Source organism: Odontesthes bonariensis, chromosome 17 (assembly GCF_027942865.1).
Source record: "Odontesthes bonariensis isolate fOdoBon6 chromosome 17, fOdoBon6.hap1, whole genome shotgun sequence".
In the NCBI taxonomy this organism is placed as follows: Eukaryota; Metazoa; Chordata; class Actinopteri; order Atheriniformes; family Atherinopsidae; genus Odontesthes; species Odontesthes bonariensis.
In genome coordinates this window covers 4,505,470-4,793,827 of record NC_134522.1, presented here as the reverse complement: position 1 = coordinate 4,793,827, position 288,358 = coordinate 4,505,470, and the positions used below count along the sequence as shown (strand labels likewise).

General features: G+C 41.3%; 9 protein-coding genes and 1 long non-coding RNA gene across 23 annotated transcripts in view; 3 read left to right on the top strand and 7 right to left on the bottom strand.

Annotated features, from left to right (window-relative positions):
* Positions 1-1,896: 1,896 nt before the first annotated feature.
* Positions 1,897-25,534, bottom strand: sertad4 (SERTA domain containing 4). Its single transcript, XM_075447597.1, has 4 exons — positions 25,217-25,534; positions 7,030-7,202; positions 6,369-6,487; positions 1,897-4,810 (listed from the first exon to the last, which is right to left on the bottom strand). The coding sequence occupies exons 2-4, from the start codon at positions 7,181-7,183 to the stop codon at positions 3,974-3,976; spliced, it is 1,110 nt and encodes a 369-aa protein (XP_075303712.1). The 5' UTR covers positions 7,184-7,202; positions 25,217-25,534; the 3' UTR covers positions 1,897-3,973.
* A 30,901-nt stretch (positions 25,535-56,435) lies between these two features.
* On the bottom strand, positions 56,436-112,931 carry syt14a (synaptotagmin XIVa). Of its 6 annotated transcripts, XM_075448345.1 has the most exons (9): positions 103,831-104,593; positions 101,941-101,988; positions 92,755-92,907; positions 87,225-87,455; positions 70,631-70,902; positions 70,107-70,556; positions 68,973-69,162; positions 66,845-66,901; positions 56,436-57,810 (listed from the first exon to the last, which is right to left on the bottom strand). In XM_075448345.1, the coding sequence occupies exons 1-9, from the start codon at positions 103,856-103,858 to the stop codon at positions 57,497-57,499; spliced, it is 1,743 nt and encodes a 580-aa protein (XP_075304460.1). In that variant the 5' UTR covers positions 103,859-104,593; the 3' UTR covers positions 56,436-57,496. The 6 variants fall into 6 exon arrangements, with proteins under 6 accessions (XP_075304460.1, XP_075304463.1, XP_075304457.1 ...); XM_075448348.1 differs by lacking the exons at positions 101,941-101,988; positions 103,831-104,593 and adding an exon at positions 112,904-112,931; XM_075448342.1 differs by lacking the exons at positions 101,941-101,988; positions 103,831-104,593 and adding an exon at positions 112,698-112,854.
* A 5,307-nt stretch (positions 112,932-118,238) lies between these two features.
* Positions 118,239-124,728, bottom strand: sdsl (serine dehydratase-like). Its single transcript, XM_075447736.1, has 9 exons — positions 124,597-124,728; positions 123,825-123,987; positions 123,705-123,741; positions 123,488-123,627; positions 123,293-123,381; positions 122,049-122,276; positions 121,831-121,961; positions 118,712-118,798; positions 118,239-118,577 (listed from the first exon to the last, which is right to left on the bottom strand). Exons 2-9 carry the CDS (start codon positions 123,969-123,971, stop codon positions 118,474-118,476), a joined length of 963 nt encoding a protein of 320 aa, XP_075303851.1. The 5' UTR covers positions 123,972-123,987; positions 124,597-124,728; the 3' UTR covers positions 118,239-118,473.
* Positions 124,729-125,735: 1,007 nt separating this feature from the next.
* LOC142402499 (apoptosis-stimulating of p53 protein 1-like) lies at positions 125,736-177,671 on the bottom strand. 8 transcript variants are annotated; one of them, XR_012773379.1, is made up of 23 exons: positions 165,780-165,972; positions 158,781-158,876; positions 152,942-152,998; positions 151,931-152,051; positions 151,767-151,846; positions 151,521-151,688; positions 150,753-150,893; positions 150,482-150,671; positions 149,107-149,235; positions 139,692-139,759; positions 137,387-137,588; positions 136,545-136,772; positions 136,229-136,438; positions 135,108-135,258; positions 134,175-134,212; positions 133,731-134,098; positions 132,821-132,958; positions 131,353-131,486; positions 130,456-130,622; positions 130,163-130,362; positions 126,909-127,635; positions 126,729-126,878; positions 125,736-126,668 (listed from the first exon to the last, which is right to left on the bottom strand). XR_012773379.1 is itself a non-coding variant. In XM_075488027.1 (22 exons), exons 2-22 carry the CDS (start codon positions 165,879-165,881, stop codon positions 127,594-127,596), a joined length of 3,030 nt encoding a protein of 1,009 aa, XP_075344142.1. In that variant the 5' UTR covers positions 165,882-165,911; positions 177,615-177,671; the 3' UTR covers positions 126,870-127,593. The 8 variants fall into 8 exon arrangements, 5 of the variants coding, with proteins under 5 accessions (XP_075344142.1, XP_075344146.1, XP_075344143.1 ...); XR_012773380.1 differs by having other exon boundaries at positions 126,729-126,833; positions 126,924-127,635; XR_012773377.1 differs by lacking the exon at positions 126,729-126,878 and having other exon boundaries at positions 125,736-126,713.
* Positions 176,878-196,907, bottom strand: LOC142366652 (uncharacterized). The gene is made up of 5 exons (XM_075448611.1): positions 196,630-196,907; positions 187,561-187,708; positions 181,273-181,380; positions 177,615-177,733; positions 176,878-177,015 (listed from the first exon to the last, which is right to left on the bottom strand). The coding sequence occupies exons 1-5, from the start codon at positions 196,744-196,746 to the stop codon at positions 176,878-176,880; spliced, it is 630 nt and encodes a 209-aa protein (XP_075304726.1). The 5' UTR covers positions 196,747-196,907.
* A 17,121-nt stretch (positions 196,908-214,028) lies between these two features.
* Positions 214,029-224,748, bottom strand: LOC142366225 (protein tyrosine phosphatase type IVA 2-like). The gene is made up of 9 exons (XM_075448052.1): positions 224,638-224,748; positions 222,004-222,141; positions 221,806-221,931; positions 220,036-220,262; positions 219,702-219,882; positions 219,514-219,606; positions 217,362-217,492; positions 216,372-216,446; positions 214,029-216,270 (listed from the first exon to the last, which is right to left on the bottom strand). The coding sequence occupies exons 5-9, from the start codon at positions 219,795-219,797 to the stop codon at positions 216,159-216,161; spliced, it is 507 nt and encodes a 168-aa protein (XP_075304167.1). The 5' UTR covers positions 219,798-219,882; positions 220,036-220,262; positions 221,806-221,931; positions 222,004-222,141; positions 224,638-224,748; the 3' UTR covers positions 214,029-216,158.
* Positions 224,749-225,031: 283 nt separating this feature from the next.
* On the top strand, positions 225,032-236,634 carry LOC142366651 (uncharacterized). The gene is made up of 2 exons (XM_075448610.1): positions 225,032-226,742; positions 234,883-236,634. Exons 1-2 carry the CDS (start codon positions 225,051-225,053, stop codon positions 236,632-236,634), a joined length of 3,444 nt encoding a protein of 1,147 aa, XP_075304725.1. The 5' UTR covers positions 225,032-225,050.
* Positions 236,635-259,749: 23,115 nt separating this feature from the next.
* Positions 259,750-261,593, top strand: LOC142366054 (tripartite motif-containing protein 16-like). The gene has a single exon (XM_075447845.1). It carries the CDS (start codon positions 259,750-259,752, stop codon positions 261,481-261,483), a length of 1,734 nt encoding a protein of 577 aa, XP_075303960.1. The 3' UTR covers positions 261,484-261,593.
* Positions 261,594-263,181: 1,588 nt separating this feature from the next.
* On the bottom strand, positions 263,182-269,030 carry LOC142366245 (uncharacterized). 2 transcript variants are annotated; one of them, XR_012766763.1, is made up of 4 exons: positions 268,633-269,030; positions 268,444-268,521; positions 264,617-264,687; positions 263,182-263,565 (listed from the first exon to the last, which is right to left on the bottom strand). It is a non-coding gene; the product is annotated as an uncharacterized LOC142366245 (long non-coding RNA). The 2 variants fall into 2 exon arrangements; XR_012766762.1 differs by lacking the exon at positions 263,182-263,565 and having other exon boundaries at positions 264,221-264,687.
* Positions 269,031-283,896: 14,866 nt separating this feature from the next.
* The window catches only part of LOC142366650 (tripartite motif-containing protein 16-like), a 10,058-nt gene continuing 5,596 nt past the window's right edge, over positions 283,897-288,358 (top strand). Inside the window, exons 1-2 of the mRNA XM_075448609.1 lie at positions 283,897-284,993; positions 285,123-285,641. Of these exons, the coding sequence (XP_075304724.1) occupies positions 283,897-284,993; positions 285,123-285,641 (1,616 nt within the window). The remainder of the gene's footprint in view (positions 284,994-285,122; positions 285,642-288,358) is intronic.

Genomic DNA, 288,358 nt, shown 5'->3' with positions numbered 1-288,358 from the left:
CAGGAAGTCGAGTAAACGTCGTTTTAGTGGAGAATCGTGATTTTATTTATTTATTTTTATTTTTTTGCTGTGCTGTGCTGCTCTTGCAGCGGTGCGTCAGTCCAATAATAGAAAGTGTCATGAAATGAAAGACGGTAACACTGAGCGATCTGAAGTGGAGGCAGAGCAGGATGGGGGGGTTTGCAGGCTGAGCAGCGGGATCCACACACCCCTGCGGCAGAAGTGTCGAGAAGAGATGATCTTCCATCTTCACCTCGCAACAGAGCTGTCAAGACGTTCAGACCCGTGATTTAAACTCCCCACCTCACCGCTACATCCCACCGACGCACACCGGCGTGCACGCCTGTCACTGCACGCCACAATGGCTTAAAACCTGCCCAGAATTAGAAATAATCCAGTAATGTATTTACCACTTTTACCGCATCAAGAGGATATTCAACATAAAGCCCGGCGCGTGACAGTGGACGCTCACTTTCAAGCCCCTCACAACGGCGAGTAATCGTGAGTGTGGGGCGTGCACGTTTTAAACCGCCTCCGCCTTATCTGGTGGTTGTAACGGCAGCAGGTGGACGAGTGTGTTTTATATTACATGCAGCGAATATTGCAGAGAGCGTGGATACACCAGGGAGGAGAGAGGGTGATGTGAAGAGATGAACATGAACTGAACGGCAAAGCGACACCTGAGGGGGGGAAACGACCCAACACATTTGACCGTTTTGTGTTTTTTCAGATCAGCTGAAACACTTTTAAGTGTTTAAACACATTTAAATGACTTAAACACATTTAAGTCCAGGCTGAAGACGCACCTATTTTCAGCTGCGTTTCAATAAGGCTCCAAATCTGAAGCTGGAGTTTCAAAACGTAATCACATTTTAACTCCTGATTTTATGATGTTCTTATTTCTTTCTTTTTTGTTTAAAATTTAAATCGTGCTTTTTATTTCTACTGTTTTAAAGGGATAGTTCGCCTCTTTTGACATGAAGCTGTATGACATCCCATATCAGCAACATCATTTCTGAACATCTTCTTACCCCCTGCTGCGTCCTGTGAGCAGAGTTCCAGCCTCGTTTTGGTGTAGATGAAGGTAGTCCGGCTAGTTGGCTGGGGTTTAAAAAATAAAGCGTTTTGCTTCTCAAAACAATATGCGTTCAACAGAGTAATACATTTGCATCACAAAATGGTTCTCCAGGAAAAAGACCTCACAATCGCTTCGTATCACTGCGTACAGCCACCTAGCGACAGCCGCGCCTGTTACGGTGTTTAATGCTCGGTTTGCACTTCGGTCTGCACAGCAGGCAGTGATACGAAGGGAGAGAAAATAGGGCCAAGCGATTGTGAGGTCTGACTTTTTCCTGGAGAACAATTTTGTGATGCAAATGTATTACTCTTTTGAACGCATATTGTTTTGAGAAGCAAAACGCTTTATTTTTTAAACCCCAGCCAACTAGCCGGACTACCTTCATCAACACCAAAACGAGGCTGGAACTCTGCTCACAGGACGCAGCAGGGGGTAAGAAGATGTTCATAAATGATGTTGCTGATATGGGATGTCATACAGCTTCATGTCAAAAGAGGCGAACTATCCCTTTAACTTCTGATTTTATCTATTGTTCTTATTTTTTTCTTTTTAAAATTATTTTTTGGGGCTTTTTATTCCTTCATTATATCGGACAGTGTGAGAGAGACAGGAAACAGGGGGCAGAGAGAGGGGGAATAACACGCAGCAAAGGGCCGTCCGGTGTGGGATTCGAACCGGGGCCAGCTGCACGAGGACTGTAGCCTCTGTACATGGGGCGCCTGCTGTACCCACTACGCCCCTTATTTCTTTCTTTTTTGTTTAAAATTTAAATCATGCTTTTTAATTCTACTGTTTTAATGTCTCTGTAAAGCACTTTGAATCGCCTCGTAGTTGAATTGTGCTGTACAGATAAACCTTTTAAAGGCGTCGGAAACGGAAAGAAACACAGGAGGAAAACGTCTTTTCAACATTTCTTTTTACTGATACGTTTATCACAGAACATCACACACAGTCATCAGAGCGCACTCGCTCTTTTGTTGTTTTTAATAACAAATGCAGTTACATCTCCTTGAAACAAATATTGCTTTATCATATTCTTTCATGTACCACTAATAGTCATTAAACTGCATTTAATCGTTTCCGTCTTCGAACCCCCCTCGACTCGTTTTGTACATCAGTGAAACCCGAGGGACACGAAATCTAAACTTGGAATCTCGAGCTTTGTCACAAGAAATAAAACACATCGAACAAATATAATGTTTGGATTTTGGTTTGGGTTCGTCAGCACGGCGACCGCCACTGAGCCTCAGAAAGGCTGAAAACTGCCTGATCTTGCTATTGGAGTCACATTATTTGTACCTTATCGAGGCTTGAGAAAATATCGGGTAACGTGTGATGAGTTTAGGTTGATGTTGTCGAGTAGAAATGAGTAGAAATCTGTGTCCAGGTCACTAAGAAAACAAACCGTGGATGTTGCTGACGCCCAATGCGGCGAGTTTGTGCTCTGAAAAGGATCGCCAACATTCACCAGGCGAACTTTTACAAACGGACCATGTAACCCTGCAACTTTCCTGCTTGAGATGAACAAGGCAGCTGGTAAAGATCCGTCCAGCAGAAACAGATGTCAGATGGTGACGTAGATGCACAGCTGGAGCTGTTTGTGACGTCGATTCTGAGGAATTTAGTTCAGTTAAAACTAGGGCCGATACTATTCTAATATATTCTTACTCGTTAAAGTTAACCGATACCAATTTATTGCATGAAGATCAGAGGGTGGCTTGTCATTTTTGTTGTATTTTTTTTAGATTGGTGGCTCGGGGAGACGTCGAGCTAATCAGAAACAGTGTGGTTAGGCTGGTGAGACAGAAACCTGTCTTCCAATTCATTGCATTTTTTTTGTGGTAGAAGTATCGGCATCGGTACTGGCAAGTACTCAGATCCAAGTATCGGTATCGTATCGCTGCATCCCTAGTTAAAAGCAACTCTGACCGACCTCAAACAATCAGTCTGTGATTCAACTCAGTTTTTGTGTGACTGTATCTGCTTTACTCTGATTTTAAAACTGTAGAATTCGGAGTGAGATCCAGTTTCTCGTTTCCTGCCCATTTTTTTTTTTTTAGTAAACTCTCATATATGTACAGAACAGCTCAATCACAACAAGATTTCTCTGGTCTAAAAAATATACACCGGTCGGGGTTTTGGACACGTTTAGATTAACTTCTGTCCCTCGGAATTGGCCGTAAGTGCTGGAAAACGTCCACTTTGAACCAGAAAAACGGGTTTCCGGGTGAGAAAATGTAGTCGGAACATTTTAAAGTGTCCCGTTTTTTAGTCGAACGCAGTCATTGGTGATGCAACAACAAAAAAAAAAAATAGCCACTTAGTAACTTAACAATTACATAAACACATAATATACGTGTAACCATAAAAACACTAAGGCACTTTAAGTTGAGATTTAACAATTCGTGTGATTGTGTTGTCATAATCTGAATTTTACACTTCACGGCGCTGCTGCAGCGCAGTCGCACGCCGGCACCTGAGGCGGCGTCGGAACCAACAGGCACGCGTAATCATCTGTAACCTGTTAATCAATAAAAAAAAAAAAACAACTGCTTAAAATCAAGTTTTAAAATGCTACATTATATCTTGCGAACACACACGTACAGAAGCACACACAACCCGCCCGCTCACGGGCTCGTTTAGGGTCCTGAAACCAGACCATTGCACCAGTTTAAAGCCCCTTTTTTAGACCTTTAGTTTTGTGCTGCGGGGGCTCGGAAACGGTCTTGGAGACAGTGCAACAGCTTCACTTCGCATTTGGGATTTAAGATCCCATCTGATCCGACCTTGTTCTTTTATATTTGTTTGAGAAATGTGTTTTTTTCGACAGATCGTATCCGTACGTTGTTTTGGACCGTTAACGTAAAGCTAGCTTGATGCGCGGTGACTCAGCGGTTATTGTCTGTGAGCCCTGCGGTGCCAGAAGCTGAATCTGTGGAGGTCCGAGTCCCACAGGCAGGGCCTCGCAGCCTGCTCTTCCTCCTCCTCTTCTTCCTCCTCATCCTCTCCTACTTCTTCTACACTATCCGTCACGCCGTCCTCAGTCCTCCCGAGTTTATGACCCAGCGAGGTCTTAGTCCTACTTTTCTGGCTTGATTTGTCCTTAACATCACCGGAAGGACCTGCTTGTCTTCGTTCGTCGTCCTCTTCCTCCTCCTCCTCTTCCTCCTCTTCGTTTTCCTCCTCCTCTGCGTCTTCGTCCTCGTCGTCGTGCTCGTCGACGGCCACCGTCAGGCCCAGCTTGCTGTGGCCGGCCAGCTGCAGGAATGAGGAGGAGTGAGGTGTGGAGGGGCAGGCGGACAGCGCTGCGTCGTACATGGAGAACGGGAGGTGGAGGTAGTGTCCTGCGGCCGCCGCCGCCGCCGCGTAGATGCAGCAGCACGTCTGGGCGCATTCCGGGCGTAGGTCCCCCTGTCCTCCGCGGACCATCCGGAAACGCTTGCGGAGCGGTGGTCCAGCTTGAGGTGCCAAGCAGATGCGGGTGGGCACCGCCGTCTGGAGCTGGCTCGCAGGGCCGGTGCTGGGCGGCAGCAGGCAGGGCGCGGCGGCGAACGCCGGGTTGGGCGGGAAGCACCAGTCGGTGCTCTGCAGAAGGATCTCGGCTCGCAGGCGGCGGAGAAGGTTGTTGACGAGGACGGAGCGTCGGAGAAATGCCTCGGGGTCATCGATGAATCGCATCTTCTCCAGAGAGAGGCGCAGCACGTGAGCACGCTCCTCCAACACGGGCGCCACCTGCGAGGAGACATTACATCGGATCAACCTCAGAACCATTTGTGCAATGCTTTCTGATTTCTTATGGATCAAAGTAATCTTTATTTACAGGTTATTTCTTAACTCTCACTTTGTAAGATAAACAAATGAGGATCATAACTTAAAGGTTAAACTTAAGCTTATATCAGGGCGTCTGAGGTCACCAGCAGGTGTAAAACACAACCCTGGTATTTATTTAGTTCCCCTTTATTTAAAAGTTCCTCATCTAATGAGTCGTTCTGATTTTCATTTCTAAAGTACGTCACTCCTTAAGTTGGCTCCGCCTCCTCTGCTAAGCCCCGCCCACCCACATCCCCTCTGCTGGACGGATGAAGCCAGCTTCTGGTGGAAATGTTCTGCTGTCAGCTGCCCTGAGGAGCATGCATCTTCCATCCAGCAGCAGCCTCAGAGGATATCAGAGCCCAGTGGATAAACTCTATCTGAGGCTAATGTTCCAGCAGAGTTAGCTAAAGACTGTGGATGTGCAGCAGCCACTTTTCATCCCACCGTTTTAACAACTTGGTCCAGTTCAACGCTGGACTGAAGAAGCTGAGCCACAAAGAGGGATCAGTTCCAACTCTCAGAGCCTGAACTTCAGAGCAGGGAAATGGAAGCATCTGAGAAATAACTCCTCATGGTTTATTTATTGAGTTATTTTCTCCTTTAGCAGCAGCTAACGCTAACAGCTTAGCTAATGAAGGTGACGTACACCAGCTTCTAAGCAGTTATTTTCTCCTTTAGCAGCAGCTAACGCTAACAGCTTAGCTAATGAAGGTGACGTACACCAGCTTCTAAGGAGTTATTGCTGTTATTTTCTCCTTTAGCAGCAGCTAACGCTAACAGCTTAGCTAATGAAGGTGACGTACACCAGCTTCTAAGGAGTTATTGCTGTTATTTTCTCCTTTAGCAGCAGCTAACACTAACAGCTTAGCTAATGAAGGTGACGTACACCAGCTTCTAAGGAGTTATTGCTGTTCCTTTCTGAAAGATGAACATTATTGTTCCCACATTACTTTGTCAGCTGAAGCTTTCTAGCTGAACGGTTCCGTTCTGTAACTCATCAACCTGCAGCTGTGTGGATAAGGTGTGTTTCCAACACAACACCGGTCCTCTCCTCACTCTCGCTGTGCTAACGTTACATTATCGACATGTTTCTGATAAAGATGGAGGTCTCCCAGTACAACTGTTTAATGAGGTTAATATATCCAAAATGTTTAAACGCAGTAATTAACGGTACACATGCATTACTACGAGTTACGCTGTGTACATCTCCGGCTTGGTCCATCACTGTTGATGAGAAAGCATTGTTTGCTAGCATATGCTGCTAGCTTACAGCTACACTGCTAAATTATTTCCCACTTGAGTAAATAGCTGCTTAGAGAGGCACTTTTGATCAAAGTGTGTCTCACATCTCAATAATTCCTCTGAAAATTGTGTCACATTGTTGAAAAGGGCACAATGTGTCACCCTCAGTATCTCCTTCACTGTGCAAAATAAGTGGCGAGACCCACAAACCCAAACGTGTGTTACTGATACTCACAGTTTGGCAGTAAGTTCTGAAGCTGAATGGAGGCTCATCGTCGTCATCAACAAACTTCCTCTTGAAGTAAGCGATCTTTGACACAGAAATATGATCGGGAACCCGTCTACAGGGATGTTCTGTGAGGAGAAAGCAAATGGAACAACAAATCAGCCACGTTGTTCAGGTTTACAGCGGTGCTTTAATGTCTGTGGCCTCTTTTCTGTAAGAACCAGATGTAAAAATGAACAGCTTAAACTGAGTTTGGGACCATCTGGCCACAGATGGACCCACATGTTTGTGTTTGGTAGGTAGATGCAGAATAGTATCTAATAGTCATATATAGCTGTTTTATAGCAGGTTGAAAGGTTTGTTAAAATCCTGCCAAACCCTCCAGAGGCAAGACAACAAATCAAAGCATCTATGTTGATCCACCAAAGTGAGATTTCATCAACATCCCAAAGTTCTGCATGTTTGGACAGACTGAAAATCGTTCTAGTTGTGGATAATTTAAAGTTTAGTGGCAGTTTTTGCTACTCAATCAATCACTAAACTTATATTGTGGCTCATGGCAGCCAGTAGCTGAGATGTGCCTTTAAATATCAGCTTATTTCTGCTCTTCACGTGTCTGAACCAGCTGAATGAAGACCAAACAACCATCTGTGTTAGAAGGAGCTCTTACCTTGTGTAAACTGCTGTTCGGTGCTGCAGGGTGGGGCGGCGTTTGATGAGCAGGTCTTCGTGCAGCGCTCCGGATCCCATATGGGGGGGTATGTGGAGAGTGGAGGGTCTCCCTCTGGGTCCAGGAAAGGATTCATGGACAAGACGAGGGTCATCTCTCTCTGTGATTCAGGTCTGGAAGAAATGTGGAAACGGACTGATGAATGGAGGTTGTTTTATTATTATTTTTTTCAAGTGGTTCTGTGCTTGGCCCGATTTTATATTCCCTTTATACGGAATACATGCTTCCATTAGGTAACATTATTAGACAGCAGGGCATAAATATCCGCTTCTATGCTGATGATACTCAGCTGTACTTATCTATGAAACCATCAGTTGGTCAGACTACAAGCATGTCTTAAAGACATAAAGACCTGGATGACTCAGAACTTTCTGCTTCTAAATTCAGACAAAACTGAAGTTGTTATCTTTGGACCACTTATTTGTTTATATATATATTAGGGCTGGGCAACGATTAAAATCTTTAATCTAATTAATCACGATTAATCGCATTTGTACGCAAAATCCAAAAATGAATCCAAAAGTAGTGTATAGCTTTTAGCATTTAGTTTTATTTTAAATGTGCTGCCATATGAATGAAAGTGCCATAACATTTGTTGTGCAAACACACTTTTAACATCAGCATCTTTCTGTAGTTTTTATGTAGAAGCCTCGCTCCACTGTCTGTTTCCTTGAATGACTCGCTGCTATCAGTTGTGTGTTTTGCCTTTAAGTGATATTTTAGACTGGAACTACTACGCTGAGAAGACAATTCAACTTGGCAGTGTTTACAGATGACTTTGGTTCTGTCGACTCCGCCGTCTGGAAGAACTTTAAAATGAAAACGGCCGAGTAAAAGTTCCGTACCCTTCTCCGTGTTTGGTGGATCCGCCGATTACTTTCTTTTCCTGTTCCACAGCAGACAGCAACAGACTTTTACAAAATAAAATAAATAATAAAACGTTAATGTGCGATAAAATATTTATCGCGTTAAATAATTAACGAGCTAACGCGATAATTACGAGTTAACTCGCCCAGCCCTACTTTATATGTATATGTTACTATGGTATTTCCTTGGCTGGTGTTTCCTGGTGTTATGGTGCTTGTTGTCCCCTATTTCCTGCTGGTTGAGGCAGATGGCCGCCCTTCCTGGTTCTGGTTCTGATGGAGGTTTCTTCCTGTTCAAAGGGAGTTTTTCCTTCCCACAGTTGCCTTCGTGCACGCTCAGGACGGGGGAATTGGATCAGATTGAAGTTTTGATGCAATCTGTTGGTTCCCTTAGCTGGGCTACTTATTTTGAATTGGCTCTGTATGAATTGGACCAATTTCAAAGTTAATTTACTTGATTTATTATGATTGTATTGCAATGAATTTGATTGTAATTGGCTTGAATTGGACTGTGTATTCTAGTTCGAGGTGAATTGAGTTCAGTTCGACTCGTATGCTTTTCTAATCGTGCAATAAATATTAAAAAGCTGTTTTTCTAATTCTGGCAACAACGCAAAGGAGCTTCTGTTAAAGTTGCAACACAAATCTGAACGATAACAACAGAGAACCCTTACGAATCTGTCAGATTGCTGGCAGCTTTGTTGTGAAAAGCAAGGCACACAGATGGAGAAATGACACCCACTCCCACCACCAATTCCCTATTGATTAGTTGGTAGGAGAGGAAGCGAAATGTTTGACACCAATTTGTTCGCTGAAATGGATCGGTGGGGAAGCTGGAGTCACGATAATCTCAGAAACAAAGGTGATTATGTGCATGGAGCCAGTGGGCAAAACAACCTGACAAAAAGGTTTCCAACAGACACGATAACGAGTTAAATTTCCACATGAAACGGAAAAATACATAAAGCCGCAGCACCTTCTGTTTTTAAATGAAAGCGATGCAGATGAGAGAAAGCATTAGTCCGACACATTGCTTGGCAGAGAGCAACACTAATCTGCCAACTGAGCCTTTTCAGTGTGAAAACAGAGCCCTACTGTGAAGACACTGAGGGGCCTGAGAGCCTAAATCTGTCTGAAGAATCCCCTGAAACTACGTGTCCTTTTGATCACAGCGACTGGCTGTCATCTGGGCCGCTGCTGATTTCTCCTCGTCATGCTGAAGGCGAAGCCAGCTGAGAGGGAATCGGCGGACGGACATAGTTGTCGCCACCTTTCCTCCTCCAAAGCTTCTCCTTCCCCTCCTCCACCTGCCTGAACAAACAGATATCATCACCCGAGCGGAGGCGACATCTCAGCCTCACCCCTGTTGGGTACCTGATTAAAATGTCCGCTTCAATAAGCTCTCAGTTTTGCTTGGCTGAACAGTTTTATTTCTCTGTGCAGCTTTTCGAGCGTTTGCCTTGAACCGACTAATCAGACGCCGAAACATCGCCGCAGACGGCGCTCCCACCAGTCCCATCCACTCAGCTCCAGGGGAGTAATGGATTACACAGAGCTGCATTACTTTTTTTTGTATTGTTAAACATGGAAGACACGCTTCAAGATGAAAAGTCAACTTTAACAACCACTTACCACACCTGAAATTGTTTAACCGGGCTCACATGTTGGCATGGTTCACCCACCGTGAGCGACTCACCTGTGAGCAGTCGCTTTATGATGCTGGAAGTTAAACAGAGCCGACAGGAAAGGTAAAGTCAAAGCAGAAAGCCTTCAAACTTTACATTTTAACCAGATTTTTAAAGGCTGCAGCTTAAAAATGGTCAGATATGCACCTTGGATTCCACAACTTCTACCAAACAGTTGGATTTTTAACACATTTCCACATGTTTTTCTTTTCTTTTTGATCCTTTTCTGACTTCATAAACACAACTATGAACAAAGCTGTTCCAAGTTAGGATCTTTTTCATGGTTTTTTTGCCGTTTTATCCACATAAAAACAACAGAAAATCAGTAAAAGGAACATCAGTGAGGATCAGATCCTGATTCTGGCTTCAGTGTTTGAGTGGCCAAGAACTGGTGTTCATATCTGTTAGTTTCATCTGTTCTCAGAGTCCAGAAAACATCAGTTAGGAAGAGGGACAACAGCTCAGCGGGCTCAACATCTGTCTCCTCAATAGCCAACAGGCTCATCACTGCCCCATTTAGACCCCACCTGTACCCCATCTACCTCCACCCTTTCCCCGTCATTACCTGCTTGACCCTCATCAAAGATCTGAACCAAAACATCTTCTCTTGTTAAATGTCTTTATTCATTTTTTTCTCTAAATTTCACCTGGACATCTTCGACATAAACACGAGCTAATGGTCGTCACGCCATCATTTTAGGGTCTAATTCAAATAAAACATGTCTGCCACAACACGATTTTTTTTTTTTTAACCGATGTTAAAGTCAGAATCTCATCGTTTGGTGTACGGTGATCATAAAACTCTATCCAGGCTGTTTTAACGCGTTTTTCTCTAATCGTAGTTACGACAAAATCAACACGTTTAATTTCATCGTAAGTGTTTAGTCTCGTTTTATGCCAATTGTGTCGTTCAGTGACTCATTCTGCATTTTCAAGCAACACGTGCGTTGTTGTCACTTCATAATAGGATGTGGCTAAGAGTAACCATGGCGACGAGGCAAAAAAAAAAACCTAAGGCTCAGTTGGACCGAACAAAAGGAGGAGAAACTAACTGCATTATGGAAACAGCACGAACGTCTCTACGATGTTTCATCTGCACTTAAACATGCAGCTGTGGCTAAAAGCTGCTTATCGGTCGACTTCATTGCTGTTAAGTTTCCACCAAGTGCATGATGGGAAATAATCTCGTATTAACCACAAACAGTGGTTGTTTGGTGAGGAGTTACACTGTGCATACTGATACTGTAAACTGGTGGGTCTCCAGAAATCTTGCTCTTAATCTGACAGATTTTACTCAAGAAAATACAATAATCGTAATAATATTGTTATTTTTAGCCACGTCTACATGCTAAATAATCACAGAAACATGGAGGGAATGCCTTTTATTATCTTGATGCATCTTATTTTTATCTTAAAACCACAGTTTTGAACAAGATGCTTCATTCGGATTTGTTGCTACGATCTTTCTAAAAAATAATAGTTGCTAAATCTACTGTTAAAGTCGACGGGTTGGAACTGAATTGTGAAGCTAACAGATGTCAGGTTTGTAAGCTATGAAACTATTGCACATGTTTCGAGTCTAATATTAAACAAAACACCTGGCAAACAACCAAATATTCTAATATTTGTAACTTCAGATTTAGCTTCATCTGTTTATGGTTAGCATCATTGTTTTTGTGATGGAAATACGACCAACATATGACCAATATTCTGTTTACGTACTTGGTTTCCATCCAAATATATCACAAATTTGACTAAAATCTTTAGAAAATCTGAAACATTTTATGTCTGTGCTAAAGTTAAAAGGGAATAATCATGGCAAGCTGGACGTGGCACCAACTCTCTGACCAGAACTGCTAAATAACAAAATAATAGTAAAACAGGTGCCACTCAAACCTGAAATGAAGGAAAACAAACTGAATGAATAAAATGAAATCGATAGAAAACCTGGCAGGAAACTGAGATTATTAGACTGATGATATTCAAACTGCGTCCTGCTTTCACTCATGAGTCACTCTTTCTATACATCATCATTTTTTTAACTGTGGTTGAACCGACCTCCATCCCTCTGAGGGCGTTTTCACACCCGACCGTATACACGGCAGGAACCAAAGGTCATGTTTTTGTTACATTACATCTATCTGACTACGTTGGGTTCGGCTTTACACTTTGTAGAAGCACACCAAACAGCTTTATATGCGAGATAACGACGCCCTGTTTGTGATCTGCTTACCTAAACTTAAAACCGACGGGACTGAACACATCTGTCAAAATAAACTCAACCGGATCATTTTATTGCCTCTGATATTGTTGCTTGTTAGTTTTACCATTGTTGTGAACCAAAATGATCTCACTTTAATGGGAGGTTTGCAGGGTTTGCCTTTGGCCGAGTACCTTCTGGTGGATAAGGAGGTGAAATACTAGTAAAGGTCCGATGAATCCGATACAGCCGATGCTCTGAAGCACTTTAGACTGTTTCTACTCGGGTTTTAAATGGGGTACCAATTTTCAAAGCGTCCCTATGTTTAAACAAATGTTCAAACACGCAACTATAAATTGATATACCAAGTTTTCTACCTCTCCAAAGCATATGTACTTAGTTTTTTCAAAAATGTCTATAAAAACAACAGTTTTTACAGACCATAATCTCTGTTTCGTAAACAAAATGGAAGATAATTCTTTCTATTCAGTAAAAGCGATGCTCTATCGAGCGAGCCTCCGGTTTAGATTGGTCATGGAAAATTATAATTACTAGTTTTCCTTTTTTGTAAAGAAGCAAAAAAGTTGCAGCATGACATCTTTTGCTGGATAGGTCGACGGCTGATGATCAAATCATACTTCTGAGAGTACGATTCCAGCAGCACTGTAGACTCCTCAACCAAAGGACCACCAACTAGAGCCAATTATGTCACTGTTACTGAGCTCTGCTGCCATAGTTAATTAGCAGCTTTTGCCCCTCTCATATCTCCACTCCATGCTGCTTTTTACCCCCGGCTGTTTTCCTCTTCATCACCTCCTGTCACCGCTGCTTTTGCTGCATTCGCAGGGACACAAAGAAACGAGAAACAAGCATGCCATCGCTCCCTCTGCCCTCCATAGGGACCTCCATTTCGCGGCCCCCACCCCCCACCTCCAATCTTTTACCGTCTCTTTCCCAGAGTCTCAATCCCCGTCGCTCTCTGACATCCTTTCAACAGCGGTCACAGTTGACGGCTCTCTGAACCAGATGAGTGAACAAAACAAAAAAAATACAACAATGAGACGACCGACAGAGCTGCTTCCCGACATGATCAGCTACTAGTCTCACAAGCTCAATAAAATGGGTTGAACCTGACATGGTCTGCCATACTTTTTATTTGTGTTTTTTATGTTCACTTTGACCCTAAGAAGATATAATCAGAGGGTCTGCTCTGCCGGAAACATCACAAAAAAAAATTGTGGCCATTTTAGTGTATGTACCCTTCATCTTTTGATAGAAAATGTTGGAAAATTACAATTTTCCACAAATCCTCAGTGCAACCCACTGAGGATAAGCTATCAATAAATGCATTCCAGATGCACAGAACACATGTGGAGACAACATCCAATTAAATTATAACTCTTAAAATACATTTCTACATGATTTTGGCTCAATTTAATGCAAAGAAATCTGGCTTTTTTTTCACTTTTTTCCAATATTTTCATCTTTACTTCATTGGCAATCAATTATTCACCCAAATTATGACATCAGTCAATATGCCATTCTGTTCACCAAACAGTATAAATATATACATATATATATACATAATATATACACTTCTTAAAAGAAAAGGAGGACGAGTGTATGTGTGAACAGACGAGTGAGGAATAAGAAGGAAGAAATGGAAGGTTAAGATATTAAAGAAGGGACTTGGGTGGATAGGGGTGATCATCCCTTTCTCTTTTGCTGTGTATTTGTCTGAATCTTGCCTGATTGTAAGCAAGCAAAAAACTATTGCATATGGTTTGTTTTATTGTTTTTCCTACATTGATTTAAAGGGATAAAACTAAGTACAAATGCATGGCAGCGTGTCCTCTGGCGATCTCGCTCCACTCGTGACAAGACTCCTAAGGCACTTATCCTTCATTCTGTATTCCCATCTATCCATCCCTTCGTCTTCCACCAATTAACTTCTCATCAAATGCTTTAATGTAAAAGAGAAGGAGTAAGAGCTGCCGGGGTAACGCACTACCTCCGGTGCTGAGATGAACAGGAAAACACAAACTCGTGCATGAACAGTTTGTTGTGCCGTGAAAAATTACAGATCGAAAGTCAGCCGAGGCGTCAGCAGAGGTGGAAAAGTAGAAATCCGCCCTCAAACGGTGAAATAACTGGCGTATAACGCTGTAAACGCCTGCTTGTTTTAACCAGATTTCTAAAGGCTGCAGCTTAAAACTGGTCGGAGATGAAAAGGAAACTGTAAACGGGGAAAAATATTAAGTGTGACCAAAACTTTATGAAGGTAGTAAATTAAACGACCTTGTGGTGACATCACTGATGACAACACTGAAAGGTGGCGCCCTGGATTCCACAACTTGTGGTGAACATTGTATTTTGAACACATTTTCACGTGGTTTTCATTTAATTTTTTTCCATTTTTGATCATTTTCTGAAGTCATGGACACGGCTACAAACAAAGCTGTTCCAACTTATGATCCTTTTCATGTGTAGAGTAAAAGGAATGCTTCAGTGTTTGAGTGGCCAAGAACTGGTGTTCATATCTGTTAGTTTAATTTCATCAGTTAGAAACAGGGACAACAGCTCAGTGGGCTCAGCATTTGTCAAATCTCTTGTCTCCTCGATAGCCAACAGGATCATCAAAGTGTCTGATTCCCCCCTGAAACAGTTCATCAGTATTCAGGAAAAAGCCAGTGATCATTACTGCTGACACGCTTGTTTCCAGACACATTCAGACCCCCCCCGTACCCCATCTACGTCCATCTTTTCCCCGTCATTATGATCTTATCGACCCAAGAGGGCTACAAGAAACTAAAAAGACTAAAAGAGAGAGACTAAAAAGAAACAGCTGGAGGAACAACTAATCAGGTTTGGGTACAAAAAGAGCACCTTAGAGAGAAAGAGTCTCTGAGAAGTAAAGACTGGCAGAGGTTCAGCAATCTCTACAAATTATGGACCCATTTCAGAAAAATGTTCCTCAGACTTTGAATTTTCCATCATCTACAGAACATAAAATGATCCAAAGAATCTGGAGACATCTCTGTGACCTTCAGGCCTGGATTTCAGTGACCTTCAGGCAGCTCTGCCTTAAAAACAGACCTGATTCTGTCCTGGAAATCCCTGCCTGGGCTCAGGAACACTTCCAGGAATCATCGTCTGAACGCAGCTCAGCGTAACATCCACAGATGCAGGTTAGAGCTCCATCAGGCAGAGAAGAAGCCACATGTGAACATGACCCAGAAACACTTCTCTGGACCAAAGCTTAGAGCCTCTGGAGCTGGAAACCTGCACATCTGGAAAGGCTCCATCAAAGCTGAAAGGTTTAAACAGGTGTCAGAGCAACATCTGCTCCCTTCTTCAGGGAAGGTCTTGCTTATTTCAGCAGGACAAAGTTAAACCTCATCCTGCATCTGTTCCACAGTGGGGAAACATGGACATGTCCCAATATTTATGAGACGTGTTGCTGAAATCAAATTGAAGATGAGCTGATAGTTTTACGTTGCATCTCAAATTAAATATCGGTTCATGAGACTTTGTTTTTCTAGGGATTTTTCAGCTTATTAGAAATGTACAAACTGACCTTCAGATTTGAACACGTTTCAGTAAGTCTCATCACCCGTTAATATAAAAAGAAGTTGGAGTGGCTAAAGATGCTACAACCTCAAAGCAAAGGCTAACCCCTGTTGGTTTCACATGTAAAGAAATGTTATGATGGTAATCTATGTGACAAGATAAAGGCATGATAAAATAGATCTACTACTCCTACTAACTTTTTGAGTTAGTATGCGAGTTTGAGTAAGCGAGAAGTTCCCGGATGCATACTAGTGCCTAATGTTGTGGCGAAAAGTTGCTTCTGTCGTGTTTTATTTGGCAGCTCGTTCATGCTCGAACTGTTAAATGTTCTGATGAATCAAAATTAGGCAAATACCGGAGACAGCAGTAAACATCAAAAAAGCGGTGAGGGGGGTTCTAAAACATTGCAGACGACTCAGAAAAGAGGCTTAATGTTGAAAATACCGCAGTTCCCCTTTAACACGTGTGCACGTTGTGCGACAGTAATAACTGTCCGTGTGAAACAAGGCGACCACTGAGGAGTTAAAACGAGGCATTGAAGATTTGTCTGTGATCGTTTGAGCCCTAATTAAGTGAAATATCTGTGGGTTTCTAAGGTAAAATGGTTTGGTACCAGTTGTTCCTCTTGCTAATGATAACAATTGTGTAGTGCTTTATGGCCAAAAAAATATTTTTATCAATATTGAGATCACGATTACTTATTGATTTTTAGTGTAAATTAAAAAGATTTTATTACACTTTTAAGCAAATTCTTCACGCTTGAATACGAGTCACTGGACCTCTTCTTCTGAAGAACCAGGAAAAAGTCGTCCAGTTTCCCTTATAAAGGCATGATAAAATAGATCCTCATTAATTAATGTTCCTTTAATCAACTAGTTGATTCATCAGTTATTAACTGCAGCTTTGGAAATTCAGAAAAAAATAAAAATGTGTATTTTTTTTTTTTATCTAAGTTAATGGTTTCAGATAAGTGAGCAATGAGTTTGTGGTGTTGTTTGGTTTGGTTTTTCTGGTGCTGTTCGTTGTGGCGTACTCTTTATTTTTCTACACCCAGCCCCCAGCAGTGCTTTTTCCCCATTTCATTTGAAGTTACTCCACGGTATCCACAGCAGGATGACGGTGGTGAGTTGTGGGTACCCATGGTACACATTGTAGTAACATGCCGAGTAGTTTCCTGGCTTTCTAAGAAAGTTCCACCCCTGATAGTACACACATTAAAACAAACTATTTAAAGAAAAACAGGTTTTTGAGCCAAACATGGGAATATTTCATTTGCTCTCTTAGAGACTGCAGCGTGATTCCAATAAACTTTGTGCTCTCTGAGTATTTCTGAGGCCTCTAAAATGCTAATCGATCCAGCATGTGTTTCAAAGCGTGTATGCTACTGTATCACTCTGTGTGTGTGTGTGTGTGTGTGTGTGTGTGTTAAATGTTTACTCCCTGTTCTTTTGGACAGGTTTTTTACTAAGTATTTCCAAGCCCTTCTGGGAAAAGATAGCAATGAAAAGATGTCTGTGGTTTTCGCATCAAATTAGATCCCGGACGGTCTCGGAGCTTCTTAACGGCACACGGGAGCATGAAATGTGTCCCGACTCAAACAACGGCGGATAAACCGGGAACAGGGAGCTCTGCAGAAGACACGAGTGGGTCAGTAAGATTTTGTTCTGCCATACTCTGTTACCACAGATGACTTCCACACCCTGAGCGACAAATTCAACAAATTCTGACAAGGCGCGTTGATGTTTTACGGGCCTAAAATCCACAAGTGCACGAAAATATGATTTAATATTGTTCACGGGCTGAAGACGATGGTCTCAACTGTGTTTTAGGAGGGAAGTTTTCCAGTTATTTGCAGTTAAATTAGCAGCAGCTTTTAACTCCTTTTGAGTGAATTTTTAAACACAAAAGAAAAAAGACCCACAGCCTGCCCTATATACCGATAATTCATACATAAATAACAGTTAACGGCACCCAATTTTACTGTGATTATTAGTGGTTAACGCTTCAATTCTAATCACAATAACTTTATTCATAGAGCACCTTTAAAAAAAAAAAAAACAGAGTTTACAAAGAAACTGTGATAAGAAACAAACGGAATAAAATAAAGTCTTGTTTCCTGAGGTTTTCCTAGGTGCCCACACTGATGCATTAAATCAAGATGCATATACTGACACAGTATGAGACATCCTGGAGCACACGGTTGGTGTGGGGGAGAATATCTAAGCGAGCCATCTCCACAGTGTGGGTGTAGCCCTGAAAGTTGACAGGAGTTTCGACGAGCTTCCTCAGAGCTCTGTGATCTCATCGCCGGCTGCTGTGAATCTCACAGGATGAAGGAAAACGAGCCTTTGCTGCTCCCCCTGAACCCGCTTTAAACCGACGACGTATGCTCACTAGCACAGATGCTGAATGCTGATGTGATCCGATGGGGCAGAGCCACTGAAATCTGTCACATGTGGAGAACACGCTGCATCCTCACAGTGCTACCGCGTCACCCGCATCACTGCTCGTAGCCGTTCGGACATGAAACAAACAGATAAAACTGTAGACGGAGAGCAGAGTTCATCAGGCGAGACAATTTGAACACAAGTTTTCTCCCCTTATAATTCAAAATCTGTAAGTGTAATCACAAGTTCAAAATCAAAGTTTGGATCACAAGACATTCAAATGTTTTAAAGTACAGATCTTTCGTGTTTTCTGCGTAGTCGCCGTGGTGAATAAACAAATCAGACATGTTTCCTGTTTTGGCGTGCACAAACCAACGATTATTAATCTGTTCTTCATCATTTTTATTGAATCCAAACCACTTCCATACCACCGTGACGTACTGGGACCTGTTTTTGTCAGCTACTTGGACAGTTTGGGAAGATATCTAGAGTTCAGTTTCAGCTTTCGTGGCTCCCTTCAGCTACACTCCAACGTCTCTGCTCAGTCCACCAATAAAACTGGGGACTTTTATTGGTGGTTAGCAACCAGCTTAGAGGTGCTATACTGCCCTGTAGCAACATCAACTAGCAGAAAGTTCAACTCTCCATCATTCATGACCATGAAAAATGTATTTTGCACTCTTCACATTGAATCCAAGAAGATGCAAATGAGATTAAACTACGTAATGGGAGTGAAACTAAAACAAAAAAACAACAAAATACTATTATTATCTAAGTTACGCAATTTCCGTTCGGTATGCTAATGGGATTCAAAGCCTAACACAATGTACAGTATTTTCTCTCATCTTTTCTTTGAAATGCTCCCAAACTTTCCGACATTTTTCCTCTTTTTCTCTGATTTCCCTCTCAGTTCCCTCCATCAAATTGAGCTGCTACAAACATCGGCTGTGTTCGAAACCGCATACTTCTCCTACTACTCATACTAACTTTTTGAGTTAGTATGCGAGTTTGAGTAAGCGAGAAGTTCCCGCGATCACGATTATTTATCACGATTATTAACTGATTTTAGTGGAAAATAAAAAGGTTTTATTACACTTTTAAGCAAATCCTTCAAGCTTGAATACGAGTCACTGGACCTCTTCTTCTGAAGAACCAGGAAAAAGTCGTCCAGTTTCCCTTATTCAAGATCGAAGGATTACCGTACGCCGACACTCTGCTTTTATCCATGTTGTGCTACATTTATACATTTCTACTCAAATCTTGTCTTCTCGTCAAAGTAAAACTGGTGATCCTCATTCAGCTAAATTCAGAGCATCTCTTAGAATAAACCAACAGGGCCCTGCTTTCTTTTCCACATTGTTTCCTACAGGTTTGAATTATTTGAACACAGAGTTGGTGCTGATTGATGTTGGACCGTTCACATGAACAAACATTTGACTGTTTTTCTTGGCCTTGACATCGTCCTCCAGTTTGTTTGCAGATGCTTCAATAACTCTACAGCTCGCTCTGCCTATAATCTGTTCTTGGTTGACCCTCTTACGACCAGATTCCCTCACTTAGCGTATCTTTATCGTAATATTTTGTACCAGAAATGATCGGAAAGCTCTAATTTTCTACTTTCGGAGACCGTTTGAATTTAAATTTTGCACCAATCATTTAGGAGTTATTGTAGTGAGATGACACAGCGGTGAATCTCGTCTGTGATTGGACGGTCGTACTACAGCATCGTAAAGACTAGTATATGGGTAAAGGTCTATTTCTCTGCTTTACGGAAGTGTTTGCATTGTTTTAGATATATTGTAAATGGTCTAGAAGTTACGGTAAAGTACGGAGAAGAACTTATGCTAAATCATGTCGGTGGCTACTAGACCTGTAGCGATATACTAATCATACGATACGATACACAATATTCAGCCAACGATTCGATACACTTACATCATTTTCTGAAAAAAAAGGGACAGTGTGATTTGACATGAATCGTCGCTGATTGGACTGTTGGTCCGACCTTTGACCCGGAAGGACAACACCGCCAGACAAACAGAAACAAACGTGAGAGCTGTGCACTTTATATAATATTTTTATGAACTAATTTATCATTGTTTTGTATAATGTGACCCCCTGGTATTGTATTGTATTACCTTAATGTTTTGTGTTTTCAATAATTGTAACGTCTGACTTTTCAATAAAGTTTGCTTTGGGGAAAAAAAAAATAAATAAATAAAATCGATACTTTATCGGGAAACGATATATCGAAATATATCGCAGTATGGATAAAATTGCTCAGCCCTAGTGGCTACATAGAAGGCTTAACATCAATCGCACAAATTCTTAAGTTTTTTGGATCGAGGGATTAGCTTCTGCATGGCATTTGTTTTTTGTTTCCACGCTCTGCTCTCTGTTCTTATGTCAGAAACAGCTGTGATTGGCTCATGCCGGCACATGGTCAACAGGGAGCGCTTGGTTTACTTTGCATTCGTAGAAAACCGAGATCGAGATTAAAGTTCGATTACTCGTGCGTCTCTACTGTGGAATATAAACTGTAAAACTTATTTTCTCAGACTGTTATCAGCTTTAATCTAGAGTTTTCTTTTGCAGAATTGACGTGCAAACACTTCTAGAGGTGCCCTTTCAAAGAAAAACAAATGTCAAGATGGTTTTAACCAGAGATGGGATCAAGTCACACATGTGCAATTCTCAAGTAAGTCCCAAGTCTTAGCTTTCAAGTCCCAAGTAATTTTTCCTTGGGCAAGTCAAGTCAAAGTCAAGTCACCTTATTATTGCAATTTTACCTGCAGAATCTGATCTTACTAAAGTGAAAAGACAAGATATAAGTAGCTGTCAGCAAACATCATTGGCAAATGTGTCCAACCTGTCCACCCCGTATCATATCAAGCTAACGTTAGCTAACTACCGACTAAGCTAACAGAATAATATTAGCTAATTTGACAAGCACTTACTGGTCAGAATGGATCTTCAAATGATGAACAAAGTTCGAAGTTATGCTAGATGCTTAACACTCAAGTCAAGTTAAGTGCCACGTCTTTAACTTCCAAGTCCGAGTCGAGTCTCAAGTCTTTTATTTTCTGTCAAGTCAAGTCACAAGTCATCAAAACAGCAACTCGAGTCGACTCCCCATCTCTGGTTTTAACTGGGTTCCATTATTGTAAATACTTATTTTAGGTCACAGTCTACCCACAAACTGCAGGTAAATACCAGCAGGCAGAAAGTGGGCTAATGACTAATAAAGTGTAGGAGAGGAAATCATCTTACAGTAACTGAGAACTCAAACCAAACACACGCAGCCCACTTGTTCTCAATATGGAGAGGCTACATCCCATCAGTACGCCTGCTGGAGTGGGGGCGGAGAGTGTGCGAGTGCTGGCATCAGAGGGCGACGCACACACCGAGAGAGAACAGATCGAGAATAGATAATAGGTTTCATGACATCAAGCTCCTCTTCAGAGTACAACAACAAGGCGCCGTACGCCATGAATCAAAACTGAGACACTCTCATGGAAAGCAATTAGCCCCCCGCCAGAAGAGTGGACCACAGTCACGCAGCAGCGCTTAGACACGCTGAATAAATCAAAGCGGGGCGCTGAGGATGCTGCAGAGGCATGTTCAAGAGGAACTCAACGGCCAAAGAATGTTTTTCTCTCAATCATAAGTAAAAAAGAATCCATTTAAAAACATTAAAGGGATAGTTCGCCTCTTTTGACATGAAGCTGTATGACATCCCATATCAGCAACATCATTTCTGAACATCTTCTTACCCCCTGCTGCGTCCTGTGAGCAGAGTTCCAGCCTCGTTTTGGTGTTGATGAAGGTAGTCCGGCTAGTTGGCTGGGGTTTAAAAAATAAAGCGTCTTGCTTCTCAAAACAATATGCGTTCAACAGAGTAATACATTTGCATCACAAAATGGTTCTTCAGGAAAAAGTCAGACCTCACAATCGCTTGGCCCTATTTTCTCTCCCTTCGTATCACTGCCTGCTGTGCAGACCGAGCAGCAAACACCGTAACAGGTGCGGCTGTCGGCAGGCGTCTTTCATTTCCTTTCCTTCTTTCTTTTCTTTCCTTTCCTTTCCTTATGTTTATGTGCTGTGTAGACCGACCAGCAAACACCGTAACAGGCGCGGCTGTCGGCAGCAGGCAGTGATACGAAGGGAGAGAAAATAGGGCCAAGAGATTGTGAGGTCTGACTTTTTCCTGGAGAACCATTTTGTGATGCAAATGGATTACTCTGTTGAACGCATATTGTTCTGAGAAGCAAGACGCTTTATTTTTTAAACCCCAGCCAACTAGCCGGACTACCTTCATCAACACCAAAACGAGGCTGGAACTCTGCTCACAGGACGCAGCAGGGGGTAAGAAGATGTTCAGAAATGATGTTGCTGATATGGGATGTCATACAGCTTCATGCCAAAAGAGGCGAACTGTCCCTTTAAGACCTCGGCTCCAGGTCGGTTGTGTCGTCTGGTTACAGATTTTGTTTAGAAAAAAACCCCCACGTGAATCGTTGTTCTTTCACCTCGTTGTGTTTGCTTTGTGTTTGTTGCGTCTCTGATTGTGTTAGCGCCAGCTCGCAGCCTGTCAGGAGCTATCGGAGCGCCGTCTTGGCCGCGGTGGCGTGACTAAGCCTGGCGCAGGGCCCTCGGGGGGGTTTCGCACGGCGCTCCTCTCGCTGAGTGGTGACACATGTGTTGTGACAGGGCATCTGCATTATGGACTATCTGAGGAGGGCTTGTTGTGGCTGTGGGGGGGGGGTTAACAGGCCAGGGCTCCGTGGGTACGTCACTGCTGATGCTCCCAGAGGTGGACGCAGCACATTAAAGGCAGACAAGGGCATCAGTATGTGCTTTATTAGATTAAAAAGAGGCAGAAATGCACGCGTGTTGTCACATTATACAACAGAGAGAGATTCTAAAGGGTTTCTTTTGGACTAAATACTGATGTAGGTGGTTTGAACACACCCAATCACACATGTTAGCACTTATAAATGATTTTTCTCTCTGGAATGTGAGGCATTTTTGAACCAGTGTTTGTACATGTTGCATTAATTCCCTCTTGTCTAAATAAATGAATGCTCCCAGGCAGATACAAAATGCTTTTTCTTTTCTTTTTTTCCCCTGAGCACCCGCAGGATCTTTAGGCTGAAGATTTCAGGTTGTAAACGCAGCACTTTGGTGGTGGTGGCTATAAATAAAAGTCAGGTCACACCTGCCTCTATTTTTAAACTTGTGCAGAAACAAACGTGTGTTATAACCGTGTGTCATTCTGGAGCACAAAGGCGCATTCATGACGGGGAGGCAGTGCCTGAAGGGGGAAAAAAAAACGAACTCCGGGGCTACACCCTGCGGTCCCGACACACAAAAACACCCACGGAGGCAGCTCAACTTGTGTTTGCTGAGTCCTTTTTAACACAAAACCGAGCAGAGACGGACCGTGACAAAGGGAATATCACCCACGAGTGCCTTCAGCACGTCTTTACCTCACACCGTGGTGCATATCATCCACAACACCTGCTCTTTTCTGCCTTTTTTTTTTGTGTTAAATCACAAATCATTCCAGGTTTTGTTGCTCGCGAGCAGCACACTTTTAACTGCGGTTTAATTTCATGTTTGGCATCGTGTCTGCTGAGAGGCAGCCTTTAAAAACGCTTCTGCTGAGAGCCGTGTTTTGAAGCGCTGCTCCAGATGTGAGTCTCTGCCCCCCCGCCGAGAGAGATGAATGGCTGAGGGGTGTTTGGGGGGTGGGCTGGAGGCTACCTACAGGTTCACAGCCTTAATGAGCAGAAGAGTCTGCTGAGAGCGAGATGTGATTGATAAGCGGCGCGACAAAGCTGGGAGAGGGTTTTTGAAGAGGACGAAGACGAGGAATCTTGGCATCGGACCTGCCAGAGGAGCCGTCCACCGTGCAGCTTCCTTTTGTTTCAGCCCCCCCCCCTCCTCCTCCTCTGATCCGCGAGTTCAGTCCAAGCTGGATGTTCCTCCCTGTTGCGTGCCTCACTACATCCCACATAATACACTTTTCCCTCCAAGAGAAACAAACAGAAAAAAGGTGGAATTCCTGGCCAGTGACTCCGGATGTTGTTGGCAGTGAGTGGAGGTGAAGCGCATCCAACCCTGTCACCCGTCCACTGAACTCAAAAGCCTTTATTTCATCAAAAACAGCACATACTCAAGGGGGGATAGACAGGAGGAAGATGGTCTTTGTTATTTATTGCCACCATTGCTCCATTACACATGCAACACAGTCCTGACTGGGAACTAAAACAGCGTTTGTAGTCCGCCCTGCGAGTGGAGGCTCGTGACACTAAGCCTGAGAAAGCACAGAAATTACATAAAGGAGACAACAGAAGCTCAGAATTCAGCTAAATTGCCTAAATCCCCAATCCTCTCAGAAGGAAGCGGCGATAGAGGCGAACTGCCACTTCAGGATTTTGCAGTCAAGAGCTGCAACAAAATAATGAAGTGAGGCTGGATGGGTGCCAGGAAGGGCGGCTGGTTATGTCAGCCTGCATAATACGTTAGAAAAGGTTCTCTGTCATGTCATAACTGTGAGCTATTAACTGCCCCGACTCTGATTAATCATGCGGCTGCAGATCTAATCAATCCGCTGCACCTTTTTATCTAAAAGATTACTGAACTAGTGAGCAAATAATCGACTGAATTTCTTTTCTGAAATGTCAGCATTGCATAATATTGTGTCTTATCTCAAAAGTTACTGATGAGTTCAAACGGGGGCGATTTTAGGATCTGGTCTTTAGGGGGGCCCAGCCCCCCCAGTGCTCACAGAGGCACATTATTTCTCACTAATTGAGGCGAACTAGTACATTTATAAATTTTGGAGCCGTATTAGTTTTGCTTTGAGTAGTGTTTTCCTCTACAACATTCAATTTTGACCTTTTCATTTCAAAAGACTGTGGCTCGACAGGGATAACAGAGAGCCTGAGACAAATATTGAAGATAACTCAACATTTATTTTGAGAGTAAAGGGTTAAAACAAAAACAAATGCTAGAAAATAAATAAAATGGTCACTAAAATAATGCACCCTTGAGCAAAAAAAAAAAAGTGTTTTTGCATGATATAATATTTAAAAAAATGTGCTGAGCCAGGGGGGGTGCCGAGCTATCTCACGGTGGTGCCTTGGCACCACTAAAAACACCCTAGCCTCGCCCCTGGGTTCAAACTTAATGTGTTGGAATTTGAAATAATAACCTTGATAAGTGTTTAAGTATCAGTGAAACCTGCACATACCAACACTTGAAAACCAGGTCAGAGTGTTGCTGTAAGTATAATAATACACCTCGGAGTGTTTACATTTTTTTAGACAACCTGTTTAATTATTTAAATCAATGACTCAGACATTCACATGGCTTAATATCACGGCATTATTAGCTGAAAGTCAGTGAGCTTACCTGGCTTGAATTGTTCGGACGCGGCCCTCGGCTCCACACTTGCTTTGTAATAGCGGCTGAAATCCAAAGGTGCGTTTATAAGAACAATAAAAAAAAGTCCTGCTGAATAAACACCGCCGTGTTGGTCCTCCGGCGGCTCCGCGGTGTCTTAAATCTGAACCACTAACCAGACACACGAACCGCACACGTTGTTTGAACACTACTTATGTAATTAACTCGTTAATTAGCGACTCGTCAACATCCCTGTAATCAGTTAGGATCAGTTAGGGGTCCCAGCTCGGCTGACGGTTGGTGTGAATGCGCGGCGGAGGAAACAGAGAAAACAACACCAGCGAACTACTGCTGAGGAGTTCAGGCTCCGCTCGGAATTCCCTCCACTCTCACGGTAGTGATGGGATTTTCGTCTCTTTTTCGAGATACGGCTCTAATGGCTCTTCTTACTGTGGAGAGCCGGCTCTTTCGGCTCCCAAACGGCTCCCCATATATATATTTTTACATTATTAATTAATTAATAGCTTAAACCTAATTTTATAACATTTTGTTTCATTATTGACATTGTTAAGCACTTATGATGAGTAAAAATGCTGCATAACAGTGCTTTATAAATAAAAGTTTTATTATAACCAATTACACAAAATTACGGAAGAGTATTAGGGCCAGGCATAAGAAAAAATATTTATATTTTGCCTTTCGAGAATAAATTCGACATGTCGAGAATACTGTCGAAAATAAAGTAATTAGATGATGGACCAGAGGAGTTGACTTTTTTCTCGAAAATTCGACTTTATTCTCGACATGTCAACTTTTTTTTCTATATATACAGCTATATAAATTCAGGCGTTAAGGGGTTAAAATTGTATTTAAACCCGAGGATTTTTTTTTTTAAATCATGATTTGTTAAACATTAATACTCTTCCGTAGAAAATTTGATATTTCTTTGAGGGAGGTTTATTTGTACACTAAAGTGCTTTTTTTTGGATGATTAGTTGAACCAACATTATCTCAAAATCTTCATTATTCCCCTGATAGTTTACAGTATTTAATATATTACAACAGGGTTAATGATAAAGGAAATACTTGTAGCGGAGTTGACTAACATTACCTGGCTAATACAATGCCACAGCTGTGTATATAATGCATATGCATGAATTTTTGTTGATATTTTTTTACTCTGTAGTAGCCAAACTAAACTTTTGATGCACTGTTATCTATTTTTTCCCCTCCGCAGTATTGCAGCATCATACCAGTTTCATCATTAGCCTTAATGACACAAAAACAGATATTTTGATAACCATTTAAATAGTTAAATTTCAGTTCAGTCGTGCTCTTGATAACATTTTACCATATCCGGAGCCTGAGATGAGAACTTCTAGCAAAAATCATTACACTATTGATTATTTTAAGTCCTGAATGAAAGCTGCAGACAACACTCATACGAAATAATCTTTTAGTATGTAAAACATCTGTATGTCTTGTTTTATTTTTACATTTGAGAACCTGAGAGCTGCGTTTCTTTTTGGGAAAATGTCATAAATCCTGAATTAATTCAAATGAAAAAATTTAAATTTCTTGTAATCAAAGCTGATATTTATTGTTTTTCTTTTCGTGGGACAATAAGGCAAGGCAAGGCAATTTTATTTATAGAGCACAATTCGTACACAAGGCAATTCAAAGTGCTTCACAGCTACATAAAATCACAAGAAGGCAATAAAATCATAAAAAATAAATAAAAATAATTAAAAAATTTAAAAACCCATTAAAAATAATCATTAATTAATTTAAAAGTGAAGAGTGCAGATAAAATACTTTCAGGTGTCATATGCACAATAAAGAGATTGATTGGATGTCTGGATTGCTTGTGTGCACCTTTTACTCTACTTATTGTTTGATCATATGGATAAAATAAACTACACATCACCCAGTTCTCTGCACCCACTTAGTAATGTTATTTCCAACAGCACGTGAATGCATTCTGACACTTGTTATTTTTTTTTAGAGAGGTTGTGTGTAGGAGATCTGCTCTGCAGGGATATGACCGACAAAGCGAGGGGAGGGAGCGAGCCCCTATCATCTGTTCTGCATTTCTTCCCCTTTGATTCTGCAGCAGCAGCCACTGCATCTTATTCCCCAACACTTCCCTTTAAAGTGCTTTGTTCTGCGTTCAGCTGAAGAATGTGCAGGAGAACGCCACAAATTGTAGAAACATCAAGTCTCTGCTTCTTGTTTTCACCCCATTTACCTTCTTTTTTTCCCACATTGCACCTTCTACAATCGCACAACGCAGGAACACCATTTGTGTTCTCATGACAAAGTCCCTGTTTTATCACACCAGCATGTTCCATTCAACAAAGATGTTTTACAAGATATTTATACTGATGTAACAAAGGTTTAATGGATCTCACAGATGTTCACCTGATGGTACATTTTGTATCTTCAATTTCCGACTTGGAGCCGTCTTCATTGTTTGTTTATCAGAAGGATTTTTAGACGTACAATAGGTCTAAGTACATGGTTTTAAGTCAAGTTGGCAGCACTCTAAATAAACTGCATTTCCCTGCTGCAGCACTCATTTCAATTTTAAAATGAACCAGGAAAAGCATTTATGTCGTTACTTAAGTTGAAACACTTTAAATGAACTGGAAACTGCAATGGTTGCTCCACCTGTTGGTTATTTGACGGAAGTGCATGAAAGTGAAGTTCAAACGAAAGAAAAAAGAAGGGAATCCCCCTTTTCAGCAGTTTGATTAAGTAACAAAATAGACACAAATCAAAACTTTTCTTTAATTGCTGCACATTTAAATGAATGAAATTATAATCAATGGTATCTGCTTTTAAACCGAGAAGATTAAACAGAAAAGATGGAATCGTCAACCAAAGGAAGAATATTTGGCTTGTATCACAGCTTGAAGTCTTTCAGGTGTGGATGTCACTAATTGAAAACAATACTCTTCATCAAGCAGTTTTCTTGTGTAACAGATGGAAGTTCAGCTTTACAGAATCAGCCTTGTCCAATTTCTTGCATCATTTTAAACTGAGATAAAGACTGTTTGCTAGTCCTATTATTGAGCTACTGTCTTGCTTGAAGAAATTTGATTGAATGAATGAATGAATGTATGTATGCATGTTTCTTTGAATGAATGAATGTATGTATGCATGTTTCTTTGAATGAATGAATGTAAATTTAAATTTAAAGACATAAAGACCTGGATAACTCAGAACTTTCTGCTTCTAAATTCAGACTAAACTGAAGTTGTTATCTTTGGACCATTTATTAGTTATATGTATATACCTATCAGAATGTATATATTTATGTATGTACCAATGAATGAATGTATAGATGCATGTATATATGTTCCTATGAATTCATTAATTTATACATGTATGTATGAACCTATGTATGTATGTATGTATGTATGTATGTATGTATACATGTGCCAATGTATGCATGAACCTATGTATGTATGCATGCATGCATGTGCCTATGAATGAATAAATGTATGTATGTATGTACCCATGTTTCTTTGAATGAATGTATGCATGTTTCTTTGAATGAATGAATGTATGTATGCATGTTTCTTTGAATGAATGAATGAATGTATGCATGTTTCTTTGAATGAATGAATGTATGTATGCATGTTTCTTTGAATGAATGAATGAATGTATGCATGTTTCTTTGAATGAATGAATGTATGCATGCATGTTTCTTTGAATGAATGAATGAATGAATGAATGTATGCATGTTTCTTTGAATGAATGTATGCATGTTTCTTTGAATGAATATATGTATGCATGTTTCTTTGAATGAATGAATGAATGTATGTATGCATGTTTATTTGAATGAATGAATGTATGCATGTTTCTTTGAATGAATGTATGTATGTATGTTTCTTTGAATGAATGTATGTATGTATGTTTCTTTGAATGAATGAATGTATGCATGTTTCTTTGAATGAATGAATGTATGTATGCATGTTTCTTTGAATGAATGTATGTATGTATGTTTCTTTGAATGAATGTATGTATGTATGTTTCTTTGAATGAATGAATGTATGCATGTTTCTTTGAATGAATGTATGTATGCATGTTTCTTTGAATGAATGAATGAATGTATGTATGCATGTTTCTTTGAATGAATGAATGAATGTATGTATGCATGTTTCTTTGAATGAATGAATGTATGTATGCATGTTTCTTTGAATGAATGTATGTATGCATGTTTCTTTGAATGAATGTATGTATGCATGTTTCTTTGAATGAATGAATGAATGTATGCATGTTTCTTTGAATGAATGAATGAATGTATGCATGTTTCTTTGAATGAATGAATGTATGCATGCATGTTTCTTTGAATGAATGAATGAATGTATGCATGTTTCTTTGAATGAATGTATGCATGTTTCTTTGAATGAATGAATGTATGTATGCATGTTTCTTTGAATGAATGAATGTATGCATGCATGTTTCTTTGAATGAATGAATGAATGTATGCATGTTTCTTTGAATGAATGTATGCATGTTTCTTTGAATGAATGTATGTATGCATGTTTCTTTGAATGAATGAATGAATGTATGCATGTTTCTTTGAATGAATGAATGTATGCATGTTTCTTTGAATGAATGAATGAATGTATGCATGTTTCTTTGAATGAATGAATGAATGTATGCATGTTTCTTTGAATGAATGAATGTATGCATGCATGTTTCTTTGAATGAATGAATGAATGTATGCATGTTTCTTTGAATGTATGTATGCATGTTTCTTTGAATGAATGAATGAATGTATGCATGTTTCTTTGAATGAATGAATGTATGCATGCATGTTTCTTTGAATGAATGAATGAATGAATGTATGCATGTTTCTTTGAATGAATGAATGTATGTATGCATGTTTCTTTGAATGAATGTATGTACCCATGTTTCTTTGAATGAATGTATGCATGTTTCTTTGAATGAATGAATGTATGTATGCATGTTTCTTTGAATGAATGAATGAATGTATGCATGTTTCTTTGAATGAATGAATGAATGTATGCATGTTTCTTTGAATGAATGAATGTATGCATGCATGTTTCTTTGAATGAATGAATGAATGAATGTATGCATGTTTCTTTGAATGAATGAATGTATGTATGCATGTTTCTTTGAATGAATGTATGTATACATGTTTATTTGAATGAATGAATGTATGCATGTTTCTTTGAATGAATGAATGTATGTATGCATGTTTCTTTGAATGAATGTATGTATGCATGTTTCTTTGAATGAATGAATGTATGTATGCATGTTTCTTTGAATGAATGTATGTATACATGTTTATTTGAATGAATGAATGTATGCATGTTTCTTTGAATGAATGAATGTATGTATGCATGTTTCTTTGAATGAATGTATGTATGCATGTTTATTTGAATGAATGAATGTATGCATGTTTCTTTGAATGAATGAATGTATGTATGCATGTTTCTTTGAATGAATGTATGTATACATGTTTCTTTGAATGAATGAATGAATGTATGTATGCATGTTTCTTTGAATGAATGAATGTATGTATGCATGTTTCTTTGAATGAATGAATGAATGTATGTACGCATGTTTCTTTGAATGAATGAATGTATGTACGCATGTTTCTTTGAATGAATGAATGTATGTACGCATGTTTCTTTGAATGAATGAATGTATGTATGCATGTTTCTTTGAATTAATGAATGTATGCATGTTTCTTTGAATGAATGAATGTATGTATGCATGTTTCTTTGAATGAATTTATGTACGCATGTTTCTTTGAATGAATGAATGTATGTACCCATGTTTCTTTGAATGAATGTATGTATGCATGTTTCTTTGAATGAATGAATGTATGTATGCATGTTTCTTTGAATGAATGTATGTATGTATGTTTCTTTGAATGAATGAATGAATGAATGTATGTATGCATGTTTCTTTGAATGAATGAATGTATGTACGCATGTTTCTTTGAATGAATGAATGAATGTATGTATGCATGTTTCTTTGAATGAATGTATGTATGCATGTTTCTTTGAATGAGTGAATGTATGAATGTATGTATGCATGTTTCTTTGAATGAATGAATGTATGTACACATGTTTCTTTGAATGAATGTATGTACGCATGTTTCTTTGAATGAATGAATGAATTTATGTACGCATGTTTCTTTGAATGAATGAATGTATGTACCCATGTTTCTTTGAATGAATGAATGTATGTATGCATGTTTCTTTGAATTAATGAATGTATGCATGTTTCTTTGAATGAATGAATGTATGTATGCATGTTTCTTTGAATGAATGTATGTATGTATGTTTCTTTGAATGAATGAATGTATGCATGTTTCTTTGAATGAATGTATGTATGCATGTTTCTTTGAATGAATGAATGAATGAATGTATGTATGCATGTTTCTTTGAATGAATGAATGAATGTATGTATGCATGTTTCTTTGAATGAATGAATGTATGTATGCATGTTTCTTTGAATGAATGTATGTATGCATGTTTCTTTGAATGAATGTATGTATGCATGTTTCTTTGAATGAATGAATGAATGTATGCATGTTTCTTTGAATGAATGAATGAATGTATGCATGTTTCTTTGAATGAATGAATGTATGCATGCATGTTTCTTTGAATGAATGAATGAATGTATGCATGTTTCTTTGAATGAATGTATGCATGTTTCTTTGAATGAATGAATGTATGTATGCATGTTTCTTTGAATGAATGAATGTATGCATGCATGTTTCTTTGAATGAATGAATGAATGTATGCATGTTTCTTTGAATGTATGTATGCATGTTTCTTTGAATGAATGTATGTATGCATGTTTCTTTGAATGAATGAATGAATGTATGCATGTTTCTTTGAATGAATGAATGTATGCATGTTTCTTTGAATGAATGAATGAATGTATGCATGTTTCTTTGAATGAATGAATGAATGTATGCATGTTTCTTTGAATGAATGAATGTATGCATGCATGTTTCTTTGAATGAATGAATGAATGTATGCATGTTTCTTTGAATGTATGTATGCATGTTTCTTTGAATGAATGAATGAATGTATGCATGTTTCTTTGAATGAATGAATGTATGTATGCATGTTTCTTTGAATGAATGAATGAATGTATGTATATATGTTTCTTTGAATGAATGAATGTATGTATGCATGTTTCTTTGAATGAATGTATGTATGCATGTTTCTTTGAATGAATGTATGTATGCATGTTTCTTTGAATGAATGAATGAATGTATGCATGTTTCTTTGAATGAATGAATGAATGTATGCATGTTTCTTTGAATGAATGAATGTATGCATGCATGTTTCTTTGAATGAATGAATGAATGTATGCATGTTTCTTTGAATGAATGTATGCATGTTTCTTTGAATGAATGAATGTATGTATGCATTTTTCTTTGAATGAATGAATGTATGCATGCATGTTTCTTTGAATGAATGAATGAATGTATGCATGTTTCTTTGAATGAATGTATGCATGTTTCTTTGAATGAATGTATGTATGCATGTTTCTTTGAATGAATGAATGAATGTATGCATGTTTCTTTGAATGAATGAATGTATGCATGTTTCTTTGAATGAATGAATGAATGTATGCATGTTTCTTTGAATGAATGAATGAATGTATGCATGTTTCTTTGAATGAATGAATGTATGCATGCATGTTTCTTTGAATGAATGAATGAATGTATGCATGTTTCTTTGAATGTATGTATGCATGTTTCTTTGAATGAATGAATGAATGTATGCATGTTTCTTTGAATGAATGAATGTATGCATGCATGTTTCTTTGAATGAATGAATGAATGAATGTATGCATGTTTCTTTGAATGAATGAATGTATGTATGCATGTTTCTTTGAATGAATGTATGTACCCATGTTTCTTTGAATGAATGTATGCATGTTTCTTTGAATGAATGAATGTATGTATGCATGTTTCTTTGAATGAATGAATGAATGTATGCATGTTTCTTTGAATGAATGAATGAATGTATGCATGTTTCTTTGAATGAATGAATGTATGCATGCATGTTTCTTTGAATGAATGAATGAATGAATGTATGCATGTTTCTTTGAATGAATGTATGTATGCATGTTTATTTGAATGAATGAATGTATGCATGTTTCTTTGAATGAATGAATGTATGTATGCATGTTTCTTTGAATGAATGTATGTATACATGTTTCTTTGAATGAATGAATGAATGTATGTATGCATGTTTCTTTGAATGAATGAATGTATGTATGCATGTTTCTTTGAATGAATGAATGAATGTATGTACGCATGTTTCTTTGAATGAATGAATGTATGTACGCATGTTTCTTTGAATGAATGAATGTATGTACGCATGTTTCTTTGAATGAATGAATGTATGTACCCATGTTTCTTTGAATGAATGAATGTATGTATGCATGTTTCTTTGAATTAATGAATGTATGCATGTTTCTTTGAATGAATGAATGTATGTATGCATGTTTCTTTGAATGAATTTATGTACGCATGTTTCTTTGAATGAATGAATGAATGTATGTATGCATGTTTCTTTGAATGAATTTATGTACGCATGTTTCTTTGAATGAATGAATGTATGTACCCATGTTTCTTTGAATGAATGTATGTATGCATGTTTCTTTGAATGAATGAATGTATGTATGCATGTTTCTTTGAATGAATGTATGTATGTATGTTTCTTTGAATGAATGAATGAATGAATGTATGTATGCATGTTTCTTTGAATGAATGAATGTATGTACGCATGTTTCTTTGAATGAATGAATGAATGTATGTATGCATGTTTCTTTGAATGAATGTATGTATGCATGTTTCTTTGAATGAGTGAATGTATGAATGTATGTATGCATGTTTCTTTGAATGAATGAATGTATGTACACATGTTTCTTTGAATGAATGTATGTACGCATGTTTCTTTGAATGAATGAATGAATTTATGTACGCATGTTTCTTTGAATGAATGAATGTATGTACCCATGTTTCTTTGAATGAATGAATGTATGTATGCATGTTTCTTTGAATTAATGAATGTATGCATGTTTCTTTGAATGAATGAATGTATGTATGCATGTTTCTTTGAATGAATGTATGTATGTATGTTTCTTTGAATGAATGAATGAATGAATGTATGTATGCATGTTTCTTTGAATGAATGAATGTATGTACACATGTTTCTTTGAATGAATGTATGTACGCATGTTTCTTTGAATGAATGAATGAATGTATGTACCCATGTTTCTTTGAATGAATGAATGTATGTATGCATGTTGCTTTGAATGAATGAATGTATGTACCCATGTTTCTTTGAATGAATGAATGTATGTATATATGTATGCATGTTTCTTTGAATGAATGAATGTATGTATGCATGTTTCTATGAATGAATGAATGTATGCATGTTTCTTTGAATGAATGAATGAATGAATGAATGAATGTATGCATGTTTCTTTGAATGAATGAATGTATGTATATATGTATGCATGTTTCTTTGAATGAATGAATGTATGTATGCATGTTTCTATGAATGAATGAATGTATGCATGTTTCTTTGAATGAATGAATGAATGAATGTATGCATGTTTCTTTGATTGCTGCACATTTAAATGAATTAAATTATAATCAATGGTATCTGCTTTTAAACCGAGAAGATTAAACAGAAAAGATGGAATCGTCAACCAAAGGAAGAATATTTGGCTTGTATCACAGCTTGAAGTCTTTCAGGTGTGGATGTCACTAATTGAAAACAATACTCTTCATCAAGCAGTTTTCTTGTGTAACAGATGGAAGTTCAGCTTTACAGAATCAGCCTTGTCCAATTTCTTGCATCATTTTAAACTGAGATAAAGACTGTTTGCTAGTCCTATTATTGAGCTACTGTCTTGCTTGAAGAAATTTGATTGAATGAATGAATGAATGTATGTATGCATGTTTCTTTGAATGAATGAATGTATGTATGCATGTTTCTTTGAATGAATGAATGTATGTATGCATGTTTCTTTGAATGAATGAATGTATGTATGCATGTTTCTTTGAATGAATGAATGTATGTATGCATGTTTCTTTGAATTAATGAATGTATGCATGTTTCTTTGAATGAATGAATGTATGTATGCATGTTTCTTTGAATGAATGTATGTATGTTTCTTTGAATGAAGGAATGAATGAATGAATGAATGTATGCATGTTTCTTTGAATGAATGAATGTATGTACACATGTTTCTTTGAATGAATGTATGTACGCATGTTTCTTTGAATGAATGTATGCATGTTTCTTTGAATGAATGAATGTATGTATGCATGTTTCTTTGAATGAATGAATGTATGTATGCATGTTTCTTTGAATGAATGTATGTATGTATGTTTCTTTGAATGAAGGAATGAATGAATGAATGAATGAATGAATGTATGCATGTTTCTTTGAATGAATGAATGTATGTACACATGTTTCTTTGAATGAATGTATGCATGTTTCTTTGAATGAATGAATGTATGTATGCATGTTTCTTTGAATGAATGTATGTATGCATGTTTCTTTGAATGAATGAATGTATGTACCCATGTTTCTTTGAATGAATGAATGTATGTATGCATGTTTCTTTGAATGAATGAATGTATGTATGCATGTTTCTTTGAATGAATGAATGTATGTATGCATGTTTCTTTGAATGAATGTATGTATGCATGTTTCTTTGAATGAATGAATGTATGTATGCATGTTTCTTTGAATGAATGAATGTATGTATGCATGTTTCTTTGAATGAATGTATGTATGCATGTTTCTTTGAATGAATGAATGTATGTATGCATGTTTCTTTGAATGAATGAATGTATGCATGTTTCTTTGAATGAATGAATGTATGTATGCATGTTTCTTTGAATGAATGTATGTATGCATGTTTCTTTGAATGAATGAATGTATGTATGCATGTTTCTTTGAATGAATGTATGTATGCATGTTTCTTCGAATGAATGTATGTATGCATGTTTCTTCGAATGAATGTATGTATGCATGTTTCTTTGAATGAATGAATGTATGTATGCATGTTTCTTTGAATGAATGAATGTATGTACACATGTTTCTTTGAATGAATGTATGCATGTTTCTTTGAATGAATGTATGTATGCATGTTTCTTTGAATGAATGAATGTATGTATGCATGTTTCTTTGAATGAATGTATGTATGTATGTTTCTTTGAATGAAGGAATGAATGAATGAATGAATGAATGTATGCATGTTTCTTTGAATGAATGAATGTATGTACGCATGTTTCTTTGAATGAATGAATGTATGTATGCATGTTTCTTTGAATGAATGTATGTATGCATGTTTCTTTGAATGAATGAATGTATGTACCCATGTTTCTTTGAATGAATGAATGAATGTATGCATGTTTCTTTGAATGAATGAATGTATGTATGCATGTTTCTTTGAATGAATGTATGCATGTTTCTTTGAATGAATGTATGTATGCATGTTTCTTTGAATGAATGAATGTATGCATGTTTCTTTGAATGAATGAATGTATGCATGTTTCTTTGAATGAATGAATGTATGTATATATGTATGCATGTTTCTTTGAATGAATGAATGTATGTATGCATGTTTCTTTGAATGAATGTATGCATGTTTCTTTGAATGAATGTATGTATGCATGTTTCTTTGAATGAATGAATGAATGAATGTATGCATGTTTCTTTGAATGAATGAATGTATGCATGTTTCTTTGAATGAATGAATGTATGTATATATGTATGCATGTTTCTTTGAATGAATGAATGTATGTATGCATGTTTCTATGAATGAATGAATGTATGCATGTTTCTTTGAATGAATGAATGTATGTATATATGTATGCATGTTTCTTTGAATGAATGAATGTATGTATGCATGTTTCTTTGAATGAATGAATGTATGTATGCATGTTTCTTTGAATGAATGAATGTATGTATGCATGTTTCTTTGAATGAATGTATGTATGCATGTTTCTTTGAATGAATGAATGTATGTATGCATGTTTCTTTGAATGAATGAATGAATGTATGCATGTTTCTTTGAATGAATGAATGAATGTATGCATGCATGTTTCTTTGAATGAATGAATGAATGTATGCATGTTTCTTTGAATGAATGTATGCATGTTTCTTTGAATGAATGAATGTATGTATGCATGTTTCTTTGAATGAATGTATGTATGCATGTTTCTTTGAATGAATGAATGTATGTATGCATGTTTCTTTGAATGAATGTATGTATGCATGTTTCTTTGAATGAATGAATGTATGTATGCATGTTTCTTTGAATGAATGAATGTATGTATGCATGTTTCTTTGAATGAATGTATGTATGCATGTTTCTTTGAATGAATGAATGTATGTATGCATGTTTCTTTGAATGAATGTATGTATGCATGTTTCTTCGAATGAATGTATGTATGCATGTTTCTTTGAATGAATGTATGTATGCATGTTTCTTTGAATGAATGAATGTATGTATGCATGTTTCTTTGAATGAATGAATGTATGTATGCATGTTTCTTTGAATGAATGTATGTATGCATGTTTCTTTGAATGAATGAATGTATGTATGCATGTTTCTTTGAATGAATGTATGTATGCATGTTTCTTTGAATGAATGAAGGAATGAATGTATGTATGCATGTTTCTTTGAATGAATGAATGTATGTATGCATGTTTCTTTGAATGAATGAATGTATGTATGCATGTTTCTTTGAATGAATGAATGTATGTACGCATGTTTCTTTGAATGAATGAATGTATGTACGCATGTTTCTTTGAATGAATGAATGTATGTACCCATGTTTCTTTGAATGAATGAATGTATGTACCCATGTTTCTTTGAATGAATGAATGTATGTATGCATGTTTCTTTGAATGAATGAATGTATGTACCCATGTTTCTTTGAATGAATGAATGCATGTACGCATGTTTTTTTGAATGAATGAATGTATGTACCCATGTTTCTTTGAATGAATGAATGTATGTATGCATGTTTCTTTGAATGAATGAATGTATGTACCCATGTTTCTTTGAATGAATGAATGTATGTACCCATGTTTCTTTGAATGAATGAATGAATGTATGCATGTTTCTTTGAATGAATGAATGTATGTATGCATGTTTCTTTGAATGAATGTATGCATGTTTCTTTGAATGAATGTATGTATGCATGTTTCTTTGAATGAATGAATGTATGCATGTTTCTTTGAATGAATGAATGTATGCATGTTTCTTTGAATGAATGAATGTATGTATATATGTATGCATGTTTCTTTGAATGAATGAATGTATGTATGCATGTTTCTTTGAATGAATGTATGCATGTTTCTTTGAATGAATGTATGTATGCATGTTTCTTTGAATGAATGAATGAATGAATGTATGCATGTTTCTTTGAATGAATGAATGTATGCATGTTTCTTTGAATGAATGAATGTATGTATATATGTATGCATGTTTCTTTGAATGAATGAATGTATGTATGCATGTTTCTATGAATGAATGAATGTATGCATGTTTCTTTGAATGAATGAATGTATGTATATATGTATGCATGTTTCTTTGAATGAATGAATGTATGTATGCATGTTTCTTTGAATGAATGAATGTATGTATGCATGTTTCTTTGAATGAATGAATGTATGTATGCATGTTTCTTTGAATGAATGTATGTATGCATGTTTCTTTGAATGAATGAATGTATGTATGCATGTTTCTTTGAATGAATGAATGAATGTATGCATGTTTCTTTGAATGAATGAATGAATGTATGCATGCATGTTTCTTTGAATGAATGAATGAATGTATGCATGTTTCTTTGAATGAATGTATGCATGTTTCTTTGAATGAATGAATGTATGTATGCATGTTTCTTTGAATGAATGTATGTATGCATGTTTCTTTGAATGAATGAATGTATGTATGCATGTTTCTTTGAATGAATGTATGTATGCATGTTTCTTTGAATGAATGAATGTATGTATGCATGTTTCTTTGAATGAATGAATGTATGTATGCATGTTTCTTTGAATGAATGTATGTATGCATGTTTCTTTGAATGAATGAATGTATGTATGCATGTTTCTTTGAATGAATGTATGTATGCATGTTTCTTCGAATGAATGTATGTATGCATGTTTCTTTGAATGAATGTATGTATGCATGTTTCTTTGAATGAATGAATGTATGTATGCATGTTTCTTTGAATGAATGAATGTATGTATGCATGTTTCTTTGAATGAATGTATGTATGCATGTTTCTTTGAATGAATGAATGTATGTATGCATGTTTCTTTGAATGAATGTATGTATGCATGTTTCTTTGAATGAATGAAGGAATGAATGTATGTATGCATGTTTCTTTGAATGAATGAATGTATGTATGCATGTTTCTTTGAATGAATGAATGTATGTATGCATGTTTCTTTGAATGAATGAATGTATGTACGCATGTTTCTTTGAATGAATGAATGTATGTACGCATGTTTCTTTGAATGAATGAATGTATGTACCCATGTTTCTTTGAATGAATGAATGTATGTACCCATGTTTCTTTGAATGAATGAATGTATGTATGCATGTTTCTTTGAATGAATGAATGTATGTACCCATGTTTCTTTGAATGAATGAATGTATGTACGCATGTTTTTTTGAATGAATGAATGTATGTACCCATGTTTCTTTGAATGAATGAATGTATGTATGCATGTTTCTTTGAATGAATGAATGTATGTACCCATGTTTCTTTGAATGAATGAATGTATGTATGCATGTTTCTTTGAATTAATGAATGTATGCATGTTTCTTTGAATGAATGAAAGTATGTATGCATGTTTCTTTGAATGAATATATGTATGTATGTTTCTTTGAATGAATGAATGAATGAATGAATGTATGTACACATGTTTCTTTGAATGAATGTATGTACGCATGTTTCTTTGACTGAATGAATGAATGAATGTATGTATGCATGTTTCTTTGAATGAATGAATGTATGTACACATGTTTCTTTGAATGAATGAATGAATGTATGCATGTTTCTTTGACTGAATGAATGAATGAATGTATGTATGCATGTTTCTTTGAATGAATGTATGTATGCATGTTTCTTTGAATGAATGAATGTATGTATGCATGTTTCTTTGAATGAATGAAGGAATGAATGTATGTATGCATGTTTCTTTGAATGAATGAATGTATGTATGCATTTTTCTTTGAATGAATGAATGTATGTACGCATGTTTCTTTGAATGAATGAATGTATGTACGCATGTTTCTTTGAATGAATGAATGTATGTACCCATGTTTCTTTGAATGAATGAATGTATGTATGCATGTTTCTTTGAATGAATGAATGTATGTACCCATGTTTCTTTGAATGAATGAATGTATGTACGCATGTTTCTTTGAATGAATGAATGTATGTACCCATGTTTCTTTGAATGAATGAATGAATGTATGTATGCATGTTTCTTTGAATGAATGTATGTATGCATGTTTCTTTGAATTAATGAATGTATGCATGTTTCTTTGAATGAATGAATGTATGTATGCATGTTTCTTTGAATGAATGTATGTATTTATGTTTCTTTGAATGAATGAATGAATGAATGTATGTACACATGTTTCTTTGAATGAATGTATGTACGCATGTTTCTTTGACTGAATGAATGAATGAATGTATTTATGCATGTTTCTTTGAATGAATGAATGTATGTACCCATGTTTCTTTGAATGAATGAATGTATGTATGCATGTTTCTTTGAATGAATGAATGTATGTACCCATGTTTCTTTGAATGAATGAATGAATGAATGAATGAATGTATGTATGCATGTTTCTTTGAATGAATGTATGTATGCATGTTTCTTTGAATAAATGAATATATGTATGCATGTTTCTTTGAATGAATGAATGAATGTATGTATGTATGCTTCTTTCTTTGAATGAATGAATGTATGTATGCATGTTTCTTTGAATGAATGTATGTACGCATGTTTCTTTGAATGAATGAATGTATGTATGCATGTTTCTTTGAATGAATGGATGTATGTACCCATGTTTCTTTGAATGAATGAATGTATGTATGCATGTTTCTTTGAATTAATGAATGTATGCATGTTTCTTTGAATGAATATATGTATGTATGTTTCTTTGACTGAATGAATGAATGAATGTATGTATGCATGTTTCTTTGAATGAATGAATGTATGTACACATGTTTCTTTGAATGAATGAATGTATGTATGCATGTTTCTTTGACTGAATGAGTGAATGAATGTATGTATGCATGTTTCTTTGAATGAATGTATGTATGCATGTTTCTTTGAATGAATGAATGTATGTATGCATGTTTCTTTGAATGAATGAAGGAATGAATGTATGTATGCATGTTTCTTTGAATGAATGAATGTATGTATGCATGTTTCTTTGAATGAATGAAGGAATGAATGTATGTATGCATGTTTCTTTGAATGAATGAATGTATGTACACATGTTTCTTTGAATGAATGAATGAATGTATGTATGCATGTTTCTTTGACTGAATGAGTGAATGAATGTATGTATGCATGTTTCTTTGAATGAATGTATGTATGCATTTTTCTTTGAATGAATGAATGTATGTATGCATGTTTCTTTGAATGAATGAATGTATGTATGCATGTTTCTTTGAATGAATGAATGTATGTACGCATGTTTCTTTGAATGAATGAATGTATGTACGCATGTTTCTTTGAATGAATGAATGTATGTACCCATGTTTCTTTGAATGAATGAATGTATGTACGCATGTTTCTTTGAATGAATGTATGTACCCATGTTTCTTTGAATGAATGAATGTATGTACGCATGTTTCTTTGAATGAATGAATGTATGTACCCATGTTTCTTTGAATGAATGAATGAATGTATGTATGCATGTTTCTTTGAATGAATGTATGTATGCATGTTTCTTTGAATTAATGAATGTATGCATGTTTCTTTGAATGAATGAATGTATGTATGCATGTTTCTTTGAATGAATGTATGTATGTATGTTTCTTTGAATGAATGAATGAATGAATGTATGTACACATGTTTCTTTGAATGAATGTATGTACGCATGTTTCTTTGACTGAATGAATGAATGTATGTATGTATGTTTCTTTGAATGAATGAATGTATGTACCCATGTTTCTTTGAATGAATGAATGTATGTATGCATGTTTCTTTGAATGAATGAATGTATGTACCCATGTTTCTTTGAATGAATGAATGAATGTATGTATGCATGTTTCTTTGAATGAATGTATGCATGTTTCTTTGAATGAATGTATGTATGCATGTTTCTTTGAATAAATGAATATATGTATGCATGTTTCTTTGAATGAATGAATGAATGTATGTATGTATGCTTCTTTCTTTGAATGAATGAATGTATGTATGCATGTTTCTTTGAATGAATGAATGTATGTATGTATGTTTCTTTGAATGAATGAATGTATGTATGTATGTTTCTTTGAATGAATGTATGTACGCATGTTTCTTTGAATGAATGAATGTATGCATGTTTCTTTGAATGAATGAATGAATGTATGTACGCATGTTTCTTTGAATGAATTAATGTATGTATATATGTATGTATGTTTCTTTGAATGAATGTATGTACGCATGTTTCTTTGAGTGAATGAATGTACCCATGTTTCTTTGAATGAATGAATGTATGCATGTTTCTTTGAATTAATGTATGCATGTTTCTTTGAATGAATGTATGTATGCATGTTTCTTTGAATAAATGAATATATGTATGCATGTTTCTTTGAATGAATGAATGTATGCATGTTTCTTTGAATGAATGAATGAATGAATGTATGTATGCATGTTTCTTTGAATGAATGAATGTATGTATGCATGTTTCTTTGAATGAATGAATGTATGTACCCATGTTTCTTTGAATGAATGAATGTATGCATGTTTCTTTGAATGAATGAATGAATGAATGTATGTATGCATGTTTCTTTGAATGAATGAATGTATGTATGCATGTTTCTTTGAATGAATGAATGTATGTATGCATGTTTCTTTGAATGAATGAATGTATGTATGTATGCTTGTTTCTTTGAATGAATGAATGAATGTATGCATGTTTCTTTGAATGAATGTATGCATGTTTCTTTGAATGAATGTATGTATGCATGTTTCTTTGAATAAATGAATGTATGTATGCATGTTTCTTTGAATGAATGAATGTATGTATGTATGCTTCTTTCTTTGAATGAATGAATGTATGTATGCATGTTTCTTTGAATGAATGAATGTATGTATATATGTATGTATGTTTCTTTGAATGAATGTATGTACGCATGTTTCTTTGAATGAACGTATGTATGCATGTTTCTTTGAATGAATGAATGTATGTATGCTTGTTTCTTTGAATGAATGAATGAATGTATGTATGTATGGTTCTTTGAATGAATGTATGTATGCATGTTTCTTTGAATGAATGTATGTATGTATGCATGCATGTGCCTATGAATGTATGTATGTACGCAAGTTTCTTTGAATGAATGAATGTATGTATGCTTGTTTTTTTTAATCAATGAATGTATGTATGCATGGTTCTTTGAATGAATGAATTTATGTATGTATGCTTGTTTCTTTGAATGAATGAATGAATGTCTGTATGTATGTTTGAATAAATGAATGTATGTGTGCATGTTTCTTTGAATGAATGAATGTATGTATGCATGTTTCTTTGAATGAATGAATGTATGCGTGTTTCTTTGAATGAATGAATGAATGAATGTATGTGTGCATGTTTCTTTGAATGAATGAATGTATGTATGCATGTTTCTTTGAATGAATGAATGAATGTATGTATGCATGGCTCTTTGAATGAATGAATGAATGAATGAATGTATGTATGCATGTTTCTTTGAATCAATGAATGTATGTATCTATGGTTCTTTGAATGAATGTATGTATGCATGTTTCTTTGAATGAATGAATGTATGTATTTATGGTTCTTTGAATGAATGTATGTATGTATGCATGTTTCTTTGAATAAATGAATGTATGTATGCATGGTTCTTTGAATGAATGTATGTATGTATGTATGTGCATATGAATGAATGAATTAATTAATTTAAGCATGTGCTTATGAATGATTGTATTTACGCATATTTCTTTGAATGAATGAATGTGTGTATGTTTCTTTGAATGTATGTATGTATGTATGTATGCATGTTTCTTTGAATGTATGTATGTATGTATGCATGTTTCTTTGAATGTATGTATGTATGTATGTAACGTATGCATGTTTCTTTGAAAGAATTAATGTATGTATGTTTCTTTGAATGTATGTATGTATGTATGTTTGAATGAATGTATGTGTGCATGTTTCTTTGAATGAATGAATGTATGTATGCATGTTTCTTTGAATGTATGTATGTATGCTTGTTTCTTTGAATGAATGAATGTATGTGTGCATATTTCTTTGAAAGAATTAATGTATGTATGTTTCTTTGAATGTATGTATGTATGTATGTTTGAATGAATGTATGTGTGCATGTTTCTTTGAATGAATGAATGTATGTATGCATGTTTCTTTGAATGTATGTATGTATGCTTGTTTCTTTGAATGAATGAATGTATGTGTGCATGTTTCTTTGAATGAATGAATGAATGTATGTATGCGTGTTTCTTTGAATCAATGAATGTATGTATCTATGGTTCTTTGAATGAATGAATGTATGTATGTATGTTTCTTTGAATGAATGAATGTATGTATGCATGGTTCTTTGAATAAATGAATGTATGTATCTATGGTTCTTTGAATGAATGAATGTATGTATGCATGTTTCTTTGAATAAATGAATGTATGTATGCATGGTTCTTTGAATGAATGTATGTATGTATGTATGTTTCTTTGAATTAATGAATGAATGTATGCATGTTTCTTTGAATAAATGAATGTATGTATTTATGGTTCTTTGAATGAATGTATGTATGTATGCATGTTTCTTTGAATGAATTAATGTATGTATGCATGCATGTGCATATGAATGAATGAATTGATTCATTTAAGCATGTGCTTATGAATGATTGCATTTACGCATGTTTCTTTGAATGAATGAATGTATGTACGCATGTTTCTTTGAATGAATGAATGTGTGTATGTTTCTTTGAATGTATGTATGTATATATATTTATTTGAATGTATGTATGTATGTATGTATGTTTGAATGAATGTATGTGTGCATGTTTTTGAATGAATGAATGTATGTATGCATGTTTCTTTGAATGAATGAATGTATGTACGTATGTATGCTTGTTTCTTTGAATGAATGAATGTATGTGTGCATGTTTCTTTGAATGAATGAATGTATGCGTGTTTCTTTGAATGAATGAATGTATGTATGTATCTATACATGTTTCTTTGAATGAATGAATGTATGTATGCATGTTTCTTTGAATGAATGAATGTATGTATGCATGTTTCTTTGAATGAATGAATGTATGTATGTTTATTTGAAAGAATGTATGTATGCATGTTTCTTTGAATGAATGAATGTATGTATGCATGTATGTATGTACCTTTGAAGGAATATATGTATATACCTATGAATGAATGCATGTATGTGTGTACCTATGAAGGAACGCATGTATGTATGTATTTACCTTTGAAGGAATGTATGTATGTGTGTACCTATGAAGGCACGCATGTATGTATGTATGTACCTTTGAAGGAATGTATGTATGTACCTATGAATGAATGCATGTATGTGTGTACCTATGAACGAATGCATGTATGTATGTACCTATGAAGGAATGTATGTATGTATGTATGTACCTATGATGGAATGCATGTATGTATGTATGTACCTATGAAGGAATGCATGTATGTATGTACGTACCTATGAAGGAATGCATGTATGTATGTACGTACCTATGAAGGAATGCATGTATGTATGTACGTACCTATGAAGGAATGCATGTATGTATGTACGTACCTATGAAGGAATGCATGTATGTATGTACGTACCTATGAAGGAATGCATGTACGCGTGTACCTATGAAGGAATGCATGTACGCGTGTACCTATGAAGGAATGCATGTACGCGTGTACCTATGAAGGAATGCATGTACGCGTGTACCTATGATGGAATGCATGTATGTGTGTACCTATGAAGGAATGCATGCATGTATGTATGTACGTACCTATGAAGGAATTAATGTATGTATGTATGTGTGTACCTCAGAAGCAATAAATGCATGTATGTATGTATGTGTGTACCTATGAAGGAATGAATGCATATATGTGTGTACCTATGAAGGAATGCATGTATGTGTGTACCTATGAAGGAATGCATGTATGTGTGTACCTATGAAGGAATGCATGTATGTGTGTACCTATGAAGGAATGCATGTATGTATGTGTGTACCTATGAAGGAATGCATGTATGTATGTGTGTACCTATGAAGGAATGCATGTATGTGTGTATGTACCTATGAAGGAATGCATGTATGTTTGTATGTACCTATGAAGGAATGCATGTATGTATGTGTGTACCTATGAAGGAATGAATGCATATATGTGTGTACCTATGAAGGAATGCATGTATGTATGTGTGTACCTATGAAGGAATGCATGTATGTATGTGTGTACCTATGAAGGAATGCATGTATGTATGTGTGTACCTATGAAGGAATGAATGCATATATGTGTGTACCTATTAAGGAATGCATGTATGTGTGTACCTATGAAGGAATGCATGTATGTGTGTACCTATGAAGGAATGCATGTATGTATGTGTGTACCTATGAAGGAATGCATGTATGTGTGTATATACCTATGAAGGAATGCATGTATGTGTGTATGTACCTATGAAGGAATGCATGTATGTGTGTATGTACCTATGAAGGAATGCATGTACGTGTGTATGTACCTATGATGGAATGCATGTACGTGTGTATGTACCTATGAAGGAATGCATGTATGTACCTATGAAGGAATGCATGTATGTACCTATGAAGGAATGCATGTATGTGTGTACCTATGAAGGAATGCATGTATGTGTGTACCTATGAAGGAATGCATGTATGTGTGTACCTATGAAGGAATGCATGTATGTGTGTACCTATGAAGGAATGCATGTATGTGTGTACCTATGAAGGAATGCATGTATGTGTGTACCTATGAAGGAATGCATGTATGTGTGTACCTATGAAGGAATGCATGTATGTGTGTACCTATGAAGGAATGCATGTATGTATGTGTGTACCTATGAAGGAATGCATGTATGTATGTGTGTACCTATGAAGGAATGAATGCATGTATGTGTGTACCTATGAAGGAATGAATGCATGTATGTGTGTACCTATGAAGGAATGCATGTATGTATGTGTGTACCTATGAAGGAATGCATGTATGTATGTGTGTACCTATGAAGGAATGCATGTATGTATGTGTGTACCTATGAAGGAATGAATGCATATATGTGTGTACCTATTAAGGAATGCATGCATGTATGTGTGTACCTATGAAGGAATGAATGCATATATGTGTGTACCTATGAAGGAATGCATGTATGTATGTGTGTACCTATGAAGGAATGAATGCATGTATGTGTGTACCTATTAAGGAATGCATGTATGTGTGTACCTATGAAGGAATGCATGTATGTGTGTACCTATGAAGGAATGCATGTATGTGTGTACCTATGAAGGAATGCATGTATGTATGTGTGTACCTATGAAGGAATGCATGTATGTGTGTATGTACCTATGAAGGAATGCATGTACGTGTGTATGTACCTATGAAGGAATGCATGTACGTGTGTATGTACCTATGATGGAATGCATGTACGTGTGTATGTACCTATGAAGGAATGCATGTATGTACCTATGAAGGAATGCATGTATGTACCTATGAAGGAATGCATGTATGTACCTATGAAGGAATGCATGTATGTACCTATGAAGGAATGCATGTATGTACCTATGAAGGAATGCATGTATGTACCTATGAAGGAATGCATGTATGTGTGTACCTATGAAGGAATGCATGTATGTGTGTACCTATGAAGGAATGCATGTATGTGTGTACCTATGAAGGAATGCATTTATGTGTGTACCTATGAAGGAATGCATGTATGTGTGTACCTATGAAGGAATGCATGTATGTGTGTACCTATGAAGGAATGCATGTATGTGTGTACCTATGAAGGAATGCATGTATGTGTGCACCTATGAAGGAATGCATGTATGTGTGCACCTATGAAGGAATGCATGTATGTGTGCACCTATGAAGGAATGCATGTATGTGTGCACCTATGAAGGAATGCATGTATGTGTGCACCTATGAAGGAATGCATGTATGTGTGCACCTATGAAGGAATGCATGTATGTGTGCACCTATGAAGGAATGCATGTATGTGTGCACCTATGAAGGAATGCATGTATGTGTGCACCTATGAAGGAATGCATGTATATATGTATGTACCTATGAAGGAATGCATGTATGTGTGCACCTATGAAGGAATGCATGTATGTGTGTACCTATGAAGGAATGCATGTATGTGTGTACCTATGAAGGAATGCATGTATGTGTGTACCTATGAAGGAATGCATGTATGTGTGTACCTATGAAGGAATGCATGTATGTACCTATGAAGGAATGCATGTATGTGTGCACCTATGAAGGAATGCATGTATATATGTATGTACCTATGAAGGAATGCATGTATGTGTGCACCTATGAAGGAATGCATGTATGTGTGCACCTATGAAGGAATGCATGTATGTGTGTACCTATGAAGGAATGCATGTATGTGTGTACCTATGAAGGAATGCATGTATGTGTGTACCTATGAAGGAATGCATGTATGTACCTTTGAAGGAATGCATGTATGTGTGCACCTATGAAGGAATGCATGTATGTGTGCACCTATGAAGGAATGCATGTATGTGTGCACCTATGAAGGAATGCATGTATGTGTGCACCTATGAAGGAATGCATGTATGTGTGCACCTATGAAGGAATGCATGTATGTGTGCACCTATGAAGGAATGCATGTATGTGTGCACCTATGAAGGAATGCATGTATGTGTGCACCTATGAAGGAATGCATGTATGTGTGCACCTATGAAGGAATGCATGTATGTGTGCACCTATGAAGGAATGCATGTATGCGTGCACCTATGAAGGAATGCATGTATGCGTGCACCTATGAAGGAATGCATGTATGCGTGCACCTATGAAGGAATGCATGTATGCGTGCACCTATGAAGGAATGCATGTATGCGTGCACCTATGAAGGAATGCATGTATGTATGTACCTATGAAGGAATCTATGTATGCATGTATGTGTGTACCTGTGAAGGAATGCATGTATGTATGTATGTACCTATGAAGGAATGCATGTATGTGTTGACCTATGAAGGAATGCATGTATGTGTGCACCTATGAAGGAATGCATGTATGTGTGCACCTATGAAGGAATGCATGTATGTGTGCACCTATGAAGGAATGCATGTATGTGTGCACCTATGAAGGAATGCATGTATGTGTGCACCTATGAAGGAATGCATGTATGTGTGCACCTATGAAGGAATGCATGTATGTGTGCACCTATGAAGGAATGCATGTTTGTATGTACCTATGAAGGAATGTATGTACGTACGCATGTATGTGTGTACCTGTGAAGGAATGTATATATGTACGTACCTATGAAGGAATGCATGTATGTGTGCACCTATGAAGGAATGCATGTATGTGTGCACCTATGAAGGAATGCATGTATGTGTGCACCTATGAAGGAATGCATGTATGTGTGCACCTATGAAGGAATGCATGTATGTGTGCACCTATGAAGGAATGCATGTATGTGTGCACCTATGAAGGAATGCATGTATGTGTGCACCTATGAAGGAATGCATGTTTGTATGTACCTATGAAGGAATGTATGTACGTACGTACGCATGTATGTGTGTACCTGTGAAGGAATGTATATATGTACGTACCTATGAAGGAATGCATGTAGGTGTGTACCCATGAAGGAATGCATGTATGTGTGTACCCATGAAGGAATGCATGTATGTGTGTACCCATGAAGGAATGCATGTATGTGTGTACGCATGAAGGAATGCATGTATGTGTGTACCCATGAAGGAATGCATGTATGTGTGTACGCATGAAGGAATGCATGTATGTGTGTACCCATGAAGGAATGCATGTATGTGTGTACCCATGAAGGAATGCATGTATGTGTGTACCCATGAAGGAATGCATGTATGTGTGTACCTATGAAGGAATGCATGTACGTACCTATGAAGGAATGCATGTAGGTGTGTACCCATGTGCCTATGAATTTATGCATGTATGAACCTATATATGAAGGAATGTATGTATGTACAGATTCATGTGCCTATGAATGAATGAATGTATGAACATATATATGAATGAATGTATGTATGTATGTATAAATGCATGTAACTATGAATGAATGAATGAATGAATGTATACATTTGCCTATGAATGAATCCATATCCAGCCCTTTATATGTCCTGTACCCATATTTCTTATATGTATTTGTGTAAAGAAATTCTCCAACACAAGTAATTTTTTCCTTTATTCTTTGTATAACATCATTACATAGGAATTCTGTCTATCATAAATAAACCTGAAAGTTGTTTTACAAATCAAAGTCAACCTTAAACACAGAAATACATTTATTAGCACTGTGACACAAGGTAGCCAAATGAAAAACAGTAAGACATGTACCAATGAGGTACATATATACATGCATTCCTTCATAGGTACATACATTCATACATAAATGCATACATTCATAATGTTTGTTTATGTTTATGCATTTGGCAGAAGCTTTTATCCAAAACAACTTACAGGTAGGGTAATGGGGTCTTGCCTAAGGACCACTACTGGAGGAAGTACATTTCATGCGGGGGATTTGAATCCAGGTCACCTACATGACAGGTTGCAATCTTTCCACTACACTATCCAGTCTATTCATAGGCACATGCATACATTCATTTTTTCATTCATAGGTACATGCATGCATTCATAGGCACATTCATGCATACATACATGCATACATACATGCATACATTCATACATTCATAGGCACATGCATACATACATTTATTCATAGGTACATGCATACATACATTCATTCATAGGTACATGCATACATACATACATGCATACATACATGCATACATTCATACATTCATAGGCACATGCATACATACATGCATACATACATTCATTCATAGGTACATGTATACATACATACATGCATACATACATGCATACATACATACATTCATAGGCACATGCATACATACATTTATTCATAGGTACATGCATTCATACATTCATTCATAGGTACATACGTAAATGCATACGTGCATACATACATTCATATGCACATACATACATAGGTGCATGCATGCGTACGTACAGTACATACATTCACTCATAGGTATATACATATATACATACATACATGCTTGCGTACATACATTCAGGCATTCATTCATAGGTACATACATAAATGCATTCACAGGTACATCCATTCATTTATTCATACGTGCATACATACATAGGTACATGGATAAATGCATATCTTCATTAATAGGTAAATGCATAGATTTATGTACATCGATCCTTTCATAGGTATATGCATTCATACATTCATACATTCATTGGTACGTACATGCATAAATGCATACATATCAGTGTTTCCCACAGATGTGAAGGCAATGTGTGGTGGTGGGCCATGGTGGGGGGGGGGGTAAAAAATAAAAATTCTTCAAAATAATTCCTTCTTTAATAATTGGTCACACAGAACTTTATTGTATTAACCCATAAGAGCCCAGACCCATTTCTACTTAAATGAAAATTAAAGGGGTTATAACACAGACTAAATAGACCACATAGAACCCATTTCAGAATTTTTTTCCAGAATACCACCCCCCCACTGTCAGAGATCTGTAATGTGACATATATGAACTGGATAATTTCTCCATCAAGGAAAATTATGGGGGACGTAAGGATGTGTGACACCTGTGTCACGGTGGGTGACACAGGTGCGGCTTATCTGCAGATTTTCACATCTTCAGTGTAAACAAATGAATAACATTAATTACACTGGTGGGACTGTTCAGCTGTTTCAGACTGATACCTCCGGTTCAGGCTGCTCCTCATCCTCAACACGCACGTCTCTCTTTCAATCACGGAAAATATTTTTCAATACTCATCTGGATTGAAGCAGCAAACATTCAGTGTAAGAGTTTAAAAAAACTACTTTATTTGATTCACAGCTGATAGTGTTTAGACCTCGACACCCCAACTACATTTTTTTTTTTTTACGACAAACTTGCGAAAGTTAACTTTATAAAGAAGGCGTAATCGCTTGTTTGCTATGGGACGGGACAGGACAACATTGTATTCAAAATATAAAATATTTTTATAGGACTTTTTAATGTGTGATTTAATAAAGGTGCACGTGATACCAACCTTTCGTGAATTTCGCCAGCCGTCTTCTTTCGGTTGAGCCAGAGCTATAGGGCTAATCTAACGCGACGCTGAAGCTAGCAAGCTTCCAGGGAAGCACGGAGGGGAGGGACTGTGTGTGTGAGTAGGCTATGCGAGAGAGACGCGAGGGACAGAGAGACGGAGGCAGAGCAGCAAGGAAATGCAGCTGAACGAATACGAGTATTTTTTTAAATGGCGTTAAAAAAAAAATAATAATAACGAAACGCAATATGTGGCGGCCGGTGTTTAATCTGTGGGGCACTGCCACGAATTAGTCTATGTGTGGGAAACACTGCATAAATTCATTCATAGGTACATACATAAATGCATATCTTCATTAAAGCTGCAGTCGGCAGGTTTCCAAAATTGCGAGTCTAAAGTCGGAAAATTGGAACTGATACAACTTTCAGGTCCCTCCCCCAACCTCTAACAAGCTCCGAATCGCCCCCCAAACCCCTCCCCCTCTGTGGACGAGGTTGTGCACGTGAGTTCACACCAGTGTGAGCGCACACAAGCTGGGGCAGACTCACGCTCAGCAGCGTGTGCACAAGCTGTGATTGACAGGTAGGATTCCTCCACCCTAACTTGATTGGTTAAAAACAGCCGGGAGCGCTCGGTTTTTGCAAGCATGATTACAGGCTTCAGAGGGAGCTACAGATTTCGTTATTTTTTCTAAACAGCCTATTTAATATTCTACTTACAGAATCCCATGAGAGTTCAAGCTAATATGACTAAAAAACCGACCGCAGCTTAAGGCATTCATTCATAGGTGCATACAAACATGCATACATACATCCATTCAAGTCCATTCAGTTTTATTTATATAGCGCCAAATTACAACAAACGTCATCTTAAGGCACTTAATAGTATAGTCCAATTTAAGCCAATTGGAATTCAATTAATTGTAATCATAATTCATTGGTACATGTATACATTAATAGGTACATATATACGTGCATACATTCATACATACATACATACATAGGTATGAATTGTGCCAATCTTATCGTCAGTCCTTTTTCCTGTGTGTCCTATACCCAAACTTATTTATATGTATGTATTTGTGTAAAGAAATTCTCCAACAAGTATTTTCTTTTCTTTTATTCTTTGTATAACAACATTACATAGAAATTCTGTCTATCATAAATCAACCTGAAAGTTGTTTTACAAATCAAACTCAACCTTAAACACAGAAATACATTTACTAGTACGTTAAGACACTGTGACACAAGGTAGCCGAGTGAAAAACAGTAAGGCACCGATGCCGTCTGTGACATAGGTAGTTTCCAAAGCAAAAGAGAAAAAAAAAATACAGATCTGAAACATTTTTTAAAATCAAGATTTCTCTGAACTCTCAAATAAAAATTCTGCATACACAAGAATACTTGAAAGCATAAACAGAGTGTTTTAAAGACCAAATTAGAGAAACGCAGTGTGTGAAAGATTCAGAAAGCATTCAGTGAGCTTTAACAGATCTTTTTTACATTAAAAGAAAGGCAAACATTGTCTCAAGTAACACCCAGCACGTTTTTTTTCCCCTTTAGGGATTAATAAAGTCATATTTAGTTCCTGTGGAAATTTATTAACCATGAAATTGAAAGCAAACTGAACTGACATAAGTGAAAATTAAATTATTAGTGTCTTTAAAGTGTCTGTATTTGAAAATCAGAGGTCCAGATTACAGCTTCCTCAAAGAACTGACTACAGCTAGTATTCCAAGAGGTTATAACTCATAGTTACTAATATAGCTCCCTCCATAATGTCTGGAATGTGCACTTTAATCACATTTAATTCAGAGTTTTACACTCTTAAATAGGTTGGGGAGTGTCACTTTTAAGCAAAATGAAAATAATGGTTTGAATTGATTTCCAATTGCAAACCATTCGTATTTCTATAAATGAGCCGTCTTTGACGGGGTGTGTTTCACTGTTGTGCTGTAAAGGCTGTGCTTCAGTCTCACACTGTTAGAAAGGCTGAAAAAGACTGAAAAAGACTGGTTAGAGATGAGCTCCATCACACACCCTCTGGTTTTAAGAGACGCAAATATGACCTGAGCCACCACACGTGAACTGAATTAATATCAAGAAGCAGCCTTACCGCTCACACACCGGGTTAATATTCGATTAACTAATAGCTGTCTTGAGACTATTTCTTCCCTCTTTTGTTGATACAAAAATAGATAATAAAACATTTACTAATACAAAGTATGAGCCATACAATCAAGAAGTGTGTTCGTTTTGCTTCTAATTAGCATAAAAAACATGTCACATCCAAAAGGAAAAAGCAACAACTACCCATCGACACCCCCACATCCACACTTGGTAAACACTGCACAAAGCTTTCACCACAACCACAGGCACAGCACAGAATAAATGCATTTCCTCTCGTCTGTAAATGAAAACAAGTGTGAAAGTGGCTGAAGTTAAAAGTGCAACCCACTGGCCTGCAGACGCTCTGCCAGCCTGTGGAAGCTGCTGTGGCATGAAATCATTTCGCTGCACAAAGTGATGCTGCGTGTGCTTTCTGTGGTTATGGATGCAGGTCCGTGTGCTCTGGGGTCTCTTTTTTTTTTTTTTTAAACTCAAACCAACTACAACCATAAGGCAAAAGGCTCCCGAGTGCAGCCGCGGTTCTAAAGTAGCACCGGAGCAGGTGAAAGTCGGCTTTGCTTCTCACCTGTTAGCTGGGATGGAATTACTTATTTTCCTTTGAACATTGGTGTGACATTTTTTTTGACATTGTGTTGCTTTTTGAATAGTAAAACTTCACTTCTCTGCGTCCTCAAGCTGGTGTTTTCCAAAAGAAAAATCTGACGAGGTGAGAGCTTATTTCCTCTAAACTGAGTTTCATCTTCCACCATCACAGATTTCAGGCTAAAATTATTTAGCCGCTGAGCTTCAAACCGGGTTTTTTTTTTTTTATCTCGGCAGTGTCGACTGAGAGGCGAATTTGTGAAAGTAGTAGTTGGAGCTCAACGCCTTTGCTTTTAAAATAAACACGTTGACCTCTCCCCATCTTCATCATCACTCAGTCAGACCCACTGAGACCAGGCGGCTTAGATTTTGGAGCATTAGATCTTCAGGGGGTCTTCGTCTTTGTGTCTTTGCAGCCTAAAAACAACGATCTGGCTGAGATTAAAACATGAAGCTGTTCGCATTAGCAGTGATGACAGCTTTGTGTCGTCACACCTCCGGCTCAGAAAACAGTCGTCAGGAGAAGTTTTAACTCACAAATGGTGCTTTGGGAAACTTTTCAAAACTATCTGAGCTTTTGGACTCGTGTTTCTAGTCCAGAACGTTGATTATTTGGGTGCATTTTACGGTTGTCCATTTCATATTTCGCCCTAAAAAAAATGATACTGTATTTTTTTATACAGTATAATTAACAATTATTTTTTTTTATTTATTTTTTAATTTATTTTTAATTTATTTTTGATAAATAATACCCATGGCTAAAAAATAAAAATAAAATAATCATAATAAATAAAATAATAATAGACCAAATTTATTTTTAATTTATTTTTGAAAAATAATACCCCGGCTGAAAAAATAAAAAAAAAAGTAAAATAAATAATCCTAATAATAAAAAATAATAATAATAATACTAATTTTTAAAAAAAATCGATACTTTATCGAGAAACAAAATATCGATAAATATCGCAGTATCGATAAAATTGCTCAGCCCTAATGACGACCAGACCTTTGGTCCACTATTCACGGCCTTTACATTCATCCTTAATGTCCACAGGACCTCAGAAAATCTGTTAACTCCGTCACAGAATCGCAACAAGCCACCACACTGAATAAAACGGGCTAAAAGTCCCTCATAACACGTCAAATCTTATTTCTTCTCATGTCCACGAGGCAGCAGACATGTTTTATGTGAATTATACTAAGAATATTTACGAGTAAATTGATGAATAAGTGACTGAAATTAAACATTAGCTGATGCAGCTAAGAGGAAGTGTTAATATGGAAGATGTCCGGGTGAAATTTAGAGAAACTGAATCAAAATATTTAAACGGAGAAGACGTTTTGGTTTGGATCTTTGATGAAGATTCAGAGGGTGAGATTTTCCCCTCAGAGAGAGAGAGACGGAGCAGAGAAGGCGGGGATGGTAATGACGGGGAAAAGGTGGAGGAAGATGGGGCCCAGCGGGGGTCCGAGTGAGGCTGGAAACAAGTGTGTCGGTAGTAATGAGGACCGGGTTAGAGATGAAGGATCAAAAAGGAAAAGAAAAACAGTGTGGAAAGTGATGTCACCAGTGATGTCATCAGTGATGTCACCACATGCAAATTATGTGATTTAACTAAATTGTGGATTTTCTTACAACTGTTCGTAAACACACGACATTTAAACTCAGATATTTAATTTCAGGAGATCCAGAATAAACAAGCTTCTTCTTCTTTAAACCGCTAAATTCAACAGAAAATGGCGTCTTCGTCGTTCGCTGTGAGTCGCCGACCGTCTTTAACAACAAACTACTCTTACTTTTTCACTTGGAGCCACTTAGGTTGGTCTGATTTTAAATTTAGAATTAAATTAAGGGTAATCCTGACTTCTGCTGTTTGAGATGGAGGTGTCAACGACAACAAATCAAGACTGGCGTCGTCAACAGACATTTAAAGTCATCACATGTTCAGCCCCCTCCTCTATAAGACGTTACCCTCCATCACCGTTAGGACTCCAGCAAACTGTGCCAGCGGCAGACCTGCTGTCCTTTGGACTCTTTCATCTGAGTCCAGTGGGTGAGCTCGTCCTCTCCCGAGCTGTTGAGGCCCAGAGAAATCCAGCCGATCATCTCTTTGCGCTTCATGCTGCGCTTGTTGTAGACGGAGAGGATGAGCGTGACGTCGGACAGCTGAAAGAGCGCCACCTGGAAGATAAAAGTCTCTTTGTAGGTCGGGTTGGGCTGCCCCCGGCAGATGGACGTCTTACACTTGGACATCTCGTGGCCCATGGAGTTCAGTAAGGTCAGCTTAACGTACGTATCTGGACAAGAAGCAGGTTGATTAGACAGTTACAGGAGAAGTGGTGTTGGAAACATTACAAACATACTTTCTCTGAGCCCCCCCACTCTGAAACTAAACCAAACAGTTCAGACCTGATTAAAATTCACGTTAAAGTCTGGAACTTAAATTTAAAGTCATTTTCATACATCTCAGGCCCACCATGTAGGAATTACAACCCTTTTTATTCTCCATTATGTTCGGGACGGGTGGCATGCAGGTGTGTTTCAGTCTGTTTCTGTTCAACATGAGACAGACTGAGGCTGAAAAACCATCAGAGACGTGGGTCAAACCTTAGGATCACCATCATCAGCTGTCTGGAAGATCCTGAAGAAGAAAGAATGCTCTGGTAGGCCGAGGAAGACAAAAACATCCTCAAAGGCCCGTCCAACAGATCAGAACCAGCCTTCAGGAGGCAGGTGTGTCTCAGAGACGACTGTCCACAGAAGACTTCATGAACACAAACACAGAGGCTACGCTGCTACATGCTAACCGCTAGTTAGCCACAGAAACACAGAGGCTACACTGCTACATGCTAACCGCTACTGTTTCACAGAAACACAGAGGCTACGCTGCTACATGCTAACCGCTAGTGAGTCACAGAAACACAGAGGCTACACTGCTACATGCTAACCGCTAGTTAGCCACAGAAACACAGAAGATACACTGCTACATGCTAACCGCTAGTTAGCCACAGAAACACAGAGGCTACACTGCTACATGCTAACCGCTAGTGAGTCACAGAAACACAGAGGCTACGCTGCTACATGCCAACCGCTAGTGAGTCACAGAAACACAGAGGCTACGCTGCTACATGCTAACCGCTAGTGAGTCACAGAAACACAGAGGCTACGCTGCTACATGCTAACCGCTAGTGAGTCACAGAAACACAGAAGATACACTGCTACATGCTAACCGCTAGTTAGCCACAGAAACACAGAGGCTACACTGCTACATGCTAACCGCTAGTGAGTCACAGAAACACAGAGGCTACGCTGCTACATGCCAACCGCTAGTGAGTCACAGAAACACAGAGGCTACGCTGCTACATGCTAACCGCTAGTGAGTCACAGAAACACAGAGGCTACACTGCTACATGCTAACCGCTAGTGAGTCACAGAAACACAGAGGCTACGCTGCTACATGCTAACTGCTAGTTAGCCACAGAAACACAGAGGCTACACTGCTACATGCTAACCGCTAGTGAGTCACAGAAACACAGAGGCTACGCTGCTACATGCTAACCGCTAGTTAGCCACAGAAACAGAGGCCACACTGCTACATGCTAACCGCTAGTGAGTCACAGAAACACAGAGGCTACGCTGCTACATGCTAACTGCTAGTGAGTCACAGAAACACAGAGGCTACGCTGCTACATGCTAACCGCTATTTAGCCACAGAAACACAGAGGCTACACTGCTACATGCTAACTGCTAGTGAGTCACAGAAACACAGAGGCTACGCTGCTACATGCTAACTGCTAGTGAGTCAAGGAAACACAGAGGCTACACTGCTACATGCTAACTGCTAGTTAGCCACAGAAACAGGATGGACACGTCACAGTTTGCCAGAAGGTCCTAAAAGGAGCTGCAGAGTTCTGTAAAAAGGTGTTCTGGACAGACCGGCCCCAGATGAACCTGCATCAGAGTGATGGCAGGAAGAAAGTGTGGAGGCCAACAGGACGAGCCCGAGATCCAAAGCACAGCAGCTCCTCTGTTAGGCACGGTGGTGGGGGTGTTATGGTGTGGCTGCCACAGCTACCGGCTCACTGATCTTCACTGATGATGGAGCAGTAAATGCCTCCAAAGCTTCATCCTGCAGCAGGATAATGATCCCAAACAGAGTTCCTCAGAGCTGGAACACGGCCGAGCCGGTCGGCTGATTTAAATCCAGCTGAAAACGAGTTAAAGATGAAGAAACTCAAAGGGACGAGTCCCCGGAGATCTGCAACAGAGTACTAAACATGGCTGCTTTAATGTACCCGCCGTCCCAAACATAATGGAGCCTGAAATGAGGGCAACTGTGGATAAAAGGGTTGTAATTTCTACATGATGGAACTGACTGTAAATTACAGTCTGGAATGTGACTTTAATCACGTTTGAATTGTCTGATTTTATGGTGTAACTCTGGGGGGGCTCAGAGTAACATTACGGAGGCTAAAACATTAAGATGTTCTCCAGCAGATTATAAATCAGGTGCTAGACTTGGTCCTCTGTGCAAAATCCTCAGAGATAATCTCTCAGAACTGCGGCGTTACGACCCGCCGCTGCCGTGTTTCCTCTGCAGAAAAAGCGTGACCCATTTTCCCCCCACCAAGCTTTCCGCTCCTGAAATAATGCCGCTGCAGTCGATGTGTAAGATTGTGACCACATAGGATGCGTTTTTTTCTCCTGATCAAACACAAAGCGCAGCTGTGAGCGTTCACAACAACCAGAGAGCAGGAACTCAAAGGATGCGGGGAGCGTTGCTTCACTCCTGTTGCTATGCAACTGCTGCACGTCTAACCTGAAGTAGGAGACGATGAAGAAGAAGATAAAAACAGTGATGCATCAGCTCGCTGTAACTGAAATTAATTGATTCATCAGGAAATACCTCGAGGAGCTGCTATTATTTTCCTTTGACTTTGACTAAATGTCAAAGTGTTTGACTTCTGCAAAGACTTTTAGAGCCTTAGGGCAGAGTCCAGAATCCTGCTCCGTCCAAAACGTGAGCCGAGCGAGAACCTCCGAACACACAAAGCAAGCAAAGGATACATAACGGGTAAGAATCCGTGGCCTTTATCGTTCAGATTATACGGAAAAGATCAAATCTCAAACAGAAAGGAGCCTTTACCTCACAGTTCCAAACTGATATAAATGTACTTTATTTCTACAGCCCTTTACAGACGATCCTTACGGTGTGCCAAAGTGCTTTACAGCAGGTAATAAATACAGAGAAGAAGAAGTAAAAACAAATAAAAACAATAAAAGAACAGTGAAAGCAATAAAATACAACAAATCAAATAAGATAAAATAAGATGAAAGAGTCATCATACTACTGGGCAGAGATGGGACCAAGTCACACATGTTCAAGTCTCAAGTAAGTGTCAAGTCTTAGCTTTCAAGTCTCAAGTAAGTCTCAAGTCTTAGCTTTCAAGTCTCAAGTAAGTCTCAAGTCTTAGCTTTCAAGTCTCAAGTAAGTCTCAAGTCTCAGCTTTCAAGTCTCAAGTAAGTCTCAAGTCTTAGCTTTCAAGTCTCAAGTAGGTCTCAAGTCTTAGCTTTCAAGTCTCAAGTAAGTCTCAAGTCTTAGCTTTCAAGTCTCAAGTAGGTCTCAAGTCTTAGCTTTCAAGTCTCAAGTAAGTCTCAAGTCTTAGCTTTCAAGTCTCAAGTAAGTCTCAAGTCTTAGCTTTCAAGTCTCAAGTAAGTCTCAAGTCTTAGCTTTCAAGTCTCAAGTAAGTCTCAAGTCTTAGCTTTCAAGTCTCAAGTAAGTCTCAAGTCTTAGCTTTCAAGTCTCAAGTAAGTCTCAATTATTTTTTTCTTGGTCAAGTCAAGTCCCCTTATTATTGCACTTTACCTGCAGAATCTGATCTTAATAAAGTGAAAACACAAAGATATAAGTAACTGTCAGTAAACATCATTGGCCAATGTGTCCAACCTGTCCACCCCGTATCATATCAAGCTAACGTTAGCTAACTACCGGCTAGGCTAACAGGATAATATTAGCTAATTTGACGAGCACTTACTGGTCAGAATGGATCTTCAAATGACGAACAAAGTTCGAAGTTATGCTAGATGCTTAACACTCAAGTCATTCAAGTCATCGTGTCTCAAGTCAAGTCAAGTGCCGAGTCTTTAACTTCCAAGTCCGAGTCGAGTCTCAAGTCTTTTATTTTTTGTCAAGTCAAGTCACAAGTCATCAAAACAGCAACTCGAGTCGACTTGAGCCCAAGTCACAGTGACTTGAGTCCCCATCTCTGCTACTGGGTATTAAAGCCATCCTAAATAAGTAGGTTTTTAGCCTGGATCTGAAGAGGCCCAGGTCAGAAATAAGACGCAGATGGACGGGGGGCTTATTCCAAAGCCTGGGGGCAGCTTTGGGAAAAGGCTTGGTCACCCCAGGGTTTGTGTTCTGACCTGGGCACTTCCAGCAGAAACTGATCTGTTGACCTCAGAGCTCTACCAGGACTGTTAAAAGCTCAGATAAATACGACGGGGCGAGGCCGTTAAGAGCTTTAAAAACCAACATTGGGGCGGTCTGTGGCGTAGTGGATACAGCAGACGCCCCATGTACAAGAGGCTATAGTCTAAACAAGCTGAGGCTGCGTTTCAGCTAACATCTGGAACAGCCTTCCAGAAGATGTGAGACAGGCCTCAGCTCTGACCATGTTTAAATCCAGGCTGAAAACAGTTCTGTTTAGCAGTGCATATCACACCTGAAAGTATTTTATCTGCACTCTTAAATTAATTAATTAATTAATGATTTTTATTTTTATTTTTTTTATGATTTTATTGTCTTCTTGTGATTTTATGTAGCCGTAAAGCACTTTGCCTTGCCTATAGTCCTCGCTGCAGCTGGCCCCGGTTCGAATCCTACATCGGACGGCCCTGTGCTGCGTGTTATTCCCCCTTTCTCTGCCCCCTGCTTCCTGTCTCTCTTCACTGTCCTATACAATAAAGGCATAAAAAGCCCCCCAAAAATATTTAAAAAAAAATAAAAACAAACATTAAACATTTTTTTTATTTTTTTATTTTTATTTGTATTATTTTATAAAATAATAAAATGTATTATTATTTATTATTTATTATTTTAAACAAACATTAAAAGTTTATAACAGTTCTATAAAGGACAGGAAGCCCGAGCAGGAGTGATGTGCACACGTCTGTTGGTGTTGGTTAAAAGACGGGCAGCAGCGTTCTGCACAAACTGATTCCCCATTTATTTTTATTTTTTTTATTGGAAACGAGTGCATGTTCCCACAAAACATAATTCAGGAGGCAAAAGCTAAAGGAAACCTGCAGCCATTATGGAGTGATTTCAGCATTCACCCGTTTCCCTGCTGAAATAGTGACACACCGAAGCTGAAAGCAGGAGAGAGAAGACTGGCAATCACAATGGCTCTCCGAGTGTTTTCGCCCCTCGTCTGCCACCACACTCTGTAATAATGCCGCGCATTATGTTCCTGTCTAAGAGGGAGTAGAAGGAATGAATTGCCGGGGCTTTCATGCTGTCGAGTGCCAGCTGCTTCCAACGCCGAGCTCACCGCCTCGAATCGCACATTCAGTTGCTCTCTTTGACATAAAAGCAGAGTGGAAAAAATAGCCTTGATTTCTTTTCTGACGGCGGCTGAATGGGCTGCGTGGAGCTGTGGATGTCTTAAGTGGTCAGCGGCGGTGACGCGGGGCTCTTTGGTATTGTTGCTGCGGCTGATGATTGACTCCACTCGTCGGCTCGCTACTGTTTTTGAAATGAAGGAAAAAGGGAGCTTTTGAAAGCGCTCCACGTCTTGCTGTTTTCTTGCACTTTTGTGAGACGTGCGAAGTCAATCAAGGCCTCGGGGGAGGATTTTGCACAAAGGTTTTTTTCCCAGAGTTACCAGATGTGACTATTTTCTGAGCACAATTTAAGAGACTCTGAGGCTCTGAAACGTGCACGAACAACGAGATCTGGCAGCTTGGATTTCTGTGAATACAAAAAGGACAGCGAGTGAAAAATATTAAAACTAGGGCTGGGCAACGATTAAAATATTTAATCTAATTAATCACATGATTTCCCTGATTAATCACGATTAATCGCATTTGTACGCAGAATCCAAAAATGAATCCAAAAGTAGCGTATAGCCTTTAGCATTTAGCTTTATTTTAAATGTGCTGCCATATGAATGAAAGTGCCATAACATTTGTTGTGCAAACACACTTTTAACATCAGCATCTTTCTGTAGTTTTTATGTAGAAGCCTCGCTCCACTGTCTGTTTCCTTGAATGACTTGCTGCTATCAGTTGTGTGTTTTGCCTTTAAGTGATATTTTAGACTGGAACTACTACGCTGAGAAGACAATTCAACTTGGCAGTGTTTACAGATGACTTTGGTTCTGTCGACTCCGCCGTCTGGAAGAACTTTAAAATGAAAATGGCCGAGTAAAAGTTCCGTACCCTTCTCCATGTTTGGTGGATCCGCCGATTACTTTCTTTTCCTGTTCCACAGCAGACAGCAGCAGACTTTTACAGAATAAAAGCCTGTGACTTTTACGATAATAAAATAAATAATAAAACAGGGGTGGTCCGTGGCGTAGTGGGTTGAGCAGACGCCCCATGTACAAGAGGCTATAGTCCCACATCGGACGGCCCTGTGCTGCGTGTTGTTCCCCCTCTCTCTGCCCCCTGCTTCCTGTTTCTCTGAACTTTCCTATCCATTAAAAGGCACAAAAGCGCCCCTCCCCCAAAAAGTTTTTTTTTTTTTTTTATCGGCGTTAAATAATGAAAGCGTTAACGCGATAATAACGAGTTAACTCGCCCAGCCCTAATTAAAATACACCCAAAAACATGCCGAAGTGTTCTGTCTGAGGAAAGCCAACAGTCCCTGTCAGCTGGCCATCAGCCACCAAGCAAAATGAATCCATTAAATGGGAAAATGTTGCTTGTGGGTATCAACACACACACATAAAAGGAGGCGAAGTAACAGGGTCGCATGCATGACGAAACACACATGTTCAAAAATGCAGAAATAAGGTTTACAGGCAGGCGTCTTCATGGACGAGTGTTCTGAAAGTGTGATCGTTTCACCCACTTTTCAGCTGAAGAATTAACATTTTACGCCAGATTTTAGTTCAAGTTTTAATGAAATGAACCAACATGGGAAGAAGCCAAACCCACCAGCACCCATAAAGCTGTGAGCTTATGTGTTGGACTGTTTCCTAACTGGGAACGGTGACTTTTTCCATGTGCTTATCTTTATTAGTTTTCCCCTAACATTTTTAGCAACTGGCACTTATTGATGCTGATACAGCTCAACCTTTTTATTAACTATTTACTCTCAACTCTGCAAAATACAGTCAGTATTAACATTAAGACAACTATTTATTGCACAATCCTAGATTCACAAATTAAAAGACAACCTTTAAAGTGTCCTGATCAGCAGTTCTGCAGCTTCCTGAGGCTCTTTCAGAGTTTTTCTTTGGACTTTTTCTGCTTCTTCCCTCATCTTCAGTCCAGTCCTTGTACCTGAGCATCTTCAGAGGAATGTGTTTTTTCTTTGTTCAGCCACTTAACTCTGAACTGTGAACCATTCAGGCAGGAAAAAGGCTCCTAACTCAAGGGATGAACCAGTGTTGTGTCCAACTGAGCAAAGAAGCCGTTTTAAACTGGATCTTTAGGCACTTTGTTCCCAGCAGCCTGTCACAGAGACACATAATTTGTTCCCATTTCTTTAGCTGCATCTGTGAAAAACAGCTTCACAGTTTCAACTTTTTTGTACATTTACGTTAAAACTGCTTTCAGTTACCAAAAGAGTCAAATTAATATAAGATATTCAGTTTAAAAAAAATCCTAATCCCAAAATAATGAATGTTATCACGTCTAAAAGTAGAAAAGTAGGAAAAAAACAGACAATAATCAAGAAAAGGTAAATAAGATTCAATTTAAAGCTTAAAAAAGGAATATAAGATATAATCTAATGACTAATTATGGAACAATTAATATAAATGAAATGATTAAACTGTTTTATGCCACCAGAAATGAATAATCTAGAAGCTCTTTGTGGGTTTTAGACTGGAATTAAGATTTGTTCCCATTTCTTTAGCTGCATGTGTGAAAAACAGCAAAGATAACACAGTGTGACAGACAGAAAACAGGATTTCTGCAGCAACAAGGTGATTCATAAAGAGCTGTTAGCTGAAAACTTGGCATATCTCAGCATGGTGTGCAGCGTGTCCTTAAAACATTTGAGGAAACTGGGCAAGTGGAGGACAGAAGAAGAAGTGTCAGGCCTAAAGAACTATCTCCAGCAGATGAACAGGATCTGAAAGTGATGTCCTTAAGAAAGAGGAAAACATCCAGCAAAGACCTGACACAGGAGCTGAGAGATGCATCTGGACCTTCAGCTGATCCATCTGCTGTTGGCCCAAGCCTCATCAGAAATGGGCTCCATGGAAGGGTGGCTGTCAGGAAGCCGTTCTTAAGGAAGGGAAACAGGGAGAAAAGGCTGAGCTGTGCCAAAGGACACAAGAAGTGGGCTGAAAATCAGTGGCAGCAGGTCTGATGGAGGGATGAATCCTCCCCAGAGCCCGGAGCTCAACATTACTGAAGCAGTGTGGGATCATGTTGGCAGAGAACGCAACAAAAGGCAGCCCACATCCAAAGAAGAGCTTTGGGATGTCCTTCAAGAAGCCTGGAGAACTATTCCTGCAGACTCCTTAAAGAAAGGACAGAAAGCTCGTCTGAGAGGGTTCAGGCTGTGCTGGAGGAGAAAGCAGCTCAGAGCAGATATTCACTTTAAAGCTGCTCAGAGCTGAACTAACTCTGGTTCTGATTTAGATTCTGGGTTTATGTTCATGTTGGAACATGTTTCAGTGAATTATTGAAACTGTTTTTAATTTTCGTGCAACATACAAAGAAATGAGGGAGTATTTTTTATAATTCTGGCACCAAATTATTATTATTTGTATGTTTTACATATTTTCTGACTTTATAATCACCGTCGACCAAAAGATTTAGAACAAATATCCAGAATCTATCATCTAATTTCACATTTTTTGTACAAAGTGGATGAACGTATTTCACAAAAAGTTGAATTATTCGTTATTAAGTGATAATATTATTATATCAGATATCACAGTTCAATCTGAACGTGTCTCACAGACTTTTAGCAGGGGTGATGGTGGTTTACGACTTCATTTCTTTTCCCATTTTACCAATAAAATATTCGTTTTGGAAGCCGATTCAGTAAAAACTAAAAGATCTAAATCCAACTGCGTCCATGAAGATGTGTAAAAAGGTGCAGAATTCCACAGAGTACCTGAGTTTGGTGCAGGAACAGAGACTCACCTCTGATAATATAAACCTGTCCACCTATCAAGTGTTTTAGACAACAGAACAGCCCATCTGACAACAAGGGTTGGACAGCAGTAAGAGAAACAACGGACCAGGATGTCAAAAAGAGAAATTCAGGTGCAGACACAACAGAAGATGCAAGGAAAGAGAAACAGGGTCAGAAGGCCACAGCAATGCTGTGTTTTATAGCTGGAAGGTAAATGAGCAGAACCAGGGATCTCAAAGAGAACTGAGCACAAACTTTCTGCTTTTTTAGAGTTTTTTTTTTACTAAACTTAAGGCGAGACACTACAGGTCAATAGGGTAATATTTTAAAATAATAGATATCACCATGAAACTTCCTCAGTTGATTACTTATACAAGTATGAAAAAAAAATGTATTACAAGTTTTAGAAATTTGTATGTTTAATTATGCAAATTTGGCATAATCTCATTAAATATGTTCAAATTTGCAGATATTTCCGGAAGATGGATCTGAACATATGATAAAGCCAGGTGCAAAATTCCTTTTTCATTTTGTTTACACACAAAATGAAAAGAAAATTGCAGAGGGATTTCAGGATATCTGCTTTCATTTCCTAGGAAATCAAAATATACTGTCCATAACCTAAAAAACATCAATTTTCGCCATATTTTTTTATTATAATGTCACATAAATCAGGCCATGAATGATTTATCAACAAATCCTTCTGAAAATATCTTCAGAATACTGCTAAGTGTATAACTGGAAAGTTTGGTGTTAGTAGGTGCTCCATAGGCTGAGATATTGATACTGGCAAAATACTAAAAACTGATTTTGAGAAAACGGCATTTAAAGATTTAAATAGGGGAATTCAATACATTTGTATTGGAAACAATTGCTCAAAAACAGAATAAATGCTCAGGCCCTTAGTAATACTAATATTGAATAAAATAATCATATTAATAAAGAATACAAGCTCAATACAATACATTAACTCCCCTCGGTTTCCTAACGACAGTTTACGGTCAGACGTGCTGCTTCCTGATGCTTCATCAGCTGATCTAATAGATTTTATTTTATTGCATCTTCCAAAGCGCAATTGTTGCTTTCTTTTCTTTGAAAGTTGCATTGTTATGGGGCATTTTCGGAGATTCCGCGAAAGCCAAACACGGGAGCGTCAGAGTCCACCACGTGATGCGCATGAGCGAATCACGTTAGCAGAAACGACAGCAGCCAATGAGATTCTGTCATTAGCTTTAAATCCGCCTTTAGACATTCACGATTGGTTACTGATAGAAAGGAAGCGCCATTATTTGGGTGATATGTCTGTGGCTGTGTTCGAAACCGCATACTACATATTCATCGATCAGACAGTATGCAGAGCGTTTACCCACAATGCATTTCTCTCCTGCCCGAGCCGAAATCAGCCGGCCTGAAGCTGATTTCCCTTAAACTCTAAACTCTGTAAACTTTAGCAACATTTGAAACATTTTCAGGTGAGAAAGTAGTCGTTTAGATCCCCAACGTGTTGAAAACCTGCCAAAATACCGGCTATTTACAATTTTGTTCCGACGAATTCGGCGCTACTAAAGCTAGCCGCAGTGAGCAACGCACTTCCTGTTATTTTCACAAAATAAAATACCCGTTGCCTTTTATCATAGGGAAAGCCATTACCATACAATTGGTGCTTTTGTTTTGAAAACAGGAAGTGAACCTACCCTCATTGTAGCTAGCTTGAAACTGCCGTTTTGACTGGACGATCGGCGACGTCACGTTACGTTGCATCTTGGGTAGTTTGAGTATGAGTAGTAACCTCATGATGCATACCCAACATTTCGGAGAATCTAGTATGCATTCGGTTTCGAACACAGCCATCGTGCAGGAGACTCAGAGCTTTACAACGATACCGGTCATGACAGACTTCAGTAAATAGACGAAGCTCGGCATGGCGCGTTGGAATGCTAACTTTTTGGTAAATTCGGGCGAAACGTACTGCAGCGAGTAAACGAAATGTAATAAAATAAAGATTTTAATAGCAGGTTGAAAGAACACATATTGAGGGAGTAGACTGCGTTTGCCTGCCGTGTCTCGCCTTAACGTGAAGAAATTAGTTGGATTACATCTGGCTCAACTTTCCAGGAAACCTTTGAGGGTACTTACTGGGTGGCTTGTTGGCCGCCAGGTTTTTGAAATGGATGCCTTTGATGACTTCCACAGAGAGACGGCCGGTGGTGGCGTTGTACACCAGGCCCACAAGGATCTCCGGTGTGCAGGTCTGACTGACGGACTGGAATGATGAGGCGCTCTCGCTGCACGTCATATCGGAGAGGCTGACCTGCGATTCGCCGCCCTGAAAATGCCAGCAGACATTCAGAAACCTGCAGCGTGGAATCAATAATTAATCGTGTGACATCAAATATTCATCATCATCGCTTCTTATCACTCCCTGAGTTCCTAATGCTCTTAACAGCTTCTGCAGAACCAAGAATAAAAATGAATTAAGGTTAAGGTTCGTCTGTCCGTCACATTACTTTGGTCTCATGCAGCATTTATAACATAAGAAAATGTCATAATTACATAATAATGACAGATAATGTGATCACCTGCAGCTCAGCAGCTAAAAAAAGCTCAAATCTGCGTTGATTTAAAGGTGAAATGTTAAGGAAAAAATCCCTTTTTGCAGGAGCAAATATTTGGGTGTCTGAAGTCAACTCAATTGGAAGAGAAGTGAAATGTTACAGAATGAATGAATCGTCTAATCTCAACCAAATCGCTTCAATTCAGTTTTATTTATAAAGCGCCAAATCACAAGAAAGGTCATCTCAATTTCCCAATTGAGTCCAATTCAAGCCAATTACAGTCCAATTCTAAGCTGTGTTGTTTCTTTCTTTGTGGGATGTTTTATATGTAGAAATGCATATTTGCAAAAGGGTACTTTAGTCTGTTGTCATAAAAGTGGCTCTTCCCTTGATTTTACGGGCTCTTGCGAAAAAAGAGTGGCTCTTGTGAAAAAAATAGTGAGTATCACTGCTATAGATTAACTAATGCACCTGCGGAGGAGCTGTTGACTTTACAGCTGCACAGCTGGAGTTTTTTCAGGTGGAAACTTGCTTAAATGCTGGGTTTTATCACCTCATCCTAACACAGATTAGCTTTTGACTTCTGGTCAAACGACTGAAATATGAATGGAGATACATTTCCATATTCTCTGAAGCTCAGCAGAACATACTGAAAATGTTTTCCAGTCAGATGACAGATCAATCAGGAAAGAGGAGTAGTCATTGAGGTGCTTACCGGGAGCGAGCAGCATGGGTCCAATATGACCGGCACAGACATTTTGCCCTGGAGGTTGAGCTTGGTGAGGTAGAACACCTTTTCTCCGAACATCTTCTCCTTCTTCATCCGTCGCATGCTGTAGAGGCGGAACCGGATGGCGTAGTTGCTGATCATCTCCGACTCCACGTGGCTGAAGCGAAAGGTCTCCGTGAAGACGGGGCACGGGCCTCGCTGGATGCCCGTCTTCGCCCTCTGCTTCTTGGTGGGCAGGAGCACCAGGTGGACCTGCCAGGAGATGTTCCCGGTGCGTTTGACCGAGGGAAGGTCCGTCACCGCCATGATGGTCACGCACAGCTGCTGCTCCTCCGAGTCGTAGTCAAACACAATGTCCAGGGTACCGTATTTCGCAACGGGATCTGGTTCGTAGCCTTTAAGGAGCCGCGCGGCTGATCCGCGGGCCGACATGCCCTAAAGAAACCAACGAGAGGCTCAATGCGCGATAAAAACCTCTTTTTATCATAGATCACATTGGTGGTATGTACCTCTGGGCTGAGGACAGCGGTGCTGTCGCTGGGAACATCTTCCTCGTAGCCCTTGTTGAGGTAACTCTCGGTTTCGTGGCCGTCGCTGCACTCGCTGGGACACTTTCCAAAGGAGAGGTGGGGACTGCCGCTGGTGTAGGACATGTCGCACTTGGCGTCGCCCAGATCGGACAGGGTGCAAGACATCCTCGGAGAGCCATTCTCATCCTGGTACGGAGGTGGCTGGAGCTCATCCAGTGGCGGCGTTCTTCTCATCCTCTGGATGCAGTTGACTGGAAGAAAATCACCACAATAATAAACACCCAGATTAGTATAAACTGCCCCCACAGACCTCTTCACTCAGTGGGGTCACATGGCTCTGAAAAGATCAGATTATTGGCTAAATTACAATAAGAATGAGCTGAGCCAGGGTAATTCTCCTTGGATATATGGCGGTGAATGAATGGGATCAGAGGCACAAAGCGTGTCATACCCCGGTATGATAGGTGGCGCTGTACCCATTCCAGCTGTTGCTAATAGAGCCACTTCCTGTTGACCTCTTCACCACCAACAACAACAACAAACTCAGGCGTTGGAGAAAGATGGAGAACGCAGAGCCAGATGAAGCTACGTCCCTCTACATTTGGTCTGTGATGAGCTGCTTGTTGCACAAACTCGATGCTCAACGGAGCATTCTCCATCGCGTTGTTTGTTTCTTTCTGACGGCGACAACAACAGGAATATCGTCTCCTTTGACTTCCGGGTCACGACCCCGGGAAAACATCTGGAGCATGCGCAGAACGCAAAGTCTGATTCACCACGTGCTTCAGCGTCTACAAGCAGGTTTAGAGTGACTTTCAACCCAGTTATCTCGGGGTCTGAATCCGATCCGATCCAGTTCTTAGTCAGATTAAGGTGTCTACATGCACTTAATAACTCAGTCTGATTGTAATTTAGTAAATTATCTGATCCTTTCAGTGCCATGTAACCCCACTAATTGTGTATCTGTAGCAGCAGGTAGAGTTAAAGGATCAGGCAGGTGGTGTTCGATATTCTTGTCAAGATTAACAAATACAGTAACAAAAAAGAAAGACTTTCCAATTTACCCAACTTGCCAGAGCCTAAATTGACTCCGCCTCCCCTGCTAAGCCCCGCCCACTCACATCCCCCTGCTGGCCGGATGAAGCCAGCTTCTGGTGGAAATGTTCTGCTGTCAGCTGCTCTGAGGAGCATGCATCTTCCATCCAGCAGCAGCCTCAGAGGATATCAGAGCCCAGTGGATAAACTCTATCTGAGGCTAATGTTCCAGCAGAGTTAGCTAAAGGGTGTGGATGTGCAGCAGCCACTTTTCATCCCACTGTTTTAACAACTTGGTCCAGTTCAACGCTGGACTGAAGAAGCTGAGCCACAAAGAGGGATCAGTTCCAACTCTCAGAGCCTGAACTTCAGAGCAGGGAAATGGAAGCATCTGAGAAATAACTCCTCATGCTTTATTTATTGAGTTATTTTCTCCTTTAGCTGTAGCTAACGCTAGCACTAAAATGAAGAACGTAGCAAACCGGTGACATGCTTTTCAGACTCATCTGGATTCCCAGATTAGGCTCTACAGATAATTAATATCGTGATAGACGAGCTCAGCTGCTGAGGTAAACACTAATGAGAAATTCTCGGCCATCCGGGCTAACAAGTAGAGACACATCTGAGACGTTTTGAGACTCAAAAGACACAAACTGAATGTCATCAACAGTGATCGGACACACCTTTATATCTGCTACCTCTGGGACATCCTATAAAAACTGTCAGAGAGAAAAACAAAGGAACTAGAACAGAGTCCTGAGGTACCCCATACGCTAGAGAGGGTACAGACGACACATATTTCCCAACAGTAACAGAAAAAGTCAGATAAATAAGAAGAGAACCAGGCTGAGGCTGTCCCAGAAATGTGAATCTATTTGGCTTAAAGTAGCTTGTTGACATTTCTAGCCCTTTACTTTGTCCTTAATAATCCATTTATTCTGCACAATTTAACCGATTGCACGTTTTTTTATGATGAATTTACAGACTTTAACCAACATTCTAGGAAACACTTATCCTAGATTTTACTAACTGAGGCTTTGGGTGAGTGTAAGCTTTTAATCTGTATCTAAATATCATCTCAGAGTCTTGTTTTCAGTTAAAACACGTAGATAATTCCATTCATCACAGGCTTTCTTCTCATCCTGTCGGATGGATCTCATGCTGCTGTCCTCCTGATGATAAAAAGCTCTGTGAGCGCACAACCTAAATAAAACATCGGATATACATTGTTAAAGAAGTACTGCCGCAGTTTCAGGCCTCTCACCTTTCTAAATGCTGGAAGGCAAAGAATAACACTTCAACACCTCGAATAATGTCGTCGGCTGTTTTCTCAAATCTTTCTCTCTTGTAAAATTTCGGTTCATAAAAACCGAGCAGCCGATGCAACAACTCCCACAGGGACGCTGGCGAGGAGCGCTTTAAACCCAGCTTCTTGCAAAAAACCACAAAGAAAATAAAGGATGAGGAAGAGAATAAGTTCTTATGCCGTCTCCTAACTTTTGGAAAAAGCCAATACTGTGATGACATAATCCCCCAACACATTGTTCCAGCTTTTTCCCCCCCCAAGTTCTTGAAACTTTCACTTCTAATAATGTAAGTGAGACACCGGCTCAAAGTGGCACAGATCAGCGGCAGGATGGAGGCAAAGGAGTCTTAACTAAGTGTCACGGAGGGCTTGATAAAAGGAGCAAATCCATTTTGAGCTGCTCTTCCCCCGCTGAGCCGGGGGCGCTTGATTTGATGGAAGCTGCTGTGTAAAAGCACAACTCTTTTCTCCAGCCCTCTAATTGGGATGGTTACCATACCTCCTCTCGTCAAACCCGCCCTCGCTTCACACGGTTTCATCCCCTCTCTGCTAGCTTGTTTTGCTTTCTTGTATTTCTTTAAGTGGGGAAATAGTTTTTGTAAAACTTGACTGTCAAACTCCGGTATAAATATCTGAGGTGAGAAATTAGAGCAGCTGCACTTTTCTGGTCCTTTCTGAAACTATAAGGAAGGGAGAAGCGCACCTTGTACAACCCCAAATCTCAAAAAAGGTTGGGTTGCTGTGCCATCCATTCATTTTCTGACACTTATCCGGAACCGGGTCGTTGCAGCAACAGTCTAAGCAGAAATCCCAGACCTCTAGAGATGGTCAGATAAACACTTTATTGATGCAGAAAGACACTGAGGTCCCAAAGCCCCGTAGTTATTGCTGCTACTTTTTAAAAGATTTTCATTATTGTTATTGGTCAGACTGTTGCAATGCTCTTTATGTGGGCGTCTCCCAGTCTTCTCTCAGCCGCCTTCAGCAGGTGCAGAACGCTGCTGCCCGTCTTTAACCAACACCAACAGACGTGTGCACATCACTCCTGTTCTTAACTCCCTCCATTGGCTTCCTGTCCTTTATAGAACTGATTTTAAACTTTTAATGTTGGTTTTTAAAGCTCTTAACGGCCTCGCCCCATCGTATTTATCTGAGCTTTGAACAGTCCTGGTAGAGCTCTGAGGTCAACAGATCAGTTTCTGCTGGAAGTGCCCAGGTCAGAATACAAACCCTGGGGTGAGCGAGCCTTTTCCCAAAGCTGCCCCCAGGCTCTGGAATAAGCCCCCCGTCCAGCTGCCTCTTATTTCTGACCTGGGCCTCTTCAGATCTAGGCTAAAAACCTACTTATTTAGGATTGCTTTTAATACCCAGTAGTATGATGACACATCTTATTTGATTTTGTTGTATTTTGTTGCTTTCACTGTTCTTTTATTGTTTTTATTTGTTTTTACTTATTCTTCTATTTATTTATTACCTGCTGTAAAGCACTTTGGTACACCGTAAGGATTGTCTGTAAATAAAATACATTTACATTTACCACTGTTGATGAGAAAGCTTTGTTTGCTAGCATCTGCTGCTAGCTTACAGCTAACCTGCTAAACTATTTCCCTCTGGGATCAGAGTAACTATCTGTATCTATATGTAGAGCTGGAGTGTTTCTGGTGTGACTGGAGGAACAGCTTCATTTTGTCTGTGTTACTGCATTAAATCACACAGCAGCTGAACATCTGTTGATGACGGCTAACGTCTGTAACACAGCAGCACGGCAGCGTGTCCTCAGCTAACGTACGAACATACATAAACTAAGGCTGTGTTCAAAAACCGCATACTACATACTACATACTGCATACTCATCGATCAGACAGTATGCAGAGCGTTTACCCACAATGCATTTCGCTCCTGCCCGAGCCGAAATCAGCCGGCCTGAAGCTGATTTCGCTTAAAGGTGGGGTATGAGATGTTTTCTGGAGCATTTTTTATCATATTGTCTGAAAATCTCCTCACGACCCCATTGCACCCACTAAAATAGAATGTTTGGAAAAAAAAAATATATATTTTAGTCCATTGTAGAGGGTGTAGCAAGAGGAAATGTCTGACCAATAGAAGTAATGATGACAGTTTCTTCTATTGGATTCTGACATGCCAATCAACCGTCAGCCCCCCGCCCCCCACGCATTCACAGACTCGTGACTCGTTCATGTGTTTTGAAGGCGTGGTTTCGAGGGGTGGGCTGAAGGGAGAGGCAAGGTTGTGTATTTTCAAAAATATAGCTTGCAGGAACCGTTTTTCCAAGATCTCATACCCCACCTTTAAGCTCTAAACTCTGTAAACTTTAGCAACATTTGAAACATTTTCAGGTGAGAAAGTAGTCGTTTAGATCCCCAACGTGTTGAAAACCTGACAAAATACCGGCTGTTTACAATTTTGTTCCCACGAATTCGGCGCTACTAAAGCTAGCCGCAGTGAGCAACGCACTTCCGGTTATTTTCACAAAATAAAATACCCGTTGCCTTTTATCATAGGGAAAGCCATTACGATACAATTGGTGCTTTTGTTTTGAAAACAGGAAGTGAACCTACCCTCGTTGTAGCTAGCTTGAAACTGCCGTTTTGACAGGAAATGACGATCGGCGACGTCACGTTACGTTGCATCTTGGGTAGTTTGAGTATGAGTAGTAACCTCATGATGCATACCCAACATTTAGGAGAATCTAGTATGCATCCAGGAACTTAAAAAAAGCGCTTGCTTATGCTTCATAAAACAGTGCATGTTTGGGAATTTTGGTGAATATTGCCCCCAATTAGACCCTGGATATGAGACAACCTTAAAGTGCTGGGGGGGGGGGGGGCATTTTTAGAGACATCTGGACAAGAAATACAGACTCAGCTGGTTGCTCCAGTTCTTTAAATAAATGACAGATTTTCAGCCTTAAATGACAGTAAAGGTTCACAAAGGTTATATTGATACAAAAAAAAATAATAAAAAAAAATAAATCAGATTTATAACCTGAATCAAACAGAAAAATCAATCCCTTCGATCAGAGCTCAGTGCAGAATGAATTATTAACTCGTGGAGCTTTGTGGATCCCCAGGTTTAGGTTTGTCTGCTTCTTTGTGTGTTTTTTCCAGTGTAGTTCAGAAATAAAAGTGATATTATGCTGAATTATTAGCCAAAATTACACACCGCTCAATTCACATCAAGCGACTGGCTTGGAGGCTCTAAACCATAAATGAGGAACAGATTGGGCAGAAAGGATCTGGCATGAAATCATACAGAAGAGTTGTTCCTCCTCGGTGTGCTCCAGACATCGTCTTCACTGGTCTGAGGATAGATTATTCAAATCTGAAACAGATCGAGATCCCACATGTGATCAACGTCGACAGGCTCCAGCCACACTGCTGCAGATGCTTTGGACGTGCCCAAAGCTGTATTGTTTTTGGCAATCCATCTTTGCCTTTGATTTCACTCTTCAGGGTGGTCCCAGTGTACCCTCCTCAGAGGGAGCAATATCGGCATGATTCTCTCCACCACCTGGCAACCACTTGTGTCCTCTGATGAAAATATGGTCACCATATGGAGCTAAGAACCTGACCTGGATGGAGGAACAAACTCCCATCAGAGGAGCTCAGGGGAGTCCTGTGGTTCTGATCGGGCTGGAGCAGATCTCTGGCCATGCGAGGCTCTCAATGGAAGTACAAGACCTTTCAACTGGATTCTGAACCTGACGTGGAGCCAATGTAAAGAAACCAGAACTGGTGTAATATGAGAGCTTCTGAAAGGTTCTGGCAGCAGCTTTCTGGACCATAATCAGGACGGGATGAGATAAAAGCAGGAACAATCATTTCCATCTCTGCTGGGACACAACAGCCCAGATTTAGGTTTATTACTGAGGTGATGAAACATGAAGGAAATACGCTGTTTACATGCTGATTGAGGCTCAGATCCCGGATCATAGAAGCACCAAGACTATGCACAGTAGGCTTGAGACTGAAGATCCAGGCTCGTTCTGGGCCAAAACCAGCTGGAACAGATATAAGCAGCTCTGTTTTATCCGTGTTTATCTGAAGAAAGGTGTCTGCCATCTGGTCTTTTATGGACCTTATGCAGCTCAGAAGTATCTTAGCAGATATCTTTGAAATGTCACAAGGCTTAAAAGGAAACATACAGCTGAATAGCATCTGTGTAACAATGGTCGGATACACCTTTAAATGTGCTCATAACATAAGCCGAAGGAAGCAATTATAGGGTCAAAAGTAGTGGGCCCAGAACAGAGCCATGGGGAATGCCTGAAGACAAAGGTTCAGACGATGATGTCACAGCTCTTCTTTGTTTCCTGCCATTTTGTTGTTTTTTTTCGTCTCTGTGGGATCCGGGGTGGGGAAGGCTGAGCCCTCTGGACTACGGAAGCCACAAAGGGAGCGTCGGCAGTATTTATTAAAGGGAAAAAAGTAGGGCTGGGCAACGATTAAAATGTTTAATCTAATTAATCACATGATTTCCCTGATTAATCACGATTAATCACATTTGTACGCAGAATCCAAAAATGAATCCAAAAGTAGTGTATAGCTTTTAGCATTTAGCTTTATTTTAAATGTGCTGCCATATGAATGAAAGTGCCATAACATTTGTTGTGCAAACACACTTTTAACATCAGCATCTTTCTGTAGTTTTAATGTAGAAGCCTCGCTCCACTGTCTGTTTCCTTGAATGACTTGCTGCTATCAGTTGTGTGTTTTTTTAAAATTTATTTTGAAATAAACCAGGGTTTGAATCCCATTCCTGCTTTTCTTACCTCTTTTATTTCTTCCCCTACCCGAACCAGGGTTTGCATCCCCACCCCGCTGTGACTGGTGTGCAGTTGGTGAGAGGCTGAGGTACCTAACTTACTGCACTTACTCTAGCACTAGTTCTGCTCTTAGCTGTTTGGTTTTGGAAGGAAATGCACTTATGATTTCTTGTGACCTGAAGTTCTTTTGCCTACCGATGTGGAACGCACTAATTGTAAGTCGCTTTGGTTAAAAGCGTCTGCAAAATGACCGTAATGTAATGTAATGTAAAATGTAATGAAATACGTGCTTTTATGTTGAAACAAGTAAAACAGGAAGTGGTGCCGGTTAGCTCCGTTAGCTTCACACCTGTAGCGGTGATGTTACCTGCTAGTTTATCTTTATTTTATTACTCCATGCTTCGTGGTGTTTGCTGTAACTGTGTGAATGTGATTTATTCAACAGACTTTTACAATAATAAAACCTGCGTTAATGCGCGATAAAATATTTATCGGCGTTAAATAATTAACAAGTTATCGCGATAATAACGGGTTAACGCGCCCAGCCCTAGAAAAAACTAATCGTCATAAACAGCAAATTAAATCAATTTATCGACCAACCCTTGGACCTGCTGGAAAGAGCTTACGGATGCAGTAGCTGAAGATGCATATATGTTGTCTATTTTTACCGTGGAAAAGCTGAGGTCCAGCTATGTGCCACCAAGTCAAAGTCGTCTCACCTCACCCGTCAAACTGTTTATACGTTAAAAAGATTGTTAGACAGCCGGAAAGGGGCGTCGTTTTACTCCACTCCAGCAAACCATCTGCACCTCCAACACTAAGTAACGACGTAAGATTCCCGTTTTCTTTTAAAAAATACACGTTATTCTATTAATCACAGGCTTCCTTCTCATTCTGCCAGATGGATGTTATGCTGCCTGCCCACAAACAAACAACTAAACCCAATGATTGGGGCACTTCTGGCCGCATTAATGGGGAAAACAGTAAAAAGGCACCGAGCTGTGCTGCTGCACGACACCATCCTCATCTAGTGGTCACACCGGGGTGCTGACAGCCGAGCAGAGATCCACACAAACCTCAGATCCTTCCCTTCCTTCGGCTTTGCTTTGTGTTTTGTATGCAGAGCGGAGCCACGGTGGCACATGCACTCCTCGATTCTGCAGCTCTGGCACGTTTCTCCTCATGTTTAATACATATTTCCAGGGGAGAAAACTCCTCGCACTCACAGGACCAACACGGGCAGCAGCGGCGCCTTCAAGCTCGATTTAAATGAATGAAATTAACGTCCTTCAGTTGTCAAGGAGAATGGTGGAAACAATCCACCTACGTCTGCATTTCTAATATTTCTCTGTTTCGGAGGGAAAGCGAGACCTGATGTCAGCGCTGGCTCGAGGCCGCCGCATTGTTGACGTTGATCCACGACAGCTTGCTGGGAGAGAAAGCCACAGCCATCAAAGCCGTACCACAGGGAGGAGAAATAATGAACCTCCAGCACTTTCAACCAGCGGGCCGTTATGGATGGACAGAAGCTTTTACTTCACTTCCCCTCCTTGGCTGCAGACCAGATCACTGTGTTCTGAATTATAAGCAATCATCATCCGACGATCCAAAACTGTAGAGAAGCTGGAAACCTTACAACTTATACTTGGATGTTTTTCCTTGGCAGCCTTCTTTTTCTAAAGAAAAACATCACGTGTCAGTTTTAATCCCCGACACATTTAAAAGGTGACTCACACAGGAAAATACAGCAATACAATATCACACATATATATATATATATATATATATATATATACACACATATATGTATAAACCCTAACAGGGCTTACTATACAACCTTAATGCTAACAAACAACACGTCTGTCATGCTTTTGTCCACATCAAGCCACTTTCTAAAGAACCTCAGATCCAAAGAAATGACTCATTTAAAGAGTTAAAGGAGCAGAAAACATTTAAAACTGCTCTTATTTTACATGTTGCAAAGCAACATGGGAGACTTTCTGAATGTCTTTTAGTGTAAAGTGGTCACAGAGCTCCATCCGGGCCGTTTTAAGGCGGTATTTCTCACATCTTAGTTACAGCAAAAAATCAAACACGTTTAATATCTTTAGTCCCGTTTTATGTTCAGTGACTCGTTCTGCGTTTTTCCCAATCAACACGTGCGCCGTTGTCACTTCCAAACTGGAAGCAGGGGGAAAGCCGTGGCTGACAGTAACCATGGCGACGAGGCGAAAATGGAAACGGCACAAACGTCTCTACGGTGTTTCATCTGCACTTAAACATGCAGCCGAGGCTGAAAGCTGTTTTTCGATCGACTTCATTGTTGTTAAGAGTTTCCACCAGGTGCATGATGGGAAATAACCTTAGAAAGATCTACTGGTGGTCTTACCAATGGCGACCTTGTAAGATCTTCAGCCTGTGACTTAAAACTTAAAGTGACGTTGCCTTTAGATGTGAGAGGGAGTCAGGAGTTTGTCTGTTAAAGAGATTTTTCAAGCTTTTTTTTTTAATCTGGGAGGCTTTGCAGCAGGAATCTCAAACTCCGGTCCTATTCTATAGATTCTAGATGTTTCCCTGCTTCAACAAACCTGATTCAGACCGAAGTTTGTGCAGAATTCAACAACCTAATCTGAATCAGGTTTGTTGAAGCAGGGAAACATCGAGAATCTGCAGGATGGCGGTCCTCGACGACCGGACTTAAAGGGACAGTTCGCCTCTTTTGACATGAAGCTGTATGACATCCCATATCAGCAACATCATTTCTGAACATCTTCTTACCCCCTGCTGCGTCCTGTGAGCAGAGTTCCAGCCTCGTTTTGGTGTTGATGAAGGTAGTCCAGCTAGTTGGCTGGGGTTTAAAAAATAAAGCGTTTTGCATCTCAGAACAATATGCGTTCAAAAGAGTAATACATTTGCATCACAAAATCGTTCTCCAGGAAAAAGTCAGACCTCACAATCGCTTGGCCCTATTTTCTCTCCCTTCATATCACTGCCTGCTGTGCAGACCGAAGTGCAGACCGAGCAGTCCCCTGCTTCGGAGCAGCAAACACCTTTCCTTCTCTTTCCTTTTGTTTCCTTTCCTTTCCTTTCCTTTCCTTTCCTTTCCTTTCCTTTCCTTTCCTTTCCTTTCATTTTGTTTCATTTCCTTTTGTTTTCTTTCCTTTTCTCTCTTTCCTTTTGTTTCTTTTCATTTCCTTTCCTTTCCTCTTGTTTCCTTTCCTTCTCTTTCCTTTCCCTTCCTGTCGGCAGCAGGCAGTGATACGAAGGGAGAGAAAATAGGGCCAAGCGATTGTGAGGTCTGACTTTCTCCTGGAGAACCATTTTGTGATGCAAATGTATTACTCTGTTGAACGCATATTGTTCTGAGAAGCAAAACGCTTTATTTTTTAAACCCCAGCCAACTAGCCGGACTACCTTCATCAACACCAAAACGAGGCTGGAACTCTGCTCACAGGACGCAGCAGGGGGTAAGAAGATGTTCAGAAATGATGTTGCTGATATGGGATGTTACACAGCTTCATGTCAAAAGAGGCGAACTATCCCTTTAAGATCCATAGCACTGGAGAATTTTACATTTTTTTAAAGATGTTTTTGTGCTCTTTGGCCCCCCGTACAGCTGTGGGACGCAACACCGCTGTGATAAAAACAAATCTGTGCGCGAGCCCTGCACATGTACAGCCAAACACGGTACGCACAGGCCACAAAGACACCATAAAAAGCCCACAAAAATGTCAAGAGACCGTAAAGCAAAAACAGTGTGGAGCAGCGCTGGAAACCAAAGTCGTTAGCTGCTGCGTCTCGGCCCCAGAGGGGCTCCACGGCCGTTTCAGGCCCTGGATCGTGATCGCTTCTCCCTCTGCTCTGTGCAGGCTGTAAATCAGGAGAGGCTGACGCTGTGGTTGATTCCTGTAATAAACTCCAGACATTTACTCTGTATCGTGGCTAAAAGGAAACACAAAGAAATACAACAGTAGTCCTGGTTTCTGACACAAGATTAACGCAGGCACATTCTGTGAATGCGACTCTTTGTAGTTTCGGGTTTTAAAGCCTTAAATCATCTGATCTACTCCCTAACAGAGAGAAAAGTGTTGGGAAGGATCATTTATTGTGTCCAAACTGCCACATGTAACACTTTAAAGTGAAAATGTGAGGTAGAAACCTTTAAATCTACAGGACAGATCCACCATGACGCTTGTGTCTGTGAAACTGAGGAAAAGATTTCGAGTTATTTTCAACATCAGGAGCAATAATTGGATTTGGCTCTAAAAAAAAAAAAAAAAGGAAGATTTTTGTTTATGCTTTCCAGAATTACCTGAAAAATCAGCTCTTACGTAACAGCAATCTTTGCAAATGAAGTTAGAAACACGCCGTGCACCATTCATCTCTCAGCTTCGCATTCAACCATCACTAGAAATAGATCGTGTCAGACACTCTGCCTCTGAACCGACTGCTTTACGTAACACGAAACTGGTTCAGACGGGATTCACTCTGCCAAAGATGAGATTGTTTTAGTCAGACTGAGGATGATGATGATGATCGCAGCTGCCTTTATACGGATTTTACATTCCTTTAAGCTTCTTCTAATAACTCATCATCTACTTTTTAAATCATTTAATGTCAGCTATGGATAAAATAACATTTTTTGGGGGGTAATTCTCCCTCCTCTAAATGTTTTTCTGACAGTCTAATGTGTCTATTAAAGATAAAACTACAGATGTTTAACCAATTTACACTGAATTTAACAGATTACTTTAACAGCACAGCTACTTCTGATGGATTTTAGTGAGACAGACGGATAAATGGAGCTTTTACATGATAATAAAGCATCAATAGTATATCAATGTTTTATTTGTTCTCTTTTGCAAACAACGATTTAAAAAAAGCAACTTTTCACATTTAATTCCTGTAAAAAACACCAACTCGGAGCAAAATCCCTGCATTAAATTTGGGATGTTAGTAAGATTTTGCTGGTATTTCTTCAGCTTAAATTGCAAAATGTCAAACTAAATGCTGTTAAAGGTCATTAATCCATCATAAAGTCTGAGCAAATTAACTGTAAAAATACTGAAGAAAAAAGGCTTTTGTTTTAGCATTGGCTTGTTTTTTATTTCCCGTTTCATCTTGAATATTTTTCATGTAAACTTGCTTCAGTTTTATATATTTACTGTCCAGTTTTGTCTGTTTTCTGTTTGTTGCCTGTTCCTGCTGTTATCTGGAACTTATCTGGACTTTAACCCTTCGTCTGGTCTTAAACCGGTCGGTGTCTTTGTTCTGCTCACCGTCAAACATCACAGCTTTCCTACTAAAAACCCAGAAATAATAGCAGAAAAACAGTGTGTCTGACAGAAAAATACAAGTTAACTGACTACATATGAAGGATTTTTACCTGTAATTTATTTTTTTTATTAAACTTTTTTACAGCAGCAAGTTATCTGAGGAGCACAGAGACAGCAAACAGCCTTCTTGGTCTCGACAGCTCATTAATTAACACTTTACGTCTTATTTATTCAATCTTTAAGAGGAGAAAAGACGAGTTGCGGCGATAAAAAGATGGCAGAAAGTTCCTCTTGCCTGCCAAAAAAAGTCTCACAACCCGCCCACACGCTCATTAAAACTATAACATCATCTCCCGAGTTAATTACCGAGCTTTTTAATGTCTGATTTTGTTAACTTTGAGCAGCTTCTCATCTTATTTTCACTTGAAATAAACGTGTTCACCTTCAATCGAGTTGAACGATTCTCGAGTCAAAGCTGTGAAAGACGACCCAGGGAGGTCAGCACCTGCAGCCTGCCGGGAACAAACAGATAACAACGTCATGCGAGCTGCACGGCGATGGCGGCGGATGGGAAATAGACGTGTGAGGAAGGTGTGAGGCGGCGGCGGCGGCGGGGCAGATTATGCAGACAGTTGACTGTTTCGCAACCCTCCCACAGAGAGTGGGCTGAGCGGGAGCTTCGCTTTGATCATCTCTCTGGATTAACCGACAGCGAGCATCAGTGCGTGCGGCTCGTTTGTGTTTGTAGGTGCAGAGCAGTGATACTCACTATTTTTTTAACAAGAGCCACATTGGCAGAGCAAAATCAAGGGAAGAGCCACTTTTACGACAACATACTAAAGTCCCCTTTTGCAAATATGCATTTATAAAACATCCCACAAAAAAAGATGTTTTTTTTTGGTCTACATTTTCAATTAAGACCATGGCTGTGTTCGAAACGGCATACTACATACTCATCGATCAGACAGTATGCAGAGCATTTACCCACAATGCATTTCGCTCCTGCCCAATCCGAAATCAGCCGGCCTGAAGCTGATTTCCCTTAACTCATTGGCTGCCAGCCATTTTCAGTTCAGAGACACCCATACTGCCAAGTGTTTTTCAGTATCTTGACTGATTTTCCAAGACCCACAGAAAAGTGGCAATAAATAAATCAATGGCACTGCTGCCACCTAGCGGGTAATTTTGTCAGTATATTCTCTGTTTAGTGTTTACAAGCCTAAGATTTAGTGACGAACTCCACTAGATTGTCCCCCAGCCCGCTCCGTTAAAAAACGCAATTGACGTCTATAGACGTCTTTGGCACCGAAAGAGTTAAGCTCTAAACTCTGTAAACTTTAGCAACATTTGAAACATTTTCAGGTGAGAAAGTAGTCGTTTAGATCCCCAACGTGTTGAAAACCTGACAAAATACCGGCTGTTTACAATTTTGTTCCCACGAATTCGGCGCTACTAAAGCTAGCCGCAGTGAGCAACGCACTTCCGGTTATTTTCACAAAATAAAATACCCGTTGCCTTTTATCATAAGGAAAGCCATTACCATACAATCTGTGCTTTTGTTTTGAAAACAGGAAGTGAACCTGCCCTCGTTGTAGCTAGCTTGAAACTGCCGTTTTGACAGGAAATGACGATCGGCGACGTTACGTTACGTTGCATCTTGGGTAGTTTGAGTATGAGTAGTAACCTCATGATGCATACCCAACATTTCAGAGAATCTAGTATGCATCCGGGAACTTCTCGCTTACTAACTCAGAAAGTTAGTATGAGTAGTAGGAGAAGTATGCGGATTCGAACACAGACCACATTTACCGTAATACTGGGATGAGCGGAAGCTGGCGTACATGTCCTCGACTTTATTCATGTTGTATTTGTAGTTTGTTGTTGTAATCATAGTGAGACATTCAGGATGAGCATGGTTTCTGTGCTGGTTTTTGCCCTTTTTTAATTAAAAACCGATCCATTGCGCCTGCATCTCGCGCTGGCTAAAGGAGCTAGCATGTTCTGCGGTCAGGTGTGACGGTGGTTTAAGCGGGCTGCGTTGCCAGGTTGAACAGTTCCCCCTTTAAGAAACACCATTAAGCCTTAATTAATACTTAATAAAAATACTTAATAAAAATACTTAATACTACAAAAACGCAAAATTAACTAGAAAGAGCTGTTCCTGTAAAACAGCAGTGAGAATGCTTATGGGCTGAATGGGGATAGCTGACCATGCTAAAAAAGCTGAAAATAGTTCAATTTTAGCAGTAAAAACTGTTGCTGAGGTATTGGTTGAAGGAATTTTGTGATTTTTGTGTACTACCATACTTAACATTGGAGTTAGTCAGAGAATTTGAGAGGTTGATCTCGGTTCAAGGCTCATAACTGAAATTCTGTAAATGTGAGCTCTTTAGTAGTTACATTGGCTGAAAGAGGACAATGTTTCCTACATTTTAAGGTATAATTTGTTTCTCTAAGTTAAACTGTATGAAAGTTAGAGGAATTTGTTTGAAAAAACTGAAAAATTTTAAACTTATCAGCACGCACTCAAATGTGTGCTCATTCATAAAAATCAAGAAGGAGCAAAATGTTCATGTTTTAGAAACTGTCATATTTCAAAATTGGCTGAAGATTTGAAAAAGCTGAAACAATTGGTAATAGCTGAATGTCTTGTGACCCATTTAAAGTTTGAATGGTGACTAGCTGAAAGCAGTTTCCATTCATTTGAATGACGGGAAAATTTGAATAAAAGTTAAATTTCTTAAAAAGTGTTAAAAGTTAAAAGTTAAAAACACATGATGTCAGAAGTTGCATCATATGAACGCATGTTGGCTAGAGTTAACAATGAAGAGGAACACGTTAGGAGGGCCTGGGAACGTATTTTTTTGTAGGTATGGAAAATGGAAATTTGTAGATATGGTGCTGATCAATGCAAAATGTAAAATGTAAAAAAAAACAAAAGAAGAGTCTATGTGCAGGAGGTCTTTGTGTACAGGGCTATAAGCTGGATATACTGTCTGTTGATGTTGGTGTCAGTGTCTGTTTTCTAGTTTGAATGTTTTGTTTAGGTGTGTATGAATAATTAAATAAAAACTTTAATGTCAAAAAAAAAAAAAGTTAAAAACACAAAAAATGATAGCAGGAATCTGCTGAAAGAGCTGAACGTTTTAATGCCAAAACTGTAGAAATAGCTGAAAGTATGCAGGAGTGGTTGGAAAGAGGAAGATGATTTGGAAGAGCTGAAAGCCGTTCCCATTCATTTGAATGACGGGAAAAGTTGAATAAAAGTTAAATTTCTTAAAAAGTGTAAAAGTTAAAAACACCAAAAATCATAGCAGGAATCTGCTGAAAGAGCTGAACGTTTTAATGCCAAAATTGTAGAAATAGCTGAACTCACAATAAAAATACTTAATACTGTGCAGTATTCGCTGTATGTTAGTGGTTAGACTAGAAAAATAAAGTGTTATCCTCATGGGAAGGGTCGGTAAACTAATCCACGGTGGTGGTCAGACTGATAAATCATAAAGGACACAGGGCAAGAGTTTGGTATTTTTAATGAAACTGTGGGGGTGGTTCGCCATTTGAAGAGATTTTTGCTGTGACAGAAAACAGATCTTAAGTGGTTTGTGCATATTGGGGTTGGAATAGAAAAAGGGGGGGAAGTAAGATAGGGTGTTTCAGAAATTGGTGAAGTAAAACTAGTGGTGGACTGGGAAATGACCCCGAGCGAATCAAGCGCACAGGAGTTTTAGGCTTGTGTAGAAGCTTCTTGATACGGGTCCTACCACTCGGGCACTGAGCCCTTCACCCATTCTGACTAACACGTGTTATAATATCTACATATGTCATTTAAATTATTTTATTTGTTTCTCTTTTTATTATTTTATGTATTTTTAATGCTTCTTGCGCTCCCTGCTGCAATGCTTTTATTTTATGTGAAGCACTTAGAACTGTTTGTACATGAAATGTGCTATACAAATAAATTTGATTTGATTTGATTTGATGTTATTTGAAAAAATGTATTGTTATTGTTACCATATTGTTATAAGCTACTATGCGAGTGCGAGCTGCCAATTAAAGCTTGAGGAGCCGCGCAATGAGTATCTCTGGTGCAGAAGAACCTGTGACATAACCCCAACTTCTCATTGTACAGTCGAACGCTCACAGAGGAATCACAGTCGAACAACCCACCATCATCCGCCGAGGCCTCGCTGCTGTATCCGTCGTAGTCGGCAGTCAGAGGGCTGTACTTCTGCCGGCTCTCCCAGCTGAAACCTCCCATGTGTTTGGCGTTAGAGGCTGCCTTCGCCCCCCCCCGGAGGCCTTGGGAGCGGCTGACCGCCTCCTGATACTGACCCATCAATTCGTCCTCGCTGTCTGACGACGAGTCCTGCAGGTCGGCGTCGGCGTAAGCCTTGTCTGCTGGAGGATAAACGCAAGAAGTGAGTCGCCGGGTGGACTCAGGTGGACCGGCAGCATCTGCTGTAATTCACATGAAACAGTTTCACTTCTCAGTCTGCTTAAGGAGCACAACAGCCGAGCTAAATGTGACAATGCTGCTCGAAATAGTAGACGTGACACAGAAAAATGTATTTAGAGCAAATATCCATAAAGGAGAGTTTGGTGGCTCATTCAGTAAAATCCAAACAGCATGTGTGCACAGTCTGTAGTGAATTATTTACATGAATCATCCAGTTTTCATGCAGGATTCATGTGGTCACAGCGATGCTTTAACCTCTGAGGGAGTCTCACACCCTGAAAACTGGAGCTGGGTCAAGAAAATCTGGATGACTCAGAACTTTCTGCTTCTAAATTCAGACAAAACTAGAGGCTGTTGCCTTTGGACCATTTTCTACTTACATAGTTACTCTAGATGGTATTTTTCTGGCTTCTAGTCCTACAGTGAGGAACCTTTGGAGTTTATACGGATTTTCCATTCCTTTAAGCTTCTTCTAATAACTCATCATCTACTTTTTGAATCATTTAATGTCAGCTACGGATAAAATAACATTTTTTGGGGTAATTCTCCCTCCTCTAAATGAATTTCTGACAGTCTAATGTGTCTATTAAAGATAAAACTACAGATGTTTAACCAATTTACACTGAATTTAACAGATTACTTTAACAGCACAGCTACTTCTGATGGATTTTAGTGAGACAGACGGATAAATGGAGCTTTTACTTGATAATAAAGCATCGATAGTATTTCAATGTTTTATTTGTTCTGTTTTGCAAACAACGATTTAAAAAAACTTTTCATATTTAATTCCTATAAAAAACACCAACTTGGAGCAAAATCACTGCATTAAATTTGGGATGTTAGTAAGATTTCTTCAGCTTAAATTGCAGATCTGCGTCTACATGTCAATCTAAATGCTGTTAAAGGTCATTAATCTATCATGAAGGGAAAAGAAGTCTCTAAAAGAAGAAATTAACTGGAAAAATACTGAGAAAAAGACACTTCTCAGTCTCCTTAAGGAGCACAACAGCCCAGCTAAATGTGACAATGCTGCTCGAAAAATTTAACCTCTGAGGGAGTCTTACACCCTGAAAACTGGAGCTGGGTCAAGAAAATCTGGATGACTCAGAACTTTCTGCTTCTAAATTCAGACAAAACTAGAGGCTGTTGCCTTTGGACCATTTTCTACTTACATAGTTACTCTAGATGGTATTTTTCTGGCTTCTAGTCCTACAGTGAGGAACCTTTGGAGCTATTTCTGACCAGGATCTGTCATCTGACTCACATATAAAACAGGTTTCTAGGACTGTTTTCTTACTAGATCATATTTTGGCTCAGTTTTAGCTTCTCTTCATTGGTTCCCTGTTAAATTCAGAATAGAATTTAAGATTCTTCTCCTCACATTTAAAGCTCTTAATGACCGAGCTCCATCATATCTTAAAGATCTCACAGTTGGATGTTTTCTTTGCTCTCAGACTGCAGGTTTACTTGAGGTTCCCAGTACAAAACTGAACAGAATTGAACTGAATAAGACTTTAGTTCTCAGCTAGTTGGTAAAATTGATGCGCTTCAGTTGGGTTTTCTATAAAAACCTGATCTCAGAATGGCATTTATGACATTGTTGTATGAGATTATCAACTCATTGTTTGTGTTTTAAAGCCATGAAAACACCATGTATGACTTAATTAATAAACAGGTAAACACAGGATTCTACTGTGGATGAGTGAAGAAAGCAGGTGTAACTGGTTATAACCCGAGAATAATCACCGTCACATGTGGACAACGAGCACTAAAGAGGGAGACAAGAAAAGAAAAGTGAGATAAAGAGTCCATTAAAGGTTAAGCATTTAAATAATGTTGCCATGGAGTTCTGTCCACAATCAGACACATTATGAAACGCGGTGCCTCGTTACGCAACAAAAACTATAAAAAAAGAAATCTCCATGTGGAGAAGTGCTTTTCAGGGAGCGAATTTCATAGAAATAATCTGCAAAACCATTAAGAACTAATAAATATGGATAAAATCTGTGTAAAACTAAATTATTTACTGTATTCTGGGTCATTTTTGAGGCCGTATTTATCTGTAATAGTATTAAAGTGAAACACAAGGGGCTCTGTCATGCACCAAAGATCCCAATAAAGCTGAGAAAGATATATCATGGATGAACACTATTCAACTATAATGCACGAGACATTTTCTCTTTGTGTTCATTGGTTTGCTTCAGCTCGTTGTGTCAGTAAACACTCAGAGCTTCCTTATATTTACAGACATCTTCAGCTGCATGTTTCCTCCAGCAGGGGGCAGCAGAGCTTTAAAATGACTCCAGTCATGTCTCTAAAAACACCTGATTTACAAGGTGTTAAATTACAGAATAAATCATGAGGAATCAAAGTTTTAGCATCTATTAAAAATCTATTAAAAATAAACATTTGATCAAACAAAACTTTGTTTTGATGATTTATAGCAGGTGGCACAGACAACGCCCTCCGAGGGCTCCCTGGCGCCCCCGACCTTTTAAACCTTCTGATGCCCTGTGGACGGGCAACACGCGAACAGCGCTACATCTGTCAGCAACTGCAGTCCCCTCATGGGGTAAGAAAGGCCACCGCTGATGGAAAATGCCACCGCACAGAGGTCAGGCCTCATGTCCTGTGGCTGAACAACATAAGTGGGTGCAGATACTGAAAAGTGAGTAGAGATGCACCGATTGCAAAATTCTTGGCCGATACCGATTTCCGGTTTTTAAGGAGGTCTGACCTGCCAAAACCGGTTTTTCCAATACCGATTTTCTATCTAAGAAATAATCATAATCATATAATAGACACTATATTTGTTTGGCTTGAGTACCCTTTCCCAAATTTAATACAAGTACAACATTTTGCTTATATAACTGCAATTAAAACCACAACTATTGGTAGGCTATATGCTATCATCACCCCCCCTTTTCAAGAATAAAACATCACAAATAAGAAATAGAGTGAGAGTTTCAACACTGACCATAACATTCAGTCCAGTTTACAGGTCAATAACTAACTTACATTCAAACAAAAACATTCAAAAACGTCCCAGCTTACGTGAAATTAAGCTTACGTTGGAAGTCCAAATGTCCGTTGTGAAACTGACCGGGTATTTAGTGGCGTCCAGCAGTTTGTGTCTATGGCTTGGAACGCTCTCAAACAACTCTGGCAGCGCTGTGTCAGAAAAGTACCGCCTACTTGGTCATTTGTACCGCGGACTCAGGTGTTTCATCAGATGTACGAAGCCTTTATCCTGTACTACGCTCCAGTGCCATGAACTCCATTATTTTCCTGGTGGTGGCGGTGGACTTTTCAGTGTTGATGTGGAACACAGCAGCCACGGTGGAGGGTTGTTGTGGTTATTCTGCTGCATCCCTCCTCTTAGCGGCAGTGTCTAGGGATGGGAATCGAGAACCGGTTCCCAGTGTTTCAATTCCTTGAAATCGTTTGGCGATTTAGCAAACGATTCCCTTATCGATTCCAGTGGGCGCGAATGACGTCACCACGCAACGTTGCGTGGCGAGTCCAGTGCAGTCAACAGTAAACATGGCGCCCAAGCGGTACAAACGCTCGAAAGTTTGGTTACACATCCCTAAAAAAGACGACAACAGGGGAACTTGCAAAGTGAATATTTCACCAAAGGGAGGAAATACTACCAACATGCAATAACTATGAATGAATGTCGCGTTTTCGATCTGCTCCGGACTAACGTCGGTGAATCTGAACCCAGCAACGTTAGCAACGTTAGCATGTCCTCGGCTAACACTGCCGGTAACTAACTAACAAACACTGCCTATCATGTTAGCTCCATTTGCCTCATTGTAAAAGCTGCTGTTAGTAACGGTTAAGGTTAAATGAATGCCTTCTCAGGCATTACATTTAGATGAAATCATGAGAGACAGAGCCTGACTGGCTCAGAGCCAGAGGCTGGTGGTACTACCCCCAGTTCACCTCTACCTCCAGCTTCTCCTTTCACCAGAGCAGGAAGAGTTAAATTACCCAGGCCAGGATAGACGTTTGTAAGGGTTTGTAAGGTCATGACTCGTGTTACTTCTAAACTTAACAAAGTTGATGCTGATCGACCGGTTTGTTGTCCTTTTTCTCCAAATGAGAATCGATAAGGGAACCGATAAAGAACCGAATCGTTAATCAGAATCGAAAATGGAATTGGAATCGTAAAAATCTTATCAATTCCCATCCCTAGCAGTGTCCTCCTTATATTTGCTAAACAAACCTAGGTGCTTCTTTTCCAAGTGGCGTTGTTACAAACGTTTTAGGCGTTGATCCTCCGCGGCTAACTTTTGACTTGCAAGCATTTCTATTCGTTCTATTCGTCCTGGCACGAAGTGAAATAAGTCCAAATCAGTGACGTGTTTTCTTCCTGAGTCTTGCTAGTTTTTAGCTGTTTTGCTCTGGGCGCGTTGAGCTGCTACTAGGGTTGCAAAATTCCCGGAATTTTCAAAGAAGGAAACTTTCCATGGGAATTTATGGGAATAAACTGGGAATTTTCAAAATTAAAGATTGGCTCTTCTCGGGAACTTAAATATAGTTGAGGAAAGTATATTCGAACTGGTCACTGTTTGGCAACACCCACACAAAGGTTGGCAACAGGCTCACAAATGTGAGAGTGGAAAAGCTGGTTGGCATTGGCGCAAACCTAAGGCTCTTTGAGCCTGACACAGAGCCATCCTCAACAAGGCCGGAAAGTGACACTGAAGAGGAAGACTCAGAGTTGGATGTTGAGGAAGGGGACATGTTGTTGGATGTTGATGAGGCCCAGGAAGAGTCTGTTGAATGAGCAAAAATGCAGAGGATTGCTTGAATGAAGATTTGCATGTTTAATGGGACGTTAATCCCAGTTAGTTCTCCTAAATTCCCATTAGTTCCCATTATTACCATGGAAAGTATCCAATATGGAATATATCCAAAATTCCCAAGCTTAACTTCCCATGGAAATTTACCGGGAATTTTCCGCCCCTTTGCAACCCTAGCTGCTACGCACCGAAAACCGGAAAGGGATTGGGGTCGATTGGATATAAAATCGTCTTTTTTAAATTTATTTATTTATTTGCTTATTTATTTAAAATCGGCGGCCGATTGATCAGTGCATCTTTAAAAGTGAGCAATGAAGTTTCTGGAATTTGGGTCATTTTCTCAGCACAATAATCAAAACTGGTCACGGATCTTAGTTCTGAGCTCCACAAAACCACTTTTTGATCAAGAAAAGTCTAAACGCAGGCTCACCTTGCAGCTCGGTGTTTTTCCTGAAGTCATCAAGGCACTGAAGGCTCCCTGGGTTCTCAAGCGCCAACTTGTTGTTGAGGTACCAGAAGAGGAAGGTCATGAGGATGATGAAGAGCCCGATGGCGGTCAGAAAGCCCAACACCTCTGGAGAAACTGGGACACAGAAATATGTACAAGCTGTTTAAAAAAAAAACCCACTTTACTCTTTAAATTTCTATGATTGCATAAATAAAGTGGGAACAATGCTATGTGGGCAGGATAGGGTGCAAAGGTCAAAAACAGCAAGCGGGATGTTCGAGCATTAACCAAAAGAACCCACTTAGAAAGGAAAGAATAGATGCAAAGCTCCGTTTTCACGGCCAGTTAAATCCAGCTCAGCGGACATTTCAATTGGACAGAAAGATGACTCTGCAGATGACATTAAGTCATGTTTTGATGTTTTTTTTAGGCTTTTGCGCACCAAGTCTGTTAAAAAAAATTGTTAGCAATGCTAACTCCCTGCAAAACTTATGATATAACCACAACGTGCAAGTTTAACTCTTTGTTTACTGTATACAATTAAGAAAAAGGATAATAAGTGTCCAACTGTGAGCTTTAAAGCACCCTGTGGGCACCTTTTGACGGATTACTTTCAGACAGCACCAGTGCTAGCTAGCTCTTTTCTAGCTAAGCTAAGTTAGCACACAGACATACAGTCAACAGTATCAAACTTCTCATCCAACTGTCAGAAAGAGGGTGAATGAACACCGTCCTTTACCTTTTCAAACTATTCTTTTAATATTTTGTATTAAAGTTAGTAAAACAAGCTAAAATGTGTATTTATCGACTAAAATCTCACTTCCTGCCACTCACTTACGTCATTTAAAAGCGCGTTATGAAACTAAAGAATATATATTTAATTTTTCCAAGTCAGAATGTTGCTCTTTGTATTATTTTTCCATCCGTTAAACTGAGAATTTCTTCCACCTCTTTCAAACAACAGCTCAAGGACAGACGATAGGGACACGGGCAAGTTAATCTAAAGGACCCGCAGACAAACAGTGCGTCTCAGTGGAGGCGCAACCTGTTGGTTGCTATGGCAACGGGTTCAGGTGCAGCATCACTTCAGATTCCAGACACACAGGCGAGTCGGATCTCATTAAACGCAACACTGCCTGCCACATATCAGCAGGCATGGTCTGGGCTGCATGTTGAACATCAGTGATCTGATATGGGCAGGATTTCTACAACCAGAATGAACCCTGTTCACGCGTGAAAGCACATGTATGACCTTCCAGTGTCTGCGTGAAGATGCCGAGCTATCATCAGGAGTAACCAGAGGGGAGGCTGTTTCTTTGCTGTCTTTTGCATCAATAAGAATGAATCTAAAACCACCTAAACTGAACATTTTCACTCCACAGACCTTTGAAAGGTTATCAGGAATCGTCCCTAAACGCCATTAAGCCTGGCTGTTTCCGACTGTTTCCAGCTGCTGAAATTACTTTGACATTTCAGTCAGGAACAGTGATTTGCTGCTATGAGGCTGATGATATCACACAATTCACAATAAATCTGCAAATTAACTGACAAATGGATAAAAATGTGACGGATAACTGTCCATGGCACATACAACTAACAACCCGGGATCATCTCGTACTACATGGACACAGCGAAGGGCTCCGAGGCAAAAAGCAGTCGGACAGAAACTTGGATAAAAAGTATTTTAAGTAGGGCTGGGCGAGTTAACTTGTTAATTTTTTATTTTAAACTTAAAAAAAATTGGTGGGGGACTTTTGTGCCTTTAATAGATATAAAAGTTCAGAGAGACAGTAAGCAGGGGGCAGAGAGAGGGGGAACAACATGCAGTACAGGGCCGTCCGAAGCGGGACTCGAACCGCGGCCAGCTGCAGCGAGGACTATAGCCTCTGTACATGGGGCGCCTGCTCAGCCCACTACGTCACAAACCACCCCTGTTTTATTATTTATTTTATTATTGTAAAAGTCTGTCGCTCACAGGCTTTTATTTTGTAAAAGTCTGTCGCTCACAGGCTTTTATTTTGTAAAAGTCTGTCGCTCACAGGCTTTTATTTTGTAAAAGCCTGTTGCTGTCTGCTGCGGAACAGGAAAAGAAAGTAATCGGCGGATCCACCAAACATGGAGAAGGGTACGGAACTTTTACTCGGCCATTTTCATTTTAAAGTTCTTCCAGACGGCGGAGTCGACAGAACCAAAGTCATCTGTAAACACTGCCAAGTTGAATTGTCTTCTCAGCGTAGTAGTTCCAGTCTAAAATATCACTTAAAGGCAAAACACACAACTGATAGCAGCAAGTCATTCAAGGAAACAGACAGTGGAGCGAGGCTTCTACATAAAAACTACAGAAAGATGCTGATGTTAAAAGTGTGTTTGCACTACAAATGTTATGGCACTTTCATTCATATGGCAGCACATTTAAAATAAAGCTAAATGCTAAAAGCTATACACTACTTTTGGATTCATTTTTGGATTCTGCGTACAAATGCGATTAATCGCGATTAATCAGGGAAATCATGTGATTAATTAGATTAAACATTTTAATCGTTGCCCAGCCCTAGTTTTTAGTTTATTCTGTTTTAGTTTCCAAGACTCACCAGTATCTGTCTGGTTTTATTCTGGTTTTTGGTTCAGTTCAAGGCTTTGTTTAGTTTCCTGTTTTATTTTGAAAGTCAGTTTCCTGTTACTCTTTAGTTCTTCCTGGTTGCACATGTTTCCAGTTAATTGATTAGATAAAAATGATTAAGTATTAAGTGAGTATGACATGCTCAAAACGTACGATTGTTAATCACAGAGAATCTGGCTAAATCTCTTCTTCCTTCTCCTTAACTGGGGTTCATTAAGATTGCAGATGCCACCTCGGGGGGGTTTAAAAGAACAAAATTAACCACGTTTCCCCAGTGTTGAAAAAGTTCACAGTCACATGATGGATGGAAAGTGCACAGTCAAAATTTGTGACTAAGAAAAGCAAACTTGGGTCCCTCTCTGCATGCTCAGTGGCATCTTATTGATCATAAAGAAAAAATGAAAAAAAAGTTAAAAGAAATATTAATATATGATGTTTTTAGGTCGTTTTAAAAGGGGACAAAAATGTCCCTTTTCAGAAATTAAGGAGTTTTTTTTTTTTTTTTTTTTAAATCAGACAGAGCAAAAAAATTAAAAATCCCTAAAAATCAATGTTGTTGCTGATCATTGACATATCCCAGACCATAATTATCCCTGCACAACAATTCCACTTTGCATTCTATATATTGAAAATATAGCAGTTTTTGTGTTATGTTGGTTTTTTTTGGGTTTTTTTTACAGAAATTGGCGTTTACATCATATAAACCAGTAATTAAAGGGTTAAATTTTTGAAAATAATTGAAAACTTGGTGTTTATGATCAGAACTGAAGTGGAATAAAATATCTATGAAAAAAAAAAGTGGAAAAAAATATTGATATATGATGTTTTTAAGTTGTTTTAAAAGGGGACAAAAACGTCCCTTTTCAGAAATTAAGTTGTGTTTTAAATCAGGAATGATGGTTAAAGGGGTGCAGAGTCACTCTAAGAATGACTTCCATAACATTTAAGGGAAGTTTAACTGGTGCATAATCCCTGAGAAATCTGACGTTAACAAAAACAAACAGATAAAATCTTAAAAAGTGTACAAAAGTTGTGCTTTTTGACCCAGAAGGAGCACATTAAAAGCCAAACTTCTACGTTCACACTGAAACATCACCTGCTGCTCGTTTTTACCCTGAAAATACAGCAAGCGTCATAAGAACTGTCGGATTTTAGAGTAACGTTCCTGTTCTCTCGGGCTGTAATGAGCATTGATTACAACCTAGGTGTCCTTAATGTTTGGTCACATGGCGAAGTGGGAGCAGCAGGTTTTATATCTCAGGGAAATTCCTGTCAGTTCGCACCAGCTTCTCACTGCAGACTGAATTATTCACAGCACAGATGGAGCAGGAGGGATTCTGCTCCGTTTCATCTCACAAACTGCACAAGCAGAGAAAATCAAATCAAATCTAAGAAATCAGTCAGTTTGGCTACTTTTTTTTGGACTTTTATTTAAAACTATAATATTAGATATGAATCTCAACAAAAACTCTGGATTCAGGCTTCATTTTTTATCATTTAGTCCCTTAAAAAGTTCATTTTTCCACATAAAAGCCACAGGAAGCGATGCAGAAGCAGAGCAGAAACACAGTGTGGGTGCTGTGTGGCGTCTAACATTATGTTATCCCTCATTTTCCTGGTAGACTTATTTCACCAAATCAGCCGTATGCCATTAAAATACTGAGAATAACCTTTAGATAATGTGTGTGGGACGGAATGACTCACCGGAAGATCAAACAATGACAGACTTTGTTACACAAGAAGGACAAAAATGAGGAAAAGCAGCAGTGAACTAGTTTCTTTTAAGCTACTGTTTGCAGCAGAGGTTCTGAAACAGAAATATCTGAGATTTACTCAACTTTAACTTTCATTTCGGGTCAAAAAGATCAAAGGAAACTGGGGAGAGGCTTTTGTAACGTCTTATAATTAAAGCTAAAAACTTTAATATGTGAATATATAACAAAGTTAGAGCTGAAATTTCCATAAACTGATGCATAAATGGTTTATTCAGTCTACCTATCAACTGAAATGATAACAAAGTCAGTCGGTGTGAATGCGTTTCCATCCAGATATCAGCTTAGTGGCTGTTTTTAGTGAACTAACAGAGAGTCTGAGGTGCCTTTAAGCCTCTTAGAGCCTCTGTCATCCAGTTCTCAAACCTTCATGTTCGATTCTGATCACAAATTTGACAAACCGATAAATCTACTAACTTTTTTTCCAACTGAGGAACGTTGCTAAACTGAAATCCATCTTTTCCAGTAATGACTTAGAGACAGTTGTTACAGGTTAATCACCTAAAGGCTGGGTTACTGTGACTGATTGCTTGTTCCTGGTCTCCCAGAGTCCCAACTCTGACCTGAAAGAGATTAATTATCATCCCTGTTTGTCCCGATTAAATACAGAATTTATTTTAAGATTCTTTTGTGTGTTTTTGAAGCTTTTTACATGGAGTTTGAGCTCTAACTCAGACCTCTTAAATCTCCTGTGAAGCTGCTTTTAGCTACATGAAGCTAACTTCCCAAGACTGAGTAATCTGGCCAAGAAATAACTCTCCATTCCTGCCACAAGTGCCCCTTCGGAGAGGGTTTTCAGTACGGGGGGGTTACATTGTAACATGCCAAAGAGCGTGCCTCAAGCCAGAGGCAGCAGACAGGCTGGTCTTCCTCGCGAAAAACCTGTAGACGACTTCCAAGAAAGTTATTATCATTTATTATATTTCATTTTACAAGTTTTTTCAGGGATGGCCTACAACAGATTTTTTTTTTCAGTTTGAAATTTTTGCACATTAATGACAGCCAAGTGGTGTGTTTTTTTTCAATTTTTTGTTTTGTTATTCTTGAACTGATTTGTAGGCCTAGACTACTTGGTAATTCTCAATTGTGTCAATAAAGAAAATATGTATTTAAATTTTGCCTTGGTCTGGTTTGTTTAGAGAAAAACAGAAAAAAATTAAGGTTTAAATCGAAAAAAAGTCCATTAGTTAGAAAAATAAATAAATAAATGAATAATAATAATAATAATAATAATAATAATAATAATAATAATAATAATAATAATAAATAAATAAAAATAATAATAATAAAAAATAATAATAATAATAATAAATAATAATAATAATAATAATAATAAAAAAAAAAAAATCGAGATTTTATTTTGAGGCCAAATCGAACCAGCCCTACAGTTCTACTGTTAAATTAAATGTTCCCCTCTTTATTGGCCTTTAACGACATTTAGCATCCACACAGCTGCCGCCTCAGCTAAGACCGTCAAACAGCCTTTAAACTGGGCTTCAATGAAGCTTGAACCGAGTGTATCAGCTTGATTTCAGTTTCCTTCTCAGCTCTCGTCATTCAGTGCCAAACACATTTGAAGAACTACATCTCCCACAATGCCAAGGGGGGCACTTAGAGATCCCCCCCACACGAGATTTAAGGGGACACCGTGTGAGAGAAGGACATCTGATCCTGTTTCAGCGGTGACAAACGTTTAAGTTTGTCTGTCCATTTCAAGGCGACCCCGAGTCCATTTTTAGCTCCGCCTGCATAGAAACGGTTGCTATGTTCAATGTCAAACAGCACAAAAGCACCTCAAAAATCACAAAAACACCCACACACTCCACAGGCAGCCCATGAGCACTCTCAGCACTCCCATGCACACTCCCACTCGCGCTCAGACGATGCTCGGAAGCACAATACTTCATGTGTGTCCACAGATCTGCTCACACATGCAAACACACACCTCACAACTCTGAGATAAATCTCCGAAAATGACCAAAAACCCCCCCAAATATGTAACTCAAACTAAAAAGCAGACTCACACCGACACAACCACTCAGCTGTGATAAGAACCCTCTGGATCCACTTGTGCATTTTTTATTCTAATCAGCTTGATATGTTAAAAGCTTGTTTTTTTACAAACATCTGGAGCTGGAGTAGCATCACGTCGATAGACCGAGCCACACAACAGGTCTTTATATCCGAGTGTTTGAGCACATTTAGCACAAAATTAAGACATGAATGGACAGTTTTTACTGAAACTGCTCAGAATAATTCAATAATTCCAGCTAATATTAGGGAATCGATGTACATCTACTGTTCAAACCGGCCACGACAGCATGGATATTATTGTTCTCACCTTGAGAATAAATGTGTGTGTTCCTATTTATTATGCATGATGGAGTGTCCTGGTGTCACTATGGAGACAAAAACTCCCCCACGGGTAGAGACTGCCGTCTCAGGAATAGATCTGGTTGCAAAGTAAAGGTTAAAATGAGATTTTAATGGATGTTAGGACAGGGAGGTATTTATATGTCCGTTTTTTGTTTTTGTTTTTAAATCGAGGCCGAATGTGAAGAAGATGGGTTTGGTTCAAGGACTCCGATACGAACTTATGTTACAATCACAACTCCAAAAGTATTGGGACATTTTGTAAACTGTAAATAAAAATAGAAAGTAATGATTTGCAAATCTAATCTCCCTTTTTTTTTATATTCTCGATAGAACTTAAAAAACACAAATGTTGTGAGATAAGGGAGACATTTTACCGTTGAATGAAAAATATCAGCTCATCTTAAATCTGACGGCAGCAACACGTCTCAGAAAAGTTGGAACGGGAGCAACAAAAGGCTGGAAAAGTAGGCGTTACTAATAATAAACAGCTGGAGGATCATGATGCAGCTAACTGGGTTCATTAACAACATGTTTGGGAATAAAAAGAGCACCTTAGAGAGGAAGAGTCTCTGATGAATGAAGATGGGCAGAGGTTAGTGTAGCTGACCACCCAAAGCATTTTTACACTTTATGCCACATTCACCCATTCACTCACACATGTTAGTGTCCAGGCTACACTGTGCTTTCTTTCTACACATTCATACGTCGATGGATGGCTGGGGTTCAATGTCTTGCCAAAGGATGAGTCAACATGTGGCGCAGGGACGCTGGGAGTTGAACCACCAACCTTCCGACTGACTAGAATCCTCCATCAGACAGGAATGGGACAACACTTGGGCTGTGTTCGAAACCGCATACTACATTCTGCATACTCCTCGATCAGACAGTATGCAGAGTGTTTACCCACAATGCATTTCTCTCCTGCCCGAGCCGAAATCAGCCGGCCTGAAGCTGATTTGAAACATTTTCAGGTGAGAAAGTAGTCGTTTAGATCCCCAACGTGTTGAAAATCTGACAAAATACCAGCTGTTTACAATTTTGTTCCCACGAATTCGGCGCTACTAAAGCTAGCCGCAGTGAGTAACGCACTTCCGGTTATTTTCACAAAATAAAATACCCGTTGCCTTTTATCATAGGGAAAGCCATTACCATACAATTGGTGCTTTTGTTTTGAAAACAGGAAGTGAACCTACCCTCGTTGTAGCTAGCTTGAAACTGCCGTTTTGACAGGAAATGACGATCGGCGACGTCACGTTACGTTGCATCTTGGGTAGTTTGAGTATGAGTAGTAACCTCATGATGCATACCCAACATTTCGGAGAATCTAGTTGCATACTAACTCAAAAAGTTAGTATGAGTAGTAGGAGTAGTATGCGGTTTCGAACACAGCCTTGGTGTCCTCAGTTCCAGATGTTTCCAGATGTTTTTAAAAGAAGAAGGGATGCTACACAGTGGGGAAACATGGATATGTCCCAATATTTATGAGACGTGTTGCTGCCATCAGATTCATCAAAGACGAGCTGATATTTTCTTATTGAAACAGTAAAATGTTTTCTATGTTCGGGTGTAAATAAAATATCAACGTATGAGGTTCGGAAATCACTGCATCCTTTTGTTCGTTTACATTTGACACAACACGCCAACTTTTTGGGATTTAAGGTTGTATTTGCTGTCACGTGATAAAGAAATATAGACATAGATGCAACATACTGAATAAATGTTAATATACCAATTCAGCACTCAAATAAACTCTGAAATCCCTCCTAATAACTCTGGTGTTGCCTCCCATTAGTTTAGTAATTCCTCATAATAACCTCTGTGCTAACTGCCATGTTTTCTAAGTCACGTTAACAACTTTAAACCAATTTTGTTAGAGTTTCCAGTTTCGGTTGCATTTTGTGGCTGCAATTGTCCTTCCCCAAAGTGGGCGTGGCTATCGGAGCACGTTGTCTTAGGGTATGTTTCTACATAATGTTTTATTATTATGTGTTTTTGTAGCTATTCATATCTTAAATCCATTTATCCAAGTAGTTTCTTCTGTGATTCAGGAGGATTTGGGTGGTTGCAATCTGCAACTTCACCACTAGATGTCACTAAAGTCTCCACACTGCTTTTTTCAGTGAGCCTTAATAATTATTTAGTCATTTATATTATACTTATAGACACATTTTCCCACGGTTTCACTTTTTTTTTCTTTTTTTTTTTACAGTTTTTGTGACTTTATCTTCAGAAAAACAATAAAAACAAGAAGTGAGCACATAAATGGAGTGAAAAACAGCGGAACAAAGACGAGTTTGAACAGGACAGGTTAATGGTGATGAATTCTGGTGAGGAAAGGTGGGGCGGGAGGTGCAGTGCAGGGGTCAGAGGTCAACCTCCCAGACCTCTGATCTGCCCTACCTTTTCTGACGCAGATTAGCTCATGAACTCCACAGTTACGCTCGCCACCTGGAAAGACAATGCAGTTGCAATGAGCCACACCGCGATGGAGGGAACAAAAGACAAAACAACACCGTAACATCGGACAAATACTCATAACGGGACAAGAATAACGAAGATAAAGGACACCGACAGAGACTGAATGATGTTAGCTGCACAAGCTGGTTAAAGTTAAACTAAATTACTTTAATTAAGACACACTTATTAGACTGTGAGCAGTTACGTTCAAAGCTCAAATTGTGTCTAACTGACCAAAAAAACAGTGTTATTGGGTTTAAATGCAGTTTATTGTCTCCAGGCACATTAAGACACTAATGGACAATAAATAGCTTTATGTCGGGTTTTATTCTAATTCAACAAAAAGGTGTCAAAGGTTTGTGAATCCTCTTTATTTTTAAGGCCATTGCCTTACATTGTGGGGAAAAGGTCTACCTTACCGACTTCTATCACTCAGCACTAAGTTATTATAAAGGTAATAAAGGTTAAAAGTTTGGGCAACACCGTTTTATCCAATTCACTTTTTTATTTACAACAGATGACAAAAAAAACTTGCTTATAAACATTAAAAGAGCAAAGTTTCCATTATTTAAGATGCATCACTACCAAGATAATATTACAAAATGTGAGGCAAAAGTCATAAACCACAACATAATAAAATAACTTTGAAGATTGTGCGTCTTTCCGTCACTTTTTGTTGGTCCTGAAGCTGAAAAAAAAGGGTCCGTCATGTTTGATGCGAACTGGATGTCAAAGTGTGATGCAGGGTTACAAGGTCATCTATGGGCTTCTGATTAACAATGCTAACACGTTATCATAGAGTTACTATGATAGCGTGTTAGCATAGTAGGATGCAAATATCTAATATATATTATAAAGCTGAGGCAGATGGAAACGATAGTTTCGGTGAAGTCAAGTAAAATTAGTGAACCAATGCGCTGCACAGGCAGAAACAATGTTAATATAAAGTTAACAGACTAACAGCAGAGTTAAAGTAAAACAGGTAAGCAACAAAGTGCTCACTAAAGTCAATAAAAGGGTTAGGCCTGTATGAAAAAAGCCACTCAACGGGGTCTAAAAGATCAAAGTTTTAAAAACATTGATGATCTGAGCCACTCTGATGGGCTTTTCTAAAGATTAAGAGAAACAACCAAACAGGCTCTTTCCTTTATAACCGGAACACCGGCTGATTTGTAGGCTTCAGAGCTCTGGATGGAGTTTGAGAAAGGAGGTGTAATGCCTTTGAGACTCTTAAAAAACGAGTAATAAACTGTTAAGCTTTTAAATCAGCGGTGCGATGTGATCGCGCCATTGGCTATGCAGCCTTCTGCCGTCCAATCTACAGCGAAGAAGTGACGACTGATCAACACCAACATACAAAGAATAACCTAAACAAGGTAATAACAGGATTAATTACTCTCTCAAAGGCGTGGAAAGGGACGTAGGCCTTCATCTTAATGAGGACTCTTAATTTAAAAGAGCTTTTTGTCAAATTTAAAAAGGCACAATCAAAGATCATGGCTTCTTTGAAACCAGGTGACCGATGGCACTTTCTATGTGGAGGAGCAGCGGCTCTAATGCGAGCTCCCTCCGGACGGTGGAGCTCCTCCCCCTGGACAGTGTAGCCCCTCCCCCCGTACAGTGTAGCCCCTCCCCCTGGATGGTTAAATGAATCTTTTTGAGGACCAAGAACATCTGTAAAAGAAACTAAAGAAACAAAACTAAATACAGATATAACATTTGATAATTGGAGAGACATTTTTTTTTAACTTTACACAAAGAATTGAAGGTTTCCACATACATTCCTCTCAGTTAAACATGTGACACACGACTTTCGAGCCTGCGTGTCCTCACCGAGGTTCTCCGTCACCTTGAATTTCATCAACACCTCATCAGCTCAGTGGGCTCCACCCGGCGGTTGGCAGCTGCAGGGTGTGCTCGCCACCGGAGCATCAGCGTATCATGAGGCGGACACTGTTAGGCACTGAGGGCCTCTATAAAGAGCTCAGCATGGCTTTCTGCACCAGTCAGGCCTCCAGACAGCAACTGTAACTCAGAGCTATTAGTCACACATATGAAGGCCTCCCAGTCTCTGAGCTCTGCCGCCGCCACTGGGATCTGCCTACAGGTGGAGCCTTCAAATAGCTCCGGCTGCTCTCAGATGAGACACTTGTAAGATTTGTACGCTTCCAAACTGAGGCTATAAAAAGGCTGCGAGCATTTAAAGAAAATGATGTCACAGCGGTTAAATTACCAAGTTAAATGACTGAACTTTGGCAAACCCACAACTGAAGTGATGAGGAAAAGTTAAATGAATGAATGCACCATCAAAATAATGATGGAAACAGTAAGATTTGTGTGTTAAAATGACAGAAAACTCCATTTTTATGGTCTACAATCTGACTTTCTGCATGTGATTAAGAGTAAAATACTGCCAACCTCCAGCCCATTGCGACCCCAAACAGGATTAAGATGGTTTAGCTAATGGAAGGATGGATGGATTAATAGCATCTATAAGGTTTAATCTTCATCCTGATGGGAGCTGATATTTGTGTCATCTGTCCTGAAAAGGTCATATCCAGAGGTGGGTAGTAACGAGTCACATTTACTGGAGTAAGTTTCTGAAAACATTATACTTCTAGGAGTAGTTTTAAATCTCTATGCTTTTTACTTTTCCTTGAGTAGATGTGTGCAGCAGAAACTGTCCTCTTACTCCGCTACATTAGGCTACAATGAGCTGGTTACTTTTCTTCTTACCTCTTTGGTATTCTACGCCTCATTATTTTTATCCCCCCGCGTACGCCTCATTTTAATGTTTTATTCTGACAGAGATCCTTATCGTTAAGTTTGCTGACGATACTGCGGTGGTCGGTCTCATCTCCAGGGGTGATGAGGCTGCTTACAGGGAGGAGGTCCTGAAGCTGGCAGAGTGGTGCTCAGAGAACAACCTTTCTCTGAACACCAAGAAAACCAGAGAGGTCATCATCGACTTCAGGAGGCACAGCACTGACACAGCCCCCCTTCACATCAACGGCGAGCGCGTGGAACAGGTCCACACGTTCAAGTACCTCGGCGTCCTCATCTCTGACAACATTTCCTGGTCAGAGAACATCACAGCCATCATCAAGAAGGCTCGGCAGCGGCTACACTTCCTGAGAGTTCTCAGGAAGCACAACCTCAACTCCAACCTGCTGCTGACCTTCTACCGCTCATCCATCCAGAGCCTGCTGACATACTGCATCACAGTATGGTTCGGCAGCTCCACCGCCGCTGACAGCGAGAGGCTGCAGAGAGTCGTCAAGGCAGCACAGAAGATCATCGGCTGCCCTCTCCCCTCCCTGATGGACATTTACACCTCCCGCTGCCTCAGCAGAGCCAAGGCCATCTCCAAAGACAGCTCCCACCCTGGCTCTGCCCTGTTTGACCTGTTGCCCTCAGGGCGGCGCTACAGGTGCATCAGGACAAGGACAAGCAGACTTAAAAACAGCTTTTTCCCCAAAGCCATAACCAGCCTAAACTCTGACACTCACTGATCATCCCTTTGGACAATTCCAATTCTTGTGCAATATTCAAATTATGACCAGACTCTGTTGTGTGCAATATATCCACATACTTGAACCTACTAACACCTTATTTTATTTTATTTTATGTTACCACTAACACCATATTTGATTCTATTTATTTTATTACCGTAAAAAAACTGTGCACCTTACATCCTCCCTTTTTTTTACATTACTTATATATTTTTATATTTTTTATATTTGCACTCTTTGCACTGTTTTTGGTGGCTTTAAATTTCGTTATACCACGTATAATGACAATAAAGGCATTCTGATTCTGACTCTGAGAGAGACTTCCGCCAAAGGCTCTACCACCTGACTGTGTTCCACCAATCAGACGCAGCCGTGCAGTCTGGTCACGTGACCGTACTCGATCTCAGCGGCGGGACGGGTTAGCTTTAGCATTAGCAGTCGTAGCAAACAAACAAAGAAACAGATGAAAAATGTCAGAACCAACGGTGGGAAATGAAGACGCAGACGAGGCCTCATACTGAAAGCATGTTTACCTTACAAAGAGTGAGAAACAGCAGCTACATTATGTGTCTTCTGTGTCAACCAAAACAAACGCACATTTCAGCAGAAACTCAACATCTAACTTGAGGAAACATGTAGCGCTAAGTTTCCTAAACTCGTTTTCCCCCCATGGATAGGTGAATGTTTGTTTTTTAGGTTACATATGGGTTACATATGTTTTAAACATTTCCTAAGGCTCTTTTATTTTTTATTGAAGTTCTTGAATTTACCTGGATTATTTTAATTTAAGCAATTTTGTAATTAATTCATTAATTTTAATTTATTTTATCAATTGGATGAACTCTAATTTGCCTAAAGATGATTATTTAGTATTTTTGTCTGTCTGATTGAATGCTTGTGTTAACAAATAAATCAGACGTTACTCAACAGTTACTCAGTACTTGAGTAGTTTTTTCACCAAGAACGTTTTTACTCTTACTCAAGTAATTATTTGGATGACTACTTTTTACTTTTACTTGAGTCATATTATTCTAAAGTAACAGTACTTTTAGTACTTTGAGTAAAATTTTTGGCTACTCTACTCACCTCTGGTCATGTCCAACATAAAAAAGCAGCTCAGATCAAACCAGATCAGTCGTTAATCAGAAAATAACACTGATCTGAGACTTTAATATCAAGCTTTGATAATGAAATTTTAATCAAAAAGGTTTGAAACGTGCCATCTGCATAAATTTGTCTTGCTGTCAGTCCAATGTAACGTCTGTAGGGCAGCTGGTGATAACAGGCAGCCAATTCAAACCTCTCCAGCGATCAGAGAGCCTGATAAAGCAGGTGATTTCACCATAACTCATACATACTGATGAGCTGCCACCCATCAGCTATCAGCTCCCTTTGTGCTTTTCACCGAACAGATAAGTCACCCCGGTTAAACCCCGTGTGATGAAAAGCGTACGCTGGAATCCTTCCTGCCAAACGAGGAGCTGAAAGATCTGTTCTCGCCGTTGTCCAGCAGATCGAATCAGCAGCTGCGTGTGGGAGGAAGCACAACGTGCACGACTAAAGTCAAATCTTGTTGCATAATGAGCTGGTCGGCTAACGCCCATCGATCCAAACTCAAAACTGACGATGAAACTAAATCAAGGTGAAGTCTGGGGCCTCATGCAGCCGTCTGGGGCATTTTTTTAGGTCTCGTCCCAGTTTCTTTAAGGAATCTCCTCCAGCCGTCCCCTCTAATCAGGCCGGTTTCAGGAGAGATGGATGGGCCGAGGAAGCCGGGCTAAAGAAAACGACCTTTACAAAAGGTCAGCCGAGACGGAACTTCTGGAGTTGTCCTCGTTTTGTATGAAACACAAACACGTTTCTAACAGTCTGAGGTGTTTCTGGGTTCTTTCTGTGAGCAGAATGGAAGACTGACGCCATGTTAATATGCTGCGAGTTCACCAGTTATAACACCAGCCTGAAAAAAGAGATCTGAAAGGACAAATAAGGGTTTTATATCTTTTACATGTACTGTTGTATAGTCCTGTTGTTTGGAGATAAAGACACTTTTTGGCCATATCACCCAACCCTGATTTTTCTCTAAAACACTCAGTGGGGTCACATGGCACTGAAAGGATCAGATTATTGGCTAAATTACAATAAGACTGAGCTGAGTAAGGGTAATTCTCCTTGGATATCTGGCGGTGAATGAATGGGATCAGAGGCACAAAGCGTGTCATACCCCGGTATGATAGGTGGCGCTGTACCCATTACAGCTGTTGCTAATAGAGCCACTTCCTGTTGACCTCTTCACCACCAACAACAACAACAAACTCAGGCATTGGAGAAAGATGGAGAACGCAGAGCCAGATGAAGCTACGTCCCTCTACATTTGGTCTGTGATGAGCTGCTTGTTGCACAAACTCGATGCCCAACGGAGCATTCTCCATCGCGTTGTTTGTTTCTTTCTGACGGCGACAACAACAGGAATATCGTCTCCTTTGACTTCCGGGTCACGACCCCGGGAAAACATCTGGAGCATGCGCAGAACGCAAAGTCTGATTCACCACGTGCTTCAGCGTCTACAAGCAGGTTTAGTTTGACTTTCAACCCAGTTATCTCGGGGTCTGAATCCGATCCGATCCAATTCTTAGTCAGATTAAGGTGTCTACATGCACTTAATAACTCAGTCTGATTGGAATTTACCCAATAATCTGATCCTTTCAGTGCCATGTGACCCCGCTGACTGACTCCTTGTCCCACCCTGCCACTGGGGGGCTTTAATCTGAACATGGTGCAGCAGTCCAGGTACCCAACTCCCTCCTCAGGTGGAAAAATGGGGGGTTTGAAGTTGGAAAATGTCATTTTTCCAGTAGAAATATTAAAAATTATCACAATTAAATGGTGAGGAGAGCTTCACTCTGGCACACCAACATTTATATCATTTAACATTTATTTATATTTAGTGTGACTTTCAACCCAGTTATCTCGGGGCCTCAATCCGATCCAGTTCTTAGTCCGATTAAGGTGTCTACATGAACTTAATAACTCAGTCTGATTGTAATTTAGCCAATAATCCGATCCTTTCAGTGCCATGTGACCCCACTGAGTTATTATTTCAGAAATATTTTTTATGTGATTACTTGATAAATCAAAGGAATAATCTATAAAATTACCTAAATAATTATTTGCTGGGGCCCTGGACTTAAAGCCAGCCAGATGAAGCTAAAAGGATAATTCTCTGTAACTTTGTGAAAGAAAACTTCTCTAAAAGGCATGTGGCAGCCATGCTGCTGTTTCTTCAGACAGGCTGGCAGAAAGCTGAGCTCTACGTCAGTCTGTCCATGAAACATGTTCATATTGTCTGTGTGAAAGGCATGAGGGAGTGACTTTGAAATAAGCTCCAGCTAAGCCAATTTGCTCCTGGAGGATGCAGCGCGAGGCGAGTCTCGTCAGCTTATCCGGCGGTGAAAGCAGCAACAGTTTCCTTCAGACTCTGCAGGATCCGTTGGCTTTCTTACTAAACATACATTCATCCCTGTATTACAGAGCTTTCCAGTGCCCTGAGCAATGGAAAAACACTTTCAAAATTAGCACAGCAGACATCTTATTTTTAGAACCATCCCGATTTAGGGTCAGCTGTTTTTTTTTTTTTTTACAAAGTTGGATAATAGATTGAGCCTGAATCCAGTGAAGCAAAGAATGGCAGGAAAGACAAATCAATGGAAAAATCTGCTTTTCATGAAGCCTCTGAGTAATATCTTAACCTTTCTCTTGCCTTTTTGCTGGGACACATTGATTAATACCACAATAAGAATCGGATTTACACTCCCTCCAAGAAAAACGAAATGATCCCAGCTAAGGCAATCCATCTGTTTTCTGGTGATTCGACTCCCAAACCGCCTGCTCGGCCATGTGTCAACCGGAGAGTCGATCGATGACTAAACTGAACACGATCCGCCGGGTAACAAATCCCTCTTCTGGTCTCAAGCCCTGAAAAGGCAGAAAAATCCAATAAAACAGACAGAGTACACACACACACACACACACACACACACACACACACACCATCTAATCGTGTGTGTTTGCTGCATGTTTATAGCTCAGTGTAACACACACCAAAGAACCATTTGCTCATTAAAACCTCCACAGATCAAACCTCTGAGGTCCAACTTTAAAACCATTAGCATTAGCAAGCACGCAGTGAGAGACATGAGCCTAAAAATGCACCAAAAAACAAGGTCTGAGAAGCAAAACGCTTTATTTTTTAAACCCCAGCCAACTAGCCGGACTACCTTCATCAACACCAAAACGAGGCTGGAACTCTGCTCACAGGACGCAGCAGGGGGAAAGTGAAATTTAATAAATGATGTCATACAGCTTCATGTCAAAAGAGGCGAACTGTCCCTTTAACAAGTAAATCCAAAAATGAACAGGCAATTTATTGATATCAGTCAGTTGTGGTCTTGAAATAAAATCCCAAGTCCGAGACAAAATCGATCTCGAGTCCTACAACATCAGTGACAGGATTTAATCAATTAACTGGAAACATGCGCAACCAGGAAGAACTAAAGAGTAACAGGAAACTGACTTTCAAAATAAAACAGGAAACTAAACAAAGCCTTGAACTGAACCAAAAACCAGAATAAAACCAGACAGATACTGGTGAGTCTTGGAAACTAAAACAGAATAAACTAAAAACTAGGGCTGGGCAACGATTAAAATGTTTAATCTAATTAATCACATGATTTCCCTGATTAATCGCGATTAATCGCATTTGTACGCAGAATCCAAAAATGAATCCAAAAGTAGTGTATAGCTTTTAGCATTTAGCTTTATTTTAAATGTGCTGCCATATGAATGAAAGTGCCATAACATTTGTTGTGCAAACACACTTTTAACATCAGCATCTTTCTGTAGTTTTTATGTAGAAGCCTCGCTCCACTGTCTGTTTCCTTGAATGACTTGCTGCTATCAGTTGTGTGTTTTGCCTTTAAGTGATATTTTAGACTGGAACTACTACGCTGAGAAGACAATTCAACTTGGCAGTGTTTACAGATGACTTTGGTTCTGTCGACTCCGCCGTCTGGAAGAACTTTAAAATGAAAATGGCCGAGTGAAAGTTCCGTACCCTTCTCCATGTTTGGTGGATCCACCGATTACTTTCTTTTCCTGTTCCGCAGCAGACAGCAGCAGACTTTTACAAAATAAAAGCCTGTGAGCAGCAGACTTTTACAAAATAAAAGCCTGTAAGCAACAGACTTTTACAAAATAAAAGCCTGTAAGCAACAGACTTTTACAAAATAAAAGCCTGTGAGCAACAGACTTTTACAAAATAAAAGCCTGTGAGCAACAGACTTTTACAATAATAAAATAAATAATAAAACCTGAGTAAATGCGCGATCAAATATTTATCGTCGTAAATGTAACATAAAGGAATTTAAAGATCTCCATTTTCACTTTTTTACCATTTCTAAATGTTTAATTCTCTAAATACTGAACTGAAAGGATAAAATACATCTTAATCCATAATTTATTTATTTTTTGGTGTTTTAATTCGACCCCAAAAGAACCATTTAAAGAAGATGGAATCTAACTAACGGCTGAAACTTTCAGTGACGCCTCCCGCTGGGTCCTCTGGATGCTGCAGGTGTCGGTCGGCCTGGCAGCTGCTGCTACGGTAACCAACTCTGGTGAAATAAATCACAGCCTCTCAGGAAGCTGCACTCTGCTGACTAATGCAGCGTGAGGTCAGTGAGAAAGATGTGGCTCGGTGTGGCTGCCGGCAGTCAGATTCTGCTGCAGTGAAACGGCCTCCTGCTTTAGTTTTAAACCGGCGGATATTTCTATAAAACATGGATTTGTGTTGTGAAGATTCAGCCCTGAGCTGCAAACACAACAGCAGAACTAGACAAATACTTCAGAAAACACTATTTTAGATGTAATACAACTATTTTTGGGGAAAACTACAACCCAACAGTACATAATGTATCACTTTAAACCTAAAAAACACCATTTTAGATGGTTTGTTGATGGTTTTTTTTGGTTTTGTTATTGTGTTTTCTTCAATTTGTTCCAGTTTTTTATTTATTTAACCAGGAAATAAAAACTTGAGATTTAAAATCTCGTTTCCAGGAGTTTGCTGACCAACATAGGCATGAACTCACACTGAAAATTAAATTAAATACAACAAAACGGAGCTATAAAGGATCATAAATTAAACCAAGAAAAGTTTAAGATGCCACAAACAGGCTAAATGGAGGCAGGATGCTCAGATAAAAGCAGATATTCTGCTTCTGATGTGCTTAGTGAAATAAGATTCAGGTGATTTTGCAGTTTATTCCAAGCAGAAGGAGCAGCATTCGCTACTTAAATGGAGTTATCAGTGTGTCGATAGGTTCAGAGCAGACCAAGAATGGGTTTATAAAGCAGAAACATCAAATCCAGGCATACAGAGTGAGAAGGATTCCAGGTACGTGATAAACCTAGCAGCAACAAGTCGTTTTATGGGCCTCGGAACAAAGAGAAGACTTTAAAACCCAGTTTTAACTTCAGTTTTTTACCTATCTGTTGAACGTGAGGGACGCAGGGGCGACTACTTTCAGATTTATGTCAAAGTAAAGACGGAAAACACGGTAAAAACCACCAAATATCTCAGATAAAACTGTAAAAACAACTTCCAGCTGCCTACACGAAGGCTCAAACATTCACCACTTTTTCTAAATCTCTCTGGATCTGACATGTGTGATGAGCAAAGCCCGCGGAACCGAGAGGTCCGGCGTCACTGGGCCACTTTCCTGAGGTGAACCCTGCTGTCCTGTCTTCCTCCTGAGCTGCTTGTTCCTCCTTTTACCTCCAAAAACCCACAGAAAGTCCCACATATGCACATGTTCAGTGGTTTGCACGCACAAAAACAGAAACAAGGGTCAAACATATTCAGAAAATGATCCAAACGTGCAAAAAAAATAAAATAAATCAATGAAAATCAACATTTGAATGTGATGAAATGATGCCAACTGAGGCTCTGATTGTGACTCTTACAGTAAAACTGCTCAGGTCAGAGTCTTAAATCAGATTACATTCAGATAAACGAGAGGATGAAAGCCTCGAATCCAAAACTGAGCTGCAAACAAAGCTGCTTCCAACCTGCAAAGTTACATAATCAGAGGCAAACACTCATTATCGGAGCTGAACGTGGTGTTTTTCCACCTGTGTTCCTCCACCCGCGGGCAGGTGGAGGCATGCGGAGCTGTCCTTTCAGCACCACCGCTGCACACACGGCCGCTCCGCGGTGGAAAATCACAAAGAAAACAACTTTCTGCGGCTCCAGCCGCACCGAGCGCGAGCTCCTCACGCGCCTCATGCCTTATTTCCAGTCATTACAAGCAGAGCAGAGACGTAATTGGCCTACTTACCATCAATCGCCATGATGTTCTGTTGTGGCTCCAACCAAAGTGGGCGGTAAAGAAGGGGGAGCGGCCCACTGCGAGGGTGAGGGAAGGGGGGGATTCACGGTGTGGTACGGTCCACGAGAAACACATTTATTTCATTTAGAACCATAAAAAACATTTAAAAAAACGCCACGCGCACATAAACGTGTTATTTTCGCATCTCCAAACGCAAACTGAAGGAGTTTATTTCACTTTAGATCATTTCAGGCAGAGTTAACGCCTGATAAATGGTTATAAAGCGGCTTAAAAACAAAGAAAAATGAGCCAAAATACCAAATAACACGAAGAAACTGATCAATATTCAGGAAATATGTTAAAGTGAAGATTCAGGCTGGCTGTTTATAAGAATTAGGATCAAATCAATGCAATTATAATTAATCAGACTGAATTTACTGTAAAAATAACGTGAATTGAATTATGTGGACAAATTATATCATAATTTTACTGTTAAACAACAACTTAATACATAAACAAATGTTAATTTATTATGTTTTACGGCAAACTGAAAGAGTTTATTTCACTTTAGATCATTTCAGGGAAAGTTAACGCCTGATAAATGATTATAAAGCAGCTTAAAAACAAAGAAAAATGAGCCAAAACACGAAGAAACTGATCAATATTCAGGGTTAAAATGCAAAGAATTTATGAAATATGTTAAAGTGAAGCTTCAGTTTTTTATGAATTAGGATCAAATAAGCTAAATATTAATTATAATTAATTAGACTGAATTTACTGTATAAATAACGTGAATTGAATTATGTGGACAAATTATATCATAATTTTACTGTTAAACAACTAAACGGATTAATTTATGCTGTTTTACGGCAAACTGAAAGAGTTTCTTCCAAGTTAAATGTCCACGACTTTATCATCTAATTCACAAAGTTATTCTCATTACTTATAGAGCCACAAGAGATGGAAAAAAACTGCTAATTTCACAACTAAACTCAGGGTCAGAGAAAAGGCTGAAAGGAAAAGTAGCTTGGGAGTAATCATGGCCTCCAGCTTCCTGCTCCGGCCTGATGTGGTTCTTCAGTCTCACCTGCCTGCCCTTCTCATGCAGCTCCGACCCGCTTTCTTCTTGTTATCGGACCTGTTGTTGACTCTGATCTCGGCCCGGTTCCGGATCGGTTCTGTGAGTTTTTGACCCGTCTGCCCTGCCTGGACCTTCCTGGATGTTTGCCTTTAGTTGATCTTTCTCAGGTTTCTGCAGGAGTTTATGAGCCGCTTCCCTCTTCTTCTTCTCTCCATTAATGGTTCTTTAACTGCTGCCTCAGCAGATAATCAGGCCGCTGCTTTAAAAATCACCAGGAAGCATTCTTCTTACACACAACCCACCTTAAAGGGATAGTTCGCCTCTTTTGACATGAAGCTGTATGACATCCCATATCAGCAACATCATTTCTGAACATCTTCTTACCCCCTGCTGCGTCCTGTGAGCAGAGTTCCAGCCTCGTTTTGGTGTTGATGAAGGTAGTCCGACTAGTTGGCTGGGGTTTAAAAAATAAAGCGTTTTGCTTCTCAGAACAATGCGCGGTTAATAGAGTAATACATTTGCATCACAAAATGGTTCTCCAGGAAAAAGTCAGACCTCACAATCGCTTGGCCCTATTTTCTCTCCCTTCGTATCACTGCCTGCTGTGCAGACCGAGCAGCAAACAGGCGCAGCTGTCGGCAGGCGTCTTACCTTTCCTTTCATTTCCTTTTTTCTTTTCTTTCCTTCCCTTTCCTTTTGTTTCCTTTCTTTTAATTTTGTTTCCTTTCCTTTCCTTCTCTTTCCTTTTCTTATGTTTATGTGCTGTGCAGACCGAGCAGCAAACACCGTAACAGGCGCGGCTGTCAGCAGCAGGCAGTGATATGAAGGGAGAGAAAATAGGGTCCAAGCGATTGTGAGCTCTGACTTTTTTCCTGGAGAACCATTTTGTGATGCAAATGTATTACTCTTTTGAACGCATATTGTTTTGAGAAGCAAAACGCTTTATTTTTGTAACCCCAGCCAACTAGCCGGACTACCTTCATCAACACCAAAACGAGGCTGGAACTCTGCTCACAGGACGCAGCAGGGGGTAAGAAGATGTTCAGAAATGATGTTGCTGATATGGGATGTCATACAGCTTCATGTCAAAAGAGGCGAACTGTCCCTTTAAGTCTGTCTGGCGTAAATACGTCAGGATGCAGCCAGAGAAGCAGATACAATCCTCAAACATCAGGAAACTTTTACAGTTATTCCCTGAAATATGTCTGGATTTCCTTTAAGTCAAATACAGACAATTAGTGCATGAAGCTCACATTTAAGAAGCTTTTTAGTTTTCCTTTTGCACCAATGATCTGATCCAAGTGGCTGCTGCTGCTCATCGAACCTTCACTCGTCCTTATCAAATAAACTAACTGAGCCCGTCCTGCTCGTGTTGTACGAATAATAACGGACTAAAGCAGCCGCCCGTTCAACAGCCAATCAGAGAGCGAGTTTCAACACTCAGATTCTTCATTTGTAGGTGAAAATACTGAGAAAAAAAATAGTTAAATCCGTCTTATATTAAACTAAATAAGCAGAAAGCGATGATCATGGAACAAGCAGCTGGTTGGGTTAAAGTGTTGGAAGCCCCAGAAGATCTAAAACCCGACGGCTTCGCCTCCTCAGAGGATCAGATGGTGCCACCAGGCAGGAAAAACGTGACCATCGTGCTGGTCTTCACACTTTTAAACAGAAAGTTCTGTGAATCTTCTGGCATTTAAGTGTGATTTTATAGGTTGTGGGAGTGTAATTTAATTTAATAACGTGGTAAACTGTGTTGTTACATAAAACTTCCCACCAGGTGAACATCCGTTAAGTGTTTAATAAAGTTTAACTGTAACCAGTGAGGAGATAAACACGATAAAGAACAGAGGAAGAAGAAGAAGAATGGAGCAGAAATGCATCGAATGGAACAAGAAAACATGGAAATAAATGAAAATAAATACGTCTATAAATGAGGTAAAAAATATAAATCATTTAGAGGGAACTAATAGATGAATGTATCAGAAATTAAATAAATAAACACACGTTTAAATGAATTTAGCTTAAAATTAAAGCAGATAAATGTATTTATTTCATATCCTATTCAAGTATTTTTATATTTATTAGTTTCTCATTTCATTTTAGTTGCTTTTATCATTAAATAAACACATTTATTTCTATATTTTTGTCATTGTGGCGCTTTCAGTCAAACTAAACGCGCATGTTTCCATGCAGACGTGCACCCTTTCTCCTCCATCTCCTCCATCCACTCCTGTTTACTTGGACCTATTTATAGCACCGGCTCGTTGCCGGGCTCATCAGAGCGGCTCCCTCCCGTTGCCATGGCAACGGGCCGGGGTGTCCATTAGCTCCTCCGTCTGCCCGCTGACCGGATCCCATCCAGAGGAGGCGGCAGCACAGCTGGAGGCAGATCGGGGCTGGTGGTGTAAACTCCACCTTTAAAGCAGATGAGACGCCGCCGGGTGGAGCGTTTTCCTCCGTGAGGCTGTGACATCACGGCGGCATTAACAGCGTGGTCACGTGTGACCTTCCTGTGTGACCAGCCTGATGCTGATGCTGCCACATTTTCCAGCCACACATCTCACCTTAAAGCTGCACTTTACATTACAGCGGATTGGAAAAGTATTTAAAATGGAACTAAAACGGATGTTTTGGGTTTTTTTAAACATTCGATTTGATGAAATAACTGAAAACCAGGAGCTGAGGGTGACCGACAGCTGTGCTGATGAATAACGTCATTAAATAATTGTGTTTGGAGGTTTTACTGAGATGTTTCAGGCAGACTTTGGTTAAAATAACCTGCTGGTTTAAGCACAGCTGCTCTCTGTCTGAGCTCTGTTTAGACACCTGGCTGTTAAGTGCTCAACTCCCCCCTTTCAGTGAGGTCAGCAGCTATTTACTCAAGCGGGAAAAAGTTTAGCAGTGTAGCTGTAAGCTAGCAGCAGATGCTAGCAAACAATGCTTTCTCATCAACAGTGACGGACCAAGCCGGAGATGTACGCAGCGTAACTCGTAGTAATGCATGTGTACCGTTAATTACTGCGTTTAAACATTTTGGATATATTAACCTCATTAAACAGTTGTACTGGGAGACCTCCATCTTTATCAGAAACATGCCGACAATGTAAAGTTAGCACAGCGAGAGTGAGGAGAGGACCGGTGTTGTGTTGGAAACACACCTTATCCACACAGCTACAGGTTGATGAGTTACAGAACGGAACCGTTCAGCTAGAAAGCTTCAGCTAACAAAGTAATGTGGGAACAATGATGTTCATCTTTCAGAAAGGAACAGCAATAACTCCTTAGAAGCTGGTGTATGTCACCTTCATTAGCTAAGCTGTTAGCATTAGCTGCTGCTAAAGGAGAAAAAAATAACTCCTTAGAAGCTGGTGTACGTCATCTTTATTAGCTAAGCTGTTAGCGTTAGCTGCTGCTAAAGGAGAAAATAACTCAATAACTCCTTAGAAGTTGGTGTATGTCACCTTCATTAGCTAAGCTGTTAGCGTTAGCTGCTGCTAAAGGAGAAAATAACTCAATAAATAAACCATGAGGAGTTATTTCTCAGATGCTTCCATTTCCCTGCTCTGAAGTTCAGGCTCTGAGAGTTGGAACTGATCCCTCTTTGTGGCTCAGCTTCTTCAGTCCAGCGTTGAACTGGACCAAGTTGTTAAAACAGTGGGATGAAAAGTGGCTGCTGCACATCCACAGTCTTTAGCTAACTCTGCTGGAACATTAGCCTCAGATAGAGTTTATCCACTGGGCTCTGATATCCTCTGAGGCTGCTGCTGGATGGAAGATACATGCTCCTCAGTGCATCTGACAGCAGAACATTTCCACCAGAAGCTGGCTTCATCCGTCCAGCAGGGGGGATGGGAGTGGGCGGGGCTTAACAGAGGAGGCGGAGCCAACTTAAGGAGCGACGTACTTTAGAAATGAAAATCAGAACGGCTCGTTAGATGAGGAACTTTAACCAAAGTTTTGCACCTGCTGGTGACCTCAGACGCCCTGATATCTGCTCCCAGGAACAAACTGGTGGTGAAATCTGACCTTCAGGAAGGACAAAGTAATGTTAAATTTCAGCAGTTTGCTCTTTCGTGTTCATTTTGAACATATTTTCTGCCTAAAATGCAGAAATATTTTGGCTTGGAGTCCTCACAGGAACAGAAAGTTTTGTCCCTTTAACCATCCGACTCTGGACTTACGTTTGAACGGTGAACTGTGGCGCCACCGTGTGGAAAAACTGCTGAACAGAAACTTTAAATGACTCAGTTTATACTTGCATACATTTATTTAGACTTTCTCAAACATTTTTATTACATTTAAAGGTTAAACTTAATCATAAATCACACTGATAAATTAGGATAACGGATACTGAAATGTCACAAAATGAGACTCTTTTGCTGAATTTCCCAGTAAAATTGAGCATTTCTTCTACTTTTCCTGATTCAAGGCCCGACTCACGATTCAGGGAGTTAATTTCATGCCTCTACACACCTGCACTCACACAGGGGGGGGTTTATGTCTGCAGTTTGTGTCTGAGGCCGCTCAGCTGCTGCATGTCGATGCTGCTGCCGCCGCACACGACCACCACCAGGGGGCCCCGGAGAGGCGGCAGGCGGCCTGAGAGAAGAGTGGAAGCAAAGATGAAACTTCTGCAGATACATTCAAACTAAGTCGCAGATACTCTGTCGCAGACTTTGATTTGGACTCGAGTGAGTTGAGGAATATTCAAACAGGTGATGAAGATGAGTTACCTTCGTCCTGTAATCTGCGTATAAGTCCGCTGTAGACGGCTGCCAACGCCGCTCCGCACGCCATCTCCACCAACACACGCTCCTCATCTACAAAGCAACCAGCAAACATGTAGATTTACTCAGACACTAATGTGTCAGCTGAAAACACACAGAAACGTCCATCTTTAGGTTTAAAGGCACAATGTGCGATTTTTATGTCATTTTGAAGTGTTTTGCATACAAAAAACACCTATACATACCATAAGAGTGTGCAGAAATAATCCTACTGGCATGTCCTAAACAAAGTTTATACGCAGCATAGCTGAGTTTTACTGCAGAATTAGCAGGCTAAACTGATAGCGCCGGACCGGCAGTTTTTCTGGCCAGGAGGTGGCGATATAGAGTAAAATCAACCTCCGTTCAACTCCAGGCAGGAGAAGAAATCGCTGGTCAAAGCGCATTTCCATGGTCTCCATTAGTTGCCTCCATCTGATGAAAGCATTCCCTATATTAACGCGGGCTTGCCCCCTTTTTTTGTCTGATATTCTTTTAGACAAACTTCTTTCGGATTTTCCGCTAGCATCTGCCATCTCGTTAGCCTCTCTGAAGCCACTAGCACCTGCTCTGAGGAGGAGTGAGTGGGGTGGGCCGGCGGGGGCGGGGCCAGCGCCAGACCAGCGATTTCTTCTACTGCCTGGGGTTGAACGGAGGTGATTTTACTCTATATCGCCACCTCATGACATAAAAATCGCACATTGTGCCTTTAAAAAGGTCATTTTTTCCATTTTTACTGTCTCCACTGATACATTTATTCAGTTATTTGATGCTACGGACAACATCCTGTGATTCATCAACCACGATTACCATCTTTAATTCCTTCTCCCATCTATACTTTACATATTTTGTTGAGTTATTAACTTAACACGACAAATAAAATGATCTTAAAGTAAAACTTTTACTTACTTTAGATACTTTGAAAAGACTTTAAATGCACATATTTTACTCAGAATTCAAAGTTGTGGACACTTAAAGGTTAAACCGTGAAAGGTAGCAGAAACTGATGGTATTATCATTTAAAAACAAACCAAAAACGCAGCTGAACCAACAAAAAAAGCGAGGAACACTACTGATGATGGAGCTTGAAGACAGAGCTGCGACCGACTGACGACCAGCGAAAAAGACCGAGGCAGCCGAGGACGTCAGAGCTAACGAGGGACGGAAAATATCTCCTGAGGACACGATTAAACCAGAGAAAAGACCCAGGCTGTGTTCGAAACCGCACACTACATACTTCCATACTACATACTGCATACTCATCGATCAGACAGTATGCATAGCATTTACCCACAATGCATTTCGCTCCTGCCCGAGCCGAAATCAGCCGGCCTGAAGCTGATTTCCCTTAAGCTCTAAACTCTGTAATCTTTAGCAACATTTGAAACATTTTCAGGTGAGAAAGTAGTCGTTTAGATCCCCAACGTGTTGAAAACCTGACAAAATACCGGCTGTTTACAATTTTGTTCCCACGAATTCGGCGCTACTAAAGCTAGCCGCAGTGAGTAACGCACTTATGGTTATTTTCACAAAATAAAATACCCGTTGCCTTTTATCATAGGGAAAGCCATTACCATACAATTGGTGCTTTTGTTTTGAAAACAGGAAGTGAACCTACCCTCGTTGTAGCTAGCTTGAAACTGCCGTTTTGACAGGAAATGACGATCGGCGACGTCACGTTACGTTGCATCTTGGGTAGTTTGAGTATGAGTAGTAACCTCATGATGCATACCCAACATTTCAGAGAATCTAGTATGCATCCGGGAACTTCTCGCTGACTCAAACTTTTTGAGTTATGTTAAGAATGTGGTTACGAACACAGCCAAAGAGACGAGGAAAAAATAGACAAAACAGAGAGTAAATCAAAGAAAAAAGAAATAATGAAACCACAGAAAAGGTTAGAAACCCAAAGTTTAAGGATTAAAAACTGATGTCAACACGCTGCCTGCTGAGGAAGAACAATTAAGATCTTTAACTTCAGTGAAAGTAGCCGTAAATCTGCCACAGATGTAGCTAATAAAACAGGAACAAAGAGCCGTGTCGCCCACATTAACAAACTAACAGAAGGACAGATCAGCAGAATCTGACCCTGGGGTGTAAAAGAGGTCAAACTGCCACGTGGAGGCGTGTTCCTGGGCTGCTGCACGCCACACCTGACTCAGTACGACACTTTTAGAGAGCAAACAAACATCTAAAATGAATGTTTGCAGAATGGGAGCCGTTTCTGTAATCTGCCATTGCAGAAAAACTAAAAAGCTGTAAAAACTGATGTAGCTCATCAATGACATAACCCAGACCTAATAATCCCCCATAGAATATTTCACTTTGCATTGCATATATTGAAAATACAGCAGTTTTAGTGTGTGTTTTTTAACAGAAATTGGTGTTTACCTCATATACACTGGTATTTAAAGGGATAATTTTTTGAAAATAATTGAAAACTTGGTGGTTATGATCAGAACTGAAGTGGAAGAAAAGATTTCTGGGAAAAAAATATTAACATATGGTATTTGGGGGATCATTTTAGAAGGGAACAAAAATGGCCCTTTTCAGAAATTTTTCTTTTTTTTTTTAAATCAGACATAACAACAAAATTAAAAATCCATAAAAATCAATGTTGTTGCTAATCATTGACATATCCCAGACCATAATTATCCCTACTCAATAATTCCACTTTGCATTCCATATTTTGAAAATACTGGCACCTAAAGGCTTCAAATTTGGACTAAAAAGTTCAAATTGGCATCTAAAGGGTTAATTTTTTTGAAAATAATTGAAAACTTGGTGGTTATGATCAGAACTGAAGTGGAATAAAAGATCTATGAAAAAAAATTAATATATGATGTTTTTAGGTCGTTTTAAAAGGGGACAAACTGTCCCTTTTCAGAAATTAAGGAGTTTTTTTTCTACACAATAAAAAATTGCATTGTATATGATGTGTGTTTGAAATTCGAAAAAATAGTCAAAAATGCACAACTGGACCAAATATGATGAGTATCACTATTTCCAGTGTGAAATTAGAGGAGTTCACACCAAGTGGAGAAAAATGTTTCCTATCAGGGATTAAAGGAAACAAACAAACTGACCGAGGAACGTTTGGACGGCGTGCAGAGCCTGCTGGTCGGTCACCAGCTCGGAGACGACCGTCAGCTCGCTGCTCCGGCTGTACTCGAAGGCTTGCTTGCAAACCGTCTTCGCTCCGAGACATTTGGCCTCGCTGTGGGGGGGGGGTCAGACAGACGAGGCCTTCAGCGGACGCGTCGCAGACGTGGAAAACACTGAAACTTATTCAACAGCGTCTAACCTGGTGATGTCATCCAAAGTGACCACCTTCCCGGCCTTCACGGCGGCGTTGAGGCAGTCTGCCCCCACCGTCTCCATGGCGACCACGGGCACGTCCATCCAGCCCAGGTCCTTCAGGCCCTGGACGACGCCACACAGCAGGCCTCCTCCGCCCACCGACAGCAGCACGGCGCCGGGCTTCACGCCCAGAGAGGCCGCCACCTCCGCCATCACGCTGGCGTGGCCTTCCCTGCACATGTGGTCAAAGAATTTACAGCGCTCTAACAGTTTGTTCGTACCATTAGCCCACGTTTCCCCAACTTACCTCCGAAAAAAGGAATAGATATCATTCAGCAAATTCCCACGCACCATAGAGGTCTCAAATAATGTATAATAGCATCACATCACTTAACAAAGTGACACTTGACAGGATCAGAGCAGATTGGGGAGGAGAACTTGGAATAGATATCTCTGATGCAACCTGGGATGGTGCATTATAGAGAGTAAATGGGTCAACCTCATGTGCTCGCCTTGGCTTAATTCAGTTCAAGGTTCTCCATCATATCCATCCGTACAGTAAAGTCAGACTCTCTAAGATCTATACCAGAGATACTCACTGTGCGGCTCCTCAAGCTCTAATCGGCGGCTCGCACTAGCATAGTAGCTTATAACAATATGCTAACGATAACAATATTTTTTTCAAATAACACACAGCGAATACTGCACAGTATTAAGTATTTTTATTAAGTTTGCGTTTTTGTAGTATTAAGTATTTTTATTAAGTATTAATTAAGGCTTAATGGTGTTTCCTAAAGGGGGAAATGTTAAACCTGGCAACGCAGCCCGCTTAAACCACCGTCAAAACTTGACCGCAGAGCACGCTAGCTCCTTTAGCCAGCGCGAGATGCAGGCACAATAGATCGGTTTTTGATTAAAAAAGGACAAAAACCAGCACAAAAACCATGCTCATCCTTAATGTCTCACTATGATTAAAACAACAAACTACAAATACAACATGAAGAAAGTCGAGGACATGCACGCCAGCTTCAGCTCATCCCAGTATTAAGGTAAATATGGTCTTAATTGAACATGTATTGGCTTTGTTGTTAAGAAATATATGTATGTTGGATAACTTTGACCAATGCTCATTCTCTCAAATAAAAAAAAGTAAAAAAAAAAAAAAAAAAGATGCAGCCAGAATTGATCAAAAAATACCACCAGGTGTCAGAGATAATCCATCAGGAAGAAGCGGTAGGAAGTTCCTACCACAGCAGGGGGTGATCGAATGGAGGAACAAAGGTAAGCCCCTCAGTTTCTGCCAGTCGGAGAGCCTCAGCGTTGGCATCGTCCCAAACCTGAGAAGAAGAGACTTAAAGGTTAAAGACTGAAAACTACTAAATAAATAAATAAATATATATATATATATATATATATAAAAAGATGCCTATAAGTATAACTTACCTTCCCTACAATCCTGACAGCAGCTCCCTGATCCTGCAGCCTCTGCACCACCAGCTGAGGCGTAGAGGAGGGAACTATAATCGTGGCGGGAACCCCCATTTTTCTGGCCACATAAGCCGCAGCCATACCTGCATTCCCACCTGTAAAAGAGTCCGGATTAAAGCAAAAAACAAAACTAAAGCAGAGAGAATAAGCTGCGGGATCATGCGGACATCACCTGAAGAGCACACGACTCCTTTGGACTGTGTGACGAGCTGCAATGACACATCAAACAGTCTGATTTCACGGGTCTGAGGGGGTGTTTATGAGCATCGTGAGAGGGTTCGAGGGTTCCCACCTGCTGGCAGAGGTGTCCGATCCCACGGATCTTGAAGGAACCGGAGGGCTGTGAGTTCTCCATCTTCAAATAGACGGAGGTTCCCACCCGCTTGGACATGCCGATGCTCTCCAGCAGAGGTGTGTTCAGGTGGAAATGCTGCGCCATGGTGGAACGAATCTCACTGGATGTCAGAAAAACGTGAGACCGATGAGCTCTGTCCGCCACGAGAGGTCAGAAAAGTCTGTAAAAGTCTGTAAAAGTCTTCTCAGTGTGTCCTCATTTAAAGGGACACCAGATGCTTATCTTTACTGCCTGTTAACTTAAGTAAATCAGTGTTTTTCAGTGTTTCTTAACAACTGTGTGCCAGGCAAAGATACAAGAACAAATAAAGCTGAATAACATAAATGGAATAATTCATTACAGTTTACTCATCATTAAATTTTAGTAGAAACATAGTAAACCCCACCAGACTGATCAGTAGCAGCGTTTATTCCTTAGTTAAAATTATAATACCAGAAAATGCGTACAAACATTGAAACTGGTTATTTTCAGACATTTTTGTCGACTTAAGTTTGTATTTTCTGAAACGTTGAACAGAGTTTGCTTTTTTTTTTTTTAACTTTCTGTGGACATGAAAGTGTTTTACGGAAAGCAACCTCTTTGCTAATATACTATTTCAGCTTAATTTATACAAAAACCAACCGGAGTTTGTGACTCAGTAAACCAAAGTCTGCGGTCTAATATCGGACTATTAGAGCTTATTTTGTATATGTAATAAACGTTGACTTACGTCCGGGTAAAACGTCGTATTGAATGAGCTCCAACCACACAATCACATTATGTTTAAGTAGTAGATATATCCGCTAAATTGAAAGTGTTTCATAGTAAAGTTGTAGCATGTAGCATAAAAGCTAACTCAAGCTAGCAAAACAAAACCACTTCCGGTTGGTAATTTAAAATAAACGTCTGTTTTCACACGGACATTATAATCACCGTACTCATAACTTTACAAATAACGTTATTAATATTTCTAATATTTCGTTATTAATATTAATAATCAAATTGAAGTTACTTCTTTATTTAGATATATTTTTGCTGTATTATGCTAACTCATATTTAATATATATTAAATGTTCAATTCTTATTGAATAAAACCGGATGTTTTAGCTTTTTTAATTTGTTCACAGACTCTGCAAAGATCAGTATTAGTAAAGGACACAAACTTACCTGTTCGGTCTTCTTCTGTCAGTCCAGAGGCTTGAATGAGACTTTTAATTTCCCTCCAAAGTCCACAGTTTATTACCTCACGTGTTTGCTTCATAAAGAGGCTTCCCCCCTCTTTCTTATGGCCGCTTATTGTAATCATTATGTTTTGTTTTAGTGGCATAAAGAGTCACTCAGAGCTGTTTCTACATTTAGCAGTCAAAACATCCTTTGCTTGCTAAATTGGTTTGTTTTGGACCTGAAACCCTGAATGTTTTGGGGTTTTTTGGATTATATTTGAACCTGCAGAGGTGTGTCCAACTCAGCGCCCCCCCCAAAACTTTCCTTCAGGGCCATCCTTTCGTCATAAGAAACATTTCCAAATATCAGAATATTGATTCACGTGTGAATTTTTAAAGAAACACCTGAAATCACTTGGTATTGTGGTTATTTTTTGTCGTTTTAAATTGATTAAGATCTGTTTCTTTAAATAAATGTCAGTGATTTAAAACAGTTTTGGGTTCTGTTAGTCCCACATTTGCAGTGAATCATCTGCATCAATGAATAAAAGAAAAGACTTGTCATGTACATGTTTTTTTTTACTGTAAATGCAGTAAAATCTTACCACTTAAACATGTAATATTTGTTATTTATCCAGTGTTTTGGTTAAGTTGTTGCAGGATAAACTGACATATTCGTTTTGTCTGAATGAGTCACGGACGCAGCTTTCATTCTCTGCAGGGATTATACTTTATTATTATTATTGTACATTAGCTGTATACTTACAGGTTGCATATACACAAAGTAATGGTATGTACTCCTCTCTCGCATCAAACATCCCTCAGCTTTTTGCATCATATTTTACACAGCGCAGGTCCAAGGAAATCATGTTTATGGAGTGCCAAACCCTCCCTGAACACTAGGTGGCAGCACTGACCGAGAGAAACAAAAGAGGCGTGTGACAGTAGTAAAAGAAAACAATACTTTGTTTTAAATTAAACCAAAAGAAAAAGGGAATAAAACAACTCGTAAAACTACTGAAGGAGAAAACTTTTCTCACTCTTCAGCCCCGTAAAAACGTGGAAATGGGGACGAGTTCACTTCTTAAGACACAGTTTAAAGTGGTCAAAAATAAAGAACGAGAAGCAACAGAAGCTGCAAATTTGATCTATTTACCGGCAGATTCAAGCTTTTGGTTCGAGCTATTAATCCGAGTTCATCTCAGCATCTTTAGTCTAAACTGCATCTAACCCTAACCTTTGAGCCATTTTCCCACCTACTTGCTTCCCTCCTTTGCACCTCCTTTCTTTGCACCTCCCTCCTTTGCACCTCCCTCCTTTGCACCTCCTTTCTTTGCACCTCCCTCCTTTGCACCTCCCTCCTTTGCACCTCCTTTCTTTGCACCTCCCTCCTTTGCACCTCCCTCCTTTGCACCTCCTTTCTTTGCACCTCCCTCCTTTGCACCTCCTCCCTTTGCACCTCCCTCCTTTGCACCTCCCTCCTTTGCACCTCCTTCCTTTGCACCTCCTCCCTTTGCACCTCCTCCCTTTGCACCTCCTTCCTTTGCACCTCCGTCCTTTGCACCTCCCTCCTTTGCACCTCCTCCCTTTGCACCTCCTTCCTTTGCACCTCCTTCCTTTGCACCTCCCTCCTTTGCACCTCCTTCCTTTGCACCTCCCTCCTTTGCACCTCCTCCCTTTGCACCTCTTTCCTTTGCACCTCCCTCCTTTGCACCTCCTTCCTTTGCACCTCCGTCCTTTGCACCTCCTTCCTTTGCACCTCCTCCCTTTGCACCTCCTCCCTTTGCACCTCCTTTCTTTGCACCTCCTTCCTTTGCACCTCCTCCCTTTGCACCTCCTCCCTTTGCACCTCCTCCCTTTGCACCTCCTTTCTTTGCACCTCCTTCCTTTGCACCTCCTTTCTCCCATCAACACGGCAGCTGAGGCTCAAACTGAGTCGACATAAACAGGGAATACTCAGACATCCGTAATGGTTCCCAGATGCTTTTTTTATGTCAGCTGGGAACCAAAATATTCCTCTGATGCGACATCAAGCCGCCGCTGACCTCGGCTGCCGCTGCCGCGGTCTTCTGGTTGCACTTCCAACACTTTGTAAACACTTTTGTTTGTTCTCTCCTCACTTTCCTTTCTCCATCTTTCTCTCTCTGCTCTTCTAACCTGTGAATTTGGGCCTTTTTTCTTTCATTTTCAAATGAAAATCGTACAAAAATAAAGTGACGTTTAGTGGTCGGGAGCCTTTTTTTGGAGGATGTGAATTCGAGCCTACAGAGTCCGAGCTCGTGGTTTTATGTTCTATAAAGCAGGTTTGGACTTGAAGCTACAGCTTTTTTTAGCGCTTTTCTTTTATTCAGCACCTCTCATGCTGCTGAACTCTCGTGAAGATGTCGAGCTATGATCACTTGGAAGGAAATCCAGGCGGGTGAAAAGATATTCTGCATCCAAAGAGGAAAAAAACCAGCTCCATCTTCGCCTTTTCTTCTTCTTCTTTTATGGCCCCGTGCTTCTTCTTCTGGTTGTTTCTGAGTGCATGCGCCCTCCTGAGAGTGAGCCTCCTGGTCTGGGCTTCATGCCAGTGAGCGTTGTCTGGGTTTGATCCTCGGATACAGCTGCAGAGAGCAGGACACAGAGGGTCACTACACCGTGTTAACATGGTTCTGAAGGTGTCTGAACATCACCAAGGCTCCGCCTGGAGCCGCTTTCTCTTTCCTTTAACGGACATTTGCACTAAAACATGTTTACTGTTCAGTACCAACTAAAGAAGACACCAAACAACACGTTATCTTCCAGTTTAACTTCATTTACAGATGTGATGATGATCAAAAGGACTTAATGACGCATAAAAACAGTTAACGGGGGGGTCTCTTGTTGGAAAAGAGAAACTTAGTGGGGTCACATGCCCCCGAAAGGATCGGATTATTGGCTAAATTACAATAAGACTGAGTTATTAAGTGCATGTAGACACCTTAAAGGGACAGTTCACCTCTTTTGACATGAAGCTGTATAACATCCCATATCAGCAGCAACATTTCTGAACATCTTCTTACCCCCTGCTGCGTCCTGTGAGCAGAGTTCCAGCCTCGTTTTGGCGTTGATGAAGGTAGTCCGGCTAGTTGGCTGGGGCTTAAAAAATAAAGCGTTTTGCTTCTCAAAACAATATGCGTTCAACAGAGTAATACATTTGCATCACAAAATGGTTCTCCAGGAAAAAGTCAGACCCCACAATCGCTTGGCCCTATTTTCTCTCCCTTCGTATCACTGCCTGCTGCCGACAGCCGCGCCTGTTACGGTGTTTGCTGCTCGGTCTGCGCTTCGGTCTGCACAGCAGGTAGTGATACGAAGGGAGAGAAAATAGGGCCAAGCGATTGTGAGGTCTGACTTTTTCCTGGAGAACCATTTTGTGATGCAAATGTATTACTCTGTTGAACGGAACTCTGCTCACAGGACGCAGCAGGGGGTAAGAAGATGTTCATAAATGATGTTGCTAATATGGGATGTCATACAGCTTCATGTCAAAAGAGGCGAACTATCCCTTTAATCTGACAAGAAATTGGATCGGATCGGATTAAGACCCTGAGATAACTGGGTTGAAAGTCAAACTAAACCTGCTTGTAGACGCTGAAGCACGTGGCGAATTAGACTTTGCGTTCTGCGCATGCTCCAGATGTTTTGCCGGGGTCGTGACCCGGAAGTCAAAGGAAGTCACTCTGTGTCTGTGACCTTCAGGCCTGGATCTCTGTGACCTTCGGGCCTGGATCTCTGTGACCTTCGGGCCTGGATCTCTGTGACCTTCGGGCCTGGATCTCTGTGACCTTCGGGCCTGGATCTCTGTGACCTTCGGGCCTGGATCTCTGTGACCTTCGGGCCTGGATCTCTGTGACCTTTAGGCCTGGATCTCTGTGACCTTCGGACCTGGATCTCTGTGACCTTTAGGCCTGGATCTCTGTGACCTTCGGGCCTGGATCTCTGTGACCTTCAGGCCTGGATCTCTGTGACCTTCAGGCCTGGATCTCTGTGACCTTCAGGCCTGGATCTCTGTGACCTTCGGGCCTGGATCTCGGTGACCTTCGGGCCTGGATCTCTGTGACCTTCAGGCATGGATCTCTGTGACCTTCAGGCCTGGATCTCTGTGACCTTTAGGCCTGGATCTCTGTGACCTTCGGGCCTGGATCTTTGTGACCTTCAGGCCTGGATCTCTGTGACCTTCGGGCCTGGATCTCTGTGACCTTCGGGCCTGGATCTCAGTGACCTTCGAGCCTGGATCTCGGTGACCTTCGGGCCTGGATCTCGGTGACCTTCAGGCCTGGATCTCTGTGACCTTCGGGGCTGGATCTCTGTGACCTTCAGGCATGGATCTCTGTGACCTTCAGGCCTGGATCTCTGTGACCTTTGGGCCTAGATCTCTGTGACCTTCGGGCCTGGATCTCTGTGACCTTCGGGCATGGATCTCGGTGACCTTCGAGCCTGGATCTCGGTGACCTTCGAGCCTGGATCTCGGTGACCTTCGGGCCTGGATCTCTGTGACCTTCGGGCCTGGATCTCGGTGACCTTCGGGCCTGGATCTCGGTGACCTTCGGGCCTGGATCTTTGTGACCTTCAGGCCTGGATCTCTGTGACCTTCGGGCCTGGATCTCTGTGACCTTCGGGCCTGGATCTCTGTGACCTTCGGGCCTGGATCTTTGTGACCTTCAGGCCTGGATCTCTGTGACCTTCGGGCCTGGATCTCTGTGACCTTCGGGCCTGGATCTCAGTGACCTTCGAGCCTGGATCTCGGTGACCTTCGGGCCTGGATCTCGGTGACCTTCAGGCCTGGATCTCTGTGACCTTCGGGGCTGGATCTCTGTGACCTTCAGGCCTGGATTTCCTCAGGCAGCTAAAACAGATCTGATTCTGTTTGAACATCTGATATGTTTTCCATGTTCTGTTGTGCATCACTTTTATCATTTGGTATTCAACCTGATTAATTAATTAATTATTAATTAATAAGTTTTGGGCTGTATTGTGTTACTTATGTTAAAAAGCAGCGTTTTAACCGGTGAAACCGTCGTTGTGCTGCTGTCGGTGGGCCTGAAGTGTCTTTATTTCCTCCCTGTGAGCGTTTACAGGCGAGCGCTGCCGTTTGGTGCGTTTTCTCACCCCCAGCAGGTTTCTGGGTATGTACCCCTCGCGGTCGTTGTGCCGCGCCCACCACCACTCTGTCTCGGTGTCGTCTCGGCGCCGCAGCACGCTGAGGGCGTCGCCCTCGCCGAAGGAGAGCTCATCCGCCTGCTGGGCGGCGTAGTCCCACAGAGCGTAGACCAAACCTTTGTTCATCACACCCAGCTTCTCCTGCACGCCTGCCAGAGACACGCAGCACCGACGTTAGACAGAAACACGCCATCGGGATGCAGAATGCGTTAAACCGAGTGGAGCGCCTGCATAAAACCTACCGTACAGGAACTGGGAACACTGCGTGTAGCCCTCCTCCATCTCTTCGCATTTGTCTGCCGCAGTTTCAACGTCGCTGATGGTCGTGGCGAAGATGGCCGCCCCGGACTCCACCAGCATCTTACAGAGGTGGACGCTGTTGCACGAGGCTGCGCAGTGTAGAGGAGTCCTGCGAGAGAAAGAAGGAACAAAGCGGCTCAGACCAGAAATCACAGCCCCAGTAAACATGAAATCCGTCAAAAAAAAAAAGGATGTAAAAATAAATAAATAAATAAAAATTTAAAAAACATGAAATCCATCATAGAAAAAAAAGGTAAAAAAAATAAAATGAAAAATAAAAATAATTTAAAAAAACATGAAATCCGTCAACGAGCGAACACAGAGCCTCAAAAAATTAATCAAACATCACAAGAGAGCCCAACTGTCAACATATGGATGGACATCACAATGGACATATATAAAATGGAGAGAATAACAGCATTTGTTAATCTTAAACTGGAGCAATTCGCCTCATATTGGGAAAACTGGGTCAACTATGTCACGCCCCATAGGCCTGATTTTATTTTTACAAATCAGTAACTATGCCTTATAAAAAAGGATCACTCCCCCACTCTGTACATAATGTTGTGTTTTTTGTTGTTGTTTGGTTCCATTTTCATCGTTTAGAAATAAAACAAAAATACCACTTTGACATTTAGGAAGGACAAGAGATACAAGAGGTATGCACATGTACCGGATGTGAATGTTTGTTTCTGAATGTCAATAAAAAAAAAAAGTTAAAAATTAAAAAAACAAACAAACAAAAATAAAAAATAAAAAAATTAAAAAATAAAAATGAATCAAACGTGTCAGTTATCGCTGCTGAGCTCAGTCTGGAATACTGCACGCCTCATACTGACCATCCGTCACTGTCGGCGGCGTTCACGTTGACTCCAAAGTCCAGCAGGAACTTCACGATATGGTGATGCCCGGCGCAGACGGCATTGTGAAGAGGAGTTATGCCTTCATCGTTCGGCATGCTGGGGTTTTCCACCTTTAAAGACGGAGATTTTCTGTCATGAATGTCGGCAGCTCAGTATCGGCTGTAGGAGCTATTTATGAGGTTAGTTTTTAGTTTTTTGGTTCTAGTTGTAAATTTAATTAGCTAATTATGAGTAACTTTATTTGATTCATTTCAATGCTTTATTTAGATTAGATTCCTTGTTAGTTATTTGTTTAGAATATTTTTGGTAATTGGGTCACACTGGGCACCTGGAGTCCCAGCATGCACCTGGGTGGGCTGATGTTTTTTTTTTTTACCAGGGAAAAGTAGAGAGCAGCAGGTTTATTTGTTCTTTTGTTTGTTTTATTGTTTTGAAATAAATCATCAGAAAACACGAGAATTCATTTTGGACATTCATCTTATTTTGCCTGCGTTAAACCACATCCCCCATGGTGCATCAGTGGCCTTTTGATTTTGTTTGATTTCAGTTTAATTAGTTTTTTTTAATGGACAAATGGCCACTACATCGGCTTTCAGAAACTGCTGATGCTTAAACCAGAGAGCAGAACACGTGCAAAACGAGCATTTTTCTAACAGGTCTGAAGCTCTGGACTCGTTTCTACCTCCGGGGTGTGATACCGTCAGACTGGGCTTGTTCCACTTATGAAGCATCTCTTTGAAAATATGGAAAGTCAGAAAGAACTTTGGTCCAGTGGGAAAACTAAAGATTTAAGGCTTTGATGTCTCCGTGCTGCTGGAACATTCTCCCCCGACACAGCCGCACAACAAGGATGAATCTCAGCGAAGGTGCTGAAAAACATCAATATCTTCTCGATAATGGCTGATCTGATGAGACAGTCTGCATGTGGGGGGGTTAAAATGTAATTCTGCTGCATTATTAAACGGGTTCTTTCCCCCATTCAGAGTGTGCACCCAAACTGGCAGCATTAAAATATTATTTATTCATTTATTATTTATTAAAGGTGTGTGGTATTTAATCCACACACTTTTAATTAAGTCGATTCCTTAAAGCTCTCCAGCTGCAGCGTTTGAGTTTTAACTGCATCCCTCTACAAATGGTCCAAATGTGGCCAAACCAGAGCCCTGACTTACGTCCTTTCAAATATAAAGGTGGATGAAAACAGTCACATTCAAGCCAGTTAACTTTGGCGTCCCTCAGGGCTCCGTACTCGGCCCACTTAGACTAAGATTGAACTGAATGTGTAAAACCTGTTATAATACCAACGTTTAGTTATTATCACATTGTTTTAGACACTAAGAACTGTCTAAATATTTGAAATCAATTAAAAAGTCTGTGTTGTTTATAACCCGGAAAGTTAAACTCTGTTACTTCTGACTCAAACAGACAGAAAAACACAGTTTACCTCGTATATGATCCTCTGTACCAGATCAAACTCTCCCTCTAATGAAGCATCCAGCAGCAGAGCCAGAGGGTTGAACTTGACTCTCAGGCCGTGGCCCGTGCGCTCTGATGACGGCTTCTTCAGGTTGGTTCGCTTCGCCTGCAGAGACAAACCGAAAGGGTCAGCGGGTAAATATCTGAGGGTAAATATTAGGGCTGGGCGCGTTAACTCGTTATTATCGCGTTAACTTGTTAATTATTTAACGCAGATAAAATATTTTATCGCGCATTAACGCAGGTTTTATATTGTAAAAGTCTGTTGAATGCATCACATTCACACAGTTACAGCAAACACCACGAAGCATGGAGGAATAAAATAAAGATAAACTAGCAGGTAACATCACCACTACAGGTGAGAAGCTCACGGAGCTAACCGGCGCTACTTCCTGTTTTACTTGTTTCAACATGAAAGCACGTATTTCAAAATAAATTTTAAAAAACAACTCCTGCATTTACAGCCAAGTTGAATTGTCTTCTCAGCGTAGTAGTTCCAGTCTAAAATATCACTTAAAGGCAAAACACACAACTGATAGCAGCAAGTCATTCAAGGAAACAGACAGTGGAGCGAGGCTTCTACATAAAAACTACAGAAAGATGCTGATGTTAAAAGTGTGTTTGCACAACAAATGTTATGGCACTTTCATTCATATGGCAGCACATTTAAAATAAAGCTAAATGCTAAAAGCTATACGCTACTTTTGGATTCATTTTGGGATTTTGCGTACAAATGCGATTAATCGTGATTAATCAGGGAAATCATGTGATTAATTAGATTAAACATTTTAATCGTTGCCCAGCCCTAGTAAATATCTGAGGGTAAATATCCCACCCGAGTGCTGCCTTTAATGTGAGTACTCAGTGTTTTTGTGTACCTTGGGCAGTGAAGGCGGGGCAGGAGGCGATGGAGAAGGGGAGGCGTGGCCTGCTGAGTTCTTGGCAGGACTGGATCCTCTGTGGTTGTTGTTGTTCTGGTCCTCTGGCCTCTCAGGTGCAGGTGACGGGCTCTGCTGGGCTGGCGGAGATCCATTTTTGCTACTTTCTGCCGTTGCCGAGGTCTCTTTGGACGTTTCTGTTGTAACCGAGGGAGGAGACACCCGGCGGGGGTCCGACTTCAGGCTCTGACCTTCAGCCTCCGCCGCTTCCACGCCGACGCGCTTGTCGCCAGGTTCTACGTTCCCATTGGCTGAATGGATGTTGTCCATGTCTCCCAAAAGGCAGTCAGGCTGGTAGAAGGTGTTGCCTGGAACAAAGGGGGCGAACTTAAATGACTGCATCATCATTTTAAGCTAACCGGACTTAAAATATCCTATATTTACCTGAACTGCCCTCCATGCCTCCTGCCAACGTGTTGAACCTGAAAGTAAAAACAAAAATGAGCTTCTGAGAAACGGCTCCATGCACATATCCTCACATATAAAGCTCTGAATGACCGAGCTCCATCACATCTTAAAACAGAGCCTTCAGTTATCAGGCCCCTCTCTGTGGAACCAGCTGCCAGTTTGGGAGGCAGAGCCTTCAGTTATCAGGCCCCTCTCTGTGGAACCAGCTGCCAGTTTGGGAGGCAGAGCCTTCAGTTATCAGGCCCCTCTCTGACGAACCAGCTGCCAGTTTGGGAGGCAGAGCCTTCAGTTATCAGGCCCCTCTCTGTGGAACCAGCTGCCAGTTTGGGAGGCAGAGCCTTCAGTTATCAAGCTCCTCTCTGACGAACCAGCTGCCAGTTTGGGAGGCAGAGCCTTCAGTTATCAGGCCCCTCTCTGTGGAACCAGCTGCCAGTTTGGGAGGCAGAGCCTTCAGTTATCAGGCCCCTCTCTGTGGAACCAGCTGCCAGTTTGGGAGGCAGAGCCTTCAGTTATCAGGCCCCTCTCTGTGGGACCAGCTGCCAGTTTGGGAGGCAGAGCCTTCAGTTATCAGGCCCCTCTCTGTGGGACCAGCTGCCAGTTTGGGAGCCAGAGCCTTCAGTTATCAGGCCCCTCTCTGACGAACCAGCTGCCAGTTTGGCTTCAGGAAGCAGACACCCTCTCTACCTTTAAGACCAGGCTTAAAACTTTCCTTTCTGATAAAGCTTATAGTTAGGGATGGCTCAGCTGACCTTGAAACATCCCATAGTAAAGCTGCTATAGGCCCAGACTTCTGTGCTGATTGGATTATGATTGTATTGGAATTAATTGGCCACGACAGTTTACAAATGAACTTAATTCAGCTTTTTTCTCAGCTCAATGATTTGTTTCTCTGTTTTCAGCGTCACTGACCTCTGGTACAGCAGTTTCTGGATGTTCGGCCCCTGGGGGCCCTCAGGTTCGGTGATGGAGCTCCGCTTCTTCAGCGGTCGGGGCGCGTTGCTGAGGCGCCGGCGCAGAACTTCCAGGTCAGCGTCACTCTGGTATCGCAGCTGAGAATGAGCTGTGGGGATTCAGGATGTTTACAGAGTCTGAGATGCAGGTTTTTCTCTCCGGTCGCCTTCAGACTGTGAACTTCTGTAGATTTACTGCTGACTTCTGTAGATTTAATGTTAACTTCTGTAGATTTACTGTTAACTTCTGTAGATTTACTGTTAACTTCTGTAGATTTACTGCTGACTTCTGTAGATTTACTGTTAACTTCTGTAGATTTACTGTTAACTTCTGTAGATTTACTGTTAACTTCTGTAGATTTACTGTTAACTTCTGTAGATTTACTGTTAACTTCTGTAGATTTACTGTTAACTTCTGTAGATTTACTGTTAACTTCTGTAGATTTACTGCTGACTTCTGTAGATTTACTGTTAACTTCTGTAGATTTACTGTTAACTTCTGTAGATTTACTGTTAACTTCTGTAGATTTACTGTTAACTTCTGTAGATTTAATGTTAACTTCTGTAGATTTAATGTTGACTTCTGTAGATTTACTGTTAACTTCTGTAGATTTACTGTTTAAACAGCCAGAAAGATCCATTCATCTTTACAGCTCTATTACTTTTATTCATCTTTGCGACTGGTTTCTTGTTGTCGATGTGGTTTTATTTTTGTTTTTTATTCTGCATATCTGAGCTGGTTTTCTGAATAATAATAAAAATGAATCTGAAGTATGTGAACCACCCATTTTGTTGTTTTTAATTTGCTTTATTACAAACTTCACTCACTGTTTATGTTCTGTTTGGAGCCAAAACGTAATTTTCTGAAGTGCTTTGCAACACATCAGAGCATTAATAACATCTTTCATGAAGAATTTAAACACTTTTATGGTTTAAAATACATATTAACTCTCTGGTTATCTCCATTTGAATTGTGTTCTCAGTCGTTTAAGCTGCTGCTTTAAGTTAATATCACATATTATAAAGCAAAGCAGGCATCACATTTATTTGTGGAGACCACTTTAATCCTCTGGTACCTACCCACGGGGGTGAGCTTAGTGGGACTTAGAGGACGAGGGATGTTGTCTACGCTCGGCGGAGGAAGGATTTGCCCATCACTGCTTTCTCCTCCTCCTCCTTTTCCTCCATCTTTATCCGTAACATCCTCCCCTGCCGTCTTCATTCCTCCTTGGAGGAAAGGGACGGGGGAAGGAGAAGAAGAGGAGGTGGGGAGGATGGGTTTACCGTAAACTGCGAGAGAAAAAAGGCATTTATAGTTAGTTTGGTCTCTATGACCCGATTAAAACAATGAATAATCAGAAATAAACAGCATGTAGACCAGAACTACATTTCCGACCTGCTTTGACGGCAGTCCTGTTGCTGAGAGATCCGTAGTTCTTGGCCTGAGGCTGTTGGAGGTACATGCTGTAGATGGAGCTGCTGTTCATTGTGGCGGGGCCTTTTCTGGGGGACTGTGGCCTGGACGGGTGGTCCGGGACGTAGGGGCGCACGGCCACCGCCGGAGGGGGGTCTGTGCGCTCCGTTTGTGGGGACAGAGGGGAGGGCTGGGCGGAGGTGGCAGAACCTAACGCCAGAGACAGAAACGATGACACGGTTATTTTTAATACAAATTTATTATATTATTTACAAATCCCAGAACGGTTCAGGCCCAGAATGCATCTGGGATCTGTTCAGAGAATATAAACCCAGCAGAGCTCTTAGATCCAAGGACTCAGGTCAGCTGGTCCAGTCCAGAGTCCAGACTAAACATGGAGAAGCAGCATTTAGCTGTTATGCTGCAAACAAGTGGAACAAACTGCCAGTGGAGATTAAACTTTCACCAAATGGAGACATTTTTAAATCCAGGTTAAAAACATTTCTGTTCTCATGAATCTGAGCGAGTGGCCATGACTTGTGGAGTCCCCCAGGGGTCAATTCTTGGACCTCTTCTGTTTAACTTGTATATGCTCCCTTTGGGTCAGATATTACAGAACTTTAACATCAATTATCACAGTTATGCAGACGATACACAACTTTATGTTGTTGTTTCTCTATTATTATGTTTCTCTTTGAAGCACTTTGAATTGTTTTGTACATGAAATGTGCTATAAAAATACATTTGATTTGATTTTATTTATTTTAAAAAGGTCAGCTTTCATTTCATCTGATCAGAGAGAATAAATCGAGCAAAAACTTCACCTTGGGTTGAATTAGGAGGCATAGAAATACGCTGCTGTATCTGCTGTGAAGTGGAGGATGCTGAGGAGGTGGCGCTGGTGGTGTTGGATCGGGGCCAGCCGAGGGTACCAGGGGCAGAACGGGGCAGCGAGCTTGTGGCGCAGTGATGCCCCGCCGCCTGGTGGTTGGCGCTGGGGTAGGTGCCATAACCAGAGGGAAGCTGCTGGAAAGGAGACATAATCAGATGTTTGCACCAAAACCTCCATGAGGGCACTCAAATGAGATTTTGTGGAATATCTTAAAATGACATAATCCCTTCTTCCTGTTCCTGGGAGCAGATATCAGGGCGTCTGAAGTCACCAGCAGGTGTAAAACTCCTAAATCATTAGTTCCTCATCTAACGAGCAGTTCTGATTTTCATTTCTAAAGTACGTCACTCCTTAAGTTGGCTCCGCCTCCTCTGCTAAGCCCCGCCTACTCCCATCCCCCCTGCTGGACGGATGAAGCCAGCTTCTGGTGGAAATGTTCTGCTGTCAGCTGCCCTGAGGAGCATGCATCTTCCATCCAGCAGCAGCCTCAGAGGATATCAGAGCCCAGTGGATAAACTCTATCTGAGGCTAATGTTCCAGCAGAGTTAGCTAAAGACTGTGGATGTGCAGCAGCCACTTTTCATCCCACTGTTTTAACAACTTGGTCCAGTTCAACGCTGGACTGAAGAAGCTGAGCCACAAAGAGGGATCAGTTCCAACTCTGAGCCTGAACTTCAGAGCAGGGAAATGGAAGCATCTGAGAAATAACTCCTCATGGTTTATTTATTGATTTATTTTCTCCTTTAGCAGCAGCTAACGCTAACAGCTTAGCTAATGAAGGTGACGTACACCAGCTTCTGAGGAGTTATTGCTGTTATTTTCTCCTTTAGCAGCAGCTAACGCTAACAGCTTAGCTAATGAAGGTGACATACACCAGCTTCTAAGGAGTTATTGCTGTTATTTTCTCCTTTAGCAGCAGCTAACGCTAACAGCTTAGCTAATAAAGATGAGGTACACCAGCCTCTAAGGAGTTATTGCTGCTCCTTTCTGAAAGATGAACATTATTGTTCCCACATTACTTTGTTAGCTGAAGCTTTCTAGCTGAACGGTTCCGTTCTGTAACTCATCAACCTGCAGCTGTGTGGATAAGGTGTGTTTCCAACACAACACCGGTCCTCTCCTCACTCTCGGTGTGCTAACGCTACATTATCTGCATGTTTCTGATAACGATGTTATCTCTGAGTACAACTGTTTAATGAGGTTAATATATCCAAAGTGTTTAAACGCAGTAATTAACGGTACACATGCATTACTACGAGTTACGCTGTGTACATCTCCGGCTTGGTCCATCACTGTTGATGAGAAAGCTTTGTTTGCTAGCATCTTCTGCTAGCTTACAGCTACACTGCTAAACTATTAGCTGCTGATGTCACCAAAAGGGTGAAAATATCATGTTTTCAGGAAAATTGTCAAAACAAGTTAAAGGTAGGGTAGGAGATCTTGGATTTTGAGTCCAGCGAAGCTGCATTTTGAAAATACACCGGTAAAAAGTCCCAACCCTTTTCTTCACTTTCCCCCCGAAGGCACGCCTCTAGAGTACATGAACGCGCACGAGCACGAAGGTGCATGAGCGCTGTTCTGACAGCAAGCATCGATCGTTGCCATATTTAGTATTTAGTATTTAGTTTATGCTAACTATACGTTTAATAATGCTAGGTGCTAGCCAAGCTGGCTCTAGTTTAGCTTCCTGCCAAGCTTCTGGACGCGTAATTCGTTCACGGAGCAGGGTACGTGCACAGGGGGAAGGAGGGGGAGGGAGGAGCAGATTGCAGTTTGATAGACGGCATCAGAATCCAATCATTGTGAACGGTCCGTTCACAATGATTGGATACTGTTTTTCCTAGATTGTACGTTCTAGAGGCCACTAAAACTTTTCATATTTGTGTCAAAACTTTTAATTAATTGGTTGCAATGGGGGTGTGAAGAGTATTTCAAGCAATATGTAAAAAAATGTTCCAGAAAAAGAACCCCTACCCCGCCTTTAAGACAGAGAGCCACTGTGTTTAAACCAACAGATAATTGGACCAAAGCCCATCTCATACAACTCAATAAGAACTCATAAAATTGTGTCAAATTCTGAAAGATAACATAATACGTAATGAAGATATCCAAGGCACTCTTCTTCTTTATAAAAAGCAAGATAACATAATACGTCACCTTTAATGTTGCCATAACATCACGTCCGTACATGAATACATTCAGAGTTTAGAGAAGTAGCATTAATATAGACAAAGTACCTGTTCTGGGCTGCTGGTTCTCCAGTCGGGTACGTTCTTCCCGATGCTCGACCATGACGCTTCATTAGCTGAGCAGAGACGGAGAGGAGAAAGAGGGAAGGGTGACGAGAAGGGAGGTTAACACGGGAAGCCAATTAGGGAGAGTCAGACCAACACAAATTAAAGGAGGAATGACAAAGCACCATGAATTTTTAAGCAGGTGAGAACAGGAACAAGTTGAAACATAGTTAGTAGTTAAAGGGAATGAAGACAGAACTACATCATGACATGTGGACACTCATACTATACATTAGCTGCTATTTGTAGCGCTCTGTCATAGGATACACACAGCTCAGCAAAACAAATATAAGAGCATATCATTACCCACACATCGTAAAAACAGTGCAGGCCGAGCTGTGAATGACAGGGTTGGTTCATCACCTCTTACTCCACTTATTTTTAATTCGAACTGACACATCTGGCCCTCAGATGTGAAGCCTCAACGCAGCGAATACTGTGATGTAATAAGACGAGCGCTGAAATGCTTAACAACGGCTTTACATGGCTGCCGACAGCAGCACAGAAGTCCTGAGCTCAGTGCTACAAGTTATGAGACGTTGGGCTGCAGATAATGAAATAGGGAACTTTCATAGTAGATCATAACTTCACTTGGTAAGTAAAACATTATTTGTACATATTTAATTTTCTAGATAAATACCACAGAGTGCTTCGCAACAAAATGAAAACTAAAGTTAACCAAGTTTAGAGAGTCCACAGATCTTGGGCCCTGATCACATGACCTCGGGCTCTGATAACATGACCTCGGGCCCTGATAACATGACCTCGGGCCCTGATCACATGACCTCGGGCTCTGATAACATGACCTCGGGCCCTGATAACATGACCTCGGGCCCTGATCACATGATCTCGGGCCCTGATCACATGACCTCGGGCTCTGATAACATGACCTCGGGCCCTGATCACATGACCTCGGGCCCTGATCACATGACCTCGGGCCCTGATCACATGACCTCGGGCTCTGATAACATGACCTCGGGCCCTGATAACATGACCTCGGGCCCTGATCACATGACCTCGGGCTCTGATAACATGACCTCGGGCCCTGATAACATGACCTCGGCTCTGATCACATGACCTCGGGCCCTGATAACATGACCTCGGGCCCTGATAACATGACCTCGGCTCTGATCACATGACCTCGGGCCCTGATAACATGACCTCGGGCCCTGATAACATGACCTCGGGCCCTGATCACATGACCTCGGGCTCTGATCACATGACCTCGGGCTCTGATAACATGACCTCGGGCTCTGATAACATGACCTCGGGCCCTGATCACATGACCTCGGGCTCTGATAACATGACCTCGGGCCCTGATAACGTGACCTCGGGCTCTGATCACGTGACCTCGGGCGCTGATAACGTGACCTCGGGCCCTGATAACGTGACCTCGGGCTCTGATCACGTGACCTCGGGCGCTGATAACGTGACCTCGGGCCCTGATAACGTGACCTCGGGCCCTGATAACGTGACCTCGGGCCCTGATAACATGACCTCGGGCTCTGATCACGTGACCTCGGCCCTGATCACGTGACCTCGGGCCCTGATAACGTGACCTCGGGCTCTGATCACATGACCTCGGGCTCTGATCACATGACCTCGGGCCCTGATAACATGACCTCGGGCCCTGATCACATGACCTCGGGCCCTGATAACATGACCTCGGGCGCTGATCACATGACCTCGGGCCCTGATAACATGACCTCGGGCCCTGATAACATGACCTCGGCCCTGATCACGTGACCTCGGGCCCTGATAACATGACCTCGGGCTCTGATCACATGACCTCGGGCCCTGATAACGTGACCTCGGGCCCTGATAACATGACCTCGGGCCCTGATCACATGACCTCGGGCCCTGATAACGTGACCTCGGGCCCTGATAACATGACCTCGGGCTCTGATCACGTGACCTCGGCCCTGATCACGTGACCTCGGGCCCTGATAACGTGACCTCGGGCTCTGATCACATGACCTCGGGCTCTGATCACATGACCTCGGGCCCTGATAACATGACCTCGGGCCCTGATCACATGACCTCGGGCCCTGATAACATGACCTCGGGCGCTGATCACATGACCTCGGGCCCTGATAACATGACCTCGGGCCCTGACAACATGACCTCGGCCCTGATCACGTGACCTCGGGCCCTGATAACATGACCTCGGGCTCTGATAACATGACCTCGGGCACTGATCACATGACCTCGGGCCCTGATAACATGACCTCGGGCGCTGATCACATGACCTCGGGCTCTGATCACATGACCTCGGGCTCTGATCACATGACCTCGGGCTCTGATCACATGACCTCGGGCTCTGATCACATGACCTCGGGCCCTGATCACATGACCTCGGGCTCTGATCACATGACCTCGGGCCCTGATAACATGACCTCGGGCTCTGATCACATGACCTCGGGTCCTGATCACATGACCTCGGGCCCTGATAACATGACCTCGGGCCCTGATAACATGACCTCGGGCCCTGATAACATGACCTCGGGCTCTGATCACATGACCTCGGGCCCTGATAACATGACCTCGGGCTCTGATCACATGACCTCGGGCTCTGATCACATGACCTCGGGCCCTGATAACATGACCTCGGGCCCTGATAACATGACCTCGGGCCCTGATAACATGACCTCGGGCTCTGATCACATGACCTCGGGTCCTGATCACATGACCTCGGGCCCTGATAACATGACCTCGGGCTCTGATCACATGACCTCGGGCCCTGATAACATGACCTCGGGCTCTGATCACATGACCTCGGGTCCTGATCACATGACCTCGGGCCCTGATAACATGACCTCGGGCTCTGATCACATGACCTCGGGCTCTGATCACATGACCTCGGGCCCTGATCACATGACCTCGGGCTCTGATCACATGACCTCGGGCCCTGATCACATGACCTCGGGCTCTGATCACATGACCTCGGGCCCTGATCACATGACCTTGGGCTCTGATCACATGACCTCGGGCCCTGATAACATGACCTCGGGCCCTGATAACGTGACCTCGGGCCCTGATCACGTGACCTCGGGCTCTGATAACGTGACCTCGGGCCCTGATAACGTGACCTCGGGCCCTGATCACATGACCTTGGGCTCTGATCACATGACCTCGGGCCCTGATAACATGACCTCGGGCCCTGATCACATGACCTCGGGCTCTGATCACATGACCTCGGGCTCTGATCACATGACCTCGGGCTCTGATCACATGACCTCGGGCGCTGATAACATGACCTCGGGCTCTGATCACATGACCTCGGGCACTGATCACATGACCTCGGGCTCTGATCACATGACCTCGGGCCCTGATAACATGACCTCGGGCCCTGATCACATGACCTCGGGCCCTGATCACATGACCTCGGGCCCTGATCACATGACCTCGGGCCCTGATCACGTGACCTCGGGCTCTGATAACGTGACCTCGGGCCCTGATAACGTGACCTCGGGCCCTGATCACGTGACCTCGGGCCCTGATAACGTGACCTCGGGCCCTGATAACGTGACCTCGGGCCCTGATCACGTGACCTCGGGCGCTGATCACGTGACCTCGGGCGCTGATAACGTGACCTCGGGCCCTGATAACGTGACCTCGGGCCCTGATCACATGACCTCGGGCTCTGATCACATGACCTCGGGCTCTGATCACATGACCTCGGCCCTGATCACGTGACCTCGGGCTCTGATCACGTGACCTCGGGCGCTGATAACGTGACCTCGGGCCCTGATAACGTGACCTCGGGCCCTGATCACATGACCTCGGGCTCTGATCACATGACCTCGGGCTCTGATCACATGACCTCGGGCACTGATCACATGACCTCGGGCTCTGATCACATGACCTCGGGCTCTGATCACATGACCTCGGGCACTGATCACATGACCTCGGGCTCTGATCACATGACCTCGGGCCCTGATCACATGACCTCGGGCCCTGATCACATGACCTCGGGCACTGATCACATGACCTCGGGCTCTGATCACATGACCTCGGGCTCTGATAACATGACCTCGGGCGCTGATCACATGACCTCGGGCTCTGATCAAATGACCTCGGGCGCTGATCACATGACCTCGGGCTCTGATAACATGACCTCGGGCTCTGATCACATGACCTCGGGCCCTGATCACATGACCTCGGGCGCTGATCACATGACCTCGGGCGCTGATAACATGACCTCGGGCACTGATCACATGACCTCGGGCCCTGATAACATGACCACAATGGGACTGAACCAAAAACAAGAGCCAAGGAGGAAGCTTTATTACCAGATAAAGTTGTAGGTGAAGACAGAAAAAAGTCAAACTTCACAGAGTTACATAGACACCTGGCACAGTAGGCTCACAGGACGGATCAGTCACTCAGTCGCGTCCGTCGACATGTGAAGGTGAAGGTTTAGCTGAGAGTTTAACCACCTTAACTCACCTCCCAATTAAAAGGAAACAGCCTTGTGAGAAAGTCTGGTGATCACCTAAGTCTTCTACAGTCTCACTGCAAAAAGGGCAACAAAATAAAGCTTCGGCAGTGTTATTCACGCTCGTGTTGCCACAGTAGGCCGATTCCATCAACAAAAAGTCAGTTTAGACCAGAGATACTCATTGTGCGGCTCATCAAGCTCTAATTGGTGGCTCGCACTCTCATAGTAGTATTAGTAGTGGTATAGTAGTATTAATTAAGGCTTAAAGGTGTTTCCTAAAGGGGGAACTGTTAAACCTGGCAACGCAGCCCGCTTAAACCACCTCACACCTGACCGCAGAGCACGCTAGCTCCTTTAGCCGGCGCGATGCAGGCACAATGGATCAGTTTTTAATTAAAAGAGGGCAAAAACCAGCACAAAAACCAAACGAAAATCAGCATGAAGACGCCAGAGAGGGGACGAGCATGCAAACGTCAGGTGTACCGCGAGATGCAGGCACAATGGATCGGTTTTTAATTAAAAAAGGGCATAAAAAGCTTTTGGGGTACGATCTCACAGGAACTGAGTGGCATCTTTCAAGCAAAGGTGAGGAGGGACCCTGGCCTCTTCATCCTCGGCGACTCTAACCCGTTTGAAGTTCAAACTATGCGACAAATTACTTCTATTGGCCAGAAAATGTATTTTAATTAACTGGATCAATGTTAAAACGCCTACTGTCACCTTATGGTATGGGGAAATATTCCGGGTCCTCCCCCATGAAAGACTTAGTGCAGTTTGAAGGGTAATGAGAGGTACTTTAATGAAATGTGGGCTCCTCTGCTCAACTATCTACCTGACGAGTTGACTCAGTTCGTGATGAGGGGCCAGTCTTCCTCACAGTGGCCACACCCACCTGATATAAACCCGTAAGGGTCTTTTCTTGCAGTTACATACGACCACATGATGTATCTGTTTACTCTGTGGGAGGCTGATGTGACTGGGACTACATTAGTGGGAGATGTGTATGTTCACAGAGCAATACGAGGAGGGTGCCTGTTTGCACTGTGGGGGGCAGTTAACTGGAAGATTTGTCTGCTTAGGATAGATGGATGGCAATATTTGACTGTATTTTATCCTTCTTTGTTACTGACATGATGGCAAAATGTATATTTTGTGTTTCTGCTGAAAACCAATAAAAATCTGTTTAAAAAAAAAAGAAAAAGGGCAAAAACCAGCACAAAAACCAGCACAAAAACCATGCTCATCCTGAATGTCTCACTATGATTACAACAACAAACTACAAATACAACATGAAGAAAGTCGAGCACATGCACGCCAGCTTCCGCTCATACCAGCATTAAGGTAAATGTGGTCTTATAGAAAATGTATTGGCTGTGTTGTTCCTTTCTTTGTGGGATGTTTTATATGTAGAAATGCATATTTGCAAACTCAGTATGTTGTGGTAAAAGTGGCTCTTCCCTTGATTTTGCTGCCAATGTGGCTCCTGTGGGAAAAACAGTGAGTATCTCTGCTTTAGGCTGTTATCTAACCTTCAGGCGCAGATGCCAGAGGCACAACCGCGTCACAGGTCTGGCAAATACCAGACTAATGCTGATTAACTGCTGAACCTGGGAGCCAGAACACGACCCGCCGACCTCAGGAAGAAAACAGTCACAACAGGAAACAAACAGTCAGCTTTGAGCGAGGTGGAAACTGGGCCTTCTGCCACGGAGCTCAGATTAGAAGCAGCCACAAAGGCCGGCTGCAGAGGACAAAAGGGAAACCCGGGTTAAGGGTATTAAACCCGCCGCCACCCAGGCTTCTCCTTCAGCTGACGTCTCCGTTCTTTAAGTAAAAGAAGGTAAATCAGCAGGTAGAAGCAGCCCCACAACATCCTGAACGTGGCCCTTAAATCCTTTGAGCTGCTGAGCAGCCAGGTTTCATTACATTTCTTCTTCTTCTGAATGTTCCTCTGCAGTTTCAGGAAGCTGCCCACGTTCTACAGATACTGGAATACAGAAAAGACACATTTCCCTGGTGAGCGGGCAGGCAGCTCGTGGGAGATTTAAAGGGACAGTTCGCCTCTTTTGACATGAAGCTGTGTAACATCCCATATCAGCAACATCATTTCTGAACATCTTCTTACCCCCTGCTGCGTCCTGTGAGCAGAGTTCCAGCCTCATTTTGGTGTTGATGAAGGTAGTCCGGCTAGTTGGCTGGGGTTTAAAAAATAAAGCGTTTTGCTTCTCAGAACAATATGCGTTCAACAGAGTAATACATTTGCATCACAAAATCGTTCTCCAGGAAAAAGTCAGACCTCACAAACTCTTGGCCCTATTTTCTCTCCCTTCGTATCACTGCCTGCTGTGCAGACCGAGCAGCAAACAGGCGCAGCTGTCGGCAGGCGTCTTTCCTTTCCTTTCTTTCGTTTCCTTTCCTCGTCTTTCATTTCTTTTGTTTCCTTTATTTTCCTTTCCTTGTCTTTCCTTTCTTTTGTTTCCTTTCTTTTCCTTTCCTTGTCTTGTCTTTCCTTTCCTTGTCTTTCCTTTCTTTTGTTTACTTTCCTTTCCTTTCTTTCCCTTCTCTTTCCTTTTCTTTTGTTTATGTGCTGTGCAGACCAAGCAGCAAACACCATAACAGGTGCGGCTGTCGGCAGGCGGCAGCAGGCAGTGATACGAAGTGAGAGAAAATAGGGCCAAGAGATTGTGAGGTCTGACTTTTTCCTGGAGAACCATTTTGTGATGCAAATGTATTACTCTTTTGAACGCATATTGTTCTGAGAAGCAAAACGCTTTATTTTTTAAACCCCAGCCAACTAGCCGGACTACCTTCATCAACACCAAAACGAGGCTGGAACTCTGCTCACAGGACGCAGCAGGGGGTAAGAAGATGTTCAGAAATGATGTTGCTGATATGGGATGTTACACAGCTTCATGCCAAAAGAGGCGAACTATCCCTTTAACACCAACATTGGTCGTGGAGCTTAACCAGATGGATGACAGTAGCCACAGCTGCTATGACCCTTACATAAAACCTACACTCACACATATTGTAAACAGCCACAGGCTTCCACAGCTCAGACTTCCTCTCAGTCATCTCAGCTGCCCGTTACCCTGATCTACAGCCGGGTATTTTCCACATGATGTAACCCCGGTAATAATAGAACTGTGGCATTCAGGAACACAATGACATCTGTGACGGTGTTGGTCCCACAGACTTTCTGCGTAACCAGGAGTTAAACTAAACAAACGTTTGGCTGTTTCCAACACGAGGATGAGCAGGAGTCAAAATAAGATCCTGCAGAATGAGAGGAGACAGACCCGGAGCCCTGATTCAACCCATTTCCAACTATTCTTCATCCTTTGAAGCCGATTATCTGTTTACTCTTCTAATATGAGCCGGAAGACATGAAGGAATGATCCAATACGAGTCTGAGTCCAGTCTGTGGTTCGTCCTCGGTTTGTTTTCCTTTCCCTGGGAAGCTGCTGACTATCAGATGTCTCGTCCGCGCCCTTAAACGCACGACCCTAACATTTTAAGGTCGTTTTGTGCAGCTGATTTAATTATGTTCTCTCTGCTCGCCATCTGCTCTGCATGGCTGTGCCGACATGAGCAGGAGACACTAAGAGGACGTCTGCTTTGGGCCATTTCTGCACCGTGGCGAACGGATTAAAGAGCAGAAAACACATCTTCACACAGTTCCAGTTCCAAAACATTTAGCATGAGTGAGCACAGAATGCAGAAAACCTGTTAAAGGTGGAATCTGATGGCAGCGACACGTCTCAGAAAAGTTGGGACAGGTTTCTTCTTCTTACAACATCTGGAAACATCTGGAACTGAGGGAGCCCAGTCTCCATATTTCACAAATAAAGAAAAAGTATTTGTTCAGAGTGAGTCTGTGAATGCAGGAGCCGTACTCAAAAGGGTTCACAAACTTTCTGGTGTTGCTTTAAATCATCAGTACAGACTTATCTGTGTCTCCTTTTTCAGACCAGTGCTACGAACCCGATTTAAAAAAAATAAAAATAAAAAATATATAAAAATAACAATAAATAAATAAATAAAAATAAGATTAATTAATGAATTTTTGAAAAATTAAAAAAAATGTAAAACACGAATAAAAACGGATTTAACTTATTTGAAAATCTTCGAAATCAAATTTTTTTTTCTCAATAAAAACAGAAAATGTGTCAAATGTTGAAAAACATCAGCTCGTCTTTGATGAATCTGATGGCAGCAACAAGTCTCATAAATGTTGGGACAGGTTTCTTCTTTTAACAACATCTGGAAACATCTGCAACCGAGGAGCCCAGCTGCTGGACCTTTGGCAGAGGAACGTTGTCCCATTCCCGTCTGAAAGAGGATTCCTGGCTCTTCTTCGTTGTATTTAGATGTTTTCAGTCCTAAAGGTCACAGAGATGTAGACAGATTGCTGAACCTCTGACAGTCTTTACTCCTCAGAGACTCTTTCTCTCTAAGGTGCTCTTTTTATACCCAATCACCTTACTGAGCTGTTGTTAATCATCCTAATGAGCTGCAACATCTTCCTCCAGTTGTTTCTTTTCATTACGACTAACTTTTCCAGCTTTTTGTTGCTCCTGTCCCAACTTTTCTGAGACGTGTTTCTGCCATTAGCTTTAAGATGAGCTCATATTATTGATGAAATAATAATAAAACGTGTTCTTTAGATTAAAAAAAATGGCTGTAAAAGCTTCTCTCGTGATGTTGGACACGTTCCACAATTAATCATCTACAAGTGCGACAACGTTCATGAAGATCTGTGAACGTTTTGACCCGTTTGGAGGAGTTAGAAGCATCTTAGAAGCAGTGGACATTCATTTGGGTTAATTAAAGAGTTAAGGCCCAAGAAGCTGCTAATCTACCACCAACGGAGCCAAGGGGTGAGTACGTTTCTCTAGCGCCCCCTCCAGGACTCACTGTTGTTACCGTCCCCCCCCCGAGAGGACCGAGGCCCCTCAAACGTCTCAGTGGGCTCGGACAGGACGACGTCTAAATCTGACACCTTCCACCGGCCGGGAGCCGTCCTGACGCCGCTCCTGTCCTCTTCTGCACGGCGTGGAAAGACAACAACGAGGCCGAGCACGAGACAGAAGCGACCACGAGGTGAACGGCACCGCCGTGACATCATAAACCACCACCAAAAACAAGCCCCAGCAGGTCAGCCACATGAAGTCATTTAGGATAACAACAACAACAACAACAACAACAACAACAACAACAACAACAACAGGTAAGGGGAGGAAGAGAGGAGCCGACAAACAGGAAAAAGAAATAAAAGGACAGAAAGTTAGAGCTCAGAAAGAGATTCACGTCTGAAACAACGAGCTGAAACCCAGCCAGCGTGTCCATGTGGGGCCCATAAGGGTTCAATTTGGGCTGCAGATGAGGGTCCCAGGTGGGTTTGTCCGCAGTTTCCACGGTGGCCCCACCTGTGTTTGCCCATATGGGTTTCAAAGTGCAACTTGAGGGTTACCAGCGGCGTCAATTCAGCCAAAGCTAAGGTATGGCAAGGTCACTATAGTCACATGACTACAGTATCAATCAATAAATATACATGAACAGCAAATAATCACCACAAAAGTCTGCTATGTAGCTTATCTGTGTGCAAATACATTCTCACTCACAGAGCAGCTAACATAACAATGGACTCGTCTCCGTCTAGCATTAGCATTAGCATTAGCGGCGGAGGTGCTGAGGTGGACAGCCTCGTTAACAGCCTGAATCCCGCCTTCACTACCTGCTCCTCCTTCCTCCGCTGCTGGGGCAACATTGGACCCCTTTTTTTGTGATAAATAAATCTAAAGTTTTCTGCTTCCTTTTCATATTTTACATTAATTAGCAAACAACAAATCCCGCTAATAACATCAGCTTTGACCTCCAGGCTCAGTCATCTCGTGGGAGGGGGGGGGGGGCTGGGAGATACCACATGATACTTAGATCAATTGTTTGTGTTGTTCAGAATTTCATTTGTTTAGTTCATTTACATGTATTAAATAATAGAATAATCAATAAAAATTGACACAGAGTAATTCCATAAGTTAATTTTTTTTAAAAAAGAAAGAAAAACGAACATTTACATTTTCCCCCGGAGCCAAGGTGTGGCGGCTGCCACCCAATTGACGCCCATGAAGGTTACCCTAAGCCTTAAATTATTCCAAAGGCAATACAGTTAAACACATCACACAAAGTAAAAAAACTTGGGACCCTTCTCTGCAGCCCAGATTTAACCCTTATGGGCCCCACATGGACGTGCTGGCTGGGGTAAATGAGTGGAAAGTCTCATCCTGCCAACCTGAGAGGGAGCGGATGTGACTGAGCGGGGTGGGCTTGGGCGGCGGGTCGCTGGGGTACCCGGCCTCCTGCCTCCCCTCGGCTGGAACCTGGATGTAGGGACAGACGGCCGCCACCCGGCCTGAGACTCCTCCCCCGGCGTGGGCTGAGGTCTGCGGGGGGGACGGGCCTCCACCGTTCATCCGACTCAGCTGGAGACAGAAAGGATGAGACCCTCTGTGACTGCCGATCAAAGCCCGAGCACACGGCCGCTGCACGGTGGCATTTCGTACCTCGGCTCTCTTCTTATGCAGCCGCTCTCTCAGGTCGCCGATGCGCTGATCCATCACCGTCACCTGCGTGTTCCTCTTGTTCAGCAGATCCTTGTTCTGGGCCAGCTTGCTGCTCTGCTCCAGGTTGTGACGATTACGGGCCTGAAACACACAGCGCCACAGTGTATGGATGTTTGAAAGTTTGAATACGAATTTCTATGTTGAATTTTTACAGCATCCAAAATCAGACTTTGAATTTGAAAAACCAACAGTGTAAAAAAAAAATCAATTTCTAAAAACAAAAATCAGTGTAATAAAAAAATTCAACATCTAAAAATTCAACATTTAAAAATTCAGTGGAAAAAAAATTCAAATTCTAAAAATTCAACTTCAAAAAATTCAGTGGAAAAAAATTAAATGGAAAAAAAATTCAACATCTAAAAATTCAGTGGAAAAAAATAAAAATTCAAAAAATTCAACATCTAAATATAAAAATTCAAAAAATTCAACATCTAAAAATTAAACTTAAAAAAATTCAGTGGAAAAAAATTCAACATCTAAAAATTCAACATTTAGAAATTCAACATCTAAAAATTCAGTGGAAAAGAACCAGACTCAACATCCGGGTAAACAGGGAGAAGCAATCGATCCCCATCTCAATTCATCCAACGGCAGCCAATCAGACAGATCAGCTCAATAGATCCGGCACAGAAAAACTTCCCCAGCACAGCCCCCCCACTCTGAAAACCTCTGGGCTGAACACTGGAAAGTGCCGGCGGCGGCTCGTACCTGCAGCTCCTGGTAGAGCTTCCTCAGCTCCACGGCAGCGGGCCCAGACAGCGGCGAGCCTTTGTGGCCGGCGGTGCCGCTCTGCGGCCCGGTGGGCGTCCCCTGGGCCGGCGCTCCGGAGTGCAACTGCAGGCGACCTCTTCTCAAGTCCTCCAGTTGTTGGGTCAGCTGTCAAACACACAGGAACCACTGAAACAGCTTCTGATTGGTGCAGAAAAGAGTCAGAATGTCAGCCGGGAAGGTTACCTGGTCGACTCTGACCACGGCAGACTGCAGCTCCGCCTGCTTCTCCTGGAACAGGCTGCTCACATGGTCGATCTCTGCAGCTGGACACAGAAACAGCAGTTTGGGCATTCAGCTGAAACATTCTGCAGATATTTCATCGTTTTTAGGGTTGATGGGCAGCTCACAGAGGTTCCCGTTGATCAGTTTGCTGTAGTCCACCTGCCCTCTCATGGCTCGGATCTTCTTCAGCTTTGCCTCCTGAGTCTCAACTCGCTCCTTCAGCCGCTGCAGCTTCTCAGCCTCAGACTAGAAAATGACAAACAAACCGTTTATATTAAGCAGCCGTCTGTCTTTTTAACATATTCTGAAGAAGGCAGAACCAGAGTTAGCTCAGTTCTGAGCAGCTTTAAGGTGAATATCTGCTCTGAGCTCCTTTCTCCTCCAACACAGTTGGATTTAGATCTTTTAGTTTTTACTGAATCAGCTTCCAAAATGAATATATTATTGGCAAAATGGGAAAAGAAATGAAGACGTAAACCACCATCACCCCTGCTAAAAGTCTGTGAGACACGTTCAGATTGAACTGTGATATCTGATATAATAATATTATCACTTAATAACGAATAATTCAACTTTTTGTTCATCCACTTTATACAAAAAATGTGAAATTAGATGATAGATTCTGGATATTTGTTCTAAATCTTTTGATCGACGGTGATTATAAAGTCAGAAAATATATAAAATATACAAATAAAAATAATTTGGTGCCAGAATTATAAAAAATACTCCCTCATTTCTTTGTATGTTGCACGAAAATTAAAAACAGTTTCAAAGATTCACTGAAACATGTTCAAACATGAACATAAACCCAGAATCTGAGGTTAAAAGCAGAGTTAGTTCAGTTCTGAGCAGCTTTAAGGTGAATATCTGCTCTGAGCTCCTTTCTCCTCCAACACAGTTGGATTTAGAGCTTTAGTTTTTACTTCCAAAACGAATATATTTTTGGCAAAATGGGAAAAGAAATGAAGTCGTAAACCACCATCACCCCTTCTAAAAGTCTGTGAGACACGTTCAGATTGAACTGTGGAACTGCTGATCAGGACACTTTAAAGGTTACAGGAAGTCCGGCTGCTTGGAGGGAAACAGGGAGAAATGAGAGCTTTTTTACAGTTGTGTAGACTAATAAATGTTCCCACCTGTGTCTGTCCTTGGTTCGATCTGCCTCCCTGCTGAAGATACCTCAGTCTCTGCTCCTACAGGGGAAAAAAGACGAGAAAGCTCTCAGACTCTCGGTCATTTTAGCCTCACAGATAAAAAATATTTCACTTTGAGAGGTTTTACAATTAAACTTTAGACCAAAAAGGGTAAAACTCTATTTCACAAACTGTCATTTAAACGGCCTGAAAGCCAATTTTCAGCCCATTTATTCAAGCGATGGAGACCTTAAGTTAAGGTTTGGGCCGGTTTGCCAGGTCATGACACATTTCATTGTTTTTCATAGTTGAATTTTTTTCCACAAAATTTTTTGAAATTAATTTTTTTCCATTTAATTTTTTAAAGTTGAATTTTTTTTTTAGATGTTGAAAAATTAAATTTCAAAAAATTTCTAATATTTAATTTTTACAGCATCAAAATCAGATTTTAAATTTGAAAAACCAACAGTGTAAAAAAAAAATTCAACATCTAAAAATTTGAATTTTTTTCCATAGAATTTTCTTTTTTAGATGTTGAATTTTTTTTTTACACTGTTGGTTTTTCAAATTCAAAGTCTGATTTTGATAATGTAAAAATTAAATATTAGAAATTCGTATTCGATGGCACAGAAAAACTTCCATCTTCCATCAGTTTACAACTAAACTTTAGACCAAAAGGGTAAAACTCATTAAACCGCCTGAAAGCCAATTTTCAGCCCATTTATTCAAGCGATGGAGACCTTAAGTTAAGGTTTGGGCCGGTTTGCCAGGAGGTCATGACACATTTCATTGTTTTTCCTCGTGTTATAACCACTGTAAATCAGATTAAAACACCATATCTGCATTAAACCGTAATTTAACGCTTTCAGGCGCTTAATGGCGCGTTGTGAAAGTCATAAAGGGTGCACGTGTTTTCATCCAACACACCGTGTGTCCGTGGGGGAGTGTTTCTGGTCATTAATCACAGCTTTCAGATTGACCGGCTTCCTGCCAACTTCCTTACACACACATTTTGCTGTATTGTACTTCAGCAGCTTCGCATTTATCAAACTGTCGCCTAGGAATTTAGTGGAGGACATTCTGCTTTCTAATCAGCAGTGAAAATGATCCACGTGCAGTTAAACACGGACACTTTTACTGTTTCCAGGCCATCACACACACATACAGTTCAGAGATTGGCTGTTCCGACTGGTTTGGCATTGATTGTTGTATTAATTTATTGCCCCGCGGGGCAGGAAAAGAACATTTTTTACAGCAGAAGCTGTGGCAGCACAAATCTACACAGAACTAAACTTTTGTTTAGCAGATATGTTTCGCCTGGATTTTTGCCTTTAAAAACACATTTGCACCATTCCTATTCTTCTCATTTCATAGAATCTGGCTGTGTTCGAAACCGCATACTTCTCCTACTACTCATACTAACTTTTTGAGTTAGTATGCGAGTTTGAGTAAGTAGAAGTTCCCGGATGCATAATAGATTCTCCGAAATGTTGGGTATGCATCATGAGGTTACTACTCATACTCAAACTACCCAAGATGCAACGTAACGTGACGTCGCCGATCGTCATTTCCTGTCAAAACGGCAGTTTTAAGCTAGCTACAACGAGGGTAGGTTCACTTCCTGTTTTCAAAACAAAAGCACCAATTGTATCGTAATGGCTTTCCCTATGATAAAAGGTAACGGGTATTTTATTTTGTGAAAATAACAGGAAGTGCGTTGCTCACTGCGGCTAGCTTTAGTAGCGCCCAATTCGTGGGAACAGAATTGTAAACAGCCGGTATTTTGTCAGGTTTTCAACACGTTGGGGATCTAAACGACTACTTTCTCACCTGAAAATGTTTCAAATGTTGCTAAAGTTTACAGAGTTTAGAGCTTAAGGGAAATCAGCTTCAGGCCGGCTGATTTCGGCTCGGGCAGGAGCGAAATGCATTGTGGGTAAACGCTCTGCATACTGTCTGATCGATGAGTATGTAGTATGTAGTATGCAGTATGGAAGTATGCAGTATGTAGTTTGCGGTTTGGAACACATCCTCTGATTTAAATCCTGCTCCTGCCCCCCGTTTGACTTGAGGGGATGACATCCTGCCGTAGCATTTATGCCGACTAAGCACCTGCGAGTTTCCTCTGAAAATGAAAGGTTTGCACATTTTATTCTCTGTTAAAAACAGAGGAACGACTCCCCGTTCGAACCAAAACAAACAAACCCGTCCGGCTAACGTTAACAAGCTTCTGTGATGTTTAAGTGTTTAAGAGCTCCTCAGAGATCCTAAAACCTGCTTTCATGTGTTTGTTGTTAGAGATGGAAAGGAAAACAAGGCGGCCATGTGTGTGTGTGATGCTGACTGAGGCAGTTTACACCTCTTTCTGCTTCATGCTGGCACATCGCACAGCTGACCTGTGTCTCTTTCACACAGAGGAGGAGGAGGAGGAGGAGGAGGAGGAATGCTGGCAGGTAGCCACCCATCATTCACTGAAAGCTCTCACACTTCCAACAACACGTTGCGTAACAGCAGGCTGTTTGATCACACAGAAAGTAGCGTTTCAGGTTTCTCTTCCCTCGGAGGGATCAATCCAAACCATGAAGAGATCGATAACACAACGCTGGGAGGTTTTTTCCATCCAGTAGGACGAGGAAGCTCTTAACATTCAGGAAGGAAACATTTCGTCTCTTTGTCTCTTTACAGGAAAAAAAGGAAACGGCTGCTTTAAAGAAAAAAAAACTACTTCCGTTACGAGCTTTAAAAACCCAAACCGACCAAAGTTTAGCAGCATTTATTATCACATGAACTTATTCATGTAGCCGTTTATGTATTTTAGTACTTATTTTGGATTGTGGCAGCTTTAGTCCGCCGTACCTGTCTAAATAAAAGGAGTAAAACCAGCTCGGTGCAGCGTCCCCAACACTAAAATGGTGCCGTTGGTTACCTGGAGGACGGCAGCTGAAATATCTCACAGATGTTATATTAAAAGCTAAAAGTTGGGCTGAAGCCACTGTAAGTTTGGAGTGCAGGATCCGTTCTTATTGGCTCTTTCCTGGGCTGTGTTCGAAACCGCATACTTCTCCTACTAATACTAACTTTCTGAGTATGCGGGTTTGATTAGCCAGATTAGCTGCGTCTGTGGCAGGTTTACGGCTACTTTTACTGAAGTTAAAGATCTTAATTGTTCTTCCTCAGCAGGCAACATGTTGACATCATGATCCATGTTTTTAATCCTTTAACTTTGGGTTTCTAGCCTTTTCTGTGGTTTCATTATTTCTTTTTTCTTTGATTTACTCTCTGTTTTGTCTGTTTTTTCCTCGTCTCTTTGGCTGTGTTCGAAACCGCATACTTAACATAACTCAAAAAGTTAGTATGAGTAGTTTCAGTAAGCGAGAAGTTCCCGGATGCATACTAGATTCTCTGAAATGTTGGGTATGCATCATGAGGTTACTACTCATACTCAAACTACCCAAGATGCAACGTAACGTGACGTCGCCGATCGTCATTTCCTGTCAAAACGGCAGTTTCAAGCTAGCTACAACGAGGGTAGCTTCACTTCCTGTTTTCAAAACAAAAGCACCAATTGTATCGTAATGGCTTTCCCTATGATAAAAGGCAACGGGTATTTTATTTTGTGAAAATAACCGGAAGTGCGTTGCTCACTACGGCTAGCTTTAGTAGCGCCGAATTCGTGGGAACAAAATTGTAAATAGCCGGTATTTTGTCAGGTTTTCAACACGTTGGGGATCTAAACGACTACTTTCTCGCCTGAAAATGTTTCAAATGTTGCTAAAGTTTACAGAGTTTAGAGCTTAAGAGAAATGCATTGTGGGTAAACGCTCTGCATACTGTCTGATCGATGAGTATGCAGTATGGAAGTATGAAGTATGCAGTATGCAGTATGTGGTATGTGGTATGTTGTATGTTGTATGTAGTATGAAGTATGTGGTATGCAGTATGTAGTATGCAGTATGTAGTATACAGTATGCAGTATATAGTATGCAGTATGTAGTCTGTAGTGTGTACTATGCAGTATGTAGTATATAGTATGCAGTATGTAGTATGTAGTATGCAGTATGTAGTAATGCAGTATGTAGTATGCAGTATGCAGTATGTAGTATGCAGTATGCAGTATGTAGTATGCAATATGCAGTATGTAGTATATAGTATGCAGTATGCAGTATGTACTATGCAGTATGCAGTATGTAGTATGTAGTATGCAGTATGTAGTATGCAGTATGTAGTATGCAGTATGTAGTATGTAGTATGCAGTATGTAGTATGTAGTATGCAGTATGTAGTATGTAGTATGCAGTATGTAGTATGCAGTATGTAGTATGCAGTATGTAGTATGCAGTATGTAGTATGTAGTATGCAGTATGTAGTATGCAGTATGGAGTATGGAGTATATAGTATGCAGTATGTAGTATGCAGTATGTAGTATGTAGTATGCAGTATGTAGTATATAGTATGCAGTATGTAGTATGCAGTATGCAGTATGTAGTATGCAGTATGTAGTATATAGTATGCAGTATGCAGTATGTAGTATGCAGTATGTAGTATGCAGTATGCAGTATGTAGTATGCAGTATGTAGTATATACTATGCAGTATGCAGTATGCAGTATGTAGTATGCAGTATGTAGTATATAGTATGCAGTATGTAGTATGCAGTATGTAGTATGTAGTATGCAGTATGCAGTATGTAGTATATAGTATGCAGTATGCAGTATGTACTATGCAGTATGTAGTATATAGTATGCAGTATGCAGTATGCAGTATGTACTATGCAGTATGTAGTTTATAGTATGCAGTATGTAGTATGCAGTATGCAGTATGCAGTATGTAGTATGCAGTATGCAGTATGAAGTATGTAGTATGTAGTATATAGTATGCAGTATGTACTATGCAGTATGTAGTATATAGTATGCAGTATGCAGTATGTACTATGCAGTATGTAGTTTATAGTATGCAGTATGCAGTATGTAGTATGCAGTATGCAGTATGTAGTATGCAGTATGCAGTATGCAGTATGTAGTATATAGTATGCAGTATGCAGTATGCAGTATGTAGTATATAGTATGCAGTATGTAGTATGCAGTATGTAGTATGTAGTATGCAGTATGCAGTATGTAGTATGTAGTATGCAGTATGCAGTATGTACTATGCAGTATGTAGTATATAGTATGCAGTATGCAGTATGCAGTATGTACTATGCAGTATGTAGTTTATAGTATGCAGTATGCAGTATGTAGTATGCAGTATGTAGTATGCAGTATGCAGTATGTAGTATGCAGTATGAAGTATGCAGTATGAAGTATGCAGTATGTAGTATGTAGTATATAGTATGCAGTATGTACTATGCAGTATGTAGTATATAGTATGCAGTATGTACTATGCAGTATGTAGTTTATAGTATGCAGTATGCAGTATGTAGTATGCAGTATGTAGTATATAGTATGCAGTATGTACTATGCAGTATGTAGTTTATAGTATGCAGTATGCAGTATGTAGTATGCAGTATGTAGTATGCAGTAAGCAGTATGTAGTGTGTAGTATGTAGTATGCAGTATGTAGTATGCAGTATGTAGTATATAGTATGCAGTATGTAGAATGCGGTTTTGAACACAGCCCTGGAGTACAACTCTGCTGCAGGTCCTCGGTGACCTCACTTCCTGTCCACTTTGAGGTCACTTCCTACTGCCTCACAGAAACGAGCCGAAGCCGGGTGGCGTCAACACGCATTCCTCTGGGACAGCAATGCAGATAACCTGACACCGACCCATCCACCACGTTCTGTGCGTGCGTGCGTGCGTGCGTGCGTGCGTGCGTGCGTGCGTGCGTGCGTGCGTGCGTGCGTTACCTTGGCGACCAACATCTGCTGCTGAGCCTCTATCTGTTGCTGTTGTCTTGTGGCCATTTCCTGGAGCTCAGAGAGGGTCAGCTCCACACGGGGAACCTACACACACATAAAAAATAAAAAAAATACTGCATGTTTATACAGCGCCACCACTGAAAAGAAGGCGTTTCCAGGCGTTACACAACAGGGTAGCAGAGACGGGGGGCGACACACAGCTGCATCAGCCCACTTTTTAGCTGTTATTACAGCAGCAGCCGGTGGCCTTGGAGCAGTGACAGACTTACAGCCTCCATCACCTCACTGAGTCACAGCATCACACCCGTCAGGTGTCGTCTGCTTTACCGTCAGATGAGTTTCATTCACAGAGAGCGTTTGTAGGAAGTGTTTGAGTGGGTAAGGAGGTGGAGGAGGTGGGCACGCCTCCATCAGCGGAAGGTTTCAGCCCAGCTACGTCCTGTTATTGTGCATGTTAACACAGAAACTGCACCTGCTGGCTTACAGTCACACACTTTGTTACGGTTACTCAGCCTGTGCTCTGGTTTAGTTACTTCTCAGAGGCTGTGTTCGAAACCGCATACTTCTCCTACTACTCATACTAACTTATTGAGTTAGTATGCCAGTTTTAATATGCGAGAAGTTCCCGGATGCATAGATTCGTCGAAATGTTGGGTATGCATCATGAGGTTACTACTCATACTACCCAAGATGCAACGTAACGTGATGTTTCCTGTCAAAACTGCAGTTTCAAGCTAGCTACAACGAGGGTAGGTTCACTTCCTGTTTTCAAAACAAAAGCACCAATTGTATGGTAATGGCTTTCCCTATGATAAAAGGCAACGGGTATTTTATTTTGTGAAAATAACCAGAAGTGCGTTAGCTCACTGCGGCTAGCTTTAGTAGCGCCGAATTCGTGGGAACAAAATTGTAAACAGCCGGTATTTTGTCAGGTTTTCAACACGTTGGGGATCTAAACGACTACTTTCTCTCCTGAAAATGTTTCAAATGTTGCTAAAGTTTACAGAGTTTAGAGCTTAAGGGAAATCAGCTTCAGGCCGGCTGATTTCAGCTCGGGCAGGAGCGAAATGCATTGTGGGTAAACGCTCTGCATACTGTCTGATCGATGAGTATGCAGAATGCAGTATGGAAGTATGTAGTATATAGTATGCGATTTTGAACACAGCCAGGGTCTCAGTTTAGTCTTTTTTCGGTGTTTTGAGCTTTTTTACTTGTTTTCCGTTTCCCTGGAAACCTCCCAGCTCATTGCTTATGGTGTCAGGCAGTAATTCCGTCCGTTCGGGCTGCACAACAATCAGATTCTAATCTTGATTAAACAGACATAAACGTCTGAAATCTGAAATAAGGGATACACCGATGTGAGCCGACCACAGCTGTTTCCAGAAGTTTCCCGGATGAAGTTTGGACGAGTAGCGACACGAGGACGGAGCTACGAGAGCAGAGCGTGGAAACCGGGAGAAGAAGAGCTCGAGCCTCGATCTGTTAACCAGGAACAGAGAGCTGCAGAGGCCCAGAAACGGCCCAAAGGTTGTTAACGGTCCAACATCAACTCTGTTCTCTACGGGTTTGAGTTATTTAAACTAGGGCTGGGCGAGTTAACTCGTTAGTTATTTACGCCGATAAATATTTTATTGCGCATTAACGCAGGTTTTATTTATTTAAAAAATAAATAAATGTTTTTAAAAAAAAAACATTTTTAGTAAAAAAATGATAAATAAATAAATGGTTCTTTAAAAAACTTTTTTAGGGGGCTTTTGTGCCTTTAATGGATAGGAAAATTCAGAGAGACAGGAAGCAGGGGGCAGAGAGAGGGGGAACGACATGCAGCACAGGGCCAGCTGCAGCGAGGACTATAGCCTCTGTACATGGGGCGCCTGCTCAGCCCACTACGCCACAGACCACCCCTGTTTTATTATTTATTTTATTTTGTAAAAGTCTGTTGCTCACAGGCTTTTATTTTGTAAAAGTCTGTTGCTGTCTGCTGTGGAACTGGAAAAGAAAGTAATCGGCGGATCCACCAAACATGGAGAAGGGTACGGAACTTTTACTCGGCCATTTTCATTTGAAAGTTCTTCCAGACGGCGGAGTCGACAGAACCAAAGTCATCTGTAAACACTGCCAAGTTGAATTGTCTTCTCAGCGTAGTAGTTCCAGTCTAAAATATCACTTAAAGGCAAAACACACAACTGATAGCAGCAAGTCATTCAAGGAAACAGACAGTGGAGCGAGGCTTCTACATAAAAACTACAGAAAGATGCTGATGTTAAAAGTGTGTTTGCACAACAAATGTTATGGCACTTTCATTCATATGGCAGCACATTTAAAATAAAGCTAAATGCTAAAAGCTATACACTACTTTTGGATTCATTTTGGGATTTTGCGTACAAATGCGATTAATCGAGATTAATCAGGGAAATCATGTGATTAATTAGATTAAACATTTTAATCGTTGCCCAACTCTAATTATTAATGATCTAATTATCATGACCAAAATTATTACAGAGTGAGAAACCCATCATTGCCCCAAAATATGCAGAATTTGTCCCCCCAAAAAAAGCAGAAATATCATGAATTGATTGGTCCACACGTCCAATAAACCGGCTTTAAGAACAAAATATCACAGCATTACAGTCAGTGTGTGGAGCCACTGCAGCGAGGACATGATGTGGTTACCTTTGAGTTTCTATCTGATCAGTATCTTAATTTTAGTTGAATTGTTTGGAAACTTCGACCTTCCTCCCTTTCAGACGATTTAACTATTTGTTCAAAATAAACAAATGAAAATTTTCTTTTAGAAAAAGACGGTTTAAGCTGTGAAATCTGGAGGAATCTCACAAAACTTTGGGTCACGACAAACAAGTCTTTTCAACCAACACGTGCGCTGGTGTCGCTTCCAAACAGGAAGCAGGGGAAGCTGTGGCTGACGGTAACCATGGCGATGAGGCTAAAAAACGTACAGGTCAGTTGGACCGAACAAAAGGTGGAGAAGCTAACTGCACCAACGTCTCTACGATGTTTCATCTGCACTTAAACATGCAGCCGCGGCTGAAAACTGCTCATCGGTTTCCACCAGGTGCATGATGGGAAATAATCTCAGAATAATCTAGTTCCAAATAGCGACCCTGCAAGATCTTTGTAGAATCTTCAGTCTGTGACTTAAAACTCAGAGACTTCGTCTTTGGATGTGAGAGGCGGTCAGAAGTTGGTCTGTTACAGATGTTTTTAAAGCTTTTTACAGCTGACTCGTGTATGTGAGGCTTTGCTTAAACATCTGTTCGGTTCCCGTTGCACTCAAAGCTCAAAGCGTTAAACAGCTCTCAGTTAAACTTTGGATATGCAGAGGAGAGGTGTTTTAGGAGCGTTTTAGCCCATAACCAAGTAGCCAGCCGGGTTGGTTCGAGGCTCCGACGGAGATGAGTGGAACTTGGTTTGTGCAGACTTAAGAACCCGAGATGTTAGCCTGGACCAGAGATATTCACTGTGTGCGGCTCCTCCAGCTTTAATTGGTGGCTCGCACTCGCATAGTAGCTTATAACAATATGCTAACAATAACAATAAATTTTTTTCAAATAACACACAGCGAATACTGCACAGTATTAATTATTTTTATTAAGTTTGCGTTTTTGTAGTATTAAGTATTTTTATTAAGTATTAATTAAGGCTTAAAGGTGTTTCCTAAAGGGGGAACTGTTAAACCTGGCAACGCAGCCCGCTTAAACCACCTCACACCTGACCGCAGAGCACGCTAGCTCCTTTAGCCAGCGCGAGATGCAGGCACAATGGATCGGTTTTTAATAAAAAAGGGCAAAAACCAGCACAGAAACCATGCTCACCCTGAATGTCTCACTATGATTACAACAACAAACTACAGATACAACATGAAGAAAGTCGAGCACATGCACGCCAGCTTCCGCTCATCCCAGTATTAAGGTACATGTGGTAATTGAACATGTATTGGCTGTGTCGTTTCTTTTTTTTGTGGGATGTTTTATATGTAGAAATGCATATTTGCAAAAGGGGACTTTAGTATGTTGTCGTAAAAGTGGCTCTTCCCTTGATTTTGCTGCCAATGTGGCTCTTGTGAAATAAATAGTGAGTATCACTGCTCTGGACAAACTGCACACAAGTCAGAAAAAAAGTTTCAAATCCAAATGAAACCAGCTGAATCATCTATGAAGCAGTTAAAAACCAGCTCCACATGTCTTTAGACCTCAGAGTCCCCGCTCAGAGAGGAGCTTCTGAATCAGTCCGTTTTGTTGAACCTCGGGTTTCTGCACCTCTTCGACATAAAATCAGAGAAACAACGAAAGCTTTCGGCCGCTGAATGACTCAGAGAGAGGACGCTGCAGGTCTGCCAGCATCGGTGACATGTTTGGTGTCAGTATCGGTGATTAACGGCACCAACCGCTGCCTTCGGGCCGGCTTGCATAACTCTTGGAAACATAATGCTGACATAACATTCTCCAACATAATGCAGAACAATGAAATCATGCACGTTAGAGTCGGAGGCAGCGCATGTGGTCAGCTAACTGCTGAGCTGTGGGAACCTGCACATCCTCCTGGTGCTGTGCATTTAGAAGAGGTAAGTGCACTCTGGTCCACTTTAAAGGGACAGTTCGCCTCTTTTGACATGAAGCTGTGTAACATCCCATATCAGCAACATCATTTCTGAACATTTTCTTACCCCCTGCTGCGTCCTGTGAGCAGAGTTCCAGCCTCGTTTTGGTGTTGATGAAGGTAGTCCGGCTAGTTGGCTGGGGTTTAAAAAATAAAGCGTTTTGCTTCTCAAAACAATATGCGTTCAAAAGAGTAATACATTTGCATCACAAAATGGTTCTCCAGGAAAAAGTCAGACCTCACAATCTCTTGGCCCTATTTTCTCTCCCTTTGTATCATTGCCTGCTGCCGACAGCCGACAGCCAACTAATAAAGCAAAACGCTGTATTTAAACCCCAGCCAACTAGCCGGACTACCTTCATCCACACCAAAACGAGGCTGGAACTCTGCTCACAGGACGCAGCAGGGGGTAAGAAGATGTTCATAAATGATGTTGCTGATATGGGATGTCATACAGCTTCATGTCAAAAGAGGCGAACTGTCCCTTTAAAGGAGACAAAGCTGTGCCGGTGTTACTGAAAGCGAACCAACCTGTGATGTAATCGTGAACAGATGTTCCAGACGCCACCACAACGAGGCTACGACACCATGGCTGTGTTCGAAACCGCATACTGCATACTGATCGATCAGACAGTATGCAGAGCGTTTACCCACAATGCATTTTGCTCCTGCCCGAGCCGAAATCAGCCGGCCTGAAGCTGATTTCTCTTAAGCTCTAAACTCTGTAAACTTTAGCAACATTTGAAACATTTTCAGGTGAGAAAGTAGTCGTTTAGATCCCCAACGTGTTGAAAACCTGACAAAATACCGGCTGTTTACAATTTTGTTCCCATGAATTCGGCGCTACTAAAGCTAGCCGCAGTGAGCAACGCACTTCCGGTTATTTTCACAAAAATAAAATACCCGTTGCCTTTTATCATAGGGAAAGCCATTACCATACAATTGGTGCTTTTGTTTTGAAAACAGGAAGTGAACCTACCCTCGTTGTAGCTAGCTTGAAACTGCCGTTTTGACAGGAAATGACGATCGGCGACGTCACGTTACGTTGCATCTTGGGTAGTTTGAGTATGAGTAGTAACCTCATGATGCATACCCAACATTTCGGAGAATCTAGTGTGCATCCGGGAACTTCTCGCTTACTCAAACTCGCATACTAACTCAAAAAGTTAGTATGAGTAGTAGGAGAAGTATGCGGTTTCGAACACAGCCCTTCACTGCTCTGTTTGCTGTGTGTTGGGCTCAGATGGAAGAACCAAGAACTACAAACTCTCAGATGTTTAACATTCAAACTCCTGCCACCTCAATGAGTTACTTCCATTAGATACCAGGAATGCACACAAACATGGAGAAGCAAAGGCTTCTAGATGGGAAATCTTTGGTTCCACAGCTTCAGTCTTAAACACGAGGGATGTAAAGGACGTCAGTTCAACGACTACAGCAGCAGCTACACAACCAAGCAGGGGTCCAACAGCTCAAAGACAAACATCTTTACCGGATGAAGCCCACCAAACACTAGCAGGAAATGAAAGCATGCAGCAGACTGATGATGTTTTTGATTAATCTCAGATGGGAACAACAAGTGGCTGCAGCGTCCTGAATCAAACATCCGCCCGCTGACAGGAGAACAGAGCGGGGGAAAATATCAAGAAGTGAGTCATAACCCCGTCCACTGCAGATAAAACTGGTGCCGCCGAGCTTAAATCCATGCACCAATGCACACACCTGTTTACTCTACATGTCAGCAGGATTTAGGAGGAAAATTTCACCAATGCTGACGTGTACTTATCTAAGGAACGAGAGGTGGACCTTTGCAGACTTGGAACATCTCTGCAGAGAAGATTACCAACGAAGCTTTGGAGCCAAGAATCTCTCCAACCAAATCAAATTCCAGCACAGAAGATGCAACTTTCTGTGCCTTTCAGTCCATTTCCAGCTGTAAGAAAAGGCTGAACCTCTGCAGAGGTGAGTGTTACCCTGGACTGTTTCTGAATCAGAGGGGTTTGCAGCTGCTGGCGATGCTGGAAACGAACTTGTGAAAGCTCCACACCCCGAGCCGATGGTGTTCATGTGTTCAGTAATTAACTCAAAGTAAATCCTGGCTACACCAACAACATAAAAGCAGGAAAATGTCCACTTGATGCATAATTATCAGACCTAATTGGTCCTTAATCCAATCTGTGGTGCGTTCTTTTATCAGAAATAACCCACGCAGCTTCGCCAACTCAGTTTGAAATCATACAAATGTGAGATTTTCATGGTTGTTTTGGGTTTTTTTTCTGCTGGTGAAAAGTTCCCGACCCACCGGAGCTCCCAACACGAGTCCCGCCGCTCAGGCCGCTAACAGGCTGCCCAACACGGGGCGGTTTTTACCTGCAGGCTGTCCCATGTGATCCTGCAGGAGCGCACTTTAATTTTGCTGCATTGTCCTTCCACAGTGAACTCCTGCACCAGGTCCACCTCGTTCCACTCCATCCCGGCGGCGTCTCGGAGGCACGGCGGGCGCTTAAAGAGGGGGAGAGCAGAGCGATGCTGATCACAACTTTCCCTCCGGTCCGCTCGGCGATGTGCTGAGACTAACGTCTCTGCCTCCCTCTCAGCCCACGCTCCCTCCCTCCCTCCCTCTTTCTCACACAAAGTCTGTCGTTTATTGGTGAGCGCTCATATGACGTGTGAACAGAGAGTAAAAACCACTAATGAGACCCTGTATCCTTCACATTCCTGCAGAAAGTGACTGCCCCCCCTCTTCACTTATTGCTCCCCTTGCATCTCCATCTTCCTCCTCTTCCCCATCTTCCTCCACCCATCTGCACTCCTTCACCTCCTTCCCTCGGTCCCTGTCGTCCCTCTGCAGCTGGCTTTTTGCTGCAGCGACATGCCCCTTCTCCTCCTCTTCCCCCTCTCACACCTCCCTCTTTTCTTTCTACCACTTTCTCTCAGGAGGGAAATCACTGCACCAAAGCCTGACGGTGCTCCCGCTACTTCCAATCAGCCCCCGCCTGCTCCTCCAGATGTGTGTTATCAGACAGATGATGCCGGGCGAGTTAACAGCTGACTGCTGCTGCGTCACATTTTCAGCCTCTCTGCAACACTCCAACATGTGACCTGAATGCTGCGTCACACGTTTCTTTCACACAGACAAACACACACATCCAGTGATGAAAGCCGGCTGGAATTTCTGCCGGACTTGCTGTTCTGCGTTCGGGCCTTTGTTGGCGGGACGCTGCCGTGTGAGCGTTGGACCGCGCAGAGCGTCCACCACTCAGAAAACTGGGTTCAATTTCACACATCTTTGCATAAAATAAACAGAGACTGATTAACAGTCTCTGACTCAAAACTTTTAAAGTAACCTACAGTTTCTCTCAGTTTTTTTTTTACCAAAATGGAGCTAAAACATCAAAAATACATTAACCCTGTAGCACCCACAGTTGCAGATATGCAACAAGCTTTTTATTTATTTATTTACATTATACTTTTATTTATATTTTTATTTACATTACATTATTTGTTTTTTTAAATTTACATAAATTATTTACATTCATGTGTAATATTTTTTTACATTAGATTGTAAAAATGGGTGGGAATAAACCAATATTTTTGGTTTATTGGCAATTGCATTTCTACAACTGTGGGTGCTACAAGGTTAAAGGTGACATGTTTTGCCCTTTTTAACAATTTGATTCAAACTTCTGAGGTCTTATTCAGATGTTTGAGACAGACTTTGGTCAAAATACCTGTTGGTTTAACCTCAGTGGGGTCACATGGCCCTGAAAGGATCGGATTATTGGCTAAATTACAATCAGACTGAGTTATTAAGTGCATGTAGACACCTTAATCTCACTAAGAATTGCATCGGATCAGATTGAGACCCCGAGATAACTGGGTTGAAAGTCACACTAAATATAAATAAATGTTGGTGTGCCAGAGTGATGCTGGCAAACAGCTTTCTCATCAACAGTAATGAACCAAGCCGTAGATGTACACAGCGTAACACGTAGTAACGCATGTGTACCGTTAATTACTGCGTTTAAACACTTTGGATATTTTGTACTCGGAGACCTACATCTTCAAAGTTATGCATCGTTTTCCTTGTTTTGTGCTAAAAACCTATGATGTTTCTCCCTGAGCTCCCACTGTTAATCCAGTGTAAACAGCTAAAGGCAGATTTCTGAACAGCACCAAACCTGGAGAGTTGAATTGTGACTTTCTTTTGAACGGTTTTCTTATTTAAGGGAGGTTTTGAGAACGTTTTTGTATCATCTGCATTATTTAACCCATTTGGACCCGATACGGCCTGTAGGTATGGAACCATTTATGATGCGATATGATATGATAAGAAACAATACGGTACAATACAATATGATGCAATTAGGGATGGGCATTTTAAGCGATTTTTGAGAATAAAACCAATTAAAGTCGATTAGTTGTGATGTCATCATTAAAGGGACAGTTCGCCTCTTTTGACATGAAGCTGTATAACATCCTATATTAGCAACATCATTTATGAACATTTTCTTACAACCTGCTGCGTTCTGTGAGCCGATAGTTGGCTGAGGTTTAAAAAATAAAGCGTTTTGCTTCTCAAAACAATATGCGTTCAACAGAGTAAACGCCTGCTGTGCAGACCGAGCAGCAAACACCGTAACAGGCGCGGCTGTCGCTAGGTGGCAGCACGCATTGATATGAAGGGAGAGAAAATAGGGCCAAGAGATTGTGAGACTTTTTCCTGGAGAACGATTTTGTGATGCAAATGTATTACTCTGTTGAACGCATATTGTTCTGAGAAGCAAGACGCTTTATTTTTTAAACCCCAGCCAACTAGCCGGACTACCTTCATCAACACCAAAAGGCTGGAACTCTGCTCACAGGACGCAGCAGGGGGTAAGAAGATGTTCATAAATGATGTTGCTGATATGGGATGTCATACAGCTTCATGTCAAAAGAGGCGAACTGTCCCTTTAAGGTAACATTAGTCACCAAAGCAGTTATTTGTTCCTGTCGTTTGTCGTCACACGAGCGTTCAGCCACAAGGAGACCGTCATCTTTCCGTCTTTTTGCTCCTGAGGCACAACATTTTATAGGTGAGTAAGTGGATTTTCTCCCATTGGTGTGGACAGAAGTCTTTGCAACATTTCAAACATGTAACACGCACCAAAAGCCCATTAAAAGGACTCCATGACCACTGAAGAGGGGCACGAATCCGTGCAGGCTCCCTCATGTTGCGTTAATCTGAAGCACATGGGGATATTTGACCTTCCCAGTGTGTGTGTCTGTGTTACACTTCCAACAGTTCTCACAGTTACGAACACATGCACACACATTATTCTGATCACAGCCGGGTAAAACCCATCCCCGACGCATCTGCTGGAGCAATAACAGGCCTCGCACATTCCTGGACCAGCAGCCACGTTATCAGAGTGACCTCAGAAAGATGGCCGACTGGTTGTCAGCATCACAGATCGAATGTTTCAGCCTCGCCGCAGACGGCTTGTCCATCAAACGCGTCCTTGGGCAAAGTGTGAACAGAATAAAACATCAGGCAGCATCTGAGCAGACAGTGTTCACAGGCTGACATTTATAACCCTTATCGCAGCATAACCACGACCAGCACACGCCTTCTGTCGGGCTTTAAGTCCGCTGGCGTCCCTGAACTCAGACGTAAACACGTTTACGGCCGAGCGATGAAGTCGTTCATCTTGATCTGCCACCCCCCCGACATGCGTGACTTCTCACACACAGACGCACCTGATTTCTGGATGAATCCCCCAGCATGCAGCTGGATGGGGTTGAGTTACACGCAGTTGGATAAACAAACCGGATTCGGTCCCAGTGGCTGCTCTGAGGTCAAGGGCGAGGCTTATAGGAGGGTGTGCCGGGGACGGGAAGAACTCTGCAAAGCATCACAATCTGGGGGGAATGTTGCTCCTCGTTTCTCAACATTATTGTTGTTTTCCCACTTTTAGCAGAACTCCTGCAGTCTGAGCTGTTTCACCTGGTTCTGAGGACAGTGGCAGCGTGATATTCAGGGTCCAAAAACTAGGGCTGGGCAGCGATTAAAATGTTTCATCTAATTAATCGCATGATTTCCCTGATTAATCACGATTAATCGCATTTTTATGCAAAAAAAATAATCCAAAAATGAATCCAAAAGTAGCGTATAGCTTTAAGCATTTAGTTTTATTTTAAGTGTGCTGCCATATGAATGAAAGTGCCATAAATAAATAAAACCTGCGTTAATGTGCGATAAAATATTTAGCGGCGTTAAATAATTAACGAGTTAACGCGATAATAACGAGTGCGGATTAAACAAATGGGATCCGATGAGCGTTAATTAGCGAGCTTTACATGAGCAGCTGGGTTAGGCTTTGTTGTCTGTGCTCAGAGTTTCTCAGTAATGTGTAAATAATACAGCTGGGCAACGATTAAAATGTTTAATCTAATTAATCACATGATTTCCCTGATTAATCGCCATTAATCTCATTTGTACGCAGAATCCAAAAATGAATCCAAAAGTAGTGTATAGCTTTTAGCATTTAGCTTTATTTTAAATGTGCTGCCATATGAATGAAAGTGCCATAACATTTGTTGTGCAAACACACTTTTAACATCAGCATCTTTCTGTAGTTTTTATGTAGAAGCCTCGCTCCACTGTCTGTTTCCTTGAATGACTTGCTGCTATCAGTTGTGTGTTTTGCCTTTAAGTGATATTTTAGACTGGAACTACTACGCTGAGAAGACAATTCAACTTGGCTGTAAATGCAGGAGTTTTTTTTTTAATTTATTTTGAAACACGTGCTTTTATGTTGAAACAAGTAAAACAGGAAGCAGCGCCGTTAGCTCCGTTAGCTTCACACCTGTAGCGGTGATGTTACCTGCTAGTTTATCTTTATTTTATTACCCCATGCTTTGTGGTGTTTGCTGTAACTGTGTGAATGTGATGCAGAGGAGAAGTGGAAGTTAAAGAATCCTAGTTCTAACCCTGCAGATTGCCCCTGGGGAATGACTCTGCCGTTGGTTGAGAAGCAGCTAAAGTGGCCAGTATTACTTTGATTATTTATTGGTACCAGCGACCATTTTAAGAATGCTATTTCTTTAATGATTACAACAACTAATGTCGTCTTTTACTTTGTTTACTCGAACATTTAGTTCTACGGTGTTGATGTGGCGTTAATAAACATCTGTGAGAAGAACCGGAGTCTCGCATCCAATCAATGGGCGGCATATTGGCAGAGTTTACAGATGACTTTGGTTCTGTCGACTCCACCGTCTGGAAGAACTTTAACATGAAAATGGCGAGTAAAAGTTCCGTACCCTTCTCCATGTTTGGTGGATCCGCCGATTACTTTCTTTTCCTGTTCCACAGCAGACAGCAGCAGACTTTTACAAAATAAAAGCCTGCGAGCAACAGACTTTTACAAAATAAAAGCCTGTGAGCGACAGACTTTTACAAAATAAAAGCCTGTGAGCGACAGACTTTTACAAAATAAAAGCCTGTGAGCAACAGACTTTTACATTAACCTGCGTTAATGCGCGATAAAATATTTATCGACGTTAAATAATGAACACGTTAACACGATAATAACAAGTTAACTCGCCCAGCCCTATTAAAAATGTAACAGTAGCAGATTATGACCTAAGAAGCACCCCTCGGTGTTCATTAGTATTGATCAGGGCTGTAAAACGAAGCCTTAAAGCCTTTTTTTAAAGAAAAGTTCACATTTTAAGCAGATTTCTAAAGATAAAAAGGAAACTGTAAATGGGAAAAATATTTATATTTTTATATATTTATAAAGTTTACGAAGGTAGTAAATTAAATCATCTTGTTTGCATGTGATGACATCACTGATGACGTCACTGCGTAGCAGCGCCTCAGATTCCACAACTTGTTGCAAACATTGGGTTTCGAACACATTTCCACACGGTTTTCTTTGATTTTTTTTTCCTTTTTTGATGCTTTTCTGACTTCATGGACACAACTATGAACAAAGCTGTTCCAACTTATGATCTTTTTCATGTTTTTGTTGGTCATTTTATCCACATAAAAACAGCAGAAAATCAGTAAAAAGGAACGTCAGGAACTGGTGTTCATATCTGATAGTTTAATTTTCTTTACTTTTCTTATTTTATTATCATTTGGCTTATATATTCATGGAAACTTTGCATAATTCATGCTTTTGTCAAATATCTGTGTGAGTTTTAACTGTCCTGTTGCTATAATAATAATGATAATGATAATAATTCAGCTCTCAAACTTTAAAACCCAAATCCGTCTGTACGTTCAAACCACAAACGATGAGGCACAACCTCAGATCACATCTGACTGAACATCTATCAGGGGAAAAAAGCCAAATTCCTACCACAGGATCAGCTGCCAAAGATTCATAAGCTGTTGGGTCGGAGCGGTTCTGGCAGCATGAAGACACAAGATATTAGGTGGGTGGTTGTGTTGCAGTGGTTGATCAGCGTATGTGCCAAATGTGTTCTGATTTTTCATTTTCCATCCAAACCAACTGCTGCAAGATCAATTAGACAGCCATGCTACCTTAAAAACAGACGTTTCCTCCTTAAAAGCATACTTAAATCCATTCAACACCTTGTTAACGACTGGCTGCACCACCACTGAGAGCACAAACATTTCTATGAATCATATTTAAACATTTGTTGCTGTTTTTGTCACTTGTCTGTAGATAAATGGACATTTTGAGCTGATGATAGTAGGCTATAAGTGAAAGAATCTTGAGGATTCAAAAAATCTTGAGGATTCTCCCTTTTGTGACTGTGAATATCTGTATCATGAGTAAGGAGGAAATGATTCCTCGAGTAACTCAACTACAAAAAAACTTCAATGCTAACGATCAGCTTCGTTTAACTCCTACCAGCATGTTCTGCTCAGTGGTCCCCCTGTTTCACACGGACAGTTATTACATTTATAACGTTCGTAGCAGCTTGATTTGATGGATGAAGCCGGAGAAAACGAGGAGCAAAATCATGGAAAAAGAGGAAAAACGTCTAAAGTTTGGGAGCATTTCAAAAAAAAGAAAAAGAGAAAATACTGAACAGTGTGGCCATTGGAAAAGCCAGTTAGCTTAACACGATAGCAAAATGTCAATGCAGAGAACAGAAGGAAGGTAGCAGAGAAGAGAAGGAAGCTAGCAGAGAACAGAAGGAAGCTAGCGGAGAAGAGAAGGAAGCTAGCGGAGAACAGAAGGAAGCTAGCGGAGAAGAGAAAGAAGCTAGCGGAGAACAGAAGGAAGCTAGCGGAGAACAGAAGGAAGCTAGCAGAGAACAGAAGGAAGCTAGCGGAGAACAGAAGGAAGCTAGCGGAGAAGAGAAAGAAGCTAGCGGAGAACAGAAGGAAGCTAGCGGAGAACAGAAGGAAGCTAGCGGAGAACAGAAGGAAGCTAGCGGAGAACAGAAGGAAGCTAGCGGAGAAGAGAAGGAAGCTAGCGGAGAACAGAAGGAACCTAGCAGAGAACAGAAGGAAGCTAGCGGAGAACAGAAGGAAGCTAGCGGAGAAGAGAAGGACGCTAGCGGAGAACAGAAGGACGCTAGCGGAGAACAGAAGGACGCTAGCGGAGAACAGAAGGAAGCTAGCAGAGAACAGAAGGAAGCTAGCAGACAACAGAAGGAAGCTAGCAGAGAACAGAAGGAAGCTAGCGGAGAACAGAAGGAAGCTAGCTGAGAACAAAAGGAAGTTAGCAGAGAACAGAAGGAAGCTAGCTGAGAACAGAAGGAAGCTAGCTGAGAACAGAAGGAAGTTAGCAGAGAACAGAAGGACGCTAGCAGAGAACAGAAGGGAGCTGTGGCAACTTGAAATTAAACACTATTGGACAAATAGTGTCTAATTTCTGCTGAATTGTCCCCAGAACTACCCCGCTAGCATAAGCACATCATCATATTGTCCTTAATGTGCCTTTGCCCATCAGAGCAGCTTCAGCTTGAGTCCCATCAAAGTCCAACCAGAATAAAAACGGCTCATTTTATCAGACTGTGTTGTATCTGTAGCATCAGAGAACTGCTGGTTAAGGTGTCGTGTTAACTGCTGTTATTCTGAGTCACTGTGTTGTCTGATAAGAGACAATAAAACAGGAAAATAAAAGGCTTTATTAGGATTTCAGCTGCATTAAAATACAGTTTATAAAAGCAGAGACAGCAGGAGAGAAGCTAACAGATGTTAACACAGCTGGATGTTAGCCGGAAAGCTAACGGCTGCTGTTCTATAGTCCTGTTATCAGTATCTGGAGGAGGTAATGTTTGGAGATAAACCAGCTCAAACTTTTTCTTTTTAATAGTTATCATAACAAAAGTATCCGTATACTCGCTTAATCGATGGAATAATCGCTGAACTAAATGACTGTTTGCTGCTGATCATGTTCAGAGAAGTCCGACTTATCCTGATTTATTGGAGTAACTGTAGTAAGAGATGAATTTCCTGTAATTAGAGAAGAACAAATCCAAAACTCCAGCAGTGCAGAGTAATCTCCTGCTCGGTCACACACGCAGCTGTCATCACAGTCAGCCTGACATCACTCTGTGGCATCTGCTGCGTGTTTATGTGTGTGAGGACGTAAGTGAGAGCTTCTGGATTTGATTACATGGTGCCAAGAGTCACACCCCGACGTGGAGTCACACACAGAGACAGAATAACACTCAAACCCAAAGACACGTGGCCCAAAAACCTGCCACACCCTGCTGGCACATAGCGGCCCAAACAGACTAATTGTGTGTAGTTTGGATCAAAAACAACGAGAACAAACTTATTTAAAGACTTTAACGATGAAACAAAGTAGCACACCTCTAAATTAGTTTTTCTGTTCATCCGTTATTAATTATAAGCTGGAAAAAGATTTTAAAGCAAACATTGAGTTGAGATTGACACACAAAAACCCAGCAAATAACTCAACAAAACTCACAAAAACTCCAAAAACTCACCCCCGGACTCCCGTCTGGACTCTTTGGAAATTCTTGCTTTTTAAACCGAACGAGGAAGGTGGAGGACGAGGAAAGACGGAGACCTCAAAAACGAGTGTGAAGGAGTGAGTGAGGTGAGAGGAAGAGGAGAAGAAGGAGGAGGAGGAGGAGGAGGAGGAGCTGTTTGGCTGGCTAACAATCCTCTTAGCCTGGTTATGTCATGGGACCGAGCTAATCCTACCTTCACTGAGTGACCGGCACACACCGGCTGACCGACAGGACAACGCACCACGGCCCGGCCGACACATGCACGGCTAATGTCTGGGCTGGGGTCAAACACAATGGCCAACGTGCTTATAAATAGCCGCTGCTGACACATAAAAACAAGCAAGAAGTCAAGCTTCTTCTTTAGAATGTGACTCATTATTTGTGTGGAGGAAGATAACCGGCTGAATCCATCCCAAACAGATCGTGGGTGTGAGGATACGTGTGTGTGTTCACAGACTTCTCCCTGGTAATCACTACTGTCACTAATCCAGGGATTAATCTGCTGCACAATTCACACAAGTGCGCCCGTACAGCCAGTAAAACTATTTTCGGGCTTTAATCGGTGTTCACTTAAATAAATACGGCCACTGGTTGCAGACTGGGACGGTTCCTCCGCACTGACTGGATTTTTAAAGCGGCTCCTCCCCTTTGAACATGTTATTTACAAGGCCTGGGCGAGTTAACTCGTTATTATCGCGTTAACGCGTCAATTATTTAACGCCGACAAATATTTTATCGTGCATTAACGCAGGTTTTATTATTTATTTCATTATTGTAAAAGTCTATTGCTCACAGGCTTTTATTTTGTAAAAATCTGTTGCTCACAGGCTTTTATTTTTGTAAAAGTCTGTTGCTCACAGGCTTTTATTTTGTAAAAGTCTGTTGCTGTCTGCTGTGGAACAGGAAAAGAAAGTAATCGGCGGATCCACCAAACATGGAGAAGGGTACGGAACTTTTACTCGGCCATTTTCATTTTAAAGTTCTTCCAGACGGCGGAGTCGACAGAACCAAAGTCATCTGTAAACTCTGCCAAGTTGAATTGTCTTCTCAGCGTAGTAGTTCCAGTCTAAAATATCACTTAAAGGCAAAACACACAACTGATAGCAGCAAGTCATTCAAGGAAACAGACAGTGGAGCGAGGCTTCTACATAAAAACTACAGAAAGATGCTGATGTTAAAAGTGTGTTTGCACAACAAATGTTATGGCACTTTCATTCATATGGCAGCACATTTAAAATAAAGCTAAATGCTAAAAGCTATACACTACTTTTGGATTCATTTTTGGAGTCTGCGTACAAATGTGATTAATCGTGATTAATCAGGGAAATCATGTGATTAATTAGATTAAACATTTTAATCGTTGCCCAGCCCTAATATTTACACATGACTGAGAAACTAACCCAGCTGCTCATGTAAAGCTCGCTAATCAACGCTCATCGGATGCCATTTGTTTCGTCTGCGCTGTAGAAACAAACTGGTTCAGCTGGTTTGTTACAGAAACAGAGACACAACAACTCTGGATAAGCTACAGCTGCAGTTCTGTGAAGTCGGGCTTTTTCTTTTCTTTTTGTTCGACACTTTGCTCTGTGAGATGTCGTTGTTTCCCTGGTTTTTTTTTGCTGCATTCTCTCTTTTGTTTTTGCATTTTCTGCTTCGCTGGGGTGTTTTATTGAAGGTTTTTCTGTTTCGTCGTTGTGTTTTGTGAAATCTTTCAGTCCGTTTTGTTTCTTTGTTGTGTTTTCTGTCGTGTTGTTGTGTTTTGTGCCTCTGGGCCACCGTACCTTTATGTTTTAAGTTTTAAGCTACAAAGAGCCTGCCGTCTTCTTCATGAAGCTCCCAGAAATACGGCACAAAAATGTACTTAAAGGCTTAAAAGTACTGATGTTTTGGAACAAATGATCGCGCAAATGTCTGCTCTACGAAGCTGTGGGATAACAGCAGCAGATAAAAGTAACTTAATGATTAAAGAATAAATATGTGGAAATAAAAGACTATATTTACATGAATGGTTTCTTTTAAAGTTTCCCTCATTGCTTTAACATGATAACTCCCATATTTCTGTGCCATCTGAATTATTACATGGATTTAATGCAAAAAGACGCACGTCTGATGCAGCTAAAAAGTGATGAAAAAGATTTGTGAAGCTGTCAAGGTCCTTAAAGGGAAAACAAATACTTTATTAAACACTTTCCAACACCTCCTCCCTGAATTAAAACTCTATGACGCATTTTTTTTTAATATAAAAGCGCAATAAACGCATTTAAAATAAGAAATCGAGCTTCTCAAAAACTGGAGCAGAAAAGTGATGAAGAATCGAATAATTCCTGCACGTAAACACCCAAACGGACCTGGTTTCTCTGCACAGATCCATCTGTTTCCATCTTTTAACACAGCTGAATTCTCAATAAAGCTGCTCTCATTCACATATTTTTCTTCTGTCAGAAACTGGAGGAAACCAGCGTTTCCAGGCTGTCGCTCTGCTCTAATAAGATCCCTGAAGTTGCTTTCTGTTTTAGTTATTGATGCCGTCTGAGTTTTTGTTTTTGTTGCTGTGCGTTTGGTGCCTCAGGGCCACCGTAGCTGCCTGGCTGCAGCTTGCGTGATATCTCGGTGAAGCTCCCAGAAAGACGGCAAACAGCACGGCCACAATCTGAGGTGATGAAATAACCCCGGATTCTGAGGCTGTGCCTGTAGAGAGATGCACCTAACCCGGTCCGAGGACTGCAGCGATACACTAATCTCACGATACGATACACGATATTCAGCCAACGATACAATTCGATATAATTACATACGATTCGATACGATACAATTCGATACGATTTGATACGATACGATACGATACAATACACGATATTCAGCCAACGATACGATACCCTTATATAATTTTCTGGGGGGAAAAAAGGGACAGCGTGATTTGACATGAATCGTCGCTGATTGGGCCGGTGGTCCGACCTTTGAACCGGAAGGAAAACACCGTCAGACCAACGTGAGAGCTGTGCACTTTATACAACATTTTTATGAAATAATTTATCACTGTTTTGTATAATGTGACCCCCTGGCATTGTATTGTATTACCTTAATGTTCTGTGTTTTCACTAATTGGAACGTCTGACTTTTCAATAAAGTTTGCTTTAAAAAAAAAAATAATAATAAATCGATCCTTTATCGGGAAACGAAATATCGGTATATATCGCAGCCCTACCCGGTCAAGAGGCGCAATGCATGTGCACGTGTACGTGCACCTACCTTGTCATCGGCGGTCTCTGCTGCCTCAGTGGTCCAGCTCGGCTCCGGCTCCGGCTCCGGCGGCGGCTGCTGCTGCTGCGGCTGCTCCTGCTGCTGCTGCTGCGGCTGCTGCTGACTTCCTGAAACAATGAAACGAAATGTGAGCGGAGCTTTGAAACGCCATTTTAAAATGGATCTGGGCCTATATATCTAACCCTAACCCTAGATGAGCCTTGTGACCCGGCGGACATGTGACTGACAGACGCACAGAAGCAGAAGAGCTTGGCTTTAATCAACCATTCAACCTTGGATGTGAAACCTGCTCCTCTTTTCCACTACAAACCACATAAATCATGCACGACTCACCTCGCTAAGTCCAATGATCATTAATAAGACCCATAATAGGCTACTGACCTCTCCTTTGAGAATTTGTCCACGTTTGTCATTGCTTGAAGTGTTCAGTTTGTGCTGTTTTGCTAATTTTATTTTTTTCATTATTTTTCTTTAAATTTATTTCTTTATTTTTTATATAGGCATTCTTATTTTTTGTGACTATTATTTATTTATTTTTTCTATTATCCTTATTTCTCTTGTATGTCCTACACGACTTGAAAAATACCTAATAAAAATACTGTGCAAAAAATAAATAAATAAATAAAAATAAATAAATTTTAAAAAAAATCAAGCACGACTTAAACAGCTTAAACATCCACTGCAAAAACCTCCAAACTTTTCCTTTAACTGTGAGAATATTTGAACATCTTCTTCTGTCAGAATTCAACAAAACAACCACGAGGGGAAAGTTAAACGCTATCCTTTACATCCAGTTCCTGATTAAAGTAACACTGATGCGTGGTTATTTTTGTACTCCAGAACACACATTAACACAATGTAAATGTTGTTGGATAATACACTTATCCCCCTTCTCTCGGTGTGTAAGCTATAAATAGCATCATTGGTTTTAAACCTACCCCGACCAGACGGGTTCAGTCTCAGCTAAGCCCCTGCAGCTGCGAGTTTCACCTTCAGAAATAAAACTTTTTACACAAACACGGGGCCATGCGTGATCGTCTGAGGTGGGTGAGCACCAGTTAATCAGCCCTGATCCATCCCAGTGAGCACAGTTAGCAGACACGTGGCTTTAAATTAGCCTGGGAGGGGGTAACGCACGAGGGCGACACGATGCTGTGGTCCACGGAGAGCAGCCGACTGCTCCGAGAAGCCGTTTTGTGACGGAAGGCGAGGAGCCAAACACGAAATGGCAGCATAAGTGCAGGGACGGTTTGGCAGAATGAAGCGGCCTGTCCCTGAAAAGCACAGATGATGCTGCATGTTCAGGCGGATCAGAAGGACCGAGGGGAGAGGCAGCCTGCAGGCGACCACATGAGCTGCTGCTCTTTTCATCCGATTCCAGATGTCACCCTGCTGCTCATTAACTCGTCGTCACACAGCCCCCTCCATGATGTGTGGGACAGAGTCACGTTTATCTTTGAGTGTAAAACTCGTTTTCAGCTGGATGTAAATCAGCCGACCGGCTCGGCCGTGTTTCAGCTCTGAGGAACTCTGTTTGGGATCATTATCCTGCTGCAGGATGAAGCTTTGGAGGCATTTACTGCTCCATCAGCAGTGAAGATCAGTAAGCCGGTACCTGTGGCAGCCACACCATAACACCCCCACCACCGTGCCTAACAGAGGAGCTGCTGTGCTTTGGATCTCGGGCTCTTCCTGTTGGCCTCCACACTTTCTTCCTGCCATCACTCTGATGCAGGTTCATCTGGGGCCGGTCTGTCCAGAACACCTTTTTACAGAACTCTGCAGCTCCTTTTAGGACCTTCTGGCAAACTGTGACGTGTCCATCCTGTTTCTGTGGCTAACTAGCGGTTAGCATGTAGCAGCGTAGCCTCGGGCTGTGTTCGAAACCGCATACTACATACTTGCAAACTGCATACTTCCATTCTACATACTGCATACTCATCGATCAGACAGTATGCAGAGCGTTTACCCACAATGCATTTCACTCCTGCCCGAGATTTCGCTTAAGCTCTAAACTCTGTATACTTTAGCAACATTTGAAACATTTTCAGGTGAGAAAGTAGTCGTTTAGATCCCCAACGTGTTGAAAACCTGACAAAATACCGGCTGTTTACAATTTTGTTCCCACGAATTCGGCGCTACTAAAGCTAGCCGCAGTGAGCAACGCACTTCCGGTTATTTTCACAAAATAAAATACCCGTTGCCTTTTATCATAGGGAAAGCCATTACGATACAATTGGTGCTTTTGTTTTGAAAACAGGAAGTGAACCTACCCTCGTTCTAGCTAGCTTGAAACTGCCGTTTTGACAGAAAATGACGATCGGCGACGTCACGTTACGTTGCATCTTGGGTAGTTTGAGTATGAGTAGTAACCTCATGATGCATACCCAACATTTCGGAGAATCTAGTATGCATCCGGGAACTTCTCGCTTACTCAAACTCGCATACTAACTCAGAAAGTTATGAGTAGGAGTAGTAGGAGTAGTATGCGGTTTCGAACACAGCCTCTGTGTTTCTGTGGCTAACTAGCGGTTAGCATGTAGCAGCGTAGCCTCTGTGTTTCTGTGGCTAACTAGCGGTTAGCATGTAGCAGCATAGCCTCTGTGTTTCTGTGGCTAACTAGAGGTTAGCATGTAGCAACGTAGCCTCTGTGTTTGTGCTCATGAAGTCTTCTGTGGACAGTCGTCTCTGACAGAGACACACCTGCCTCCTGAAGGCTGGTTCTGATCTGTTGGACGGGCCTTTGAGGATTCTTCTTCTGCCTTTCTCGGCCTTCCAGAGCATTCTTTCTTCTTCATGATCTTCCAGACAGCTGATGCTGGTGATCCTGAGGTTTGACCCACGTCTCTGATGGTTTTATTCTGGTTTTTCAGCCTCTAACAGCTTCTCTCCTCATGTTGAACAGAAACAGACATAATCCCAAACATTACGGAGCCTGAAATGAGGGGTGCTGTGGATAAAAAAAGGGTTGTAATTCCTACATGGTGGGCCTGAGATGTATGAAAATTACTCTAAATTAAAGTCTGGAACGTGAACTTTAATCAGGTCTGAACTGTTTGGTTTAGTTTAACTCTGAGGAGCAGATGTTTCATAGGTGTCTCATAACTATCGTCCTGATGAAGGGTTAAAAACAGACACGAAAAACAATCAGACAACACATGAGAAAACTTAAACGATGTGCGACTCAGCCAAGTTCTGATTAATTCATTACTCAGAGACCGCTCCGCAGCTCACAAGCATACGGCGATAATGAGATAGTAATGAATGATAATTATGTTTTTAATGACTGAAGCGTAAAACGGGAACGCATCAGCAGGTGGTGGGGTCTTCCCCCGCCTTCGCGGAGCACAAACAGGCGCTTTCACTGCACAATCAGCCACTTTTTCTGCTCACGGCCGCCGTCACAGAGCTACTTCAGCTGCTTCTGCACAACATAATGTGACATTTTTTGTCCTAGTGTCCTCACCGCCGCCGCCCCCTTATGCAACTCTAATCATCTTATCCGTCTAATTACTGCCCGAGTCACCGACCTAACCTCTAAACCTCTAAACCTCTTCACCACTCTTGGTGTTCAGATGTCCAGGCGTTTTACTCTTACTTCTTCCCTTCGAGGAAAGCTTTAAGGTGTGTGTGTTTGCTGCTGTACCTTGAGTCCAGGGGGGGCAGTGCCTGAGGTAGAAGCTGACCTCCGGCCTCCGGGCTCCCCACTGCTGAAGGAGATCCAGCAACAAGATGTCCTGAGGGAGCGCTCGCTCTGGAAAAAGACGGTGAGAACATGTTTGAAACAGATCCCGCTAATTAAAAAAAAAATTATTTTGTGTTTTTGCACAAAACTGCTTCTCATATACAGCTGTAAAAGAATGGAATGAACCCCCCCAACACATAAAGTCCTGCATAAACATCAAAGATTTCACCAAACAAATTAAAATGCACCTACTATTAAAAAATATATATATATTTTTTTTAATTTATTTATTTATTTTTTAATCAGGCTTCTTCAATACTTTTTTAAAAAGAAAATTAAATAAAATAAAATATTAATCAAAATGTATCACTCGGAAATGAACAAATTAAAATGATTAAAATAGACCCACTGATAATTAGGTTGTTTTTTTTTTTTTTTTTTAAATAAAGAAAGGAAAAAAATTGCACTCCTTACCCCATCCCCCTTTAAGGACTACGGATGGAAAATAGCACTCCTGCTAAATCCGATGTAACCATCTTGTTGCATGCTGTCCTTTAAATAAATTCATTCATTCATTAACTTCACGTTATTATGGTGCGTGTGATCGGACTGCAGGGGAGGAATATTCAGAATTCAGTTAATTATGTGGATTGCACAGCAACACCTCTGCTGGATACAACTGCAGAGCCTAAATCAGGGTTTTAGAATCATCTGGCTTCCTTTCATGGGATAAATCTGGTTATTCCAGCACCTCTTCATGCTTTTAGTATTTCAGTGACCTCTTTCCTGCTTTAATTGCGTTGTTTAATCCCACCGTGACACATTTATAGAGAATAAAAGGTGTTTAAACTGAAAAGAATAAGAAACAGACTAATTAAAACGGAGAGCTGGTTCACAAATAAATATCAGAACGAGAAAGCTGCAAGCAGCTGAATGCGGGACCGAGATGTGCGCAAGTTGGGGCATGCGCTGGACGTGGTAGTTGCGCAGCTCTGCCCACACGCACGATACCCTTTACTTACGTACGAGGTCGTCAGGGTGGACGTGTGTGCCAAGTTTCATGACTTTGCGACGATGATAAGGCTTTCAAATCACAAACGCCATCACACGATTTTCACCGCCTGGCCACGCCCACACCGTTCAGAGTTTGGAAAAGTTTCTCCATGATTTTTTAAGAGTAACCTGGCCAAGTTTGAAGTCTGTAGCATTAAATCTGTAGGACGAGTTCGATCATATGCAAGGCGTGGAATCGGGCAAAAATGGCACGAAAACTCCCTTTCCATCCAAAATGGCCGCCTTCCTGTGGACGTGGGACCATGGCGGCATGAGACTTTTTTGTGCGTCTGGGCATGATGAATGAGTGTACCGAATTTTGTCGTCCCACGCGAAACTAACCCCAATGCGGGGACCATTTTTAAGCATCATAGGGGCGCTACAGAGTCAATGAGCGACTCCCAAAAATATAAAGTTTAGATTCTTTCGTGTCGTCGACTGGCAGGTGGCGCTCGCAAAAGTTTTTGAGCACCTTTTGCAAAGAATAAGAAGAAGAAAGAAAGAAGAAGAAGAAGAAGAAGAAACCTTACAGATACATTAGGGTACACTAATTAGAAGCTTTACCATCGATATATATGACTTATACTGAGATTAAACATCAGAAAATATGACAAACTATAAAGAAGACTAATGCAGAACTTAGATTAGAATAGTTTGAAAATTGCACTTTATAGGCAGAAAAACCTTTTAAAAGCTCAGGGAAAGATACGGTTTGGGAATCTGGAGATGTGGGTTTAATTGATCTGTGTGTGGAAATAAAAAGAACGGTTAAAAGAGCTTTTCTTTGTCATCTTTTGCATATAATTGACTGAATTCACATGTACTGGTTGACTTTTTCCCTCGTCCTTCGTGTTGTTTTGAACCGATGCAAAAACAACTGGAACATTTTCATTTGACAGGAAGGTTCAGTCTGAATTATCACGCCGGTTCTGCCCCCGTTTGTGGTTTTCACGGACAGGTTCTGTTGGCTTCTTCACGCCGTGACCTTCAGTTCACAGCCGAGTGTGAAGCAGCCGGGATGAAATCCGAGGCCACGGTTCTCAAATAATGCATATGTGGCACATGTGATGCGGCTAAAAAGTGCTGAAAAAGATTTATGAAGCTGCCCAGACCCTTAAAGGGGAAATAAAAGAACTTTATTCAACACTTTGAAGTTAATTTTTCATTTTAATTTCCATTCTTTAAGGCTTCAAGGTTATAGAAATGTTACCTCATCTGGAAAAAAAATAAATACGGTAATCAAGCTTATCAAAACCCAACCAGATTATGTCGCTGAGGTGCATGTAAATACATGTGCATGTGCATGTGCATGTGCATGTGCAGGCTAAAGAAAACCCAGATGGGTCGTGGTGTCTTTTGTCTGATTGTAATACTAAAAGGAACATTTATGTAAAATAACAGGGTGGTTAGAATGTTTATTTAGGAAATGATCAGGATACTTTCAGGTGTCGACGTGACCACGAAACAGTCAAATTTTTATTAAAGCTTCAGAAAATGCGGGACATTTAAAATGCATCTAAACGTGTTAGTTTGACTGAAAACGTCTGCAGATGATGTAAACATCCTGCATGTAAACATTAAACTGGACTCAGATGGTCCCAGCTGCTCTGTTCAGGCTCCAGAGTTTAATCTTTTTACATCTTTTAGTAAAAAACAGTAAAGTTTACATTAATCCAGCTGAATTCCCATAAAGCTGCTCTCATTCACATATTTTTCTGTTTCTTTTGTCTGATACTGGGACTGAAAATCAGCATATTAAGACTACGAGTCAGCTCACTTAAAGCTTTTCCAGACTGTCGCTCTGCTCTAATAAAATAATATAACAAATAATAAATGTATTATATTATAATACAAAATAAAAATAATAAAACCTAATAAAATAAATACTAAAAAAACCTAATAATAAAATAATAATTATATAATATTATAATATAATAATTATATTCACCTCTAATAAAACCTCTTCAGATCTAGGCTAAAAACCTACTTTTTTAGGATTGCTTTTAATACCCAGTAGTATGATGACACTTTTATCTTATTTTATCTTATTTGTTTTTGTTGTATTTTATTGCTTTCACTGTTCTTTTATTGTTTTTATTTGTTTTTACTTATTTTTCTCTTTATTTATTACTTGCTGTAAAGCACTCTGGTACATCGTAAGGATTGTCTGTAAAGGGCTGTAGAAATAAAGTACATTTACAAGTTAAAGGACCAAGCTGGAACTGTAGCTCACTCTCTGTGCAAAGCAGGCGTCAAGTTTCCACAGCGCACATGTGGAATAAGGCTTTTAATCCAGGAAACCAAACTAGTCTGGAGGCTTGACTCGTAAAAACAGCCGGCGTTTTAAATGAAATCTGTAAAGCTCGGCTTGTGGGAGCTGCAGTATTTTTACAGTAAAAAACATCAATCAAACACGGCTTAGTGCATCCTGACACACACTAACCATGAAACCACTTGTGCCCTTGAGGAACGGCCTCTGGTCACACCCCAGCACTCTGACACAATAAATACCACCATTTATTGTGTCCTACTTTACCCTTATCACGGCCATTTATAGCCCGTCTGACCACAGATCCACACAAACACGCCGTGTTGTTCGTGGATCGCTGCTTGGACGGCTGCGATTGAGCGAATATGGGCCACGCTTTAATGGGGGGTGGTCGCTGTGGTCTATTCAAGCTTACAGTGTCACACGATATACAGGACGCACTCAGCGCTATATTGATTTCACAAGCTGTAGGTCTGGCTCTGTTTATAATTAGCTTTAGAGCAAGTGATGTAGGGCAGTTCACACTGCCATTATCCTGTCATATAATACCAGATTATGACCATGTTCACGGTCTGATCCTCAAAGGACCGTCTGCCTATAGTTATTATGTGAAGACTGGACTCTGGTGAAGGATGGATGGATGTGGAGATATGTTTCAAGCTACTGTAGCAACAGCAGAGCAACAGTGCTAACCATTAGCATCTTTACTGATGTCCAAAAGATCTGCTGGTGGGTGCATGTGTGGACCGTGTATCTTCTTTCCACTGCAGGCGACTGAACGAGCTGCTGCTCCACTTATTTTATTCCAGCCCTCACACCCTGCTGCTCATAAACTTATTATAGCTCTCCGGGCATATGAGGTGTGACAGTCCGGAAAACGAACTGGGAGAAAATCTGTTTAGCGCCTGCAGAACAGGTGCAGCTACGATAGGATTCTAGTAGAGACAGTAAAGAATCAAACAACCCAAAAAATGAGTGAGCCAAAAAAGAAAAAAGGAATTAAATTCTGCTTTTTATGGCTCAAAGGTGACATATTGTGTATATCAGGGCGTCTGAAGTCACCAGCAGGTGTAAAACTCCCCAAAGCACAACCCTGGTATTTATTTAGTTCCCCTTTGTTTGAAAGTTCCTCATCTAATGAGCCGTCGCTCCTTAAGTTGGCTCCGCCTCCTCTGCTAAGCCCCGCCCACTCACATCCACCCTGCTGGATGGATGAAGCCAGCTCCTGGTGGAAATGTTCTGCTGTCAGCTGCCCTGAGGAGCATGCATCTTCCATCCAGCAGCAGCCTCAGAGGATATCAGAGCCCAGTGGATTAACTCTATCTGAGGCTAATGTTCCAGCAGAGTTAGCTAAAGACTGTGGATGTGCAGCAGCCACTTTTCATCCCACTGTTTTAACAACTTGGTCCAGTTCAACGCTGGACTGAAGAAGCTGAGCCACAAAGAGGGATCAGTTCCAACTCTCAGAGCCTGAACTTCAGAGCAGGGAAATGGAAGCATCTGAGAAATAACTCCTCATGGTTTATTTATTGAGTTATTTTCTCCTTTAGCAGCAGCTAACGCTAACAGCTAAGCTAATGAAGGTGACGTACACCAGCTTCTAAGGAGTTATTGCTGTTATTTTCTCCTTTAGCAGCAGTTAACGCTAACAGCTAAGCTAATGAAGGTGACGTACACCAGCTTCTAAGGAGTTATTGAGTTATTTTCTCCTTTAGCAGCAGTTAACGCTAACAGCTTAGCTAATGAAGGTGACGTACACCAGCTTCTAAGGAGTTATTGAGTTATTTTCTCCTTTAGCAGCAGCTAACGCTAACAGCTTAGCTAATAAAGATGACGTACACCAGCTTCTTAAGGAGTTATTGCTGTTCCTTTAGCAGCAGCTAACGCTAACAGTTTAGCTAATGAAGATGACGTACACCAGCTTCTAAGGAGTTATTGCTGTTATTTTCTCCTTTAGCAGCAGCTAACGCTAACAGCTTAGCTAATGAAGGTGACGTACACCAGCTTCTAAGGAGTTATTGAGTTATTTTCTCCTTTAGCAGCAGCTAACGCTAACAGCTTAGCTAATAAAGATGACGTACACCAGCTTCTTAAGGAGTTATTGCTGTTCCTTTAGCAGCAGCTAACGCTAACAGTTTAGCTAATAAAGATGACGTACCCCAGCTTCTTAAGGAGTTATTGCTGTTCCTTTAGCAGCAGCTAACGCTAACAGTTTAGCTAATAAAGATGACGTACACCAGCTTCTTAAGGAGTTATTGCTGTTCCTTCAGCAGCAGCTAACGCTAACAGCTTAGCTAATAAAGATGACGTACACCAGCTTCGAAGGAGTTTTTGCTGTTCCTTTCTGAAAGATGAACATTATTGTTCCCACATTACTTTGTTAGCTGAAGCTTTCCAGCTGAACGGTTCCGTTCTGTAACTCATCAGCCTGCAGCTGTGTGGATAAGGTGTGTTTCCAACACAACACCGGTCCTCTCCTCACTCTCGCTGTGCTAACGTTACATTATCGGCATGTTTCTGATAAAGATGGAGGTCTCCCAGTAAAACTGTTTAATGAGGTTAATATATCCAAAGTGTTTAAACGCAGTAATTAACGGTACACATGCATTACTACGAGTTACGCTGCGTACATCTCCGGCTCCGGCTAGCATCTGCTGCTAGCTTACAGCTACACTGCTAAACCATTTCCCTCTGGGATCAACAGAGTAACTATCTGTATCTGTATGTAGAGCTGGAGTGTTTTTGGTCTGACTGCAGGAATATACAGATACATTCAGAAATGAACCCTTCACCAACATCCTGTTGGTTGAACCTCTCTGGGAGCTATTTGACTGAAACCAACATGCATTTTGACCAAAGCCTGTGTCATAGGTGATGAGTTATGAGATATTTTCATTCATCGTGTATTTGACCGCGATTGGACTCACCATTTCCATTCCACACTTCAGCCAGGTGACACTCCCCCTCGCCGGCCTCTTTGCAGTACTCGACCACGTCAACCACTCTGGTTGCTGGAGTAACTGGGACCTCAGTTAGCATCTGCTGGGTGTCGTTGAGGTAAACTGTCAGGATCACCTGTAAGCATGGAAAAGAACGGGTTAAATGTTGTAAATGGCTAGATGAACTAATTTAATGGATTAACTATGAAAGCCCATAGCCAGTCATACTATAACTGGTCCTAACTGACTTCTGTTTGAGCCTGTGACCACACAGTGTGGGCCAGTGTATAAAGACTACGATCAGTCAGCCTTTGGTTGACATATGATTGGGGCAAGGCGTAATCATCCATCTGACAAAGCAATGCACTGATCACAGCTCTAAGTTCGTCCATCCAGCCATCTGTTATCTTCTGCTTAGCCAAGGTTGGGTCCAGAATGGGCCCAAGAGGGAAACCTAGACATCCCTCTCTCCAGCTCCTCCTGGGGGATCCTGAGGCGCTCCCAGGTCAGATGGGATGTATAATCCCTCCAGAGAGTTCTGGTTCTGACCTGGGGCCTCCTCCCAGGAGGCATCCTAACCAGATGAACCACCTTTCTATGTGGAGGAGCAGCAGCTCTACTCCCAGCTCCCCGTGGATGGTGGAGCTCCTCCCCCCGGATGGTGGAGCTCCTCCCCCTGATGGTGGAGCTCCGCCCCCCGATGGTGCAGCTCCTCCCCCTATCTCTAAGGCTGAGCCCCGCCCCCCTCTGAAGGAAACTTATTTCAGCCGCTCGTATCCGCGACCTCCTTCTTTGGGTCTCTACCCAGATATTTGAGCACAGGTGAGGGTTGGAGCAAAGATGGAGCAGCAACCTGAAAGCTTCTCCTTCCGGCTCAGCTGCCTCTTCACCACAACGGACCGGAGCAGCACCCTCATCACTGCTGACGGAGCCCCGATCCGTCTGTCCATCTCTGACTCCAACTCACCATCACTGAGAACCAGATCCAGAGATACTGAGACTCATGCCCGACCCAGAACCGTGGCCTCAGATCTGGAAGAGCCGACTTTCATCCCGGCTGTGAAATGAAGGTAATGAAGAAGCCAACAGAACCACATCATCTGCATAAAGCAGAGCTGTAACCCTGAGGTTCCCAAACCAGACGCCCTCCTCCCCCCGACTACAGCTGCGAATCCTGTCCATGAAACTACTAACAGGATCGGTGACGAGGGAAAGCCCTGGTGGAGTCCAACACACAGCTCTTACTCTGGGTACCTTCATATAAAATTCCTCAAAGGAACAATCTCAAAGTCCACAAACACATGTAGACTGGATGCTCAAACCCCCACGATCCCCTCAGTAACTCTGCGAGGGTGAAGATCTGATCCACTGAGAAAAGCTCACTGTTCCTGCTGAATCTGAGGTTTGATTGGCTCCACATATAAAAGTTCATCCAAGTCTTCAGCTGGTTTATTTAGACAAACAGTGTAAATCACAGGTTTCTTTAGCTTTAATGTGTTCATTTAGAATAGAATAGAAAAATACTTTATTCATCCCCCAATGGGGTAAATTCAAATTAGTCAAGTAGCTCAAAAAAATTATAAATATTTACAATGATTGTATATTAAAGCAATACAATGTAATTTCTCAAAAAGCCCACTCTGGAGCTCCCCCTACAGGCTTGGAGGTAATGTACGGTTACACTGTCGTAAATACAACACCCTTTCACTTTCACTTTTGTTGACGAACCGGCGAGGAGTCAGAAGGTGCAAGCTATGTCGACCGAGAAGGTAAGAGTAATCAAATGTACCTGGGAGCGTGAGAGGGGTCTATTTGTTTTTGCGGTAGGTGTGCCAGAAAGCAAGTCAAAGTACTTCCGCTCAGCTCCCGGGCCGCCACCGGGCCGCCACCGGGCCGCCACCGGGCCGCCACCGGGCCGCCACCGGTCCGCCACCGGGCCGCCACCGGGCCGCCACCGGGCCGCCACCGGGCCGCCACCGGGCCGCCACCGGGCCGCCACCGGGCCGCTCCAGCAAAGTTACATAGCGCAGTTTTTCCAATTCAGACCCCCGAAGGGCATAGGAGACAGGCCAATCGTAATATTAAAACTCATTCTAGCCGCACAATTTTTTTCAAGCTGTTATTTTAAGGTAGAAATGTTACATAGTATTGCTTTAACAACAACAATAACAACAATAATAATACCAATTCTAGTAAAAATACTACAACTAACTAATAATAATAATAATAATAAATGACTAAATGAACAAATAAAAAAAATAAAATAAATCAATTTGAGAAGAACTCAGCAGTCACTGTTAAAAAGCCTTATGGCTGTGGGAACAAAGGACTTTTAAATTGTAACTGTAACATTAAATCTCAAATATTATCATTAACATATCTGTAAAAAGTTAAATTTGGGTCGAAATAACTCATCATAACATCATCTCCCCTCAATTCTGCAGCCAAAAGATTAAAATAGCAATCAGAATAGGACATCATGTGTCATCGCCAGTGATGTCACTGCCAATGTCAGCGGTGATGTCATGTCAGATCATCAGCAGCTGAAAGATAAATTTGGGGTAATCTGGGATAGGAGCGCACAGTCACACCAAAGCACACACACAACACTCGGATACATTTCAAATTTCAGTGTTTTTTCTTCCTGCAGTTGGTGCACACAAAACAGGATGTGCACGCGCGATACATAGCGCACGGTAATCCACGGTACTCTGCACACCTGTCCCAGATCATGTGAAGTAATCTGTGGTAGCATACAGACCGGCCGAGCAGGGACACATCCTCTAAAGCTTGGATTAGACACACACACGGAGGCGAGCGCATAAACTCTGAAATCCTGCAAACACAACTCCACAAATCATTTAAAGTCGGCTAATCGTGGCCTCGCAGGGACTGAAATGTTTAATGTGGTCAAAAAAAAAACATTTGTCACTACAGGAATGTTGACCGAGATGTTTTATGTCCTTCAGTGGTTTTCTCATTTAAAGAAGACATCAGAAACATCAGGAACCTCTGGCTGAATGTCGAACACTTGAGCAGGTACAGTCGTTTTAACTGTTAAACAAGCAGATTAAACGCCTTCCTTTTGCCTGTAATAACGCGTTTCCCCTCGGTGCTGTGGGGTCTACAGCTGGCCACCACCTCCCAGGAGACGAGCCTATTACTGCGACCACATCAAGGGACGATGTTAACTGTATCCTGCAGGATGCGTTGGATCAAAGTTTCCGATAATCACAAGAGATCATTTTCTGAGATAAGTGGGTTGGTTTATTATCTCTTAACGGGAGCTTGGATGTGGAGCCCACACAGCAGCACAGAGACTGAGCTGCCCGCCGTCTTTGGGCTCTAAAACACCAAACTGACCAATCGGCGGCAACAAGAGGCCGCCCAGATGTTGGGGCTCATCCTGTCGCCAACAGCAAATGTACTGGTTGAAAACGCAGAACGAGTCAATCTGCATAAAACAAGACTAAAGACTTACGATGAGATTAAACATTTTTGAGTTTGTCATAACTCCAAGATGGGAGAAAAACAGCCTGGACCGGGTTCAATGACCGCCTTAAAACAGCCTGGACCGGGTTCGATGACCGCCTTAAAACAGCCTGGACTGGGTTCGATGACCGCCTAAAAACATCCTGGACCGGGTTCTATGACCGCCTTAAAACATCCTGGACCGGGTTCTATGACCGCCTTAAAACAGCCTGGACCGGGTTCTATGACCGCCTTAAAACAGCCTGGACTAGGTTCGATGACCGCCCCAAAACAGCCTGGACCGGGTTCTATGACCGCCTTAAAACAGCCTGGACCGGGTTCGATGACCGCCCCAAAACAGCCTGGACCGGGTTCTATGACCGCCTTAAAACATCCTGGACTGGGTTCGATGACCGCCCTTAAAACATCCTGGACTGGGTTCTATGACCGCCTTAAAACATCCTGGACTGGGTTCTATGACCGCCCTAAAACAGCATGGACCGGGTTCTATGACCGCCTTAAAACATCCTGGACCGGGTTCGATGACCGCCTTAAAACAGCCTGGACCGGGTTCGATGACCGCCCTTAAACAGCATGGACCGGGTTCGATGACCGCCCCAAAACAGCCTGGACCGGGTTCTATGACCGCCTTAAAACATCCTGGACTGGGTTCGATGACCGCCCTAAACAGCCTGGACCGGGTTCTATGACCGCCTTAAAACATCCTGGACCGGGTTCGATGACCGCCTTAAAACAGCCTGGACCGGGTTCTATGACCGCCTTAAAACAGCCTGGACCGGGTTCTATGACCGCCTTAAAACATCCTGGACTGGGTTCGATGACCGCCCCAAAACAGCATGGACCGGGTTCTATGACCGCCTTAAAACATCCTGGACCGGGTTCGATGACCGCCTTAAAACAGCCTGGACCGGGTTCGATGACCGCCCTTAAACAGCATGGACCGGGTTCGATGACCGCCCCAAAACAGCCTGGACCGGGTTCTATGACCGCCTTAAAACAGCCTGGACCGGGTTCGATGACCGCCCTAAACAGCCTGGACCGGGTTCGATGACCGCCCTAAAACAGCCTGGACCGGGTTCTATGACCGCCTTAAAACATCCTGGACTGGGTTCGATGACCGCCCTTAAAACATCCTGGACTGGGTTCTATGACCGCCTTAAAACATCCTGGACTGGGTTCTATGACCGCCCTAAAACAGCATGGACCGGGTTCTATGACCGCCTTAAAACATCCTGGACCGGGTTCGATGACCGCCTTAAAACAGCCTGGACCGGGTTCGATGACCGCCCTTAAACAGCATGGACCGGGTTCGATGACCGCCCCAAAACAGCCTGGACCGGGTTCTATGACCGCCTTAAAACATCCTGGACTGGGTTCTATGACCGCCTTAAAACAGCATGGACCGGGTTCGATGACCGCCCCAAAACAGCCTGGACCGGGTTCGATGACCGCCTTAAAACATCCTGGACCGGGTTCGATGACCGCCCTTAAACAGCCTGGACCGGGTTCGATGACCGCCCTAAAACAGCCTGGACCGGGTTCTATGACCGCCCTAAAACATCCTGGACCGGGTTCGATGACCGCCCTAAAACAGCCTGGACCGGGTTCTATGACCGCCCTAAAACAGCCTGGACCGGGTTCGATGACCGCCCTAAAACAGCCTGGACCGGGTTCTATGACCGCCCTAAAACAGCCTGGACCGGGTTCGATGACCGCCCTAAAACAGCCTGGACCGGGTTCGATGACCGCCTTAAAACAGCCTGGACCGGGTTCTATGACCGCCCTAAAACAGCCTGGACCGTGTTCTATGACCGCCCTAAAACAGCCTGGACCGTGTTCTATGACCGCCCTAAAACAGCATGGACCGGGTTCTATGACCGCCCTAAAACAGCCTGGACCGGGTTCTATGACCGCCCTAAAACAACCTGGACCCGGTTCTATGACCACCTTAAAACAGCATGGACCGGGTTCTATGACCACCTTAAAACAGCATGGACCAGGTTCTATGACCGCCTTAAAACAGCATGGACCGGGTTCGATGACCGCCCTAAAACAGCCTGGACCGGGTTCTATGACCGCCCTAAAACAGCCTGGACCGGGTTCTATGACCCCCCTAAAACAGCATGGACCGGGTTCGATGACCGCCCTAAAACAGCCTGGACCCGGTTCTATGACCGCCCTAAAACAGCATGGACCAGGTTCTATGACCGCCCTAAAACAGCCTGGACCGGGTTCTATGACCGCCCTAAAACAGCCTGGACCTGGTTCGATGACCGCCCTAAACAGCCTGGACCGGGTTCGATGACCGCCCTAAAACAGCATGGACCGGGTTCTATGACCGCCCTAAAACAGCCTGGACCGGGTTCTATGACCGCCCTAAAACAGCCTGGACCGGGTTCTATGACCGCCCTAAAACAACCTGGACCGGGTTCTATGACCGCCCTAAAACAGCCTGGACCGGGTTCGATGACCGCCCTAAAACAGCCTGGCCTGAAACCACTTGAAACATCGTGTCGTGCGTGACCAACTTCAGAGAAACAAACTAAAACCAAACGCATTTGTATTTGCCCGTTTTCCGTCCTTGCAGCATGACTCGGTGTCTGCTCGGGTTTTCTGGTGCAGCCACCTGAACATCTTTGCTAAGCTCACAGAGAGCAAAACCTTGTTTTCCACTTCTTTCGTGACATCTTGCATTCCACTTCTGATTAAAGATGATATGAGTTATCACGAGTCGACACAAACAGTGGAAAGCTTTTTCTCCTCCGAGCATCCCCCGACATCGTACTTATTTACACTGAAGCACACACGTTTTTAATGTTTTCAGCTGACGAAAATCATGATAAATGTTTAATTTACAGCCAATAAATATTTAACTGCACATCCATATTTCCTCTTCCTTCGTCTTAGATTTACTTACTTTGGCTGCTTAATCGTTTCAATAAGATATTTTAGTTTGATTTTACAGCTACTTTTAAAACAGCCTTAAGGTGATTTTTTTATTATTTTTTTTATTTAGTCATTATTATTAGTTAGTAGTAGTATTTTTTATTAGAATTGGTGTTATTATTGTTGTTGTTAATATACAATCATTGTAAATATTAATAATTATTTCAGCATACTGACTCATTTGAATTCCCTCATTGGGGGATGAATAAAGTATTTTTCTATTCTTCTTCTATTTCTACTCCTGAGTAAGATAATGCTTTAAAACATATAAACACAACGAGATTCTTGGTGGACAGTAACTCTGGCACATGCAGGAGAAATCGACTCGTTTCTGGCTGTTCATCGTAGTTTAAAGACATCTTTGGAGTCCCTGGTTAGAGGAACTTCTTGCTCTTCTTACACAGACCACATTTTATGCTCGTACGACTTCTTTTTGAGGCGTTTCCAGTTATGACATCATGAGAACTAATCGCCATCACTCCTCCTGCTATCAGGCTGCTGAACGTTCTGGACATGCATCACCCGTCTCTAACGTCCTGTACCGTAGCTGGCAGCTTGTTTTCGTTTGTGATGTACTCCATTGTTCTTTCGACTCTTTATTCCAACACGGAGACGTTATCTCAATCTTAACTTACAGTTCTTAACTGTTAGCTGTGTTCTTCTTCTTCATGGAACAAATAACACATCAGAGTTATTTAAAAATGTATTAATTATGCTGTCAATGTACAACCTCAGTTCCAAACATGTTGGGACGCTATGAAAAATGTAAATAAAGCCATTTTTTTCAAATCAAAACAAATGATATAAGTCAGACATTTGATCATTTCATGAAAAATATGAGCTCGTCTTTAATCTGATGGCAGCAACACGTCTCAGAAAAGTTGGGACAGGAGCAACAAAAGGCTGGAAAAGTAAGTGCTGCCAATAAAAAACAGCTGGAGGAAGATGTTGAAACTAATGAGGTTAATAAGCAACAGCTCAGTAATGTGATTGGGTATAAAAAGAGCACCTTAGAGAGGCAGAGTCTCATCTACAGAACATAAAATGACCCAAAGATTCAGAGAATCTGGAGACATCTCTGTGACCTTCAGGCAGCTCTGCATTAAAAACAGACCTGATTCTGTCCTGGAAATCCCTGCCTGGCCTCAGGAATAGTTCCAGGAATCATCGTCTGAACGTAGCTCAGCGTAACATCCACAGATGCAGGTTAGAGCTCCATCAGGCGGAGAAGAAGCCACATGTGAACATGACCCAGGAACACTTCTCTGGACCAAAGCTTAGAGCCTCTGGAACTGGAAACCTGCACATCTGGAAAGGCTCCATCAAAGCTGAAAGGTTTAAACAGGTGTCAGAGCAACATCTGCTCCCTTCTTCAGGGAAGGTCTTGCATATTTCAGCAGGACAAAGTTAAACCTCATCCTGAGTCCGGCTGCTGGACTGAGCTGCCTGCAGTCCAGATGTTTCACCACCTGAAAACATCTAAATACAACGAAGACGAGCCAGGAATCCTCCATCAGACAGGAATGGGACAACATTCCTCTGCCAAAGGTCCAGCAGCTGGGCTCCTCAGTTCCAGATGTTTACAGATGTTGTTAAAAGAAAAAACCTGTCCCAATATTTATGATACCTGTTGCTGCATCAGATTCAAAGACGAGCTGATGTTTTTCAACATTTGACACATTTTCTGTTTTTATTGAGAGTAAAATTTTGATTTCGAAGATTTTCAAATAATTTAAATCCGTTTTTATTCGTGTTTTACATTTTGAATTTTTTTAAAATTAATTAATTATTATTATTTATTTATTTATTTATTATTACTATTATTATTATTATTATTATAAATCTGGATCTTAGCACTGATCTGAAAAAGGAGACACATGTCTGTGTCTACATTCTTTACATTTGTTTTTAATTTAATCTGCATTTTACTTTTTTTTTTTCATTTATTTAATTTTAATTTATTAATTATTATTATTTTTTATTTTATTTATTTATTTGTTAAATCGGGGTCGTAGCACTGATCTGAAAAAGGAGACACAGATAAGTCTGTACTGATGATTTAAAGCAACACCAGAAAGTTTGTGAACCCTTTAAGTACACAGACTCACTCTAAACAAATACTTATTCTTTATTTGTGAAATATGGAGACTATCTTATACTCTCTCAGATTTGTTTAAATAAATACAACAATAGTTCAATGACTTAACTAAGTTAACAACGAAGTTAACGGTGACGTCACTGAGCACATCTCCACTCATAAAAACGCTCAACAGGCAGATAAAGTCACGCGTTCACACTTGTTACGAGTGGCGACAGCTCGTTTGTGTCAGACAGATTCAGACTCAGAGGCTCTGGGCTGTGCTTCCTGAAATGCTTCTGGTGCCGAACGGAGCCACTCCGGCTATTTAAAGCATTAAAGAGGGAAAAAAGAGACCGTCAGAGATAGAAAGAGTGAAAGTGGGAGCGGGCCCGGGCCATCAGTGCTCGTGTTATCGGCAACTTGGAGGCATTTCAGCCCAGCTTTGAGGCTTTCTCGTTACAGAAATGACCTTTGCTGCTTCGTTAATTTGGCCATTAGTGAGTCCATCCTTCTTCTTCTGCGTTTCCCGGCTCACTCACCCATGTTTTGCTCTTCCTGCTCTTCAGCTTCTTCTTTGGCTTCCTGCAGTTTCTGGGATTGAGGTTCTTGGACAGAACCACCAGCCGCTCCAGCACCGGCCCGAAAAAACGTCTCATTGGAAAACCGTCCACTCAAAAAAGGCCCACACGGAGGTGTGCGCGCACGTGTGTGCGCACGTGTGCATGTGTGCGTTTGACCCGAGAGTCTGAAGGGTAATTAGTGGCGTTCTGGGGAGAAAGTGGCGTCTTTGTAGGTGAGAGTGTGTTTAAAGAGCGAGTGTGTGGGCGTTCACCAAATATAAGAGTGTGTCCGGGGGAGGGAGGGAGGGAGGGGAGGGAGTCGGCTTTCAGTCAATGTGAGGAGGTGGAGAGAGGGTGAGGATGATGGGAGATAAGAGGGGGAAGAAGACACTTTTCATGCCCGTCAACAGGAGAAAAGTTAAACCCTTTAATCAAATGTTTCTGCTGCTCGATTAAGACCAAAGTTTGAATAAAACGTCAGGATTTTATCTTCAGGTTGTGGGTGTAATTCTTCATTCAGAGACCCCGTGTCATCTTTCCACCGCGATTTAAAGGGACAGTTCGCCTCTTTTGACATGAAGCTGTGTAACATCCCATATCAGCAACATCATTTCTGAACATCTTCTTACCCCCTGCTGCGTCCTGTGAGCAGAGTTCCAGCCTCTTTTTGGTGCTGATGAAGGTAGTCCGGCTAGTTGGCTGGGGTTTAAAAAATAAAGCGTCTTGCTTCTCAGAACAATATGCGTTCAACAGAGTAATACATTTGCATCACAGAATCGTTCTCCAGGAAAATGTCAGACCTCACAATCGCTTGGCCCCATTTTCTCTCCCTTCGTATCAAAAGAGGCGAACTATCCCTTTAAAACCAACTGCTGCAGAACGTGTCCTTCTAGATATAAACTGTTTACATCTCTGAAAGTGTTTATCTGTTATATCTGAAAGTCCAGCTGGCTGAAACGGGAACCCGTCCGGCTGGTCGTCGGGGTAACGATGAAACACATCTTTACCCGTTGCTCTCGTTTGTGTTTCATCAGGCAGATCTACACTCTTCCAGAGCTTATTAAACACAGTTTGGCCCCAAAAAAATACTCCTAAATCAATTCAATTCAATTAATTTGATCAGAGAAAATAGCATCAAAGCATCAGAAAAGACCAGAAACTGGCGGATAATCTGAATTATATCAGTCCTTTGGCCCGACTCACTTCCCGATCGTTTGCTCTGTGATCAGCTGAACCGACGGGTCTCAGAACAGCGCCAGACGCTCCAAACCTCAGACTTTTTTTAAAGCCTGAATGCTTTAAAGCCACTAGAGCCGAAGCTCCAGCAGCTTCTGCTGTAAACTTCCCTGAATGGAGACGATAAGCTGAAATCAAACTTCTTTCACTGCAAATTCTATTAAAGTATTTAACCCGATTTAAAACAACTTAATTTCTGAAAAGGGACATTTTTGTCCCCTTTTAAAACGACCTAAAAACATCATATGTTAATATTTTTTTCCTCTTTTTTTCCCGTAGATCTTTTATTCCACTTCAGTCCTGATCATAACCACCGAATTTTCAATAATTTTCAAAAATTTAACCCTTTAAATACTGGTTTATATGATGTAAACGACAATTTCTGTAAAAAAACAAAAATAAAAACACTAAAACTGCTGTATTTTCAATGTATGCAGTGCAAAGTGAAATATTCTATGGGGGATTGTTAGGTCTGGGATATGTCATTGATGAGCTACAACATCAGTTTTTACAGCTTTTTAGTTTTTCTGCAATGGCAGATTACAGAAACGGCTCCCATAGACATCCATTATAATGAATAACAAACCGGTAACAAAACAAACTGAAAACATTAAACACTTCTTTCTGAACTAAGAAATCAGCGTATCGCGTCAATCTGAACACGTCTGTATTGTTTGTTCTGTGTGGACCGAGGCCGTCCAGCAGCTGCAGGACAGAGATTAGAGGCTACGCTGATACAGAGCCGCATCACAGCCGCATCACAGCACAGCCGCATCACAGCACAGCCGCATCACAGCCGCATCACAGCACAGCCGCATCACAGCCGCATCACAGCACAGCCGCATCACAGCCGCATCACAGCACAGCCGCATCACGGCCACATCACAGCACAGCCGCATCACAGCCGCATCACAGCACAGTCGCATCACAGCCGCATCACGGCACAGCCGCATCACAGCCGCATCACGGCACAGCCGCATCACGGCCACATCACAGCACAGCCGCATCACAGCACAGCCGCATCACAGCACAGCCGCATCACAGCACAGCCGCATCACGGCCACATCACAGCACAGCCGCATCACAGCACAGCCGCATCACAGCACAGCCGCATCACAGCACAGCCGCATCACAGCACAGCCGCATCACAGCACGGCCGCATCACAGCTGCATCACAGCACAGCCGCATCACAGCACAGCCGCATCACAGCACAGCCGCAGCACAGCACAGCCGCATCACGGCACAGCCGCATCACGGCACGGCCACATCACAGCACAGCCGCATCACAGCACAGCCGCATCACAGCACAGCCGCATCACAGCACAGCCGCATCACAGCACAGCCGCATCACAGCACAGCCGCCTCAAAGCACAGCCGCATCACATCACAGCCGCATCACAGCACAGCCGCATCACAGCACAGCCGCATCACGGCTGCATCACAGCACAGCCGCATCACAGCCGCATCACGGCCGCATCACAGCCGCATCACGGCCGCATCACAGCACAGCCGCATCACAGCAAAGTCGCATCACAGCCGCATCACGGCCACATCACAGCACAGCCGCATCACAGCCGCATCACGGCCGCATCACAGCACAGCCGCATCACAGCCGCATCACAGCACAGCCGCATCACAGCTGCATCACAGCACAGCCGCAGCACAGCACAGCCGCATCACAGCACAGCCGCATCACAGCACAGCCGCATCACAGCACAGCCGCATCACGGCACGGCCGCATCACAGCACAGCCGCATCACAGCCGCATCACAGCACAGCCGCATCACGGCCACATCACAGCCGCATCACGGCCGCATCACAGCACAGCCGCATCACAGCACAGCCGCATCACAGCCGCATCACATCACAGCCGCATCACGGCCACATCACAGCCGCATCACGGCCGCATCACAGCACAGCCGCATCACATCACAGCCGCATCACATCACAGCACAGCCGCATCACGGCCGCATCACGGCTGCATCACAGCACAGCCGCATCACGGCTGCATCACGGCCGCATCACAGCACAGCTGCATCACAGCCGCATCACGGCCGCATCACAGCACAGCCGCATCACGGCTGCATCACGGCTGCATCACAGCACAGCCGCATCACAGCCGCATCACGGCCGCATCACAGCCGCATCACGGCCGCATCACAGCACAGCCGCATCACAGCAAAGTCGCATCACAGCCGCATCACGGCCACATCACAGCACAGCCGCATCACAGCCGCATCACGGCCGCATCACAGCACAGCCGCATCACAGCCGCATCACAGCACAGCCGCATCACAGCTGCATCACAGCACAGCCGCAGCACAGCACAGCCGCAGCACAGCACAGCCGCATCACAGCACAGCCGCATCACAGCACAGCCGCATCACAGCACAGCCGCATCACGGCACGGCCGCATCACAGCACAGCCGCATCACAGCCGCATCACAGCACAGCCGCATCACGGCCACATCACAGCCGCATCACGGCCGCATCACAGCACAGCCGCATCACAGCACAGCCGCATCACATCACAGCCGCATCACGGCCACATCACAGCCGCATCACGGCCGCATCACAGCACAGCCGCATCACATCACAGCCGCATCACATCACAGCACAGCCGCATCACGGCCGCATCACGGCTGCATCACAGCACAGCCGCATCACGGCTGCATCACGGCCGCATCACAGCACAGCTGCATCACAGCCGCATCACGGCCGCATCACAGCACAGCCGCATCACGGCTGCATCACGGCTGCATCACAGCACAGCCGCATCACAGCCGCATCACGGCCGCATCACAGCACAGCCGCATCACGGCTGCATCACGGCCGCATCACAGCACAGCTGCATCACAGCCGCATCACAGCGCCGGTGCACAGAAAGCACGCCCGCGCCCCCCCCCCCCCCCCCCCCCCGCCTCTTTATGTCCCATACAAGCTCACATGTTGGGTGCATGTGCTCAAACACACACCCAGACACCCTCCGTTTCTGCTGCATCCATCGGAAATCAGTGGGCAGCTCAGAGACCTAAATAAATGCATCACGCCGCTAAAACAGCGCTGATCTGACGTATGTCCGCGTCCCACAATCCTTTGCAACCTCACCCAGGGTATAACAAGTGGTTCAATCGTTTTATTCAGCATTACTGGAATTAACGATCCAGTAAGAGAGGATCACACACTTTGTGCTTCAAAGTTTGGGGAGTTTTACACCTGCTGGTGACTTCAGACGCCCTGATATATGCTCCCAGGAACAGGAAGAAGGGAGTTTTCAGCCGCATCACAGCACAGCCGCCTCACAGCACAGCCGCATCACAGCACAGCCGCATCACAGCCGCATCACAGCCGCATCACAGCACAGCCGCATCACGGCTGCATCACAGCACAGCCGCATCACAGCCGCATCACGGCCACATCACAGCACAGTCGCATCACAGCACAGCCGCATCACGGCCACATCACAGCACAGCCGCATCACAGCATAGCCGCATCACAGCCGCATCACGGCCGCATCACAGCACAGCCGCATCACAGCTGCATCACAGCACAGCCGCATCACAGCTGCATCACGGCCGCATCACAGCTGCATCACGGCCGCATCACAGCACAGCTGCATCACGGCCGCATCACAGCACAGCTGCATCACAGCCGCATCACAGCGCCGGTGCACAGAAAGCACGCCCGCGCCCCCCCCCCCCCCGCCTCTTTATGTCCCATCCAAGCTCACATGTTGGGTGCATGTGCTCAAACACACACCCAGACACCCTCCGTTTCTGCTGCATCCATCGGAAATCAGTGGGCAGCTCAGAGACCTAAATAAATGCATCACGCCGCTAAAACAGCGCTGATCTGACGTATGTCCGCGTCCCACACTCCTTTGCAACCTCACCCAGGGTATAACAAGTGGTTCAATCGTTTTATTCAGCATTACTGGAATTAACGATCCAGTAAGAGAGGATCACACACTTTGTGCTTCAAAGTTTGGGGAGTTTTACACCTGCTGGTGACTTCAGAGGCCCTGATATATGCTCCCAGGAACAGGAAGAAGGAGTTTTACACCTCAGACGCCCTGATATATGCTCCCAGGAACAGGAAGAAGGGAGTTTTCAGACATTAAATCAAATTTAAAGTTGATTCTCCTCATCTTTGTGTAGCTTAAAGTAGCATCACAGAGCAGAAAGGCTGGTTTTGGCTGCTTTAATGCTGATGGACTGTACTGATGTTGTGACTCTTCTGTGTGTTCCTTCTCACTTCCTGCCATTGCTCGTGTTCTTTGAAAGAAAATCGGTGCCTCCACTCGAGCTCCTAACGGCCTTTAGGATAATTTAGGAGGAGCTGGTAGCGGAGGCTGCCCTCATTTGAATTTAAAAGAAAGCTGGGCTCCTCGGCTAATGACTGATCATGAGAGGATAAATCAGATAACGTGGGCGTGGAGGAAACCGCTGTCATTTAAAGACCACTCATGATGACATCTTACAGCCACCCAAAATTAGGAAAGTATTGCTCACTAAAGAGAAAATAGCACGAGCAACACCTGCTGGTAAACTGATTTATGAGCTCATGTAAGGAGGTGTGGTCGCTGGGGATGAAGGCTAACAAGCGGATCAGAGAAATACATCATAAAGAGTGGAAACGCAGGACTTTTAGCTCCTTCTGCTCACACCCAAACACACACGTCTCTGTAGAAACTGCCTGTGACCGGTAAACCACGAGCTTCCAGCTCGCCGAGGAGGAAACACTCCGGAGGCAGCATACTGCATCTCCTACATTTTCATGGACTTTATTCAGTGTTTTCCCATAAATCTGTTCACAAAGGACTGCCTGAAAATGCCACAACAGCATCCATTCAACCTAATTTAACTGGAAGACTTTCTAATTAGCTCATTCACATCTGTTTTTTCGCGTATTGCAAGCTGATAATGAATCTTCAGGCGCGGGGTAAATAACTAAAGTAGTTCTGTGAGATAAATGCTAACATTAGCATCTTAAAGCTATAAATATGAAGTTTAGACAGTCAAAGGTGCAAAGAAATTTCAGGAATAAGAAGAAGGAAATTGCTCTCCGGAGTACCGGCACCATAAAGAGTGTAAAAAGTGAGCGCTGCTGGTTTAAAGAGCAGCGTCAGTCCTGCACATGGCGTTAATTATCAGACGGTTAGCTCTACTGTTAGCTGTTGGAGTCGTTGAACCAACTGAGAAACCACGACTTCGTGTCACCAAGCTACATGAAGGCGTTTCAGTGCCTTCAGAGCACATCACGTCGACTTGTGTCCAGTTTCTGTAGACGTTCTCTCATCTTCGGATGCCTTAACCCTAAACTTATGGGGACGTTTGGACGCCATATTGTTTTCTCGCTTGCTCTGAGGTTGTATTTTCCACACACAGACCTTGAATTCAGACTTCAGGACAGTTTTTCTAAGCTAAAATTGCTGGATGAACCACTGAAATCATATCGTAAGAACATCTATGATCTTCATAATCAAATGTTAAACAGAGCTGTCCACTGCAAGGGAAAAAAATAACATTTTCAATGTGTTTCAATGCTAAAACACGTGTTTATCACCAGTGTAGTGACTCATAAAATCAACACATAGCTGAATGTATTTATAAGTAACTCATTTATGTTAATATATCAGCCATAACGGGGGTGGGGTTTTGTGAGGGATTGCATTTGTAACACCGGCTTGTTAATTAACAGATTTTGCATTCAGCAGTGCGGTTTAATTACTTCCTGCAAGATCCACTAGATTTGATCTTTTTTAGCCAAACAAAACTAAATCTAACCAGGAAACAGGCTGTCTCTCACAGATCCTGAACTCTGACTTCAGGATGTTTTTTCTATACAGTCAAACAGCAGAATCACAATCTAAAATCCTATTTTAGTCCACTTTTAAAGGTTAAACGTTGTATATTCAAGCTAAACTAAGTCCAACCAGGAAACAAGCCGTCTTTTGTACATATAAACCATGATTTCTGATTTTGGGATCGTTTTTCTACGCTCAAAACAGCAAATTCAGCCCCTAAAAATCCTATTTTAGTCCACTTTTAAATGTTGAATGTATTTATAAGTAGCGTATATTCAAGCTAAACTAAATCTTACCAGGAAACAAGCTTGTTAATGAACAGATTTTGCATTCAGCAGTGCAGTTTAATTCCTTTCTGCAAGATCCACTAGATTTGATCTTTTTTAGCCAAACAAAACTAAATCTGACCAGGAAACAAGCCGTCTTTTGTACGGCCTGTACAAAAGACAGGTAGTACAAAACCATGCAAACCATGAATTCTGAATTCGGGATAGTTTTTCTACGCTCAAAACAGCAGCATCAGCCTCTAAAATCATCTTTTGGTCCATTTCTAATCCTCTTAACCCAAATGTTAAACCTGTCTGTCCACTTCAAGTCAAATTAGACGAGTTTCAATACTAAAATACACATCTTTATTGGTCTTAAATTGAGGTAATAGGTGAGCATTTCTTACAGTGGCCCTCCCACAGGGTGTTTTAAATGTTAACATCCTCTGCGGGTGTCTTATCTGCGCTTTGAACCCAGGCATAAAGAATGTAACATAGGGTTTATTCATCTAATTTAGTGTTAACATCTATCTTCTGAGATATGACGCCTTCATATTTTGGACTGTTTGCGTTTATTAACAGAGACAGCTCAAATCTCCTAAGAGGGAGGGAGAAGCAGTAGCAAATAATTACTGGCAGCTGCCATCTTGAGTCCAATTATATAAATGCTGGCAAGTCGTAATCATGGCAATCTTAGCATCTTAACACCGTCTGCGCTCAGTGCAAACCGAGCCAGCTGCACTGGCAGCCCTCTGCCCAGGAAAATATGTGTCGGCTACTCAACATTGCAGAGGAAGTTGCCAGATGATATCATGCTCCGTTTCGCATTCGCTGTAACAATCGTTTGAGTTTAGGTTTATTTTAGGACTCAACTGTGAAGGCAACTCAGAAAAATACTCCAGAATCCAAAACATTCCCCCCAGGAAACAGAATAAACCCAACAGCCGAATACTTTCACCGTGACCGAAAGCTGTAAAGCTCAGGACAGCGGTCGAACTTTGGATTAGAGTTTAAAGAAAAAGGACAGATATATCCAGGATGAGGTCAAAGATCGAGGCAGCAGTCCTCTCTTTGTCTCCCGGCAGTAAACACATCTCTATATCTTCAGTGTTTTGTCTGGAGCTGACAGCAACCAAAGCCGGCCACAAAGAGCTGCAGTGTTTTCCGCCAGTTTGTGCGGGAATGTGTGAGAGAGGCAGAGATAAAGAGAAACCGACAGAGGAAGGACGGCAGGGAAACAGGAACGCTAAAGCTGGTTGATTTTGGGATTAAACCACCTGCAAACTTTAGATTCCGTCCACATTTATGTGGATCTTCCTCCCTCAGAGAAACACAGATGAAAATAAAAGTTTCAACTTGAACTCTGTAGAGCATGTGTGTCAAACTCGAGGCCCGCGGGCCAAATGTGGAACCGCCACGTCATTTTATGTGGCCCGCGACAGCTTAAAAGGTCTGATTGTCTAAAAATAAATAAGTCAAATACGCGCAGTGACCGAAAACTACATTTCCCACAATGCATGCCGATTATGTTACGCGCGAAGTGACGGCATCCCGCCACTGGACTGCAATGTTTCCAAATCGATGTGATTTTCCCAACAAGTGGAATTGAGAAATACAAATAATGCCTGTGTTCGAAACCGCATACTTCTCCTACTACTCATACTAACTTTCTGAGTTAGTATGCGAGTTTGAGTAAGTTCCCGGATGCATACGAGATTCTCCTAAATGTTGGGTATGCATCATGAGGTTACTACTCATACTCAAACTACCCAAGATGCAACGTAACGTTGCCGATCGTCATTTCCTGTCAAAAACGGCAGTTTCAAGCTAGCTACAACGAGGGTAGGTTCACTTCCTGTTTTCAAAACAAAAGCACCAATTGTATGGTAATGGCTTTCCCTATGATAAAAGGCAACGGGTATTTTATTTTGTGAAAATAACAGGAAGTGCGTTGCTCACTGCGGCTAGCTTTAGTAGCGCCGAATTCGTGGGAACAAAATTGTAAACAGCCGGTATTTTGTCAGGTTTTCAACACGTTGGGGATCTAAACGACTACTTTCTCTCCTGAAAATGTTTCAAATGTTGCTAAAGTTTACAGAGTTTAGAGCTTAAGAGAAATCAGCTTCAGGCCGGCTGATTTCGGCTCGGGCAGGAGCGAAATGCATTGTGGGTAAATGCTCTGCATACTGTCTGATCGATGAGTATGCAGTATGTAGGATGTGGTTTCGAACACTGCCAATGATCCCAAAATGTCCAGGAAGAGAAAAATTTATGCAGATGCCATCTTCCATCTGCATCAATTTTTCTGTTTCAAGAAAGATTGGAAGGCGAATACGCGTTTGTGCTTCAAGGAGAAAAAAACGGTACATCTTTTGTGTTCTGAGGCGGTGGTCAAAGAGTAAGATCTACATCGGCATTCTGAGACCAAACACGGAGCTGAGTGTGCCGACATCAGGCATCAAGAAAAACAACAAACTGCCCAAGAATTAAAAGGCAAACTGCGATCGCAGCAGAATGTGTTCGCTAAAACCCAACAACCAAAAACAAAGCGGCAGTAAAAGCTAGCTTTGTTTGATATTTCATGTTTGGAACACAGTAAATGTCAAAACTTGTGTTTGATGTTATTTTTCTTTATGATGTGGGTTTCATAACCTGACAAATAAAAAGGATTTATGATATAATAACAGAGCAACAAGCAAACATGTTTTTTTTTTTTTTTTTACATCTATGCAAATATATATGTAATATTTGTAACTTGAATAAGTAATAAATTCAGAGTTATTTAACATTAAGGAGTAGTTATATTTATTTTACATTGCATTTAGTTACATTTATAAATTACATCTGGCCCTTTGAGGGCAACGATTATGCTGATGTGGCCCTCGGTGAAAATGAGTTTGACACCCCTGCTGTAGAGTGTCGCATGAACGCGATTCAAATGTTCGGGATGTCCAAATGCCAGCTGCAAGCAAGTGGACAACACATGGAAGAAGCCACGTACGGTATTTGACCAGCTGTGCGTAAACACAAACGCATGTTTGATGATCTCTCCGTAACGAGACACTGCAGAGACTTAAACTCAATCCGACTGTCAGTGCTAATAATAAGGCCCGGGAACAGGTTTCGGTCCAACAACCTCAGCAAGGTCAGTAGTTTTAACAGAATAGTCCAAACAAAACAAAAAAACAATACAACAAACGCACACACCAGTGTTTTAAGGACTTCATAAGGAATTACTCCTCGTTATATTCAGTTCATCTTAAACATAGCTACTGCTAGCTTGATATTAGCTTTAATCCTAAACTTATGGGTGCAATTCACACCTGTTTAAACACAGTGGAAAACAAATAAAATGAATAAAAACTGCTAAAATGTGAAGGAATGACGGCGTTATGAGGTTAAGTTAAAGGCTTTAATTCGCTGCGTTGATGTCTGCTGAAGTTAGCATGTTGAGAAACTAGCATTTTGTACCACAAGATGGGACAGAGTCACTCAGACCGACGCCATGCTGCGGTTATAAAATCAGGATTTTATTAGAGCAGAGCGGCAGTCTAGAAACGCTTTAAGGGACAGAAACTGTAGTGTTCAGTTTGTCCTACATTAGAGACAGAAGTAGCAGGATTTCAAACCTTACTGAGGTTGTTAAACAGTAAATCTAATGTTGTCTGAAGCTACTGGCACATTAATATTGGAGATAAACAGGGTAAGCTAGCCAGCTAGGGTTTGTTTTTAGCCGAGGTTGCATGTCCTATGAATTCGACTGCGTTGACAGACAAAAGTCCGAAAATAATCTATCTTTCTCAAGTTATTATGCATACTAATTTCACATAGACGCTGGAGGCCTGAAATTTTACCGATTTTACCCCAAACAATAGCAAGAAGAGCTGTATGCAAAGGCACCGATGTCCAAATCTGTCCAACCAGAAACTGTGCGAGCTGTGTATGAAGTCTGTGGGATTGTCTGTTTGAATGAGCTGATCGCAGAAAATTACAGAACGATGAGATAAGGCAGACTAGAAAATTAAGTGAACCACCCGTCAAACGGAGAATGAAAATAGTAAATCAGTATTTACCATTTCACTGCCTGCTGTGTAAACCGTGCAGACCGAGCAGCAAACACCGTAACAGGTGCGGCTATCGCTAGGTGGCTGAACGCACTGATATGAAGGGAGAGAAAATAGGGCCAAGCAATTGTGAGGTCTGACTTTTTCTGGAGAACGATTCTGTGATGCAAATGTATTACTCTTTTGAACGCATATTGTTTTGATAAGCAAGACGCTTTATTTCCGGGACCCCAGCAAACTAGCCGGACTACCTTCATCAACACCAAAACGAGGCTGGAACTCTGCTCACAGGACGCAGCAGGGGGTAAGAAGATGTTCAGAAATGATGTTGCTGATATGTATGGAAGAGTATTAGGAACAGGCATAAGAAAAAATAATAATATTTTGCCTGTCGAGAATAAAGTCGACATGTCGACTTTATTCTGCGGTTTTGCACACACGGTGCACATATCTCGGACTTTAACTTGTGCACATACATATATTTACTTTATTTTGTACTCTATTTTATTCTATATGTATATATTTTTAAGCTTATTTTATATTTTAATCTTGCTTATATATTTTAATTGATATTCTACTATTCTAATTTAGGAATATTTCATTTTACTTTCTATTAATGTTACTTTGCTACCTAGTTTATATTTTATAGTTTGTATTTTGTGGACGGCGGTCAAAGGTCATTTCACTGCATGTTGTACCGTGTATAGGCCTAACTATGCACGTGACAAATAAAACTTTGAATCTTGAATCTTTGAATGTCGAGAATAAAGTCGACATGTCGACAGATTAATGTTGACATTAATCTCGACAGGCAAAATATAAATATTTTTTCTTATGCCTGGCCCTAATACTCTTCCGTAAATGTGGGATGTCATACAGCTTCATGTAAAATGAGGCGAACTATCCCTTTAAACTGCCAACACTTCTCCCTAACGGCTTTGAAAAAGCTCTTCTTCAACTTTCAGTCGACCGTTAGCGGCGGTTGAATTCCGGCGGAAACGGTTAGTCTAACGGTTATCAATGAAAACTTACCGGTAACATTCCTGCTGCTCGGTCCAAAGATAGTTTCCCGTCTGATTAACCCCTCTCGGACTTCTCCGCCTTTCTTTGACCGTATTTTAAGACTTTTCCCTCTGCCTGGAGGTACTTTTCCCCACACAGCCCTGCTTTTCCTCCGGCTTTTCCTCGCTGCCTCCGCGGGTCCAGTCAGATATCCAGATGCTTGGAAAACCTAAAACTCCTCTCAGCTCCTCTGCACTTTCCTGACAAACCCACCCTCTTCCTTCCTCTCCAGCTCTCTGGGTCGGTTTGAACTCCCGGGGGGAAACGCAACTTGATTGTTTAAAGAACTATGAGGTGACTTTAGTGTCCATTATTGTCCAATTTACGGCCGCATCCCCTGCCGATCCTCCGCGGTCCTCCGGTTCAGACTGCGGGGTGAACTGGGTCACCGTCCCGATCATCCCTCCCATCTGCCCCCGGTCTCCTCCTCCTCCCCTGGGGAAAGCTTGGGGGGAAAACGTGCACCAGAAAAAAAAAAACAAAACAAACAAACAAACACACAACAAATTACCAGACAACTGCCGATGTCATAATCAATATTTTCCAAAACGTGACCAATGCAACATAAAGAAAGAGCGCCCTCTTTCGGCTGTGTGAGGATATGGAGGACTGAAACTGCCATAATCAGAAATTAATACAAAAATGTATAAATATCCATATTAATAAGTTTATGTGGAGGGAATTCGCTTGGAAAGTGAAAATGCGTTTCTTTAACACATCTAATTACAGCAATACAACCAGGGGCGAGGCTAGGGTATTTTTTGTGGTGCCAAGGCCCCACCGTGAGATAGCTCGGCACCCCCCGGCTCACAGCACATTTTTAAAATATTATATTATGCAAAAACACTTTTTTTTTGCTCAAGGATGCATTATTTTAGTGACCATTTTATTTATTTTCTAGCATTTGTTTTTGTTTTAACCCTTTACTCCCAAAATAAATGTTGCGTTATCTTCAATATTTGTCTCAGGCTCTCTGTTATCCCTGTCGAGCCACAGTCTTTTGAGGTCAAAATTGAATGTTGTAGGGGAAAACACTACTCAAAGCAAAACTAATACGGCTCCAAAATTTATAAATGTACTAGTTTGCCTCAATTAGTGACTCCACTCATATGTTTGTACAGGATTTTTGGAAGAATATTCAAAAGGAAATTAAACAGATTATGGGCATAAACCTCCATCTGGAACCAGAACTTTACATTTTGATTTATAATGATTTATAATTCCTGACGGTATTACAGATAAGAGCTCTAAATATTTACTGAGAATCCTGCTGCTGATAGCAAAGAAAACTGTAACAGCTTCCTGGTTGAAACCACGGCCTCCGAGCATCATGCAATGGAGAGACGAGGTATCTTTTAATTAATCTGGACTTGTTTTTAAATTCATTCAAATTATTTTATTTGTTTCTCTTTATATTCTTTTATGTATTTTTAATGCTTCTTCCACTCCCTGCTGCAATGCTTTTATTTTATGTGAAGCACTTTGAATTGTTTTGTACATGAAATGTGCTACAAATAAATTTGATTTGATTAAAAAATGTGTTTATCATGGAAAAAATAAAAAATAATCACAGCAAAACTACAGCTGAAAACAGACATGTTTGATAAAAGATGGTCATTATTAGTACAGGCAGTGTCGGGACTCTATAGTTACCTCTATATTCTTGTTTTTCTTTTATTTATTTTTATTAATTACAGGAGAGTAGGTTCTTTCTTTTTCCTTTTGTATTGTTGCTCTCACCTGTAAATGACTCGTACTTTGTATTTTTGTTTTTCTCACTTGTAAAGTACTCATATTAACGCAGAATGCTGGTTAGGGCACATAGAGCAAAGAAGAGGATTGGATTAGTGGAAATATGACGTAAAGGTGCAAAACAGTGACTGAAATTTACAAAGATAGAAGGAGAAAGGACTTTTAAAGAACTTTAAGCAAGTATAACTGCATAAAATATACACCCCCTCTGTGTTTGTTGAGTTTGTGTTTGTATGTACATGTCAAATAAAAAAAAAAATCAGTTATAAAAAAAATAAAAATAAGTTTATGTGATGATGAATGACACTGCAATTACATTAAATACTGATTTCTGCGTAAATAATCATGTAGGATGTGAGAGAAGTAGTTTAATTTTAAACTATATTAATTTAATCTTCTGTTAATAAACATTAACAGAAGAGAATTTATTTACTTTGCCTCAGTTTAAAACATTTTTTTTAAATGTTGGTAATTGATTTAAATCTTTCATTTTTATCCAATTATTCTGTATTTTTCTTTAAATCACAACCTATTTATTCTCTCCAAATGATCTCTTCATTTTATGCTGATCTCATCATACTTTTCTTACTTTATGTTTTTCAGTTGACGGATAAGTGGATTTTCTTCTCTAATATTCCCCCTTTTTATTTCCATGTTTACTTTTGACCTTTCCCCGTCTCTGTTTTTACATTCCTGGATACATTTCTGTAAAAAAAAAAAAAATCGAAATTAGATAAAGGAATAAACTATTTGAAGGGAACGAAATCAATGAAATAAAAGGAAACTAATACAGAAAGAAACAAAGTAAAATAAAAAATTAAACAGAAAACTTAAGAGGCAAAGTAAATAAATAAGTTAAAGATATTCAACGTAAACCAATTAAAAAGTCTGATGCCATTTTAATGATTTATCACCTTAAGTGGGAGGCGTGTCTGATGTTTTCCTCCACAGATTTCTCCCTTCGGGTTCTGCTTTTAAACATTTTACAGCCATAAAAGCCTGAGAATTAAGCTAACTTTATCTAACTTCATTTACTCTTGATGTGCTGAATGTTTTTTAACATGTAAAATGTATTTTTAGAATGTGATGAACAGTCCACCATGAAATTCAATGAAAATCAGGACATTACCGCCCCCTGCTGTCCACATGAGGGACTCACCACAGCTCATCAGCATGTGCAGGTCGGTGGAAAGTCTACATAATTCAGTGCGTTGTTACCGTTTAAAGAGTCAAACTATTATAAACTCTCACACATTAATAACCCTCTGATCAGGACTCGACTTTTCATTTAGCTTTTTAACTTCTCTCCCACAAGACAGTTTGAAATTAAACCCAACCTGGTAATCAATCAAAGAAACATTTCCTGCCATTTGATTTTTGAAAGTTGAACTTTGACCTCGACACACATTTGTTCTCGGATGCTTTTACATGGTAAACAGAAAGTTAAAGTTATTTCAGCACTTTTACACGATGAACCACCTACCTTCAGCTCATCCTGAGCTACAGCCTCAATGACTCTGGAACTCTTTGGTATCCAGAGGAGTTCCTGGTGGACTCAGTGGCTGCAAGGTGCCCAGGTCCTGTGGCTGCAGAACCAGCCCAGATCATCAGCCCTCCACCACCGTGCTTGACAGCTGGTGTGAGGTGTTTGTGCTGATATGCTGTGTTTGGTTTCCTCCAAACGTGCTGCTGTGCATTCTGAGCAAACATCTCCACTTTGGTCTGGTCTGTCCAAAGGACATTGTTCCTGAAGTCTTGTGGTTTGTTCAGATGCAGCTTTGCAAACCTAAGCTGTGCTGCCATGTTCTTTTTAGAGAGAAGAGGCTTTCTCCTGCAGGCCTTCCACACAAGCCACACCTGTTCAGTCTGTTTCTAACTGTGCTGTCATGACCTTTAACCTTTAACATGCTGACTGAGGCCCGCAGAGTCTGAGATGTAGCTCTTGGGTTTCTGACCTTGGGGTGACCTTTAACCTTTAACATGCTGACTGAGGCCTGCAGAGTCTGAGATGTAGCTCTTGGGTTTCTGACCTTGGGGTGACCTTTGACCTGCTAACTGAGGCCTGTAGAGTCTGAGATGTAGCTCTTGGGTTTCTGACCTTGGGGTGACCTTTAACCTTTAACATGCTAACTGAGGCCTGCAGAGTCTGAGATGTAGCTCTTTGGGTTTCTGACCTTGGGGTGACCTTTAACATGCTAACTGAGGCCTGCAGAGTCTGAGATGTAGCTCTTTGGGTTTCTGACCTTGGGGTGACCTTTAACCTTTAACATGCTGACTGAGGCCTGCAGAGTCTGAGATGTAGCTCTTTGGGTTTCTGACCTTGGGGTGACCTTTAACCTTTAACATGCTGACTGAGGCCTGCAGAGTCTGAGATGTAGCTCTTTGGGTTTCTGACCTTGGGGTGACCTTGCTCCTGGGAAGATTGACAGCTGTCCTGAATGTTTTCCACCTGTGAATAATCTGTGGAACGATGGACTCCAGATAGTTTGGAAACGGCCTTATAACCCTTCCCAGGTTGATTCTGAGAGCGTTGCTGATGTCTTTCCTCCTTGGCATCGTGTTAACACACACCTGAATAAACTGACAGAACTTCTGCTTTCATAGAGCCGCTCACACTGACTGATGATCAGTTAATCAGACCCTCTGAGTTCCTGTGGAAGCAGCAGGGGTTCACTTAGTTTCCCAAACTCTGCTTCTGTGTTTTGTCTCTTTTTGTTCAGTAAATAATGACAGTGAAATATGTCGAGTTGTTTTTACCATAATTCAACACCTGATGATTTTTTTATGTCTAAAAAATGTAAAAGCATAAATAATTTCCTACATTTAGCTTTTTTTTTTTTCCCAAGCGTCAATAATGACTTGTGGTATATTATTGTGTTCTTTTGTTCAAGGTCAGTTCCTGCATGTGTCAATAAAACCAATCATTCACACTGACAGACACACTCGCTCCAAGCAAAACACCCACAGAGTTCATGGAGTTCTTTTCAGATTAACCAATCACGGCTGCACAGAAAAGCCAAATCATCCAAGCGTCCAACAGCAGTCCGCTGGTTTGACTCAACGTGCTTCTTTTTAACCTGAACTTCACCATCATTTTAGCTTTGAAGCAGAATGCCTTGAAATAAACAGACACACAGATGAAAACAAGCGTTTCCCATCGTGTTAAAATGGACAAAAAAAAAGAGCAACAGTTTTTAACAGCACTAAGCACTTTAATTATCCAAGACGAATAGATCTGTTTCTCAGTCAGATGAACAGTTCACAGAAACACGGTAAAAATAAATAAATAACGAGAACAAGGAGGCACAAGATACAAGGGGAAAGGAAATAAAACCTACAGAAAAAAATGAAAACAGCACAAAGACCCAGGAGCTCATCATGAACACAGCAGCTGGCTGAAAGAGTCGGAGAGGCAGAAACTATGGCCGCCATGTTTGTTGTGACACGGACGCACAAAGAATTTGGGAGACTGTCCGATTTATTCTTGATAACAGCATCATATTTATTTATATATATATATATATATATATATATATATTTGAGTTATTTTCATACGACAGATGTGTTTGTGAGGATCTACTATCGTTCACTATCCTGGACTGCTTTCATGCAGATTATAACCCAACATCATCTACGCTTAAGAGTCTGCAGGAGGATTAATATCAGACGCTTTCTGACATCACTGTTTATATGTCTGGAGGACTAAAACTGCTGTAATCTGAAATAAATACAAAAACATTTAAATGGCTACATAAATAAGTTATATAACTGACACTAAAATTAAGTTAAAAAGAAATTAATGCTTAAATATTTGAATGACATGTAAAATAAATACAATTTTTGGCTCTGGTTTTAAACCTTTTTTTGTGTTAAATGTCTTCATCCATTTACTTTGCTCCTCAGTTTTCAATTTAATTTGTTTGTAATAATTGGAATCTATTGTAATTCTATTTTGTTGTTCGTTCCAAATTTTTCATTTCCTTAGTTTAGTTTGATTTCAGCTTTATTTAATATCTGTAATCATTTCAAATATATAGATGTATTTAACATCTTCTCCCCCAAGCCCGTTTATTTAAATCTCCTCTTTTTATATTTTTCATGTCTCCATTTTTACATTCCTGTATGCATTTCTGCTTTATTGTGCAAATGAGGGTGCTTTCAAATTGTTATACCCGTTTCAGAATGAAGCCACACAAACCGGAAGTGGGGGAAGCCAATAGCGTTAGCGGCTAGCTTAACAACGTTAGAACAACGGCTTAAATGCAGCTTTTCCCGCAGCCTAGCTCTTTGTTCAGACTTTATAAAGAGCCGCTGTATTTTAAGCAGCTAAATGAGTGACTTAGAAAACAGAAACTGTTCCGTTATGTTGAATTAAAAAGCTATCTCTAGCGTAGCTTCGAAACCGGAAGTACCGTTTTGCTACTTCCGGTTTCAGGCTAACACGACCGGAGTAGCGCGATCATCAACCAATGGGGGGAAATCTGAGTCCATGACACCCACTGAAAGACCGGACCCCTCATTTGCATAAGTAAACAGAAATGCATACACATTAATGCAATAAAAATTAACATTAATCATTGCAGCATTTAACATAATATGAACCAATTTATTTAGCCATTTGTGTATTTTTGTGCTAATTTAAATTAGAAGTAGAGGCCTAAAAATCCTGATGACTGTGTTCTGAACGTTTGATGGGATAATCTACCAAAACCTTTAAGTGTTCCTATATCAATACATTCACCAACTCTCCTTTAACATGCTGTTTGTCTTGTACTGATAATATTTTTTGGAGTAACAGCCAAACATTTACAGCCAATCCAACTTTGTTCTGGTAAAGCAGACTGAGTCTGATCTGGGACATACAACAGGCAGGTAAACTGTACTTTTAATACAGCACATCTCAAACTCAACACATTTGTATTTTTTCCATCTGCATCAAAGCACATTGCTTAAACACTTTTTCAACTCGTCTTCGTCACAGGCAGCTCACCGATTTGGCCAATGAGATATTTAATAATATAATCCACTGTGTAATAAACCAGTAGGCCTCTGCATCCACACACTGACAACGACTCATTTTAGTGTTGAGAGCTGGGATCAGAAGTAGAATGAATTTGTACCATTTGTAAATGTTTAAAAATGAAACAGAAGTGACAGAAGAAGCTTTGGAGTAAGAGTTTTTCAGTTTTACAGACAAATAAAAACTTCTTTCACTTTAATGAGCTAAGCATTGTGGGTCGTGGCTACGACTTCAGGTGAGGTTACAAACCAAAGAGAGGGAAAGAAAACGTACCACCTTGACTTTTTCTCTTTAAAGACTCCTACTGTATACAGCAGCTTTGCCCGTTAGCGTCTTTGGAGCGCAGACACAGTTTAGGCTTGTAGCTCTCCAGGTAATGCAGCTGTTTGGCATTCAAGGCGCCGCGGCGTTTTCTGACAACATCAAAAGAGAAACATGAAACGGGGTTAGAGTTCGCCCTTAAGAGAGCAGAAGTAAACAGTCACAGGGATGGTGAAGGATGCGAAACACTCACTGTCTTATCAAGTGCACGGCATCTTCATACTCCATCCCACACTCGATTAAAGCCAGAGCCACCAACACAGGAGCTCTGAAAACACACAAGTGCAGTAAAACATCACAAATCATATCATATATGTCTCTTATTAAGTAAAACCCCTTTTTATCTGACAATGAAAACAGTGATTCTGAAATTCACCAAGAAACACGTCCAAAAGGAGCTAATTTTGAGCTTTAAAGACTAAAGAAAAAGTCCTGTTAAAGATATATCCACTGATTTCAAGCCTTTTAAACATATTTATACTGATTTGAATCCCTTTCAACCCGTTTATACACCAGTTATAAATCTTTTAACACGTTTATACGTCAGTTATAAATCTTTTAACATGTTTATACGTCAGTTATAAATCTTTAAACATGTTTATACACCAGTTATAAATCTTTTAACCCGTTTATACGTCAGTTATAAATCTTTTAACATGTTAATAGGTCAGTTATAAATCTTTAAACATGTTTATACACCAGTTATAAATCTTTTAACCCGTTTATACGTCAGTTATAAATCTTTTAACATGTTTATACGTCAGTTATAAATCTTTTAACATGTTTATACGTCAGTTATAAATCTTTAAACATGTTTATACGTCAGTTATAAATCTTTTAACATGTTTAAACACCAGTTATCCTATTTAGCAAGCTTATACAATAAATAAATAAGCCATGATGAATTATTTCTCGGATATTTACTTTCAAACAAAAGGGAACTAAAAAAAATGCCAGGATTTTTTTTTTTTTTTTTTGAGTGTTTTACACTAAACTTTGCTCCCAAGAAAAATACATTTTTCCATATTTTGTCACCTCTAAATTTCAGATCAAATTCTGACTGCTGCTACGAGCCACATCTACAGAGTGAGATCTGAGGTGACTCAGGACAAACTGACAACGAAAACAAAGGTGTAGGGTTCAAAGTAACACCGCTCCTCCACCCAGGCTACTTCATACTGACCGTCCCAGTCCAGCAACACAGTGCACAGCCACACAGGAACCAGGCTCCTCTCTAAACTTGGTCTGCAGCAGACTCAGCCAATCGTCAACCACCTGGTCTGGCGGGGCAGAACCATCATCAAATGGCCAATCCTGGAGAGAAAGTCTTCATTTAGTTGGTCTTTTTGTTGCAGATCAGCAAACAGTCATGATTCTGTGGCAGATGGACAAATTACTGAAGCACTTCCTGTTGCCTGCATATTCAGGGTTAGCGTTTCCACTTGGTACATATCGAACTTAGGAATGCAGCAAACAAATATTGATACCGATAACAGGACTATAGAACAGCAGCTGTTAGCTTCCCAGCTAACATCCAGCTGTGTTAACATCTGTTAGCTTCTCTCCTGCTGTCTCTGCTTTTATAAACTGTGTTTTAATGCAGCTGAACTCCTAATAAAGCCTTTTATTCTCCTGTTTTATTGTCTGTTATCAGACAACACAGTGACTCAGAATAACAGCAGTTAACACGACACCTTAACCAGCAGTTCTCTGATGCTACAGATGCAACACGGTCTGATAAAATGAGCCGTTTTTATTCTGGTTGGACTTTGATGGGACTCAGAATATTAGTTCACATTAACAGCTTACAGGCTGAAGCTGCTCTGATGGACACATTAAGGACAATATGATGAAGTGCTTGTGCTAGCGGGATAGTTCTGGTGACATTTCAGCAGAAATTAGACACTATTTGTCCAACAAGATAAACACAAGTTGGCTCAGCGTCCGTCTCTTCTCTGCTAGCTTCCTTCTCTGCTAGCTTCCTCCGTCTCTTCTCTGCTAGCTTTCTTCTCTGCTAGCTTCCTCCGTCTCTTCTCTGCTAGCTTCCTCCGTCTCTTCTCTGCTAGCTTCCTCCGTCTCTTCTCTGCTAGCTTCCTCCGTCTCTTCTCTGCTAGCTTCCTCCGTCTCTTCTCTGCTAGCTTCCTCCGTCTCTTCTCTGCTAGCTTCCTCCGTCTCTTCTCTGCCAGCTTCCTCCGTCTCTTCTCTGCCAGCTTCCTCCGTCTCTTCTCTGCCAGCTTCCTCCGTCTCTTCTCTGCTAGCTTCCTCCGTCTCTTCTCTGCTAGCTTCCTTCCGTCTCTGCTAGCTTCCTCCGTCTCTTCTCTGCTAGCTTCCTCCGTCTCTTCTCTGCTAGCTTCCTCCGTCTCTTCTCTGCTAGCTTCCTTCCGTTCTATGCTAGCTTCCGTTTCAGCTCCAGCCGACTTGCTTCATGTGAAAATATTCGTGCTAATAACCTTAAAAACAGAACGCTGTTCCAACACATTCAGGATTTTGTTCACATAAAATGGACGGCTTTTTTAAATTACATGTGTTCTACGGTTAATTCTAGCGACTTCCGGATGATTCATATCCGACTGCTATTTAGATCAAGCTTTTGTTATATTTTGCTGACGTTGACTCAGTTGATTACTAATACAAGTATGAAAAAATTTGTACAAACATACAAATGTCTAAAATTTGTATTACAAATTTTAGACATTTGTATGTTTAATTATGCAAATTAGGCATCATCTCATTAAATATGCGTACATTTGCATATATTTCAGGAAGATGGATCTGAACATATGATAAAGCCAGGTGCAAAATTCTTTTTTCATTTTGTTTACACACAAAATGAAAAGAAAATTACAGAGGGATTTAGGATATCTCCTTTCATCTCCTAGGAAATCAAAATATACTGTCCATAGCCTAAAAAACATTGATTTTCACCATATTTTTTTTATTATAATGTCACATAAATCAGGTCAGGAATGATTTATCAACAAATCCTTCCGTAAATATCTTCAGAATACTGCTAAGTGTATGACTGGAAAGTTTGGTGTTAGTAGGTGCTCCATAGATATTGATACTGGAAAAATACAAAAAACTGATTTTGAGGAAACTAACCCAACTACCTTTTAAGGCGAGACACTACAGGTGAACAAAAGGTTCACATTTTGCTGATGTTGTCACGTCACACCACTTTAAAGCTGCATTTCAGTTCCATATTAAGACTTTTAAGTAAGCTGGCTTAATCCTTTAATGACTGGAGAGCCATTAAATGTTTTTACTGTAAGCCATCATTTACAGACGATAGTTTTCTTGACATAACTAGATGTAAAAGTGCATACATCCCTTACCAGGACTTGTATGCCTTCGTGTTCCACCGGCGTCTTGTCATACGTGGCGGCGCACACTCTCACCAGCGTGTTCACTCCAAATGCCTTTAAATCCTGCTCATTAAAAAACAAACACAAAAAGTCACTCTTGTTCTCTATAAAAAAAAAAGGAAATAAACAAATAAAAACTAAACGCAAGCTTGTCGTACCTCGATAAACTTTCCCAGTTGTGGATTCGTGGGATTGTGCGTGATGAGGAACCTCAGACAGTCGTAAGAGATTTCCACTGGAGCTGGTCGGTTCATTTTTACACCCGAAAAGGTTCGTTAATAAAGAATGAAAGTCTTAAAAAGGACTGTGCTTCAGAGAACGGAGCAACGGGAACTTTAACTGAAAGAAAAAGCAACTGATTTCACAAAAAAAAAAAAAATCTGCAGTTATGTTAGTTTAAAAATAAATAAATAAATAAATATCACATTTGGTACAAAACAAGTTGGGGGGGAAAAAAGGTTCTTGGCAATCAAATAAAATTGGCTCGTTTACTTGAAATCTAACAGGTGAAGATCTAGGGCAGAAAATGAGATCTGTGCTTCGTCTTTTATGAATCCGGAGAAGACTCGGAGCAGGAGACGAAAGGAAAATACGGAGAGCAAAAGAGCAGCGGAGAAAACTCCCAGGCTGCAACCGAAGCCTCGCCTCCTCCCCAACACGGGTCACAGACTGCAGGTTGGCTTGTCCTCATGCGGGTCGAACAGGATGGCAGTAAGGACCTGAGAGGAGGTCAAGTATGCAAATGTAAAATGTACTTTATTTATACAGCTTTATACAGTTTACAGACTATCCTTACGGTGTGCCAAAGTGCTTTACAGCAGGTAATAAATAAAGAGAAGAAGAAGTAAAAACAATAAAAGAACAGTGAAAGCAATAAAATACAACAAAATCAATAAGATAAGAGTCATCATCACTACTGGGTATTAAAAGCCATCCTAAATAAGTAGGTTTTTAGCCCAGATTTGAAGAGATGATGAGAATGTAGCTGCTGTTTCTCACTCTTTGTAAGGTAAACATGCTTTCAGTATGAGGCCTCGTCTGCGTCTTCATTTCCCACCGTTGGTTCTGACATTTTTCATCTGTTTCTCTGTTTGTTTGCTACGACTGCTAATGCTAAAGCTAACCCGTCCCGCCGCTGAGATCGAGTACGGTCACGTGACCAGACTGCACGGCTGCGTCTGATTGGTGGAACACAGTCAGGTGGTAGAGCCTTTGGCGGAAGTCTCTCTCTCTGTCAGAATAAAACATTAAAATGAGGCGTACGCGGGGGGATAAAAATAATGAGACGTAGAATACCAAAGAGGTAAGAAGAAAAGTAACCAGCTCATTGTAGCCTAATGTAGCGGAGTAAGAGGACAGTTTCTGCTGCACACATCTACTCAAGGAAAAGTAAAAAGTATAGAGATTTAAAACTACTCCTAGAAGTATAATGTTTTCAAAAACTTACTCAAGTAAATGTAACTCGTTACTGCCCACCTCTGGTAGCGACGCCGACTGATCGGGAGGTGAACTGCCTTAAGTATCCGACATCCTGAAAGGTTTAAAGCCTCTCCGTGGCCACGGAGACGAATTTGCTGATAGCGACGGAGAAGCATACGGAGGCCTTAAAGGGACAGTTCGCCTCTTCTGACATGAAGCTGTGTAACATCCCATATCAGCAACATCATTTATGAACATCTTCTTACCCCCTGCTGCGTCCTGTGAGCAGAGTTCCAGCCTCGTTTTGGTGTTGATGAAGGTAGTCCGGCTAGTTGGCTGGGGTTTAAAAAATAAAGCGTTTTGCTTCTCAAAACAATATGCGTTCAACAGAGTAATACATTTGCATCACAAAATGGTTCTCCAGGAAAAAGTCAGACCTCACAATCGCTTGGCCCTATTTTCTCTCCCTTCGTATCACTGCCTGCTGTGCAGACCGAGCAGCAAACACCGTAACAGGCGCGGCTGTCGCTAGGTGGCTGAACGCATTGATATCAATGGATGTCATACAGCTTCATGTCAAAAGAGGTGAACTATCCCTTTAAGGCGCCGCCACACGATGACGTAACCAGTGACGTCATCACATGCAAAACAGGTGAAGTTTCAGACTTCATCAACTTTGGGTCACACTCAGTATTTTTCCGCGCATCAGTTGAAGCTTTAAGTAAAAGTTTAAAGGGTTAAAGACGCACGAAGGCTCTTTTTTAAAAATCATTAAGGATTCAAAGCTCCGCCCCCTGCTTCTCCTTAACGGCAGCAAAGTAAAAACGCCTTCCTGTCACTGACCTGTGTGTGTGAATGGCAGTGACTGCGCCTCCCTGTGTCCTCCTGTTCACTTGTCCACAATAAGCAGCAGGTGCTGAGCTTGGCAAAACTCCCCTCCAAGCCTCGCAAACGCCATACATGTGCAGCCTGCGTGAGACAAAGTGGTGAGCGGCGGCGGCGGCTGCCAGGGCAGAGAGGCTGCGGGCGCTGAACACTCACTGTGATGAGAGCTGAGGAGATGGTTCATTGAGCGCACACAGGAAAATGTGACGGCTCTCGGATGTAGACACACCATTGATGATGCTGCTGCTTCTCTGGGTTCTGGCTGACACGACCCGCTAGCTTAGTGCTAACCTGCTGTGAAGAGGAAAAAAACGGGTCATTTCAGACCCAATCATTCAAACCGTCAGTTAAAAAGCACAGAAACACAAACCATGAGCCGGCATCGAGTTGATATGTGTACTTTGCATTTCCATTAAACTCCTAAAACTGCTTTGTTGGAGTATTTCTGCGTCTTTATCAACTAGCTTTTAAGGCAAGACACTACAGGTGAATAGGGTAATATTTTAAAATAATAGAAATCACCATGAAACTTCCTCAGTTGATTACTTATACAAGTATGAAAAAAAATGTATAGACATTTGTATGTTTAATTATGCAAATTAGGCATCATCTCATTAAATATGAGCAAATTTGCATATATTTCCAGAAGATAGATCTGAACATATGATAAAGCCAGGTAGAAAATTACAGAGGGATTTCAGGATATCTGCTTTCATTTCCTAGGAAATCAACATATACTGCCCATAGCCTAAAAAAAACATTGATTTTCACCATATTTTTTTATTATAATGTCACATAAATCAGGCCAGGAATGATTTATCAACAAATCCTTCTGTAAATATCTTCAGAATTCTGCTAAGTGTGTAACTGGAAAGTTTGGTGTTAGTAGGTGCTCCATAGGCTGAGATATTGATACTGGAAAAATACAAAAAACTGATTTTGAGAAAACGGCATTTAAAGATTTAAATAGGGGGAATTTAATACATTTGTATTGGAAACAATTGCTCAAAAACAGAATAAATGCTCAGGCCCTTAGTAATACTAAATAAAATAATCTTATTAATAAAGAATACAAGCTCAATACAATACAATAAAAGATGGCATATCAATTCATTGAGGCGTGCGACATGTATGACCAGCCTTCGTCATTAACTCCCCTCGGTTTCCTAGCAACAGTTTACGGTCAGGTGTGCTGCTTCCTGATGCTTCATCAGCTGATCTAATAGATTTCATTTTATTGCATCTTGCAAAGCGCAATTGTTGCTTTCTTTTCTTTGAAAGTTGCGGTGTTTTGGGGCATTTTAGGAGATTCCACGAAAGCTAAACACGAGTCAATACTTCACCTGACAAACACTTTGAGTTCAGCGTCACCCCAACATAAATGTGCTAAATATGTCAAATCTCAGCAGGCTTGAGTGTTCCTGCAGTCAGACTGATCCTTCGTAAAACTTAAAGAGTGGTAATGATCCTTTAACTCGAAGTTTACTCATTTAGAACTAGTTTATTTTAGCTTTAATTAAAATTGTTGAAAAGCAGAATTTGAAGTGTGTTTATTGCACTTTTGTGTGCGAAAGCAGAACAACTTGCAGTTTATTTACAACACTGATAATTAATAAACATAGTTTATTTACTTTCTTTCAGAAATGTACTAAAATATATTGTAAAACCTGCCACCAATAAACAAAATTAGTAACTTCCCTTAAACTAGGTTGCTATTTTAAGTGTAAAAAGTGCACTTAAAATTTGAACGTATTCAAATATATATATTTATTACAAAATACACTTTCAGGGCACTGTTACTGTAATTATTTGAGAATAAAACTTTAAAATAAACTAAATATATTCAACATAAAATCATTTTAACTTAAAGTATGTTATCTTTAAATATCCCAATAAAGTGAACGATTATTTTACTGTTGCATAATGTGTCTCCAAGTTCTGAATCTTTTAGTTTATTGGCTGAATACTTCTGAAACTGAGTTAAAATGAAATAAAGTTTATTTAGTTTTCTCACACAGAAAATCACGTTTCAAAGCAGGAATATTAAGAAAAAGCTCAGATTTCAGTCGGCAAATTAACTGTTTTACAATATGTTCTTTTAAAGTTCTGCACAAAGCTACAGATTAACATAAAATCAAGTGAAACAACTTGAAACAAATCAATTTATCAATAGAAAATGTAATAACTTCGGAGGGCAGTTTACTGCCCGATCAGCAGAAATAAAGTCTTAAATATCAAATGAAATGAGGAAAGAGTCTCCAATAAAATAAATTAAAATTAGACACCGACCTGATTTTACCGGGAAGCTTAATAAAAAATGTACAGAAAACAAATAAAAGCTTAGAATGACCGTTTTTAACCAAGTTAGCGCCTGAAACACCTTAAAAACAAAAAGGAAAGTTAAGGAAACAGCCGTTTAACTGCCATCGTTAGCTAAAGCGAGGCTAACGCTGAAGCACCCAGCTAACGAGCTAACGGATTTTAAAAGGCACGTATTAAATAAAAACTTTAAAAAAATATGCGGTTCACACATATAAGCACATTATTTAGAAAATGTCCCATGAAAGTGTTAGTGAGAGCTCCACCAGCCAGGTTTTGTGAAACCAGGTCAGCAGCCGTGTTCCCAGCCCCCGGAGCATGCTAACACGGCAGGCTAACCGGAGCATGCTAACACGGCTCCGCCGGCTGGCCGAGGATGCGGTGACCTTGTTAGCGAAGCCGCCATCGGCTACTCAGCAGTGACAGTTACGGTGTGGGTGTGAAAAACAGTCATTTAATCTAAATACTTACAAAACTCAGACGTTTCACGAAAAATCCACACGATTCTACTGACAGAGACGAGTCTGCGTGGGAGACATGTTGAGTAGAAATCTTCTTCTTCTTCTTCTTGTAATTTATTGGCTGTTAGCATCCGTAATGTTGCATTACCGCCACCAACGGTACAACTATGTAACTGCGGGTGTGGAGCGTCGACGAAGGACTGACAAAATCAAATGAAAGAAAAGAAAATAAATAGACAAATAAATAAACACTTCACTAAATAAAAAATGTAACTAAATCCTTTCAATAAGTCTGGATTAAACTCTGAGTTTATTGAAAGTGTCCTTGTTCCCTCCCCCTCAGTTTCCATGTTCCCTCCCCCTCAGGGCAGTTTCAGCTTTGAGGAAGTGAAACTCACTCAGTCGCTGCTACTAAACGGTGAAATGGCGCAGAAAGGAGTTCAGCTGGACCGAGAAAGCTTCTCTTGTTCGATCTGTTTGGATCTGCTGAAGGATCCGGTGACTATTCCCTGTGGACACAGCTACTGCTTTCACTGTGTTAAAGGCTTCTGGGATGGAGAGGATCAGAAGGGAATCCACAGCTGCCCTCAGTGCAGGCAGACATTCACAGCGAGGCCTGTCCTGGGGAAAAACACCATGTTAGCAGCTTTAGTGGAGCAGCTGAAGAAGACTGGACTCCAAGCTGCTCCTGCTGATCACTGCTATGCTGGAGCTGAAGATGTGGCCTGTGATGTCTGCTCTGGGAGGAAGCTGAAAGCCACCAAGTCCTGTTTATCCTGCCTGGCCTCTTACTGTGAGGAACACCTTCAGCCTCATTATGATTCAGCTCCACTCAGGAAACACAAGCTGGTGGAGCCCTCCAAGAAGCTGCAGGAGAACATCTGCTCTGATCACGATGAGGTGATGAAGATTTTCTGCCGCACGGATCAGAAGTGCATCTGTTATCTCTGCTCTGTGGATGATCATAAAGGCCACGACACAGTGTCAGCTGCAGCAGAAAGGACTGAGAGGCAGAGAGAGCTGGAGGGGAGTCGGCAGCAGATCCAGCAGAGAATCCAGGACGCAGAGAAAGATGTGAAGCTGCTTCAGCAGCAGCTGGAGGCCATCCATCGCTCTGCTGATAAAACAGAGGAGCACAGCCAGGAGATCTTCAGCCAGCTGATCCGTCTCCTCCAGAAAAGAAGCTCTGATGTGAAGCAGCAGATCAGATCCCAGCAGGAAGCCGAAGGGAGGCGAGTCAAAGAGCTTCAGGAGAAGCTGGAGCAGGAGATCACTGAGCTGAAGAGGAAAGATGCTGAGCTGCAGCAGCTCTCACACACAGAGGATCACAGCCAGTTTCTGCACAGCTGCCCCTCAGTGGCAGCACTCAGGGGGGCTACACACTCATCCAGCATCCAGATCCGTCCTCTGAGGCACTTTGAGGATGTGACAGCAGCTGTGTCAGAGCTCAGAGAGAAACTACAGGACATCCTGAGAGAGGAATGGGCCAACATCTCACTGAGAGTCGCTGAAGTGGATGTTTTACTGTCACAGCCAGAACCAGAACCTGAACCAGAACCAGAACCAGGACCAGGACCAGAACCAGAACCAGAACCAGGACCAGAACCTGAACCTGAGAGCAGAGCTGGATTCTTAAGATATTCGTGTGAAATCACACTGGATCAAAACACAGCACACAGAAAGCTGTTACTGTCAGAGGGGAACAGAAAAGTGACATTAATGGATCAACTTCAGTCTTATTCTGCTCATCCAGACAGATTCACTGGATATTATCAGGTCCTGAGCAGAGAGAGTCTGACTGGACGTTGTTACTGGGAGGTGGAGATGGGAGGAAGAGTTTATGTAGCAGTCGCATACAAGAACATCAGCAGAGCAGGATGGGGGAATGAATGTAGATTTGGTTATAATGACAAATCTTGGGCGTTAAGATGTGACCAAAGCAGTTATTCATTTAGGTACAACAACAAGGAAACCTCCATCTCAGGTCCTCGGGCCTCCAGAGTGGGAGTGTACCTGGATCACAGAGCAGGTATTCTGTCCTTCTACAGCGTCTCTGGAACCATGACTCTCCTCCACAGAGTCCAGACCACATTCACTCAGCCGCTCTGGGCTGGAGTTTGGTTTCCTGGGTGGTCTGTTTCAGAAAGAAGTTGCAAATTTCTCACCTTAAAAAGGAAGCAGCTGAAGGTGCAGTGAGTTTTAATCTGTGAGTTTTCATTTTGACTCATTCTGTGACTCATTTAGTCCCATCGTGGTGTCATTTCTAAGCTGTTCAGAGACTTTCAGGGAATCAGTGATTTGTTGATGTTGTTCTGTTGACGACTTTCTTTTGTTGGATATCTCGATATTCTTTGACTAAACCGACGGCCCTGATATTTCTTTATGTTCTGATTTTTACAGCCAAGACTTTCAGCTCAGTTTCATGTTGGAAGACTTTCTGTTGAGTCCAGACGCTCAGCTGACAACAAATGTCTGGATTCAAGGTGACGACGTGATTTAGATTCATCTCCCGAAGGTGATAATAAATAATAAATAAAAACTTATTAATAAATAAATAAATAATAAATAAAATCAAACAGAAAGGCAACTCCAGCTGCAGTGAGCACTTATTTCATAGCTTTTGCCTTGAGCTCATTATTGTTTCATCTCTAAAACGCAGAGAGATCGGCCGTCATTCAAACTGTGATTCAGCAGTAGTTTATCTTTTGATTTGTAGTTCTGTTGATGGTTCAGTTTCTTTCAACCGTCTTTACCAAAACTGTTTAATCACAGAAAAAAAGCAGTTTTTTGTCTCTGGTTGCCTTTCTCAGCAGTGATTGTGTTTGTGTCGTCACACAGTGAAGAAAATCTATAACATGATGTAAATACAGGAAAAAGGGATTTTACCTTCTTATCTTGGAAATGTTTTGCTGAGTTGTGCTTAAAAAAAGCAGATTTTTGTCTCATTCTGGACTTTAGATGATTGAATGTGTTGTGTTGCTTCAGATATGAAGTTACTTCTGAATGATGCCTTCACTGTTTTTCTCTCTGGCTTCACAATGAGGCTCATTGATTGTAAAGTTTGAACTCAGATGTGATTAAAACTTCTTGTGTCTGATATCTGAGGTGTGGTCTCTCAGTCTGAAAGAAGCAACTCGCTCCGTCTCATTTTCTTATTTTTTTACCCCTTGTCCTGCCCAGCATTATGGCAGCAGAATTGTAATCCGAATACCGTTAATGCCAAACACATTTGCTATGCCAAGGGAAGCTTTATGAATGTAAAGCTCCCCTTGATGCCCATTAACTCCTTATTTTTATTTATTTAGTTTTGTTACAATACTTAACATGATGTCAGGGCTGGACTGACAGTCGGGCATACCGGGCATTTTCCCGGTGGGCCGACGCCCCTCGAGGGCCGGTGATGTCGGTTTCTTTTTTTTTTCTTTTTTTGATTAATGTAAAAAAAAAAAAAAAAAAAAAAAAAAAAAGTGACCGGCGGGCGGCCCAAGATTTCATGTTGACGGGGCTAGTCCAATGAAATCTCTCAGCACCTCTTTGGCCCGCCCCTCCCCTCGCCGTTGACCCAGGTCATCAGGCCTTCCATTTGAGCTGAACGGACTAGGAGAGAACAGTCAAAAACCGAAATGGATAAACAACAGAAACGAAAGGGTGGTGCACAGAAGCTCGAGATAAAAGGCTAAAAAGCCTTCAAGCAGCAAAATGTGCGAAGCTTACTGACATGTTTGCAAGTGCTTTCACCACGACCACAGCACCGGGTGCAGGGCCATCAAGTGCAGGCCAGGGCCAGGGCCAGGGCCAGGGCCGTCAACATCCTCAGCAGCCCCCAGTGCACGAGTGTAGAACAGTGTAGGCCAAACACAGAGGAAGAAGCTATCCAGGTGGATTCAGAGGAGAAGGAGGAGACAGACGTGACCCAGGGACAGATTGAGGAGGTCAGAATAGCCGGCCCGGTAAGCAGTAGGCTAATGTTAGGCGAAATGTTAGCAGAATGACGACATGTTTTTATAATGGGAGGACTGAGGGCTCTCCGTGTGCGTGGAGACTTAAATGAGGTATTTATAGATAAAAGACTGGGCTACATCTTCACTACATCAGTATGGGGGGAATTGATCATGCAGAAATTATCACTTATTTTATCCAGTCAGGCTGGAACACGAGTAAAAAGCCCAGCCTGTTTTTTTGCACAACCTTGTTGGTTAGGAGGTGGTCACCAACTGTGGTGTGTGTGTGTGTGTGTCTGCGCGTGCGCGTTTCTGTCACAGAGATCATTCAGTCTTTATTTTCAACTAATGCTATGAGTAGATTTACTTTATTTGAAGGTGTAAAAGTGGCATGCGCCTGTCATTAGCATTACAGTACTTAAACCATCATTAATGTAGGAAAGGCTATAACGTATCTAGTGCCATTCCATTTTGTAGGCTTATGTAAAGTTGACTGGTGTGCAGATATTGTAAATACCCAATGACATCAGTCATAGATATCAAGTGTGTCATTAATGTTTATGACACTCTCATGTAGACACCAAAGTGTTCAGTGTTATTTTAGCTTGTTATAACTATATTTTTTGCAGGTGTTACAGGTTACAGTTGCCCATGTAATAGTGAAACATTGCTTTGCTGAAATGGATTGGTAGGTAACCGGAGAAATACGAAATTAATATTCCTGCCTCGGTCATTTTCGGTCATTTTCAACCCTCCGCTACATCAAACACTGAGGAGTTGCCTTTCTGCCAGCAAACTGGAAGCCTTTATGTTGATGGCCACTGAGAAAGATGTTCTTGTGTCCCTTGATACTGACACAGTGATTGACAGAGTGGCAGAGAAGAGCGATTTAATGAAAAAACTGCTTTTGTAAGGTGAGGAGATTTATTTAAATGAATACATTTGTGTTAGGATTTAATTGCATTTTTCACAAAAAGTGATGAGATCACTTGTGTGATCGTATAAATATTCATGGTGGGCCGCCATGGCCAAAAAATGCCCGGGCCATTTTTTGGTCCCAGTCCAGCCCTGCATGATGTGATGGTGTGATGGTGCCGAACCGGACCGGGGGACAGAGAGGGAGGGAGAGCGAAGAAGAGAAAAAAAGGAAGAGAAACATGAAGAGACAAACATAGAAAACAATGAAAAATCAGACAACCAGCTGCTACACCTGTAAAAACAAAACTGAAGACGATTCACGGCTTTTGTGGGGAATCCAGCCTTAGAGGCACCAGGAGCACCTGGAAGCAGCAGTGTTGCCATAGTTACTTTCAAACAGTAATCTGACTACTTCTTTAAAAAGTAACTTAGTTAAGTTACTAGCCCCTTTCACACTGCGACCCGCTACCTTAGCGGGTCCAAATTGCACCTTCGACCCGCGTCGAGCAATGTGAACGCTCGGCGTGTCAGGGTGACCCGTGTCGCCTGAAGCCGAGTTCAGGGGGAGTTGCCTAGTGGCAGAGCGTCACACGAAACACAAAATGCTGGGCGTGTACCATGACGTAGGCACAAGCCATGCGTCGGAGGCAGGGTTAAATACACCTGTCTGCATCAAATTTGCTGCGTTGGAAACCGCGCTCTCCCATCTTTCTCGCCAGCCCTTCCAGCAGAGGTCCATCCTTCACCGTCCCCGAAATGTGGCGGTAAATAACGTCCTCTGCTCGGAGGCTGAGGAGCTCGCAGACCTCTTTGTCTCCCCAGTTGGCCATATTAAAAAAATGTATCCAAGTTGATGTAAAACAGAGTAAAACGTGTCCTCACCTGTCGCTGTTGTTCTGAATCAGCTGTCCATTCTGTCTTTTAAACTCCTCACGTCACGCCCACGTCCGACCCGCGTCGATTGTGTTCACATCAAACTCGGCTCGGCAAAAAGACTAGGGTCCGACGCGGGTCAAAAGGCGAGTCGAGTTGACGCGGCAGCCCGGGTCGGCAGTGTGAACGCAACAGCGGGCACGCTAAATTCGCGAATTAAACGCGGGTTATTTGGCAGTGTGAAAGGGGCTACTGACTACTTGCTGTTAAAAGTAACTAAGTTAGATTACTTTTAGTTACTCTCAGCAGAGGCTGATCCCCCGCCCCTATAACATGAAAATGACTACCAGTTCTGCCAATACTCACTTTATTGACATTTATTTTAACCGGAACATCAAAAATAACTCTGACATTTGCAAACTTTTTCTTGAAATAGGCTTACATGTTTTTTAAATAAAAAATAAATAAGACAGTCTTTCTTGACTTTACTTAAAATATAAAAAAAACCTCTTACGTAAAAAAGTAATACATAATACCCCCCCCCCCCCAAAAAAAAAAAAAAACAGAAATAAAATTCACTTCATTTAACATAAATACTTATAACAATAAAATAACATACTCGGACTCTAACGGCACTCAGGCCTGTGTAAATGAATGAACATGTAGGCCTATATTGAACATCCCATTGAACCTGTAGTTGTCTAACATTAGAGCAGCAAGAAGTGGTTTAATGAAACAAAAACAGTATAAAAAAATCAAAATACTCTTTCTTCACTTCATTTAACTGAAATACTTATTACAAATGAAATGCTTTTTTTTACTTCATTAAATCTAACTTAAATACTCAATTTAACATAAACACTTCTTTAAAAAAAACAAAATACAATAGACATTCTTGACTCCATGCGTTTAACTCTGATTGCATGTATCCATATGAATTACGGCAACACTTAAGTTATATTGAACATCTTAATGAACCTGTAGTTGTCCCGCATTAGAGCAGCAAGGAGTGGTTTTACAAAACAAATCAGAACAAAACCCGTATCTGTATTCATGACTTGGCTTTTAGTTGCATTTATGCGAGAAACTGTGGAGTTTAAGATAAGAATAAATAAATATAACCCTCTAGACCCCAACAGAATTTTACAACAATGCTCCAGATCCCTGGGAACTCCCAAAGAAATGGGCAATTTGAGAAACATTTCAAAGAATTTGTTCAGTTAGCAAAGCACGGCATATGATAGGCCTACAGAGGTTAGACACTTTGACTTGCGCCATCAGTCATTCACTCGCAGCGATGCAGACAAACGGACGGTCATATCACGTAACCTGCTGATAATTATGGGCCCAAGCCAGTATGACAGTCAAGTTTTTGAGCGAAAAATGTCCCGTTTATCTTGCTGTATCCACCCGTTGACCAATAAAAGTTTAAACAAACCTGATTGATCGTCAGACCCGTCGCTTTGCAGAAATGTTTGTATGCTAGTCGCCTACAACTGCAGCTGTTACTGGATTACCCAAAGCTACACCTGACGAAGTATACATATAGATAAACACCCGTACACTCATTCAGATATCGTATATAGGTACTAGAAGATGTAATACAGTACAAAGAAGTTAACAAGTCATCTTTGAGTCATCAATTGCGAGCAGGTAAGATAAACAGCTAGCTAGCCCTCTCCATAGCACCGCCTGAAACGTAGGCTATATGTTATAAAGTTAGCACGAATAGCTAAAGCTATCAACTATCGTCTGTGACGGGCACTGATGAAAACTGTGGTTTAGATTGGTGTATTTATTTAAAATGATTAGGGAAAGTGAGTAAAATGTAACAAATGATATCGCTGGTGTTTCACATGTTAGTGGGACAGATCACTTTTACTGGGTAGGTAGATGTAAAACAACGAGTGACTTCAGGCGAACCTGCTCCTGTCGCGGACACTGATATAACTCATAAGAAAACGGAATTATCCCAAATTATTTCAATACAAATGTATGGTTATAATCATGAATATATGTTTACAAGTCAAATATATGTATTGGGCTTGTAAGTAACATTCAGAAATAACATGTTAGCTTCTGTATGGTCACTATAACATGCCGGCCGGCGGCGGCCGTTACAGGAGAATAAAGGACGGCCGCTATGGGGTATACGTCCCCCCAAAATGCAGAAATACTAACGCACGATGTTTTAGATAAGTAACTTCAATCTGACTACTAGTTTTGAAATAGTAGTTGCGTTAGACTACTCGTTACTGAAAAAAGTAACGAGTCCGACTACAGTAACGCGTTACTAAGTAGCGTTACTAAGTAGCATTACTAAGTAGCATTACTAAGTAGCGTTACTAAGTAGCGTTACTAAGTAGCATTACTAAGTAGCATTACTAAGTAGCGTTACTAAGTAGCATTACTAAGTAGCGTTACTAAGTAGCGTTACTAAGTAGCGTTACTAAGTAGCGATACTAAGTAGACCACCTTCACGCAGAGAAGGGAAGAGAAAAGCCTGTGGGACTCCTCCTGATCGAAGCCCAGGTCAGAGAATAACAGCTCGTCCCGACTTCCGCCCGCTGTTGCAATGGAAACCCGCCAGCCTTCGATAACAAACGGTTATCCAGAAGAACAAACATCACGTGCTTCGGGTCCCTGCCACCAAGTAAGGTCTCGTCTCTCCCTCTCAGACATGGTGCTGTGTTGGCCCCTTTAATATGCTGTCAGAGTTAATTAGCCGATACTGAACTCAGGGTGGCGAGAGGCCAGACTTAATAAACTTTCCCCATTCATCCCATTCCAACCTAGCTACATCTCTCTCTTAACCCGCATTTTTATTATAAAGACTGCAAATTATCTCTATTCTGTCCTCTTTATCAACTGTTGGCATATAATTGTGAAAGACTGTTTAAATAAAAGTTTTGTAAATGATCAGAGCGTCACAGAAATTCTTAAGTGTCGGATATTTCTTCAGACAGAATTCGACTTTAGTGAGACTTTTCCCTCATAACTTTTAACAGTTTCTCCTCCCAGGACTGTAACGAAATTAAGGTTATGGATATGGCAGGTGGTGCCCCTTTCTTTTATTAATATCCAGCATATTAATCCATTTTCACGTGTAAAATCGCTACAGTTTCGTGTGCATAACTGTGATAATTGATGTTAAAGTTCTGCAATATCTGACCCAAAGGGAGCATATACAAGTTAAACAGAAGTGGTCCAAGAATTGACCCCTGGGGGACTCCACAAGTCATGGCCACTCGCTCAGATTCATAGCTGCCAACTGTAACAAAATAACTCCGGCCTTCTAAGTAGGACCTGAATCAGTTTAGGACCGCTCCAGAAAGTCCAGCCCAGTTTTCCAGCCTGTGCAACAGGATTCTGTGATCTACAGTATCAAACGCAGCGCTGAGGTCCAACAGAACCAGGACTGAAACATTACCAGAATCAGTATTCAGCCTGATGTCGTTTAACACTTTGACCAGAGCTGTTTCAGTGCTGTGAGGACGTCTGAAGCCTGATTGAAAGTTATCAAGACTTCCACTTTCATTCAGAAGGTCGTTGAGCTGGTTAAATACAACTTTCTCGATAATCTTAGATATAAAAGAGAGATTAGAGACAGGTCTGTAGCTGTTCATCATAGAGGCGTCTAGAGTTCTCTTCTTTAGGAGTGGCTTAATGGCAGCTGTCTTTAGTGACTTGGGAAAAATGCCTGATGCCAGTGAGCTGTTAACTATTCGTAGGAGATCACTTTCTACTGAGGTAAAAACAGTTTTTAAAAAGTCGGATGGTATTATGTCCAGAGTGCAAGTGGTTGATTTCAGATGCCGAACTGTTTCCTCCAGGATTTTTAAATTAACAATATTAACTTGTGAGATAACGTCAGAATATGTACATTCCTTATCAGAAACTGTTTAGTTAAGTATTGTAAACTCAAATGTCATCCAGAAATGTTCAGATAAGAGTTATGAGGGAACACTGTTAACTGTTCACTCTCACCGCCATAAGTCAGCACAAGATCAAGGGTGTGATTAAGGCAGTGAGTCGGTCTGTGAACACTCTGAGGAAATCCAACAGAGTCTCATATAGAATTAAAGTTCATATTCAGGCTGTCATTTCCAACATCTACATGAATATTAGAGTCACCCACTACAATGACTTTATCTGTACTCAGCACCAACTGGGATAAAAACTCTGAGAACTCAGACAGGAACTCAGAATAAGGGCCAGGTGGACGATACACAACAACAAACACAAGAGGTTTCTGTGGTTTCCACTTTGGGGAAAACTGAGAAGCAGATATTCAAAAGAGCTCAAACTAATCTTTGGTCTTGGACTGATTAGTAGTCCCAGATAGAATTGAATGGACTGAACTCTGATAACCTCCCTGTTCCTCCTGCTCTCACCCACAGCAGCTCCGCTCTGTCCACACCTTTCCTTGTTCCCTCCCCTTCAGATCTGCAGCTCATGATGGGCGTAACCAACAGGAAGTGAACCGACCGGCTCTGTTCTCTGCACCGACACGTCATTTATAGCTCAGAGCTCAGAGCAGTTTCAGCTTTGAGGAAGTGAAACTCACTCAGTCGCTGCTGCTAAACGGTGAAATGGCGCAGAAAGGAGTTCAGCTGGAAGGAGAAATTCTCCAGTGTTCGATCTGTTTGGATCTGCTGAAGGATCCGGTGACTATTCCCTGTGGACACAGCTACTGCTTTCACTGTGTTAAAGGCTTCTGGGATGGAGAGGATCAGAAGGGAGTCCACAGCTGCCCTCAGTGCAGGCAGACATTCACAGCGAGGCCTGTCCTGGGGAAAAACACCATGTTAGCAGCTTTAGTGGAGCAGCTGAAGAAGACTGGACTCCGTGCTGCTCCTGCTGATCACTGCTATGCTGGAGCTGAAGATGTGGCCTGTGATGTCTGCTCTGGGAGGAAGCTGAAAGCCACCAAGTCCTGTTTATCCTGCCCGGCCTCTTACTGTGAGGAACACCTTCAGCCTCATTATGATTCAGCTCCACTCAGGAAACACAAGCTGGTGGAGCCCTCCAAGAAGCTCCAGGAGAACATCTGCTCTGATCACGATGAGGTGATGAAGATGTTCTGCCGTACGGATCAGAAGTGCATCTGTTATCTCTGCTCTGTGGAGGAACATAAAGGCCACGACACAGTGTCAGCTGCAGCAGAAAGGACTGAGAGGCAGAGAGAGCTGGAGGGGAGTCGGCAGCAGATCCAGCAGAGAATCCAGGACGCAGAGAAAGATGTGAAGCTGCTTCAGCAGCAGCTGGAGGCCATCCATCGCTCTGCTGATAAAACAGAGGAGCACAGCCAGAAGATCTTCAGCCAGCTGATCCGTCTCCTCCAGAAAAGAAGCTCTGATGTGAAGCAGCAGATCAGATCCCAGCAGGAAGCCGAAGGGAGGCGAGTCAAAGAGCTTCAGGAGAAGCTGGAGCAGGAGATCACTGAGCTGCAGAGGAAAGATGCTGAGCTGCAGCAGCTCTCACACACAGAGGATCACAGCCAGTTTCTGCACAGCTGCCCCTCAGTGGCAGCACTCAGGGGGGCTACACACTCATCCAGCATCCAGATCCGTCCTCTGAGGCACTTTGAGGATGTGACAGCAGCTGTGTCAGAGCTCAGAGAGAAACTACAGGACATCCTGAGAGAGGAATGGGCCAACATCTCACTGAGAGCCGCTGAAGTGGATGTTTTACTGCCACAGCCAGAACCAGAACCAGAGAGCAGAGCTGGATTCTTAAGATATTCATGTGGAATCACACTGGATCCAAACACAGCAAACACATATCTGATACTGTCAGAGGGGAACAGAAAAGTGACAGATATGAATCAGCCTCAGTCTTATTCTGATCATCCAGACAGATTCACTAACAGGCCTCAGGTCCTGAGCAGAGAGAGTCTGACTGGACGTTGTTACTGGGAGGTGGAGATGGGAGGAGGAGTTGTTGATGTAGCAGTCGCATACAAGAACATCAGCAGAGCAGGAGGAGGGATTGAATGTTTATTTGGTTATAATGAAAAATCTTGGGCGTTAAGATGTGACCAAAACAGTTATTCATTTTGGTACAACAACAAGGAAACCTCCATCTCAGGTCCTCGGGCCTCCAGAGTGGGAGTGTACCTGGATCACAGAGCAGGTATTCTGTCCTTCTACAGCGTCTCTGGAACCATGACTCTCCTCCACAGAGTCCAGACCACATTCACTCAGCCGCTCTGTGCCGGAGTTTGGTTTCCTGGGTGGTCTGTTTCAGAAAGAAGTTGCAAATTTCTCCCCTGAAAAAGGAAGCAGCTGAAGGTGCAGTGAGTTTTAATCTGTGAGTTTTCATTTTGACTCATTCTGTGACTCATTTAGTCCCATCGTGGTGTCATTTCTAAGCTGTTCAGAGACTTTCAGGGAATCAGTGATTTGTTGATGTTGTTCTGTTGACGACTTTCTTTTGTTGGATATCTCGATATTCTTTGACTAAAACCGACGGCCCTGATATTTCTTTATGTTCTGATTTTTACAGCCAAGACTTTCAGCTCAGTTTCATGTTGGAAGACTTTCTGTTGAGTCCAGACGCTCAGCTGACAACAAATGTCTGGATTCAAGGCGACGACGTGATTTAGATTCATCTCCCGAAGGTGATAATAAATAAAAACTTATTCATAAATAAATAAATAATAAATAAAATCAAACAGAAAGGCAACTCCAGCTGCAGTGAGCACTTCTTTCATAGCTTTTGCCTTGAGCTCATTATTGTTTTATCTCTAAAACGCAGAGAGATCGGCCGTCATTCAAACTGTGATTCAGCAGTAGTTTATCTTTTGATTTGTAGTTCTGTTGATGGTTCAGTTTCTTTCAACCGTCTTGGCTGAGATAAATTCCTCATCTCTCCTTTTATTCCATCATTTTCAATTATTAAGACTAACTGAAATAATTGAATTTCACAACACCTGTCTCATGTTTCAAGTTGTTAACAAGAGAAACCTTAAACTTTGCAATCTCATTCACTCACTCTAGCCCCCAGCACTCTCATCACACGCGAAATAAAACAATCATACTAGGAAAATATCGCAAGTACGCTCGCACAAATATGAGTATTGCCTGCAGGGGGCCTCAGATTTGGAACAAAACTGATGAAGCTTTGAAGGTGATGCCTTCTATCTCCAACTTTAAAAAACATTTATTTTCTAAGTTAGTACAAACCTATAGCTAAAATCTCATTCTCCATGGTTAGCTGGGTTGTGTGTATGTGTGTGTGTGTGTGTGTGTGGCTGTGTTTGTGTAAGGGTATGTGGCTGGTTTTGTGTGTTAAAACTGCAAAATGTCTTGTGAACCATGCAGCATGCTGAGGTGTGAATGCAGGCTGTTGTAACTGCTTTGCATATTATATGCCAGATTATTTTCTTTTCTTTATATTTACTACAATGCCAACTTATCAACTGTACCATTGGGCCCCAGCTTATGAGCTTATATTTAGCTTCACTTGGGGACCCTTTTCTCCACACTGTTTTACTTTCCATGACCTGTAATTGAAGTCAAATGATGGTGTGAAGAGGGAAATAAATCAAATCAAAAATCAAATCTTTACCAAAACTGTTTAATCACAGAAAAAAAGCAGTTTTTTTGTCTCTGGTTGCCTTTCTCAGCAGTGATTGTGTTTGTGTCGTCACACAGTGAAGAAAATCTATAACATGATGTAAATACAGGAAAAAGGGATTTTACCTTCTTATCTTGAAAATGTTTTGCTGAGTTGTGCTTAAAAAAAGCAGATTTTTGTCTCATTCTGGACTTTAGATGATTGAATGTGTTGTGTTGCTTCAGATATGAAGTTACTTCTGAATGATGCCTTCACTGTTTTTCTCTCTGGCTTCACAATGAGGCTCATTGATTGTAAAGTTTGAACTCAGATGTGATTAAAACTTCTTGTGTCTGATATCTGAGGTGTGGTCTCTCAGTCTGAAAGAAGCAACTCGCTCCGTCTCATTTTCTTATTTTTTTACCCCTTGTCCTGTCCAGCATTATGGCAGCAGAATTGTAATCTGAATACCGTTAATGCCAAACACATTTGCTATGCCAAGGGAAGCTTTATGAATGTAAAGCTCCCCTTGATGCCCATTAACTCCTTATTTTTATTGATTTAGTTTTGTTACAATACTTAACATGATGTGATGGTGTGATGGTGCCGAACCGGACCGGGGGACAGAGAGAGAGGGAGAGCGAAGAAGGGAAAAAAAGGAAGAGAAACATGAAGAGACAAACATAGAAAACAATGAAAAATCAGACAACCAGCTGCTACACCTGTAAAAACAAAACTGAAGACGATTCACAGCTTTTGTGGGGAATCCAGCCTTAGAGGCACCAGGAGCACCTGGAAGCAGCAGTGTTGCCATAGTTACTTTCAAACAGTAATCTGACTACTTCTTTAAAAAGTAACTAAAGCCCTTTTTCCATCAGATTCTGTAGCGAATTAAAAGTTATATCGCATTACTTTGTTGCGATATATAATAGCCGGCTTATAATAGCCGTCAGAAATTTAAGAAGGAGGATGAGAGCGAGGCGAGAATTGATTATGCTGCTTCAGGACCACCTTGCCATAGCTCCTCAGAGGGCATCACCACAACCATGGCAGCGAACAAGATCTAGCCTATGGTGGGAAAATGATGTCCCGGCACATTTCACGGACCGTGAATGGTTGACGTCGTTCCGTATGATGAGGCAGACGTTTGAGCGTCTTTGTGACAACTTGCCATCACTTCGGCCGAACCCATCCAGCCGTAGGCCACCCGTACCTCACAACAAGAGGATCGCCATTGCGATTTACAAGTTGGCCAGCTGTTGTGAGTACAGGGTGGTGGCGGGGAAATTTGGGGTTTAGCACCACAACGGTCCACCGATGTGTATACGCGACGTGCCGAGCCATCACATCAGACCTCCTTCATCTGTATGTAAAGATGCCGTCGGCTGACGAGGCTCAACAGATCGCCTACAGAAATGCCACGAAACACCACATCCCGCAGGTAGGTTATGTAAACTCGTTATGTCATTCTACATCTGATGGGTCTTCTTTTTGAAGTAGGCAATTAGCTTGTCGTAAAAGATGCATACAGGGAGTTCAATAACTGTAATTTAATAAACAAAATAGAACAATGCAAGAGAGCTTGTCTACATTTCTGTAGGCCTCCAGTTATTCTGATCACTTGCTGTTTTTAGCCTATCAGCTCCACCTTGTGGAGGGGTTGAGCATTGGATTACATTGAACATTTTTCCTCCCCTCTCTGTAGATCTATGGAGCAATAGATGGGTCCTATATCCCCATTCTCCCTCCCCTGGATGGATACAGGGACTACATCAACAGGAAGCGCTGGGCCTCTGTGATCTTACAGGCAGTGGTGGATGATCGTGGACTATTTCGAAACATATTTGCTGGAATTCCTGGGAGCAGCCACGATGCCGCTGTGCTGAGACAGTCCAGTCTATACGAAAAAAAAAAATACAAAAATGATGCACATTTGGTGAGGGGAGCCATACTTAACCATGTGCAAAATCACATGCACCTTTGAGTGTGTTACATACAAATTGTACACAAGAGCCTTTTTAAATGTTAAATGTTAAACATTTATTAAATATTTTTGAACATGGACATGCAAGAACTGTATTCCTTTATACATTTTTTTAAATATAAATATATAGGTAAAAAAAAAACTTCAGGTTTTAACTTTAGCAGTTCATATGAACATAAAAACACAAAACTGCACCAATTAAGAACCTATAAATATACATGTAGGTGCATACATACTTAAATAAATAAATAAATAACAGTAATAGTGTATGCAAGTCTGTAATTCATATGAACATTAAGCATAAGATCACACACACTATTCCAACAAATGGTAATAGTAACACTACTATATAGTAAATAGTGTTACTATTACCATTTGTTGGAATAGTGTGTGTGATCTGCAGACTTGCATACACTATATATATAAATATTATATTACATAATATATTACAATATACATGTTCATTAATAGTAATATATAAATATTGAGTTAAAGTTATATTAAGTTATATATATTAAGTTAATATAAAGTTAAATAAATTGATTGCTTTGCAAAAATGTGACAATATGAAAGAACAAAAACTGCCATATGTCAATAACCTACATTACCTACATAACCTACTCAGTTCAGAGCTGGGTGTATATATTGCCATTTAAGATGGAGTTTGCGCAGCTCTGCTGCTGTGGTTGTGGTTGTGGTTGATGCTGATTCTGCATGTACAGAAAGGACTGGTAGCTGTTGGGACCAGGCTGGGTGTGGGGATAGGGAAAGGGTGGTTGGAAGGAAGCTGAGGTTGTCTGCTTCTCAATACAGTCAACCAGTCGGTTGACTGAAGAGACAATTGATTTCAGCATGTCTCTATCTCTCTCTTCCTGTCTCTCGTGCCGCTCCATCATCTCTGACAGCTTGTCATTAAGCTGCTGGGCTGGAGTCACCTTTCTCTTCAGTGGCCTCCTGAAAAGGCTACCTACCGGGGTAACCGGTGTGACGGACGCAGGAGTGTCAGGGATGTCCATCTCACTATCAGTCTCCATAGCAGCGTCTTTACAAAGAAATATAGAATGACAACAGATTAGTATTAGGCTACTAAAACAGTACCATTAAATAAACTGCAGTCTTCTACTAGCCTAGAAAACTGGTCAACCTTGTCCAACAGCCATCTGCTGTCTAATACAAGCGAGCCCAGGCTAAAATTCTCATAATTACTCTATCAAACAGTGCTGGTGTGGGAATGTGGGAATGTGTGTGTCTGTGTGTTGTGTGTGTTTTGAAAGCGCTTTGAGTCAACTTCATAGTTGTGATACGGCGCTATACAAATACATGTTGTATTGTATTGTATCATAAGATTAGAAATCTGATATGGATTGATTTACCATCATCATCATCATCATCATCATCGTCCTCTAACACTGCGTTGGCAGGGCCTGGGTCTTCATTTGAAGAAACTGGAGTAACTGGAAATCATTAATAATAGGATTTAGTACATTTAGCAAATAAATGGATTAATAAATAACACACCTCTCCACATATGACTTAACATTTGTCCTTGTAGTACAGCATGTCAACATTTTCACATTATTAAGCTGTTTTTGACAGGGGTGAGCCCCTTATCCAGTCATCTATTTACATTGCACAGGTCTGCCAAAGAGTTTTGCCAATTGAACGAGCATGCTCTTCGACTGGCTGATTTACTACTACCTCACGGTTAATACTATATAATATAATAATTACTCCTCGTCCAGCACTCAGCAAGATGCTAACGTCATATCGTTGCTAAAAACAGCTAACAGGCCAATCTCTCTCTTTCTCTCTCTCTCTCTCTCACACACACACACACACACACACACACACACACACACACACACACACACACACACACACACACACACACACACACACACACACACACACACACACACACACACACACACACACACACACACACACACTTACCGGTACCGCTGTCAACCGTGGCTTCCTTCGCGGCGGTGACCACGGGGCCGACTGCCCAAAATTAAGTCGATTTCCTCAAAATATTCATAATTTATTTTCCCCTCGGCTACACTCTTCCCACTAGCCCTCTTCTCTGCCAGATATTTCCCCTTCATGCTCTTCCATTTGTTTCGTAGGGCCTCCCAATTCCTCTCAACGCCTCTCTAGTGCCAAACGGTGGACAGTTTTTTGAAGACATCTGCGTTTCTCTGCCTCTTCCCATCCAGGGCCCAAACAAAGGCCGACCTCCCGAATTGTGTTTATAAAAAGCAGAGTCTCTGCTCTCGACCAGTTGTTTCTTTTATCATCGGACATTGTTGTTACTAGTTGTTAATGCTTCTTCTTCTTCTTCTTCTTCTTCTTTAATGGCGAATCGCATCCCCTTGGAGCATATATCGCCACCTACTGTTGTTTTATTTGATGTTCACCTTAAATCCTTGTCCTCAGACCAGTGTTTTTGAGGAACGTGAAGATCAGCTTGTTTACTTCTTTTCTGGATTTACTTTCATATATTGCCTTGAAGTCCATGTCCTTGATGTTAAAGTGTTCCAGTGCAGTTTTCAGCATGAGTCTTTGCCTTGTATATTCCGGGCAGCTAAAAAATACATGATGTATTGTCTCTTGTTGTTGGCAACCATTGCACTTGCCAGTTGGATGTTTTCCAATCAGATGCATTGTTGAATTTAACCCAGTGTGTCCTAATTTTATCCTGCTGTTAATGCTCTGTTCTCCTCTACTACTCCCCCAAGTGCTTTCCGTTCCTACTTCCCTTTGTATCTGGTGTAAATGTCTTCCTTTAGTGTTACTGTCCCACAACTTTTGCCATTGTTGCTTGATGACAGCTTTTGTAACCGATTTGATTTCTGCTCTACTGATGGGTACCATTATATCAATCTGATTCTCTTTCAAGCCACATTTTGCCATTTGATCCACTATCTCATTCCCTCTAATTCCCACATGCGCTGGAACCCGCACAAATTGAACAATAATTCCCAAATGAAGTAGCCTAAACATGATGTGTATAATTTCCTGTAAAATATCCTGCCGACATTCTGAAGAGAAGTTGTTTATACTCTCCAAAGCTGCGCTGGAGTCAGAGCAAATGACCACTCGCATTGGCTGTACTTCCTCTATCCACTGAAGTGCTAGTGAGATAGCCATCATCTCTACTGTGTATACTGCTAAGTGATCACTCGTTCGCTTCCCCACTTTCACCTTTAATTCAGGAACATAAAATGCACAACTAGTTTGCCCACTTTCTGGATTTTTGGATCCATCTGTAAATACTTGTATAAACTGCCCATATTGTTCATGTATAACAGTGTTCACATAAGCCTGCACATTGATTTTATTTTTCATTGACTGTACCTGTTTTAATAATGCTAAATCTACTATAGGTTGAGGTAGCAACCATGGTGGAACAGCTGATACCACCACCGTCGGACTAATATTCCATTCTTTAACTTTGAATTCCTTACATAACTCCGAAACACAACCACAAAAACTTTCTTTTTTAATTTTGTTACTTTCCCAACTTGTTTTTACAGCTTGTTTAGTAGGGTGAGTATCTTTATGGCCCTGTAGATTTGCCCAGTAGTTAACAATTAACTGTTTTCTCCTTAATGAAATAGGTATTTCTCCAACCTCTACCTGAAGTGCCGACACTGGTGTAGATCTGACTGCCCCACAGCATATCCTTAGTGCTTGTGCCTGAATTCTATCTAATTTTTGTAGTGACGAGTATGCAGCTGAACCATACACTATTAGTCCGTATTCTATGACTGATCTAATTAGAGCTGTGTATACGTTCCTCAAAGCAGCTCTATCAGCGCCCCACTTAGTGCCTGCCAAGCACCTCATAACATTTAAAACCTTTTTACATTTATCTACTACTTTATCGATGTGAATACTCCATGTGACTCTCTCATCCAACCATATTCCTAGAAACTTAAATGTCTTGACTTTCTTTAGTTCTTGTCCATAAAGTTTTAACCTAACCTCCTCACCTATCCTTTTCTTCGTAAAAAATAACGTTTCAGTTTTTTCCACCGACAATCTAAACCCCCATGTCAGAGACCAGTTTTCAATTTCCTTGATGGCTTCCTGAATCTTACCTACAATATAATTTATATTTCTGCCCCTTTTCCAAATAGCTCCATCATCTGCAAAAAGTGACTTACCAATATGAGATCCTACTTGTGTATATATATCATTTATCATAATAGAAAACAAAAGAGGACTAATTACACTCCCCTGCGGGGTTCCATTCTCAACTTCATGCCTTCGAGAATATGAATTGACAACTCGGACTCTGATAGCACGGCCAAACAAAAAATCCTTAATCCAATTATATACGTTACCTCCCAGACCCATATTATCCAGTTGAATTAATAATCCTTCCTTCCACATCATATCATAAGCTTTCTCCACATCAAAGAACACAGCTACAACACACTCCTTGTTCGCTTGGGCTTTCCTGACTTCAGTTTCCAGGCACAACAGTGGATCTAACGTACTCCGCCCTCTTCTAAACCCACTCTGATAAGGAGTCATTAATTCATTTTTTTCAACATAGTATGTCAGCCTTTCTGTTATCATTCTTTCCATAACTTTACATAAGTGCGATGTCAGAGCTATAGGTCTATAACTGTCTGGACTGGTTGGATCTTTCCCAGGTTTTCTAATAGGAATAATGACAGACTCTTTCCATATTATTGGCAGCTTCCCTTTCTCCCAAATCTTATTGTACATCTCCAGCAGCTTTCCTAATGCAAATTCACTTAATTTGGCCAACATTATGTAACATACATTATCCTTCCCAGGAGCAGTCATTTTACACTTACTTAGTGCTCTTCTCAACTCTTGAATAGAAAAAGGTACATTTACAACACTCTGTGACAAACTTCTTTCCTCATATACATTAGGATGCTCCTCTAACACTTCCTGTCTCCTGATCTTACCTTCTTCTGTCAAATTTTCCGAAGAATGAACTTTGACAAAATTCTTAGCTAGAATTTCTGCCTTCTCCATAGCACCAGTGGCAATTTCCCCTCCTTTCTCTAACACTGGCAGGTTACTCTGCTGTCTAATTCCCCTCATCTTCTTAATCATTCCCCATACTTTATCTAATGGCGTAGTTCTCCCAATACTTGAACAGAATCCTCTCCAACACTCCCTTTTTGCTCTTTTAACAATTTTCCTTACCTGAGCCTGTGCCTTTTTATATTCTAATAAATTGTATACTGAATGTGTTTTTCTTAACTTTCCAAACAGCCTGATTTTACTTCGGATTGCATCATTACATTCTTTGTTCCACCAAGGTACCATCTTAACACATTTACTAAGTTTACCAGTTTTATTCCCAATAGTTTGATTAGCACTTTTAATTATATTTGACGTAAATTGCTCATTTATTTCATCAATACTTCCTGCCATATCTATCTTAACAAATTCACTATCACACAACTTAGCAAACACCTCCCAATTTGATTTAGAAAAAGTCCATCTCATGATACCGTCTAGCTCAACCACATTACTTATATTAAACTTGACTATAATCGGAAGATGATCACTCCCAATACTGTTATCTGCCAATATTTCCCACCTGCTACCAGAAGCTAATTCACTTGTTACCAGAGTTAGATCGATCGCAGACTCTGTTCCATCTCTAAAATTGATTCTTGTACCTTGCCCATTATTTAAACAAACTAATTCCATTGCCTCCATTAATTCCTCCACTACCTGTCCATTGTAATCTGTTGATTTCCCTCCCCATATTGTATTATGTGCATTAAAATCACCACACCATATTACTTCATTTCCTTGACTGAGTCTTTCTAATTCCTCTATTTTGAGTTTTTTACATGGATTATAAAAATTCAGGACACTAGTTTTCCTTTTATTAATCCAAACTTCTACACCCACTATTTCTAAATCAAAATTGTTCTTAAATGTTATCCTACTATAAGACACTACTTCTTTGATAAAGATTGCACATCCCCCTCCCTGACCATTATTTCTATCTTGTCTTATAGCACTATATCCCCCAATACTGAAGTCCAAATGAGTCTTCAGCCATGTTTCTTGGATACAAATAACGTCTGGTTTTTCTTTTAACTGGTATATATAGGTCTTGAATTCTTGTCCATTTGCAATAAAGCTTCTAGCATTCCATTGCAGAATGAGAAAAAACATTAATCTACTCACCTATCTGTGACTCATCATTATTGGTGGCTAGCATATCATGTATCATTTCAACGGTTATATCCTTTATCCCCAAAAATTCACCTGCTGCTTCCACTATTGTTTTCAGTCTTGACCTCTTTTTTGTTTGCTGTAAAGCAACATTCACCACTTTTCCAATAAAGGCCACACATTTGTACTTATTAACAATCAATGCATCCTCTCCTATCACACACTTATGTGAACACTTTGTGGGGCTTTCCTTTGCCTGTGGGAGTTTGGGAAAATCTTTTGACGAGAATATACTTGCTGCTACTTGGGATTTTCTAGCTATGTTTAATGATACCTTTTCTGTTGCTTCAGCATATGAGACTTTATTTTGCACTTTGTATCTCTGCACCTCCTTGGCCTTTTTCTGCACTTCACAGCCCTGATATGCAGCACTATGTTCCCCACCACAGTTACAACATTTCACCTTCGCCCCTGCATCACAACTACCATATTCATGTTCCCCTGCACATGTTGGACACCTGGGCTTAGTTGCTTTGCACTTATCTGCCACATGCCCAAACCTTTGGCATTTAAAGCACCGCAGAGGTTTAGGGATGAATTCTCTTACTTGAAAGCTCATGCAACCTATCATTATTTTCTGTTGGATTGTTTTTTCAAACTGAAGAAGAACAGACAAACTATCCACTATCTTGCCCTGATACCTAGTAGGAAGACGCTTAACTACAGACACCTTTCCCCCTTTAATTTCTTTCTTTAGATCTTCAATGCTGATTTCTACCGGAACTCCACTGATAACTCCAAGTATTTTCCAATTTGCCCCAGGGACATGGCATTTAATTTGAACTTCATTCAAGGTCTTCATTTTCAGTAACTTTTCCTGTTGTTTTGCATTTATCATTTCTACCAACATCCGTCCTTTGCTCAGAAATCTTGTTTGCTTTATCGCTCCAATTTCTTTGTGCATCGCTTTAGTCAGGGCCACTGGATGTAGCTTAGCTGCGGATTGCTCACCAAACTCCACAATCACTTTCCACTCTTCCTTCTCAATCATTTTCTTTGTTCTCTTCATTTCATTCTGTGAATCAGATTCACTGAGACTGTCACTTGACATATCTATCTTCTTTCTTGATGTCTTTTTCCTTACTTCATTCCATCCTCCTTCTCTTTCAGATGCACTTTCCATTTCCTCCTCTCCAGGACTCAAAGACGCCATTCCTCTTACTCCGTTGTCAGTTGTTAATGCTGTTTTGATACCAACAGGATAGGTGAAATGGGGCGGCTGAGCGGCTCAACAACAACATTCGAATCCTCGCGCTTTACCAATACCATCTGCGCATGCGTGGCTAGTCTGAATCGCATTAACCTTTTCCATCACTTCTGTAGCGATACAACTTTAGCCTGACTACGTCATACTCACGATTCTAGTCAGAATGTGAGTCTGATACAGCTAGATAGAGTTTTGAGTATGGGCACAGCCCTTTTACAGACAGCCGTTCCACTTCCTATTCGCCCCATTATAAAAAATTTGGCTGCAGTTCAGTTGATTTTCTCTGGGGGCGCTGGCGAGCGAGTGCAGAATGACCATTTTCCATAGGGCTGGCACTAATAACTCAAAAAATGTCCCCGCTAGCGGCTGAAACCTGAAAATAATACTGTGATTTCTGACAGAGGGATGTGGATTTATATCGAAAGTACAATAACCTGGGAGTTATAGCTTTCTGTTTTCTTACAGGTCTGGCATTTGCGAGTCAGTATCCGCTAGCATCTAGCTAACGGAATCTGAAGAACGCACGGCTGATTACGACCGGCTGCTTTACGGCACTCGTCCACTGTGCCAGAGTGCTAACCTGGTGCCGCTAACAACAACCAAAGCTAAACCAGAGGCTAGTCAGAGAGTATGTAAAAGGGCTGTGCTGAAATCTGTAACTATTTGAGCTAACACCTCTCTGCTAGCTCAGCGCTAGGACTGACCATGCCGTAAAGTGATGCCACATGCGTGACGTCACTCGGGATGCAATACTGACAATAAATGTGTATTTTAAACAAATCTAGTGAGTCTAAAAAATCAAACCAAGTGCCGTTTGAAAGGATAATTTATCCTGCCTTTAGGAAAATTAAAATGAAAAAATATAAAAAATTATATCAAAAGCAATGGCTGCATCTAAGGTGGATTTCATAGTACCACCATAGAGTTCGGCGTGCTCTGCAATGCTTCGTTGGCGCCCCTAGAGTGCAGTACCACCCGGAAATAGCCGCCAGTTTCCCCTCTCCTCATAATAGAGACTCTCTGGTATGGGGCCGCGTGTTTCAACCGAACCAGGAGAAAAAAATGCCTCTTCGCTCAATTGGATAGACCTTCAACCAATCAGAGCAACGTAGTATGTGACGTAGATTAAGCAACACACACTTATTGTAGGAAGGACGGCAAAAACATCTTTTCTATCGATAAAAGCCTTTATCGCGTTCCTCTGTTCGTCTTTCAAAACGAATGCAATGTGGAGATCCTGTAGAACAGACTCGATGGCAGAATCTACACACCCTAGCTCTCCAGCGGCAGCCATGTTTGTTTCAAACGAAGTCAAACCAAGCGCTCTTTAGTGACGTAGTCGATAATGTCCCTGTTAGTCATCTGTCCATCATCGTATAAAGCCCGCCCTGGCAATCTGATTGGGTCGACCGATTCTTGGTCAGGCATAATGATTTCCCAACTGAGCAGAGCCAGACCGAACTTCCCAACCAAAAATTTTATGGGCGGGGCTAAGTTCGGCTGGCACCCAGGCTAATACAACTTAGCCCTGAACCACCTATTTCGAGCGAATTGATTTAATGCGACAAAACAGGCGTTCTAGCGATTTAACCGTTTTTCCATCACATGTATCGCACTAACTTCTTGATGCGCATCAAATTAAAGCGAATCATGTCGTTGATGGAAAAAGGGCTTTAGTTAAGTTACTGACTACTTGCTGTTAAAAGTAACTAAGTTAGATTACTCTTAGTTACTCTCAGCAGAGGCTGATCCCCCGCCCCTATAACATGAAAATGACTACCAGTTCTGCCAATACTCACTTTATTGACATGTATTTTAACCGGAACATCAAAAATGACACTGACATTTGCAAACTTTTTCTTGAAATAGGCTTACATGTTTTTTAAATAAAAAATAATTAAGACAGTTTTTCTTGACTTTACTTAAAATATAAAAAAACCTCTTACGTGAAAAAGTAATACATAATAATCCCCCCCCCCCCCAAAAAAAACAGAAATAAAATTCACTTCATTTAACATAAATACTTATAACAATAAAATAACATACTCGGACTCTAACGGCACTCAGGCCTGTGTAAATGAATGAACATGTAGGCCTATATTGAACATCCCATTGAGCCTGTAGTTGTCTAACATTAGAGCAGCAAGAAGTGGTTTTATGAAACAAAAACAGTATAAAAAAATCTAAATACTCTTTCTTCACTTCATTTAACTGAAATACTTATTACAAATTAAATGCTTTTTTTACTTCATTAAATCTAACTTAAATACTTCTTATAAAAAATAAAGTAGCGTTTCTTGACTCAATTTAACATAAACACTTCTTTAAAAAAACAAAATACAATAGACATTCTTGACTCCATGCATTTAACTCTGATTGCATGTATCCATATGAATTACGGTAACACTTAAGTTATATGGAACATCTTAATGAACCTGTAGTTGTCCCGCATTAGAGCAGCAAGGAGTGGTTTTACAAAACAAATCAGAATAAAACCCGTATCTGTATTCATGACTTCGCTTTTAGTTGCATTGATGCGAGAAACTGTGGAGTTTAAGATAAGAATAAATAAATATAACCCTCTAGACCCCAACAGAATTTTACAACAATGCTCCAGATCCCTGGGAACTCCCAAAGAAATGGGCAATTTGAGAAACATTTCAAAGAATGTGTTCAGTTAGCAAAGCAGGGCATATGATAGGCCTACAGAGGTTAGACACTTTGACTTGCGCCATCAGTCATTCACTCGCAGCGATGCAGACAAACGGACGGTCATATCACGTAACCTGCTGATAATTATGGGCCCAAGCCAGTATGACAGTCAAGTTTTTGAGCGAAAAATGTCCCGTTTGTCTTGCTGTATCCACCCGTTGACCAATAAAAGTTTAAACAAACCTGATTGATCGTCAGACCCGTCGCTTTGCAGAAATGTTTGTATGCTAGTCGCCTACAACTGCAGCTGTTACTGGATTACCCAAAGCTACAACTGACGAAGTATACATATAGATAAACACCCGTACACTCATTCAGATATCGTATATAGGTACTAGAAGATGTAATACAGTACAAAGACGTTAACAAGTCATCTTTGAGTCATCAATTGCGACCAGGTAAGATAAACAGCTAGCTAGCCCTCTCCATAGCACTGCCTGAAACGTAGGCTATATGTTATAAAGTTAGCACGAATAGCTAAAGCTATCAACTATCGTCTGTGACGGGCACTGATGAACAAGGCCGGCCCGTGGCATAGGTGGTATAGGCAAATGCTAAGGGCGCCGCACTTCCAGGGGGCGCCACAAATGGAGGGGGAAAAAAATCCGCAGTTAAGGTTCTGACTGATACTCGGTGTGTATGTCTCATCATTACAATTATTTCTTAATAAGAAAAGAATAAGCCCACATTAATTTAACTGCATAGCAAAGCCTACTAAGTAATAGTAGTAATAATACTGGGTGGGCGCCTACATTTCACCCCTCCCGACTATTCAGACTTTAGGCGCCTACCTGTTACGTGGTTGTGTTTTTTGATGGGTCAAACGCAACTAGACTGTGAACACGTCAACATGTCGAAACGTCCAAATAAAATGTCTGGTGCCCAGGGGAGGAAAAAACGAAAAGAAGAGGAGGAAAAACGGGACAAAGACAGAGGTAATGTTACAGTAAAGATGATGTCAATGATATTATTTTGCTGTTGCAGAACCAGGGCCGGGGTGGGCCATTTTCTCAGTCCGGGAATTTAATTCAAATTCAGGCCACTCTGATATGGAGGAGGAATTTGAGTCCATGAAAAAAGATAAAACAAACAAAAAACATTCGTGTTCAGTCCGAAATGGATAGAAATCAACAAGAAAACAGATTCTTCCTTTCACATCAAAGCGTCGTGCCCGCGCGGTGTCCGGATAAGTGCTCATTGCAACTTGAAAATAGAACAGTCTATTCCCTGCACGGGCGTGAGCGGGCTCAGCTCACATTATGATAAATAGGAGGGGAAGGCTTGAACATGAAACATGATGCTGATTCCCGCGGATAGAACGCGCGTGCAGACTCTCCAGTAATTAAAAAAGGCAACTAAACACCCCAACGTGCTCGCGCTGCCCTGCCATACTGCCCCTGTCCCTGCGCACGCGAACCATGTTCAATATTTGCATACAGCCCTTCTAAATAATTATCCATCCATCCATTATCTACACCGCTGAATCCGTCGATCGGGTCGCGGGCGGGCTGGAGCCTATCCCAGCAGTCAATGGGCGAGAGGCGGGGTACACCCTGGACAGGCCGCCAGTCCATCGCAGGGCCACATAGAGACAAACGAGACAAACAACCATGCACGCTCACACTCACTCCTAAGGACAATTTAGAGATGCCAATCAACCTAACATGCATGATTTTTTGGACAGTGGGAGGAAGCCGGAATACCCGGAGAGAACCCACGCATACACGGGGAGAACATGCAAACTCCACACAGAAAGGCCCCAGCTGGGAGTTGAACCTGGAACCTTCTTGCTGTGAGGCGACGGTGCTAACCACCACACCACCGTGCAGCCCCTAAATAATTATATTTATTTTAATTGCATGTTTGAGATGCATTTAATAACAAATATCAAACAACAAATGTGATCGCCCCTGTTTAATATTGCGTTAGTAACCACATGTGCGCGCCTGTGGGAATGCAGGCTACAGTTGATGAGGAGATAAAGCATTAAGCAATTGTTCATCAGAACTGGAATGTAAAGAAAGTGTTCGGTTCTTCTTTGAATATAGGAATACACTTCTAAATCATGTAAATTGTGAGATTTTACATATTTAACAACAAAAGCTGTCAGATGACAGTTGAGTTGACATTGCAAACGTTTGCCACGTTATAGCCTATTTGATCAAATTCACAACCAGGCCTATTATCCATATCTCTCAGTAACCTACCAGCTTGTCTTGAGAAGATATCTGTCAATTTGGCACATTTGGCTGCCACCTCCTGTCTTTTTTTGAGCTTAGCCCTCTCTGTTCCACCTGGCCTCTTTCTACCCTCCATCACTGACGCGCTCTGTGTCGCGCCATTGTTATTTAAAAGACGAGCCATGGGCCAAACCATCTGAAACATTTGGGAGGACAGAATTCCCTTACATGGTAGAACCTATTTAATCTGCTGTGATGCAGCAGGCGGCTGCGCTGCAATGGTGAATTTATGCAGACTACAGTTGAATTGATATTAATGCAAGAATAAGATAAGTGACAAAAATTAGTTACAACTATTTTCCCCATGGGCCAAGCAGCCCAGGTCGATGGTTTGGGCCGGGATAGGTCCCGGATAATATCATTGCCAAACCGGCATTGTGCAGAACGATGATTGATAACGTCATTAATCGTTAGCATAACATGGTTTGCTAATGAACAAATAGCCGGCGCTATCTGTTAGTTTTAAGGTCAGTTAATGTTATGGAAGGGCTTAACTTGTTATGGAAAATAGTAATGTAACTACCCCCATCTTACCTTCCTCGGGCAAATGTGTAAATATTAGATCTATTCAACTGGTGTTATAATGTCATGCACTGACATGGTTAATTGCATTGACATCTCACGTTTTCCTAGGTTGTCAATCAAAATGCTATTAATTTTCCATAGTTGTAAGCCTAGCTCAGCTAGGCAAGCTGTTTATGTGTTACAGTTCATTATATCAAACTGCAGTTTACTGATTCTTCTACAGAAGTGTCAAACCCTAAGTACTGCTCTGACCCATGACAGCCAGCCAGACATTGATGGCATAGAACTTGCAAAGGAAATGCAGAATTTTCCATCATTGCCATCAAAGAATATGACAAACATGGAACTTTTGACCTTCCTGCATGAGAAGAAGCTGGCAGAAATTTACCCCAACATGTGGGTTGCTTTGAGAATCTCTGCCACTCTTCCTGTTACAGTGGCTGCAGGAGAAAGAAGCTTCTCTAAGCTCAAACTGATTAAAACTTACCTGAGATCTACTATGATGCAAAAACGTCTCACTGGACTTGCCATCATAAGCATAAACCATGTGGTCTCAAATCAGTTGTCATATGATGATGTTGTGGATTACTTTGCTGCAAGAAAAACCAGGAGAGTGAACCTGTAGAAGGTTGTGTGGTAGTTTAGTCATTATTTAGTAGTCATTCAAGTTAAGGCTGTAGTACATAAAAACACCACTAGAGGTCTTTGTAAGATCGTTTAAAAAAAAAAAAATGAAATCCTTGTTATTTTTTGTGCCTACTGGTTTTGTTCATATCTTATTTTGCACAGTGTCTTATTTATACTGTATTCTTAAGTTAATGTAATTTGTTTACACTTTTTATTTTGGGAATATTGAAATCTAATACTTGAAGTATTTTGAATGTGCAATTGCTTTATTTAAATAAAAGAATGTTCAAGACAAAGCTATTCAGTGTCTTGTGAGCATATGTACACTAGCAGTGAAATGTAATGCGATACAAGGGGGCGCCACCTAAAATCTTGCCTAAATTGGTTAGGGCCGGGCCTGCTGATGAAAACTGTGGTTTAGATTGGTGTATTTATTTAAAATGATTAGGGAAAGTGAGTCAAATGTAACAAATGATATCGCTGGTGTTTCACATGTTAGTGGGACAGATCACTTTTACTGGGTAGGTAGATGTAAAACAACGAGTGACTTCAGGCGAACCCGCTCCCGTCGCGGACACTGATATAACTCATAAGAAAACGAAATCATCCCAAATTATTTCAATACAAATGTATGGTTATAATCATGAATATATGTTTACAAGTCAAATATATGTATTGGGCTTGTAAGTAACATTCAGAAATAACATGTTAGCTTCTGTATGGTCACTATAACATGCCGGCCGGCGGCGGCCGCTACAGGAGAATAAAGGACGGCCGCTATGGGGTATACGTTCCCCCGAAATGCAGAAATACTAACGCACGATGTTTTAGATAAGTAACTTCAATCTGACTACTAGTTTTAAAATAGTAGTTTTCGTTAGACTACTCGTTACTGAAAAAAGTAGTCCGACTACAGTAACGCGTTACCGGCATCACTGGTCACTAAGCGTTGATTGGTTGAAATCTGAGCATCATACCATGCTTAAAAGAACAGGCGCGACACTCAGTTGGCTCTCTTAACTTAAACTCTTGACTTACTCTTAGCTTGAGTCTTAACTCTTAACTCATAACTTCCTCTTAACTTATTTTTTGGACTCCGCGTTCTCTTACTTTTGTCTTAGCTCTCTTAAATTTTGCCTTTCGTTTATGACTTCAAGCCTTTTTCCCTTTTTGACTTAAAATCCAATTTCGCGCTTGACTCCAATTCATCCTCTTAATTTGAACTTCCCTTATTGTTATTTAGGTCCAGACACCCGCGGTTGTTTGGTTAATCTTGGACAGCCCAAGCTCAGACCACCTTCACGCAGAGAAGGGAAGAGAAAAGCCTGTGGGACTCCTCCTGATCGAAGCCCAGGTCAGAGACTAACAGCTCGTCCCGCTCATCCAAGGCCGGATTAACTATATGGGCCTGCGGCACAGTGCCCAGGGGCACCAACCATTCACAGCCAGTGGGGGGGCACCACACGACAAACTTTAAAAATAGTTTTTTCATGAATGTTTGTACACTTAAAATGATTACACTTGACACTTGACATAAATATTCATATAAAATTCATTATTAAAACTAATGTGATAAGAACAGCAACGAAATATCATAATTCTGAGCAATAGTGGCCTAATGTGAACATTAACCCCCCTCCCTCACCCTGTCAGTTGAGCCAGTCCACCTATGGTGAAATGCATGTTTTTTAAAAAACGCGGTAAAAATAAAAATAAATGGATAGACATCAATTGAGTGGTTGTGCGAAGAGAAAAATAAAAAAATAAAAAGACTCCAGGCGTTTAGCGGCAATTAAAAATGTTCCAGTGTTAGATCGTTTCTTTATAAAAACATCGACAACTGCTGACAACCAGCTGGCTATTGCTAACGGTCCCACCATCTACCACAACCGGGCGGCTAAATATGCAGCATCAGCACGGCACGACGGTAAGAAAACCAGGTTTCTTACAAATGATCTCTTCCAATGCCAGCTGCCGAACAAACAGTCAGTGTCTAGAGATTGGCTAATCTATTCCCCTTCAACCGGCATGGTGTATTGTTTTGCGTGTAAATGCCTGGCCGGGCAGCAAAATGCTTTCACCGAGGGGTACAGTGACTGGAAACACCCGGACAGTCACAGCCCACGAGAAGAGCGCAAGCCACCGCGAGTGTCTGCTCGCACTTCTCAGGAGGTCACGGAATGCGGTACGGTTGATGTTGTTCTCAGACAACAAAAAGAGGATGCGGCGAAGTATTGGAGAGAGGTGTTGTGACGCATTGTGGCCGTGATGAACAGGGTGCTTGCGCAAGTCTTGAAAGTCTTAATAAGTATGGAATTTTGAAGCACTGTTTTCCAGACCTTGAAAAGTCTTGGATTTTGTGTGAAAGTCTTAATAAAGTATGGAAAATAAATGTATGGTAGAATTTTACAGTGTGCTCAAAGGCATTGTGAAATGAGAAATAGGAAGGTAGGCTATAAAACTATAATTTTACTAACTGGTCACTTACTGTATCAGCCTAATGGGATGAGATGTGAGTAAAGAGACTGAATTCTACATACATTCATCCATCCATTTATCTTTTTTATAGATAGTTTTTGTTACACTTGTTTGATGTGAAATTCATGTACTCGTGATTTTCATGTTTTGAAACGTTTTCATCAGTAAAAGCATAATTTACTGTGAATAATGCATTTGTTCATTGAATACTAGCCTATAAAAATTAACATTTCTAATAAACACAGTTGGTACAATCTCAACCAATGAAGTAGGCAGTAGGCACACAAGTTACAAGTACATAAAGTTAAGGTCTTGGGGGAAAAAAGTCTCAGTTTTAAAAAAGTCTGGAATTTTGATTTGGAAAAAGAGCAAGCACCCTGATTAAGTTTTTAAGTGTGCGTGGTTTGGCATTCCGGGGAGACAACTTATGGTGCTCTGGGACGGCTGTGGCAATGACGTCCCCCTGGATAATAGGAGTGTTGTTAGTGCTGCATAGGTGGATGCTCTTTGAATTGATAATATATTTCAATATAGACAAATGCTCTTCGAATTGATACACATTTACTGATTTTGAATGAATACGTTTGAAAATGTAGCCTAGGGGCACTTGAGGTTTAGTGCCCAGGGGCACCACATTGACTTAATACGGCCCTGCGCTCATCCCGCTGTTGCCAAGGAAACCCGCCAGCCTCCGATAACAAACGGTTATCCAGAAGAACAAACATCACGTGCTTCGGGTCCCTGCCACCAAGTAAGGTCTCGTCTCTCCTTCTCAGACATGGTGCTGTGCAGGGCTTGAAAACGAAATTATTTTTCAATCGTTCCGTTCCGAACGGTTCAGGCATGTTTAACGTTTTCGTTCTTGCGTTCCGCCACCAACATATCGTTCCTGAACCGGTTCGGAACGCAAAATATCGTTCGTTCTTATCGTTCCGGCAGTTTTTGGCGGGCCTATCAAGTCTACGTGCGTGGACTTTACCTTAGAATAGACGTACTCATTAGTATTTGCCCTTGATTTACACCGTAGCTCTATGCCCAAAAATAATAAATCACCGGCAGCATCCAAAAACATTCAGATGGGCTATCCATCCCACAAAGCTTACTGTAGCCTATAGGCCTGTTCTATGATAAATCATTTCTTATCAAAAACATGTCTGGATAAGTGGGGGAGAGCCGGGACGAATGAAACACGTGCGCCAATGCGCGAGATCCAAATTTCTGTTGAGCTTTTTTTCTGCCATTCTGAAGACAATATTTAATCTAATTCACTTATTCTATTATTACTTGAGGCTACTTACTTGAGCCCTGTTTCAGAATTTATAGTGGATCCTCCTGTTTTACTTTGACCCAGCATTAAGGCGTGGGTGACGATTGAAACAAGCGTTTCATTCGTCCCGACAGCGTTCTCCTACTGACACTTAAATCCTTTTGGTCAGTAAACCTGACAACGTTAACATTTCATACTTTCGGATTCATTAAAGTAACGATTCATCTGCTGTTTGGTCATAACATCCTACTGCATAAAACAACTAAAACAACTTTTGATCACAAAAAAACTACGACGGGTAAGATTTTACTTATCAGTGTCAAAAACAGGCTGGTGGGGCTAACGCTGGAACGAGGTGACGTCACGGCACGAGCTTTCCCGGGGTTGGCCAGTCTTCACAGCTGCCTGCATTGAGCCTAGCGGGCAGCGAAGTGAACGCACAACAGGAAGCAGTCTTTGTTTTCCCCTGACAAAGGCTACGCTTTTGTGAAATTTTATAAAATATACAGAGAACGGAAAAAAAACCGTTATTAACCGGTTTTGTGGATTTCAGAATAACGTTTGTGTTCCGGAACAGTTGAAGACCATTTTGTTTCCGTTTCCGTTCCTTGAACCGGTTCGGAGCCCTGGTGCTGTGTTGGCCCCTTTAATATGCTGTCAAAGTTAATTAGCCGATACTGAACTCAGGGTAGCGAGAGGCCAGACTTAATAAACTTTAGGATTTCCCCATTCATCCCATTCCAACCTAGCTACGTCTCTCTCTTAACCCGTATTTTATTATAAAGACTGCAAATTATCTCTATTCTGTCCTCTTTATCAACTGTTGGCATATAATTGTGAAAGACTGTTTAAATAAAAGTTTTGTAAATGATCAGAGCGTCACAGAAATTCTTAAATGTCGGATATCCCTTCAGACAGAATTCGACTTCAGTGAGACTTTTCCCTCATAACTTTGAACAGTTTCTCCTCCCAGGACTGTAACAAAATTAAGGTTATGGATATGGCAGGTGGTGCCCCTTTCTTTTATTAATATCCAGCATATTAATCCATTTTCACGTGTAAAATCGCTACAGTATCGTCTGCATAACTGTGATAATTGATGTTAAAGTTCTGCAATATCTGACCCAAAGGGAGCATATACAAGTTAAACAGAAGAGGTCCAAGAGTTGACCCCTGGGGGACTCCACGAGTCATGGCCACTCGCTCAGATTCATAGCTGCCAACTGTAACAAAATAACTCCGGCCTTCTAAGTAGGACCTGAACCAGTTAAGGACCACTCCAGAAAGTCCAACCCAGTTTTCCAGCCTGTGCAACAGGATTCTGTGATCTACAGTATCAAACGCAGCGCTGAGGTCCAACAGAACCAGGACTGAAACATTACCAGAATCAGTGTTCAGCCTGATGTCGTTTAACACTTTGACCAGAGCTGTTTCAGTGCTGTGAGGACGTCTGAAGCCTGATTGAAAGTTATCAAGACTTCCACTTTCATTCAGAAGGTCATTGAGCTGGTTAAATACAACTTTCTCAATAATCTTAGATATAAAAGAGAGGTTAGAGACAGGTCTGTAGCTGTTCATCATAGAGGCGTCTAGAGTTCTCTTCTTTAGGAGTGGCTTAATGGCAGCTGTCTTTAGTGACTTGGGAAAAATGCCTGATGCCAGTGAGCTGTTAACTATTCGTAGGAGATCACTTTCTACTGAGGTAAAAACAGTTTTTAAAAAGTCGGATGGTATTATGTCCAGAGTGCAAGTTGTTGATTTCAGATGCCGAACTGTTTCCTCTAGGATTTTAAAATCAACAATATTAACTTGTGAGATAACGTCAGAATATGTACATTCCTTCTCAGAAGCTGTTTAGTTAAGTATTGTAAACTCAAAGGTCATCAATAAATGTTCAGATAAGAGTTATGAGGGAACACTGTTAACTGTTCACTCTCAACGCCATAAGTCCGCACAAGATCAAGGGTGTGATTAAGGCAGTGAGTCGGTCTGTGAACACTCTGAGGAAATCCAACAGAGTCTCATATAGAATTAAAGTTCATATTCAGGCCGTCATTTCCAACATCTACATGAATATTAGAGTCACCCACTACAATGACTTTATCTGTACTCAGCACCAACTGGGATAAAAACTCTGAGAACTCAGACAGGAACTCAGAATAAGGGCCAGGTGGACGATACACAACAACAAACACAAGAGGTTTCTGTGGTTTCCACTTTGGGGAAAACTGAGAAGCAGATATTCAAAAGAGCTCAAACTAATCTTTGGTCTTGGACTGATTAGTAGTCCCAGATAGAATTGAATGGACTGAACTCTGATAACCTCCCTGTTCCTCCTGCTCTCACCCACAGCAGCTCCGCTCTGTCCACACCTTTCCTTGTTCCCTCCCCTTCAGATCTGCAGCTCATGATGGGCGTAACCAACAGGAAGTGAACCGACCGGCTCTGTTCTCTGCACCGACACGTCATTTATAGCTCAGAGCTCAGAGCAGTTTCAGCTTTGAGGAAGTGAAACTCACTCAGTCGCTGCTGCTAAACGGTGAAATGGCGCAGAAAGGAGTTCAGCTGGACCGAGAAAGCTTCTGCTGTTCGATCTGTTTGGATCTGCTGAAGGATCCGGTGACTATTCCCTGTGGACACAGCTACTGCTTTCACTGTGTTAAAGGCTTCTGGGATGGAGAGGATCAGAAGGGAATCCACAGCTGCCCTCAGTGCAGGCAGACATTCACAGCGAGGCCTGTCCTGGGGAAAAACACCATGTTAGCAGCTTTAGTGGAGCAGCTGAAGAAGACTGGACTCCAAGCTGCTCCTGCTGATCACTGCTATGCTGGAGCTGAAGATGTGGCCTGTGATGTCTGCTCTGGGAGGAAGCTGAAAGCCACCAAGTCCTGTTTATCCTGCCTGGCCTCTTACTGTGAGGAACACCTTCAGCCTCATTATGATTCAGCTCCACTCAGGAAACACAAGCTGGTGGAGCCCTCCAAGAAGCTCCAGGAGAACATCTGCTCTGATCACGATGAGGTGATGAAGATTTTCTGCCGTACGGATCAGAAGTGCATCTGTTATCTCTGCTTAATGGATGAACATAAAGGCCACGACACAGTGTCAGCTGCAGCAGAAAGGACTGAGAGGCAGAGAGAGCTGGAGGGGAGTCGGCAGCAGATCCAGCAGAGAATCCAGGACGCAGAGAAAGATGTGAAGCTGCTTCAGCAGGAGCTGGAGGCCATCCATCGCTCTGCTGATAAAACAGAGGAGCACAGCCAGAAGATCTTCAGCCAGCTGATCCGTCTCCTCCAGAAAAGAAGCTCTGATGTGAAGCAGCAGATCAGATCCCAGCAGGAAGCCGAAGGGAGGCGAGTCAAAGAGCTTCAGGAGAAGCTGGAGCAGGAGATCACTGAGCTGAAGAGGAAAGATGCTGAGCTGAAGCAGCTCTCACACACAGAGGATCACAGCCAGTTTCTGCACAGCTGCCCCTCAGTGGCAGCACTCAGGGGGGCTACACACTCATCCAGCATCCAGATCCGTCCTCTGAGGCACTTTGAGGCTGTGACAGCAGCTGTGTCAGAGCTCAGAGAGAAACTACAGGACATCCTGAGAGAGGAATGGGCCAACATCTCACTGAGAGTCGCTGAAGTGGATGTTTTACTGTCACAGCCAGAACCAGAACCAGAACCAGAACCAGAACCAGAACCAGAACCAGAACCAGAACCACAACCAGAACCAGAGAGCAGAGCTGGATTCTTAAGATATTCATGTGAAATCACACTGGATCCAAACACAGCAAACAGATATCTGTTACTGTCAGAGGGGAACAGAAAAGTGACAGTAATGGGTCAACCTCAGTCTTATTCTGCTCATCCAGACAGATTCACTGGCTTGTGTCTTCAGGTCCTGAGCAGAGAGAGTCTGACTGGACGTTGTTACTGGGAGGTGGAGATGGGAGGAGTTTATGTAGCAGTCGCATACAAGAACATCAGCAGAGCAGGAAGTGGGAATGAATGTGTATTTGGTTGTAATGACAAATCTTGGGCGTTAAGATGTGACCAAAGCAGTTATTCATTTAGGTACAACAACAAGGAAACCTCCATCTCAGGTCCTCAGGCCTCCAGAGTGGGAGTGTACCTGGATCACAGAGCAGGTATTCTGTCCTTCTACAGCGTCTCTGGAACCATGACTCTCCTCCACAGAGTCCAGACCACATTCACTCAGCCGCTCTGGGCTGGAGTTAGGTTTCCTGGGTCGTTTGTTTCAGGAAGAAGTTGCAAATTTCTCCCCTGAAAAAGGAAGCAGCTGAAGGTGCAGTGAGTTTTAATCTGTGAGTTTTCATTTTGACTCATTCTGTGACTCATTTAGTCCCATCGTGGTGTCATTTCTAAGCTGTTCAGAGATTTTCAGGGAATCAGTGATTTGTTGATGTTGTTCTGTTGACGACTTTCTTTTGTTGGATATCTCGATATTCTTTGACTAAAACCGACGGCCCTGATATTTCTTTATGTTCTGATTTTTACAGCCAAGACTTTCAGCTCAGTTTCATGTTTGAAGACTTTCTGTTGAGTCCAGACGCTCAGCTGACAACAAATGTCTGGATTCAAGGTGACGACGTGATTTAGATTCATCTCCCGAAGCTTTTGATTTGTAGTTCTGTTGATGGTTCAGTTTCTTTCAACCGTCTTTACCAAAACTGTTTAATCACAGAAAAAAAGCAGTTTTTTTGTCTCTGGTTGCCTTTCTCAGCAGTGATTGTGTTTGTGTCGTCACACAGTGAAGAAAATCTATAACATGATGTAAATACAGGAAAAAGGGATTTTACCTTCTTATCTTGGAAATGTTTTGCTGAGTTGTGCTTAAAAAAAGCAGATTTTTGTCTCATTCTGGACTTTAGATGATTGAATGTGTTGTGTTGCTTCAGATATGAAGTTACTTCTGAATGATGCCTTCACTGTTTTTCTATCTGGCTTCACAATGAGGCTCATTGATTGTAAAGTTTGAACTCAGATGTGATTAAAACTTCTTGTGTCTGATATCTGAGGTGTGGTCTCTCAGTCTGAAAGAAGCAACTCGCTCCGTCTCATTTTCTTATTTTTTTACCCCTTGTCCTGCCCAGCATTATGGCAGCAGAATTGTAATCTGAATACCGTTAATGCCAAACACATTTGCTATGCCAAGGGAAGCTTTATGAATGTAAAGCTCCCCTTGATGCCCATTAACTCCTTATTTTTATTTATTTAGTTTTGTTACAATACTTAACATGATGTGATGGTGTGATGGTGCCGAACCGGACCGGGGGACAGAGAGAGAGGGAGAGCGAAGAAGGGAAAAAAAGGAAGAGAAACATGAAGAGACAAACATAGAAAACAATGAAAAATCAGACAACCAGCTGCTACACCTGTAAAAACAAAACTGAAGACCATTCACGGCTTTTGTGGGGAATCCAGCCTTAGAGGCACCAGGAGCACCTGGAAGCAGCAGTGTTGCCATAGTTACTTTCAAACAGTAATCTGACTACTGACTACTTCTTTAAAAAGTAACTTAAGCCCTTTTTCCATCAGATTCTGTAGCGAATTAAAAGTTATATCGCATTACTTTGTTGCGATATATAATAGCCGGCTTATAATAGCCGTCAGAAATTTAAGAAGGAGGATGAGAGCGAGGCGAGAATTGATTATGCTGCTTCAGGACCACCTTGCCATAGCTCCTCAGAGGGCATCACCACAACCATGGCAGCGAACAAGATCTAGCCTATGGTGGGAAAATGATGTCCTGGCACATTTCACGGACCGTGAATGGTTGACGTCGTTCCGTCACATCACATCAGACCTCCTTCATCTGTATGTAAAGATGCCGTCGGCTGACGAGGCTCAACAGATCGCCTACAGAAATGCCACGAAACACCACATCCCGCAGGTAGGTTATGTAAACTCGTTATGTCATTCTACATCTGATGGGTCTTCTTTTTGAAGTAGGCAATTAGCTTGTCGTAAAAGATGCATACAGGGAGTTCAATAACTGTAATTTAATAAACAAAATAGAACAATGCAAGAGAGCTTGTCTACATTTCTGTAGGCCTCCAGTTATTCTGATCACTTGCTGTTTTTAGCCTATCAGCTCCACCTTGTGGAGGGGTTGAGCATTGGATTACATTGAACATTTTTCCTCCCCTCTCTGTAGATCTATGGAGCAATAGATGGGTCCTATATCCCCATTCTCCCTCCCCTGGATGGATACAGGGACTACATCAACAGGAAGCGCTGGGCCTCTGTGATCTTACAGGCAGTGGTGGATGATCGTGGACTATTTCGAAACATATTTGCTGGAATTCCTGGGAGCAGCCACGATGCCGCTGTGCTGAGACAGTCCAGTCTATACGAAAAAAAAAAAAATACAAAAATGATGCACATTTGGTGAGGGGAGCCATACTTAACCATGTGCAAAATCACATGCACCTTTGAGTGTGTTACATACAAATTGTACACAAGAACCTTTTTAAATGTTAAATGTTAAACATTTATTAAATATTTTTGAACATGGACATGCAAGAACTGTATTCCTTTATACATTTTTTTAAATATAAATATATAGGTAAAAAAAAAAACTTCAGGTTTTAACTTTAGCAGTTCATATGAACATAAAAACACAAAACTGCACCAATTAAGAACCTATAAATATACATGTAGGTGCATACATACTTAAATAAATAAATAAATAACAGTAATAGTGTATGCAAGTCTGTAATTCATATGAACATTAAGCATAAGATCACACACACTATTCCAACAAATGGTAATAGTAACACTACTATATAGTAAATAGTGTTACTATTACCATTTGTTGGAATAGTGTGTGTGATCTGCAGACTTGCATACACTATATATGTAAATATTATATTACATAATATATTACAATATACATGTTCATTAATAGTAATATATAAATATTGAGTTAAAGTTATATATATTAAGTTAATATAAAGTTAAATAAATTGATTGCTTGGCAAAAATGTGACAATATGAAAGAACAAAAACTGCCATATGTCAATAACCTACATTACCTACATAACCTACTCAGTTCAGAGCTGGGTGTATATATTGCCATTTAAGATGGAGTTTGCGCAGCTCTGCTGCTGTGGTTGTGGTTGTGGTTGATGCTGATTCTGCATGTACAGAAAGGACTGGTAGCTGTTGGGACCAGGCTGGGTGTGGGGATAGGGAAAGGGTGGTTGGAAGGAAGCTGAGGTTGTCTGCTTCTCAATACAGTCAACCAGTCGGTTGACTGAAGAGACAATTGATTTCAGCATGTCTCTATCTCTCTCTTCCTGTCTCTCGTGCCGCTCCATCATCTCTGCCAGCTTGTCATTAAGCTGCTGGGCTGGAGTCACCTTTCTCTTCAGTGGCCTCCTGAAAAGGCTACCTACCGGGGTAACCGGTGTGACGGACGCAGGAGTGTCAGGGATGTCCATCTCACTATCAGTCTCCATAGCAGCGTCTTTACAAAGAAATATAGAATGACAACAGATTAGTATTAGGCTACTAAAACAGTACCATTAAATAAACTGCAGTCTTCTACTAGCCTAGAAAACTGGTCAACCTTGTCCAACAGCCATCTGCTGTCTAATACAAGCGAGCCCAGGCTAAAATTCTCATAATTACTCTATCAAACAGAGCTGGTGTGTGAATGTTTCGTTTCGTTTAGTTTATTCCAAGCAAAAATAATATACAGAACAAGCGGCTAAGTATTTGTGCAAATTCAAATAAGCTTGGAAAGGAGTGGGATGAAGACAAGCTTATAGATTCCCACCCCCATTCAGTTCTTAATAAATAATAAGGCCGCCGCCATTTACATCATTTGTTCTCCATCAAACGTGTGTACATAGTACAGTTGCAAAAAAGAAAAGGAAAAAATACATACACATACACACACATGTACACATATATATATATATATATATATATATATATATATATATATATATATATATGCATACATACATCTATACATACATTTCTCCTCCCCCCTTTCTTCTTCCTTAAAAAATACCAGCAATGGTAATAAGAATACCCCAAGGGTAAGGCCTGTGAGTAACTGATTATAACATATTTTACTGTCGTACGCAGCGATCTTCTTGCGCACTGTACTTTAACAATATCATTTTTTTGTATCTTAGTTTGAAAAGGTGAATGGATGGGCATTGTTTAATATTGACACATAGACTGTTCCATAGATTTAAAAAACATTTAATATTTTGGACTGCAGAAACAATGGATTTGTGTGTTCAAGGTAACCCACTTTATTAATGATTCTTACTGCTCGCTTTTGTATTGTTACTAGGCAGGCACGTGCACAGACATTTTGGGGGGCAGGTGCTCAAGCAAAAAAAAGGGCACCCATCGCCAAAATTATACATGAAATTAAAATAATGATAAATAAATAAATAACAGTCGGATATTTTCAACGTATATATTTATTTTTGTTAACGCAACCAATACTAACTCAAATGATCAAATTGAATAAATAAATGAATAATAGGCAAAAACAAGGCCAGACAAAAACAAAGACAAAACAAAGACGGGCTGATGGCTACAATTTCGCTGGTACTTGTGACTTGGTAAAGGTTCATTCATTCAAGGCCATATTGTATAACCAAATAATATGTTAAATAATAAAAGAAAATATTTTAACTTAAAACTCTGCTCTGAATAAATGAAAGGATCTTCCCAGGAGCACCCTCCTTGGTGCCATCTCTTGGAAGATTTTTATTACTTCGCTGTGATTTATTTCAATGTCTTGCTCAATGGCAAGCAGGAGAAGGTCGGAGAGTCTTTCTTCCCCACAGAGACTCCTGAGCCTGGTCTTTATTATCTTCAGTTTTGAAAAGGATCTTTCCACTGAAGCTGTTGTCACTGGCAGTGTTGCATAGATCCTTACCATCTTCACAAATGTTGGAAAGATGAGCTGGCCAGTGTTCTCTTCAACAATGGCAAGGATTTCTTGTGCATAATAATCAAGACATTACATATCTCTCTAAAGCTGACAACACAGTACGCACCCATGTTTTTACTGTTTTCTGACAGTTGAAGCATAAGCAGCATTACACTAATAATAGCCTATAGCCTACCACATTACCTCACCAGACTGTCATGTAGCTCAACTTAAGACCTACCTTTCTTTTCAATAATTAAAATAATTAATGTCTGCCTGCCTCTCTCCCCTCTCTCTTCATTAAACATGACAAACGTCAGTAAACAACTGGGCAAGGCTTTTAAATCATTGATTTCGTGAGGGTTTTTTTTTGTTTGTTTTTTAGCAAACGTCGGACCAGTTGCGACGTAATGTTTTCAGCGGCGCTAATTGTTGTTGTTAATTTATCACCAAACAACGTCGGGGTATTGCACTGTCATCACCTGTCTGTCTGATGCTCCGGGTCAGAGAAGAAGTTGGCTTCAGCCGTTTAGCCTGACGCTCAGCACTGCACGCGCAGTAGGCAGTAAGTGAAGGAGGAGGAGGGAGGGGCGCGTGGGGGGCTGGTGGGCGCCGCGGTGCATGTCGGGGCGAAATTCTCACAAGAACTCAAATAAATGCACCGTCAGATATCGAAACACAGTTGGGGGGAATTGATGACAGAAAAAGTAATTTTTATTTTATTATATTTTTAAAAAATTGGGCACCAGCAGAAAGGGCACTTTTCTCATCCAGGGCAAAAGGGCAGGTGCTAGAGCACCACTAGGGGTCTATCTGTGCACGTGCCTGTGCTTGAGCACCACTAGGGGTCTATCTGTGCACGTGCCTGTGCTTGAGCACCACTAGGGGTCTATCTGTGCACGTGCCTGTTACTAGGGACTGAAGCGAACTTTTATAGTTATTTCCCCAGACTTCAATTCCATAGGTTAAGTATGGCGATACCAGGCAGGAGTACAATATATGCAAAGCCTTAGGATCTAGAACATATTTAGCTTTGTTCACTATTGAAATATTTTTTGCTGCCATTTTCTGTATATGTCTGATATGTGATTTCCAGCTCAGTTTATTATCAATTGTGATTCCTAAGAATTTGATTTCGGCTACTTTCTCTATTTCAGTACCATTTATGTTAATTGCTGATTTATCTTTTTCTCTATAATTTCCAAATGTGATAACTTTTGTTTTGTTTAAGTTGAGTGATAATTTATTCATATTCAGCCATGTTTGTACTTTAGTTAATTCATGATTTACCTCTTCTATTAGCTTACTGTAATTCTCATCACAGTGAAATAAATTTGTATCATCTGCAAATAATACCATTTTCAGTCCGTTAGAGACCTTAAATATGTCATTAATGTATAAGTTGAACAGTAATGGGGCCAGTATAGAACCTTGAGGCAGACCACAAACAATGCCCATTCGTTCAGACTCAAACTCACCCAACTTCACAAATTGCTGTCTCTCTGTTAAATAGCTTTTAATCCAGTTCCAGGCCACTCCCCGTATGCCATATTTTTCTCATTTTTGGAGTAGGATACCGTGATCAATTGTATCAAATGCTTTCTTCAGGTCTATGAAAATTCCGACAGCGTGCTTTTTGTTGTCTATTGCATCAGTGATTTCTTCTACAGCGTCTATGATTGCCATTGTGGTTGATCTCTTTGGTCTAAATCCGTATTGTCCATCATTAAGCAGTTTATGTTTCTCAATAAATTTTTCTAGTCTGGTGTTGAACAATTTTTCTAATATTTTTGAGAACTGGGGTAGAAGAGAGACTGGTCTATAATTTGTGAAGATGTGCTTATTTCCACTTTTAAAAAGTGGTATTACTTTAGCAATTTTCATTTTTTCTGGGAACTTTCCAGTTTGGAGGGAAAGGTTGCATATATAAGTTAATGGTTTTGAGATATTATTGATTATTTTTTTTACTACTCTCATGTTTATGTCAAAACTATCCATAGAGGATTTATTTTTTAATTTGTTCACGACTGCTTTAATTTCTTCTTCATTCACATCTGTGAGAAAAATGGTTTTTGGATTCCTATTTATTAATGAGTTTGCAGAGTCATTGCTGTTGCTTACTAGGATTTTATTTGCTAGTTTAGGTCCGATATTTATATAGAATTCATTAAATTTGTTTAATGTGGGAATGTGTGTGTCTGTGTGTTGTGTGTGTTTTGAAAGCGCTTTGAGTCAACTTCATAGTTGTGATACGGCGCTATACAAATACATGTTGTGTTGTATTGTATCATAAGATTAGAAATCTGATATGGATTGATTTACCATCATCATCATCATCATCATCGTCCTCTAACACTGCGTTGGCAGGGCCTGGGTCTTCATTTGAAGAAACTGGAGTAACTGGAAATCATTAATAATAGGATTTAGTACATTTAGCAAATAAATGGATTAATAAATAACACACTTCAAAAAATTTGGGACACATTTGGAAGAATACAGGCACACACTTACCGGTACCGCTGTCAACCGTGGCTTCCTTCGCGGCGGTGACCACGGGGCCGACTGCCCAAAATTAAGTCGATTTCCTCAAAATATTCATAATTTATTTTCCCCTCGGCTACACTCTTCCCACTAGCCCTCTTCTCTGCCAGATATTTCCCCTTCATGCTCTTCCATTTGTTTCGTAGGGCCTCCCAATTCCTCTCAACGCCTCTCTAGTGCCAAACGGTGGACAGTTTTTTGAAGACATCTGCGTTTCTCTGCCTCTTCCCATCCAGGGCCCAAACAACGTCGACCTCCCGAATTGTGTTTATAAAAAGCAGAGTCTCTGCTCTCGACCAGTTGTTTCTTTTATCATCGGACATTGTTGTTACTAGTTGTTGCTGCTGTTTTGATACCGACAGGATAGGTGAAATGGGGCGGCTGAGCTAGCCTGGCTCTCACGCAGACCCTTCGTGCTTCGTGCATCTTCGTTACACTTCGTGAGCTCGCACTAGGGTCTGGGCTCGCCTTGTTGAGCCCGAAGTCTTCGGTTACCCCATAACCGGGCCAATCATAATCGTGGGGCGGGGTGTTAACAGGTATGACGTAGCATCCGGCGCGACAACGAACACAGTCAAACCACAGCCATTATAACGAACAGCCTTGCCACTCTCTATTAAGCCCCATTGTACCGGCTTTTTGGCTGCAGTTCCACCAGAATTCCACTGGGGGCGTCGGTGGAGACCAGAATGAATGGGGCCCAATGGAGCTAGATGCTACAAATGGTCAGTTTCACCTAAGTCTCCTCAAGAGCGCTCAGGTTTGAATGTAGTTTCTGAGAGCTCAACATGGGTTTCAAGTCAAAAATCTACTGAACGAGTACATATATCCCTTTGATTTCTTACAGGTTGGCTTCTTGTTGTCCACCACGCACTAGCATTGTGCTAATGACAGCGCTCGACCAGAATTACGACCAGAGGCACCGCTTGACGGCTGGCTCCATACCAAGCGACAACAGAATTAAGATGGACTTTTTCCGCTTATGTTACCACAGCCTAAGAATCTGTGATTTTACCACAGATTCTCTCTTACTACAGCTCTTCCTTGAAAACGCTGCTGCCTTTGAGACCAACAACAAGCAGGATTGTTGCCGTAAAGTGGCATTTCTGGTCGTAAGCTATGTATGACGTCATATACACTTCAAATCCTTTTTTTAAGCAAATGAGTGGCTCTAAAAATCTAAAACTCAGCCATGGGTATTTTCTAAACATCCTCTTTCGAAAACAACATTCGAATTACTAGAGAAAAAATTATATCTTGAGATAAGGGCACGAAAGGGCGTATAGCTCCATAGGACTCCATTCATTCTGGTCTCCAAAATTGAGCGCCCCACGTGGAAAAAGGGTGGAACTGCAACCAAAATCGCCTCGTTGGAAACCGGAAATGCACCGTGAGTGGCGTATCTGTCCTATTATAGAATCTGTGGTCAAACACAGCCATTGCCGGACGATTAGCTGCTGCTAGCTCCTGCTTTGCTCGCTGCTGTTGTGTTTTGTTTATTTTCCACCACAGACCGAAAGACTGGTCGCGCTCCAACGCGTCACGTCCGCTTTCGATATGATTGGTCGAAGTAGTACGTGACACACACATTGAATTCTCCAATCAGGTTCGAGAGGTTTTTGAATACAATCCCCGCCTACTCACAGCAGAGAACAGCTAGGCAACCGACAAAATTCCAGATGGATGAGAAACATCCATCTGCGTGAGAACCAGGTTACGGCTGAGCGGCAACATTCGAATCCTCGCGCTTTACCAATACCATCTGCGCATGCGTGGCTAGTCTGAATCGCATTAACCTTTTCCATCACTTCTGTAGCGATACAACTTAGCCCTGAACCACCTATTTCCAGCGAATTGATTTAATGCGACAAAACAGGCGTTCTAGCGATTTAACCGTTTTTCCATAACATGTATCGCACTAACTTCTTGATGCGCATCAAATTAAAGCGAATCATGTCGTTGATGGAAAAAGGGCTTTAGTTAAGTTACTGACTACTTGCTGTTAAAAGTAACTAAGTTAGATTACTTTTAGTTACTCTCAGCAGAGGCTGATCCCCCGCCCCTATAACATGAAAATGACTACCAGTTCTGCCAATACTCACTTTATTGACATGTATTTTAACCGGGACATCAAAAATGACACTGACATTTGCAAACTTTTTCTTGAAATAGGCTTACATGTTTTTTAAATAAAAAATAAATGAGACAGTCTTTCTTGACTTTACTTAAAATATAAAAAAACCTCTTACGTAAAAAAGTAATACATAATACCCCCCCCCCCCCCAAAAAAAAAAAAAAAAACAGAAATAAAATTCACTTAATTTAACATAAATACTTATAACAATAAAATAACATACTCGGACTCTAACGGCACTCAGGCCTGTGTAAATGAATGAACATGTAGGCCTATACTGAACATCCCATTGAACCTGTAGTTGTCTAACATTAGAGCAGCAAGAAGTGGTTTTATGAAACAAAAACAGTATAAAAAAATCAAAATACTCTTTCTTCACTTCATTTAACTGAAATACTTATTACAAATTAAATGCTTTTTTGACTTCATTAAATCTAACATAAACACTTCTTTAAAAAAAAACAAAATACAATAGACATTCTTGACTCCATGCGTTTAACTCTGATTGCATGTATCCATATGAATTACGGTAACACTTAAGTTATATGTAACATCTTAATGAACCTGTAGTTGTCCCGCATTAGAGCAGCAAGGAGTGGTTTTACAAAACAAATCAGAATAAAACCCATATCTGTATTCATGACTTGACTTTTAGTTGCATTTATGCGAGAAACTGTGGAGTTTAAGATAAGAATAAATAAATATAACCCTCTAGACCCCACCCAACAGAATTTTACAACAATGCTCCAGATCCCTGGGAATTCCCAAAGAAATGGGCAATTTGAGAAACATTTCAAAGAATGTGTTCAGTTAGCAAAGCACGGCATATGATAGGCCTACAGAGGTTAGACACTTTGACTTGCGCCATCAGTCATTCACTCGCAGCGATGCAGACAAACGGACGGTCATATCACGTAACCTGCTGATAATTATGGGCCCAAGCCAGTATGACAGTCAAGTTTTTGAGCGAAAAATGTCACGTTTATCTTGCTGTATCCACCCGTTGAGAAATAAAAGTTTAAACAAACCTGATTGATCGTCAGACCCGTCGCTTTGCAGAAATGTTTGTATGCTAGTCACCTACAACTGCAGCTGTTACTGGATTACCCAAAGCTACAACTGACGAAGTATACATAAAGATAAACACCCGTACACTCATTCAGATATCGTATATAGGTACTAGAAGATGTAATACAGTACAAAGACGTTAACAAGTCATCTTTGAGTCATCAATTGCGACCAGGCAAGATAAACAGCTAGCTAGCCCTCTCCATAGCACCGCCTGAAACGTAGGCTATATGTTATAAAGTTAGCACGAATAGCTAAACCTATCAACTATCGTCTGTGACGGGCACTGATGAACAAGGCCGGCCCGTGGCATAGGTGGTATAGGCAAATGCTAAGGGCGCCGCACTTCCAGGGGGCGCCACAAATGGAGGGGAAAAAAATCTGCAGTTAAAGTTCTGACTGATACTCGGTGTGTATGTCTCGTCATTACAATTATTTCTTAATAAGAAAAGAATAAGCCCACATTAATTTAACTGCATAGCAAAGCCTACTAAGTAATAGTAGTAATAATACTAGGTGGGCGCCTACATTTCACCCCTCCCGACTATTCAGACTTTAGGCGCCTACCTGTTACGTGGTTGTGTTTTTTGATGGGTCAAACGCAACTAGACTGTGAACACGTCAACATGTCGAAACGTCCAAATAAAATGTCTGGTGCCCAGGGGAGGAAAAAAAGAAAAGAAGAGGAGGAAAAACGCGACAAAGACAGAGGTAATGTACAGTAAAGATGATGTCAATGATATTATTTTGCTGTTGCAGAACGATGATTGATAACGTCATTAATCGTTAGCATAACATGGTTTGCTAATGAACAAATAGCCGGCGCTATCTGTTAGTTTTAAGGTCAGTTAATGTTATGGAGGGGCTTAACTTGTTATGGAAAATAGTAATGTAACTACCCCCATCTTACCTTCCTCGGGCAAATGTGTAAATATTAGATCTATTCAACTGGTGTTATAATGTCATGCACTGACATGGTTAATTGCATTGACATCTCACGTCTTCCTAGCTTGTCAATCAAAATGCTATTAATTTTCCATAGTTGTAAGCCTAGCTCAGCTAGGCAAGCTGTTTGTTGTGTTACAGTTCATTATATTAAACTGCAGTTTACTGATTCTTCTACAGAAGTGTCAAACCCTAAGTACTGCTCTGACCCATGACAGCCAGCCAGACATTGATGGCATAGAACTTGCAAAGGAAATGCAGAATTTTCCACCATTGCCATCAAAGAATATGACAAACATGGAACTTTTGACCTTCCTGCATGAGAAGAAGCTGGCAGAAATTTACCCCAACATGTGGGTTGCTTTGAGAATCTCTGCCACTCTTCCTGTTACAGTGGCTGCAGGAGAAAGAAGCTTCTCTAAGCTCAAACTGATTAAAACTTACCTGAGATCTACTATGATGCAAGAACGTCTCACTGGACTTGCCATCATAAGCATAAACCATGTGGTCTCAAATCAGTTGTCATATGATGATGTTGTGGATTACTTTGCTGCAAGAAAAACCAGGAGAGTGAACCTGTAGAAGGTTGTGTGGTAGTTTAGTCATTATTTAGTAGTCATTCAAGTTAAGGCAGTAGTACCAAAAACACCACTAGAGGTCATTGTAAGATCGTTTAAAAAAAAATAAAAATAAATCCTTGTTATTTTTTGTGCCTACTGGTTTTGTTCATATCTTATTTTGCACAGTGTCTTATTTATACTGCATTCTTAAGTTAATGTAATTTGTTTACACTTTTTATTTTGGGAATATTTAAATCTAATACTTGAAGTATTTTGAATGTGCAATTGCTTTATTTAAATAAAAGAATGTTCAAAACAAAGCTATTCAGTGTCTTGTGAGCATATGTACACTAGCAGTGAAATGTAATGCGATACAAGGGGGCGCCACCTAAAATCTTGCCTGGGCGCCAAATTGGTTAGGGCCGGGCCTGCTGATGAAAACTGTGGTTTAGATTGGTGTATTTATTTAAAATGATTAGGGAAAGTGAGTAAAATGTAACAAATGATATCGCTGGTGTTTCACATGTTAGTGGGACAGATCACTTTTACTGGGTAGGTAGATGTAAAACAACGAGTGACTTCAGGCGAACCCGCTCCCGTCGCGGACACTGATATAACTCATAAGAAAACGGAATCATCCCAAATTATTTCAATACAAATGTATGGTTATAATAATGAATATATGTTTACAAGTCAAATATATGTATTGGGCTTGTAAGTAACATTCAGAAATAACATGTTAGCTTCTGTATGGTCACTATAACATGCCGGCCGGCGGCGGCCGTTACAGGAGAATAAAGGACGGCCGCTACGGGGTATACGTTCCCCCGAAATGCAGAAATACTAACGCACGATGTTTTAGATAAGTAACTTCAATCTGACTACTAGTTTTGAAATAGTAGTTGCGTTAGACTACTCGTTACTGAAAAAAGTAGTCCGACTACAGTAACGCGTTACCGGCATCACTGGTCACTAAGCGTTGATTGGTTGAAATCTGAGCGTCATACCATGCTTAAAAGAACAGGCGCAACACTCAGTTGGCTCTCTTAACTTAAACTCTTGACTTACTCTTAGCTTGAGTCTTAACTCTTAACTCATAACTTCCTCTTAACTTATTTTTTGGACTCCGCGTTCTCTTACTTTTGTCTTAGCTCTCTTAAATTTTGCCTTTCGTTTATGACTTCAAGCCTTTTTCCCTTTTTGACTTAAAATCCAATTTCGCGCTTGACTCCAATTCATCCTCTTAATTTGAACTTCCCTTATTGTTATTTAGGTCCAGACACCCGCGGTTGTTTGGTTAATCTTGGACAGCCCAAGCTCAGACCACCTTCACGCAGAGAAGGGAAGAGAAAAGCCTGCGGGACTCCTCCTGATCGAAGCCCAGGTCAGAGAATAACAGCTCGTCCCGACTTCAGCCCGCTGTTGCCAAGGAAACCCGCCAGCCTCCGATAACAAACGGTTATCCAGAAGAACAAACATCACGTGCTTCGGGTCCCTGCCACCAAGTAAGGTCTCGTCTCTCCCTCTCAGACATGGTGCTGTGTTGGCCCCTTTAATATGCTGTCAGAGTTAATTAGCCGATACTGAACTCAGGGTGGCGAGAGGCCAGACTTAATAAACTTTAGGATTTCCCCATTCATCCCATTCCAACCTAGCTACGTCTCTCTCTTAACCCGTATTTTATTATAAAGACTGCAAATTATCTCTATTCTGTCCTCTTTATCAACTGTTGGCATATAATTGTGAAAGACTGTTTAAATAAAAGTTTTGTAAATGATCAGAGCGTCACAGAAATTCTTAAGTGTCGGATTTCCCTTCAGACAGAAATTGACTTCAGTGAGACTTTTCCCTCATAACTTTTAACAGTTTCTCCTCCCAGGACTGTAACGAAATTAAGGTTATGGATATGGCAGGTGGTGCCCCTTTCTTTTATTAATATCCAGCATATTAATCCATTTTCACGTGTAAATTCGCTACAGTATCGTCTGCATAAACTGTGATAATTGATGTTAAAGTTCTGCAATATCTGACCCAAAGGGAGCATATACAAGTTAAACAGAAGAGGTCCAAGAATTGACCCCTGGGGGACTCCACGAGTCATGGCCACTCGCTCAGATTCATAGCTGCCAATTGTAACAAAATAACTCCGGCCTTCTAAGTAGGACCTGAACCAGTTAAGGACCGCTCCAGAAAGTCCAACCCAGTTTTCCAGCCTGTGCAACAGGATTCATCTTTTTTTAGAGAAGATATGTGTTTGTTGTAATTTATCTTTTTAACTTTGATAACTGAACCTTGTTGATCTAAAGGCAAACTTTTTATAAGGTTTTTCATTCTAAAGATCGTTTTCTGTGACTCAAACAGTTGGTAAAGTACAAAAAAATTACCGTTGAAGCCTAAAAAGTGAAGAGAACTGTTAGATTCGGTTCTTTTAGTAGGAGGCTCAAGAACGGACCGAAGTAATTCAAGTGAAAATGAAGTGTTTATTGATATGGCAATAAGTGCAGTATTTCAGCGCTGGTCTCAGTCTGACAGACCTCTCGCAGGAATCCGTCAGACCGAGCTCCCCATTTCCGGTTACAATTTGTATATATGTCTCTTAGTTTCACACGGTGGATCCCTTGTTGATCCAATTTGATTGGATCACCATACTAACCCAAATACTGTCTCTGAGTAATCCAAATAATGTGTGTGTGAATCTGCCCTTGCTTTCCCAGGCTTTCCTAATTGTTTTGTCTTTCTACTCCTGGATCACTTTAGGTCATATGGAAAAGTACTGAGACTTATTTCATTCCTAATGTTTAAGAACAAAGCCAATTTTAACAATCCCCCTTTTGAAGTGATTTTATCATTTCAACTAATTCAGTCAAATAACTGCGGTAGGACTGTCATTTTCTGTATTGTGTCACATCTGTATTAGCAGTAGCAAGACTTTAGCAGCCACCCCCCAAACTGCAAGAGCCACTTACCTTTTGAGATGTAGCACAAGGAGACGTCTGTCATCCCCCTTTTGATGTGACTTCATATATTATTATGTAAGCTCATGTGTAAGCTGTTCTTCTTTGCAATTAAAAGCAGCAAGCAAATCTTCATTGCACAGGCATGGAAATAGTAAACATAATTCTAATGCTTAAGCTACACCTTCAAATCCGGACTATTCCATCATTTTACTCGGAACAGAAACTCTTTCCGAGAGGGTTAAGACCTTCATAAGTCACTGATTATAACTCTGCAAATAAGCACATTTAGAAAATAATTGTGATGCGTTAGCAAAACTTTCTATATCAGGAGCGTTAATCAAGATTCTAGAAATAGAGACTCTTTTCTAGTAAGTTTAAAACCTTCCCCACTCAACTGATAATAACTCCGCAAATGAGCACATTTCTTAATAGATTATATGTAGAAAATAATAATTTGCTATATGTATTGTGTGTATGTGGCCCCGAACCCATCCTCTGTGTGGACTCTTTGTTCATAATGGCCTAAAACCTTACATGGCTAGCAAGGCCTTGCTCCCCCATAAGTACCATAACAACACAATATTGATTAATTAAAAATTCACATTATTTCTATTCTACTGACACTCAAACATTGCATAAGGCAATTAACATTACCAGCAGGTTCGTCCACCGTTTGCAGCGAATAGGAGCGAAAACCCGATGTATCCGGGAAAAATTCACCTATGGCCCCAGTTCCACTTGGCGACCGACCAACTTATTACCGTTCAAAGTATAAGGTCCCGCTCCAAACAGCCTAGTCACCCCACTGGCAATTGACATTCTAAAAATGATTCATTATCAACCTTTAAGAGGAATTAGCTAAACCCTTTAAAAAGTGAAACACAACAAATATAAATTTAACCAAGGCTCGACCATATGAGTATATTAGCCTCTTGAACAATTATGATTAACTTTTCTTTTAAATGATTATATCTTTCTTAGATGACCACATGACGAGTCGTGTGGTCTTTGCTGGTCCAATCCTGTCGGTGCTCGGTTCTCCTCATGGCTGAACGTCTGTTCAGTACTCTGATCCGCAACTAATCTTGGAAGGAGAGGTCACCAGTACATCGCTTCCTTGAGGGATATTCAGCATCCCCTCCCTAACTAATTTTCTTTTGTGACAATTTCGTTGTGTAGTTCTCCACCATCATCTTGGCATGATGGGAAAGGCCTCCCAGAACTCAAGCTTATGAGTCCTCCGGCCGTACGTCCTGTAGTGGTTCTGAATTTGTGGAATAATATTAGCAAATCTCACAGCGCAGTAGTGCAAAATGTCATTTGCACTGTATTTCTATACTAGGGTATCTCTCTTTGATAGGTTCAATTTCAATGCCCAATTCATTCATTATTTATTTATTTTTCATATGGACCCCAAATCAAAACAAAATCAAAATAAACAAAACAAAACAAAAGAAAATCAAAGAAATAACAAAATCAACAGAACCCAAAACAAAACAACTGGCCAGTTGGTATAACCCTTGCTTTAAGGAACTAGAATAGTCATCAACCTGCTGTGCAGCCTTAATGAGAAATCCAGTACCATCTCCTTATTTTGCTGTTTAAAAATTCAAATTATCTAGGGAACACACATCATCACGATCAACATCAACACAGTTGGTATAATCCTTCTTTATAGGACAACACCAGAATTCTCACCAAGTTGCTGTCCAGCATTCATGAGATCTTCTGTATTATCCATTTATTCTGCTGTGGAAAATCCTTTAGACAGTTTTGGGATCATGACAACACACAAACAACACTCAACACCAGACAACACAGGTTAGGACAACAGATGACAACAGATGACAAACATATATTGCATTTCTGGGTTTGCTCAAGCAACCCTCATGTTTTCATTTAGGCCTAAGTAAACAAACAGTGGTCTTCATATTATGAGTTTGATCCATGTCTTCCTTTTCCAGGTCCTGGAAGTCTTAATGCAAAAGAAGATACAAACACACACAGAATTTTTGGGAAAACTTGAGAAGTTTGAATGATTAATTGTTAATTAATTGCCGAACTGCTCCACTGCAGTTTCTCCTCCTGTGTTGTTGTTTGCTGCAGGACAGAAATATTTGTAGTTAGATCTCATTTTGGGAGCAGCACAGCATCAAGAAAGCAGACATTTCTTTTCAATGACGAACTGATTAACTTGTTTAGGATAAATATTGTCTGTCCTCTGTTAATTCAGGTCAGATCGTTAAAAATAAAATTTCAGTATAACCTGCTTTATTCTTACTTGTTAGTTAGTAATAATGTTGTTTAATTTTCACCAGTGGCTGTTTCGTGATGCTGAGCCGTACACAGACAGTTCAGGATCAGCATTAAGTTTTTTCCGGTTCTAACTGAAAAACATAGGTTCATTTTATTTCTTCATATATCATAATTCATCCTTTATTTTTCTTTGAGGATCACGTTGTGGTCCCTGCTCCTGATTTTCCTTCCAGTATGTGTGGCATGTGTGTGTGTGTGCGTGGCTTTATATGTGAGTGTGCATGTGTCTGTATGTGTTCTTGGGTTTCACTGCTTTGTTTTATCTGAAAGCTCTTTGTTCCATATTTTCTTGGATGAGAAGTGCTATATAAATAACGTCTGATTGATTGATCGATTTAGTGCACTAGATTAAAACTTTCTGGTCATCTCTAATGGAACGTCTTCCGATGACCCAAAACACCTAATTACAGAACATTTCATTCATCCCATTCATATCCTTTTTCTTTCAACCACAGGCACTGACTCAGCACAGTTTGAATTTCCATCACGCCACCTATTGGCGTCCTTCTCCTCCTCCCTCAGGTAGCCCTTGTCCCCCAAGCCGTTAGTGCCCCCTTTGGGAACTCCCCCTTTGGGATCTCCTCAGCCCCCACTCACCATGGCTGTCGCTTGGCAACCGAACCTTTTTCTCACATTCACACAAGTCCTCATAGTGTCCCAAAGAAGCTATGGACAGGGTATTTTCTCCCCGTCCAGGCCTCATGTGGGACAACCTGAAAACATTCATATATTATATATCATATAAAATAGTAGGTTCAATATTGCATAATATAATGCATAATAGGGATAGCTTCAGCCAAAGTTAAGTCTGTGTCTGCATAGATCTTTATTTTGGCTTTCTAAGCTGCCCTGTGCTCACTGTTTTTAAATGCGCCATAAAAACAAACCTTGACTTGTCTTGTTATGGCTCAGTCTTTGCTGCAGCTGTCCTTTCTGTATTCTTCCAATGGATTTAAATCTATTTGCTTTTTTTTGTTAAGGGAGCATATTAATTATTTCATAGATCTGCTGCAGTTAACTAGTTAAATGATTTAGTTAAATAGTCAAATGGTTTAGTTTGAGTCTAAATATTGGTGATAACTATTGACTATTGAATTGGTGACCTGAGGCAGAGGAAATTCCGAGCAGCTAAAATTTTAAAGTCAAGATAAATATCTCCTAATAAGAATAAAGGCTACGCCTCAATAAATTTAATATGATATCAAATTGTTTGACATCTGACTGTCTGGCCGTGATATTAAATCCTAAATCCTGGTTTTTTAACTTATGTCGTATGGTCTGACTGCATGATCTCAGTCCTGTTTCAGGTGGAATCATTAAATTTCACTTTGTAGAACATTTTTTCAGATTATATTTTAATTAAAGGAGCAAATCTCCTAAACACTCTGCTTGTGTATTTGACTCTAGCTCTTTAAGAGAGCTGTTAAATCCTATTTCAGCAACAATTTGTATGAACGTCTCAAACACTGTTCTTCCTGGATTTATTGTTTTTTATCTCATCTCTGTGATTTTTTCATTGTAAAGCTGTTTTCAGTTTATCTACAGACTTTGGTGTCTTTCCTAATCATATGCATTTTAAAATAGATGGATGAATCAATCCTATTTGCTCTAATACAAACTTAAACCTCTATTATAAGCAGTATATCATTATAAACTCAGGCCAATGATCACTCAGAGTCTGTTTGGATTGTTGTCACTCAGGGCTGAATGAGAGAGAAAGAAAAGACAATGTTAGGGTGTGCGCATTTATAATAAATAATAAAGAGAACAACTATAAAATTAACTTGGGAATATTATGGCTCAAAAAGCGTTTGAGGCTTTTCATTATTCATTATTCTTTATTCCTGTAATGCTGCTGCACAGCTGATCTTTAGTTAGTAACTTCAGGCCTCAGGTCAAGCCTCCAAATCTGTTAATTTTTTCCTTATATTTGTCTTATTAGTGTGTTGATGCTGAAACAAAATTATTAACTTTTGTCAAACTTTGGGATCAAATATATCATATATCAATACTATTCTTTCTGTAATATGCATGTGCTTGATTCTTATTCTCTCGTTTGTTTTGATTCACCGGGCAAGAGGATGAAAGAAGAAATGAACAATCAAAAGCAATAGAGTCCCACCAACATGCAACAGGTGTTGACAGAGTGACAAAGTGTGGAAGAACTCTCTAATGAGTCGATCACACACACGCTCGGCCACCAACCAATATTCAGCCGGTCAAGAAACAAGTCACTACAACACAATGAGTCACTCATCGTTATTTCTGTGCCTCCCTATTGGGGCATTTGACGGGAGCCTGGGGCATCATACGCAGAATCCTGATGCGGGCCCTGTTGGGGAGCCTGTTGAGAAACAACTGCCGCCCCAGGAGCACTGTGGGGGTATTTATTACACTTATATGGTCGCGTCCCATCTCCTGATTGCACTGAGTAGGGAACCTCGCGAGAGTCAGAGGCCCAATGGCCATATCGTTTGCAGAGATAACACATGTCATTTTTTCTACTGTTGAAGTGTCGCCTGGGTTTTCCTCTTCTATTAGTTCTAACCGGAGGTCCGTTCTGTTCTCGGTATGACCCATACGAAGAAGCTGGATATTGTGGTTGTACAGGACGAGGAGGAGTCTGCTGAGACATCTGTTTAATTTTAGCCTTGTTTTGATTTACTTTGTTCCTCATGTGTTTAAGCTGTAATTTTTGTCACTTGTGTCTGCAGGGAAATTAATTCTGCTTTTTCTTGTTCCCGTTCTTCGATTTCATTATCAATATATTGGGTGACATGGGCCGCCCACAAGTCATACGTTAAGTTTGTTAATCCAACCAGTTTTCTCAACATATTTTGTCCAGAGGGAAAAAGTGATGCTTCCACCGCTTCCCTAAACTGACGGGTGTCAGTGCATGCATGAATATTACCATTATTTTGAGGGCGGGGTAGATCGTAATTTTCTGATTGGTTAATTTGATTTATTCCCTTACCAAGTGTTTGTCTGTGCAGCAAAGCTGTTAAGTCATGCACTAATGGATCAACATTTGTTACAGAGGGTGTTGCGTACGATCGCGTATCCAGTGATCCGAATGTGTAATCTGAAGCTCTGGAGGCGGGTGCTTCCAATATAGTACTAGTTGTTACATGTGTACTGTTTTGCGCTGTTACATTTAGGTAATCTTCTGCTTGGGCTTGGCTGTCCGAGTCCCCTGGAAAGGGTGCAGTTTGCAGTAAGCCATTTTTATTTACTACTATTTTGCTCCTTACACTAGGGTCACACAGACCGCCTGCAGCTGTGGGCGTTGTTTGAGGCATCTGCTTTTGTGTGGCATCCAATAGCATGCCAGCTTCAGCATAAGGGGGAGGAGCATGCAGAAACGATTCGCTCCTGTGCTCCTCATTCGGATCTGTGCTCTGAGGTGTCTTATGCTCCTCATTCTCATGGCTCACTGGAGAAGATTTTTTCTCTGTGTTACTTTGTCCTACAAGTGCAGTGGACCGTGTTTGAATTGAAAATTGTAATTCCCCGAGAAAACATTCACAATCTGCTAGAAAAATTGAGGCTTTTGTTAATTCTCTCTCTGCTGTGCGTCTCTGCATTATCCCCGCTCCCTGGCATTGCTGTTCTGCCTGTCCCTTACTGATCTTCGCTTGCTTTGCAAAAACTGCCAACATTATAGACTTAGGCGGAACATCTGCCAGTGATCCAAACATTCCCCTATTTTGCATCTCTGTGGACCAATCCACAAACCTATCCGTTGCTCGTTTTTCCTCACTCATCGACACCTTTTTCTTCCATCTTTCTAACGTGTCAACGAGCACCGACCCCAGCGAGCCGGATTTGCATTTTTTCCAGTCGTCAATCAATTTTTGTGACATCTTCAAAAGTTATACACGTGTTAATCAAAGTATATGGAAGGCGTAATTGCCCAAATGCTGAAATTAGTGAAGAAACTTCTACGCAGAACGCTGTGTTCTGTGCGCTCCACCTCTCGGGGTTAATCCCACTTATCAAAGCATTTGTTTTTCCAAAACTTTGGGTCACACCATAAAAATACTGATTTCCCCAAACAAAGCGACCCGTATAAACACGCGCAGTCACTCGTTCTAACCCCTTTTGATCTATGCCAACCCCAATATTGAACAGAAACCACTCGAGATCTGCTGGCGCAGTCAAATATCTTCGAGCGGCGAACCCCACCCCACAGTTGCATGAAAATTAAAAATCTGACCCTGTGTCCTACAGTATAAATTGACTCTTGTCAACCCGACTATATTTCGGTTTTACAGACTTCTTCGACCCGCGGAATTCTCAATCCCACGTTCTAACCCTCGTCAGAGGAGAGACTTTCCGGTTCGGAATCCCAATTAGTTGACCCATTCAAGATGGGCTTTTATAAACTACTTCGTATCACTTACAAACAGTGCACGGACAAAACATTTTTGAAGACAAGCTCCACAACTGGGATATTCATTTATAAAATGAATTTAACTTGTCTTAATTTCCGAATTGACTTGACAGGACACTTATTGACTTTCCCTGTGTGTATGTGTTTTTATACTGGACGTGTCACCATTCAATGCAAATAGACAAACAGTACATTAACACTCGAATTATCATGACCAGAGGACAACTTCATTCAGACAACTTCATTTAGGTTATTCAATATGCAGAAATTACACAAATAGTCCTTAATTGGTGTTCTGCTCACCTTTTTTCTGGCGCCTGATTGTCTGAAAAAAGCTGTCTCTCCAATCACCTCGAGGCGTCCTCCCTCGGACGGGGGTCGGTCGCACGGCACGGTGGTCCTTTAGCCTTCGAACCCCGGGTCACGGCACCAATTTGTTAGATTCGGTTCTTTTAGTAGGAGGCTCAAGATCACTTTAGGTCATATGGAAAAGTACTGAGACTTACTTCATTCATAATGTCTAAGAACAAAGCCAATTTTAACAAGAACCAAACAGACAATAAACATGCAGCAGAAACCTTTAATGTCTGTTAATCATCTCAGAAAAGTTCATCAGTTCATTCTCTGAAATCAGATCCGAACAACTCGATGAGTTGGACTTTGAGCTGTTTTTATGTCTTTATGATGAATAAAACCACCCAGTTTTTATTACTTACTGGATATTATCTCAAGTTTCTCCTCCTCCTGGAAAGATTAGAGCCTGATGACACACGTTAAAGTCCAAAGTGTTCAGAGCGCCAGCTGTGAGGAGTCCTTTATAGCAGGAACACAGACGGCTCAGTCGCTGATCTAAGAGGAGAAATGGCGCAGAAAGGAGTTCAGCTGGACCGAGAAAGCTTCTGTTGTTCGATCTGTTTGGATCTGCTGAAGGATCCGGTGACTATTCCCTGTGGACACAGCTACTGCTTTCACTGTGTTAAAGGCTTCTGGGATGGAGAGGATCAGAAGGGAGTCCACAGCTGCCCTCAGTGCAGGCAGACATTCACAGCGAGGCCTGTCCCTGTGAAAAGCACCATGTTAGCAGCTTTAGTGGAGCAGCTGAAGAAGACTGGACTCCGTGCTGCTCCTGCTGATCACTGCTATGCTGGAGCTGAAGATGTGGCCTGTGATGTCTGCTCTGGGAGGAAGCTGAAAGCCACCAAGTCCTGTTTATCCTGTCCGGCCTCTTACTGTGAGGAACACCTTCAGCCTCATTATGATTCAGCTCCACTCAGGAAACACAAGCTGGTGGAGCCCTCCAAGAAGCTGCAGGAGAACATCTGCTCTGATCACGATGAGGTGATGAAGATTTTCTGCCGTACGGATCAGAAGTGCATCTGTTATCTCTGCTCTGTGGATGATCATAAAGGCCACGACACAGTGTCAGCTGCAGCAGAAAGGACTGAGAGGCAGAGAGAGCTGGAGGGGAGTCGGCAGCAGATCCAGCAGAGAATCCAGGACGCAGAGAAAGATGTGAAGCTGCTTCAGCAGCAGCTGGAGGCCATCCATCGCTCTGCTGATAAAACAGAGGAGCACAGCCAGAAGATCTTCAGCCAGCTGATCCGTCTCCTCCAGAAAAGAAGCTCTGATGTGAAGCAGCAGATCAGATCCCAGCAGGAAGCCGAAGGGAGGCGAGTCAAAGAGCTTCAGGAGAAGCTGGAGCAGGAGATCACTGAGCTGAAGAGGAAAGATGCTGAGCTGAAGCAGCTCTCACACACAGAGGATCACAGCCAGTTTCTGCACAGCTGCCCCTCAGTGGCAGCACTCAGGGGGGCTACACACTCATCCAGCATCCAGATCCGTCCTCTGAGGCACTTTGAGGATGTGACAGCAGCTGTGTCAGAGCTCAGAGATAAACTACAGGACATCCTGAGAGAGGAATGGGCCAACATCTCACTGAGAGTCGCTGAAGTGGATGTTTTACTGTCACAGCCAGAACCAGAACCAGAACCAGGACCAGAACCAGAACCAGGACCAGAACCAGGACCAGAACCAGAACCTGAACCAGGACCAGAACCAGAACCAGAACCAGGACCAGAACCAGGACCAGGACCAGAGAGCAGAGCTGGATTCTTAAGATATTCATGTGAAATCACACTGGATCCAAACACAGCAAACAAATATCTGATACTGTCAGAGGGGAACAGAAAAGTGACAGATATGGAACATCCTCAGTCTTATTCTGCTCATCCAGACAGATTCACTGACTGGTCTCAGGTCCTGAGCAGAGAGAGTCTGACTGGACGTTGTTACTGGGAGGTGGAGATGGGAGGAGGAGGAGTTGTTTATGTAGCAGTCGCATACAAGAACATCAGCAGAGCAGGAGGAGGGAATGAATGTGTATTTGGTTCTAATGACAAATCTTGGGCGTTAAGATGTGACCAAAACAGATATTCATTTAGGTACAACAACAAGGAAACCTCCATCTCAGGTCCTCGGGCCTCCAGAGTGGGAGTGTACCTGGATCACAGAGCAGGTATTCTGTCCTTCTACAGCGTCTCTGGAACCATGACTCTCCTCCACAGAGTCCAGACCACATTCACTCAGCCGCTCTGGGCTGGAGTTGGGTTTCCTTGTTTTTTTTATTCAGGAGCAAGTTGCAAATTTCTCCCCTGAAAAAGGAAGCAGCTGAAGGTGCAGTGAGTTTTAATCTGTGAGTTTTCATTTTGACTCATTCTGTGGCTCATTTAGTCCCATCGTGGTGTCATTTCTAAGCTGTTCAGAGACTTTCAGGGAATCAGTGATTTGTTGATGTTGTTCTGTTGTCGACTTTCTTTTGTTGGATATCTCGATATTCTTTGACTAAAACCGACGGCCCTGATATTTCTTTATGTTCTGATTTTTACAGCCAAGACTTTCAGCTCAGTTTCATGTTGGAAGACTTTCTGTTGAGTCCAGACGCTCAGCTGACAACAAATGTCTGGATTCAAGGTGACGACGTGATTTAGATTCATCTCCCGAATCTTTTGATTTGTACTTCTGTTGATGGTTCAGTTTCTTTCAACCGTCTTTACCAAAACTGTTTAATCACAGAAAAAAAGCAGTTTTTTTGTCTCTGGTTGCCTTTCTCAGCAGTGATTGTGTTTGTGTCGTCACACAGTGAAGAAAATCTATAACATGATGTAAATACAGGAAAAAGGGATTTTACCTTCTTATCTTGGAAATGTTTTGCTGAGTTGTGCTTAAAAAAAGCAGATTTTTGTCTCATTCTGGACTTTAGATGATTGAATGTGTTGTGTTGCTTCAGATATGAAGTTACTTCTGAATGATGCCTTCACTGTTTTTCTCTCTGGCTTCACAATGAGGCTCATTGATTGTAAAGTTTGAACTCAGATGTGATTAAAACTTCTTGTGTCTGATATCTGAGGTGTGGTCTCTCAGTCTGAAAGAAGCAACTCGCTCCGTCTCATTTTCTTATTTTTTTACCCCTTGTCCTGCCCAGCATTATGGCAGCAGAATTGTAATCTGAATACCGTTAATGCCAAACACATTTGCTATGCCAAGGGAAGCTTTATGAATGTAAAGCTCCCCTTGATGCCCATTAACTCCTTATTTTTATTGATTTAGTTTTGTTACAATACTTAACATGATGTGATGGTGTGATGGTGCCGAACCGGACCGGGGGACAGAGAGAGAGGGAGAGCGAAGAAGGGAAAAAAAGGAAGAGAAACATGAAGAGACAAACATAGAAAACAATGAAAAATCAGACAACCAGCTGCTACACCTGTAGAAACAAAACTGAAGACCATTCACGGCTTTTGTGGGGAATCCAGCCTGAGAGGCACCAGGAGCACCTGGAAGCAGCAGTGTTGCCATAGTTACTTTGAAACAGTAATCTGACTACTGACGACTTCTTTAAAAAGTAACTTAGTTAAGTTACTGACTACTTGCTGTTAAAAGTAACTAAGTTAGATTACTTTTAGTTACTCTCAGCAGAGGCTGATCCCCCGCCCCTATAACATGAAAATGACTACCAGTTCTGCCAATACTCACTTTATTGACATTTATTTTAACCGGAACATCAAAAATGACACTGACATTTGCACACTTTTTCTTGAAATAGGCTTAAATGTTTTTTAAATTAAAAAATAAATAAATAAATAAAAAACCCTCTTATGTAAAAAAGTAATACATAATACCCCCCCCCCAAAAAAAAAAAAAAAAAAAAACAGAAATAAAATTCACTTCATTTAACATAAATACTTATAACAATAAAATAACATACTCGGACTCTAACGGCACTCAGGCCTGTGTAAATGAATGAACATGTAGGCCTATACTGAACATCCCATTGAACCTGTAGTTGTCTAACATTAGAGCAGCAAGAAGTGGTTTAATGAAACAAAAACAGTATAAAAAAATCAAAATACTCTTTCTTCACTTCATTTAACTGAAATACTTATTACAAATTAAATGTTTTTTTTGACTTCATTAAATCTAACTTAAATACTTCTTATAAAAAATAAAGTAGCGTTTTTTGACTCAATTTAACATAAACACTTCTTTAAAAAAACAAAATAAAATAGACATTCTTGACTCCATGCATTTAACTCTGATTGCATGTATCCATATGAATTACGGTAACACTTAAGTTATATGGAACATCTTAATAAACCTGTAGTTGTCCCGCATTAGAGCAGCAAGGAGTGGTTTTACAAAACAAATCAGAACAAAACCCGTATCTGTATTCATGACTTGGCTTTTAGTTGCATTTATGCGAGAAACTGTGCAGTTTAAGATAAGAATAAATAAATATAACCCTCTAGACCCCAACAGGTCTCACTAATACAAAATTATTATGACTTGATCAGGTGCAGTGACAATGCATCCTTGTTCATATTTCACCAAAAATCATTCCCTTCCAGATATCAAAACCAATCAGATAAACTAGATATACAGTATATAAATATCACTGCAAATATTGAATATCATTTTTTTTGGATGAATGTTATTTTAAATCATTCAACAAAACTTGGATTTAAATTCTTCTTTTTGTTTGACAGTCCACAGGTCTGGCCAGGGACAGATCCCTACACAAAATAAGACAGCCTGGTTAAACCTCAATATTGTGTTAATCTTAAACTATTTGTCTCCATTCTTGTGCTTTAACTTACTTTAAAACCAACTCCAAGCCTTGCTGCTATAAAATGAAACCAGATCATGTAGGTCAGTCAGTTTAAGTACCCCGGCTAAAGTTATACTTTTAGACCTTTCTAATAAAAAAAAAAGCTTTTCATCAGTTTCATCTAACGTTACAGTTATGAAATCCTTATGAACTGTGTTG

Coding starts and splice junctions, on each gene's coding strand:
- sertad4 (XM_075447597.1), bottom strand. CDS start 7,183: ATGACCCTCGTCTTGTCCATGAATCCTTTCCTGGACCCAGAGGGAGAC. Junction 6,488..7,029: donor CGAACAGCAGTTTACACAAG/GTAAGAGCTCCT, acceptor TTCTCCTCACAG/AACATCCCTGTAGACGGGTT. Junction 4,811..6,368: donor TCAGAACTTACTGCCAAACT/GTGAGTATCAGT, acceptor GTCTCCTCGCAG/GTGGCGCCCGTGTTGGAGGA.
- syt14a (XM_075448342.1), bottom strand. CDS start 112,851: ATGAGGCGCGTGAGGAGCTCGCGCTCGGTGCGGCTGGAGCCGCAGAAA. Junction 87,456..92,754: donor GAAAAACACCGAGCTGCAAG/GTGAGCCTGCGT, acceptor TTTATCCTCCAG/CAGACAAGGCTTACGCCGAC. Junction 70,557..70,630: donor CCGCTGTCCTCAGCCCAGAG/GTACATACCACC, acceptor TGGTTTCTTTAG/GGCATGTCGGCCCGCGGATC.
- sdsl (XM_075447736.1), bottom strand. CDS start 123,971: ATGGCGCAGCATTTCCACCTGAACACACCTCTGCTGGAGAGCATCGGC. Junction 123,382..123,487: donor CTGTCAGGATTGTAGGGAAG/GTAAGTTATACT, acceptor TCTTCTTCTCAG/GTTTGGGACGATGCCAACGC. Junction 121,962..122,048: donor ACTTTGGATGACATCACCAG/GTTAGACGCTGT, acceptor CCCCCCCCACAG/CGAGGCCAAATGTCTCGGAG.
- LOC142402499 (XM_075488027.1), bottom strand. CDS start 165,881: ATGGAGTGGAACGAGGTGGACCTGGTGCAGGAGTTCACTGTGGAAGGA. Junction 150,894..151,520: donor AGCTCTACCAGGAGCTGCAG/GTACGAGCCGCC, acceptor TGTGTGTTTCAG/GCCCGTAATCGTCACAACCT. Junction 130,363..130,455: donor GTGTTCCCAGTTCCTGTACG/GTAGGTTTTATG, acceptor TGTCTCTGGCAG/GCGTGCAGGAGAAGCTGGGT.
- LOC142366652 (XM_075448611.1), bottom strand. CDS start 196,746: ATGAGACGTTTTTTCGGGCCGGTGCTGGAGCGGCTGGTGGTTCTGTCC. Junction 187,709..196,629: donor GCAGGAAGAGCAAAACATGG/GTGAGTGAGCCG, acceptor CCATGCTTACAG/GTGATCCTGACAGTTTACCT. Junction 177,016..177,614: donor CAGAGACCGCCGATGACAAG/GTAGGTGCACGT, acceptor TCATCACCTCAG/ATTGTGGCCGTGCTGTTTGC.
- LOC142366225 (XM_075448052.1), bottom strand. CDS start 219,797: ATGAACCGACCAGCTCCAGTGGAAATCTCTTACGACTGTCTGAGGTTC. Junction 219,607..219,701: donor AACTGGGAAAGTTTATCGAG/GTACGACAAGCT, acceptor TTTAATGAGCAG/GATTTAAAGGCATTTGGAGT. Junction 216,271..216,371: donor GCCGTGCACTTGATAAGACA/GTGAGTGTTTCG, acceptor TGATGTTGTCAG/AAAACGCCGCGGCGCCTTGA.
- LOC142366651 (XM_075448610.1), top strand. CDS start 225,051: ATGGCGCAGAAAGGAGTTCAGCTGGACCGAGAAAGCTTCTCTTGTTCG. Junction 226,743..234,882: donor CTCAGCCGCTCTGGGCTGGA/GTTTGGTTTCCT, acceptor CGTCATTTATAG/CTCAGAGCTCAGAGCAGTTT.
- LOC142366054 (XM_075447845.1), top strand. CDS start 259,750: ATGGCGCAGAAAGGAGTTCAGCTGGACCGAGAAAGCTTCTGCTGTTCG.